This window comes from Phyllobates terribilis, unplaced genomic scaffold, assembly GCF_046119375.1.
Source record: "Phyllobates terribilis strain yellow unplaced genomic scaffold, ASM4611937v1 Scaffold_4__5_contigs__length_816908805, whole genome shotgun sequence".
NCBI classification, from domain to species: Eukaryota; Metazoa; Chordata; class Amphibia; order Anura; family Dendrobatidae; genus Phyllobates; species Phyllobates terribilis.
In genome coordinates, this window is record NW_027362764.1 from 540,893,597 (window position 1) to 541,181,954 (window position 288,358).

Here is a 288,358-nt window from a genome sequence, read left to right on the forward strand (position 1 = left end):
ATCCACCCAGCTTAGTCTCAGACCTCACCTTTTGATGAGATCTCCTGAGAATTACCACAACCCATGAGATTTGGTAGGCCTTAAGATATTAACCCTTTTTTACACTTAAAAAAGTAAGTTCCATAACTTACTTTTTACGCTCACGCCCGGACTGACAGGCATGAGAGTGGTTAGTGGTCCAACTGGGCCACAAACCAAGGAGTGCCTGGAGGGGCGCGACTAGGGGCCTTGCCAGATCCAACCACGAACACATGGCTGCTTAATCGACTCCATGGTCTGAGGAGGGACGTGGGAGGTGGCCCGGGTGCTACTCCAGATCAGACCGTGGTCACAGCTGTTGACCCACCCCGGGGAATGCAGGTACGGGCAGGCACGGCTGGTATGCAGACAGGTGGGTACTGGCAGGCATGGCTGGTATGCAGACAGGTGGGTACTGGCAGGCACAGCTGGTATGCAGACAGGCAGGTACTGGCAGGCACGGCTGGTATGCAGACAGGCAGAAACTGGCAGGTAGGAACACAGGCTGGATAGGGACCTGTACAAACTGGGATACAGGAAGAGAGCCGCAGGTGCGGTGGACAAGCAGAGCAGAACCACAGGCGTGGAGGACAAGCGTAGCAGAGCAGAGTGAAACCACAGGTGTGGAGGACAAGCAGAGCAGAGCCAAACCGCAGGTGCGATGGACAAGCAGAGCAAAGTGAAAATGCAGGTGCGGTGGACAAGCAGAGCAGAGCAAAACCGCAGGTGCGGTGGACAAGCAGAGCAGAGCTAAACCGCAGGTGCGGTGGACAAGCAAAGCAGAACAAAACCGCAGGTGCGGTGGGCAAGCAGAGCAGAGCAAAACCGCAAGTGCGGTGGACAAGCGAGGCAGAACAGAGCAGAGTGAAACCGCAGAGCAGAAGGTGCAGGCAGACAGGACAGGGCTCTGTTCACATGGAACAGACTGGGAAACACAGGAAGATAGTTAGAACACAGGAGGTAGATACGGAGGCAGGGAGACGGGATAAGCAGAACCAGATACACACAAGGTACTTACAATGAAGTAGCGAGTGGACACAAAACTCATAAACAGAAGTACAGAGACAATGAGTTGGAGTTAGGTGCAGGTTCAGACACTGCCGGAAAAGGGCAGGTATGGACACAGAGACAAACAGGTAATGGGCTAGGACACAGTTCAGACAGGAACTGAACCCAGAACAAGATACAGGAACGAGCCTGGGAACTCAGCCCCCAGGGTGGCGGAAACAGACTAGAAGTCACAGATACAGGTAACAGGCCTGGGTATACAGCCCCCAAGGTGGCGGAAACAGATAAGATACAGGACAGGACCTGGCAACTCAGTTGCACAGAACACACTGAAAGAAAGTGTTGCTCATGCACCTCCTACTTGGTGGAGGGGGTTTAAGTATCCAGTGACTCACAGTAATAGGCTGGGGACTCATTAGTTGTGTGCACACTGTAACTTTGAGAATCAGGCAGTAACCGCACTGCCGCCCTAAGCAATCAGACAAGAGACATGCACACAGCAAGTACTGGAGCAAAGTGTACAGCCTGGACTGATAGGTAAGTTGGCAGTCTTGCATGGTGGGAGGTGGTAAGCCAAGCCAGCACACCGCCAGTGATGTTACATTACTGAAGTTGCTAGTCATTTTAGAGGTCACATGTAGGGGACTCATGTGCCATTCGTACATTGACACAAATCCCCATTCTCATTAGATTAATCTTGGAAAGATCCACCAAAAGACTAATTTATATGAGAGCCTCCTGACTGTCTCCCAACGTCAACATTTGTCCAATGTTGGGAATGTTAAAAACAAGCCACTGCCAGCGGCTCTTTCATACAGAACACAGGAGTGCTCAGCTGAAATGAGCCTTCCAGTCTATGGGGGACTGGGCAGAGATAACTGACAGTCAAACAATAAGCCAACTATGTATTACCAGTAGTGTTGAGCCACGCCCGTAGCGTTCGGGTTCAGTTCGGTTCGTCGAACACTGGGATGTTCGTGGAACTGCTCATCGAACACCGTCGAACACCGTCGAACACCGTTAAAACCAATGGCAGGCAAACAAAAACACATAGAAACACATAGAAAACACATTCAATGGTGTCCAAAAGCTGACAAACTGCTCAGAAGACATTGTCTTTATAAAAGCCGGCCTGCAAATCAGCAGCAGCATACACCGGTAACCGACAATTTAGACAATAAGGAATAGAGCATCACACATAGATTAGATAGATAGAAATATGTCAGTCACATATATAATAAGTACAGTGACGGTGTTGGTTACTGTACTTATCATTTAGTGTTAAAGGATTTATTAAAAAAAACCATAAGTGTTTTCATGCACCATCTCTTTAAAAAAGCCGGCCGGCAATTCAGCATCGGTACCCGACAATTTATAACAGAAAAAATAGAGCATCACACATAGATTAGATAGATAGAAACATGTCAGTCACATATATAATAAGTACAGTGATAGTGTTGATTACTGTACTTGTCATTTAGAGTTAAAATAAAGGATTAATAAAAAAAAAATTGTCAAGGGGTTCCCCGTAATTTTAGTCTCTAGCGGAGGTTAAGCAGACTGCTGGGGCAGATGTTTGAAGCCTGGGAAGGGGGTAATACTCACGTAGCTTCCCAGGCTACTAATATCAGCCCCCAGCTGAATACCTAGCCTTCACTAGCTATTAAAATGGGGGACCCCCCCAAAAAAATGACATGGGATCCCCCCTATTTTAATAGCTAGCAAAGGCTAGGCTGACAGCTGGGGGCTGATATTAATAGCCCAGGAAGGGTGCCATGAATATTGGCCCCCTCCCAGGCTAGAAACACCAGCCGTCAGCCACCCCATAAATGGTGCATCCATAGGATGTGCCAATTCTGGCACTTAGCCTCGCTCTTCCCACTGCCCTGTAGCGGTGGCAGTGGGGTAATAGGGCTGGGGTTGATGTCAGCTTATAATGCCAGCTGACATCAAGCCCAGGTTAGTAATGGAGAGGCGACTATAAGACACCCCCATTACTAACCCCATAGTCAAAGTTAAAAAAAAACACAACACCCAGAATAAAGTCCTTTAATTGAAATAAACACACAATTCTTTATTGTTCTAAATTAAACCATACTTACCATCACGCCTATTCCAGCTGAAGCCAACGATCTCCTGCAATAAAAGTAAAATAATAAAGCAACATCATCCTTACCTTTCCATGGTTCCCACGACAGCTTCAGCTCTGCTATATTCACATGACAGGCTGGACCGCAGCAGAACGCTGCCATCCAGCTTGCCATGCCGCAGAGACTGAGAAGCGCAGGCATGCTTGCGCTCCTCAGTGTCTGGCTGTGACGGCATAAAGATGAGCCGAGGTCATGTCCAATGAACTCAGCTCACCTCATGCACGTCACTGACAGCGTGGGAAAATTCTCAGTGCTCATTGCTTGAGCAGGAGGATTCTCCCACGCTGGGATGGCATTGAGATGACAGGCTGGATCACAGCTGAGTGCTGCCATCCAGCATGCCATATTTCATAGACACTGCAGAGCGCAGGCATGCTTGCGCTCTGCAGTGTCTCTGAAGGATGACAAAATTCTCCTGCACTTACCGCATGCGCAGGACAATTTTCCCACGCTGTCAGTGACGTGCATGAGGTGAGCTGAGTTCATTGGACATGACCTCGGCTCATCTTTATGCGGTCACAGCCAGACACTGCGGAGCGCAAGCATGCCTGCGATTCTCAGTGTCTGCCGCATGGCAAGCTGGATGGCAGCGTTCTGCTGCGGTCCAGCCTGTCATGTGAATGTAGCAGGGCTGGAGCCGTCGTGGGAACCATGGAAAGGTAAGGATGATATTGCTTTATTATTTTACATTTATTGCAGGAGATCGTTGGCTTCAGCTGGAATGGGCGTGATGGTAAGTATGGTTTAATTTAGAACAATAAAGAATTGTGTGTTTATTTCAATTAAAGGACTTTATTCTGGGTGTTTGTGTTTTTTTTTTTAACTTTGACTATGGGGTTAGTAATGGGGGTGTCTTATAGACGCCTCTCCATTACTAACCTGGGCTTGATGTCAGCTGGCATTAAAAGCTGACATCAACCCCAGCCCTATTACCCCACTGCCACCACTACATGGCAGTGGGAAGAGCGAGGCTAAGTGCCAGAATTGGCGCATCCTATGGATGCGCCATTTCTGGGGCAGCTGGCGGCTTGTGTTTCTAGCCTTGGAGGGGGCCAATATTCATGGTACCCTTCCTGGGCTATTAATATCAGCCCCCAGCTGTCTACCTAGCCGTTGCTATCTATAAAAATAGGGGGGATCCCACGTCATTTTTTGGGGGGGTCCCCCATTTTAATAGCTAGTAAAGGCTATGTATTCAGCTGGGGGCTGATATTAGTAGACTGGGAAGCTCCGTGGGTATTACCCCCTTCCCAGGCTTCAAACATCTGCCCCAGCCATCTTCTTAACCTCCTCTAGAGACAGAAATTACGGGGAACCCCACGCCAATTTTTTTTTTAATAAATCCTTTATTTTAACACTAAATGACAAGTACAATAATCAACACTATCACTGTACTTATTATATATGTGACTGACATGTTTATATCTATCTAATCTATGTGTGATGCTCTATTCTTTCTGTTATAAATTGTCGGGTACCGATGCTGAATTGCCGGCCGGCTTTTTTAAAGAGACGGTGCATGAAAACACTAATTTTTTTTTAATAAATCCTTTAACACTAAATGACAAGTACAGTAGCCAACACTGTCACAGTACTTCTTATATATGTGACTGACATGTTTCTATCTATCTAATCTATGTGTGATACTCTATTCTTTCGGTTCTAAATTGTCAGGTACCGGTGTATGCCGCTGCATTTCATGTTTCACTGTGAGCACTGTTCCCATCGATTTGGGCAACCACTGTAATGCCACAACCACCATGGCTGTGGCATTACAGTTAGTGGCAGACAATCCCTGCATGATTGGTGCTCTAAATAGCGCCAGACATGCAGGACACGCTTTTGGTGCACGAACAGTTTTCGAACATAACCTCGAACAGCCGAATTTTTTGCAAATCGTTCACGTTCGTCGAACGACTCGAACACCGCCCAAAACAGCTCGAATTTGAGATTGACGAACAGTTCTAGTCGAACACCGCTCATCTCTAATTACCAGGTATTTCATTTTATTCTTATTTACTTAACGAATCAGTTGAAACAAAACCAGCTATTTTCACTAAAGTATATGTACGATTAATAAAATATTATAAGTTATTGTTACATTTCATTAACATATCACAAAATACATTTTTAATTTAAAGGGAATCTGTCAGGTCATCTTTGTGTAGTATATTAATAGTATCCTGAAATAGGGCTTGGGCAGTCCTTTCAGAATGTATGACTTTTATTTCTGTACGTGGCCCTGTTGTCTTGCTGTAAGCCCCCGAAAAATTTATTGTCGCGCTCCGAAAAGTCAAGCATATGTAAATGGAAAATGAATATTCACCATTCTGCCACCCTTAATCCCGCCCACCCCCTCTACACTGGCATCACTGATTCAGTTAGACTGCCATATGCCCGAGGATCACATTGCAATCCTTGGACTGGCCGTCTGCTCTCCTGACATGAGTGTTAGAGCATGTATTTATATGCAGCTGTTATTCTCAGGTTGGTAAAGCAGACAGTCAGTCTGAGGATTGCGATGCAATCCTCTGGCATACAGCAGTCTGACTGAATCAGTGATGCCAGTGCAGAGAGGTGGCCTGTATCATGGGCGGGAGAAGGGATAAATATTAATTTTCCATTTACATATGTTTGACTTGCCAGTGTGCGACAATAAATTTTTCTGGGGCTTACTGCAAGACAATGGGGCCAAACACAGAAATAAAAGTTAGATAGTCTGAAAGGGCTGCCACTGCCCTATTTCAGGATACTGTTGGTAAACTACACAAAAATCACCTGACGTATTCCCTTTAATTTACCTCATGCAATTTTACAGCACAAACCACAAGCTAATAGAATTTAATCTCTACCTTTGAGTATGACAAAAAAAGTTATATTATTCAATTTATTTAAATTAGGGTTTTAATATTTAATGTATTTTTTATTTTTCACACCCCTTTCATACAAAGCATTTAAATCCACGCAGTATCTGTAAGTGCAGGTGAGTAGAACTATAGAAAACTGAATCTAGACATTTTTCTGCATTGGCTTATCGTTCTGCATTGTGATATATATGTAATTTCAGAAAGACATTTGTAGAACCCAATGTGGTACAAAAAAGTTACAAAGCTTTCTCTTAACATAGCTATGTTACTATGTTTGTGGCAGTATGACTGTCTTTTGAAATCTATGCTATTTAAAAGGAAAAGAATATGAGCTTTAATTCAGAACATCAATCAAAAGAGTGAACATAGGCTAATGTCAGTTTGGAATCAGGTCATAAATGTATTGCTTTTTTAAAAGCAATCAACAAGCTATAAAGCAATAACGTGCATGGGATAAGTGCTTCTTTTCAGACAGCACAGTCACTGACAATGATATACTATAGTGATAGAAAATAGCAACAATTTCTTTCATACTACCTGTTCTACTTGTTAAAATCCTGTTTTCCTGTACAACAGAAAATGCCTATCATTTGACGTACAATATAATACAAGATATATTCTAAGGTGTAAATGTGTAATACACAGAGCTCTCCACTAGAGATGAGCGTTGTTCGACTCGAACTGTTCGCCAATCTCAAATTCGAGCTGTTTTGGGCGGTGTTCGAGCCGGTCGGCGAACACGAACAATTTGATAAAAATTCGGCTGTTCGAGGTTATGTTCGATAACTGTTCGTGCACCAAAATCATAACTGGATTTTTTCTCAGTAATGATGAAAATTAATGTTAATACGCAGTTTGAGTGTACAGCGGGGTGGGGGGAGGGGCAGGGGATGGATCTCTGCAGGAATAATGAAGATCTCCATTTTTTTTTCTCTTTCCCGCATTTACAGTGGGGAGATGCAATCTGTCAGCCTATCAGCAGCGCACACACGGAGCGAAGTGCTTTTTTTCACACAAGCAAGGGCATGTGTCATTGGCAGTGTATGTCACATGTCCTTGCAATATAAGACCAAGCCATTTTCCCCGTCGCCACCATTTTCTCACTGCTGCAGCTGCGTGTTAGACGGCACCGCTGTTGCTGTGTGCGCTATACCTTGTTAATTTCAAGCCAATTTTCGCACAAATCTACAGATAGCTTGGGAGTAGGGAATAGTTGTGATTGCAGTCCTTTAAAGGACTAGGTTACAGCATTTCCTACCACTTTTATCAGGCAGGTCTGTGCTCTTAAATAGATAGATTATGGGAGTAAAGACTAATTGTAATTGCAGTCCTTTTCAGGACTAGGTTACATCAGTTCCTATCAGTTTTTGCCAGGCAGGTCTGTGCCAGTGCTGTGCAAGTTTTTTCACAGCATTTGGCTGAATCTAGCAAAGCTAATCCTTTTTGGCGTATTGCAGAGTGTGTTAGTCAGTGGAGTAGCCTATCTGTGTTGCAAGATATACCACCTGTGTATAGAATACCAATTTTTTTACTGCACCTAGTGAAGTAAAATCTTTTGGGCATAGCATCATTCTATTAGTCCATCTATACTGACCTCCATCAGGTTACAAATTGAATATCATTTTTTTCTGCATCAAGCTCTGAAAAAATATTTGGGCTTCTAGCAGTGTGTGGGACTTGTTCTATTAGTCCATCTATACTGACCTCCATCAGGTTGCAAACTGAATATAATTTTTTTCTGCATCTAGCTCTGAAAAAATATTTGGCCTTATAGCAGTGTGTGGGACTTTCTCTATTAGTCCATCTATACTGACCTCCATCAGGTTGCAAATTAAAAATAATTTTTTGTCTGCATCTAGCTCTGAAAAAATATTTGGCCTTCTAGCAGTGTGTGGGACTTTCTCTATTAGTCCATCTATACTGACCTCCATCAGGTTGCAAACTGAATATATTTTTTTTCTGCATCTACCTCTGAAAAAATATTGGGCTTCTAGCTGTGTGTGGGACTTGTTCTATTAATCCATCTATACAGACCTCCATCAGGTTGCAAACTGAATATAATTTTTTTCTGCATCTACCTCTGAAAAAATATTTGGGCTTCTAGCTGTGTGTGGGACTTGTACTATTAATCCATCTATACAGACCTCCATCAGGATGCAAACTGAATATAATTTTTTTCTGCATCTACCTCTGAAAAAATATTTGGGCTTCTAGCTGTGTGTGGGACTTGTTCTATTAGTCAATCTATACTGACCTCCATCAGGTTGCAAACTGAATATAATTTTTTTCTGCATCTAGCTCTGAAAAAATATTTGGCCTTCTAGCAGTGTGTGGGACTTTCTCTATTAGTCCATCTATACTGACCTCCATCAGGTTGCAAATTAAAAATAATTTTTATCTGCATCTAGCTCTGAAAAAATATTTGGCCTTCTAGCAGTGTGTGGGACTTTCTCTATTAGTCCATCTATACTGACCTCCATCAGGTTGCAAATTAAAAATAATTTTTTGTCTGCATCTAGCTCTGAAAAAATATTTGGCCTTCTAGCAGTTTGTGGGACTTTCACTATTAGTCCATCTATACTGACCTCCATCAGGTTGCAAATTCAAAATAATTTTTTGTCTGCATCTAGATCTGAAAAAATATTTGGCCTTCTAGCAGTGTGTGGGACTTTCTCTATTAGTCCATCTATACTGACCTCCATCAGGCTGCAAATTAAAAATAATTTTTATCTGCATCTACCTCTGAAAAAATATTTGGCCTTCTAGCTGTGTGTGGGACTTTTTCTATTAGTCCATCTATACTGACCTCCATCAGGTTGAAAACTGAATATAATTTTTTTCTGCATCTAGCTCTGAAAAAATATTTGGCCTTCTAGCAGTGTGTGGGAATTTCTCTATTAGTCCATCTATACTGACCTCCATCAGGTTGCAAATTAAAAATAATTTTTTGTCTGCATCTAGTTCTGAAAAAATATTTGGCCTTCTAGCAGTGTGTGGGACTTTCTCTATTAGTCCATCTATACTGACCTCCATCAGGTTGCAAACTGAATATATTTTTTTTCTGCATCTACCTCTGAAAAAATATTTGGGCTTCTAGCTGTGTGTAGGACTTGTTCTATTAGTCCATCTATACTGACCTCCATCAGGTTGCAAACTGAATACAATTTTTTTCTGCATCTACCTCTGAAAAAATATTTGGGCTTCTAGCTGTGTGTGGGACTTGTTCTATTAGTCCATCTATACTGACCTCCATCAGGTTGCAAATTGAATATAATTTTTTGCTGCATCAAACCCAGCCAATAGTTTTGGCCTAATACCACAGTTTGGCCACTCAGCTCTGCTCGGTTCCCATCCATTGTTTTTTTGTGCAAACAACTCCAGAGTTGTGAATTAGTTAACCACCAAAATGAGTGGAAAAAGGCCTGTTGCTGGTGGAAAGGGGAATAGGCGTGTTGGGAAGGGGAAAAAAGGTTGTGTCCGTGGTGTAGGTGTTAAAGCAACAGTAACATCTGCAGAAGAAAGACCATCTTCCAGCCAAACTAAAATGTCTACTTCTTTTAGCAGACAATGTGATAAGAACCCTTTCTTACGGCCACGCCAATCGCTACAAATTCCAGATGAAGCACAAAAACGGCAGGTGCTTCAACGGATATCAAGTGCTCCTTTAAGTGGGCTCTCCTCCACATCAACTTCAACATCACAAATACTCCAGTCCTCAAAGGTGTCACCCCAATCGCACTTGCTTCCTACAGCTCCCAAATCTCCAGCTGCCCGTCTGAGTATGAGGTAGAACAGATGGTTGAGTCTGCAGAGCTGTTTACTCATACTATAGCCTGGGAATCAGAGGTCGACTCCAGCTCTTCTGTGAATCCAGACGAGGAAATGATCTGCACTGATGCCCAGAATCTTTATGAGTCGGATCCAGGACCAGACACAGAAGGTTCTGACCATAATGTAGACCCTCATTCCCAAACTGTAACTCCTGTTGGTGGAGACAATGAGGAAGACGATGATGAGACTCAAATACCTGATTGGAGCGACAACTTTAGTTTTTTGTCAGGGCAGGAACAGGTTGGCTCTGAGGAAGACGGGTGTGATAACGCACAGGGTGATGATGATGAGGTTGGAGATCCCACTTACTGTCAACCCACAGTCAGCCAAGAGATGTGGTCAGCAGATGAGGTGGAGGAAGATGCTAATGACGACGAGGTCAGGTTGCGCCTTCCTGGACAGAGACGTAGTACTGGAAGCACGTCAACAACTGCATCCTCAAACACAACTCTGCCTCTCACCACAAGTCGTGGTGGCTCTTCAGGTCGCATTGGGTGCTAAGCCTTGCGAGCCTGGGCATTTTTTCAGATCGATAAAGATGACCCAACTCGTGTTATCTGTAACATTTGTCAGCAAAAGCTAAGTAGAGGCCAAAAAATACATAGTTTGAGTACTTCATGCATGAACCGGCACATGGACATGAAGCATAAGTTGCAGTGGGAAGCTCAGTGTGCTACAATGCGGCCTAGCCGGCCGGGCCAACCACCGTCTGCCATATCTTGTACATCCGCGGCCTCTTCATCCTCTGTGACTGGGGGGACAGCAGTCACACCTGTTTAGGGGCGCAGACCTGCCACCTCTTTACCCGCAACAGCCAGCGTGATTGGCAGGTCATCATTTTCTTTGGAGGTGGTAACACCAGCTGGTGTTGAGCGCTGTCCGACATCGATAGCACCACCTTTGGATCAAGGCAACCTAACATGTCCGCCTGCATCTTCCTCACAGACCGGCAGTTTGCCGGGGACACCCTTATCAACTCCGTCTAAGCACAATAGCCAGCCCTCGGTCCCTCAGATGTGGACAAGTAAAAGACCATTTCCTCCTAGCCATGAGAAAGCTAAGAGGTTGAATTTCACCATCTGCAAGCTCTTGGCTACAGAAATGCTGCCTTTCTGCCTGGTGGACACAGAGGATTTTCGAGACCTTATGTCCGTCGCAGTGCCCCAGTACCAGATGCCCAGTCGGCACTACTTCTCAAAGAATGGTGTGCCTGCGCTCCACCAGCATGTCGCACACAACATCACCGCTTCTTTGAGAAACTCTGTGTGTGACAGGGTGCATTTCACCACAGACACTTGGACGAGTAGGCATAGACAGGGGCGTTACATGTCGCTGACTGGGCACTGGGTAACTATGGTGACAGCAGGACAAGGGGCTTCTGTCCAAGTCTTGCCGTCCCCACGAGTTGTGCGTCAATCCTCTTTATGTCAAAGTTCCTCCACTGCTTCTGCCTCCTCAACCTCCTCTCGGTCTTCCACCTGCACCCAAAGCCTGTCTGGTCATTCCACAAGCTTTCTAACTGCGCAGAAGGGATCCTGCACACCTCCTTACTATGCTGGCAGTAGGGCTCAACGTCATCAGGCGGTTTTTACTTTGAAATGTCTGGGAAATGTGAGTCACACAGCTGAGGAGTTGTGGTCAGCTCTGGAGAACCAATTTCATGAATGGTTGTCTCCACTGGACCTGAAACCAGGGAAGACCGTGTGCGACAATGCTGCAAACCTGGGTGCGGCCCTTCGCCGGGGCAATGTCACACACGTGCCTTGTATGGCTCACGTGTTGAACCTGGTTGTCCAGCAATTTTTAGCCCACTATCCCAGACTAGATGGCCTTCTGCAGAGGGCACGGTCGCTGTGTGCTCACTTCCGCCGTTCGCATCCCTCAGCTCAGCGACTTACATCTCTACAGAAGTCGTTGGGCCTGCCACTTCACCGGCTAAAATGCGATGTGCCTACCCGGTGGAATTCAACTCTGCACATGTTGCAGCGACTGTGGCAGCACCGACAAGCCCCGGTGCAATACTTTCTGACGTATAGCCTGGGTCAACGAGATCCAGAGGTGGGGCAAATCACGCTGGAGGAGTGGTCTCAGATCAGGGACCTATGCACCCTTCTGCACAGTTTTGAAATGGCGACGAAGATGTTTAGTGCTGACGATGCCATTATCAGCATGACTATTCCGGTGATTTACATGCTGGAGCACATGTTAAACAGAATTCGGAGTCAGGTGGTGGCACAAGAGGAGGTGGAGGAAGTAGAGGAGGAGGAGTTGTATGCGGAAGGGCTAACATCTGCAAGGTCCAGACGGTCGGCAGCACCAAGGCGGCAGGCATGTGAGGGTGGGGGAGATGGTTTTACCAGGGCGCATGGTAGCAGCCAAACTAGTGAGGAAGGTGCAGGAGCCCAGGAAGAAGTGGAGGACGAACTGATGGAAGACTTATCAGATGAGGGAGACCTTGATCACATTTCTGTTGTGTGAGGTTGGGGGGAGAGGACAGAGGAAGGAAGCATGATTGTTACCTCGCCACCAACACAACAGGGACTTGGTGCTCCTGGATGCGCAACACACATGAGTGCCTTCTTGCTGCACTACCTGCAACATGACCCTCGAATTGTGAGAATTAGAAATAATCCTGACTACTGGGTTGCCACACTGTTAGATCCCCGGTACAAAAGTAAATTTGCAGAAATTATTCCTGACATAGAAAGGGATGCACGCATGCAGGAGTATCAGCAGAGACTGTTGCAGAATCTTACATGTGCTTTTCCACAAACACCAGTGGTGCACGTAGTGAATCTCACAGTTCCAACTTGCCAACCGTGGGACCGTCAAGTGTTCAGCACTCAAACCGTAACAGAACCACAGTATCTGCTGGTAACATCAATTTTGCGGAATCATTTCACCACTTTTTTAGCCCATCCTTTGCAAGGCCACAGGAGACAAGAAGTCTGACACATAGTCAACGCCTAGAGACGATGGTTCAGGAGTTCCTCCAAGTAAACATTGAAGCCATGACTGTGTCACTGGACCCTTCCTCTTTTTGGGCTTCCAATCTGGATAAATGGCCGGAGCTAGCCACTTACGCCTTGGAGATCTTGTCATGCCCCGCAGCCAGCGTTCTGTCTGAACGTGTGTTCAGCGCTGCTGGTGGTGTGCTGACTAGTGTTGAGCCACCCCCGTAGTGTTCGGGTTCGGTTCGTCGAACACCGGGATGTTCGAGGAACTGTTCGTCGAACTGTTCGTCGAACACCTTAGAACACCGTCGAACACCGTTAAAACCAATGGCAGGCAAACAAAAACACATAGGAACACATAGAAAACACCTTCAAAGGTGTCCAAAAGCTCACAAACTGCTCAGAAGACGCTTTCTTTAAAAAAGCCGGCCGGCAATTCAGCAGCGGCATACACCGGTACCCGACAATTTAGACATGAAGGAATAGAGCATCACACATAGATTAGATAGATAGAAACATGTCAGTCACATATATATGAAGTACAGTGACAGTGTTGCTTACTGTACTTGTCATTTAGTGTAAAGGATTTATTAAAAAATATAATAGTGTTTTCGTGCACCGTCTCTTTAAAAAAGCCGGCCGGCAATTCAGCATCTGTACCCGACAATTTATAACAGACAGAATAGAGCTTCACACATAGATTAGATAGATAGAAACATGTCAGTCACATATATAATAAGTACAGTGATAGTGTTGGTTACTGTACTTGTCATTTAGTATTAAAATAAAGGATTTATTATTAAAAAAAATTGGCGTGGGGTTCCCCGTAATTTTAGTCTCTAGCGGAGGTTAAGCAGACAGCTGGGGCAGATGTTTGAAGCCTGGGAAGGGGGTAATACCCACGGAGCTAATATCAGCCCCCAGCTGAATACCTAGCCTTTACTAGCTATTAAAATGGAGGACCCCCCCCAAAAAAATGACGTGGGGTCCCCCCTAATTAAATAGCTAGCAAAGGCTAGGCAGACAGCTGGGGGCTGATATTAATAGCCCAGGAAGGGAGCCATGAATATTGGCCCACTCCCAGGCTAGAAACACCAGCCGTCAGCCGCCCCAGAAATGGCGCATCCATAGGATGCGCCAATTCTGGCACTTAGCCTCGCTCTTCCACGCTGCCCTGGTGCGGTGGCAGGGGGTAATAGGGTTGGGGTTGATGTCAGCTTATAATGCCAGCTGACATCAAGCCCAGGTTAGTAATGGAGAGGCGTCTATAAGACACCCCTATTACTAACCCCATAGTCAAAGTTAAAAAAAAAACACAAACACCCAGAATAAAGTCCTTTAATTGAAATAAAGACACAATTCTTTATTGTTCTAAATTAAACCATACTTACCATGACGCCCATTCCAGCTGAAGCCAACGATCTCCTGCAATAAAAGAAAAATAATAAAGCAACCTCATCCTTACCTTTCCATGGTTCCCAGGACAGCTTCAGCTCTGCTACATCGAGATGACAGGCTGGACCGCAGCAGAACGCTGCCATCCAGCCTGTCATCCTGCAGACACTGAGAAGCGCAGGCATGCTTGCGCTCCTAAGTGTCTGACTGTGACGGCATCCAGATGAGCCGACAATGAACTCGGCTCACCTCATGTACGTCACTGACAGCGTGGGAAAATTCTCCTGCACTCAGCGCTTCAGCGTGAGAATTTTCCCACGCTGTCAGTGACGTGCATGAGGTGAGCCGAGTTCATTGGACATGACCTCGGCTCATCTGGATGCCGTCACAGCCAGACACTGAGTAGCGCAAGCATGCCTGCGCTTCTCAGTGTCTGCGGGATGACAGGCTGGATGGCAGCGTTCTGCTGCGGTCCAGCCTGTCATCTCGATGTAGCAGAGCTGAAGCTGTCGTGGGAGCCATGGAAAGGTAAGGATGATGTTGCTTTATTATTTTACTTTTATTGCAGGAGATCATTGGCTTCAGCTGGAATGGGCGTGGCGGTAAGTATGGTTTAATTTAGAACAATAAAGAATTGTGTGTTTATTTCAATTAAAGGACTTTATTCTGGGTGTTGTGTTTTTTTTAAATACTTTACTAGAAATTCATGGTGGTCATGTCTAATATTGGCGTGACCCCATGAATTTCGGGCTTAGGGCCAGCTGATAATACCAAGCTGGCCTTAACCCCTTTATTACCCAGTGAGCCACCACACCAGGGCCCTGGATGAGTTGGGTACAGCGCCAGAAGATGGCACTTCTATGAACGCGCCATTTTTTGGGGCGGCTGCGGACTGCAATTTGCAGCGGGTGGGGCCCAGAAAGCTTGGGCCTCCCTGCGCTGCGAAGCCCCACGCATTTTTTTTTTTTAATTATTTCATGAAATTCATGGAATAATTAAGAAAAAAAGGGCTTCCCTATATTGTTGTGTCCAACCAGGTACAAATAGGCAGCTGGTGGTTGGGGGCAGCCCGTCCCTGCCTGCTGTAGCTGGCTGGACACAAATATAGTGCGAAGCCCCACGTCAATTTTTTTTTAATTATTATTAAATAATATATATGTGACTGACATGTTTCTATCTATCTAATCTATGTGTGAAGCTCTATTCTGTCTGTTATAAATTGTCGGGTACCGGTGTATGCCGCTGATGAATTGCCGGCTTTTCATGTTTCACTGTTGGCACTGTTCCCATCGATTTGGGCAATCACTGTAATGCCACAACCACCATGGCTGTGGCATTACAGTGAGTGGCAGACAATCCCTGCATGATTGGTGCTCTAAATAGCGCCAGACATGCAGGACACGCTTTTGGTGCACGAACAGTTATCGAACATAACCTCGAACAGCCGAATTTTTTGCAAATCGTTCGGGTTCGTCGAACAACTCGAACACCGCCCAAAACAGCTCGAATTTGAGATTGGCGAACAGTTCTAGTCGAACACCGCTCATCTCTAGTGCTGACAGATAAGCGCACGCGGCTCTCCACTGATAATGTAGACAGACTCACGTTCATAAAGATGAACAAATCATGGATCCGAAACGACTTTTCTACCCCTGTGTCATCCTGGGGAGAGTAAAAGCTTGATGATTGGTTAAAATCACCCTACAAACCGTTTTAAGCTTTCAAATTACTAATCTTGTTTATCTGTATCTTGGCTGGAAAATAATTTGGGCTTTGTAGCAGTGTGCAGCACTGATTCTATTAGGCCATCTATAATAAGCTCCACCAGATTTAAAATTACTAATCATGTTTATCTGTATCTTGACTGGAAAATAATTTGGGCTTTGTAGCAGTGTGCAGCACTGATCCTATTAGGCCATCTATACTAAGCTCCACCAGATTTAAAATTAATAATAATTTTTAGCTGCATCTAGCCCGGAAAATAATTTTGGGGCTCCGAGATGCGCAAGACACATAAGTGCCTTCTTGCTGCACTACCTGCAACATGACCCTCATATTGTCAGAATTCGAAGTAATCATGACTACTGGGTTGCCACACTCTTAGATCCCCAAAACTTTTCGATCAACCTTTTCATTTTAATAAAGACCAAAAAAATGGTCATTTTTGAAATTATAAGCATTAGCAGGTTATTATAAACTGAAATCAAACAGTTTTCAACTCAAAACTTTATTCTAGGTGATGTTACATTTTCACATAGGACCCCTTGTTCGAAAGGAGCTTCTGAACTCTCTCGTCCATTGAATTTGTCAGGTTTTGGATGGTTTCTGCTTCAATTGTTTTGCATGAGGACAGAATACCCTCCCAGAGCTGTTGCTTAGATGTGAACTGCCTCCCGCCATCATAGACACTCCTTTTGATGATGCTCCAGAGGTTCTGAATGGGGTAGAGGTCAGGGGAGCATGGGGGTCACACCATAAGTTTGTCCCCTTTTATGCCCATATCAGCCAGAGATGCAGATGTTTTATGTGCAGCATGAGATGGTGCATTATCATGCAAAAAAATGATCTTGCTGTGAAATGCACGGTTCTTCTTCTTGAACCATGGCAGGAAGTGCTGTTTGAGAAAATCCACATACATTATGGAGTTCATCTTTAGCGCCTTCAGGGATCCTAAAGGGGCCGACAATCTCTCTCCCCATGATTCCAGCCCAAAACATTACTCCACCTCCTCCTTGTTGGCGCTGTAGCCGTGTTTGCGTGGGGTGTCCATCAACCAGCCATCCTCCACTCCATCCATCTGGACCATCGAGCGCTGCACGGCACTCATCCATGAACAAAACAGTTTTGAAATCAGTCTTCATGTAATGTTTGGCCCACTGGAGCCGTTTCTGCTTGTGTGAAGTGGATAGAGGAGGTCGACAGGATGGCGTATGCACAGCTGCAAACCTCTGAAGGACCCTGCATCTTGTTGTTCGGGGGACGTTGGAGGCACCAGCAGCTTCAAAAACTTGTCTGCTGCTATGACAAGGCTTTTTTGCCGCTGTTCTTTTAACCTGACGTAATTGCCTGTAGGAAAGAGTCCTCAATTTGCCCTTATCAGCACGCACACGTGTGTACTGTGAATCAGCTACATACTTCTTGATTGCCAAGACACTTCATCCTGATCATCGCACAATGTTGATTGTAATCATGCCTTGACCTAAACACTCCACAATTTGTTGCTTCTCAGCAGCCGACACATCCTTTTTCTTTCCCATTTTGGCAGAAAATGTAGGCTGCTTAATAATGTGAGAGAGCCTTCTTAAGTAGTCTTGCCTTTCATTGGACACACCTGCCAAACTAATTAGCACAGGTGTCTGCAATTGCTTACAGTGATATAAAGAGCCCTGACACACATCACCATCAATGAGTTTAACTGACAAACAAACAAATTCTTCCCTTATCACTCCTAAACACTTTTTGCATAATAATTTGGAACACAGTGTACATGTGCTTTTCCACAAAACACCAGTGGTTCACGTAGTGAATCTTACAGTTCAAACTTGCCAACCATGGTCTGTATGGAGTTGTTCAATAAAGGGCCCAAAATTAAGATAACATAGATGGGAGAGGTCTCTATGAATAGGAATTCCTAAGTATTTGATACCCTGTGAGGGCCAGGCAAAGGGAAAGTTGGACTGGATGGAATCCTATATGGATTGGGGAGGGAGACATCGAGGGCCACAGACTTCGTTGCATTAATTTTAAAATTTGACCATGTAACAAAGTGATCTATTTCAGCCATAACAGCATGGATGGATTTATGTGATTGAGTGATATATACTAGGACATCATCAGCAAATAGAGAGCACTTGTACTCGGTGCCTCCCACCTCAATCCTCCTAATATTGGGGTTATGGAGAATTGATGAGAGCAGGTGCTCCGTCACTAGGATGTATAAGAGAGGGGACAGAGGACATCCCTGCCTTGTCCCATTGGTGATTGTGAAAGGTGATGAAAATGTTCTGATGCACCCCGTGGGCCTTGGGACACCCGGAGCCGGACCCTTTTTGGTGGATGCTGGTGGTTGTAGTCTTCGTGGCGGCGACCCGGTTCCGTGGTTCAGGGAGGTCAAACCAGTGGCGGAACTATTTATGTGGTTTTGATGTTTAAATGTCCGACTACGCCACCCGTGGATTGCGGTCAGAGTGAACCGCCGCTGCAGGGCAGACCGCTGAGGCTGGTGTTGTGGGTGCAGCAGAGCGTAGCATAACTCCCCACGGGAGGAGTATAGCCTCAGGGCAGTGTATGCGGAGGATGGGGGTGATGGTGCAGGGCAGCAGCAGTAACGACACGGAGTCAGTGATGCAGTCCAGGGCATTTACTCACAGTTCTTATCATCCAGACCACGTCTGCAGGTAACGGCTGCCCACGTCGTACTGTGCTCACCAGGTGAGGGGCTCAGACAACTCCCAGATAACTTTGGAGAGCTTCACAGGACCCCTTTGTGTGTCCTTTGTCTGGCCTTTCTTACCAACCCTTCTGTCCGGCTGCCTCGGGCCTCCTCTTGGTAAACTTGGCGCCAGTTTCCCTGACCCTATGTGGTGCCTTCCTAGCGGGTGTAGCGAGGGGCTGCGCCACATAAAATGTCACAGCCTCCGGTTTCCAGCTGAGGGTGGTTTCCTGCCTCCACTAGTTTCGGGGACCGGTCTCCCCCTTTGGCCTGACCCCTCCATGCAGGTGGATTCGGGCGTGCGGTGGCGACTCGCCCGTCCGCACCCCTGGGATCCCTTCATTCCTCGTTCCTGGAGCCTTCTCCGCTCCTCTTCCTTCCTTTTCCCTCTTCCAGGCCTGGGCCTCTGTTACTAGGCCCGCCTCCGGAGCAGAGCTCATGCAGAGCCCCTGCTCCCTGCCACTTCTGCTCAGACTTCTCTGCACTAAACTAAGATGGTGCCCACCTTTTATACTCCCTTCTCAATGCACCCAGGAACTGCTTCCTCCCTGCTCCTGCACTACAGGGTTCCCCTTCCTCTGTGTTCCCTCCCCCCACTCCAGCCAGGGACAGGGACTGTCGAGCCCATCTCAGAGGCATATTGGTCGCCCTGCCCCGCGGCAATGTGGTGTAATGCATGCAGGTGTCGGGTCCTGATTAGAGATGAGCGTTGTTCTACTAGAACTGTTCGCCAATCTCAAATTCGAGCTGTTTTGGGCGGTGTTCGAGCCGGACGGCGAACACGAACAATTTGAGAAAAATTCGGCTGTTCGAGGTTATGTTCGATAACTGTTCGTGCACCAAAATCATAACTGGATTTTTTCTCAGTAATGATGAAAATTAATGTTAATACGCAGTTTGAGTGTACAGCGGGGTGGGGGGAGGGGCAGGGGATGGATCTCTGCAGGAAAAATGAAGATCTCCATTTTTTTTTCTCTTTCCCGCATTTGCAGTGGGGAGGTGCAATCTGTCAGCCTATCAGCAGCGCACACACGGAGCGAAGTGCTTTTTTTCACACAAGCAAGGGCATGTGTCATTGGCAGTGTATGTCACATGTCCTTGCCCTATAAGACCAAGCCATTTTCCCCGTCGCCACCATTTTCTCACTGCTGCAGCTGCGTGTTAGACGGCACCGCTGTTGCTGTGTGCGCTATACCTTGTTAATTTCAAGCCAATTTTCGCACAAATATACAGATAGCTTGGGAGTAGGGAATAGTTGTGATTGCAGTCCTTTTAAGGACTAGATTACAGCATTTCCTACGACTTTTATCAGGAAGGTCTGTGCTCTTAAATAGATAGGTTGTGGGAGTAAAGACTAATTGTAATTGGAGTCCTTTTCAGGACTAGGTTACATGAGTTCCTATCAGTTTTTGCCAGGCAGGTCTGTGCCAGTGCTGTGCAAGTTTTTTTCACAGCATTTGGCTGAATCTAGCAAAGCTAATCCTTTTTGGCCTATTGCAGAGTGTGTTAGTCAGTGGAGTAGCCTATCTGTGTTGCAAGATATAACACCTGTGTATAGAATACCAATTTTTTTACTGCACCTAGTGAAGTAAAATCTTTTGGGCATAGCATCATTCTATTAGTCCATCTATACTGACCTCCATCAGGTTGCAAACTGAATATAATTTTTTTCTGCATCTAGCTCTGAAAAAATATTTGGGCTTCTAGCAGTGTGTGGGACTTGGTCTATTAGTCCATCTATACTGACCTCCATCAGGTTGCAAATTAAAAATAATTTTTTTCTTCATTTAGCTCTGAAAAAATATTTGGGCTTCTAGCAGTGTGTGGGACTTGTTCTATTAGTCCTTCTATACTGACCTCCAGCAGGTTGCAAATTGAATATAATTTTTTTCTGCATCTAGCTCTGAAAAAATAGTTGGGCTTCTAGCGGTGTGTGGGACTTGGTCTATTAGTCCATCTATACTGACCTCCATCAGGTTGCAAATTAAAAATAATTTTTTTCTGCATCTAGCTCTGAAAAAATATTTGGGCTTCTAGCAGTGTGTGGGACTTGGTCTATTAGTCCATCTATACTGACCTCCATCAGGTTGCAAATTAAAAATAATTTTTTTCTGCATCTAGCTCTGAAAAAATATTTGGGCTTCTAGCGGTGTGTGGGACTTGGTCTATTAGTCCATCTATACTGACCTCCATCAGGTTGCAAATTAAAAATAATTTTTTTCTGCATCTAGCTCTGAAAAAATATTTGGGCTTCTAGCGGTGTGTGGGACTTGGTCTATTAGTCCATCTATACTGACCTCCATCAGGTTGCAAATTAAAAATAATTTTTTTCTGCATCTAGCTCTGAAAAAATATTTGGGCTTCTAGCAGTGTGTGGGACTTGGTCTATTAGTCCATCTATACTGACCTCCATCAGGTTGCAAATTAAAAATAATTTTTTTCTGCATCTAGCTCTGAAAAAATATTTGGGCTTCTAGCAGTGTGTGGGACTTGGTCTATTAGTCCATCTATACTGACCTCCATCAGGTTGCAAATTAAAAATAATTTTTTTCTGCATCTAGCTCTGAAAAAATATTTGGGCTTCTAGCAGTGTGTGGGACTTGGTCTATTAGTCCATCTATACTGACCTCCATCAGGTTGCAAATTAAAAATAATTTTTATCTGCATCTACAGTACCTCTGAAAAAATATTTGGGCTTCTAGCTGTGTGTGGGACTATTTGTATTAGTCCATCTATACTGACCTCCATCAGGTTGCAAACTGAATATATTTTTTTCTGCATCTACCTCTGAAAAAATATTTGGCCTTCTAGTAGTGTGTCGGACTTTCTCTATTAGTCCATCTATACTGACCTCCATCAGGTTGCAAATTAAAACTAATTTTTATCTGCATCTACAGTACCTCTGAAAAAATATTTGGGCTTCTAGCTGTGTGTGGGACTATTTGTATTAGTCCATCTATACTGACCTCCATCAGGTTGCAAATTCAAAATAATTTTTTTCTGCATCTAGCTCTGAAAAAATATTTGGGCTTCTAGCAGTGTGTGGGACTTGGTCTATTAGTCCATCTATACTGACCTCCATCAGGTTGCAAATTAAAAATAATTTTTTTCTGCATCTAGCTCTGAAAAAATATTTGGGCTTCTAGCAGTGTGTGGGACTTGGTCTATTAATCCATCTATACTGACCTCCATCAGGTTGCAAATTAAAAATATTTTTTTTCTGCATCTAGCTCTGAAAAAATATTTGGGCTTCTAGCAGTGTGTGGGACTTGGTCTATTAGTCCATCTATACTGACCTCCATCAGGTTGCAAATTAAAAATAATTTTTTTCTGCATCTAGCTCTGAAAAAATATTTGGGCTTCTAGCAGTGTGTGGGACTTGGTCTATTAGTCCATCTATACTGACCTCCATCAGGTTGCAAATTAAAAATAATTTTTATCTGCATCTACAGTACCTCTGAAAAAATATTTGGGCTTCTAGCTGTGTGTGGGACTATTTGTATTAGTCCATCTATACTGACCTCCATCAGGTTGCAAACTGAATATATTTTTTTCTGCATCTACCTCTGAAAAAATATTTGGCCTTCTAGTAGTGTGTCGGACTTTCTCTATTAGTCCATCTATACTGACCTCCATCAGGTTGCAAATTAAAACTAATTTTTATCTGCATCTACAGTACCTCTGAAAAAATATTTGGGCTTCTAGCTGTGTGTGGGACTATTTGTATTAGTCCATCTATACTGACCTCCATCAGGTTGCAAATTCAAAATAATTTTTTTCTGCATCTAACCCAGCCAATAGTTTTGGCCTAATACCACAGTTTGGCCACTCAGCTCTGCTCGGTTACCATCCATTGTTTTTTTGTGCAAACAACTCCAGAGTTGTGAATTAGTTAACCACCAAAATGAGTGGAAAAAGGCCTGCTGCTGGTGGAAAGGGGAATAGGCGTGTTGGGAAGGGGAAAAAAGGTTGTGTCCGTGGGGTAGGTGTTAAAGCAACAGTAACATCTGCAGAAGAAAGACCATCTTCCAGCCAAACTAAAATGTCTACTTCTTTTAGCGGACAATGTGATAAGATCCCTTTCTTACGGCCACGCCAATCGCTACAAATTCCAGATGAGGCACAAAAACAGCAGGTGCTTCAACGGATATCAAGTGCTCCTTTAAGTGGGCTCTCCTCCACATCAACTTCAACATCACAAATACTCCAGTCCTCAAAGGTGTCACCCAAATCGCACTTGCTTCCTCACAGCTCCCAAATCTCCAGCTGCCCGTCTGAGTATGAGGTAGAACAGATGGTTGAGTCTGCAGAGCTGTTTACTCATACTATAGCCTGGGAATCAGAGGTCGACTCCAGCGCTTCTGTGAATCCAGATGAGGAAATGATCTGCACTGATGCCCAGAATCTTTATGAGTCGGTTCCAGGACCAGACGCAGAAGGTTCTGACCATAATGTAGACCCTCATTCTCAAACTGTAACTCCTGTTGGTGGAGACAATGAGGAAGACGATGATAAGACTCAAATACCTGATTGGAGCGACAACTTTAGTTTTTTGTCAGGGCAGGAACAGGTTGGCTCTGAGGACGACGGGTGTGATAACGCACAGGGTGATGATGATGAGGTCGGAGATCCCACTTACTGTCAACCCACAGTCAGCCAAGAGATGAGGTCAGCAGAGGAGGTGGAGGAAGATGCTAGTGACGACGAGGTCAGGTTGCGCCTTCCTGGACAGAGACGTAGTACTGGAAGCACGTCAACAACTGCATCCTCAAACACAACTCTGCCTCTCACCACAAGTCGTGGTGGCTCTTCAGGTCGCATGGGTGCTAAGCCTTGCATAGCCTGGGCATTTTTTCAGATCGATAAAGATGACCCAACTCGTGTTATCTGTAACATTTGTCAGCAAAAGCTAAGTAGAGGCCAAAAAATACATAGTTTGAGTACTTCATGCATGAACCGGCACATGGACATGAAGCATAAGTTGCAGTGGGAAGCTCAGTGTGCTACAATGCGGTCTAGCCGGCCGGGCCAACCACCGTCTGCCATATCTTGTGCATCCGCGGCCTCTTCATCCTCTGTGACTGGGGGGACAGCAGTCACACCTGTTTTGGAGCGCAGACCTGCCACCTCTTTACCCGCAACAGCCAGCGTGATTGGCAGGTCATCATTTACTTTGGAGGTGGTAACACCAGCTGGTCTTGAGCGCTGTCCGACATCGATAGCACCACCTTTGGATCAAGGCAACCTAACATGTCCGCCTGCATCTTCCTCACAGACCGGCAGTTTGCCGGGGACACCCTTATCAACCCCGTCTAAGCACAATAGCCAGCCCTCGGTCCCTCAGATGTGGACAAGTAAAAGATAATTTCCTCCTAGCCATGAGAAAGCTAAGAGGTTGAATTTCACCATCTGCAAGCTCTTGGCTACAGAAATGCTGCCTTTCCGCCTGGTGGACACAGAGGATTTTCGAGACCTTATGTCCGTCGCAGTGCCCCAGTACCAGATGCCCAGTCGGCACTACTTCTCAAAGAAAGGTGTGCCTGCGCTCCACCAGCATGTCGCACACAACATCACCGCTTCTTTGAGAAACTCTGTGTGTGACAGGGTGCATTTCACCACAGACACTTGGACGAGTAGGCATGGACAGGGGCGTTACATGTCGCTGACTGGGCACTGGGTAACTATGGTGACAGCAGGACAAGGGGCTGCTGTCCAAGTCTTGCCGTCCCCACGAGTTGTGCGTCAATCCTCTTTATGTCATTTTTCCTCCACTGCTTCTGCCTCCTCAACCTCCTCTCGGTCTTCCACCTGCACCCAAAGCCTGTCTGGTCATGCCACAAGCTTTCTAACTGCGCAGAAGGGATCCTGCACACCTCCTTACTATGCTGGCAGTAGGGCTCAACGTCATCAGGCGGTTTTTACATTGAAATGTCTGGGAAATGTGAGTCACAAAGCTGAGGAGTTGTGGTCAGCTCTGGAGAACCAATTTCATGAATGGTTGTCTCCACTGGACCTGAAACCAGGGAAGGCCGTGTGCGACAATGCTGCAAACCTGGGTGCGGCCCTTCGCCGGGGCAATGTCACACATGTGCCTTGTATGGCTCACGTGTTGAACCTGGTTGTCCAGCAATTTTTAGCCCACTATCCCAGACTAGATGGCCTTCTGCAGAGGGCACGGTCGCTGTGTGCTCACTTCCGCCGTTCGCATCCCGCAGCTCAGCGACTTACATCTCTACAGAAGTCGTTGGGCCTGCCACTTCACCGGCTAAAATGCGATGTGCCTACCCGGTGGAATTCAACTCTGCACATGTTGCAGCGACTGTGGCAGCACCGACAAGCCCTGGTGCAATACGTTCTGACGTATAGCCTGGGCCAACGAGATTCAGAGGTGGGGCAAATCACGCTGGAGGAGTGGTCTCAGATCAGGGACCTATGCACCCTTCTGCACAGTTTTGAAATGGCGACGAAGATGTTTAGTGCTGACGATGCCATTATCAGCATGACTATTCCGGTGATTTACATGCTGGAGCACATGTTAAACAGAATTCGGAGTCAGGTGGTGGCACAAGAGGAGGTGGAGGAAGTAGAGGAGGAGGAGTTGTATGCGGAAGGGCTAACATCTGCAAGGTCCAGACGGTCGGCAGCACCAAGGCAGCAGGCATGTGAGGGTGGGGGAGATGATTTTACCAGGGCGCATGGTAGCAGCCAAACTAGTGAGGAAGGTGCAGGAGCCCAGGAAGAAGTGGAGGACGAAATGATGGAAGACTCATCAGATGAGGGAGACCTTGATCACATTTCTGTTGTGCGAGGTTGGGGGGAGAGGACAGAGGAAGGAAGCATGATTGCTACCTCGCCACCAACACAACAGGGACTTGGTGCTCCTGGATGCGCAACACACATGAGTGCCTTCTTGCTGCACTACCTGCAACATGGCCCTCGAATTGTGAGAATTAGAAATAATCCTGACTACTGGGTTGCCACACTGTTAGATCCCCGGTACAAAAGTAAATTTGCAGAAATTATTCCTGCTATAGAAAGGGATGCACGCATGCAGGAGTATCAGCAGAGACTGTTGCAGAATCTTACATGTGCTTTTCCACAAAATACCAGTGGTGCACGTAGTGAATCTCACAGTTCCAACTTGCCAACCGTGGGACCGTCAAGTGTTCAGCACTCAAACCGTAACAGAACCACAGTATCTGCTGGTAACATCAATTTTGCGGAATCATTTCACCACTTTTTTAGCCCATCCTTTGCAAGGCCACAGGAGACAAGAAGTCTGACACATAGTCAACGCCTAGAGACGATGGTACAGGAGTATCTCCAAGTAAACATTGAAGCCACGACTGTGTCACTGGACCCTTGGTCTTTTTGGGCTTCCAATCTGGATAAATGGCCGGAGCTAGCCACTTACGCCTTGGAGATCTTGTCATGCCCCGCAGCCAGCGTTCTGTCTGAACGTGTGTTCAGCGCTGCTGGTGGTGTGCTGACAGATAAGCGCACGCGGCTCTCCACTGATAATGTAGACAGACTCACGTTCATAAAGATGAACAAATCATGGATCCGAAACGACTTTTCTACCCCTGTGTCATCCTGGGGAGAGTAAAAGCTTGATGATTGGTTAAAATCACCCTACCAACCGTTTTAAGCTTTCAAATTACTAATCATGTTTATCTGTATCTTGACTGGAAAATAATTGGGCTTTGTAGCAGTGTGCAGCACTGATCCTATTAGGCCATCTATAATAAGCTTCACCAGATTTAAAATTAAAAATAATTTTTAGCTGCATCTAGCCCGGAAAATAATTTTGGGGCTCCGAGATGCGCAAGACACATAAGTGCCTTCTTGCTGCACTACCTGCAGCATGACCCTCATATTGTCAGAATTCGAAGTAATCATGACTACTGGGTTGCCACACTCTTAGATCCCCCAAACTTTTCGATCAACCTTTTCATTTTAATAAAGACCAAAAAAATGGTCATTTTTGAAATTATAAGCATTAGCAGGTTGTTAGAAACTGAAATCAAACAGTTTTCAACTCAAAACTTTATTCTAGGTGATGTTACATTTTCACATAGGACCCCTTGTTCGAAAGGAGCTTCTGAACTCTCTCGTCCATTGAATTTGTCAGGTTTTGGATGGTTTCTGCTTCAATTGTTTTGCATGAGGACAGAATACCCTCCCAGAGCTGTTGCTTAGATGTGAACTGCCTCCCGCCATCATAGACACTCCTTTTAATGATGCTCCAAAGGTTCTGAATGGGGTAGAGGTCAGGGGAGCATGGGGGTCACACCATAAGTTTGTCCCCTTTTATGCCCATATCAGCCAGAGATGCAGATGTTTTATGTGCAGCATGAGATGGTGCATTATCATGCAGAAAAATGATCTTGCTGTGAAATACACGGTTCTTCTTCTTGAACCATGGCAGGAATTGCTGCTTGAGAAAATCCACATACATTATGGAGTTCATCTTTAGCGCCTTCAGGGATCCTAAAGGGGCCGACAATCTCTCTCCCCATGATTCCAGCCCAAAACATTACTCCACCTCCTCCTTGTTGGCGCTGTAGCCGTGTTTGCGTGGGGTGTCCATCAACCAGCCATCCTCCACTCCATTCATCTGGACCATCGAGCGCTGCACGGCACTCATCCGTGAACAAAACAGTTTTGAAATCAGTCTTCATGTAATGTTTGGCCCACTGGAGCCGTTTCTGCTTGTGTGAAGTGGATAGAGGAGGTCGACAGGATGGCATATGCACAGCTGCAAACCTCTGAAGGACCCTGCATCTTGTTGTTCGGGGGACGTTGGAGGCACAAGCAGCTTCAAAAACTTGTCTGCTGCTATGACAAGGCTTTTTTGCCGCTGCTGTTTCAACCTGACGTAATTGCCTGTAGGAAAGAGTCCTCAATTTGCCCTTATCAGCACGCACACGTGTGTACTGTGAATCAGCTACATACTTCTTGATTGCCAAGACACTTCATCCTGATCATCGCACAATGTTGATTGTAGTCATGCCTTGACCTAAACACTCCACAATTTGTTGCTTCTCAGCAGCCGACACATCCTTTTTCTTTCCCATTTTGGCAGAAAATGTAGGCTGCTTAATAATGTGAGAGAGCCTTCTTAAGTAGTCTTGCTTTCATTGGACACACCTGCCAAACTAATTAGCACAGGTGTCTGCAATTGCTTACAGTGATATAAAGAGCCCTGACACACATCACCATCAATGAGTTTAACTGACAAACAAACAAATTCTTCCCTTATCACTCCTAAACACTTTTTGTATAATAATTTGGAACGCGGTGTACATGTGCTTTTCCACAAAACACCAGTGGTTCACGTAGTGAATCTTACAGTTCTAACTTGCCAACCGTGGTCTGTATGGAATTGTTCAATAAAGGGCCCAAAATTAAGATAACATAGATGGGAGAGGTCTCTATGAATAGGAATTCCTAAGTATTTGATACCCTGTGAGGGCCAGGCAAAGGGAAAGTTGGACTGGATGGAATCCTATATGGATTTAGGGAGGGAGACATCGAGGGCCTCAGACTTCGCTGCATTGATTTTAAAATTTTACCATGTAACAAAGTGATCTATTTCAGCCATAACAGCAGGGATGGATATATGTGATTGAGTGATATATACTAGGACATCATCAGCAAATAGAGAGCACTTGTACTCGGTGCCTCCCACCTCAATCCACCTAATATTGGGGTTATGGCGAATTGATGAGAGCAGGTGCTCCGTCACTAGGATGTATAAGAGAGGGGACAGAGGACATCCCTGCCTTGTCCCATTGGTGATTGTGAAAGGTGATGAAAATGTTCTGACGCACCCCCTGGGCCTTGAGACACCCGGAGCCGGACCCTTTTTGGTGGATGCTGGTGGTTGTAGTCTTCGTGGCGGCGATCCGGTTCCGTGGCTCAGGGCGGTCAAACCAGTGGCGGAACTATTTATGTGGTTTTGATGTTTAAATGTCCGACTACGCCACCCGTGGATTGCGGTCAGAGTGAACCGCCGCTACAGGGCAGACCGCTAAGGCTGGTGTTGTGGGTGCAGCAGAGCGTAGCATAACTCCCCACGGGAGGAGTATAGCCTCAGGGCAGTGTATGCGGAGGATGGGGGTGATGGTGCAGGGCAGCAGCAGTAACGACACGGAGTCAGTGATGCAGTTCAGGGCCTTTACTCACAGTTCTTATTATCCAGACCACGTCTGCAGGTAACGGCTGCCCACGTCGTACTGTGCTCACCAGGTGAGGGGCTCAGACAACTCCCAGATAACTTTGGAGCGCTTCACAGGACCCCCTTTGTGTGTCCTTTGTCTGGCCTTTCTTACCAACACTTCTGTCCGGCTGCCTCGGGCCTCCTCTTGGTAAACTTGGCGCCAGTTTCCCTGACCCTATGTGGTGCCTTCCTAGCGGTTGGAGCAAGGGGCTGCGCCACATAAAATGTCAGAGCCTCCGGTTTCTAGCTGAGGGTCGTTTCCTGCCTCCACTAGTTCGGGGACCGGTCTCCCCCTTTGGCCTGACCCCTCCACGCAGGTGGATTCGGGCGTGCGGTGGCGACTCGCCCGTCCGCACCCCTGGGATCCCTTCATTCCTCGCTCCTGGAGCCTTCTCCACTCCTCTTCCTTCCTTCTCCCTCTTGCAGGCCTGGGCCTCTGTTACTAGGCCCGCCTCCGGAGCAGAGCTCATGCAGAGCCCCTGCTCCCTGCCACTTCTGCTCAGACTTCTCTGCACTGAACTAAGATGGTGCCCACCTTTTATACTCCCTTCTCAATGCACCCAGGAACTGCTTCCTCCCTGCTCCTGCACTGCAGGGTTCCCCTTCCTCAGTGTTCCCTCCCCCCACTCCAGCCAGGGACAGGGACTGTCGTGCCCATCTCAGGGGCATATTGGTCGCCCTGCCCCACGGCAATGTGGTGTAATGCATGCAGGTGTCGGGTCCTGATCCACACTCCATCCTTATCTGAGAGTGAGATATCACACCTCTGGGTGAGGTGCAATACGTCTGTAGCAACCGAGCCCTCGGTGCTACAGTTCCATTTATCTTCAGCCTAGGTGACGTATTGTGATACAGGGCCCTGATTTTGACTATAAAAGGGTCCCCTAGACCCCTACCCCAAGCTTTTTAAGAAAATCATATATGGCGTGCCAGGAGACTCTATGGAATGCTTTCTCAGCATCCAACGAGAGTATCTACTTACAAATTTTTAACTGCATCTAGCCCAGGAAATACTTTGTGCCTAGTAGCAGTGTCTGCTAGTCAGCGGATGATCCCGGCTGTTAAGCAAGCTACACCACCTGTAGTTTGGACACTTAATTTTTTCAAAGGAAATGCTTCGGGACCACGGGATACTTAGTGAAGAGCATCAGGAGGCACCCCAAGGCATAGGGGCTGGGACTGGCAGTAGGATGCCTTGTGGTGGACAGCCGAGCTCGATCCTTATAAAAGCTTTTTAACTGCAGCAGCTTTAGTGGACGCTACTGGAGCTGGAATTACGCGGCTGCTGGCATGAGACTTGCCCTCCAATAGATCCTTGTAAATGGATTTAAAGTGTATTCATTCAAATTAGAGGGACAATTTAAATTAAAAAGCTTAGAGCTGCCTCCAACACAGGGGGGCTCTCTCGACCCACCAGCGGACAGGCACCAGTATTGGGAGAGGGGGGCTGGCCGTCAGGGTTCACCGCGGCTCTGGCACAAACCCGGCGACACGGAGGTGGCACGGGCAGGAGCGGACTGGCCGTCTCGGCTTCTCACTTTTTGGATTTTAGAAGGGCATGACATGCCTATATCTGTGTCTCCCCCTCCTTTTACTACTCCACCTCTTTTCTTTTCGCATGACTATATGTACTTGTCACTTTTCCATGTGTTAGTTGTGTCTTCTGAGCAGTTTGTCAGCTTTTGGACACCTTTGAAGGTGTTTTCTATGTGTTTCTATGTGTTTTTGTTTGCCTGCCATTGGTTTTAACGGTGTTCGAAGATGTTCGACGAACAGTTCGACGAACAGTTCGGCGAACACACGGGTGTTCGACGAACCGAACCGAACTCGAACACTACGGGGGTGGCTCAACACTAGTCCTGATCCACACTCCATCCTTACCTGAGAGTGAGATATCACACCTCTGGGTGAGGTGCAATACCTCTGTAGCAACCGAGCCCTCAGGGTGCTACAGTTCCATTTATCTTCAGCCTAGGTGACGTATTGTGATACAGGGCCATGATTTTGGCTATAAAAGGGTCCCCTAGACCCCTACCCCAAGCTTTTTAAGAGAATCATATATGGCGTGCCAGGAGACTCTATGGAATGCTTTCTCAGCATCCAACGAGAGTATCTAATTACAAATTTTTAACTGCATCTAGCCCAGGAAATACTTTGTGCCTAGTAGCAGTGTCTGCTAGTCAGCGGATTATCCCGGCTGTTAAGCAAGCTACACCACCTGTGGTTTGGACACTTCATTTTTTCAAAGGAAATGCTTCGGGACCACGGGATACTCCGTGAAGAGCATCAGGAGGCACCCCAAGGCATAGGGGCTGGGACTGGCAGTAGGATGCCTTGCGGTGGACAGCCGAGCTCGATCCTTATAAAAGCTTTTTAACTGCAGCAGCTTTAGTGGATGCTACTGGAGCTGGAATTACGCAGCTGCTGGCATGAGACTTGCCCTCCAATAGATCCTTGTAAATGGATTTAAAGTGTATTCATTCAAATTAGAGAGACAATTTAAATTAAAAAGCTTAGAGCTGCCTCGACCACAGGGGGGCTCGCTCGACCCACCAGCGGACAGGCAGCAGTATTGGGAGAGGGGGCCTGGCCGTCAGGGTTCACTGCGGCTCTGGCACAAACCCGGTGACACGGAGGTGGCACGGGCAGGAGCGGACTGAACGTGTCGGCTTCTCACTTTTTGGATTTTAGAAGGGCATGACATGCCTATCTGTGTGTCTCCCCCTCCTTTTACTCCTCCACCTCTTTTCTTTTCGCATGACTATATGTACTTGTCACTTTTCCATATGTTAGTTGTGTCTTCTGAGCAGTTTGTCAGCTTTTGGACACCTTTGAAGGTGTTTTCTATGTGTTTATATGTGTTTTTGTTTGCCTGCCATTGGTTTTAACGGTGTTCGAAGGTGTTCCACGAACAGTTCGACGAACAGTTTGGCGAACACACGGGTGTTCGACGAACCGAACCGAACTCGAACACTACGGGGGTGGCTCAACACTACTCTCCACATAATTCATTAAGTGAAATGACACAAGATACCTGTCTATTATAGATGAGCAAATAAATTCAAGTTGAATTGAATTGTACTCAAATTTTTACAAACGTCTGCATTCACCAAAATGCAGATTTTTTTTTTTATTTGCTCCTGTGTAGATTAATCAAAATGACACAATTTTTGGAACCATAAAGGACCAACAAAATGTTTAAAAATAAAAAACACACTTATACTAATCTTACCGACCCCTCTGTGTCACCTGTGTCACCTGTATAGTTCTTGCTATATCTTCATATCGCTCTTTGGGAGGCTTCTGCAGAAGCTCTCAAAATGTAACAGCATGTACCATGACCTTGTGCACACATGCACAGAACCCTCTTAGGTCTTAGCAAAGATGGGAAGAAACGGCCCACCGTCAGAGGCCCAAGGATTTCAGCATGAGCAGTGGCAATCTGAAGATGAGGTGAGGAGCAGACTGGAGATGGTGAGGAACTGAGGTGAGTATAAATGTTTTTTATTCTTTATTATTTACATCTTACATTTTTTATGCATTGGGGTCTGGGCAGTTCCCAGAACATAGTAAGGTGCATTAAATTCACAGAGAAAACTTCTCCACAATTCTTTCCTAGGAAAATCCATGCTGTCTGGAAAATTCAAATTGTGCCTGATTTGCTCATCTCTACTGTCTATATTCCTTCAAAGAACAGGCAAAGGATGAGGAGAGAAAATATGTGAGCAGAAGAGAAAATACGTGAGCAAAGCATGCCATGAATATGGGTTCTAGTTATAGATAAGCGGATCTGTTGAAATCTAAATTCTCTGTCTGCAAAATTTTCCCCCAAAAATTATTAGCATGGAATTTACTACACACAGCAGTTTCAGGCTTTGTAGTCCACTTATATTGTATAACGTTTAAAAGATCAAGTAATTGTTCCTTTTTTGGGGAAGATGCCTGCCTTGATGTAGTTTATTCACAGGCAGTGAAAATGAAAGAAACATAATTTTCACACAGTTGGATGCAAATATAATCCATGTTTAGAAAGTATCAATAGCTTAGCACTTTGCTAAACAAAGAAGCAATAGCTTTTTAGCAATCCGTCCATTACATCCATTTATTACAGAGACAAAATAGCTGATCTGATTTAAACATGAAGAAGCTATTGCTTCTAGTGTTGAGCCACCCCCGTAGTGTTCGAGTTCGGTTCGGTTCGTCAAACACCCGTATGTTCGCCGAACTGTTCGTCGAACACCTTCGAACACCGTTAAAACCAATGGCAGGCAAACGAAAACCCATAGAAACACATCGAAAACACATAGAAAACACTTCAAAGGTGTCCAAAAGCTGACAAACTGCTCAGAAGACACAACTAACACATGGAAAAGAGACAAGTACATATAGTCATGCGAAAAGAAAAGAGGTGGAGGAGAAAAAGGAGGGGGAGACACAGATATAGGCAAGTCATGTCCTTCTAAAAACAAAAAAGTGTGAAGCCGACACGGCCAATCCTTTCCTGCCCGTGCGACCTCCGTGTCACCGGGTTTGCGCCAGAGCCGCGGTGGACCCTGACGGCCTGCCCACCTCTCCCAATACTGGTGCCTGTACACTAGTGGGTCGAGCGAGCCCCCCTGTGGTGGAGGCAGGTCTAATCTTTTTAATTTAAATTGTCTCTCTAATTTGAATGAGTACACTTTAAATACTTTTACAAGGATCTATTGGAGGGCAAGTCTCATGCCAGTAGCCACGGTAATTCCAGCTCCAGTAGCGTCCACTAAAGCTGCTGCAGTTAAAAAGCTTTTATAAGGATCGAGCTTGGCGGTCCACCACAAGGCGTCCTACCGCCAGTCCCAGCCCCTGTGCCTTGGGGTGCCTCCCTGATGCTCTTCACTGAGTGTCCCAGGGGCCCGAACCATTTACTTTGAAAAAATTAAGTGTCCAAACTACAGGTGGTGTAGCTTGCTTAACAGCTGGGATAATCCGCTGACTAGCAGACACTGATACTAGGCACAAAGTATTTCCTGGGCTAGATGCAGTTAAAAATTTGTAAGTAGATACTCTCGTTGGATGCTGAGAAAGCATTCCATAGAGTCTCCTGGCACGCCATATATTATTATCTTAATAAGCTTGGGGTAGGGGTCTAGGGGACCCTTTTATAGGCAAAATCACAGCCCTGTATCGCAATACGTCACCTAGGCTGAAGATAAATGGAACATTTTCATCACCTTTCTTAATCACCAATGGGACAAGGCAGGGATGTCCTCTGTCCCCTCTCTTATACATCCTAGTGACGGAGCACCTGCTCTCATCAATTCGCCATAACCCCAATATTAGGTGGATTGAGGTGGGAGGCACCGAGTACAAGTGCTCTGCATTTGCTGATGATGTCCTAGTATATATCACTCAATCACATATATCCATCCCTGCTGTTATGGCTGAAATAGATCACTTTGTTACATGGTCAAATTTTAAAATCAATGCAGCAAAGTCTGAGGACCTCGATGTCTCCCTCCCCAAATCCATACAGGATTCCATACAGTCCTACTTTCCCTTTGCCTGGCCCTCACAGGTTATCAAATACTTAGGAATTCGTATTCATAGAGACCTCTCCCGTCTATGTTATCTTAATTTTGGGCCCTTTATTGAACAACTCCATACAGACCACGGTTGGCAAGTTAGAACTGTAAGATTCACTACGTGAACCACTGGTGTTTTGTGGAAAAGCACATGTACACTGTGTTCCAAATTATTGTGCAAAAAGTGTTTAGCAGTGATAAGGTAAGAATTTTTTTGTTTGTCAGTTAAACTCATTGATGGTGATGTGTGTCAGGGCTCTTTATATCACTGTAAGCAATTGCAGACACCTGTGCTAATTAGTTTGGCAGGTGTGTCCAATGAAAGGCAAGACTACTTAATAAGGCTGTTCCACATTATTAAGCAGCCTACATTTTCTGCCAAAATGGGAAAGAAAAAGGATGTGTCGGATGCTGAGAAGCAACAAATTGAGGAGTGTTTAGGTCAAGGCATGGCTACAATTAACATTGCCAAGACACTTCATCCTGATCATCGCACAATCAAGAAGTATGTAGCTGATTCACAGTACACACATGTGCGTGCTGATAAGGGAAAATTGAGGACTATTTCCTACATGCAATTACGTCAGGTTAAAAGAGCAGCGGCAAAAAAGCCTTGTCATAGCAGCAGACAAGTTTTTGAAGCTGCTGGTGCCTCCAACGTCCCCCAAACAACAAGATGCAGGGTCCTTCAGAGGTTTGCAGCTGTGCATAAGCCATCCTGTTGACCTCCTCTATCCACTGCACACAAGCAGAAACTGCTCCAGTGGGTCAAACAATACATGAAGACTGACTTCAAAACTGTTTTTTTCACCAATGAGTGCCGTGCAACGCTCGATGGTCCAGATGGATGGAGTGGAGGATGGCTGGTTGATGGACACCCCATGCAAACACGGCTACGGCACCAACAAGGAGGAGGTGGAGTAATGTATGTGGAGTTTCTCAAACAGCACTTCCTGCCATGGTTCAAGAAGAAGAACCGTGTATTCCACAGCAAGATCATTTTCATGCATGATAATGCACCGTCTCATGCTGCACATAACACATCTGCATCTCTGGCTAATATGGGAATAAAAGGGGACAAACTTATGGTGTGACCCCCATGCTCCCCTGACCTCAACCCCATTGAGAACCTCTGGAGCATCATCAAAAGGAGTGTCTATGGTGGCGGGAGGCAGTTCACATCTAAGCAACAGCTCTGGGAGGGTATTCTGTCCTTATGCAAAACAATTGAAGCAGAAACCATCCAAAACCTGACAAATTCAATGGACGAGAGAGTTCAGAAGCTACTTTCGAACAAGGGGTCCTATGTGCAAATGTAACATCACCTAGAATAAAGTTTTGAGTTGAAAACTGTTTGATTTCAGTTTCCAATAACCTGCTAATGCTTATAATTTAAAAAATGACCATTTTTTTGTTCTTTATTAAAATGAAAAGGTTGATCGAAGAGTGTGGGGGATCTAAGAGTGTGGCAACCCAGTAGTCAGGATTATTTTGAATTCTGACAATCTGAGGGTCATGTTGCAGGTAGTGCAGCAAGAAGGTACTCATGTGTCTTGCGCATCTAGGAGCCCCAAAATTATTTTCCGGGCTAGATGGAGCTAAAAATTATTATTAATTTGAAAGCTGGTGGAGCTTAGTATAGATGGCCTAATAGAATTAGTACTGCAAGCTGCTACAAGGCCCAATTTATTTTCCAGCCAAGATACAGATAAACATGATTAATAGTTTTAAATCTGGTGGAGTTTAGTATGGATGGCCTAATAGAATCATTACTGCAAACTGCTACAAGGACAAAATTATTTTCCTGCCAAGATACAGATAAACATGATTAGTAATTTTAAATCTGGTGGAGTTTAGTAAAGATGGCCTAATAGTATCAGGACTGCAAACTGTTATAAGGCCCAAGTTATTTTCCAGCCAAGATACAGATAAACATGATTAGTCATTTTAAATCTGGTGGAGTTTAGTATAGATGGCCTAATAGAATCAGTACTGCACACTGCTACAAGGCCCAAATTATTTTCCAGCCAAGATACAGATAAACATGATTAGTAATTTGAAAGCTTAAAATGGTTGGTGTGGTGATTTTATCAAATCATCAAGATTTTACTCTCCCCAGGATGACACAGGGGTAGAAAAGTCCTTTCGGATCCATGATTTGTTCATCTTTATGAACGTGAGTCTGTCTACATTATCAGTGAAGAGCTGCGTGCGCGTATCTGTCAGCACACCACAAGCAGCGCTGAACACACGTTCAGACAGAACGCTGGCTGCGGGGCGTGACAAGATCTCCAAGGCGTTAGTGGCGTGCTCCGGCCATTTATGCAGATTGAAAGCCCAAAAAGAGCAAGAGTGCAGTGACACAGTCATGGCTTCAATATTTACTTGGAGATATTCCTGTACCATCGTCTCTAGGCGTTGACTATGTGTCAGACGTCTTGTCTCCTGTGGCCTTGCAAAGGATGGGCAAAAAAAGTGGTGAAATGATTCCGCAAAATTGATGTTACCAGCAGATACTGTGTTTCTGTTACGTTTTGAGTGCTGAACACTCGACGGTCCCACGGTTGGCAAGTTGGAACTGTGAGATTCACTACGTGCACACAGGTGTTTTGTGGAAAAGCACATGTATGATTCTGCAACAGTCTCTGCTGAAATGTGATCAAGGTCTCCCTCATCTGATGAGTCTTCCATCATTTCGTCCTCCACTTCCTCCTGGGCTCCTGCACCTTCCTCACTAGTTTGGCTGCTACCATGCTCCCTTGTAAAACCATCTCCCCCACCCTCACATGCCTGCCGCCTTGGTGCTGCCGACCGTCTGGACCTTGCAGATGTTAGCCCTTCCGCATACAACTCCTCCTCCTCTACTTCCTCCACCTCCTCTTGTGCCACCACCTGACTCCGAATTCTGTTTAACATGTGCTCCAGCATGTAAATCACCGGAATAGTCATGCTGATAATGGCATCATCAGCACTAAACATCTTCGTCGCCATTTCAAAACTGTGCAGTAGAATGCATAGGTCCTGATCTGAGACCACTCCTCCAGCGTGATTTGCCCCACCTCTGGATCTCGTTGGCCCAGGCTTTACGTCAGAACATATTGCACCAGGGCTTGTCGGTGCTGCCACAGTCGCTGCAACATGTGCAGAGTTGAATTCCACCGGGTAGGCACATCGCATTTTAGCCGGAGAAGTGGCAGGCCCAACGAATTCTGTAGAGATGTAAGTCGCTGAGCTGCGGGATGTGAATGGCGGAAGTGAGCACACAGCGACCATGCACTCTGCAGAAGGCCATCTAGTCCGGGATAGTGGGCTAAAAATTGCTGGACAACCAGGTTCGACACGTGAGCCATGCAAGGCACGTGTGTGACATTGCCCCGGCGAAGGGCCGCACCCAGGTTTGCAGCATTGTCGCACACGGCCTTCCCTGGTTTCAGGTCCAGTGGAGACAACCATTCATGAAACTGGTTCTCCAGAGCTGACCACAACTCCTCAGCTGTGTGACTCACATTTCCCAGTCATTTCAAAGTAAAAACCGCCTGATGACGTTGAGCCCTACTGCCAGCATAGTAAGGAGGTGTGCAGGATCCCTTCTGCGCAGGTAGAAAGCTTGTGGCATGACCAGACAAGCTTTGGGTGCAGATGGAGGACCGAGAGGAGGTTGAGGAGGCAGAAGCAGTGGAGGAACTTCGACATAAAGAGGATTGATGCACAACTCGTAGGGACGGCAAGACTTGGACAGCAGCCCCTTGTCCTGATGTCACCATAGTTACGCAGTGCCCAGTCAGCGACATGCAACGCCCCTGTCCATGCCTACTCGTCCAAGTGTCTGTGGTGAAATGCACCCTGTCACACACAGAGTTTCTCAAAGAAACGGTGATGTTGTGTGCGACATGCTGGTGGAGCGCAGGCACACCTTTCTTTGAGAAGTAGTGCCAGCTTGGCATCTGGTACTGGGGCACTGCGACGGACATAAGGTCTCGAAAATCCTCTGTGTCCACCAGTCGGAAAGGCAGCATTTCTGCAGCCAAGAGCTTGCAGATGGTGAAATCCAACCTCTTAGCTTTCTCATGGCTAGGAGGAAATGGTCTTTTGCTTGTCCACATCTGAGGGACCGAGGGCTGGCTGTTGTGCTTAGACGGGGTTGAGAAGGGTGTCCCTGGCCAACTGCTGGTCTGTGAGGAAGATGCAGGCGGACATGTTAGGTTGCCTTGATCCAAAGGTGGTGCTATCGATGTCGGACAGCGCTGAACACCAGCTGATGTTTCCACCTCCAAAGAAAATGATGACCTGCCAATCACGCTGGCTGTTATTGGTAAAGAGGTGGCAGGTCTGCGTCCCAAAACAGGTGTGACTGCTGTCCCCCCAGTCACAGTGGAAGAAGAGGCCGTGGATGCACAAGATGTGGCAGACGGTGGCTGGCCCGGCCGGCTAGGCCGCACTGTAGCACAGTGAGCTTTCCACTGCAACTTATGCTTCATATCCATGTGCCGCTTCATGCATGAAGTACTCAAACTATGTATTTTTTGGCTTCTACTTAGCTTTTGCTGACAAATGTTACAGATAACACGAGTTGGGTCATCCTTATCGATCTGAAAAATGCCCAGGCCATGCAAGGCGTAGCACCCATGCGACCTGAAGAGCCACCACGACTTGTGGTCAGAGGCAGAGTTGTGTTTGAGGATGCAGTTGTTGACGTGCTTCCAGTACTACGTCTCTGTCCAGGAAGGCACAACCTGACCTCGTCGTCACTAGCATCCTCCTCCACCTCCTCTGCTGACCTCATCGACTGGCTGACTGTGGGTTGACAGTAAGTGGGATCTCCAACCCCATCATCATCACCCTGTGTGTTATCACACCCATCGTCCTCAGAGCCAACCTGTTCCTGCACTGACAAAAGACTAAAGTTGTCGCTCCAATCAGGTATTTGAGTCTCATCATCGTCTTTTTCCTTGGCTCCACCAACAGGAGTTATAGTTTGGGATCGAGGGTCTACATTATGGTCAGAACCTTCTGCGTCTGATCCTGGATCCGACTCATAAAGATTCTGGGCATCAGTGCAGATCATTTCCTCGTCTGGATTCACTGAAGCTCTGCAGCCGACCTCTGATTCCCAGGCTAGAGTATGAGTAAACAGCTCTGCAGACTCAAACATCTGTTCTACCCCATACTTAGACGGGTAACGGGAGACTTGGGAGCTGTGAGGAAGCAAGTGACATTGGGGTGAAACCTCTGATGACAGGAGTATTTGTGATGTTGAAGTTGAGGTGGAGGAGAGCCCACTTAAAGGAGCACTTGATATCCATTGAAGCACCTGCTATTTTTGTGCCTCATCTGGAATTTGTAGCGATTGGGTTGCCGTAAGTAAGGGATCTTATCACATTATCCGCTAAAAGAAGTAGACATCTTAGTTTGGCTGGAAGATGGTCTTTCTTCTGCAGATGTTACTGTTGCTTTAACACTTACCCCACGGACACAACCTTTTTTTCCCTTCCCAACACGCCTATTCCCCTTTCCACCAGCAGCAGGCCTTTTTCCACACATTTTGGTGGTTAACTAATTGACAACTGAGGAGTTGTTTGCACAAAAAACAATGGATGGGAACAGAGCAGAGCTGAGTGGCCAAACTGTGGTATTAGCCCAAAAGTATTGGATGGGGTAGATGCAATAAAACAATTTTATTACGTACACAGGTGGTGGAGGTTAGTATAGATGGACTAATAGAACAAGTCCCACACACTGCTATAAGCCCACATATTTTTTCAGAGCTAGATGCAGATAAAAATTATTTTGAATTTGCAACCTGGTGGGGGTTATTATAGATGGACTAATAGAACAAGTCCCACACACTGCTACAAGCCCAAATATTTTTCAGAGCTAGATGCAGATACAAATTATTTTGAATTTTCAACCTGGTGAAGGTTAGTATAGATGGACTAATAGAACAAGTCCCACACACTGCTACAAGCCTAAATATTTTTTCAGAGCTAGATGCAGATAAAAATTATTATGAATTTGCAACCTGGTACAGGTTAGTATAGATGGACTAAAAGAACAAGTCCCACATACTGTTAAAAGCCCAAATATTTTTTCAGAGCTATATGCAGATAAAAATTATTTTAAATTTGCAACCTGGTGTCAGTTAATATAGATGGACTTAAAGAACAAGTCCCACACACTGCTACAAGCCCAAATATTTTTTCAGAGCTAGATGCAGATAAAAATTATTTTGAATATGCAAGCTGGTGGAGGTTAGTATAGATGGACTGATAAAACAAGGCCCACACACTGCTACAAGCCCAAATATTTTTTCAGAGCTAGATGCAGATAAAAATTATTTTGAATTTGCAGCCTGGTGGCGGTTAGTATAGATGGACTAATAGAACAAGTCCCACACACTGCTACAAGCCCAAATATTTTTTCAGTGCTAGATGCAGATAAAAATTATTTTGAATTTGCAACCTGGGGGCGGTTAGTATAGATGGACTAATAGAACAAGTCCCACACACTGCTACGAGCCCAAATATTTTTTCAGAGCTGGATGCAGATAAAAATTATTTTGAATTTGCAACCTGGTGGAGGTTAGTATAGATGGACTAATAGAACAAGTCCCACACACTGCTACAAGCCTAAATATTTTTTCAGAGCTAGATGCAGATAAGAATTATTTTGAATTTGCAACCTGGAGGAGGTTAGTATAGATGGACTAATAAAACAAGTCCCACACACTGCTACAAGCCAAAATATTTTTTCAGAGCTAGATGCAGCTAAAGATTATTTTGAATTTGCAACCTGGTGGCGGTTAGTATAGATGGACTATTAGAAAAAGTCCCACACACTGCTACAGGCCCAAATATTTTTTCAGAGCTAGATGCAGATGAAAATTATTTTGAATTTGCAACCAGGTGGAGGTTAGTATAGATGGACTAATAAAACAAGTCCCACACACTGCTACAAGCCCAAATATTTTTTCAGAGCAAGCTGCAAATAAAAATTATTTTGTATTTGCAACATGGTGGAGGTTAGTATAGATGGACTAATAGAACAAGTCCCACACACTGCTACAAGCCCAAATATTTTTTCAGAGCTAGATGCAGATAAAAAATATTTTTAATTTGCAACCTGGTGGTGGTTAGTATAGATGGACTAATAGAACAAGTCCCACACACTGCTACAGGCCCAAATATTTTTTCAGAGCTAGATGCAGATAAAAATTATTTTGAATTTGCAACCAGGTGGAGGTTAGTATAGATGGACTAATAAAACAAGTCCCACACACTGCTACAAGCCCAAATATTTTTTCAGAGCTAGATGCAGATAAAAATTATTTTGAATTTGCAACCTGGTGGCGGTTAGTATAGATGGACTAATAGAACAAGTCCCACACACTGCTACAAGCCCAAATAATTTTTCAGTGCTAGATGCAGATAAAAATTATTTTGAATTTGCAACCTGGTGGAGGTTAGTATAGATGGACTAATAGAACAAGTCCCACACACTGCTACAAGCCCAAACATTTTTTCAGAGCTAGATGCAGATAAAAATTATTTTCAATTTTCAACCTGGTGGACGTTATTATAGATAGACTAATAGAACAAGTCCCACACACTGCTACAAGCCCAAATATTTTTTCAGAGCTAGATGCAGATAAAAATTATTTTGAATTTGCAACCTGGTGGCGTTTAGTATAGATGGACTAATAGAACAAGTCCCACACACTGCTACAGGCCCAAATATTTTTTCAGAGCTAGATGCAGATAAAAATTATTTTGAATTTGCAACCAGGTGGAGGTTAGTATAGATGGACTAATAAAACAAGTCCCACACACTGCTACAAGCCCAAATATTTTTTCAGAGCTAGATGCAGATAAAAATTATTTTGAATTTGCAACCTGGTGGAGGTTAGCATAGATGGACTAATAGAGCAAGTCCCACACACTGCTAGTAGCCTAAATATTTTTTCAGAGCTAGATGCAGATAAAAATTATTTTGAATTTTCAACCAGGTGGAGGTTAGTATAGATGGACTAATAGAACAAGTCCCACACACTGCTTCAAGCCCAAATATTTTTTCAGAGCTAGATGCAGATAAAAATTATTTTGAATTTGCAACCTGGTGGAGGTTAGAATAGAAGGACTAATAGAACAAGTCCCACACACTGCTACAAGCCCAAATATTTTTTCAGAGCTAGATGCAGATAAAAAATATTTTTAATTTGCAACCTGGTGGTGGTTAGTATAGATGGACTAATAGAACAAGTCCCACACACTGCTACAAGCCCAAATATTTTTTCAGTGCTAGATGTAGATAAAAATTATTTTGAATTTGCAACCTGGTGGAGGTTAGTATAGATGGACTAATAGAACAAGTCCCACACACTGCTTCAAGCCCAAATATTTTTTCAGAGCTAGATGCAGATAAAAATTATTTTGAATTTGCAACCTGGTGGAGGTTAGTATAGAAGGACTAATAGAACAAGTCCCACACACTGCTACAAGCCCAAATATTTTTTCAGTGCTAGATGCAGTTAAAAATTATTTTGAATTTGCAACCTGGTGGAGGTTAGTATAGATGGACTAATAGAACAAGTCCCACACACTGCTACAAGCCCAAACATTTTTTCAGAGCTAGACGCAGATAAAAATTATTTTGAATTTTCAACCTTGTGGACGTTAATATAGATAGACTAATAGAACAAGTCCCACACACTGCTACAAGCCCAAATATTTTTTCAGAGCTAGATGCAGATAAAAATTATTTTGAATTTGCAACCTGGTGGAGGTTTGTATAGATGGAGTAATAGAATAATGCTATGCCCAAAAAAATTTACTTGGCTAAGTGCTGTAATAAAATTTGTATTCTATACACAGGTGATGTAGCTTGCAACACAGATAGGCTACTCCACTGACTAACACACACTGCAAGAGGCCAAAATTGATTTGCTTAGCTAGATTTAGCCAAATGCTGTGAAAAAAACTTGCACAGCACTCTCACAGACCTGCCTGGCAAAAAGTGATAGTAACTGATGTAACCTAGCCCTCAAAAGGACTGCAATTACAATTAGTCCCTACTCCCATCCTATCTATTTAAGAGCACAGACCTGCCTCATAAAAGTGATAGGAAATGATGTAACCTAGTCCTCAAAAGGACTGCAATCACAACTATTCCCTACTCCCAAGCTATCTGTAGATTTGTATGAAAAATGGCTTGAAATTAACACTCAAAGTATAGCGCACACAGCAACAGCGGTGCCGTCTAACACGCAGCTGCAGCAGTGAGAAAATGGTGGCTACGTGGAAAATGGCTGGGTCTTATAGGGCAAGGACATGTGACTTACACTGCCAATGACACATGCCCTTGCTTATGTGAAAAAAAGCAGTTCGCTCCGTGTGTGCGCTGCTGATAGACTGACAGATTGCACCTTCCCACTGTAAATGCGGGAAAGAGAAACAAAAATGGAGATCTTCATTATTTATGCAGAGATCCATCCCATGCCCCTCCCCCCGCCCCGCTGTACAGCCAAACTGCGTATTAACATTAATTTTCAGCATTACTGAGAAAAAATCCAGTTATGATTTTGGTGCACGAACAGTTATCGAACATAACCTCGAACAGCCGAATTTTTTTCAAATCGTTTGGGTTCGCCGAACGGCTCGAACACCGCCCAAAACAGCTCGAATTTGAGATTGGCGAACAGTTCGAGTCAAACACCGCTCATCTCTAATTGCTTCTCAACTACGAATGAAATACGCTCTTTTTTTTTTGAGTCCACAACTGATTTGCTAATCACAAAGTGATTAGGCAATGAAAAATGCTTTTTATTTAGCTGTCCAAAAATTATCTCCTTTTTAGGAAGACATAATAGGAGTAATGTTTCAAAGTGAAGAAGCTATAGCTTGTTGTCACCAAGTCATTCCAATAATAAGCGCTACATTGAGAGTCGTTTTATGTTTGTGTACACTCGAGAGTAAATTTTCCAGCATCAATAGTACTGTCTAATACTATGAAACACAGTCTTCCAGGAGATGTGTGAATAGCGCAGCACTGAAATGGCAACAGCAGAAGCAACACCATAGAGAATTAGGATGGGGAAGACAAGGATATGTGTAGCAGTTTAGGTCTAGCAACTGCAGCCTAGGCAGCAGCAGTAAAACAGGAGAAATGATAGGGAGTATATGCTCAGCTTTGTATGATTCATCAGCACTGTTGGCAGCAAAACATTCAATGGACAGTCAGGCTGGCAGAAAGATGTTGAAGCCAGTCTGCACTGATCTATTCTTCATGTATTTTGACAAATGATAGGTTTTCCACAATTGTGGCAGATAACCTGGTCTGCTTTGGTGTGACAAATCCAACAGCCACATCAAACACCATCTCAAACATGATAATGAGGACTGGATATGACAGTACGACTATAGCAAACTGGGATAATTCTTGAAATGGGTCCAATTTGCTGACACAAAAATGGGATTTATGCTCACGGTATCTGCTTGAGAAAGGACACAGTCTATAAACGACTGAACCTTGTTCAGCTTGTGCTTCTGTTGTTTGCTGAAGTGTGACCAGTTGTTGCTATGGCAGATAAAACATTTTTGGCAGATAAACATTTTGTCCATCATGTCAAATGAAACACTGTAGATGTTTCAGTTGTTGCCCTGAATATTTGTTGAAGACCCTAATGCTGGCACGGGCAGGGGAATGCTATATCTGCATGATATGCAGAGCGCTCTGCTGGTCTGTTGTACGGTTGACAGGCATTCACTTGGAAAAAGCTTTGAAGAATAGTTAATAAAGCTTATTTTGGCAATAAGCTCATTTGGGCTCCCTTTTAGAAGCACAATTTTGCTTATATAGCGAGGGTCTAAAAGCGTGGCTACCAATTGTCATCACTTTGCTTCAAGTTAACAATGCATCTGTCCTCCCACAAGAATTGCAACATACAGCTTGCCATATCTGCTAGCTCGAATTAGGGACCCATGTTTTCATTGTCATCATTCCACTTTGATAGTTGGTTATCATAGCCAGCATCATCGTCATCATCATTTTCGTTCTGAATTTCTGCCTTGTCCCTTCTCTGCAACAAGTCTATGTCCCCTACACATCCATCGGATGATGATTATCCACCTACTCTTCTTCCTACTTCTCTACATCCTGCAGGATGTGACATATACCTTTAGACTTCTCAACAGACATAGGGCAAAACTGAGCAGATGCAGATTAGTGTTCTTCCTCTCTTGCTTACATGTTGGTAAGTGCTTACATTTTTTCTTTCATGCTTGTGAGTGATTTTTCTAGGATGAGTATTAGTGAGATCACATTGTTGATATTATCCCAGAAGTAACTCACAATATAATAAAGCCCATTTAACTTAGGCCCTAATGCTATACATATGGGAGTATAATCTTTCCAAAATTACCATAAGTAACCCATATTGTCCCCACAGTGGCTCACAACCTTGTTAGGCCCCTTTAAAATGGGCCACAATACTATACATGTGATGGCACAAAAATAGCCCCTTATAGAGGATACAACATACACAGATCACCAGTGCACACTAAACCTGCTGTGGGCCAGGAGATGTTAAATACCCTACGTACGTTTCGGCTTCCACAGCCTTCTTCCATGGTACTGCCACACTCTGAGCAAGGCTCCATTAAATAGTCCCAACTGCCAGTCAAATCCTTTCTTGCACACCTGTCATTCATCCACATTCACACAGATCCAGAAACTAGGGAGAATAAACTCCACATTTACACCGATACAAAAGGTCTATGTCTGTGTACTCCAGAAAGATGGAGGACGGAAGGTGATTATCCACACAGATGCATTCACACAAATCCAAAAACAAGACAGTAAACTCCGCATTTACACCATGTCCATGTACTCCGGAAAGATGGAGGACGGAAAGTGATTATCCACAGGGGAGGGGGGAAGAGCACACACACAAAAAAAGCAAAAAAACAACACAATTGCGTCCCCACCACTGCTCCCTAAACATACTCATTCTAAAGAGCGCCAGATAGTGGCACACGCCCGCCCATCCTCCTAGAGGGGCGCATCCACAGGTTGAGTCAAGGGAGGCGGTCCGACGACGTGGCCCGGACCGCACCATGGTAGCACCACCCCAGGAGACACCCCCCGGATGTGTGCATCAGAGCGGCAGGGGGCGCACGCACAGGCACCAACGAACGTCGAAAACCAGTGGTATTCCTCCGCGATCACGGCATGTCACTCCACATGCTATGTATGTGGGTGCAGATATGAGACACATCTATGAATGGCTCCAGCAAGATATCTATATTTTCTTAAGCGGTACTATTTAGGAGGATACATACACTGCACATATAAACTTATCGATCTTTTACCATGCCAAGATCCTACATATATCATATAGATCCACTCATGTATTCCGTGACGCATACAAAAAACCCACAGATAAAACATAATACCTCAATCAGTACATAGTGTGTCATTAAACATAGAAAATACATTGGTATCATCATGCTAAAAACATTTGATAATATAAGAAGGGTGCAGTGATTCCATTCTTAGTGTTTTTGCCCCCGACGGAAGGTCAACCAGTCTTAGTGGAGCTTGAGATGGGGTAGCTCGAACCATCATCCTCCATCCCATCCGTATCCTTACTACATTGACCTTCACACCAAACACTCCACGATGACATGATCAAGACACAGGTCTACGGACTGAAAAAATGAAAAAACAGTGTAAACAACAAGGATAAAAAGTGTGGTTAAAAATTAGATGGGGACAGCTAAGAGAAATGAAGCAAAACTCAAGTTTTCATTTAGTTCTTGGGGACACATGGATTGCAATGTCTAGGTCCACTTAGTCTCTAATTGAGTGAGCATACAAGTCACTGGGACACCACGAAAGCCCTGCACGATACAGTCAATGCCTTTCACTCTCAGACCCTTAGGGTCACAATTGTGGCACTTCCTGAAGTATCTGTGTATCGTCCGCAATTTCTCTACATCTTCCACCTCTCCTGCTCCCAAGATATCCCGTACATGTTCACGGACCCTAACTTTGAGGGCCCGTTTGGTCAAGCCCACATATATCTTGGGGCAGGGGACGGTGGCACAGTACACCACTGCCTGTGTAGAACTTGTGATTGTCTGAGTAATCACATATTCTTTGGAGCCATCTGAGGAATGGAAATGTGTGGCCCATTCGATATTAGGACAGGTCACACAGCCACCACAAGGTGAACATCCCCTTTTCTTTCTTCTCACCTGTCCAAAGGGCAATGTTCTTTGATCTTTAACCTCGTGGTGACTGAGTTCCAAAATATCATGTAAGCATCTCCTCCCTCGCTGTAGCACTAGTTCTCACTGGGAGATAATGTCTCAAAGTCTTATCCGCCAATAAAATCGGCCAATATTTATCCATACATTCCATCATTCGGCTCCACTGTGAGCGGTATTCTGTGATCATGTAGACCTTTGTTTCAATTGGTCATTCCTTTGGTTTGTACATCAAGTCATGGCGTTTAGAATTTTTTGCCCTATTATAGGCATGCTTTATTGACCGGTTACTATAACCGCGCTCCTTAAATGGGCCCTTCAGCTCCGCTGCTCTTTTTTCAAAGTCGGAGTCCGATGAGCAGACCCTACGAATCCGCAGGAACTGCCCTATCGGAACCGTCTTAGTCACATGGCATGGGCGTGATGATGAGGCGTGAAGCAAAGCGTTCAATGAAGTCTCTTTCCAAAATAAATCTGTTTGTGACATATACAATGGATCACGTCTCACCGTCACATTAAAAAAACTCACTATGTCCCCTCCTGTGCGATATGTCAGGTGAAGATTGAGTTCGTTCTCATTCAATCTCATGAAGAATTGCTTCAACTCATCATTATTATTATGGTTAGCGGTCCAACTGGGCCACGAACCAAGGAGTGCCTGGAGGGGCATGACTAGGGTCCTCGCCAGATCCGACCACGAACACACGGCGGCTTAATCGACTCCGTGGTGCAAGGAGGGACGTGGGAGGTGGCCTGGGTGCTACTCCAGGTCAGACCACAATCACAGCTGTTGACCAACACCGGGGAATGCAGGAACAGGCAGGTTTGGCTGGTATGCAGACAGGAGGGTACTGGCAGGCACGGCTGTTATGCAGACAGGTGGGTACTGGCAGGCACGGCTGATATACTGACAGGCCGATACTGGCAGGTAGGAAAATAGGCTGGATAGGGACCAGTACAAACTGGGATACAGGAACAGAGCCACAGGTGCAGTGGACAAGCAGAGCAGAGCAGAGCCGCAGGAGCGGAGGAGAGCAGAGCAGTACCGCAGGCGCGGAGGACAAATGGAGAAGAGCAGAGCAGAACCGCAGGCAGGGAGGACAAGCGGAGCAGAGCAGAACCCCAGGAGTGGAGGACAAGTGGAGCAGAACAGAACGGCAGGCGTGGAGGACAAGCGAAGCAGAGCAGAGCATAACCGCAGGTGCGGAGGACAAGCGGAGCTGAGCGGAACCCGCAGGTGCGGAGGACAAGCGGAACAGAGCAGAGCAGAACCGCGGGTGCAGGCAGACAGGACAGGGCTCTGTTCACATGGAACAGACAGGGAAACACAGGAAGACAGCTCGAACACAGGAGGTAGATACGGAGGCAGGGAAACGGGACAAGCAGATCCAGATACACACAAGATACTTGCAATGAAGTAGCGAATGGACACAAAACTCACAAACAGAAGTACAGAGACAATGAGTTGTAGTTAGGTACTGGTTCAGACACAGGAGGAAAAGGGAAGGATCGGACATAGAGACAAACAGGTAACGGAGTAGGACACAGTTCAGACAGGAACTGACACTGGAACGAGCTACAAGAACGAGCCTGGGTACTCAGCCCCCAGGGTGGCAGGAATAGGCTAGAAGTGTTATGATCTGCAACATAAACTAGGGAAAGAAGGGGAGAGCTGTCCCTACAGTAAGACTAAGCTGTCTAATCTTCCAGGAGGAGGGAACCTCCAACCTAACAGCAGACTGGTTAACCACCTGAAGCTCCTTAAATGGCCCCACAAACTTCGGACCCAATTTTTTAGAGGGAATCCTCAACTGCAGATTCTTTGAGGACAACCAAACCATGTCACTCACAGTACACAAAACCTCTTTACGTTTCCTGTTAAAATACTTCTTGGACTTTTTGTTAGCCTCTTGAAGGTTACAACGTACATTAGTCCAAACTCTCTCCAAATCACCGGAAAAATTTGCCTCCGGCACTGCCGACCCCAATTTGGAGAACGAACCAAAAGACAGATGTCTCCCAGTACAACAAAAAAAAGGAGAACACCCAGCAGAGGAGGATGTATGGTTGTTAAGAGCAAATTCTGCGAGTGTCAGAAACTCAGACAACCCCTCTTGATTGTCTGCCACAAAACAAAGCAAAAACTGTTCAACATTGTGGTTCTTTCTTTCAGTCTGTCCATTAGACTCAGGATGATAACCAGACGAAAATGGCAAATGGACTCCCAACCTGTCACAAAAAGCAAGCCAAAAGCGAGCCACAAACGGAGGTCCCCTATCAGAAACAATGTCGGTGGGAACGCCATGGAGCCTGACAATTTCCTTACCAAACGCCTTAGCGCAGGGTAGCTTAATGAATGGAACCAAATGACACATCTTGCTAAAACAGTCCACAACCACCCTGATGACAGTGAAACCCTCGGACACAGGAAGGTCAGTAATAAAATCCATTGCCAAATGCATCCAAGGTGCACTAGGAACCTCCAGAGGGAAAAGCATCCCTGCAGCAGTGGTATGGGAAGCCTTTGACCTAGCACACACCGTACATTGACGCACCCGCTTGATGACTTCCTTCTGCCACCCACGCCACCAAAAACTGCGACTGATATTCCTGGATGACCTGCCAACCGAGACTCATGATACTCCACAAACAAATCTCTCCTAGACGTTGTAGGCACAAACAACTTCCCATGAGGAGTGTTAGATGGGGCATCCTCTTGGGCTTTAAGAATCCCTTCTTCCAAAACGGAGTCCAATGCTGCTACCACAACTCCTTCCTGTAAAATGCTCTCCTCCTCCTCGGTACCAACCATGGGAGAAAAGCTGCGAGATAAAGCATCGGCTTTAACATTCTTAGTACCAGGGATATAGGTAACAGAAAAATTAAACCGAGAAAAAAAAAGTGCCCACCTAGCTTGACGGGCATTCAAGCATTTGGCAGCATCCAGATAGATCAAATTCTTATGATCTGTGCAAACTAGTGTTGAGCGAGCACTAAAATGCTCGGGTGCTCGAAGCTCGGGCCGAGCTCACTGTGATACTCGGGTGCTCGACCCGAGCAACGAGCCCAATGTTAATCTATGGGAGACCCGAACATTTTTGCGGCGGCTCCCCTGGCAGTCTGTAGAAAGCCTAAAAAGTGCCCAAAACGATAGTGACAGTGCTCAAATGTCATGGGGACAGCATGGGGATCGCCCCTGGAAGCATTTCTGACCCCCAGGTCACTGCTGTCAACAACGTGGTCAGAGGTATTAAGCCACTTTTACAGGCTCACAATAAAACGTTCAAAAACTAAAGTGAAAGTGCTTTCCTGTGAAATATGTTAACCCCTTAACGACCATGGGTCTTTCTGTTTTTGTGTTTTCCTTTTTAGCTCCCCTTCTTCACAGAGCCAGAACTTTTTTAATTTTCGTTCAATATGGCCATATGAGGGCTTATTTTTTGTCGGGACAAGTTGTACTTGTAAACACCATCACTGGTTTTACCATATCGTGTGCTGGAAAATGGGAAAAAAATTCCAAGTGCAGTGAAACTGCAAAAAAAATGCAATTCCACAGTTGTTTTTTGGGTCCTTTTTTTACCACGTTCACAGATTGCTAAAACTGACCTGCCATCATTATTTTCCAGGTCGCTACGAGTTCATAGACACCAAACATGTATAGGTTCTTTTTTATTTAAGTGGTGAAAAAAAAATCCAAAGCTTGCTAAAAAAAACAAATAAAAATGATGCCATTTTCCGAGACCCTTAGCTTCTCCATTTTTCGGGATCTGGGGCCAGGTGAGGGCTTATTTTTTGCGTGCTGGGTTGACGTTTTTATTGATACAATTTTGGGGTAGATCTGATATTTTGATCGCCCGTTATTGCATTTTATTGCAAAGTTGTAGCGACCAAAAAAACTTAATTCTGGCGTTTAAAATTTTTTTCTCGTTACGCCGTTTACTGATTGTATTAATTCTTCTTTTATATTGATAGATCGGGCGATTCTGAACGCGGCAATACTAAATATGTGTATGTGGTTTTTTTTTTTTATATATATATATTTTATTTTGAATGGGGCGAAAGGGGGGTGACTTAAACCTTTATATATATATTTTTTTTTAATTTTTTAAAAAATTTTTTTTTTACACTTTCTGCTTGCTTCTATAGTCTCCAGAGGAGACTAGAAGCAGCAGTTGCCTGATTGCTTCTACTGCATACAAGCGATGAGCAGATCGCTTGTATGCAGGAGAAATGCTCACTTGCTATGAGCGCTGACCACTAGGTGGCGCTCATAGCAATTGAGACATGACAACCACAGGCGTCTGCTGCAGACCCTGAGTTGTCATGCCCACCCATTGGTGACCCGCGATCACGTGACGGGGTCACTGATGGGTGGGGCTTAGGACTCCCGGAAGCGCGAGTTAAATGCCACTGTCAGAGATTTAACATGTTAACAGCCGCGGGTGGATTGCGATTCCAATAATCAGCTTACATGTACTCGCTTCAGTGCGGCCTTACCGCCGGAGCCCCCGCTGAACAGGCCTTCCCGACCTGGTGCGTACTATTACTGACCAGGTCGGAAAGGGGTTAAGGAACATCCTTTCCAGGGTAAAGACTTGTGTATAAGGTAAAATAAATAACCAAAAACTAAAATATTCCTCCACACCTTAGGCTATGTTCACAAGTAGCATTTTTTATGCGTTTTTGCACGTTTGTATTGCTTTCAACCGTGACAAATGCATTCACTGGGAAATGTCATTTTAACATTTTACAACCTTATCTAGCCATGTGCTGTGTGACACATGCATACAGTGCTAAAAAGACATGGGAACAGCATGGGGAAGACCCCTGGAAGCATCTCTGACACCCAGGTCACTGCCTAAAAGTGTGCCCATCAGAAGTGATCCTTGCCGCATCAGAAGATGCAGACTTTGCAACTATCCCCGTGCAAGTCCTTGTCCCAGGGCAGTGTTCAATTGTACCTCCCCCATAACTTGCAATACAAGCGCAAGTATGCAGCCTGCCACCCACCCACCCCCCGGCTGCAATACCATACTGCTAGCTTGCTTGCACTTGAAATTGGGCCTTTTAGGCATGTGGAGGTGGAATCTGGCCACCACGTCATGGCTGTGTCGGTAGCCTGGTATTCATACTCAGTCCCCAGCCGCCCGGCGGCCGGGTGTCCACGCTTGGTCCCCAGCCGCCAGGGGGCAGCCGGGTCTCCATACTCAGTCCCCAGCCGCCCCGCGGCCGGGTGCCCACACACAGTCCCCAGCCGCGTGGGGGTGGCCGGGTGTCCATAAACGGTCCCCAGCCGCCCCTATTTGTCCCGGTGCGCCTTATACACAAGCGCGCATACCAAAACATTACCTGTGCCCTCCCCTGTGCATTTAGTGGGAAGGACAGCCTAACCACAAACATGTGGACAAGTGAATGTGGCCAGGAATGGTCCATCTCACTGACGCCTTCACACTGGGTTAATATTGTGGAAGCCGGGACACAGTTGGACACTGGGATGCAACACGTCCTCCAGACATAGAGGATTGCGGGTCCTGGGTCAATCAGGCTTCAACACAAAGTTCAGAAGGTAGACAGCAGCAGTGGTCGGCCTCCTACACAATGAGTAAATTATTCATGATCAGCTAGGCCTAAGCTGGTCAGCGTTTTGGCGCATATTCTACCTCCTTCGAGGATTGCTGGATGTTTTCCTGCTACTATCCCAGTTCTATGACTCCAGTTAAAACAAAGCTTCAGGTGACGAATGATGGATGAGGTGGTGGCAAAGGAGAAAGAGCAGGAGGAACAGGGACCCTTCACATCAATATCAGGCCAGCCAACCACACATGTCTTGTAGGATATGTTTCTGTACCAAAAGGAGCGGTTCAGCTACACAGTTATAAGGCATACAGTGAATGCAATGCCTACCAAAAATTTCGAGGCACTCCAATGCCCCTTGGAAGTGACATGGAGGTCAGAGGGCCTTAACTAAACCGTTTTTTCGATTTATAGCAGCTGGGTCTCCTGTACACTGTTGGCCTAAGCAGGGAATTTAAGGCTTTCCAAAAATTATTAGGCACTGCAATGCCCCTTGAAACAGACGTGGATTACAGCGTATTAAAAACCTTCTACCCATTATTGGGGAGTGGGTCTCCCTTAGTGTTCGCCTATGCATTGAAAAGCAAAAGCTGACAAAAATTAGGAGGAAATGCAATGCCCGCTGCAAGAGTCGTGGAGGTTAGAGGTAATTAAAAACAACATGTCAATGCCCCTTGGAAGAGCTGTGGAGTTCAGAGTGGTTTAACAAGACGGTTTTAATGCCCCTTAGAAGAGACGTGGAGTTCAGAGTGGTTTAACAAGACAGTTTTAATGCCCCTTGGAAAAGATGTGGAGGTTACAGTAGCTTAACAAGATGGTTTTAATGCCCCTTGGAAGAGACGTGGAGTTCAGAGTGGTTTAACAAGACAGTTTTATTGCCCCTTGGAAGAGTGGTGGAGGTTACAGTGGAATAAAAAGACAATATCAATGCCCCGTGGAAGAGACGTGGAGATCACAGTAGCTTAACAAGACGGTTTTAATGCCCCTTGGAAGAGTGGTGGAGGTCGCAGTGGAATAAAAAGACAATATCAATGCCCCTTGGAAGAGTGGTGGAGGTTACAGTGGATTAAAAAGACAATATCAACGCCCTGTGGAAGAGACATGGAGGTCACAGTAGCTTAACAAGATGCTTTTAATGCCCCTTGGAAGAGTGGTGGAGGTCGCAGTGGAATAAAAAGACAATATTAACGACCATTGGAAGAGATGTGGAGGTCACAGTAGCTTACCATGACGATTTTAATGCCCCTTACAAGAGCCATGCAGTGCAGCATATTAAAAACATTATTCCCATTATTGGGGAGTGGGTCTCCCATAGTCTTTGCCTATGCCTTCCAAGCAAAAGCTGCCAAAAATTAGGAAGGGGGAACTTGCAATGTCCCTTACAAGAGCCATGCAGTACAGCATATTAAAAACATTATTCCCATTATTGGGGAGTGGGTCTCCCATAGTCTTTGCCTATGCCTTCCAAGCAAAAGCTGCCAAAAATTAGGACAGAGGAACTTGCAATGCTGGCAACATGGTCTACGGTCACCCTGGTGGTATAGTGGTCGTGGAGGCTGAGGATAAGGAGAAGAGCAAAAAAACAGCCGAAATGAGGAAGCGTATACCGATGTGTGGGTGTGAAGCGATGCATGGGAATACACCTCCCGAAATAACACAGTGGATTTGACTTTATGTTACTCTGCTGTCATTTGGTGGTGATGAGAAGTCTGGCCCAATCCAGCCCTTGTTCATTTTGATAAGGGTCAGCTTGTCAGCATTGTCAGTTGACAGGCGAGTGCGCTTATCAGTTATAATTCCCCCAGCGGCACTAAAAACACGCTCCGATAACACGCTAGCGGCAGGGCAGGCCAGGACCTCCAAGGCATACAGAGTGAGTTCATTCCAAGTGTCCAGCTTGGATACCCAATAATTAAAAGGCACTGAGGAATCACAGAGGACGCTGGTACTCCCTCACCATCTTTTGAAACTTTCCACTCCTTGTGACAGTACCCTGCGCCTCAGGGCCTGTAAGCTGGGCAGGTCTCAGAAAACTGTCCTAGAACATTGACAGTGTTCCCCTGCCTCTGCTGGATTGGAGTTGCGTCTCTCTCGCCTGTATGCCATAGTTGGGCTGCGAACTGTGACCTCTGCCGCTAGCGTGTTCAGATGGGAATTTTTTTAATATTTCTGCAGCAAGGGCCTTCTGGTACTGCCCCATTTTTGTAGACCTCTCCAACTCAGGAATAAGAGAGTGAAAGTCCTCCTTGTAGAGGGGGTCTAAAAGTGTCATCAACCAGTAATGACTGTCACCCAACATTTTGACAATGCGAGGGTCACGGTTAAGGCAGCGTAACATAAAGTCAGCCATGGGTGCCAGACTGGTAACGGGCAAGATTTCCGTGTCCTCACCAAGATGACGACTGATAGTGTTGAGCGATCACTAGAATGCTCGGGTGCTCGAAGCTCGAGCCGAGCTTACCGTGATACTCGGGTGCTCGACCCGAGCAACGAGCCCAATGTTAGTCTATGAGAGACCCGAGCATTTTTGCGGCAGCACCCCCGGCAGTCTGTAGAAAGCCTAAAAAGTGCCCAAAACAATAGTGACAGTGCTCAAAAGACATGGGGGCAGCATGGGGATCGCCCCTGGAAGCATATCTGACCCCCAGGTCACTGCTGTCAACAACGTGGTCAGAGGTATTAAGCCACTTTTGCGGGCTCACAATAAAATGTTCAAAAACGAAACTGAAACGGTTTTCCTGTGAAATATGTTAAGGAATTTCCTTTCCAGGGTAAAAACTTGTGTATAAAGTAAAATAAGCAGCCAAAAACAAAAATACTCCTCCACACCATGGGCTATGTTCACAAGTAGCATTTTTCATGCGTTTTTGCACTTTTGTATTGCTTTCAAACATGACAAATGCGTTCACCGGGAAATGTCATTTTAACATTTTACAACCTTATCTGGCCATGTGCTGTGTGACACATGCATACAGTGCTGAAAAGACAAGGGATCAGCATGGGGAAGACCCCTGGAAGCATCTCTGACCCCCAGGTCACTGTCTAAAAGTGTGCCCATCAGAAGTGATCCTTGCCGCATCAGAAGATGCAGACTTGCAACTATCCCCGTGCAAGTCCTTGTCCCAGGGTGGTGTTCAATTGTACCTCCCCCATTCCTTGCAATGCAAGCGAAAATATGCAGCAAACCACCCACCCACCCGCAGGCTGCAATACCATACTGCTAGCTTTCACTTGAAATGGGGCCTTTTAGTTTGGAGGAGGCCGAAGCTGGCCACTACCTCATGGCCGCTTCGGTAGCGAGGTATCCATACTCTGTCCTCAGCCGCCCGGCGGCCGGGTGTCCACGCTCGGTCCCCAGCCGCCAGGTGGCGGCCAGGTGTCCATACTCGGTCCCCAGCTGCCCTTATTTCTCCTGTCACCTTCCCCCACACTTTTCTTAGCCTGGCCTGCTTTAGGGCAGCGTTGGACGAGCCCACCAGAGAACCAGACTCCTCCGGTGGGCCCTGGCTTCTCCATCAGGGGAGTTGAGAGTGCCTAGGTGAGGAGCATGATGATGATGATAGAAGTTAGCATCTGCTTTGTTTTCTTGGAATGCAAGCGCATGTATGTAGTAGCGGCTAAGCCTGAGGTGGTCCACGTTTTGGCGCATATCCTACCTCCTCTGAGGACTGCTGGATGTTTTCCTGCTACTATCCCAGTTCTATGACTCCCGTTAAAACAAAGCTTCAGGTGATAAATGATGGATGAGGTGGTGGCAAAGGAGAAAGAGCAGGAGGAACAGGGACCATTCACATCAATATCAGGCCAGTCAACCAGATATGTCTTGTAGGATATGTTTCTGTAACAAAAGGAGCGGTTCAGCTACACAGTTATAGGGCATACAGTGAGTGCAATGCCTACCAAAAATTTCGAGCCACTCCAATGCCCCTTGGAAATGACATGGAGGTCAGAGGGCGTTAACTGAACCTTTTTTTCGATTTATAGCAACTGGGTCTCCCATGCACTGTTGGCCTAAGCAGTGAATGGAAGGCTTTCCAAAAATTATGAGGAACTGCAATGCCCCTTACAAGAGCCATGTGTGGCACCCCAGGGGTCTGGTCACCACAGTAATGGAGATATTACGTCAGAGAGCAAGTGGGAGGTTTCCTGGTCAGGATCCCTTAAACATGCAACATCCTCCTGCCCCAGTCCTGGGAGGGGAGAATTCTGCCCTTATAAACTGGATCTGGGACGGGGTTGAGTGAGTCAGAGAACAGTCAGAGTCAGAGTGAGAGCAAGGGAAAGTAACAGCAAGGAGCTCTGTAGGAGCTAGGAGCTAAAGACCAGGGGCTGGAAGCTGAGCAGAGCTCGCCCTGGCAGAAGACAATAGGAACCGGACACAGGAGTCTGAAGCTGTGAGGACTTATATATCCAGCAGCAGAAACCAGCCGGCAGGGGATTTCAGGTCCTCTGGCCATAGAAGCCCGGAATCTCAGTCACAAGCAAGGGACCAGCACCGCCGTCGTGGAGCGGAGGCTAACAGAAGGCCCCAAGTCACCAGCCATACGGGTGAGCACTACACGGTACACTCAGGGACGTGGGCTACTTCTACCCGCTTACAGCAAGGTAGCCAGGAAGAGTGCAGACAGACGGGGAGGCCTACAACTCCACCTGGCCAGGGGAACACCTGCTTGCTCACAGACTGATCAGGCCTCTTATGCTAGCCAGTACTCCCTGGAGGGTCTTCCTTATAATCATCAGTAAAGACCCTGAACTGCACTGCAAAGACTCTGAGTCGTTCCTGCTGCGCTCGTGCACCATCACCCCCATCATCCACACTCACTGCCCTGAGGCTATACTCCTCCCGAGGGGAGTTATCCCATTCTATGCTGCGCACACAACACCAGCCTCAGCGGTCTGCCTCGCAGCGGTGGTACTCCCTGACCGCAATCCACGGGTGGCGCACTCGGACAATTAACCTCAAAACCTAAGAAAGACTGCCACTGGTTTGACCAGCCTGAGCGACGGGACTGGGTCACCGCCACGGAGACTACAGACCCCAGAGACCCGCCACCGGGTATCCCACACACGTGTACACACGGCCCAGGGGCCGCGTCACATGCAGTACAGCATATTACAAACATAAGTACCATTATTGGGGAGTGGGTGTCCCATAGTATTTGCTTATGCCTTGCAAGCAAAAGCTGCCAAAAATTAGGACGGAGCAACTTGCAATGCCCCTTACAAGAGCCATGCAGTACAGCATATTACAAACATAAGTCCCATTATTGGGGAGTGGGTCTCCCATAGTATTTGCTTATGCTTTCCCAGCAAATGCTGCCAAAAATTAGGATGGAGCAACTTGCAATGCCCCTTACAAGAGCCATGCAGTACAGCATATTACAAACATAAGTCCCATTATTGGGGAGTGGGTGTCCCATGGTATTTGCTTATGCTTTCCCAGCAAAAGCTGCCAAAAATTTGGACGGAGGAACTTGCAATGCTGGCACCCTGGTGGTATAGTGGTGGTGGAGGCTGAGGATCAGGAGAAGAAGATTAAACAACCGAAATGAGGAAGCGTATACCCATGTGTGGGTGTGAAGCGGTGCATGTGAATACACCTCCCGAAATAACACAGTGGATTTGACTTTATGTTACTCTGCTGTCATTTAGTGGTGATGAGAAGTCTGGCCCAATCCAGCCCTTGTTCATTTTGATAAGCGTCAGCTTGTCAGCATTGTCAGTTGACAGGCGAGTGCGCTTATCAGTTATAATTCCCCCAGCGGCACTAAAAACACGCTCCGATAACACGCTAGCGGCAGGGCAGGCCAGGACCTCCAAGGCGTACAGAGCGAGTTCAATCCAAGTGTCCAGCTTGGATACCCAATAATTAAAAGGCACAGAGGAATCACGAAGGACGCTGGTACGATCGGCATGGTACTCCTTCACCATCTTTTGAAACTTTCCACTCCTTGTGAGAGTACCCCGCGCCTCAGGGCCTGTAAGCTGGGCGGGTGTCAGAAAACTGTCCCAGAACGTTGACAGGGTTCCCCTGCCTCTGCTGGATTGGAGTTGCATCTCTCTCGCCTGTACGCCTTCGTTGGGCAACGAACTGTGACCTCTGCCGCTAGCGTGTTCAGATGGGAATTTTTTTAAGAGTTCTGCAGCAAGGGCCTTCTGGTATTGCCCCATTTTTGTAGACCTCTCCACCTCAGGAATAAGAGAGTGAAAGTTCTCCTTGTAGCGGGGGTTTACAAGTGTCACCAACCAGTAATGACTGTCACCCAACATTTTGACAATGCGAGGGTCACGGTTAAGGCAGCGTAACATAAAGTCAGCCATGCGTGCCAGACTGGTAATGGGCAAGATTTCTGTGTCCTCACCAAGATGATGACTGACCATGCTCTCCTCCTCCTACTCCTCCTCTTCCTCCTCCCCCCTGTCCTCAGGCCACCCACGCTGAACCGTCGGTATGACACTTGTACAGGTACTACCGTCTACAACGCATGATAGCAGCTCCTGTTCTTCCTCCTCCTCCTCCTCTCCCTCATTGTCCCCCAATGCACGTTGGGATGAGATGAGGCTGGGCTGTGTGTAATCGTCCGCTACGGCTTCTTGATCCATCTCATCATACTCTGGCTGCAATGCCTCCTCTTTAATTCTCTGCAGAGAGCGTTGCAAAAGACAGACAAGTGGTGGGATGCTGACACTAATGATGGCGTCATCGCCACTCACCATCTTGGTGGCCGCCTCAAAGTTTGTCAGGATGGTACATATGTCAGACATCCAGGTCCACTCCTGAGGTCTTATGTGTGGAGTCTGACCTGAATATCGACGGTCTTGTTGCAGCTGGTACTCCACAACTGCTCTCTTCTGCTCACAAATCCTTTGCAACATGTGGAGGGTAGAGTTCCAACGTGTGGGGACATCACAAATCAGTCGGTGTGCCGGAAGCTGCAAACGCTGCAGCAACACAGCAAGGGCGGCGGAAGCTGTAGCCGACTTGCGAAAATGAACTGACAGGCGGCGTACTTTCACGAGCAGATCTGGCAACTCGGGGTACGATTTAAGAAACCGCTGAACCACGAGGTTAAGCACATGAGCCAGGCATGGTACGTGTGTGATCTCACCTCGCCTCAGAGCCGCCACCAGGTTACGGCCATTGTCACACACGACCATGCCGGGATGTAGGTTCAGTGGTCTCAGCCACAGATCTGCCTGCTCTTTCACAGCTGTCCACAACTCACAAGCAGTGTGAGGTTTATCACCTAAGCTTATGAGTTTCAGCACAGCCTGTTGCCGCTTGGCGGAGGCAGTACTGCAATGCTTCCAGCTTGTAACTGATGTGGTGATATCTGAGATGGAGGCTGAACATGAGGAGGAGGAGGAGGATGCGCAGGAGCTGTACACTGTGGGGGCAACTCTGACTGACATAGGGCCCTCAATCCTCGGTGTGGGAGGATGTGTTCCGTCACAAGGTCCGACTGGGTCCCGGCTTCCACTATGTTTACCCAGTGTGCCGTCAGAGAGATGTACCATCCCTGGCCACAAGCACTTGTCCACGTGTCCGTTGTCAGGTGGACTCTCCCAGTAACTGCGTTGTTGAGGGCACGGCAGATGCTTTGGGACACGTGCTTGTGTAGTGCGGGGATGGCACACCGGGCAAAATAGTGTCGGCTGGGGACCGAGTACCGAGGGACGGCCACCGCCATAAGATTGCGGAAGGATTCCGTCTCCACCAGCCTAAAAGGCAGCATTTCCAATGCAAGCAGTCGTGAAATGTGCGAATTTAGGACTGTGGCCTGTGGGGCTTTAGCTGCGAATTTCCGCTTTCGTTCAAAGGTCTGGGATATGGACAACTGAACGCTGCGGTGGGACGTGGACGTGGACGTTGATGCTGTTTCTTGAGAAACTGCCATAACAAGTGAAGAATGAGAGGAGGGGGCATCTTTACATGCAGTATGGACAGAGGATTGCCTTGCACACACAACAGCGGGTTCTATTGCACGCACAACAGTGGAAGAAGCAGTGGTGACACCCGCTGACACTGTTCGTGGACCCTGGGTTTCGCCCCACAAAGTCGGGTGCTTTGCTGCCATGTGCCTGATCATGCTGGTGGTGGTCAGGCTGGTAGTTTTGTCACCCCTGCTGATGCTGGCATGGCAGGTGGAACATATGGCCTTTTTGGGGTTATCAGCAGAGTCTTTAAAAAAATTCCAGACTCTGGAAGACCTACCGCTTGTACTGGCAACGTCCCTCGTGTTGGTGTTACAGGGAACGGTTGCCTGCCTTCTGTCTGCGGCCACCACACTGCTTCTTCCTGCCTGTTGGGGTACTCTGCCTCCCTCCCCCTGTGTGCTGCTGGCCTCACTCTGCATGTCCTCCTTCCACGTTGGGTCAGTTACTAGATCATCCACCACCTCCTCCTCTTCCACTTGCGCACCACGATCCTCCTCCTCACTTCCTGGCAATTGTGTCTCGTCATCGTCCACCTCTTGTGACAGATTGCCAACGTCGACTTCCTGTGGCCGTGGCTGTTCAAATATTTGCGCATCGCAACATGGGATCTCCTCTTCCACCACTTCAAGCGTATCAGGCGAGGGGCCCAAATATGGAAATGGACCAGTGAACAGCTCTTCAGAGTGTCCAAGTGTGGTATCACTTGCTGTCTGACGACACTCGGCATGGTGGGAGGAAGGAGCATCAGGGTGAGGAGGAGTATGCGGTCGAGACTCACGGCTACTAAGAGTTGACCGTGTGGAAGACAGACCGGAGGTGGTGGTGCCCAGGTAACTGGAAGTATTGTCTGCTATCCAATTAATAACCTGTTCACACTGATCAGTTCTCAATACTGGTGTTGTTCTGTGCTTCCCTAGTAATTCGGTCAAGAAGTGGGAGCGAGAAGATGTGGCTGTTGGTTGTGGCACATTTTCACCTTGGCCACGGCCCCGTCCTCTGCACGAACCATCACCAGAACGTCCACTTCCACGCGCCTTGCCCATTGTAAATGAAGTAAAATAGCTTACACTTGCACTATCAATGGAAAAAGGGTAATAAAGAGTAGATTAGAACCGTGGAAGAGGAAAACCACAGTTATTGTTTACTGGGGTATACCACACTTTTTTAAATAGAGATATTTGCGGCTGAACAGTGAGCGACACACTCAAACTGCTTTTTTTTTAGATACCAAAGGCCCAACACTGGATAGTACAGCGATTTGACCCATGGAACTGCGAAACCACACTGGGATGTCGGGCCTACACAAGACTATTTTCAACAGATATATTTTTGTGTCAGAACAGTCAGGAGACACTACCATTTTTCTTTACGGAAAAAACTACCAAAACCTGAATAATAGAGATTTTTTACTGTGGAACTGCAAAACCACACTTGTATTTCTCGGGCCTACACCAGACTATTTTCAACAGATATATTTATGTCTGAAAAATCAGGAAGACACTATTTTTTTTTTTTTTTTTACAGCAAAAAATGCAAAAAGCAGGATAATAGAGATTTTTTACCGTGGAACAGCAAAAGCACACTTCTGTCCCTCTGGCCTACACCAGACTATTTTCAACAGATATATTTGTGTCTGAAAAATCAGGGAGACACTATTATTATTTTTATACAGCAAAAAATTCCAAAAACAGGATAATAGAGATGTTTTACCGTGGAACATCAAAACCACAGTAATAATTTACTGGTGTATACCAGGCTTTTTAAAATATATATATATTTGCGGCTGAACAGTGAGCGACACACTCAAACTGTTTTTTTTAGATACAAATGGCCCATAGAACTGCAAAACCACACTTCTATTTCTCTGGCCTGCACCAGACTATTTTCAACAGATATATTTGTGTCTGAAAACTCAGAGGCACACTTTTTTTTTGGGGGGGGGGGGGGGGACCAAAAGATTAATAAGATGGGTATTTGTACTTTGTGAAGGAGGAAACAAAAAAGAGGATTTAGATAAAAAGAAAGGATTTTTCCTGGCCCCCGGGACCTGGAGCTAAGTCCAGCAATTTCAGCAACAGGAGCAGCACACAGGACTGTAATGCAGCGTTTGCTGGTATAACCACTGCGTCTCCTATACAGCCTGCCTGCCTGCCTGCCTGATGTACCTGGGATGGATATTAGTCCTGAGAAGCACTGTTTGTTTGATCTGGCAGCCTTTGCAGACCCTACACTAACTATTTTGCAGGATATATCTCTCCCTAAATCAGCAGCGCTATCCCTACACTGTCTGATCCGGAGCGACTGTGTCCAAGATGTCGGCGCCCGGTTTTAAATACTCGAGGTGACGCTGTGCGGCCAGCCAATCACTGTAATGCCCACAAACAACATGGCTGCGGCATTACAGTGACTGGCTGGCAATCCCTGCATGTTCATTGGCTCTGTAAAGAGCGCCAAACATGCAGGGTGGAGACCCGAGCTCCCGCCCGAGTAACCCGGAAATGCTCGGTGCTCGCCGAACATCCCGAGTAGCGTGACGCTCGGGCGAGTACCGAGCAGTGTCGAGCATGTTCGCTCAACACTAGTGCAAACCTGAACAGGAAATTTAGCACCTTCCAAGAAATGACGCCAATGTTCAAACGCAAGTTTAATAGCCAGCAATTCCCGATTAGCAACATGGTAATTAACTTCGGTTTCTGAAAAATTTTTCGAAAAAAAAGCACAGGGATGTACTCCATCCTTGTTCTCCTGAGACAAAACTGCACCGACCCCCACCGAAGAAGCATCAACCTCGACCAAAAAAGGCTTGGTCTCATCAGGCTGCATAAGGATAGGGGCAGAACTGAACCTCTCCTTGAGATACACAAAAGCTTCAATGGCCTCAGTAGTCCACAGAACTGTATTCGCACTTTTCCTGGTGAGATTGGTCAGCGGCTTAACAATTATAGAAAAATTCTTAATGAATTTCCTGTAATAATTGGCGAAACCCAAAAATCTCTGTATTGATTTCAAACCAATAGGCCTAGGCCATTCCTACACAGCCTGAACTTTCACCGGGTCCATCTCAAAGCCCTCACTGGAGATAATGTAGCCCAAAAAACTAATTCTCTGCACAGTGAACTCACATTTCTCCAGCTTAGCAAAAAGTGAATTATCACTCAATAACTGCAACACCTCACGTACGCTCTGCCAATGGGACCCCAGATCTGGTGAATAAATCAGAATGTCATCCAAATACACAACCACATTCTTGCCAATCAAAGGTCTCAGGATGTCATTAATAAGGTTCTGAAAAAGTGCGGGAGCATTGGTAAGATTGAAGGGCATCACCAGATTCTCAAAATGACCTACCGGAGTGTTAAAAGCAGTTTTCCATTCATCACCCTCCTTCATTCGTAACAAATTGTATGCTCCCGGAGACCAATTTTAGAGAACCACTTGGCCCCTACTAACTAGTTAAACAAGTCCGGAATTAACGGCAATGGGTAAGAATTGCGTACGGTAATCTTATTAATTTCACGAAAGTCCAGACATGGACGTAAACCACCGTCTTTTTTTTAAACAAAGAAAAATCCAACGGCCACAGGCGACTTAGAAGGTCTAATGTGACCAGCAGCCAAGCTCGTCTGTATGTATTCCTCCAAGGCCTTTCTTTCAGGGATAGTCAGATTAAATAAGCGACTCTTGGGAAGAGTAGCTCCAGGAACAAACTCAATGGTGCAATCATAGTCCCTATGAGGAGGTAAAGCTTGCAACTCCTCCTCTGAAAAACCTTCCAAAAATCCTGAATAGGTACAGGTAATTCCCCTTTTTCCACAGCTGCAATGCGTCCATTACAACATTTATCATAGCACTTAGGACCTTGTGAGTAATACATTTCAAAGGAGTGTTATCAATTGCAATCACAGAAATAGGTGATGACAAAGGTTTGGATTCCAATTTAAGTTTTTCCAAAAAACCCTTATCAATCACATTAAGTGTTGAACCACAATCCACAAATACCTGAAATTCAATCAAATCTTCCTGCAATGAGGTACTCCCTGAAAGAAATACTCCCTTAGAGATCAAACAAGCAATACGGGCGTAACTGACCTTTTTTTTTCTTTACTTAAACGAAGCTCACAGTTCTTAATCAAATGGTCAGATTTACCACAATAAAAACACAATCCCTTGGAAAACCTGCGGTTTCTTTCCTGAGAGCGGAGTGAAATCGCCCCAACCTCCATCGGTTCTGGGAACTAGGAGCTGCCATTGCTGGAATCTTTTCATCATAAACCCTTGGCGCACAGTCTCCTGTCCACAGGTATAGCTAATTACATGGCTTCTTCCAAGGTTTCCGGTGCAGGAAATGCAATCAGCAGATCCTTAACCCTTTCACTTAGACCAGCAAGAAAAAAACATTTTAACGCTGAATCATTCCATTTCACTTCTGAGGACCACCTTCTGAAGTGTGTACAATGATTTTTAACATCACCTGACCCCTGATTCATACGTCTCAGTTCTGTCTCAGCAGATGAGACTAGATCAGGATCATCATACAATAGCCCCATAGCAGAAAAAAAATCCTCCACTGACCTAAAACACGGATCATTAGGTTGGAGAGAAAAAGCCCACCCCTGTGGTTCCTTGCGCAAAAGTGACATGATAAACCCAATGCGCTGTGATTAATTCCCAGAGGACTTTGGTCTCAAATGAAAATATAATAAACAAGCATTTTAAAGGAAAAAAAATATTGTTGTTTACCATCAAAAATATCAGGGAGTCCTACCTTCGGTTCCACAAAATACGCTCCAGGACAGCTACTCACGTGTTGCCGGAGCTCGGACACCTCCAGAGACAATCCCTGCAGGCGTTGAGCCAAATCTTGAACAGAAACCATACTGATCCCCGTATTTCTTTCCTTAAAGTTTTTTTTTGTTGTTTGGGCTGGACTTACTGCTATGATCTGCAACATAAACTAGGGAAAGAAGGGGAGAGCTGTCCCAACAGTAAGACTAAGCTGAGTCCCTACCTTGTAGCGGGCGACCTGTTCCTTGTGAACAGACCCGCCTTCATCCTCGGCTAGTCTGAACGGAGACCTATAGAGAAAGGGAGGGGTCCCTAAAAGAACTAAGGACTGGGACAAAAAATGGGACACCTCCTAACAGAAGTTGTTGCAGAGCAAAAGATAAACTGACAAAAGTACTAGAGGTCCAGAGGACCAAGCAAACTAGTGATAGATAGGCACAAAAACACCAGGCTAGAAAGACAGTCTAAACAACACTGAAGTCCAGCAAGGCAAGTGACCGCAAAACACAAGATAGAAACAAAAACAAACAGGAGGGTTCTAACAAGAAGTCACTGATACAGGTAACGGGCCTGGGTACTCAGCTCCCAGGGTAGCGGAAACAGACAAGATACAGAACAGGTCCTGGCAACTCAGTTTCACAGAACAAGCTGAAGAAACTGTTGCTCAGGCACCTCCCACTGGGTGGAGGAGGTTTAAGTATCCAGTGACTCACAGCAATAGGCTGGAGACGCATTAGGACTGCGCACGCTGTATCTTTAAGAATCAGGAAGTGCCAGCGCTGCCCTAAGCCAGCAGACAAGAGACATGCACACATCAAGTAAGGAGTATAGTGCACAGCCTGGACTGATAGGTAAGTTGGTGGTCTTGCATGGTGGCATGTGGTAAGCCATGCCAGCACGCCGCAAGGGATGTTGCAATTATTACCCTGCCAGATCATGAATACATCATTGATATACCACCCCCAAAAAAAGACGCGGTCCATTCATGGGTCAGGATATGACAAAAACAGGTCCCTCTCCCATAGCCCCAGGAACAGATCTGTGACCAGCTTGTCTGGGATCAGTGTGGGATCAGTTGTCTCCAGGCACTCGACATGGTGGAAGGAAGGGGGATCAGGGTGAGGAGTATGCGGTCCAGACTCACGGCTACTGAGACTTGACTGTGTGGAAGACAGGGTGGAGGTGGTGGTGGCAAAGTGACTGGAAGCATTATCTGCTATCAAACCAATAACCTTTTCACACTGCTCTGTGTTCAAGATTGGTGCTCTGCGGTTCTCTATTAATTGGGACAGGAAGATCGAGCGACAAGATGTGGGTGTTTGTTGTGGCACAATTTCACCTTGCCCACGGCCACGTCCTCAGCCTCTGCATGCACCATCACATCACGTCCACTTCCCCATCCCTTGCCACGCACCTTGCCCATTTTAAATGGAGGACAATATTTTCCACGATCACTAGAAATGGCTTATTTTAGAATGCAGTTTATGTGATATGTCTGACAGAGAACCGCGATTTTAAATAGCAGGCCTGTAATTTACTAATATTATTCTACACAGAGAAGTAGTGTGAATAGCTTCACTGACACACTGCAACAGAATGAAAATGGAAGAAATGCATGATTTTTGAACAGACTTTTAGGTGATATGTCTGACAACCACGGCTTTAAATTGTAGGCCTGTAATTTACTAATATTATTCTACACGGAAACCTAGCGTAAATAGCTTCACCAACACACTGCAATGGAATGAAAATGGAAGAAATGTATGATTTTCGAAGACTTTTCGGTGTTGGACTTAATATTGACTAATAGGCCTGATAGAATAACTGAGGTACAGATAGGGGGGCACCTAGGTAATAGCGATCATAATATTATCAATTTCAAAATGCCCTTCAGTAGGGTTATCAATAAGGGAACAACTAAAACATTAAACTTTAGGAGGGCGAAGTTTGATCAGCTGAAAGAAAACCTTCAACTTATAGACTGGGACAAAGTTCTTAATCAAGGAAATACGAATAGTAAATGGGAAACCTTCAAAAGAATTCTGAATACTCAGTGCGAGAGGTATATACCGTATGGGAATAAAAAGGCCAGAAATAAGAGGAAACCAATATGGTTGAATAAGAACGTAAAAGGGGCGTTAAATAGCAAAAAAGAGGCATTCAAGAGATTAAAACAGGAAAACAGCAAGGAGGCACTAATGTGTTACAAGGAAAAAACGAGAACCTGCAAAAAACAAATAAAAATAGCAAAGGAGGAAACAGAGAGACGTATTGCTAGGGAAAGTAGATCAAATCCCAAACTGTTCTTTACGGATATAAATAGTAAAAGGATTAAATCGAATAATATTGGACCGATAAAAAGTGATGAAGGCAAAATCATAGAGAAAGATGAGGATAAAGCTAATCTATTAAATAAATTTTTTTCGTCAACTTTCACAAAGGAAAAAGAACTAACAGGCGAAATGAGAAGTGACAAGCTTAATCCTCCACTAAGTATGACAAATCTAACCCAAGCTGGGGTACAGAAACGTCTCAGTAACATTAAAATAAACAAATCACCAGGACCTGATGGCATACACCCACGGGTACTAAGGGAACTAAGTAATGTGATAGACAGACCGTTATATCTTATATTTAAGGACTCTGTTGAGACTGAGTCTGTACCACTTGATTGGCGACAGGCGAATGTAGTGCCAATATTCAAAAAGGGAGCAAAAAGTAACACCGGAAACTATCGGCCGGTGAGTCTGACGTCCGTTGTGGGCAAAATTTTTGAAGGCTTTATTAATGAGGCAATCATGGAGCATCTTGATGCTAATAATCTATTAACCCCGAACCAACATGGATTCATGAGGAATCGCTCCTGCCAAACAAACCTGATTGACTTCTACGAGGAGGTTAGCTCTCGAGTAGATCAGGGGGAACCAGTGGATGTCGTGTATCTCGACTTCTCAAAAGCGTTCGATAGCGTGCCACATAATAGGTTGGTATACAAAATGAGAATGATGGGGCTGGGCGAAAATGTCTGCAAGTGGGTAGCTAACTGGCTAAAGGATAGAAGGCAGAGGGTGGTTATAAATGGAATATACTCAGATTGGGTAAGCGTCACTAGTGGGGTACCACAGGGGTCTGTACTAGGCCCAATGTTATTTAATATCTTTATTAACAACATAGTCAACGGGATAAATAGTAAAATATCAATATTTGCAGATGACACAAAGTTATGTAAAACAATTAATACAAAAGAGGATAGTGAAGACCTACAGAGGGATTTGGATAAGCTGGGTAGGTGGAGCATTAAATGGCAAATGAGGTTTAACGAGGAGAAATGTAAGGTCATACATATGGGAAGGAAAAATGGAAGTCACCAGTACTCACTGAATGGGAAATCATTGGGGAATTTAGAGATGGAGAAGGACTTGGGCATATTGATTGATAGCAAACTAAATTGGAGTGCCCAAAGTCAGGCCGCTGCTGTAAGGGCAAACAGGGTAATGGGATGTATCAGAAGAGGTATAGCTGCAAAGGATGAGAACATTGTTCTTCCACTGTACAAAGCACTGGTCAGACCACACTTGGAATACTGTGCTCAGTTATGGGCCCCAATATATAGAAAGGATATAAATGAGCTTGAAAAGGTACAAAGGAGGGCAACAAAATTAATAAGGGGAATGGAGGGGCTGCAATACCCAGAGAGGTTGGCAAAACTAGGACTATTCAGCCTGGAAAAGAGAAGGTTGAGGGGGGACATAATAAATGTGTACAAATATGTTAGGGGACAGTATAGAGACCTTGCCCGGGATTTGTTCAAAAGGAGGGATATTACGGTAACAAGAGGGCATTCACTAAGACTGGAAGAGAAAAGGTTTCAGCACCAGCATAGGAAGGGGTTCTTTACGGTAAGAGCAGTGAGAATATGGAATTCACTGAGTGAGGAGACGGTAATGTCGGATTCACTAAACCAGTTCAAGCGGGGACTGGATGCTTTTCTAGATACCAGGCAGATTTCTGCATATACTTAAAAATAGAATAAAATAGTAGGTTGATACAGGGATTTATTCTGACTGCTGGTTTCAGAGTCGGGAGGGAATTTTTCCTCAGGTGAAGATTGGCTAAATCATTTGGGGTTTTTGCCCTCCTCTGGATCAACTTTAGCAATTACAGAACTAACAGGTCGAACTTGATGGACGCAAGTCTTTATTCGGCTTTACTAACTATGTAACTATGTCTGACAGAGAACACCAGCTTTAAATTGTAGGCCGGTAATTTACTAATATTATTCTACACGGAGACCTAGTGTGAATAGCTTCACCGACACACTGCAACGGAATGAAAATGGAAGAACTGTATGATTTTTGAACTCTTTTCAGTGATATGTCTTACAGAGAACCACGGCTTTAAATTGTAGGCCTGTAATTTACTAATGTTATACTACACAGAGACCTAGTGTGAAAAACTTCACCGACACACTGCAACAGAATGGAAAAGGAGGCCAATATTTTCCACGTTCAGTTCAAATTTCTGGATTTTTATCACTGAAATATGGAACACATCTGGCTTTATTCTGCAGTGTACAGAAAATGGTGTACTCTGAATTGCTTTTTAAGCAAATAACCAGGATTAAGATAAAACAAAAATTCCCTGGTCTCTGATATCTGGGGCTATGTCTAGAAATGTCTGTAATTATTACAGCAGCAACAGCAGACAAGACGTTCAATGGACCCTCTTGTGCTGTATCATACACTGCAGTTTGCCACATACACTGCCTGCCTGCCTAGCTCTTATACATATATACAGTGGGTACGGAAAATATTCAGACCTCTTTAAATTTTTCACTCTTTATTTCATTGCAGCCATTTGGTAAATTCTAAAAAGTTCATTTTTTTTTTTCATTACTATACACTCTGCACCTCATTTTGACTGAAAAAAAAGAAATGTATACATTTTTGCAAATTTATTAAAAAAAAACTGAAATATCACATGGTCATAAGTATTCAGACCCTTTGCTCATACACTCATATTTAAGTCACATGCTGTCCATTTCCTTGTGGTCCTCCTTGAGATGGTTCTACTTCTTCATTGGAGTCCAGCAGTGTTTAATTAAACTGATAGGACTTGATTTGGAAAGTCACACACCTGTCTATATAAGACCTCACAGGTCACAGTGCATGTCAGCCCAAATGAGAATCATGAGCTCAAAGGAACTGCCCAAGGAGCTCAGAGACAGAATTGTGGCAAGGCACAGATCTGTCCAAGGTTACAAAAGAATTTCTGCTTTACTCAAGGTTCCTAAGTGCATAGTGGCCTCCATAATCCTGAAAGGAAGAAGCTTGGGACCACCAGAAGTCTTCCTAGACCTGGCAGTCCAGCCAAACTGAGCAATCGTGGGAGAAGAGCCTTGATGAGAAAGGTAAAGAAGAACCCCAATATCACTGTGGCTGAGCTCCAGAGATGCAGTAGGGAGATGGGAGAAAGTTCCACAAAGTCAACTATCATTGCAGCCCTCCACCAGTCAGGCCTTTATGGCAGAGTGGCCCAATGGAAGCCTCTCCTCAGAGCAAGACATATGAAAGCCAGCATACAGTTTTCTCAAAAACACATGAAGGACTCCCAGACTATGAGAAATAAGATTCTCTGGTGAGATGAGATGAAGATAGAACTTTGTGGTGATAATTCTAAGAGGTATGTGTGGAGAAAACCAGGCCCTGCTCATCACCTGCCCAATACAATCCCAACAGTGAAACATGGTGGTGGCAGCATCATGCTATGGGGGTGTTTTTCACCTGCAGGGACAGGGCGACTGGTTGCAATTGAAGGAAACATGAATGCGGCCAAGTATAGAGATATCCTGGATGAAAACCTCTTCCAGAGTGCTCTAGACCTCAGACTTGGCCGAAGGTTCACCTTCCAACAAGACAATGACCCTAAGCACACAGCTAAAATAACAAAGGAGTGGCTTCAGAACAACTCTGTGACCATTCTTGATTGGGTCAGCCAGAGGCCTGACCTAAACCCAATTGAGCATCTCTGGAGAGACCTGAAAATGGCTGTCCACCAACGTTCACCATCCAACCTGACGGAACTGGAGAGGAACTGCAAGGAAGAATGGCAGAGGATCCCCAAATCCAGGTGTGAAAAACTTGTTGCATCATTTACAATAAGACTTATGGCTGTAAAAGGTTAAAAGGGTGCTTCTACTCAATACTGAGCAAAGGGTCTGAATACGTATGACCATGTGATATTTCAGTTTTTCTTTTTTAATAAATTTGCAAAAATGTCTACATTTCTAGTTTTTTTCAGTCAAGATGGGGTGCAGAGTGTACATTAATGAGAAACAAAATGAACTTTTTAGAATTTACCAAATGGCTACAACGAAACAAAGAGTGTAAAATTTAAAGGGGTTTGAATACTTTCTGTTCCCACTGTATATGTTGTGGAATACCTAGACTAACAGGACATTCTATAGTCCCTCTTGTGCTGTATCATACACTGCAGTCTGCCACATACACTGCCTGCCTGCTTAGCACTGATTATATGCAGCTGGATTAGTCCTCAAAAGGACTGTTAGTTCACATGGATATAGAATGATATATATTGTGGAATACCTATACTAAGTATAAACAAGCAAATCTCTCCCTGACGCAGCAGCAGCTCTCGCTACTCTGCCTGATTCCAGGGTAGACTGATGATGCTGTGCGGCCAGCCAATCACTGTAATGCCCACAACCAACATGGCTACAGCATTACAGTGAGTGTCAGGCAATCCCTGCATGTTCATTGGCTCTCTAAATAGCATCAAACATGCAGGGAGGGGACCCGAGTTCCAGCCTGAGCAACCTGGAAATACTCGCCGAGAGCCGAGCTCGTCGAGCACCGTGATGATTGGGCGAGTACCGAGCAGTGGAGAGCAAGTTCACTCATCACTAGGTGACAGCTATAGGATTGTCACTAGTATTGAGCCACCCCCGTAGTGTTCCAGTTCGGTTCAGTTCGTCGAACACCCGTATGTTCGCCGAACTGTTCATCGAAATGTTCATCGAACACCTTCGAACACCGTTAAAACCAATGGCAGGCAAACAAAAACACATAGAAGCATATAGAAAACACGTAGAAAACACTTCAAAGGTGTCCAAAAGCTGACAAATTGCTCAGAAGACAAAACTAACACATGGAAAAGTGACAAGTACATATAGTCATGCGAAAAGAAAAGAGATGGAGGAGTAAAAGGAGGGGGAGACACAGATATAGGCATGTCATGCCCTTCTAAAACCAAAAAAGTGCGAAGCCAACATGGCCAGTCCGTTCCTGCCCGTGCGACCTACGTGTCGCCGGGTTTGTGCCAGAGCTGCGGTGGACCCTGACAGCCAGCCCCCCTCTCCCAATACTGGTGCCTGTCAGCTGGTATGTCAAGCAAGCACCCCTGCGGTGGAGGCTGGTCTAATCTTTTAATTTAAATTGTCTCTCTAATTTGAATAAGTACACTTTAAATCCTTTTACAAGGATCTATTGGAGGGCAAGTCTCATGCCAGCAGCCGCGGCACTTCCTGGGTGTGTCAGAGTGTGGACTGCAGCTGAGGAGAGAGGTGGTGGACTGAGGAGCTCCCGGGCCGTAAGGCTTTTCCCAGCTGGAAGGACCCCCCCCCTTTGGACCCAGAGGAGGGAGGGTGGTTTTTGGACTACAGTGGGGCTTGTCCCCCGTCTCCCACCCCTCGGTTGATACTGGGGGTGGGAGTCCCATTTGGACTGTTTGGACTGTGGGAGCTTTTATTTTTATTATTATTTTTATAAGCCTCCCCCAAGATGAGGGGCACCAAGGAGGCCAAGAAGAAAAAGGAGGCCAAAGTTGCCAAGGAGGCCAAGGCGGCGCAGCCGGGGAGAGGAGGCAGGGCGCCGGCCGCAGCTGGGCCTGGCGCAGAGGAGATCTCTCCTCCCAGAGGGGAACCTGGTGCTTGCTGGGGTGCAGCGGCAGTCCCCAAGGACTGGGGTGTCCAGGCCGCAGGGGAGCCCATAACCACCTATGGCTCCCGCCTGAATTTGTACCTCAGCGAGCACAAAGAGGTATGTAAGACCCTGAAGCGACTCCAGGAGGAGCTGCGGTGCGCCCAGCAGGCTGTAAACTGTGCGTCAAAGAACCGGAGGCCAGCCCTGTCGTCTCATGTGGAGGAGCTGAAAAGTTCCATTACAATAGTGGAGGAGAGGAAGATGGAGATCTTCGCAAATGCAGGACCTTTCAGAGAGAAGTTGGTGAACGACGAAAGGTTCTGGGGGGTGCCAGTGGGGTCTGGCCGCCCGACCCAGGCAGAGGAGGATGAGGCCGAGGAGCCTGCCATCAAGGAGCCTGCCATCAAGGAGTCTGCTATGGAGGAGGAGGAGGAGAAGCCGGACAACCAGCCTGGGGACCTGGTAAGTGATCACCAGGTCACACATAGTGGGCAATTAGATCCTTACCAAGTCGCGCTCCCATCGGACGCCAGCAGTGTGGAGGATGATGATGGGAGTAGTGACAATGGTAGCGAGGGGGGTTGCCTCATGCGCCAGATCCGGCAGCTCGAGTCCCCGGGAGTGGATTTCTCCCAGTTTACATTTGGGGATGAGGGCTGCCTGGATGAGGCAACTGGGAAGGGGAGGAAGGGAAAAGGGAAGAATAAGATCAGAGCGGAGGAAAAACTTGTGTATGTCCCCCTTCCTGGGACCCCCCGTTCCCACTATGTGCCCGCTTCCCACCCCGGCCTGGGTTCTGGTGTGGGCCCAGTGCAAGGGAGTGGGAAGAGAAATGTAACCATGGTGAAGGCTACCGTCCATGCTGATTGTAGCATGGATGGGGGAAAGGGACCTAACATGAGGATGGTGCCGGAGGTCCGGCTGATCCGCGACCCCACCTTGGTGGGGGAGGTTGTGCTGCCGGGGTCCCTGGCAAGTGTGTCATCTACTGGGTCTGCGGGGGCCCCGGGGCCGGCTAGTAAGAGCAAGGGGTCGGCCATGATGGCCGCCGCCATCCTACCCCCGCCCGCACCCTCGGCGGAGGGGGCCGGTCTGCCGGGGCCCCCTGCGAGCCCGCTTCCACCTGGGGCTGCGGGGGCCTCGGCCCCGGTAACATCGAAGGGCGGGAGGTGTGCCGTGGCTGAAGTACAGCCGGCCGCGTTCCGGACCGCACCGCCGGCGGTGGGGGCGGTGTCGCCGGGGTCCCCTGTGTGCCTGCCACCATCTGGGGCCATAGGGGCCTCGGCGCCGGCAGTGAGTAAGGGCGGGCGTTTGAGGGTTAAAACTGCGGCTACACAGCCGGCCGTGTCCCTGACTGCCACTTTGGCAGGGGGCACGGCGCTGCCAGGGTCTGCAGAAGTCCCAGTGCCAGTTTTTAGAAAAGACAAAACCAAAAAAGCAATAATAACAGCAATAACTACAATAACAACTGAAGCCCCGCCCCCAGCCGTGGGGGGGGGGGTGCCGTCAGGGGCCCCCGCTAGCATTGTCTCACCTGGGTCAGTGGGGTCTCCGGCGGTGGCTGGTCCCCCCGGGAGAAACATTCAGCAGACAGAAGTGGAGGAGCGACGCTCTGCAGCAGCTCCCACTGTTGCTGCATGCCCTGCTCAGAAAGGAGGCATGTCCAGCTTAGACAGCAGCAGTGGTGGCTGTGGAAGGAGAGAGGAGACAACACCCATAACACCCATACCTAAGCCCAGGCTCCATAGGACAACAGCAGCTGCTCCAAATCAGCACACTGTGAATAATGTGAGTAATGTGTGTAATAGGAATAACAACGGAAGGGAAAATGAGAGTGGGTCTGGAGTGAAAGTGGTAGGGAAAAGGCAGGATGTGAATGGGGGGAGGGGGAAAACGCTGGGAGGGGAAAATCGCAGGGTTATGGTGTGAATGGTGCCAATGGTGAAAATGGGGAATGTGTGGAAATGGATGAATGGCCGGTTTTGGGAGGGGGCAGTGTGAGTGGTGAGGCTGGTGAGGCGAGTGGGGTGAATGGTGATGTGGGGGCCGGTCCACCGTCCAATCGCGCGAGTGGTGCCGGCGCTAGTGGTGGCGCCCGAATGAATTTTTCGGGGGCTGTGGCGGGGTCTTCCTCACCCTCAGGCTCGGGTGATGGAGATTTCCACCGCCATCTCGTGCAGGCCCTGAGGCGTGGGGATCGGACAATCTCAGTAGAGGGGAGGGATGTGGACCTTTCCTTTTGGTTGGACAAATTTGGACAGGCCGCCTTCCAAGAGAAAAGGGGGGGAGAGACTGTATGGTCTCTCCCTACAGCCGGGCGGGGAGTGTCCAGGAGGAATGTGGTCCGTCTCCGGTGGAGGAGTAATGATGCGTGCCCACCAAGATCAAGGGTGGTGAAACTCCTCCTGGAGATGGGATTCAGGGCGAATGACATCTTTGCCCTGATACATCCTTTTGGCGCCCCCATCTTCGATGTTAGCTTTGTTCGGCCAGAGGGCATGGAGCTTTTTTGGTCGAGCTACGAGCTGGCAAAGGAGACGCCCGGCTGGCGGGGTCTCGTCGCGGAGGCGATATCCCGCCAGAATGGGCCCAAGAATGTGACCGTGCTGACATGCAATGAGTCACTTTCAGGAGTTGATATTATGACCTGGCTCAGTAGGTATGGAGAAGTGATGGTGGTACCAACAAAGATAATGGATGAGGGCATTTGGTCAGGGGGCTGGACCTTCATGATGAGGTTGAAGAGGTCCGGCGGTACTGTCACCCACATCCCTTCCTCGGCTTTCCTTGGGAGGGACAGGATCCTGGTTTTCTACCAGGGGCAGCCGAAAGTGTGCCACAGGTGCGGTGATCCCACGCACTTTAGTGCAGCATGCAGGGTGCAGAAATGCACCTTGTGTGGTGGGATAGGCCATCTCGCCGCCTCCTGTGGTACGGTTCGGTGTCACCTGTGTGATGCCGTCGGGCATCCATTCAGTCGCTGCCCTTGTTCCTTCGCCAACGCCGTCTTTGGTCAGGCGGAGGGTGGCCGTGTCGGGGTGGATCCCGGCAGTGCGCCCTCTGCTGAGCCTGAGGCTGGTGGAAGCGGGGTGGCTGAGGGGCCAGTGAAGAACAAGAGGGTCCGGGGTCCCTCTTATTATCGGAGGCAGGAGAGGTGCCTGCTTGGGGAAGGGCAGGGGGATCCCCAGGCAACTGGGGTGATGACTGCCCCCCCTCTGGGGGTCTCAACGAGTGCCACTGAGGCCCTGGGGGAGGAGGCGCTGAGTGAGGAGACCAGGAGGATGGAGAAGGAGGAGGCGGCTGCGCTCTCAGATTCCTCCCAATATGAAAGTGTTGAGGAGGATGAGGGCGCGCAGCATACAGCAGAGGGTGACAGTGAAACCAAAAAAAAGAGGCGAAGGAGGAAGAGGAAGATCAATGGGAAGGGGGTTAAAAAATCTGCCCCCCCCTTGACCAGCAAGGTGCCGGCGGAGGGCTCCACAATCTCCCCTCTGATCTCTGTCAACAACCGGTTTGGAGTCCTCGAGGACCCTGATGTTGCGGGGGTCGAGGGCAAAGAGCCGGGGGAGCCACCTGAAGGGCCTGTGGGGGACGGCGAGGTCCTTCCCTCAGGGGGTATGCCATCTTCCTCTGGGGGGAGGGACTGTCCCTGAACCTGGGGGTGAGGAAAAAAGGGGAGGAGGGGGTGCTATGAATATGACAGTGTCCCTCAAACGCCGTGAGCGTGACAGCAAGGGGTCTTTGTCGGACGGTGAGGGGGGTGGAGGGAAGAAGAAAGCCATCTAATTCGATCACCCAATGGCTGCACCCACCCCGTTGACGCTGGCATCCATTAATGTCGCCAGCATAAAATCAGATGCGGCTAGATTTACGGCCTTTGATTTTCTCACCCGGTTTGAGGCTGAAATTTTATTTTTGCAGGAGACGAGACTAACGGACATGGGGGCCATTCACAAGGCAAGAAGTGAGTGGAGGTGTGGGCCCTCATACTGGTCTCTTGCGGCCGAGCCGTATAGCGGGGTGGCGGTCCTTTTTAAGACCGCAGCGGTAGAATGCCGGAGGGTTATCGAAGTAGAAATGGGGAGGTGCTTGGTTTTAGACGTCTTCATGGGGGGACAGGAGCTTCGGCTCATAAACATCTACGGTCCCCAATCAAAGTGGGACTGCAAATGTCTCCTCCTGAAGATCAAGCCCTATCTTTTTACGAGTCGGCAGGTGGTCTTTGGAGGGGACTTCAACACCGTCACAAGATTACGTGACCGGGGAGGCTCCAATGGCCGGTTGGCTTACGATAGCGTGACTCTGAACAGTATAGCTAGTGATGCTCGCCTGGTGGATGTCCACATCCGGCACACCCCAGGTCACAGTGGTTTCACCTATTATAGGGGTAGTTGTAGGTCTAGAGTAGACAGGTTTTTTTTAAAGGAGGAGGAAGTCTCTTCAGCAGTGTCCGCTGTTGAGGTGGAATTCTCCGATCACTGTCTAATTTTCTTTTCCTTGAATGTTTTAGAAACCCCCCGGATGGGGAGAGGACTATGGAAGCTGAATTCATCACTGCTGCAAGAAGCGGAGGTGAGCAATCCTTTGAGGATTTTCTTCAGAACCAGGTACCACTGTTGGATCTGTGTAGCACAAAGTCTGAGTGGTGGGAGATGTTCAAAGATCGGGTTGCGAGTTTCTTCCGCCAGCTCTCTAGCCTCAGGAGCCTGAGCAGGTACCGCCTGTACCAGAGCCTGAGGAGGAAACTTGAGCAGCTCGTCTCGACTGGAGGTGACCATGAGGAGATCTCCAGAGTGAAGTCTTTGCTCAAGAGGAGTCAGTATGATAGACACACATCTTTGGTTTTTGAGAGGGATTTCGGGAAGTACCGCTCACCTGACCCCTACAGAAACTGTAAGATGTCAGTGAATCGTAAAGTAGTGACCGGCCTGATCGATGGTACAGGTTCCCTGAACAGATCCAAATCAGGGATCCTGGAAGTCGTCAGGTTGTTCTACTCACGCCTCTTGGGAAAGAGGGAACTAGATCGAGACGTGACGTCGACTTTCCTGGCCGAAGCCGTTCCTGAGCCAGGGGATGACCCCTCTCTCAGCGTTTTGACTGAGGCAATCAGGGAAGAGGAAGTGAGACTGGCCATTGATGGGCTTCGGCTCAAGAAATCGCCAGGTCCAGACGGTTTAACGTCTGAATTTTATAAGACCTTTAGGGACTCTTTGGTCCCCCTCTTGACGGAGGTGTTCAACGAGTGCCTTTCCTCGGGTGCTCTTCCCCGTTCAATGAGGAGGTCTGCCCTGATTATCCTGTCAAAGGGTAGGGACTCGTCCCGTATTGAGAATTGGCGTCCCATAGCGCTTCTCAATACGGACCGGAAGGTTCTGGCAAAGGTGCTTTTTAATCGGTTGGTGAAGTTTGCACCTCGGCTCCTCTCGGGGTCCCAGCATTGCTCTGTTCCAGGCCGCAGCACATTTAGTGCTGTACTCAGTGTCCGTGAGGCAGTGGAGCAGGGTAGGGCTGGCCTCTGGAAGGGGTTTCTGCTGTCCCTAGATCAGGCAAAGGCTTTTGATCGGGTGAGCCACGACTACCTCTGGTCTGTCCTTTTGAGGTACGGTCTGCCCGGGGAGTTCGTAAATTGGTTAAAGGCATTGTATGCAGGGGCTGAGACTTTCCTGCTGGTGAATGGTTGGTCTGGCCGCCCTTTTGAGGTGGAATCTGGGGTTCGCCTGGGCTGTCCGTTGAGCCCGCTGTTATACGTGTTCGCCCTCGACCCCTTTTTAAGGAGGATCGAGGATGGACCGTTGGCGGGAGTCCGGATGGACCGGGCGGCCCCGGAGGCCACCTTGAGGGCAGTGGCATACGCCGATGATGTCTCCTTGTTTGTATCCTCGAAAGAGGAGGCGGACTGGGTGATGTCTGAGGTTGACCGCTACTCGGAGGCATCTGGGTCTAAGATCAACCAGGAGAAGTGTGAGAGTCTCTGGCTGGGAGGGGGAGACCCTAGTTTCGGTCTCCCGGACACCCTCCCAGAACTCCAAGCCACAGCAAAGATCTTAGGCATCAATTTCGGCCCGGGTGATTACCCCCAGCTAAATTGGGAGGGCAGGCTAAAGATCGCCGCTCAAAAGGTGGACCAGTGGAAGGGTTGGACTTTGACCCTAAGGGAGCGGGTGAACCTGATCAAGGGTTACCTTCTGCCTTTGCTGAACTATTTGGGCAGCGTTTGCATTTTGCCAGAGCCTCTTTGGACACGGGTCTATGGCCTGTTTTTCCAGATGTTATGGGGAAACAGGCTCAACCTAGTCAAGAGGGAGGTCACGTACCGTACGAGGAGACTATGTGGGTTGGGTATGGTCAACCCGGTGGTATTCTTAGTGAATGCCTTCCTTAAAACCAACATAGGGAACCTCTGGCCAGAGAGGGCTCCTCCGTGGGTTTTCTCCTGCAGGGGATGGCTTCGACCTTCTTCCAGGAATGGGAGTCAGGAGGGCGAGTGAGGGACCTACGTACACCGCACGGGCATCTCCCGGCTTATGCTACCCTGGTTTTGAAGGTGATCCGCCAGTGGGGTCTGGGAATGTAGGAGATCAGAACTATGCCGAGGAAATTCCTTGACAGAAAGGTTCTGTTGACCCGTTTCCAGAAGCCTCTGGTCCTCAAGGATTGCCCAGGTCGGGATCTGGAGGGGGGGCTGAGGTTGCTAAATTCTACTCGGATCCCCTTGAAGTTTTGGGACTTGGCCTGGCGCTGCTTTCACGGGAGGCTGTATGTAAGGGGCAATTTGAAGTACAGGAATTCCGATGACCGGGGTTGCCCCCGTGAGGAATGCTGCGACGTGCTGGAAAGCATGGAGCACTTCCTCCTTCAGTGCCCCTTTAATACAGGGGTCTACAACAGGGTGGGTGCTTCCATTGGCTGGCCTAGGCTGGCTCGCCTCTCCTATCCGGAGTGGGCGTACGGAGCATTCGGGTCCCCTGGTGGCCGAGATCGGTGCACGTTATTTCTAGTTAGTCTAGTGGTCAGGTTCTACACTTGGAATGCACGCTGTCTAGTGTCCACTCAGCAGAAAACCCTCCCCATGGATGAGGTGGTTAGGAACATTCTTGGTGACCTTGGTAAAATGTGCTCGCTGGAATTTGACAGGTTGGGCACTGAGAAGGCCTCCCGCTTTTGGAGGTGTCTCTCATTTGAAGTGCCTTGAGGGACAGATTAATTTTAGTTTTATAGCAGTAGGGGCAGGTATCTAGGCAGTAGGGAGAGATACGCATAGGGACAGTTAGGGACAGAGGAGGGAAAGCTAGTTAGGCACGTGGTGAGGTATATAGGGCGATAGGGGTAGTGAGGGATAGATAGGGATATGGTTTTAATTAGGGACAGCTTTGAGATAGTGAGGGTAAGATAGGTTTATTTATTTTTTTTTTTTTGTCCGGGAAAAAGCCTGCTTTTCTGGCTCCCAGTGGTGGGCTGTTAACTTTCACTGGTAGCTTTTTGTTTTCAAGGATACTGAGGTGTATGGGGCTCGCAAGCACCAAGCCATGGCTTAAATAGAGTGGTAGGTATGGTGTTGTTATGCTATTATGTGGTTATGCTATTATGTGGTTATGCTATTATGTGGTTATGCTATTATGTGGTTATGCTATTATGTTTTTATGCTGCTATGTTATTATGTTGATAAGGTGTTAGAAGGTTGTAGGATTTATAGTATATAAGGAATATGTAAATAGTAGAGAAAAAGAGAAAAAGGGAAAAAAATATGATAACAATAGATATGTGGTGGAGGGTAGGTTGGTTTTTGAGTGGGGGGGGGGAATTATAAAAAATAAAAATAAAAATACTAAAAATATATATATATATATATATATATATATATATATATATATATATATATATATATATATATATATATATGTATATATATATATATATATATATATATATATATATATATATATAGTGTGTGTAGTGTTAAATAAGGCTCAGTTGTAGTTTTTGGCAGAGTGCCATCGTATTTATGTTAGGGCGGTGGACCGGGTTTTGTTCTTGATTGTATGTATAATGGAATGAAAGGAATTGTAATGCGGCTCCTTTTTTTCCCTCTCTCCTATGTAATAACATCCGAGCCTGGTAGCTCCGAGGAGTTAGGGGAAGGATTCATGGACCAAGGAGATGAGCACAGAGCCAAGAGTAAAGAACAAAGAGCACGAGCAGGAGCAAGTATGTGGATGGACTTATCCCGTATGGACTCTATGGACTCTCTGGGTTTCTTTGGACTCTTTTAAGCTTTTATGGACTCGCATAGACTCATGTTTTCTCCTGGACCTGGACCCCTAATACGCATCGCATATTCTGCATGGGAAAGTGAAATGAACTACTCCTGGTAGGATCCCTTATCATTTTGGTTATGTTCCCCGCAAGATTTGCGGGGGGGGGGGGTTCTTTTTGTGTTGTTTGATGTATATGTTTTGGTAATTTATTAGGATGAATGGTTGGACTTTATGGGAATTGTTATGTATTGTTGTGTATTGGTGTGGATTTTTTTTACTTTAATAAAAAAAGAGTTCCAGCTCCAGTAGCGTCCACTAAAGCTGCTGCAGTTAAAATGCTTTTATAAGGATCGAGCTTGGCGGTCCACCGCAAGGCGTCCTACCGCCAGTCCCAGCCCCTGTGCCTTGGGGTTCCTCCCCGATGCTCTTCACTGAGTGTCCGGGGGCCCGAACCATTTCCTTTGAAAAAATTAAGCGTCCAAACTACAGGTGGTGTAGCTTGCTTAACAGCTGGGTTAATCCTTTGAGTAGCAGACACTGCTACTAGGCCCAAAGTATTGCTTGGGCTAGATGCAGTTAAAAATTTGTAATTAGATACTCTCATTGGATGCTGAGAAAGCATTCCATAGAGTCTCCTGACACGCCATATATTATTCTCTTAAAAAGCTTGGGGTAGGGGACCCTTTTATAGCCAAAATCATGGCCCTGTATCGCAATCAGTCAGCTAGGCTGAAGATAAATGGAACATTATCATCACCTTTCATAATTACCAATGGGACTAGGCAGGGATGTCCTGTGTCCCCTCTCTTATACATCCTAGTAATGGAGCACCTGCTCTCATCAATTCACGATAACCCCAATATTAGGGGGATTGAGGTGGGAGGCACCGAGTACAAGTGCTCTGCATGTGCTGATGATGTCCTAGTATATATCACTCAACCACATATATCCATCACTGCTGTTATGGCTGAAATAGATCACTTTGGTACATGGTCAAATTTTAAAATCAATGCAGCGAAGTCTGATGCCCTCGATGTCTCCCTCCCCAAATCCATACAGGATTCCATCCAGTCCAACTTTCCCTTTGCCTGGCCATCACAGGGTATCAAATACTTAGGAATTCATATTCATAGAGACCTCTCCCGTCTATTTTATCTTAATTTTGGGCCCTTTATTGAACAACTCAATAGAGATCTTACTTCTTGGCCGGTGAAGGATTTTTCCTGGTTCGGCAGAATAAATATACTAAAAATGAATGTCCTACCTAAACTCTTATACCTCTTCCAAACCATTCCCATGGTAATTCCCTCAAATTTTTGGGAAAGACTACGCAGAAGCTTTTGCAGACTTATCTGGGCAAGTGGGCGTCCACGCATTCGGAGGGATGTTCTGATCAGACACAAACAAAAGGGGGGCCTTAGCCTTCCGGATTGTAGAAGGTATTACATGTCAGCAGTACACGCTAGAATCCTGGACTTCTTCCATCATTCGGAGGGGAAATTGTGGGTCAAAATAGCTCAATCCATTTGTCCTAAAGCTCTTACCACTCTCCTATGGTGCGCCCATTTAATTGTCACCTCTCTTGGCCTCATGTCATATAGTACTTATGCCACTACTTTGGCTTTGAGATTCCAAACAAAAAGCTTATCCTCAATCGACCCCCAGGGCCCCTTGCTCCCGATTTCAGATAATCCCGATTTCCCACCAGGACTATCTGCAAATAGATTTCTTGGTTCAAATAAATCCCATCCGATATTATTTTCTCATGTCATCTCCAATACTTCGCTGCTCCCCATCAATGACTTGTTACAGGGAAGAGCCACTTCCCCGAAGGCTAATTTTGATTATAGTCTGTTACAATACTTCTATTCAACTGTGAAGAAGCGCACACATCTTCATAGAGATCTCACAAACTTTGAAAAATTGAGCCTGTCATTTTCACCCCCTACACACTCCATCTCCCTACTGTATAATCTCCTCATTGCCCAGGTAACTGACAATAGGCCAGGATTCTGCGGTGCATGGGAAAGGGAACTGGGGAAGTCCTTCTCTTACTCACAATGGGATAAATGTTTCTTCCTAACACATAAAACCTCAATAGGGTCCAAAGCTCAGGAAACCTCCTTCAAAATTATCTCTAGATGGTACCAGGTACCAGCAGTCCTTCATAGATGGTATCCAGTGGTCTCAGATAGATGTTGGAGTTGTGGGGAGGGGGAAGGGACAATGTCACACATATGGTGGGCATGCCCTATAATAAATGCATTTTGGGCAAAGGTGGTTCCCATGATTGAGAAAATAGCTAGTTTGACTATCCCTAATACGCCAGAAGCCCTCCTTTTATCAATGTTACCAATAAGTAAACGTAGTTATAAAAGGTCATCAATAGGCTACCTAATACAGGTGGCTAAGAATATCATTCCACGACACTGGAAAAGCAGAGACCCACCCGCTGTGGAGGAATGGTTTGCGGAGATCTCCCTCCTTAATAGGATGGAGCATCTGATTGCCATCTCACCGGCTGATGTTGATAGATACTGTGTGATTTGGAGGGATTGGATTGATTTGCAAAACTCTGACGCCTACCATCTAGCCCCCAACTAAAGTTATCCATGATGTCGGCACAACAATGATCATAATCGCACTCTATTGATTGGTGGTCTGCCGTGGTCCGCTCCCTCTCTCTCTATCTTTCATATGGAAAAATAAATGCTTGATCTGGATATTGATGGAAAACCCTCCCTGTACCCCCCAAATGTACTGTCGTTATGCATAGACATATAGTTATACTACCCCTTTTACTATGTATATTGTATTTTCTTGTAATTTTTCAACACAAAAATAAAAAAAAACTTGAATTTGAAAAAAAAATTGTAATTAGATCTACAGGCGGTGGCTACTCCGCTTACTAGCAGACACTGAAGCTTTGGAGCAGTCCTCTGATTCCCAGGCTATAGTATGAGTAAACAGCTCTTCAGACTCAACCATCTGTGTTACCCCAAGCCATAGTGTATGTAGTTTCTTACGGTAAAAAGGGGGGGGAGAGACCTGACCCACCTGGAATTGACGATGCCAACGTCATGTAAAACACAGCAAAGGGGCTCCAAAAAGAGTCTCCATTTTTTCCCAAAATTGTGGCACAGACACCACTTAAGTGGCATCAATTGTCCCAGAGTTGCTTAAAATGGTTGGTGAGGTGATTTTCCAAAATCCTCAAGCTTTTAGTCTCCCCAGAATGACACAGGTGGGGCAGATGGTGGTTGTCCCGGCCCGCTTGGCCACATTGCAGCACAGTGAGCTTCGCACTGCAACTTATGCTTCATATCCGTGTGACGGTTCATGCATGAAGTACTCAAACTATGGATTTTTTGGCCTCTACTAGGCTTTTTGTGACAAATGTTACAGATAACACGAGTTGGGTCATCCTTATAGATCTGAAAAAATGCACAGGCTATGCAAGGTTTAGAGCCCATGCGACTCTGCTACTAGCAATACTATCAAATGATTGGCTGGGTTAGATGCAGAGCGTCTGGGTTTGGTTGGGAGTCCCCACAGTCTGCCTAGGCTAGATGCAGTTAAAAATAATTATTAGATACACAGGCGGTGCAGCTTGCTTCGCATCTGGGCTAATACGCCCAAAATATTGGTAGAATCTATACTAAATAAGGAAGGATTCACTGACTGTGGTGTCCCCTCTGTGGGCCGTGGCGATTGGTGGAGATTTGGTGGATGATTATAGGAGAAAGCTCCTTAATAGAGAAAGTTGGTGGATTTATACTCTAAATACACATGTACTAGCGGGTTTAAACATCAGACATGATTTGATGTATCATTATGAATGATCATTTACAGATTATTATTATATATATGTTCCTATTTTCTTCTTTTCTTTTTCTTTTGGATTATTTACATTTATATGCATTGTTTCTATTTTATACGATTTTAACATGGTATGTGTGTTTAAATTTCTGATTAACTCAGCCTTGAACAGGTGCATAGCAGGATATGACATATAAATACCACTTCCTTGCTGTTTTTTTGCTATGCAATGATTAAGAACCTTTAGTTCGAAACACGTTTGCTGTTCTTCTCCAAGGTGGACTTTTAAAATATTTTTTGTATGACCCAATAAAAATTGGATTTTAGAAGATTTGTTCAGCTGGATCTTCCTAGTTCCTCATGTTCATCTGGTAGCACTCCTGGCTCCGTGCTGTTGATCTTCTAGGTGGGTGAGCAGATTTTTTCCTTTCTTTTTCTGCCATGTGGCGATTGGTCATCCACTTTCGCAGCCCCTTACTCAACGAATTCACAAACATCTCCCGTCGGTTTGTAGTCCCATTATGCCCAACCAAAAACATAGTCCCCACAACTAAAAAAAATCTTTCTTAGGCATCGAAATCGACACCACAGCAAGGTTGTTCCGCCTCCCATGGGAAAAAATACCAAAACATTACAATTGATCTACGTTTTTTGCGCAGTATGGAAAGTAACACTACAGCAGATGCAAGTATTACTAGGTCTCCTCGTGTTTGCGAGCCAAGTGATGCCAGTCGGAAGGGTTTTTTCTCTTCATTTCTCGCCCGCAACAAAAGGGGCATCTAAACCGAGTCATACAATCTGAATCAGCAGGCAGCTATGGGCGGACTTAGAGGTGTGGAAAACCTTCTTATAATCATTCAATGGTCACACGTTATTTATGTCAGCAGAACAGTCCAACATTGAACTAAAATTATTCACCGGGGCGGCAGAATCAGGCGGATATGCAGCGTTACTAAATAACCAATGGTGCACATGGTGCTTATGGCCTCCGTATTAGGCAGAACAAGTGCTGACAAAAAAACAGACAGTCCTGGAAATGTTTCCAATAGTTGTAGCAATAGAAATATGGGGCGCGCGCCTGGCTAACAAAAATATAATCTTCATAACAAAAAACACCAGCCTAGTGCCCTTCATTAATAATATGGCATCGTTGTCTCTCCCAGTGCTAGGCCTACTACGCCGGCTAGCATTCCTGTGCCTAAAACACAATATATGGGTCCGCGCTAGCCACGATGCTGAGGGGTCTAACGCTGCTGCTAATGCTTTATCACAATTTAATTGGCAGATTTTCAAAGAGCTCCTCCCCAATGCCCACCCATTGGGCAACAGTTGCCCAGCCTCCCTATGGGATCTAGTGGAGAATAGTTGATGCCATTAATCAGACCGTCAGTTGCCCCGCTGATGTGGCAAGCATACGATAAGACATGGGAAGAGTGGACATAACTAGTAGCAGGCAGACGGGTTGACCAATGTGAACAAGCCAGATTACAAGTCACCATAGAATTTCTCCACCAGCTAATGATGAGGGACATATCAGGGGCGTCAGCGCAGCGGTGGATGACCAGAGTAGCATTTCACTTCCAACTACTGAATTGGGGACATGTGACAAAGAGATTCATCATCAGACAATCCATAAAAGGGTGGAAAAGGGGTCAGCCAAGTCAGCAGTGTAGACGTCCCATCCCGTGTCACTAAAACTGATTTCTCACATCATATCCCTAACACCATTAACATGATACTCACAATTCGAAGCAACACTACTGTCTACTGTATTTGCGATCGCCTTCTTCGGGGTGCTATGCATAAGAGAATTAGTCCATCAATCCAAAATTAACACCAGTGGAGGCTTATTACACCAGGACGTAGTCATAGCCAATAATGCAATACGTCTACGCATACGCAAATCGAAAATGGTTCCAGCCGGCAGGGGCACTTGGGTACTTATAAAACCCACAAATGGTACCCTGAGTCGGGTAACAATAGTAAAAACATATATAACCATCAGATCACAAAGTAATTTCTTCCTATCACACATTGATGGAACGCCATTATCAAGATACCAGTTCCAAGCTATATTTAATAAATGCATAACATCGGCAGGGAACCACCCCAAAGATTATGGGACACACTCATTCCACATAGGCGCGGCCACGGAAGCAGCAAGAGCAGGACTGTCACAAACGGAAGTTCAGAGGATAGGGAGATGGCGATCCACGTGTTTGGCGAGATACATAAGACCGGACTTGTTATCCTAACGTGGTTTGTTCCTTTTACAGGTGATGCTAAGCCAACAGTGTGGGTGATTGGCCACTCGTATATATATTGGCAGAAAAAAGGGCGAAAGTCTGCCCAGGCGGGAGGAAATTAGAGTTTCATAGCACATATTTCAACTGGAGAGGTATTAGAGGCCTGCAATGGCCACAGGTACTAATGGAGGTAATCAAGGTAGGGAGAGAGGCAAGAGGTCCGGCCATCTTAGTTATACAGGCGGGGGTAAACGACCTAGGTTATCACAAGAGCACATAACTAACGGCAATAATGAAACTAGACACTGAGCGCTTCAGAGAATTTTTCACAAAAATAGTCAGAGATTGTGCCGAGCGCGGTATGGCAAGGTGCCCGAGACATCACGGCCATCGAACAGACAAGGCGGCTAATAAATATTTCGATGCCAAAATTTATAAGAGACAGAGGTGGACAACTGGAAGGAGATAAAGCAGGCCTCATACGGCCCAACTGTGTTCACTTAATGGATATTGGACTCGACATATTCCTGTCAGGACTCCAAGACGGAGTGGAACAATCGTTAAGAGTGATGGATGGGGGTCAGAGTCCTGCATACGAGTATGCAGGATCCTCCGCGGCCTGGAAATTGAAAGGACATGTTGGAGAGTTACACTTGTTGGCCAACTTGCCGTTGTGGAGACTGGAGACACAGGGCATGCTGCAACAAGATGAATTATTTTAGAAATAAAATGCCTTTCTAATGTAATGAGTATAAACAGTTAATAAAGCTGTGACCGATCCTCACCCATCCAGTTGTAAGAGTTACATGATTCTATTGTCAATGAAAGGGGGGCGGTAGGGGGCTGAGCATCTGGGTTTGGTTGGGGGTCACTACAGTCTGCCTAGGCTAGATGCAGTTAAAAATCATTATTAGATACGCAGGCAGTGCAGCTTGCTTCTCAGCTGGGTTACTATGCTGACTAGCAGACACTGAAGCTTTGGAGCAGACCTCTGAGTAAACAGCTCTTCAGACTCAACCATCTGTGTTACCCCAAGCCATAATGTATGTAGTTTCTTACGGATAAAAGGGGTGGGGGGAAGACCCAACCCACCTGTAATTTACGATGCCAATGTCACGTAAAACACAGCAAGGGGACTCCAAAAAGAGTCTCCATTTTTTCAAAAAATTTGGGGCACACACACCACTTAAGTGGCATCAATTGCCCCAGAGTTGCTTAAAACGGTTGGTGAGGTGATTTTAACAAATCCTCAAGCTTTTACTCTCCCCCGGATGACACAGGCGTAGAAAAGTCCTTGCGGATCCATGATTTGTTTATGTTTATGAATGTGAGTCTGTCTACATTGTCAGTGGACAGCCACGTGCGCTTATCTGTCAGCACACCACCAGCAGCGCTGAACACACGTTCAGAGAGAACAAAAATTATTATTCATTTGAAAGCTGGTGGAGCTTAGTATAGATGGCCTAATAGAATGAGTACCACACACTGCTACTATGCCCAAAATTATTTTCCAGACAAGATGCAGCTAAAAATTACTAGTAATTTCAAAGCTAGTGGAGCTTAGTATAGAAGGCCTTATAGAATGAGTACCACACACTGCTACAGGCCCAAAATTATTTTCTGGGCTAGATGCAGCTAAAAATTATTATTAATTTGAAAGCTTAAAACGGTTGGTGAGGTGATTTTAACAAATCCTCAAGCTTTTACTCTCCCCAGGATGACACAGGGGTAGAAAAGTCCTTGCGGATCCATGATTTGTTCATCTTTATGAACGTGAGTCTGTCTACATTGTCAGTGGACAGCCGCGTGCGCTTATCTGTCAGCACACCTCCAGCAGCGCTGAACACACGTTCAGAGAGATCGCTGGCTGCGGGGCATGTCAAGATCTCCAAGGCGTGAGTGGCGATCTCCGGCCATTTATCCAGATTGGAAGCCCAAAAAGAGCAAGGGTCCAGTGACACAGTCATGGCTTCGATGTTCACTTGGAGGTACTCCTGTACCATCATCTCTAGGCGTTGACTATGTGTCTGACTTCTTGTCTCCTGTGGCCTTGCAAAGGATGGGCTAAAAAAGTGGTGAAAGGATTCTGCAAAATTGCTGTTGCCAGCAGATACTGTGTTTCTGTTACGGTTTGAGTGCTGAAGACTCGACAGTCTCACGGTTGGCAAGTTAGAACTGTGAGATTCACTACGTGCACCCCTGGTGTTTTGTGGAAAAGCACATGTAAGATTCTGCAACAGTCTCTGCTGATACTCCTGCATGCATGAATCCCTTTCTATGGCAGGAGTTATTTCGGCAAATTTACTTTTGTACCTGGCATCTAAGAGTGTGGCTACCCAGTAGTCAGGATTATTTTGAATTCTGACAATTCGAGGGTCATGTTGCAGGTAGTGCAGCAAGAAGGCATTCATGTGTCTTGCGCATCCAGGATCACCAAGTCCCTGTTGTGTTGGTGGCGAGGTAAGAATCATGCTTCCTTCCTCTGCCCTCTCCCCCCAACCTCGCACAACAGAAATGTGATCAAGGTCTCCCTCATCTGATGAGACTTTCATGCCCATCGCCAGTTTATCCTCCACTGCTTCCTGGGCTCCTGCACCTTCCTCACTAGTTTGGCTGCTACCATGCACCCTGGTTAATCCCATGCCTGCCGCCTTGGTGCTGCTGACAGTCTGGACCTTGCAGATGTTAGCCCTTCCGCATAGAACTCCTCCTCCTCTACTTCCTCCACCTCTTGTCACACCACCTGACTCCGAATTCTGTTTAACATGTGCTCCAGCATGTAAATCACCGGAATAGTCATGCTGATAATGGCATCGTCAGAACTAAACATCTTCGTCTCCATTTCAAAACTGGGCAGAAGGGTGCATAGGTCCCTGATCTGAGACCACTCCTCCAGCGTGATTTGCCCCACCTCTGGATCTCATTGGCCCAGGCTATAAGTCAGAACATATTGCACCAGGGCTTGTCGGTGCTGCCACAGTCGCTGCAAAATGTGTAGAGTTGAATTCCACCATGTTGGCACATCGCATTTTAGCCGGTGAAGTGGCAGGCCCAATGACTTCTGTAGAGATGTAAGTCGCTGAGCTGCGGGATGCGAATGGCAGAAGGGAGCACACAGCGACCGTGCCCTCTGCAGAAGGCCATCTAGTCTGGGATAGTGGGCTACAAATTGCTGGACAACCAGGTTCAACACGAGAGCCATACAAGGCACGTGTGTGACATCGCCCCGACGAAGGGTCGCACCCAGGTTTGCAGCATTGTCGCACACGGCCTTACCTGATTGAAGGTCCAGAGGAGACAACTTTTCATGAAACTGGTTCTGCAGAGCTGACCACAACTCCTCAGCTGTGTGACTCACATTTCCCAGACATTTCAAAGTAAAAACCGCCTGATGACATTGAGCCCTGCTGCCAGCATAGTAAGGAGGTGTGCAGGATCCCTTCTGCGCAGTTAGAAAGTGGGTGGCATGACCAGACAGGCTTTGGGTGCAGGTGGAGGACCGAAAGGAGGTTGAGGAGGCAGAAGCAGTGGAGGAACTTTGAGATAAAGAGGACTGACGCACATCTCGTGGGGACGGCAAGACTTGGACAGCAGCCCCTTGTACTGCTGTCACCATAGTTATCCAGTGCCCAGTCAGCGACATGTAACGCCCCTGTCCATGCCTACTCGTTCAAGTGTCTGTGGTGAAATGCACCCTGTCACACACAGAGTTTCTCAAAGAAGCGGTGATGTTGTGTGCGACATGCTGGTGGAGCGCAGGCACACCTTTTTTTGAGAAGTAGTGCCGACTGGGCATCTGGTACTTGGGCACTGCGACGGACATAAGGTCTCGAAAATCCTCTGTGTCCACCAGGCAGCATTTTTGTAGCCAAGAGCTTGCAGATGGTGAAATTCAACCTCTTAGCTCTCTCATGGCTAGGAGGAAATGGTCTTTTACTTGTCCACATCTGAGGGACCGAGGGCTGGCTATTGTGCTTAGACGGGGTTGAGTAGGGTGTCCTAGGCAAACTGACGGTCTGTGAGGAAGATGCACTCGGAAAATTTAGGTTGCCTTGAACCAAAGGGGGTGCTCTCGATGTCGGAGAGTGCTCAACACCAGCTGGTGTTTCCACTTCCAAATGAAATGATGACCTGCCAATCACACTGGCTGTTAGGGGTAAAGAGGTGGCAGGCCTGCATCTCAAAACAGGTGTGACTGCTGTCCCCCCAGTCACAGAGGATGAAGAGGCCGCGGATGCAAAAGATGGGGCAGATAGTGGTTGGCCCGGCTCGCTAGGCTGCATTGTAGCACAGTGAGCTTCCCACTGCAACTTATGCTTCATATCCATGTGACGGTTCATGCATGAAGTACTCAAACTATGGATTTTTTGGCCTCTACTTAGCTTTTGGTGACAAATGTTACAGATAACATGAGTTGGGTCATCCTTATCGATCTGAAAAAATGCCCAGGCTATGCAAGGCTTAGGTCCCATGTGACCTGAAGAGCCACCACGACTTGTGGTCAGAGGCAGAGTTGTGTTTGAGGATGCAGTTGTTGACGTGCTTCCAGTACAATGTCTCTGTCCAGGAAGGCGCAACCTGACCTCGTCATCACTAGCATCCTCCTCCACCTCCTCTGCTGACCTAATCGACTGGCTGACTGTGGGTTGACAGTAAGTGGGATCTGCAACCTCGTCATCATCACCCTGTGTGTTCTCCCACCCGTCATCCTCAGAGCCAACCTCTTCCTGCCCTGATAAAAAACTCAAGTTGTCGCTCCAATCAGGTATTTGAGTCTCATCATCGTCTTCCTCATTATCTCCACCAACAGGAGTTATAGTTTGGGAACGAGGGTCTACATTATGCTCAGAACCTTCTTTATCAGGTCCTGCATCCGACTCATAAAGATTCTGGGCATCAGTGCAGATCATTTCCTCGTCTGGATTCACAGAAGCTCTGGAGCCGACCTCTGATTCCCAGGCTATAGTATGAGTAAACAGCTCTGCAGACTCAACCATCTGTTCTACCCCATACTCAGACGGGCAGCTGGAGACTTGGGAGCTGTGAGGAAGCAAGTGTGATTGGGGTGACACCTCTGAGGACTGGAGTATTTGTGATGTTGAAGTTGAGGTGGAGGAGAGCCCACTTAAAGGAACACTTGATATCCGTTGCAGCACCTGCTGTTTTTGTGCCTCATCTGGAATTTGTAGCGATGGGCGGGGCCGTAAGAAAGGGATCGTATCACATTGTCCACTGAAAGAAGTAGACATCTTAGTTTGGCTGGAAGATGGTCTTTCTTCTGCAGATGTTACTGTTGCTTTAACACCTACCCCACGGACACAATCTTTTTTTCCCTTCCTAACATGCCTATTCCCCTTTCCACCAGCAGCATTCCTTTTGCCACTCATTTTGTTGATTAACTAATTCACAACTCTGGAGTTGTTTTCACAAAAAACGATGGATGGAAACCGAGCAGAGCTGAGTGGCCAAATTGTGGTACTAGCCCAAAAGGATTGGCTGGGTTAGAAGCAGTAAAACAATTTTATTAGATACACAGGTGGTGGAGCTTGGTATAGATGGTCTAATAGAATGAGTACCACACACTGCTACTATGCCCAAAATTATTTTCCGGGCTAGATGCAGCTAAAAATTATTATTAATTTCAAAGCTGGTGGAGCTTGGAATAGATGGCCTAATTCAATGAGTACCACACACTGCTACTATGCCCAAAATTATTTTCCAGGCAAGATGCAGCTAAAAATTATTAGTAATTTGAAAGCTGGTGGAGCTTAGTATAGATGGCCTAATAGAATGAGTACCACACACTGCTAATATGCCCAAAATTATTTTACAGGCAAGATGCAGCTAAAAATTATGACTAATTTCAAAGCTGGTGGAGCTTGGTATAGATGGCCTAATACAATGATTACCACACACTGCTACTATGCCCAAAAGGTTTTACTTGGCTAGGTGCAGTAAAAAATTTGTATTACATACACAGGTGATGTAGCTTGCAACACAGATACGCTACTCCACTGAATAACACTCACTGCAAGAGGCCCAAAAGGATTTGCTTAGCTAGATTTAGCCAAATGCAGTGAAGAACACTTGCACAGCACTAAAACAGACTTGCCTGGCAAAAAGTGCTAGGAACTGCTGTAACCTAGCCCTCAAAAGGGCTGGAATTACAACGTCATTTTTTGGGGGGTCCCCCATTTTTATAGCTAGTAAAGGCTAGATATTCAGCTGGGGGCTGATATTAGTAGCCTGGGAAGCTCCGTGGGTATTACCCCCTCACAGGCTTCAAACATCTTCCCCAGCCATCTGCTTAACCTCCGCTAGAGACTAAAATTATGGGGAACCCCACGCCAATTTTTTTTTTAATAAATCCTTTATTTTAACACTAAATGACAAGTACAATAATCAACACTATCACTGTACTTATTATATATGTGACTGACATGTTTCTATGTATCTAATCTATGTGTGATGCTCTATTCTTTCTGTTATAAATTGTCGGGTACCACTGCTGAATTGCCGGCCGGCTTTTTTAAAGAGACATTGCATGAAAACGCTATTATTTTTTTTAATAAATCCTTTACACTAAATGACAAGTACAGTAAGCAACACTGTCACTGTACTTCTTATATATGTGACTGACATGTTTCTATCTACTGTATCTAATCTATGTGTGATGCTTTATTCTTTCTGTTCTAAATTGTCGGGTACCAGTGTATGCCGCTGCTGAATTGCTGGCCGGCTTTTTTAAAGAGAGTGTCATCTGAGCAGTTTGTCAGCTTTTGGACACCTGAAGGTGTTTTCTATGTGTTTCTATATGTTTTTGTTTGCCTGCCATTTGTTTTAACGATGTTCGACGGTGTTCGACTGTGTTCTAAGGTGTTCGATGAACAGTTCCACGAACATCCCGGTGTTCCACGAACCGAACCGAACCCGAACACTACGGTGGTGGCTCAACACTAGAGATGAGCGTTGTTCGACTCGAACTGTTCGCCAATTTCAAATTCCAGCTGTTTTGGGCGGTGTTCGAGCCGTTCGGCGAACACGAACGATTTGAGAAAAATTCGGCTGTTCGAGGTTATGTTCGATAACTGTTCGAGCACCAAAATCATAACTGGACTTTTTCTCAGTAATGATGAAAATTAATGTTAATACGCAGTTTCAGTGTACAGCGCGGCGGGGGGAGGGGCAGGGGATGGATCTCTGCAGGAATAATGAAGATCTCCATTTTTTTCTCTTTCCCGCATTTACAGTGGGGAGATGTAATCTGTCAGCCTATCAGCAGCGCACACACGGAGCGAAATGCTTTTTTTCACAGAAGCAAGGGCATGTGTCATTGGCAGTGTATGTCACATGTCCTTGCCCTATAAGACCAAACCATTTTCCCCGTCGCCACCATTTTCTCACTGCTGCAGCTGCGTGTTAGACGGCACCGCTGTTGCTGTTTGCGCTATACCTTGTTAATTTCAAGCCAATTTTCGCACAAATCTACAGACAGCTTGGGAGTAGGGAATAGTTGTGATTTCAGTCCTTTCAAGGACTAGGTTACAGCATTTTCTACGACTTTTATCAGGCAGGTCTGTGCTCTTAAATAGATAGGTTGTGGGAGTAAAGATTAATTGTAATTGCAGTCAATTTCAGGACTAGGTTACATCAGTTCCTATCAGTTTTTGCCAGGCAGGTCTGTGCCAGTGCTGTGGAAGTTTTTTTCACAGCATTTGGCTGAATCTAGCAAAGCTAATCCTTTTTGACCTATTGCAGAGCGCGTTAGTCAGTGGAGTAGCCTATCTGTGTTGCAAGATATACCACCTGTGTATAGAATACCAATTTTTTTTACTGCACCTAGTGAAGTAAAATCTTTTGGGCATAGCATCATTCTATTAGTCCATCTATACTGACCTCCATCAGGTTGCAAATTGAATATCATTTTTTTCTGCATCTAGCTCTGAAAATATATTTGGCCTTCTAGCAGTGTGTGGGACTTGTTCTATTAGTCCATCTATACTGACCTCCATCACGTTGCAAATTCAAAATAATTTTTATCTGCATCTAGCTCTGAAAAAATATTTGGCCTTCTAGCAGTGTGTGGGACTTTCTCTATTAGTCCATCTATACTGACCTCCATCAGGTTGCAAATTAAAAATAATTTTTTGTCTGCATCTAGCTCTGAAAAAATATTTGGCCTTCTAGCAGTGTGTGGGACTTTCTCTATTAGTCTATCTATACTGACCTCCATCAGGTTGCAAACTGAATATATTTTTTTTCTGCATCTACCTCTGAAAAAATATTTGGGCTTCTAGCAGTGTGTGGGACTTGTTCTATTAGTCCATCTATACTGACCTCCATCAGGTTGCAAACTGAATATAATTTTTTTTGCATCTAGCTCTGAAAAAATATTTGGCCTTCTAGCAGTGTGTGGGACTTGTTCTATTAGTCCATCTATACTGACCTCCATCAAGTTGCAAATTCAAAATAATTTTTTGTCTGCATCTAGCTCTGAAAAAATATTTGGCCTTCTAGCAGTGTGTGGGACTTTCTCTAATAGTCCATCTATACTGACCTCCATAAGGTTGCAAATTAAAAATAATTTTTATCTGCATTTACCTCTGAAAAAATATTTGGGCTTCTAGCTGTGTGTGGGACTTGTTCTATTAGTCCATCTATACTGACCTCCATCAGGTTGCAAACTGAATATAATTTTTTTCTGCATCTAGCTCTGAAAAAATATTTGGCCTTCTAGCAGTGTGTGGGACTTGTTCTATTAGTCCATCTATACTGACCTCCATCAAGTTGCAAATTCAAAATAATTTTTTGTCTGCATATAGCTCTGAAAAAATATTTGGCCTTCTATAGCAGTGTGTGGGACTTTCGCTATTAGTCCATCTATACTGACCTCCATCAGGTTGCAAACTGAATATAATTTTTTTCTGCATCTAGCTCTGAAAAAATATTTGGCCTTCTAGCAGTGTGTGGGACTTGTTCTATTAGTCCATCTATACTGACCTCCATCAAGTTGCAAATTCAAAATAATTTTTTGTCTGCATATAGCTCTGAAAAAATATTTGGCCTTCTATAGCAGTGTGTGGGACTTTCGCTATTAGTCCATCTATACTGACCTCCATCAGGTTGCAAATTAAAAATAATTTTTATCTGCATCTAGCTCTGAAAAAATATTTTGCCTTCTAGCTGTGTGTGGGACTTGTTCTATTAGTCCATCTATACTGACCTCCATCAGGATGCAAACTGAATATAATTTTTTTCTGCATCTAGCTCTGATAAAATATTTGGCCTTCTAGCAGTGTGTGGGACTTTCTCTATTAGTCCATCTATACTGACCTCCATCAGGTTGCAAACTAAAAATAATTTTTATCTGCGTCTAGCTCTGAAAAAATATTTGGCCTTCTAGCAGTGTGTGGGACTTTCTCTATTAGTCCATCTATACTGACCCCTGTCAGGTTGCAAATTGAATATATTTTTTTTCTGCATCTACCTCTGAAAAAATATTTGGGCTTCTAGCTGTGTGTGGGACTTGTTATATTAGTCCATCTATACTGACCTCCATCAGGTTGCAGACTGAATATAATTTTTTTCTGCATCTACCTCTGAAAAAATATTTGGGCTTCTAGCTGTGTGTGGGACTTGTTCTATTAGTCCATCTATACTGACCTCCATCAGGTTGCAAACTGAATATAATTTTTTTCTGCATCTAGCTCTGAAAAAATATTTGGCCTTCTAGCAGTGTGTGGGACTTGTTCTATTAGTCCACCTATACTGACCTCCATCAGGTTGCAAATTCAAAATAATTTTTTGTCTGCATCCAGCTCTGAAAAAATATTTGGCCTTCTAGCAGTGTGTGGGACTTGTTCTATTAGTCCATCTATACTGATCTCCATCAGGTTGCAAACTGAATATAATTTTTTTCTGCATCTAGCTCTGAAAAAATATTTGGCCTTCTAACAGTGTGTGGGACTTTCTCTATCAGTCCATCTATACTGACCTCCATCAGGTTGCAAATGAAAAATAATTTTTATCTGCATCTACCTCTGAAAAAATATTTGGGCTTCTAGCTGTGTGTGGGACTTGTTCTATTAGTCCATCTATACTGACCTCCATCAGGTTGCAAACTGAATATAATTTTTTTCTGCATCTAGTTCTGAAAAAATATTTGGCCTTCTAGCAGTGTGTGGGACTTTCTCTATTAGTCCATATATACTGACCTCCATCAGGTTGCAAATTAAAAATAATTTTTATCTGCATCTAGCTCTGAAAAAATATTTGGCCTTCTAGCAGTGTGTGGGACTTTCTCTATTAGTCCATCTATACTGACCTCCATCAGGTTGCAAATTAAAAATATTTTTTATCTGCATCTACCTCTGAAAAAATATTTGGCCTTCTAGCATTGTGTGGGACTTTCTCTATTAGTCCATCTATACTGACCTCCATCAGGTTGCAAATTAAAAATAATTTTTATCTGCATTTACCTCTGAAAAAATATTTGGCCTTCTAGCAGTGTGTGGGACTTTCTATATTAGTCCATCTATACTGACCTCCATCAGGTTGCAAATTAAAAATAATTTTTATCTGCATCTACCTCTGAAAAAATATTTGGCCTTCTAGCAGTGTGTGGGACTTTCTCTATTAGTCCATCTATACTGACCTCCATCACGTTGCAAATTAAAAATAATTTTTATCTGCATCTAGCTCTGAAAAAATATTTGGCCTTCTAGCAGTGTGTGGGACTTTCTCTACTAGTCCATCTATACTGACCTCCATCAGGTTGCAAATTAAAAATAATTTTTTGTCTGCATCTAGCTCTGAAAAAGTATTTGGCCTTCTAGCAGTGTGTGGGACTTTCTCTATTAGTCCATCTATACTGACCTCCATCAGGTTGCAAATTGAATATATTTTTTTTCTGCATCTACCTCTGAAAAAATATTTGGGCTTCTAGCTGTGTGTGGGACTTGTTCTATTAGTCCATCTATACTGACCTCCATCAGGTTGCAAATGGAATATCATTTTTTTCTGCATCTAACCCAGCCAATAGTTTTGGCCTAATACCAAAGTTTGGCCACTCAGCTCTGCTCGGTTCCCATCCATTGTTTTTTTGTGCAAACAACTCCAGAGTTGTGAATTAGTTAACCACCAAAATGAGTGGAAAAAGGCCTGCTGCTGGTAGAAAGGGGAATAGGCGTGTTGGGAAGGGGAAAAAAGATTGTGTCCATGGGGTAGGTGTTAAAGCAACAGTAACATCTGCAGAAGAAAGACCATCTTCCAGCCAAACTAAAATGTCTACTTCTTTTAGCGGACAATGTGATAAGATCCCTTTCTTACGGACACGCCAATCGCTACAAATTCCAGATGAGGCACAAAAACAGCAGGTGCTTCAATGGATATCAAGTGTTCCTTTAAGTGGGCTCTTCGCCACATCAACTTCAACATCACAAATACTCCAGTCCTCAAAGGTGTCACCCCAATCGCACTTGCTTCCTCACAGCTCCCAAATCTCCAGCTGCACGTCTGAGTATGAGGTAGAACAGATTGTTGAGTCTGCAGAGCTGTTTACTCATACTATAGCCTGGGAATCAGAGGTCGACTCCAGCGCTTCTGTGAATCCAGACGAGGAAATGATCTGCACTGATGCCCAGAATCTTTATGTGTCGGATCCAGGACCAGACGCAGAAGGTTCTGAACAGAATGTAGACCCTCATTCCCAAACTGTAACTCCTGTTGGTAGAGACAATGAGGTAAACGATGATGAGACTCAAATACCTGATTGGAGCGACAACTTTAGTTTTTTGTCAGGGCAGGAACAGGTTGGCTCTGAGGACGACGGGTGTGGTAACGCACAGGGTGATGATGATGAGGTTGGAGATCCCACTTACTGTCAACGCACAGTCAGCCAAGAGATGAGGTCAGCAGAGGAGGTGGAGGAGGATGCTAGTGACGACAAGGTCAGGTTGCACCTTCCTAGACAGAGACGTAGTACTGGAAGCACGTCAACAGCTGCATCCTCAAACACAACTTTGCCTCTCACCACAAGTCGTGGTGGCTCTTCAGGTCGCATGGGACCTAAGCCTTGCATAGCCTGGGCATTTTTTCAGATCGATAAAGATGACCCAACTCGTGTTATCTGTAACATTTGTCAGCAAAAGCGAAGTAGAGGCCAAAAAATACATAGTTTGAGTACTTCATGCATGAACCGGCACATGGACATGAAGCATAAGTTGCAGTGGGAAGCTCACTGTGCTACAATGCGGCCTATCAGGCCGGGCCAACCACCGTCTGCCATATCTTGTGCATCCGCTGCCTCTTCATCATCTGTGACTGGGGGGGCAGCAGTCACACCTGTTTTGGGGCGCAGACCTGCCACCTCTTTACCCGCAACAGCCAGCGTGATTGGCAGGTCATCATTTTCTTTGGAGGTGGTAACACCAGATGGTGTTGAGCGCTGTCCGACATCGATAGCACCACCTTTGGATCAAGGAAACCTAACATGTCCGCCTGCATCTTCCTCACAGACCGGCAGTTTCCCGGGGACACCCTTATCAACCCCGTCTAAGCACAATAGCCAGCCCTCGGTCCCTCAGATGTGGACAAGTAAAAGACCATTTCCTCCTAGCCATGAGAAAGCTAAGTGGTTGAATTTCACCATCTGCAAGCTCTTGGCTACAGAAATGCTGCCTTTCCGCCTGGTGGACACAGAGGATTTTCGAGACCTTATGTCCGTCGCAGTGCCCCAGTACCAGATGCCCAGTCGGCACTACTTCTCAAAGAAAGGTGTGCCTGCGCTCCACCAGCATGTCGCACACAACATCACCGCTTCTTTGAGAAACTCTGTGTGTGACAGGGTGCATTTCACCACAGACACTTCGACGAGAAGGCATGGACAGGGGCGTTACATGTCGCTGACTGGGCACTGGGTAACTATGGTGACAGCAGGACATGGGGCTGCTGTCCAAGTCTTGCCGTCCCCACGAGTTGTGCGTCAATCCTCTTTATCTCAAAGTTCCTCCACTGCTTCTGCCTCCTCAACCTCCTCTCGGTCCTCCACCTGCCCCCAAAGCCTGTCTGGTCATGCCACAAGCTTTCTGACTGCGCAGAAGGGATCCTGCACACCTCCTTACTATGCTGGCAGTAGGGCTCAACGTCATCAGGCGGTTTTTACTTTGAAATGTCTGGGAAATGTGAGTCGCACAGCTGAGGAGTTGTGGTCAGCTCTGGAGAACCAATTTCATGAATGGTTGTCTCCACTGGACTGGAAACCAGGGAAGCACGTGTGCGACAATGCTGCAAACCTGGGTGCGGCCCTTCGCCGGCGCAATGTCACACACGTGCCTTGTATGGCTCACGTGTTGAACCTGGTTGTCCAGCAATTTTTAGCCCACTATCCCGGACTAGATGGCCTTCTGCAGAGGGCACGGTCGCTGTGTGCTCACTTCCGCAGTTCGCATCCCACAGCTCAGCGACTTACATCTCTACAGAAGTCGTTGGGCCTGCCACTTCACCGGCTAAAATGCGATGTGCCTACCCGGTGGAATTCAACTCTGCACATGTTGCAGCGACTGTGGCGGCACCGACAAGCCCTGGTGCAATACGTTCTGACGTATAGCCTGGGCCAAAGAGATCCAGAGGTGGGGCAAATCACGCTGGAGGAGTGGTCTCAGATCAGGGACCTATGCACCCTTCTGCACAGTTTTGAAATGGCGGCAAAGATGTATAGTGCTGATGATGCCATTATCAGCATGACTATTCCGGTGATTTACATGCTGGAGCACATGTTAAACAGAATTCGGAGTCATGTGGTGGCACAAGAGGAGGTGGAGGAAGTAGAGGAGGAGGAGTTGTATGCGGAAGGGCTAACATCTGCAAGGTCCAGACGGTCGGCAGCACCAAGGCGGCAAGCATGTGAGGGTGGGGGAGATGGTTTTACCAGGGCGCATGGTAGCAGCCAAACTAGTGAGGAAGGTGCAGGAGCCCAGGAAGATGTGGAGGACGAACTGATGGAAGACTTATCAGATGAGGGAGACCTTGATCACATTTCTGTTGTGCGAGGTTGAGGGGAGAGGACAGAGGAAGGAAGCTTGATTGTTACCTCGCCACCAACACAACAGGGACTTGATGATCCTGGATGCGCAACACACATGAGTGCCTTCTTGCTGCACTACCTGCAACATGACCCTCGAATTGTGAGAATTAGAAATAATCCTGACTACTGGGTTGCCACACTGTTAGATCCCCGGTACAAAAGAAAATTTGCAGAAATTATTCCTGCCATAGAAAGGGATGCACGCATGCAGGAGTATCAGCAGAGACTGTTGCAGAATCTGCCTTTCCACAAAACACCAGTGGTGCACGTAGTGAATCTCACAGTTCCAACTTGCCAACCGTGGGACCGTCGAGTGTTCAGCACTCAAACCATAACAGAACCACAGTATCTGCTGGTAACATCAATTTTGCGGAATCATTTCACCACTTTTTTAGCCCATCCTTTGCAAGGCCAAAGGAGACAAGAAGTCTGACACATAGTCAACGCCTAGAGACGATGGTACAGGAGTATCTCCAAGTAAACATTGAAGCCATGACTGTGTCACTTGACCCTTGCTCTTTTTGGGCTTCCAATCTGGATAAATGGCCTGAGCTAGCCACTTACCCCTTGGAGATCTTGTCATGCCCCGCAGCCAGCGTTCTGTCTGAACGTGTGTTCAGCGCTGCTGGTGGTGTGCTGACGGATAAGCGCACGCGGCTCTCCACTGATAATGTAGACATACTCACGTTCATAAAGATGAACAAATCATGGATCCGAAATGACTTTTCTACCCCTGTGTCATCCTGGGGAGAGTAAAAGCTTGATGATTGGTTAAAATCACCTCACCAACCGTTTTAAGCTTTCAAATTACTAATCATGTTTATCTGTATCTTGGCTGGAAAATAATTTGGGCTTTGTAGCAGTGTGCAGCACTGATTCTATTAGGCCATCTATAATAAGCTCCACCAGATTTAAAATTACTAATCATGTTTATCTGGACCTTGGCTGGAAAATAATTTGGGCTTTGTAGCAGTGTGCAGCACTGATTCTATTATGCCATCTATACTAAGCTCCACCAGATTTAAAATTAATAATAATTTTTATCTGCATCTAGCCCGGAAAATAATTTTGGTGCTCCGAGATGCGCAAGACACATAAGTGCCTTCTTGCTGCACTACCTGCAACATGACCCTCATATTGTCAGAATTCGAAGTAATCCTGACTAATGGGTTGCCACACTCTTAGATCCCCCAAACTTTTCGATCAACCTTTTCATTTTAATAAAGACCAAAAAAATGGTCATTTTTGAAATTATAAGCATTAGCAGGTTGTTAGAAACTGAAATCAAACAGTTTTCAACTCAAAACTTTATTCTAGGAGATGTTACATTTTCACATAGGGCCCCTTGTTCGAAAGGAGCTTCTGAACTCTCTCATCCATTGAATTTGTCAGGTTTTGGATGGTTTCTGCTTCAATTGTTTTGCATGAGGACAGAATACCCTCCCAGAGCTGTTGCTTAGATGTGAACTGCCTCCCGCCATCATAGACACTCCTTTTGATGATGCTCCAGAGGTTCTGAATGGGGTAGAGGTCAGGGGAGCATGGGGGTCACACCATAAGTTTGTCCCCTTTTATGCCCATATCAGCCAGAGATGCAGATGTTTTATGTGCAGCATGAGATGGTGCATTATCATGCATAAAAATGATCTTGTGGTGGAATACACAGTTTTTCTTCTTGAACCATGGCAGGAAGTGCTGTTTGAGAAACTCCACATACATTATGGAGTTCATCTTTACCCCTTCAGGGATCCTAAACGGGCCGACAATCTCTCTCCCCATGATTCCAGCCCAAAACATTACTCCACCTCCTCCTTGTTGGCGCTGTAGCCGTGTTTGCGTGGGGTGTCCATCAACCAACCATCCTCCACTCCATCCATCTGGACCATCGAGCGTTGCACGGCACTCATCCGTGAACAAAACCGTTTTGAAATCAGTCTTCATGTAATGTTTGGCCCACTGGAGCCGTTTCTGCTTGTGTGAAGTGGATAGAGGAGGTCGACAGGATGGCGTATGCACAGCTGCAAACCTCTGAAGGACCCTGCATCTTGTTGTTCGGGGGACTTTGGAGGCACCAGCAGCTTCAAAAACTTGTCTGCTGCTATGACAAGGCTTTTTTGCCGCTGCTCTTTTAACCTGCTGTAATTGCCTGTAGGAAAGAGTCCTCAATTTGCCCTTATCAGTACGCACACGTGTGTACTGTGAATCAGCTACATACTTCTTGATTGCCAAGACACTTCATCCTGATCATCGCACAATGTTGATTGTAGTCATGCCTTGACCTAAACACTCCACAATTTGTTGCTTCTCAGCAGCCGACACATCCTTTTTATTTCCCATTTTGGCAGAAAATGTAGGCTGCTTAATAATGTGGGACAGCCTTCTTAAGTAGTCTTGCCTTTCATTGGACACACCTGCCAAACTAATTAGCACAGGTGTCTGCAATTGCTTACAGTGATATAAAGAGCCCTGACACACATCACCATCAATGAGTTTAACTGACAAGCAAACAAATTCTTCCCTTATCACTCCTAAACACTTTTTGCATAATAATTTGGAACACAGTGTACATGTGCTTTTCCACAAAACACCAGTGGTTCATGTAGTGAATCTTACAGTTCTAACTTGCCAACCGTGGTCTGTATGGAGTTGTTCAATAAAGGGCTCAAAATTAAGATAACATAGATGGGAGAGGTCTCTATGAATAGGAATTCCTAAGTAATTGATACCCTGTGAGTGCCAGGCAAAGGGAAACTTGGACTGGATAGAATCCTGTATGGATTTGGGGAGGGAGACATTGAGGGCCTCAGACTTCGCTGCATTGATTTTAAAATTTGACCATGTAACAAAGTGATCTATTTCAGCCATAACAGCAGGGATGGATATATGTGATTGAGTGATATATACTAGGACATTATCAGCAAATAGAGAGCACTTGTACTCGGTGCCTCCCACCTCAATCCACCTAATATTGGGGTTATGGCGAATTAATGAGAGCAGGTGCTCCGTCACTAGGATGTATAGGAGAGGGGACAGAGGACATCCCTGCCTTGTCCCATTGGTGATTGTGAAAGGTGATGAAAATGTGCTGATGCACCCCCTGGGCCTTGGGACACCCGGAGCCGGACCCTTTTTGGTGGATGCTGGTGGTTGTAGTCTCCGTGGTGGCGACCCGGTTCCGTGGCTCAGGGCGGTCAAACCAGTGGCGGAACTATTTATGTGGTTTTGATGTTTAAATGTCCGACTATGCTACCCGTGGATTGCGGTCAGAGTGAACCGCCGCTGCAGGGCAGACCGCTGAGGCTGGTGTTGTGGGTGCTGCAGAGCGTAGCATAACTCCCCAAGGGAGGAGTATAGCCTCAGGGCAGTGTATGCGGAGGATGGGGGTGATGGTGCAGGGCAGCAGCAGTAACGACACGGAGTCAGTGATGCAGTCCAGGGCCTTTACTCACAGTTCCTATTATCCAGACCACGTCTGCAGGTAACGGCTGCCCACGTCGTACTGTGCTCACCAGGTGAAGGGCTCAGACAACTCCCAGATAACTTTGGAGCGCTTCACAGGACCCCCTTTGTGTGTCCTTTGTCTGGCCTTTCTTACCAACCCTTCTGTCTGGCTGCCTCGAGCCTCCTCTTGGTAAACTTGGCGCCAGTTTCCCTGACCCTATGTGGTGCCTTCCTAGCGGGTGTAGCGAGGGGCTGCGCCACATAAAATGTCACAGCCTCCGGTTTCTAGCTGAGGGTCGTTTCCTGCCTCCACTAGTTTCGGGGACCGGTCTCCCCCTTTGGCCTGACCCCTCCTCTCAGGTGGATTCGGGCGTGCGGTGGCGACTCGCCCGTCCGCACCCCTGGGATCCCTTCGTTCCTCGTTCCTGGAGCCTTCTACGCTCCTCTTCCTTCCTTCTCCCTCTTCCAGGCCTGGGCCTCTGTTACTAGGCCCGCCTCCGGAGCAGAGCTCATGCAGAGCCCCTGCTCCCTGTCACTTCTGCTCAGACTTCTCTGCACTGAACTAAGATGGTGCCTACCTTTTATACTCCCTTCTCAATGCACCCAGGAACTGCTTCCTCCCTGCTCCTGCACTACAGGGTTCCCCTTCCTCAGTGTTCCCTCCCCCCACTCCAGCCAGGGACAGGGACTGTCGTGCCCATCTCAGGGGCATATTGGTCGCCCTGCCCCACGGCAATGTGGTGTAATGCATGCAGGTGTCGGGTCCTGATCCACACTCCATCCTTACCTGAGAGTGAGATATCATACCTCTGGGTGAGGTGCAATACCTCTGTAGCAACCGAGCCCTCAGGGTGCTACAGTTCCATTTATCTTCAGCCTAGGTGACGTATTGCGATACAGGGCCGTGATTTTGGCTATAAAAGGGTCCCCTAGACCCCTACCCCAAGCTTTTTAAGAGAATCATATATGGCATGCCAGGAGACTCTATGGAATGCTTTCTCAGCATCCAGCGAGAGTATCTAATTACAAATTTTTAACTGCATCTAGCCCAGGAAATACTTTGTGCCTAGTAGCAGTGTCTGCTAGTCAGCGGATTATCCCGGCTGTTAAGCAAGCTACCCCACCTGTAGTTTGGACACTTAATTTTTTCAAAGGAAATGCTTCGGGACCACGGGATACTCAGTGAAGAGCATCAGGAGGCACCCCAAGGCATAGGGGCTGGGACTGGCAGTAGGATGCCTTGCGGTGGACAGCCGAACTCGATCCTTATAAAAGCTTTTTAACTGCAGCAGCTTTAGTGGATGCTACTGGAGCTGGAATTACGCGGCTGCTGGCATGAGACTTGCCCTCCAATAGATCCTTGTAAATGGATTTAAAGTGTTTTCATTCAAATTAGAGAGACAATTTAAATTAAAAAGCTTAGAGCTGCCTCCACCACAGGGGGGCTCGCTCGACCCACCAGCGGACAGGCACCAGTATTGGGAGAGGGGGGCTGGCCGTCAGGGTTCACCGCGGCTCTGGCACAAACCGGGCGACACGGAGGTGGCACGGGCAGGAGCGGACTGGCCTTGTCGGCTTCTCACTTTTTGGATTTTGGAAGGGCATGACATGCCTATATCTGTGTCTCCCCCTCCTTTTACTCCTCCACCTCTTTTCTTTTCGCATGACTATATGTACTTGTCACTTTTCCATGTGTTAGTTGTGTCTTCTGAGCAGTTTGTCAGCTTTTGGACACCTTTGAAGGTGTTTTCTATGTGTTTCTATGTGTTTTTGTTTGCCTGCCATTGGTTTTAACGGTGTTTTAAGGTGTTCGACGAACAGTTCGACGAACAGTTCGGCGAACACACGGGTGTTCGACGAACCGAACCGAACTCGAACACTACGGGGGTGGCTCAACACTACTCAACACAAGTCCCTACCCCAGTCCTTGGAACACAAGTGCAAATAAACAGCTAACGCCCCACAGGCCATACTACTAAATTCACACTTTTAATGATTGCTTGTGCTCGAAATGTTACTTTTTGGGCTCGTGGAGACGGAAGCTTTCTGCAGCCTGATGGTACTTGGTCCCTAGCGGCCATTATTTCTCCCGGTGTGCTGCCCCCACATTACATGAGCACTTGTTCCACAATATTAGACCTGCCCTCAGCAACACAGTTGCTGGGAAAGTCCACCTAACCACAGACATGTGGACAAGTGCTTGTGGACAGGGACGGTACAGCTCGCTGACGGCACACTGGGTTAATATAGTGGAAGCCGGGACCCAGTCGGACCTTGGGACAGAATATGTCCTTCCAACGCCGAGGATTGCAGGCCCTGAGTCAATCTGGGTTGCCCTCGCATTCTACAACTCCTGCACCTCCTCCTCTTCAGCATCCATCTCCGAAATGACCACATCAGTCACAAGCTGAAAGCACTGCAGCATTGCCTTGACCAAGCAGCAACAGGCTGTGCTGAAGCTAATATGCTTAGGTGACAAACCACACAATGCTGAAGAGTTGTGGACAGCTATGAAAGAGCAGGCAGATCTGTGGCCGATACCACTGACCCTAATGCCAAGCATGGTCGTGTAGAACAATGGCCGGAATCTGGTGGTGGCTCTGAGGCGAGGCGAGCTCACACTTGTAGCATGCCTGGCCCATGTGCTTAGCCTCATGGTTCAGTGGTTTCTCAAAACCTATCCAGATCTGCTGGATCTGCTTTTCAAAGTATGTTTCCTGTGTGCCTATTTTAGAAAGTCAGCTACAGCTTCCGCCGCCCTTGCCGTGCTTCAGCAGCGTTTGTAATTTCCAGCTCATTGACTGATCTGCGATGTTCCCACGCATTAGAACTCTACATTCCAGATGTTGGGAAGTATTTGTGAGCAGAAGAGGGCAGTAGTTGACTACTAGCATCAACAAGGCCAACAGTATTCAGGTCAGACTCCACACGTGAAACCTCAGGAGTGGACATGGATGTCAGACATATGTACCATCCTCCAAAACTTTGAGGACTCCACCAGATGGTCCTCTGCCATAATTAGCATCATCATCACACTTCTCTGTCTTCTGAAACTCTCTCTGCTCTCAATTATAGAGGATGCATTGCATGCGGAGCACGATGAGATGGAGCAAGGAACCATACAGGTGTATACACACAGTCCAGCCTCTTCTCATTCCAACGTGGATTGGGTGACAATGAAGAAGAGGAGGAGGAGGAAGAACAGGAGCTAGTTTCCTATGCTATAGACGGTACTACCTGCACAACTGTCATACCATCTGATCAGCGTGGATGGCCTGAGGACAGGGAGGAGGAGAAAGAGGAGGAAGATGAGTAGGAGAGCATGGTCAGTCGTCCTCTTGGTGAGGGCATGGAAGTCTTGCCTCTTTGCAGTCTGGCATACATGGGTGAGTTTATGTTACGCTGCCTTTCCCATGACCCTCACTTTGTTTAATTTTTGGGTAACAGTCATTACTGGTTGGTGACGCTTCTACACTGTGTTCCAAATTATTATGCAAATAATATTTTCTCAGATTTTCCCAAATTACCTATATGAATTGCAGTCATTGTAATTTTCCAGTCAAATAAATATTAGAGTACAATTGAAAGGTTTTTGTACAAACTAACAGTATATTAAAAAAAAAAAAATCTCAAACTGCACTCAAAATGCATGTTCCAAATTATTATGCACAGCAGAGTTTTCAACCTTTTAATTTTAATAAAGAACAAAAAAATTGTCTATGGTGGCGGGAGGCAGTTCACATCTAAGCAACAGTTCTGGGAGGGTTCATGCAAAACAATTAAAGCAGAAACCATCCAAAACCTGACAAATTCAATGGACGAGAGAGTTCAGAAGCTTCTTTCGAGCAAGTGGTCCTATGTGCAAATGTAACATCACCTAGAATAAAGTTTTGAGTTGAAAACTGTTTGATTTCAGTTTGTAATAACCTGCTAATGCTTATAATTTCAAAAATGACCATTTTTTTGCTCTTTATTAAAATGAAAAGGTAGAAAACTCTGCTGTGCATAATAATTTGAAACATGTATTTTGAGTGCAGTTTGAGTTTTTTATTTTTTTTTATAATGGGAACAACAAAGCATAGCCGGCTGATGGCTCTATAACAAAAGTGATGACTGTTTGCCCTTTAAAAATAGTAAGGGCCACCTGATGACCCTATGAAAATAGGCTTTGTGACTTTCAGAGTCCCTCCATCATAATTGAAACAGGATGTGTCTGATGATGTGTCACACACCACATGGCCAGATAAGGTTGTAAAATGTTAAAATGACATTTCCTGTGAATGCATTTGTCTTAAATAATAATGTAAAAAAAATAAAATAAAACAAATAAAAACACAGTAGGGTATTTGTTTAGTATAAAAACCAGACTCTCCAATGTAACTTCAATGCAATCACATTGTTCAGCTCCTGCACCTCCTCCTCCAGTTCAGCCTCCAACTCCGAAATGACTACATCAGTCACAAGCTGAAAGCACTTCAGCACTGCCTTGGCCAAGCGGCAATAGGCTGTGCTGAAGATAACATGTTTAATGCTTAGGTGACAAACTGCCCACCACTGCAGAGTTGTTGAAAGCTGTAACACAGCAGCCTAATCTATGGCTCTCCCCGCTGAACATACAGCCAGGTATGGTTGTGTGTGACAATGGGCAGAACCTGGTGACGGAGAAATGATAGCAGGAGTAGATATGGTTTCCCTCTATGCCAGTCCTTTCACCAAGCTAATGAATATGGCTGTGGTGAACTACAACTCCCCCTGAGAAGCAGTTTCAAACTGAAAAACATTGGGCCCACCAACGGATGTTATTCTGAGGGCTCACCTTTCTTCCCCGCTCAAGAGCCCCATAGCTGCTGCAAAGTTTGCGCTATTATGAACTCTTCTGATGGAGAAGCCAGGGACCACCCGAGGATACTCTGGTGGGATCATCCAACCCTGTCTAGAAGCAGCCTTGGCTAAGAAAAGTGTGTGGGAAGGTTCCCCGTCACTCTATGGCTGCTTTTTCAATGTGGATTTGACGTGCTTAATTGCATGTTATTTCTGAAACCGCATTGCAGATCAGGCCATTGTCCAACTCTGTAGTCATGAAATTAAAAGCGCAAAGAAAAATGTTTGTGTGTGTCGAAGCACCACTGACAAATGCTGATGTTGGACAGGCTGCCATTGCTTATGCACTGGCGTAGATACGGTTTCCCAAGTCAGTCCTTGCACCGAGCTAAAAAATATGGCTGTAGTGAAATACAACTCTCACCGACAAGCTGTGGACTGGCTCTGTACCGTCCCTGGCCACATTAACTTGTCCACGTGTTTGTGGTTAGGCGGTCCTTCCCAGTAAGTGCACTGGGGAGGGCACGGATAATGTTCTGGGACCCACACTTGTGGAAGGTGGAGATGATACTGGGATAAATAGTGGCGGCTGGGGACCGAATATGGACACCCGGCCGCCGCCGCCATGAGGTTGTGAAAAGCTTCCGCCTCTACGAGCCTAAAATTCCACATTTCAAGTGTAAGCAGCTGCCCAGAAATCTGGCAGTTTACTATTGCGGCCTGTTGGTGGGTGGGTAGCTGGCTGCATACTTGCGCTTGCATTCCAAGTAACAGAAAACTAAGCAAATGGTGGCCTCTATCATCGTCATGGCCTCACCTCGGCACTATGAACTCTCCTGAAGGAGAAGCCAGGGCCCACCGGAGGAGTATGGACTCCCAGCCACCGCCACCATGAGGTTGTGGACAGCTTCCACCTCCAGGAGCCCAAAAGGCCACATTTTAAGTGCAAACAGCTGTCAAAAATTTGGCAGTATAATATTGCAGCCTGTGGGTGGGTGGGTGCGTGGCTGGCTGCATACTTGCGCTTGCATTCCAAGGAATTGGGTAGGGACAACTGAACGCTGCGCAGGGACAAAGATGTGGACAGTGATTGTTACAAGTGTGTAATGACAGCTGCATTGCGGGAGGCATCTTCGCATATGCCAAGAATCATTTATGATGGGCACACTTTTAGGCAGTGACCTGGGAGTCAGAGATGCTTCCAGGGGTCTTCCCCATGCTGTTCCAATGTCTTTTTAGCACTGTATGCATGTGTCTGATGATGTGCCACATACCACATGGCCAGATAAGGTTGTAAAATGTTAAAATGACATTTTGAAATGAATTCATTTGTCTTTGTTGAAAGCAATGCAAAAGTGCAAAAATGCTATGTGTGAGCATAGCCCAAGGTGTGGAGGAGCATTTTTGTTTTTGGTTATTTATTTTGCCTTATTTACAAGTCATTACCCTGGAAAGGATGTCCCTTTACATTTTCACAGGAAAATTTAATTTGGTTTAGTTTTTGCATGTTTTATTGTGAGTCAGTAAAAGTGGCAAAATACCTCTGTCAACAATATTGACAGCAGATACCTGGGCATCCAAAATGCTTTCAGGGGTCTTCCCCATGATGATCCCATGTCATTTGAGCACTGTTCCCATCGATTGGGGCAATTTTTAGGCCCTCTGCAGACCATCGGGGGGAGCCGTCGGAAAAATGCTTGTGTTTCCCATAGACTTACATTGGGCTCGTTACTCGGTCTGAGCACTCGAGCACTTCAATTTGCTCGACCGGAACAAGTACCCGAGCATTTTACTGCTAATAGAGTTAGACCTCCCCAAAAAAAAGGCACTGTATTTGAGTTTATGTTACGCTGCTATGATTCGGTGGTGTTGAGAAGTCTGGCCCAATCCAGCCCTTGTTCATTTTTATGAGTCAGCCTGTCAGCATTTTCAGTTGATAGGCGGATGCGCCTAACAGTTATAATTCCACCGGCGGCACTAAAAACCTGCTCTGACAAAGCTAGCAGCAGGGCAGGCCAAGACCTTCAAGGTGAAGAGAGCCAGTTCATGGCATGTGTCCAGCTTGGATACCCAATAATTATAAGGCACAGAGGACTCACGGAGGCCATTGGTATGGTCCGCAAAGCACTCCCTCACCATCTTTCGCAATTTTTCCCTCCTTGCGATTGGAGGGTCACTTTTGCGATTGGAGCGTCTGAGAAAAATGTCCCAGAACTTTGACAGTGTTCCTCTGTCTCTGCTCAATCGCATTTGTGTCTCTGTAGCCTGTACTCCTTCATTGTCCAACGAACTGTGACCTCTGCAGCCAGCATTGTCAGATGGGAATTTTTTTAATAATTCCGCAACAAGGGCTTTTTTGTACTGCACCATTTTATTAGGCCTGTCCTGCAAGGGAATAAGAGACAGAAAGTTCTCCTTGCAGCGTGGGTCTAGAAGTGTCACCAACCAATATTGACTGTCACCCAAAATTTGGACAACTCGAGAGTCACGAGGAATGCAGCATAACATAAACTCAGCCATGTGTGCCAGACTGCAAAGAGGCAAGACTTCCATTTCCGCACCAAGAAAACAACTGACCATACTATCCTCCTTTTCTTCCTCCTCCCTGTCCTCAGGCCATCCACGCTGAACAAACAGTATAACAGTTGTGCAGGTAGTACCGTCTATAGCACAGGAAACTAGCTCCTCCTCTTCTTCTTTCTCATTGTCACCAAATCTACAATGGGATGAGATGAGGCTGGGATGTGTGTAATAACCCTGTACAGTTTCTTGCTCCATCTCATCGTGCTCTTCCTGCAATGCATCCTCTTTATTTGTGATCAGAGAGCGTTTCAGAAGACAGAGAAGCGGGATGGTGATGCTAATCATGGCGTCATTGCCACTCACCATCTTGGTGGAGTCCTCAAAGTTTTGGAGGATGGTACATATGTCTGACAGCCATGTCCACTCCTGAGGTTTTATTTATGAAGCCTGAACTGAATACTGATGGCCTTGCTGATGCTGGTAGTCAACAACTGCCCTCTTATGCTTACAAATCCTTCCCAACATCTGCAATGTAGAGTTACAACTCGTGGGGATATCGCAAATCAGTCGGTGAGCTGGAAGCTGCAAATGCTGCTGAAGCACGGCAAGGGTGGCGGACTTTTTAAAATGGGCACACAGACGGCATACTTTGTCAAGCAGATCCGACAGTGGTTTTGAGAAACCACTGAATAATGAGGTTAAGCACATAGGCCAGGCATGGTACGTGTGTGAGCTTGATTCGCATCAGAGCCGCCACCAGGTTCCTGTCATTGTCTTACATGACCATGCCAGGCTGCAGGGTCAGCGGTGTCAGCCACAGATTTTCCTGCACTTTAAGAGCTGTCCACAAATCTTCAGCATTGTGCGGTTTGTCACCTAAGCATATCAGCTTCATCACAGACTGTTGCTTCTTGGCCGAGGCAGTACAGCAGTGCTTACAGCTTGTGACTGATGTGGTCATTTTGGAGATGGAGGCTGTCGAGGAGGAGGTGCAGGAGTTGTAGAATGTGGGGGCAACCCTGATTGACCCTGGGCCCGAAATCCTCAGCGTCGGGAGGACGTGTTCCATCCTAAGGTCCGACTGGGTCCCGGCTTCCACTATATTAACCCAGTGTGCCATCAGCGAGATGTACCGTCCCTGCCAAAAATCACTTGTCCTCGTGTCCGTGATTAGGTGGACTTTCCCTGTTACTGTGTTGTTGAGGGCATGGCTAATTTTGTGGAACACGTGCTCGTGTAATGTGGGGACGGCTCTCCATGAGAAATAGTGGCGGCTGGGGATCGAATACCGAGGGACAGCCGCCGCCATCAGGTTGCTGAATGCTTCCATCTCCACGAGCAAAAAAGGCAACATTTCGAGTGCAAGCATTCACGAAATGTGTGAATTTAGTAGTATGGCATGTGGGGCGTTGGCTGCGTATTTGCGCTTATGCTCCAAAGACTGGGGTAGGGACAACTGAACTCTGCGCTGGGACAACACAAGTTGTTAGTTGAGAGTGTGCAGCGACAGGTGCAGGGTGGGAGGCATCTTGGCATGTGCCATAGACAGGGGATTAGCGTGCACGCACAACAGCAGAAGACGCAGTGGTGCCACCCGCAGACACTGCTGCTGGACCCTGGGTTTCAGCCTACTAAGTCGGGTGATTGGCTGCCATGTGCCCGATCATGCTTGTGGTGGTCAGACATCTAGTTTTGCTACCCCTGATGATGCTGGCCTGACAGGTTGTGCCAATGGCCTTTTTGGGGTTATCTGCAGAGTATTTAAAAAATAACCAGACTCGGGAAGACCTAACAGTAGTACTGGCAACTATCTTCGTGTTGGCGTTACGAGGAACGCTTTCCCGCCTTGTTTATGTGGCCAGCACACTACTTCTTCCTGCCTGTTGTGGTGCAACCCCCCCCCCGTGTGCTGCTGTCCTCGCTCTGTATGTCCCCCTGTCAGGTTTGGTCAGTTGCTGTATCATCCACCACCTCGTTTTCCATTTCCACACCCTAGTCCTCCAACTGACTTTCTGGCAATTGTGTCTCATCATCATCATCATCATCATCCACCTCTTGCGACAGTAATTGCACTTTCCCACCCTCACATTTGTGTGACCGTGGCTGTTCCAATATTTGGGCATCGCTACATGCGTTCTCCTCTTGACTCGCTTGAAGCTGGCCGGGGGAGAGGTCCAAATCTACAAATGGAAAAGTGAACAGCTCTTCTTTATGTCCAAGTGTGGGATCAGTTGTCTCCGGGCACTCGGCATGGTGGGAAGAAGGAGGCTCAGGGTAAGGAATATGCGGTCCAGACTCACGGCTACTGAGACTTGACCATGTGGAAGACAGGGTGGTGGTGGTTGTGGTGGCTAAGTGACTGGAAGTATTATTTCCTATCCAACCAATAACCTTTTCACACTGCTCTGTGTTTAATAGTGGTGTTCTGCGGTCCCCTAGTAATTGGGACAGGAATGTCGAGCAAAAAGATGTGGGAGTTTGTTGTGGCACAATTTCATCTTGCCCACGGCCACATCCTCGGCTTTGGCCTCTGCATGCACCATCACCATCACGTCCAATTCCCTGTCCCTTGCCACGTACCTTGCCCATTTTTAATGGAGGACAATATTTTCCACGTTCACGAAAAATGGCTAATTTTGGAATGCTGTTATATGTGATACATCTGACAGAGAACTACAATTTTAAATAGCAAAGCCTGTAATTTGCTAATACTATCCTTCACAGACACCTAGTGTGAATAGCTTGACCGACACACTGCAACAGAATGAAAATGGAAGAAATGTCTTATTTTGGAACACTCTTATAAGTGTTATGTCTGACAGAGAACCACGGTTTTAAATAGCAGGCCTGTTATTTGCTAATACTATCCTTCACAGACACCTAGTGTGAAGATTTTGACCGACACACTACAACAGAATGAAAATGGAAGAAATGTCTGATTTTGGAACACTCTTATGGGTGTTATGTCTGGAGGATAACATTTTCCACGTTCACGAGAAATGGCTAATTTTGGAATGCTGTTATATGTGATACATCTGACAGAGAATCACAATTTTAAATAGCAGGTCTGTAATTTGCTAATACTATCCTTCACAGACACCTAGTGTGAATATCTTGACCAACATACTGCAACGGAATGAAAATGGAAGAAATGTCTGATTTTGGAACACTCTTATAGGTGTTATATCTGATAGAGAACCACAATTTTAAATAGCAGACCTGTTATTTGCTAATACTATCCTTCACAGACACCTAGTGTGAATAGCTTGACCAATACACTGCAACGGAATGAAAATGGAAGAAATTTCTGATTTTGGAACATTCTTATAGGTGCTATGTCTGACAGAGAACCACAGTTTTAAATAGCAGGCGTTTGATTTGCTAATACTATCCTTCATAGACACCTAGTGTGAATAGCTTGACCTACACACTGCAACAGAATGGAAAAGGAGGCTAATATTTTCCACGTTCAGTTTAAATTTCTGAATTTCTATAACGTTAATATGGAGCAGATCTGGCTTTATTCTGCAGTGAGAACAAGCAAATGGAGCAGAAAATGGTGTACTCTGGATTGCTTTTTAAGCAAATAACCAGGATTAGTATATAAAAAAAATTTCACTGGCCTGATATCTGAGGCTATGTCTACAAATATCTTTAAGAACAGCAGCAGGAACGTTCAATGGACCCTCTTGCACTGTATGCACTGCAGTCTGCCACATACACTACCTGCCTGCCTAATTCCTGCCATCACCACTGAATATATGCAGCTGGATTAGTCCTCAGAAGGACTATTAGTTCAGTTGGATATACACTGCTCAAAAAATAAAGGGAACACTTAAACAACAGAATATAACTCCAAGCAAATCAAACTTCTGTGAAATCAAACTGTCCACTTAGGAAGCAACCCTGATTGACAATCAATTTCACATGCTGTTGTGCAAATGGAATAGACAATAAATGGAAATTATTGGCAGTTATCAAGACACACTCAATAAAGGAGTGGTTCTACAGGTGGGGACCACAGACCACATCTCAGTACCAATGCTTTCTGGCTGATGTTTTGGTCACTTTTGAATGTTAGTTGTGCTTTCACACTCATGGTAGCATGAGACGCACTCTACAACCCACAGAAGTTGCTCAGGTAGTGCAGCTCATCCAGGATGGCACATCAATGCGAGCTGTGGCAAGAAAGTTTGCTATGTCTATCAGCGTAGTGTCCAGAGGCTGGAGGCGCTACCAGGAGACAGGCCAGTACACCAGGAGACGTGGAGGGGGCCGTAGGAGGGCAACAACCCAGCAGCAGGAGAGCTACCTCCAACTTTGTGCAAGGAGGAACAGGAGGAGTCCTGGCAGAGCCCTGTAAAATTACCTCCAGCAGGCCACAAATGTGCATGTGTCTGCACAAACTGTTAGAAACCGAATTCATGAGGGTGGCATGAGGGCCCGACGTCCACAGATGGGGGTTTTGCTCACAGCCCAACACCATGCAGGATGCTTGACATTTGCCACAGAACACCAGGATAGGCAAAGTCTCCACTGGCGCCCTGTGCTCTTCACAGATGAAAGCAGGTTCACACTGAGCACATGTGACAGATGTGACAGAGTTTGGAGACGCTGTGGAGAGCGATCTGCTGCCTGCAACATCCTTCAGCATGACCGGTTTGGCAGTGGGTCAGTAATGGTGTTGGGTGGCATTTCTTTGCAGGGGTAGTCTGACTGCCATTAGGTACCGAGATGAGATCCTCAGACCCCTTGTGAGACCATATGCTGGTGCGGTTGGCCATGGGTTCCTCCTAATGCAGGACAATGCCAGACCTCATGTGGCTGGAGTGTATCAGCAGTTCCTGCAAGATGAAGGCATTGAAGCTATGTACTGGCCCGCCCATTCCCCAGACCTGAATCCGATTGAGCACATCTGGGACATCATGTCTCGCTCCATCCACCAACGTCACGTTGCACCACAGACTGTCCAGGAGTTGGCTGATGCTTTAGTCCAGGTCCTTGAGGATATCCCACAGGAAACCATCCGCAACCTCATCAGGAGCTTGCCCAAGCATTGTAGGGAGGTCATACAGGCACATGGAGGACACACACAATACTGAGCCTCATTTTGACTTGCTTTAAGGACATTACATGAAAGTCGTATTAGCCTGTAGTGTGGTTTCCACTTTAAATTTGGGGGTGACTCCAAGTCCAGGTCTCCATTGGTTAAATAAATTTGATTTCCATTGATGATTTTTTTGTGATTTTGTTGTCAGCACATTCAACTTTGTACAGAACAAAGTATTCAATGAGAATATTTTATGCATTCAGATCTAGGATGTGTTATTTGAGTGTTCCCTTTATTTTTTTTGAGCAGTGTATATATGTTGTGGAATACCTATACTAACTATGAAGAAGCAAATCTCTCCCTTAGGCAGCAGCAGCTCTCCCTACTCTGCTTGGTTCTGGAGTATACTGTGACGAGCATGGCGGCGCCCGTTCTTATATACACCTGATGAAGCTGTGCGGCCAGCCAATCACTGTAAGACCCTCAACCAACATGGCTACAACATTACATTGCATGGCAGGCAATCCCTGCATGTTCATTGGCTCTCTAAAGAGCAACAAACATGCAGGGAGGGGACCCGAGTTCCCAGCCGAGCAACCCGGAAATTCTCGCCGAGCACCGAGCTCATCGAGCACAGTGAAATTCTCGCCGAGTACCGAACAGTGGTGAGCACGTTCACTCATCACTAATCAGCACCCTTCTTTTTCCCTCAAAAAGAGCCCATAGCCAGTGATGGCGCAAGTGTGCAGGGCGGCAGTTTTTTCAAATGGTGTCTTAGCAAGTGTCACCTGCTGGAATGCTGCTGACACTGTCTTTCAGCACAATACAGATCCAAGGTGAAAGATCCTCCGCATTCAACTTTGATCACACTGAACGGATCGGTAGCTACCATAGGAAACTATTCACGCCACCTACATACGGATGACTCATATCGACAGGTAGGCAGTCATTAACCATTATTTGCTATCCATTATTTTACTCCTATAGGTCATACCAACAGATTAAAGGTGCATTTAGCGCAAATCATTATTTTTCTTTTGCTACCACAGTTATTACACACATGGGCAGATAGTGCATCAAAATTTGCAGCATTAACCCTCAACTAGTGAGGTGGGGTTTGCTACACCCCAGGGAATTTTTGTTCGGCTGCCATTCTTTGAAAAATGCTGGTATGAGGATACGTGTCTCACTAGCTTCTATCCATTTGTGGGTGTCAAAAATTTGTTATACTCATGTGTAATCAATCGCCAATAAGAAAACGATTAAAACAAATGTGATCTTTGCATTTTCTGTAAAAATAAGAGGTTTCTAAACACTGGGGTATAGGAAACCCCACATCACCAGTTGCGTGAAATAAAAACCACCTCACCAGTTGAGGGTTAAGCACCAAGACCAAGTGGCAGCACTGGTATATGTTTATTATTTGCAAATTTAAATTTTCATTTTTCAGTCCAAGTCTCTAACTTACATAAATCCTTCTGTAGTAATAAACTATCTTCCTCTGTGTTGACTACCTTGCAGAAATTAATATCATCTGCAGATATTGAACTTCTGCTCTTTATGCCCTCTACATGGTCATTAACAAAAAATTAAAAAAGTGGGCCCAATACTGACTCCTATGGTACTCCATTGTTAACTGGGACCATAAATAACCACTCTCTGTTTCCTATTACTGATCCAGTTGTTAGTTTTGTTGTTAGTTTTGTTATTGTTACTTTTTTATCTTTGAAGAAAAATATGTAGGCAAAATAATTCATTGTTAAGTTATTTAGATTATGCTTAAATGGCTTATCATTGATGAGTAGAGATGAGCAGATCGATACTCTGAGGATCAAGTTTCAGTTAAATTTCCTGAAATCTGTAGTTTCAGATGAATTTGAACAATCTGCGATAAGATTCGTGGTTCAAAATAATAAAACAATGCCCAGCGCCATTTCGCATATGCTGCATCTGTATTGCTGATTATACTTTTCATGCAACCTCACTTTTAAGATAATGTAATAAAGAGCAGTTTTATCACATTTGAAGCATGCTACTGGAAATTCTTCATGAGTGACATAAATGTATGCTCCCTGTCATCCACTGGTTTGCCAACAAATCTCTCATCTTGTCAAGTTGTTGATGCTGCAGTTGCTGCCTCACCAGCTTCTGGATTGTATGGCCTTTCGAGAAATTATGGCGTGCACTCAGCCGTGCTGGAAGTTACGAAGACTCTATTATTTCTCACAGAAAGATGGTGCATGCTTTAAGTTTTCATGTGCCGGAGAGTCTAAGCTGCTCTCTGCACTTGCTTTTGAGCTCCAAAGTGCACTGCTCTATAGATACCTGGAGCAGCAACTAGTGATGAGCGAGCATGCTCGCCACTGCTCGGTACTCGCCCGGGTCCCCATCCTGTAAGTTTGGCGCTATTTAGAGCACCAATCATGCAGGGATTGTCTGCCACTCACTGTAATGTCACAGCCATGGTGGTTGTGGCATTACAGTGATTGCCCAAATCGATGGGAACAGTGCTCACAGTGAAACATGAAAAGCATGCAATTCATCATCGGCATACATCGGTACCCGACAATTTAGAACAGAAAGAATAGAGCATCACACATAGATTAGATGGATAGAAACATGTCAGTCACATATAAAATAAGTACAGTGACAGTGTTCGTTACTATACTTGTCATTTAGTGTTAAAATAAAGGATTTATTTAAAAAAAAAATTGTTTTCATGCATCCGTCTCTTTAAAAAAGCTGGCCGGCAATTCATCAGTGGCATACATCGGTACCCGACAATTTAGAACAGAAAGAATAGAGCATCACACATAGATTAGATAGAAACAGGTCAGTCACATATATAATAAGTACAGTGATAGTGTTGGTTACTGTACTTGTCATTTAGTGTTAAAATAAATGATTTATTAAAAAAAAAATTGGCGTGGGGTTCCCCATAATTTTAGTCTCTAGCGGAGGTTAAGCAGATGTTTGAAGCCTGGGAAGGGGGTAATACTCACGGAGCTTCCCAGGCTACTAATATCAGCCCCAGCTGAATACCTAGCTTTTACTAGCTATTAAAATGGGGAACATCAAAAAAAAATGACGTGTGGTCCCCCCTATTTTAATAGCTATCAAAGGCTAGGCAGACAGCTGGGGGCTATTAATAGCCCAGGAAGGGTGCCATGAATATTGGTCCCCTCCCAGGCTAGAAACTCCAGCCATCAGCTGCCCCAGAAATGGTGCATCCATAGGATGTTCCAATACTGGCACTTAGCCTCGCTATTCCCACTGCCCTGTAGCAGTGGCAGTAGGGTAATAGGGCTGGGGTTTATGTCAGCTAATAATTAGTGTTCAGAGATACCTTCCGATATCGGGAAATATCGGAGCGGATTGGATCGGACTGATACCCAAAAAATATCGGATATCGCCGATTACGATACCGGAAACCAATGCAAGTCAATGGGACACAAATATCGGAATGAAAATAAACTCTTTCTTTCCTTGTAGGTTAATTCTACATGAAGGAAAACAACTAAGAATAATGTAGAATGTATTACAAGAAAAGCCGGCAATTCAGCAGCGGCATACACCGGTACCCGACAATTTATAACAGAAAGAATAGAGCATCACACATAGATTAGATAGAAATATGTCAGTCACATATACAGTATAAGAAGTACAGTGACAGTGTTGCTTACTGTACTTGTCATTCAGTGTTAAAGGATTTATTAAAAAAAATAATAGTGTTTTCATGCACCGTCTCTTTAAAAAAGCCTGCCGGCAATTCAGCGTCGGTACCCGACAATTTAGAATAGAAAGAATAGAGCATCACACAAAGATTAGATACATAGAAACATGTAAGTCACATATATAAGAAGTACAGTGATAGTGTTGATTACTGTACTTGTCATTTTGTGTTAAAATAAAGGATTTATTAAGAAAAAAAATTGGCATGGGGTTCCCCGGAATTTTATTCTCTAGCGGAGGTTAAGCAGACGGCTGGGGAAGAGGTTTGAAGCCGGGGAAGGGGGCAATAATTCTGGCGCTTAGCCTCGCTCTTCCAACTGCCCTGTAGCGGTGGCAGTGGGGTGGGGTTGATGTCAGATTATAATGCCAGCTGACATCAAACCCAGGTTAGTAATGGAGAGGCGTCAATAAGACACCCCCATTACTAACCCCATCGTCAAAGTAAAAAAAAACACAAACACCCAGAATAAAGTCCTTTAATTGAAATAAACAAACAATTCTTTAATGTTCTAAATTAAACTCTACTTACCGTCACGCCCATTCCAGCTGAAGCCAATGTCTTCTGCAATAAAAGTAAAATAATAAACCAACATCATCCTTACCTTTCCATGGTTCCCAGGATGGCTCCAGCTCTGCTACATTCACATGACAGGCTGTATCGCAGCAGAACGCTGCCATCCAGCTTGCAATGCCGCAGACACTGAGAAGCGCAGGCATGCTTGCGCTCCTCAGTGTCTGGCTGTGACAGCATAAAGATGAGCTGAGGTCATGTCCAATGAACTCAGCTCACCTCATGCACGTCACTGAAAGCGTCAGAGAATTCTCCTGCGCTTGCAGTGAGCGTGAGAAAATTCTCCTGCTGAAGCTCTGAGCACAGGAGAATTTTTCCACGCTGTCAGTGACGTGCATGAGGTGAGCTCATGACCAATGAACTCAGCTCACCTCATGCACGTCACTGACAGCGTGGGAGAATTCTCCTGCGCTGAGCACTTGAGCAGGAGAATTCTCCCACGCTGGGATGGCACTGAGATGGCAGGCTGGATCGCAGCTGAACGCTGCCATCCAGCTTGTCATCCTTTAGAGACACTGCAGAGTGCAAGCATGCCTGCGATCTGCAGTGTCTATGAAGGATGGCATGCTGGATGGCAGCGCTCAGCTGCGATCCAGCCTCTCATCTCAATGCCATCCCATCGTGGGAGAATTCTCCTGCTGAAGCGCTGAGCGCAGGAGAATTTTCCCACGCTGTCAGTGACATGCATGAGGTGAGCTGAGTTCATTGGGCATGACCTCGGCTCATCTGGATGCCGTCACAGCCAGACACAGAGGAGCGCAAGCATGCCTGCGCTTCTCAGTGTCTGCGGCATGGCAAGCTGGATGGCAGCTTTCGGCTGCGATCCAGCCTGTCATGTCAATGTAGCAGAGCTGGAGCGGTCGTGGGAACCATGGAAAGGTAAGGATGAGGTAGCTTTATTATTTTACTTTTATTGCAGAAGACATTGGCTTCAGCTGGAATGGGCATGATGGTAACTATGGTTTAATTTAGAACATTAAAAAGTTGTGTGTTTATTTCAATTAAAGGACCTTATTCTGGGTGTTGTGTTTTTTTTAAATACTTTACTAGAAATTCATGGTGGTCATGTCTAATATTGGCGTGACCCCATGAATTTCGGGCTTAGGGCCAACTGATAATGCCAAGCTGGCCCTAACCCCTTTATTACCCAGTGAGCCACTGCACCAGGGCCATGGATGAGTTGGGTACAGCGCCAGAAGATGGCGCTTCTATGAACGCGCCATTTTCTGGGGCGGCTGCGGACTGCAATTTGCAGCGGGGGGGGGGCAGAAAGCTTGGGCCTCCCTGTGCTGACGATTCCAGTCCCCAGCTGCCTAGTTGTAACTGGCTGGACACAAAAACAGGGCGAAGCCCCACGTATTTTTTTTTTCAATTATTTCATGAAATTCATGAAATAATTTAAAAAAAAAGGGCTTCCCTATATTGTTGTGTCCGGCCAGAAACAAATAGTCAGCTGGTGGTTGGGGGCAGTCCGTCTCTGCCTGCTGTACCTGGCTGGACTCATTTTTTGGGGGTCCCCCATTTTAATAGCTAGTAAAGGCTAGGTATTCAGCTGGGGGCTGATATTAGTAGCCTGTGAAGCTCCGTGGGTATAATCCCCTTTCCAGGCTTCAAACATCTGCCCCAGCCGTCTGCTTAACCTCCGCTAGAGACTAAAATTACGGGGAACCCTACGCCAAATTTTTTTTTAATAAATTATTTATTTTAACACTAAACTGTGTGCTGTTGTGTACTTAGACTGGATGTTTTATCACCTGCTGATTATCAATTGCTGCAATTACCTGATGCGCAGGTTCTCATCCAACTCCACCCTCTTCTGTGATAAGGAGCTCACTGTCTATAGACAATGTACATGCAGAACCAGGTGTGGGCATGGTTAGTTTTATCAGCTCTGCTGCATGCTAAATCTAAAAACTCTGATTGTGTCAGAACAGCTAGACCCAGTAAAACCCAGTAAACCAAGTGATACATCATTGTATTCAGGGTACCTTTGTCTACATCATGCTGCTCTCAGATGAGTTAGCAAAAACCTACTCCTTTTAATAGAGCAACATTTTTTTTGCAAATATACACTATTGAGAATGTTGGTGTATATGGCTGGAAAACTGTAAGCCCATTTCAATAGGTCTTAAGTGGCAAAGTACGCCCTCCTGACTTTGCAAAAAAAAACAGCCTTCTAGAGCACCACCTTGTTTGCGATGGAATTTGATGCTGTATATGTTGCAGTGTGTATATGAACAGTGCAAAGCAGTGATGAACTACATTATGCAACACTCAAATTTGAGTGTGGGTTACATTGAAATCTGACTGTGGCAGCTAATAAGGGATGTGTGTGGAATATTGAAGCTCTTTGAAAAGGCATATTTGTCAGTGGGACACGTGTGGAATCAGCATTAATATTTTTCCTGGAAAAAAACACTCACCAGCATTGAAGAGGGGATGGAAGAAAAACGTCAATTTTCACATTGCCAGCGTTGCCATTTATCTGTTAGGGGCAGTTAAGGTCTATGTGACATGCTGCAGAATTTGGAGGATGAGAAGGAGGAGGAGGAGCAGGTGGAAGTGAAGGCAGATGTAAACTTGACGCATGCAAGGGAAAGAGACATACAGTGGTGGCCAAAAGTATGGGCACCCCTGCACTTCTGTCAGATAATACTCAGTTTCTTCCTGAAAATGATTGCAATCACAAATTCTTTGGTATTATTATCTTCATTTAATTTGCTTGCAAGGAAAAAACACAAAAGAGAATGAAGCAAAAATCAAATCATTGATCATTTCACACAAAACTCCAAAAATGGGCCAGACAAAATTATTGGCACCCTCAGCCTAATACTTGGTTGCACAACCTTTAGCCAAAATAACTGCAAACTACCGCTTCCAGTAACCATCAATGAGTTTCTTACAATGCTCTGCTGGAATTGTAGACCATTCTTCTTTGGCAAACTGCTCCAGGTCCCTGATATTTGAAGGGTGCCTTCTCCAAACTGCCATTTTGAGATCTCTCCACAGGTGTTCTATGGGATTCAGGTCTGGACTCATTGCTGGACACCTTAGGAGTCTCCAGTGCTTTCTCTCAAACCATTTTATAGTGCTTTTGGAAGTGTGTTGTGGGTCATTGTCCTGCTGGAATACCCATGACCTCTGAGGGAGACCCAGCTTTCTCACACTGGGCCCTACATTATGCTGCAAAATTTGTTGGTAGTCTTCAGACTTCATAATGCCATGCACACGGTCAAGCAGTCCAGTGCCAGAGGCAGGAAAGCAACCCCAAAACATGTGGGAACCTCCGCCATGTTTGACTGTAGGGACCGTGTTCTTTTCTTTGAATGTCTCTTTTTTTTCCTGTACACTCTATGTTGATGCTTTTTCCCAAAAAGCTCTATTTTTGTCTCATCTGACCAGGGAACATTCTTCCAAAATGTTTTAGGCTTTCTCAGGTAAGTTTTGGCAAACTCCAGCCTGGCTTTTTTATGTCTCGGGGAAAGAAGTGGGGTCTTCCTGGGTATCCTACCATACAGTCCCTTTTCATTCAGACGCCGATGGATAGTACGGGTTGACACTGTTGTACCCTCGGACTGCAGGGCAGCTTGAACTTGTTTGGATGTTAGTCGAGGTTCTTTATACATCATCCGCACATTCTTGCGTTGAAATCTCTTGTCAATTTTTCTTTTCCGTCCACATCTAGGGAGATTAGCCACAGTGCCATGGGCTTTAAACTTCTTGATGACACTGCGCACGGAAGACACAGGAACATTCAGGTCTTTGGAGATGGACTTGTAGCCTTGAGATTGCTCATGCTTTCTCATAATTTGGTTTCTCAAGTCCTCAGACAGTTGTTTGGTCTTCTTTCTTTTCTCCATGCTCAATGTGGTACACACAAGGACACAGGACAGAGGTTGAGTCAACTTGAATCCATGCTAACTGGCTGCAAGTGTGATTTAGTTATTGCCAACACCTGTTAGGTGCCACAGGTAAGTTACAGTTGCTGTTAATTACACGAATTAGAGAAGCATCACATGATTTTTCAAACAGTGCCAATACTTTTTTCCACCCCCTTTTTTAGGTTTGGTGTGGAATTATATCCAATTTGGCTTTAGGACAATTCTTTTTGTGTTTTTTCATTGAAGACAAATTAAATGAAGATAATAATACCAAAGAATTTGTGATTGCAATCATTTTCAGGAAGAAACTGAGTATTATCTGACAGAATTGCAGGGGTGCCAATACTTTTGGCCACCACTGTATGTTCAGAGAGATAATACCGATGACTACGCTGTCCATGAAAGACAAACTTCGCAGTGGGGTTATGAAAATTATGGGGACTTCAGTCGTGCTGGTGGGCATGGGAAGCTATATGCTGCAATGTTTTTTGGAGGACAAGAGTATTGTTAACAGGAATTAAAGTGATGACTACTGGATAGCCCCACTTTTAAACCCTTGCCATAAAAGCAACATGGGGAATTTTTTTCAGCTTCAAAAAGGGAGTTCAAATTGGCTTTCTATCAAGTTAAACTCTTTTATCTGCTCATCAAATCTTTTGATTAACAAATTCCTGTCATTCACACGACTTATCATCAGACCCCTCTGCAATCTGTGCAGACACAACGTTCCCCCACCTGTGCCAGAGGCATCAGTAGCAAAACCTACAGTATATGTGACATGATGGACCAGATGTTTTTTTTCTGAAAAACCTAGCATATTACGTCAAACATAGACACACCGTCTGAACAGTCAAGGTCAGTTGTATCTAGACTGTGTTTTTTCTCAGGTAAATACCCTGATCCCCAATCTGATGGATTTCTGAGGTAATAAATTGGACCAGTGGGAAGAACTAGCCAAGTTTGATATGGGAGTTCTGTCATGTCTAGCCTCCAGTTTCGTATCAGAGAAGGTATCCACCATGACCATTGCATTTTTTACATCAAAACGGACAAGTAGCATGGAAAAATATTTTCAAAATGAATCAGGCATCAATGAGTGTATGCTTTCATGCACCAACAGCTGATGATTAAACCAGCTTTACCATTTCTCTGCCTGTCCATTGACTATTGTCTACACCGTTATGCTGCTGTTGTCCAAACTGCTGGGCATCTACTCATTGTCCATCATGTCATCCATACTGTAGCACTGCTGCGGCTGGCCCTAAACTGCTGAGCATCTCTTTCTCTTCTCAAACCTTTTGGCTGCCCTCTGTGTTTCATAGTGCTTTAATTGTACTGCTGCTGCTGGGATTAACATTGCTCTTCCTACACTGCTAAGCACTGCCTTGCTTGCCCCATCTTAACAGTGTTAACTCTCTACCATGCTATGCTACTGCAGCCATTACACAGCTAAGCCAGTCACAGAACTGTCGGCTCCTCACTGTGTTTCATAGTACTCGACTGTACTACTGATTCTGAAAAACACACTCTCATGTTTTTGTTACACACAAGAAACAGCTCTGGAAATAGGGCTAATTTTTTAAAAGGCTTGATGACATCAAGCCTGAATCCTTCACTCTCAAACATTGCTACTGTTTTCTCTCCAGAAATAAAGGGATCATTTTTGGATGACTTGATAAAAAGCCTTTGTAATTACCTATTTATTTTGTGTTTAGCAAACTAGTTGCGCACCACAAAAAAAGTTTTTCACTTCTGCTTCAGAGACAATAACTTATTTACATTCAATACAGTACACCCGTTTTATCTACCTATTAAAGGGATTATTTTTGGACTGCTTAAAAAAGCTATCACTTCTTCATTTAGCAAAGCTGAGAGGTTTTTATACTTCCCAAACAAGGATAATTGTTGCATCCAACCATGAGAAAATGCCATGACTTCTTCCATTTCCACAACCTGTCTATAAACAACAGCAAAAAGGATAGTTTTTAGACCATTTTATACAATTTAGGTAACCTAAAATGTCTGATACTGCAATGTGTTGTTAAATAATCTTTTGGTTGCCTTTGGTTACTATCCATGTTCTAACCAGATAGATGGAAGTCATTTAGACATTAAAAATGCTTTGTTTGCATGACAAAGCTTAAAACATGTTCACTTGACAAGTGGAACTCACAGTGTTCTATGCTGTATATATTTTCCAGGCAATTCTTCTTATTTATTCAATTCAAATAAATTTTTGGGGGGGAAATTTGGCAAAGTCAGGGAATTTGAACTTCAAAATATCTGCTCATCTCTATTATCATATCGCAGTAAGTCCATACAGAAAGTGTAACTTGGTGAAAGTTTGTTTTCACTTTTGGAAAACAAATGTTTAGAGAGGAAAAAAGGAATTCTTGCATAACAAGTATATGTAAATAAACTAAGAATGATTACTCAGTATCACATTCTTCACCACCAAGAGATGGGAAATCACAAAATAAACAAAATATACTGCTGTTATCTCCCAAGAGTTCCCTTGGTTTTTATAAACTTTCAAATGTCCTTGTTTGGATAAGAAAATGTGATCATTTATTCCTTCATCATATATATATATATATATATATATATATATATATATATATATATATATATATATATATATATACAGTACAGACCAAAAGTTTGGACACACCTTCTCATTTAAAGATTTTTCTGTATTTTCATGACTTTGAAAATTGTACATTCACACCGAAGGCATCAAAACTATGAATTAACACATGTGGAATTATATACTTAACAAAAAAGTGAAACAACTGAAAATATGTCTTAAATTCTAGGATCTTCAAAGTAGCCACCTTTTGCTTTGATGACTGCTTTGCACACTCTTGGCATTCTCTTGATGAGCTTCAAGAGGTAGTCACCGGAAATGGTTTTCACTTCACAGGTGTGCCCTGTCAGGTTTAATAAGTGGGATTTCTTGCCTTATAAATGGGGTTGGGACCATCAGTTGTGTTGTGCAGAAGTCTGGTGGATACACAGCTGGTAGTCCTACTGAATAGACTGTTAGCTGCTTTTTTCTACCATAATACAAATTCTAAGTAAAGAAAAACGAGTTGCCATCATTACTTTAAGAAATGAAGGTCAGTCAATCCGAAAAATTGGGCAAACTTTGAAAGTGTCCCCAAGTGCAGTTGCAAAAACCATCAAGCGCTACAAAGAAACTGGCTCACAAGAGGACTGCCCCAGGAAAGGAAGACCAAGAGTCACCTCTGCTTCTGAGGATAAGTTTATCCGAGTCACCAGCCTCAGAAATCGCAGGTTAACAGCAGCTCAGATTTGAGACCAGGTCAATGCCACACAGAGTACTAGAAGCAGACACATCTCTACAACAACTGTTAAGAGGAGACTTTGTGCAGCAGGCCTTCATGGTAAAATAGCTGCTAGGAAACCACTGCTAAGGACAGGCAACAAGCAGAAGAGACAAGTTTGGGCTAAAGAACACAAGGAATGGACATTAGACCAGTGGAAATCTGTGCTTTGGTCTGATGAGTCCAAATTTGAGATATTTGGTTCCAACCACCGTGTCATTGTGCGATGCAGAAAAGGTGAATGGATGGACTCTGCATGCCTGGTTCCCACCGTGAAGCATGGAGGAGGAGGTGTGATGGTGTGGGGGTGCTTAGCTGGTGACACTGTTGGGGATTTATTCAAAATTGAAGGCATACTGAACCAGCATGGCTACCACAGCATCTTGCAGCGGCATGCTATTCCATCCGGTTTGCGTTTAATTGGACCATCATTTATTTTTCAACAGGACAATGACCCCAAACACACCTCCAGGCTGTGTAAGGGCTATTTGACAAAGGAGAGTGATGAGTGCTACGCCAGATGACCTGGCATCCACAGTCACCAGACCTGAACCCAATCGAGATGGTTTGGGGTGAGCAGGACTGCAGAGTGAAGGCAAAAGGGCCAACAAATGCTAAGCATCTCTGGGAACTCCTTCAAGATTGTTGGAAGACTACTTCCGGTGACTACCTCTTGAAGGTCATCAAGAGAATGCAAAGCAGTCATCAAAGCAAAAGGTGGCTACTTTGAAGAAGCTAGAAAAAAAGACATATTTTCAGTTGTTTCACACTTTTTTGTTAAGTATATAATTCCACATGTGTTAATTCATAGTTTTGATGCCTTCAGTGTGAATGTACAATTTTCATAGTCATGAGAATACAGAAAAATCTTTAAATGAGAAGGTGTGTCCAAACTTTTGGTCTGTACTGTATATATATATATATATATATATATATATATATATATATATATATATATATTTATATACACACACATACATGTATATATATATATATATATATATATATATATATATATAGGTATATATATATATATATATATATATATATATATAGCATTGGAAAATCAGGAAGACAGAAATGACCATTTAAGCCTTTTCTTGTGAGTGACTGAGTGAGAGAGTGAGCTTGAGAGTGAATGCCTGTCTCACAGCAATGCACCTCTTCCATAGCAGAATCAGATTTTAAAATGAATGCTACTAATGACCACTGTAAAATGGCATACCAATATTCTTTAGGGGGTTAAACATAGTCTTATTCAAAGAGTCTAATAGCTTTACACTGTACTAGAATCATTATATATATATATATACAGCATATATATATATATATTATGATTCTACACTGTACTAGTATCATAATATATATATATATAATGATTCTAGTACAGTGTATTGCTATTAGACTCTTTGAATAAGACTATGTTTAACCCCCTAAAGAATATTGGACAACTAGGACAAATTTAGCACATTTTATGACTGTAAGTTTAATCTATGCCATGGGGGACATTTCATATGGAGTAAAAAAAAAATTGAATTGTGATAAAACATTTGTGCAAGTCGAGGTTGTGAACAATGTTGTGACTTTTTGGCATTTTCTTGCACTCAATAGGTCATGTGATGTTATAATGTGACATTTTAATGTTGTAATGCCTAGTAGGCATGGGAAGAGCTGAAGACCCAAAACATTATGTGAAGAAGACAGGCGGACTGCGAATGTACACTGAACCAGAACAACCAAGCAGTGAGCTTCACAAACAAGGTGAAGGCCATAGAGAGATGATTTCTAATTTTTTTACATTAGTTTATTATTTACAGGCATCTCTAAGGACCACAGAGCATAATAAGTCATATTGACTTATATGGAATAAAGCCAATAAAAGTAGAATTTCCTGTTTAAATTCGAGCAAACTACTCAATTCGAATTTTGGCATATTGTCTAATCACTAGCTACTGGCAAGTTATGAATGTTTAATAGCATATGTATTTTTTTATATCAAGATACAACCATATCATGGTTTTTATGCTATTTGTTTTACTTTTCATTACATAATAAAGTTTCTTTATTTTGTTTATAATTTTAAAGAGCTGACAAACAAACATATATTGTTTTCATAGAGCAAAGATGGCTTGTAAAGAAAATAGAAATCTATTGTGCAAGAAAAATTAAATGCAATTGTTGGAAATCAATTCCTATTTTTGCCATCTCATATGGTGTCTTTCATCTCTTTTTTGTTTTCCTAAGATAAGAAAGAGAGGAAAGGGTGTACTATAGCATATAGTCAATGTTTATTACATACTTGTGTATAAAAGAGATTTGATTTGTTGTGCCAATGAGCTTTGCAAGCGTTACTTGTGCCTTCATGAAAGTCTGAAGATAATGCTAATATTTCAAGGAAACATACCAAGGGAACATTGGAAGAGGCAACAAGATTAATTTTACGATGCTGTTTTATATTGTATAGTAATGGCACACACTTTGCACTGTCTTCAGTTTGTAAAAAGTTAATTTATTAGAAACAATTTTTACTCCACACTGATAAATGAAATGCGAAGATCTTTTAGCTGTAATTTTATTTTATTATAGTCAATATTTGACTGTTTGGAAAAACAACTTCTATATGTTTTATTTAAAAACTCTTAGTTAGTTGAGAGCTGGCGCCTATGCAGTACTATCATTTATAAGCTACATTGGATACAAAGAAGTGTCTCTCTTGCATTGAAGGATCCAATATGTTTGTGCAATAAATGAACATTACTTTAATAATATGGACACTCTATGGCGGTACAGGAAAACAATTTAATGTTTGCTTTAAAGGCCAACAACAAATGCAATACACTCTGTAATCTGTCTAGCATTGTCTAATTATTATTTACATATACTGTAACACAGGAAGTTTCCAATGCAAATAAATATTGACAGGAGCTTATCCTTGCTGGGACACAGAAGCACAAGCCTGGTAGTCTGACTCCACCTCACTGTCTATGGCTATGTACACTGAGAGCCTGAGATGGGCGGGGTTAGCTTTCTCAGCTCTGCTGCATTTTTAAATTTAAAAACTCTGAGTCAGAATTGCTGCATCCAGTAAACTAAGTGATAAATCATTGGATTCAGGGTCTCTTTGTCTACATTCTGCTGCTCTCTGCTTTTCTCTCAACAAAAGCCTGCTGACAAATTCCCTTTAAGTATGGATAATTGATAGGTATTTGGTTTGTACCTAGTTTGATAATTATTTATTCACAAAATAACTGATATTTTGCTAAATGCTGGTGGTATTATCAGAAGAGATAACTGACTACAGAGCTCACTTATCAACAACAGTTCCATGGACAATAAATGCAGACTTGTTGTGCAAAAGAGTTGAGCTAATAAATTCAAGTGGGATCAGAAGAAGCAAAAGAGACAGGACAGGTGAAAGCGAGAATCAGAGGGGCTGGAAAAGCTGATTTTTTGTTTTACATGTTATGTTTTTTATGTTCTGGGATCTCAAGAGGGACATTAAATGGATATAAAATTTGTAAAGAATAGCTTCTCTGCAAATCGATTTTTCAGGGAAAATCCGCGCTAACAGCTGAATTCAAATTTAGCCTGATCTGCTCATTTTTAGTGTCTTGTAAGGTCTTGTAAGTATGTTTTTTCAGGATAATGGGTTTTATTTATATTTTTTAAGGTCATTTTTTGCGCCATGGACACATGCTCAGAAGTAGCAGCAGCATGGTGTAGTTTATACAGCATTAGAGAGAAGTCTAACCATAAATCCAGCTCCAGGGTGAGATAAATACTTACTAAAAAGTTGCAACACCATCTATCTTTGTATCCCGTTATATACTATTTAACTGTGCTTTTCCCTTTGTTCACTATTTCATATAGACTTCAATTAGCAGCTGCAATCTGTCACTTATGCAATACTGATTTATGAAAAAAATTGTTGAAGCAATAGTGGTTATTTAAGATATTTTTATTACAGAAGGTAATGTTATTAAAGATGAGCAGATTGTTTAACATTCGTATTTGCCAGCTTTGACAAATTTACCCCAAATATTTGATTTGCAGCAAATAAATTTGCCATGCATTGCAATACTAAAAGCATTTGATTGCCAGTAAAATATGTGTATAACACTCTGAGATCTCCTAGGTCTATATTGAATTTCTTCTGAGCTCTTTAATGCAAGCACAGCTTTATTAATGTCCAAGTGACCTCAACCTATCTGGATAGTGGAAAACAGATGGTAACCAGTGGTAACCAACAACCTATTTAAAAACCCACCCACTGCAATATCAGACTTTCTAGGCTAGTTAGTTTAAACGGTCCTAAAATTTTAATTTTTGACAAGAAGATGCAAGCCTTGCTGGCTTCTATAGACAGGCGGTGGAAGCAGTAAAATTTTACTGCAAATGTGAGTTATTTTGATCCGGCACCAAAGCAAAGACAGATATTGTCCAACATTTTGACCAACTGGTGGCCTTTATCAAGAACATCTATGTAGGTTATTACCAGGTACGTTTAGTTAGTGGGGAGACATGTGCAACACATGCAGCTCCACACCTACTCTATATACTTAATAACCTACACAGATGTTCTCGATAAAAACTACCAGTTAGTCGAAATATTGGAAAATATCTGTTTTTCCCCATCACAAATTAGCACTTGCATCAGTACTGACAAGTACTATAAAGCACAATGTACAGCCAGGAGAGGAGGGATTGTCATGATTGTGCATTAGGACTAGCATTAGAAGAAGCTGCATGATAGATAATATGACAAGGTAGCAAATGAGATGTTTTTCAGGTATAGGGCCAGCAACTGCAGCCCTGGCAACAGCAGTATAATCTGTCACGAAACATTGGGTACGGAAAGTATTCAGACCCATTTAAATTGTTCACTCTTTGTTTCATTGCAGCCATTTGGTAAATTCTAAAAAGTTCATTTATTTTTCACATTAAAGTAAACTCTGCACCCCATCTTGACTGAAAAAACCCAGAATGTAGAAATTTTTGCAAATTTATTAAAAAATAAAAACTGAACTATCACATGGTCATGAGTATTCAGACCCTTTGCTCAGACATTCATATTTAAGTCACATGTTGTCCATTTCCTTGTCATCCTCCTTGAGATGGTTCTACTCCTTCATTGGAGTCCAGCTGTGTTTAATTAAACTGATAGGACTTGATTTGGAAAGGCACACACCTGTGTATATAAGACCTCACAGCTCACAGTGCATGTCAGACCACATGAGAATCATGAGCTCAAAGGAACTGCCCAAGGAGCTCAGACACAGAATTGTGACAAGGCACAGATCTGGCAAAGGTTACAAAAGAATTTCTGCATTACTCAAGGTTCCTAAAAGCACAGTGGTCTCCATAATTCTTAAATGGAAGAAGTTTGGGACCACCAGAAGTCTTCCTAGACCTGGCCATCTTGCCAAACTGAGCAATCGTGGAAGAAGAGTCTTGTTGAGAGAGGTAAAGAAGAACCAAAATATCACTGTGGCTGAGCTCCAGAGATGCAGTAGGGAGATGGGAGAAAGTTCCACAAAGTCAACTATCATTACATCCCTCCACCAGTTTGGCCTTTATGGCAGAATGGTCTGACAGAAGCCTCTCCTCAGTGCAAGACATATAAAAGCCCGCATAGAGTTTGCTCAAAAACACATGAAGGACTCCCGGACTATGAGAAATAAGATTCTCTGGTCTGATGAGACGAAAATAGAACTTTTTGGTGACAGTTCTAAGCGGTAGAAGCGGTGGAGAAAACCAGGCACTGCTCATCATCTGCTCAATACAATCCAAACAGTGAAACATGTTGGTGGCAGCATCATGCTACGGGGGTGTTTTTCAGCTGCAGGGTCAGGACGACTGGTTGCAATTGAAGGAAACATGAATGCGGCCAAGTATAGAGATATCCTGAATGAAAACCTCTTCCAGAGTGCTCTGGACCTCAGACAATAACCCTAAGAACACAGCTAAAATAACAAAGGAGTGGCTTCAGAACAACTCTGTGACTATTCTTGACTGACCCGGCCAGAGCCCTGACCTAAACCCAATTGAGCATCTCTGGTGAGACCTGAAAATGGCTGTTCACCAACGTTCACCATCCAACCTGATGGAACTGGAGAGGATCTGTAAGGAAGAATGGCAGGGGATCCCCAAATCCAGGTGTGAAAAACTTGTTGCATCATTCCCAAGAAGACTCATGGCTGTACTAGCTCAAAAGTGTGCTTCTACTCAATACTGAGGGTCTGAATTCTTATGACCATGTGATATTTCAGTTTTTCTTTTTTAATATATTTTCAAACTTTCTACATTTCTGTTTTTTTCAGTCAAGATGGGCTGCAGAGTGTACTAAAATGAGAAAAAAATGAACTTTTTTGAATTTACCAAATGGCTGCAATGAAATAAAGAGTGAAAAATTTAAAGGGGTCTGAGCACTTTCCGTACCCACTGTAAAACACAGTAGACAGACAGGAGATGTGTGGCTGGTATAGCAGTGCAGTGGTAGTGAAAGTGGCAGAAGCTACACAGTAGAGAATTAGGCCAGGGCAAGTAAGGAGATGTCTGTCTGTTTAGGGCCAGCAATCGCAGCCCCATCAGCAACAGTACCACAGAGAAAAAGAGAATGCCAAGAGTGTGCAAAGCAGTCATCAAAGCAAAAGGTGGCTACTTTGAAGAACCTAGAATATAAGACATATTTTCAGTTGTTTCACACTTTTTTGTTAAGTATATAATTCCACATGTGTTAATTCATAGTTTTGATGCCCTCAGTGTGAATGTACAATTTTCATAGTCATGAAAATACAGAAAAATCTTTAAATGAGAAGGTGTGTCCAAACTTTTGGTCTGTACTGTTAATATATATGCATATATTTAATTTTTAAAATTCTCTCCCCTTATCAAAAACATCCATGGCCTTTAGAAAGAACTATGTTTCTAGGTACTTTAGGTACACACATGGAAGAGATTTGTGGCAATAGTCATCAAACATTTGTTAAATTCGATCAGTGAAATCGTTGCAAAACCTTAACTTCTTTTTGCATTTTATTTATTTACTTATTTATTTAATTATCCCTGTCCTCTCTTGAACAAGAATGCAACATAAGTGCTGTAACTCTTAAATGGCGTCTAAAATATGCTAAATGCTAAGAAAAAACCTAGCTGTCGAAAACATTGAAAAAGCGCAAAAGAAACAACCAAAAAACTGTAAAAAAAAGATGTTTCAAGAAAAAAAAAAGTCTTTCTTAAAGCGACCTTCTCTTGAAAATCTCGGCAGGTTCGCCCATCTGAAGAAGCCGTGTGCACATACCCTAAAGTGTTTTTTTTAGGAATTTTATTTTTGCTTCCCCTTTATTTATTTTAGTTTCTCTGTGCATTGAGCACAATCCTTTTAATAGTATGATACAATGTTTACAAATATGGGAATTACATTCAGGTTTAACTTATAGTTAGTTACCATTCCTGCAGTGAAACGCTGATTAGAGATAACCTCTGAGGAGGAAGCATAATGTCTATGTCACCAGTAAAAATGCAGATTTATGTGCTATTGAACAAAGTGACCCTGAACATGTAATAGGCAGTTTCAAAGGTGAAGTATAATTCCTAGGAGAACTTTCCAAGGACATAACACAGAGAAAATTAATCATTTTTAGATAGCCTTTATTAATACATTTAAAGTGTTTTTAGCATCTGTTCCCAAATTACCTGAAATAGATGCATGTGTTCATTTTAATGCACGAACACTAACTTACCATTATGAAGAGGAAATTGTGCATGCTAACTAAATCTGAAACATGAACATTCACTAATTGAAGCAATACACACTTCACTGTTTTTACACAGTCATGTTGAATGGAATTATAACACAATTTCCTATACCAGGCATGATAAAAAGCATAAGACCAGATGGTAATCACAGACTGAATTTACAGAAATAGACACATTTTCCTCTTAATTGAAGAAGATATATTACCGTGTGTGAAATGTAAAAAGAGCATGCAAGTGTTTATGAAATGTTTTTGCAGATCCTTTAAGCAAATTTTAAATTGAACTTCTGGGAAATTGACAAAGTAACAGCAAGAAAATATTGTTTAATTATTTGTAAGTGAAGATAAAATTAAAATGAATGCGTGAACAATGTTTCAGGTGGAATAAACCAAATCAATAAACAATTTAGCCCCTTTAATTCTGGGCCTTTAGGCTTAAACATATAATATATATATATATATATATATATATATATATATATATATATATATATATATATATATATATATATATATATATATATATATATATATATATATATATATATATTTATATACACTGCTCAAAAAAATAAAGGGAACACTCAAATAACACATCTTAGATCTGAATAAATGAAATATTCTCATTGAATACTTTGTTCTGTACAAAGTTGAATATGCTGACAACAAAATCACACAAAAATCATCAATGGAAATCAAATTTATTAACCAATGGAGGCCTGGATTTGGAGTCACCCCCAAAATTAAAGTGGAAAAACACACTATAGGCTGATCCAACTTTGATGTAATGTCCTTACAACAAGTCAAAAAGAGGCTCAGTATTGTGTGTGGCCTCCACCTGCCGGTATGACCTCCCTACAATGCCTGGGCATGCTCCTGATGAGGTTGCGGATGGTCTCCTGTGGGATCTCCTCCCAGACCTGGACTAAAGCATCTGCCAACTCCTGGACAGTCTGTGGTGCAACATGATGTTGGTGGATGGAGCGAGACATGATGTCCCAGATGTGCTCAATCAGATTCAGGTCTGGGGAACGGGCGGGCCAGTCCATAGCTTCAATGTCTTCATCTTGCAGGAACTGCTGACACACTCCAGCCACATGAGGTCTGGCATTGTCCTGCATTAGGAGGAACCCAGGGCCAACCGCACCAGCATATGGTCTCACAAAGGGTCTGAAGATCTCATCTCGGTACTTAATGGCAGTCAGGCTACCTCTGGCGAGCACATGGGGGGCTGTGCAGCCCTCCAAAGAAATGCCACCCCACACCATTACTGACCCACTACCAAACCGGTCATGCTGAAGGATGCTGCAGGCAGCAGATCGCTCTCCACAGCGTCTCCAGACTCTGTCACATCTGTCACATGTGCTCAATGAGAACCTGCTTCCATCTGTGAAGAGCACAGGGCACCAGTGGCGACTTTGCCAATCCTGGTGTTCTGTGGCAAATGCCAAGCGTCCTGCATGTTATTGGGCTGTGAGCACAACCCCCATCTGTAGAAGTCGGGCCATCATGCCACCCTCATGGAGTCGGTCTCTAACCGTTTGTGCAGACACATGCACATTTGTGGCCTGCTGGAGGTCATTTTGCAGGGCTCTGGCAGTGCTCCTCCTGTTCCTCCTTGCACAAAGGTGGAGATAGCAGTCCTGCTGCTGAGTTATTGCCCTCATACGGCCCCCTCCACGTCTCCTGGTGTACTGGCCTGTCTCCTGGTAGCTCCTCCAGCCTCTGGACACTACGCTGACAGACACAGCAAAATTTCTTGCCACAGCTCACATTGATGTGCCATCCTGGATGAGCTGCACTACCTGAGCAACTTCTGTGGGTTGTAGAGTCCGTCTCATGCTTCCACGAGTGTGAAAGCACAACCAACATTCAAAAGTGACCAAAACATCAGCCGGAAAGCATTGGTACTGAGATATGGTCTGCGGTCCCCACCTGCAGAACCACTCCTTTATTAAGCTTGATTTACTTGGAGTTATATTCTGTTGTTAAAATGTTCCCTTTATTTTTTTGAGCAGTGTATATATATATATATATATATATATATATATATATTTTTTTTTTTTTGCTTTTTCATAATCTAATTCCAGGAGCCATAATATTGTTTTTAGCGACATATGTTATTTTTGTGTTGCCATATTCTGAGAGCCATAGGTTACAATTTTTTTATCTACAAAGCTGTATATGGCATGTTTTTTCTTGAAAAAATGTGTTTTTATTGTGAGCATGTGTTGATGCGTACAATTTTGCTCTTAGTGATGTGTACAGTGCTGCATAGGGTCCATAAGTAGGATTCATCCTATGTGCCCACTAAACAATTACATGCAAATTCATGTTAGTCATTATCCCCATTACAGCAGAGTATTGAATATAAAATACTGATGGCTCCTGGACATCTATTGTGCCCACACTATGATTTACAATTATGGTGGCTTGCAGTAAACAATTAATTATCCTATTGATCAGTGGCGGTTGAACAGCTGGAACCTGCACCAATTGGAAGAACATGTTTTGTTTTTTTACCCCAACTTGGCACTTTTATCCATATTGCAAAAATAATGCATGACTGCCGCTCATTTTATTTCTATTAGGCTCCTGGAAAAAAACAGAGCGCACTGCTCAGCAGCACCATAGGGAATAAACGGAGCAGTGGTCGAATATGCCACTTAATTCTTATGGAAGTGAAAGTTCCCCATTCTGCGGATCAGTGTGTGTCCAAGAAGTTAGACCGCCATTGATCAATAAGTTATCACGTGTCCAAGAAGTTAGACTGCCATTGATCAATAAGTTATCACCTATCCTGTGAATAGGTGATAACTTATTTTCTACGGATTGCCCGTTTAAGTACATCTATGCCACTGTGTATTATTATATCATAGGACAGGGAGGAGTTAAACTTTCCAGTATTTAATGGCTAATGTAAAAAAAAAATCTTGATTGCAAAGAGAGTTATCTCCATACAAAATCCTACATACTAATCTACTGAACAGAATCCACTATACTAAAGCATATATACCAATATTACTACATGCATAATGTAAATACTGCCTAATTTTCAACAGACTATATACAGTGGGGAAAATACATATTGGATACACTGACGATTTTGCAAGTTTTCCCACCTACAAAGAATGGAGAGGTCCGTAATGTTTATTGTAGAGGTGCACTTCAACTGTGAGAGACAGAATCTTAAAAAAAAATTCACATTGTATGATTTTTACTTAATTAATTTTCTTTTTATTGCATGAAATATGTATTTGATACAACAGAAATAACAGAACTTAACCGCTTCCCGACTGCCCACTTTACATAAACATCATTTATTGGATCAGGTCCCAATGATGTTAACCCTTTGCTATCTTCTATATGCCACGATCTATAGTGATCGCGGCATTTAGAAGATAGTGAGAGGAGAGGGGATCGTCCACTTACCTCTCCGACGGCCCCCTGATATCTGACAGGACCTGCCGTTGTCATGGCAGCCGGAGGTCACATGACCGCCTCCGAATCTGCCATGCATGGTGTCCTGCTAGACTCAGCCTGCAGCTGTAGTCTAGCAGGAGACACTGACTGTGAAACTGTCAGCAAAGTTCTCATGCAATGCAATACATGTCTATTGCATTGCATGAGAACAGTGATTAGAAAAATAAAAATTAATGTCCCATACAGTGACTAAGTAAAAATGTAAAAAAAAGTCTAAAAAATGTTTTCAAACTGTTTAAAAAAACACAAAATAAATAAAAATAAATGAATAAAATAATAAACCAATAAATCCGTATATGTATGCAAAAACAAAAAAAGTACACATATTTGGTATTGCCATTTCCGAAACAACCCGATCTATAAAACTGTCACACTAATTAACACCTTCTGTGCACACTGTAATAAAAATAAATAAAAATTGGAGAAAAAAACTAGGCTTTTTCATCATATCGCTAAACAAAAAGTGGAAAAAAATGCGATCAAAAGCAAAATGGAAATAAAAATGGTACCGCTGAAAACGTCATCTTGTTCCGCAAAAAAAAGCTGCAATACAGCTCCATCAGCCGAAAAATATAAAAGTTATAGCTCTCAGAAAAAAGCGATGCAAAAAAAAACGTACTGAATATTGCTGCCTTATCACTTCTACCACGCGCAGAACGGCATAAAAAAAAACTTAAATAACAATTCCTGAATTGTTGGTTTTTGTTAATTTTACCTCCCAAAAAACGGAATAGAAAGCGATCAAAAAATGTCACATACCCAAAAATGGTACCAATAAAAATGTCAACTCATCCCGAAAAAACAAGCTGTCACATGACTCTGTTGGCCGAAATATGGAAAAATTATAGCTCTCAAAATATGGCGATGCAAAAAATAGATTTTGAAAAAAAAGCGTCTTTTAGTGAGTGACAGCTGTCAGTCATAAAAATCCAATATAAATCTGGTATCTCTGTAATCGCACCGACCCGAAGAATAAAGTAATCTCATCACTTATACAGCATGAGGAACGGCGTAAAAAATAAATAAAACCAATTCTTCACCTGCTATTGATTTGTTTATTTTGTCTCTCAAAGATTGCAGTAAGGCTCTGCTCACATTTATCCTGCGCTCTGCACTGAGCACTTACACCAGAGTTTCCGTGTAAATCTCTGAAATACGTGATTCAGATGGAACCCATGATGGAAGATTTCCTGTAATGAGGCAGATATAGGCCATTGTGGATGCCATCTGGCCTGTGATCCCACGGTGTCAGTTTTTTTTAGGCGTGCATAAAAGTGCGGTTGGCCACAGTTTTGTGCACTTTTGAAAAAAAGGACACCGCTAAACAAAGGCCAGACGGAGTCCAGAGTAACTCTGCTGCCTCATTACAGTGAATGGATCCCACAGGGTTTTCATCTGAATTACATCACTTGGAAATTTAGATGGAAACCCCAATGTAAGTGCTCAGCCTAGAGCGCCGGATAAATGTTACGTAAATTGTTCCCAATAAAAGCTTCAGCTCAATCCTCAAAATAAGCTAGTCCCCACTCAGGTCCGTTATCTGTTAAAAATATAAGGGACTTCCAAGTTACTGGTAGCAGAAAGGTTCTGGAAAAGCGAAATGGCCCTTGCCCCGCAAAAGAAATTCAGAAAATTTTGTGCTCCCAAATCCAAATGCCTATTCTACAATAATTTGTTCTCCAATTGTCAAATAGTGCTCTGTCCCTCCCAGATCTCGCCGTATGGCTAAGCGGTACGATACAGCCACATATGGGGTATTGCCACTTTTAGAAGAATTGTGTGACACATTTCGGCACCATTTTTACCCATTGCACTGTGTGAAAATGTAAAATCTGAGGGTAAAAATTTTTTCGTGGTAAAAATATAATTATGTTTTCTTCACTGCCCAATGTTATAAATTTAAAAATTAAAAAATACTCACTACTTCCCTAGATGAATTCCTTGAGAGGTGTAGTTTACAAAATGGGATCACTTGTGGGGGTTTCTGCTGTTTCGGCATGTCCGTGTCTCTTCAAATGTGACATGGTGTCTGCAACCTATCCCTGCCAACATAGAGCTCCTTTCTCTTCCGGATCCTGCTGTACACCAAAGCAGTGTTTTTTCCCCACATAAGGGGTATCGGCGTACTCAGGAGAAATTACACAACAATTTTCATGGTGCAATTTCTCCTGTTACCCTTATGATAATGCAAAATTAGGGGATGAAAAACATTTTTGGTGGGTAAAATGTGAAAATTTTAATTTTACGGCTCAATATCATAAACTTCTGTCAAGCACCTTGGGGTTCAAGGTGCTCACCACACATCTGGATAAGTTCCCTAAGGGGTCTAGTTTCCAAAATGGTGTCACTTTTGGGGGGTTTCCACTGTTTAGGCACATCAGGAGCTCTCCAAACGCAACATGGCGTCCGCTAATTATTCAAACAAATTTTACATTCAAAAAGTCTAATGGCGCTCCTTCCCTTCCGAACCCTGCAGTGCGCCCAAACAGTGGTTTTCTTTCAGATAAAAATTTGGTTCCAAAATTGTGCTGATGTAAAGTAGACATGTGGGAAATGTTATTTATTAACTATTTTGTGTGACATATCTCTCTGATTTAAGGGCATGAAAATTCAAAGTTTGAAAATTGCAAAATGTTCAAAATTTTCACCAAATTTTGGATTTTTTCACAAATAAACACAAGTGATATCGAAGAAATTTTACCGCTATCATGAAGTACAATATGTTATGAAAAAACATTCTCAGAATCAGGGGAATCTGTTGAAGCATTCCAGAGTAATTACTTCTTAAAGTGACAGTGGTCAGAATTGAAAAAATTGGCCTGGTCCCGAAGGCAAAAACAGGCTCTGGTGCGAAGTGGTTAAAATTTGGTACAGAAACCTTTTGTTTGCAATTACTGAGCTCATACATTGTAGTTCTTGATCAAGTTTGCACACACTGCGCCAGGGATTTTCTCCAGTTCTTTCAGGTTTTGGGGCTGTCACTAGGCAACATTGAGTTTCAGCTCCCTCCAAAGATTTTCTATTAAGTTCACGTCTGGAGACTGGCTGGGCCACTCTAGGACCTTGAAATGCTTCTTTCAGAGCCGCACTTAGTCGCCCTGGCTGTGTGTTTTGGGTCATTGTAATGCTGGAAGACCCAGCCACAACCCATCTTCAATACTCTTACAGAGGGAAGGAGGTTGTTGGCCAAAATTTCGCGATACATGACCCCATCCTCCCTTTAAAATGGTGCAGTTGTCCTATCCCCTTTGTAGAAAAGCACCCCAAAAGTATGATGTTTCCTCCACCATGCTTCACGGTTGAGACAGTGTTCTTGGGGTTGTACTCATTTTTCATCCTCCAAATACAACGAGTAGAGTTGATATCAAAACTTTCTTTTTTAATCTCATCTGACCACATGATCTTCTCCCATGCCTCCTCTGGATCATCCAAATGGTCATTATGAACTTCAAACTGACCGGGACATGTACTGGTATGAGCAGGGGGACCTTGAGTGCCGTGCAGGATATTAATCCATGAAGGCATACTGTGTTACTAACGGTAATGCTTGCGACTGTGGTCCCAGATCTCTTCAGGTCATTTAGTAGGTTCTCCCATGTAGTTCTCGGCTGATTCCTGACATTCTTGCGAGATATTGCATGGAGCTGCAGACTGAGGAAGATGACAGTGAACACAGTTTCTTCCATTTTCTAATAATTGCGCCAACAGTTGTTGCCTTCTCAACAAGCTGCTTGCCTATTGTCCTATAACCCATCCCTGCCTTGTGCAGGTCTACAATTTTATCCTTGGTGTCCTTAGACATCTCTTTGGTCTTGGCCATGGTGGAGAGTTTGGAGTGTGATTGATTGAGTGTGTGGACAGGTGACTTTTATACACGTGCAATTAATACAGGTAATGAACGTAGAGCAGGAGGGCTTCTTAAAGAAAAACTAACAGGACTGTGAGAATCAAAATTCTTGCTTGTTGGTAGGTGATCAAATACTTATTTCATGCAATAAAATGTAATTTAATTATGTAAAAATCGTACCATGTGATTTTCTGTTTTTTCTTTTTAGATTCTGTCTCTCCCAGTTGAAGTTTACCTATGATAAAAATTACAAATCTCTCCATTCTTTGTAAGTGGGAAAACTTGCAAAATCGGCAGTGTATCAAATATTTTCTCCAATGTATCTCACTGATATATTTCTATCTATCTGTATGTCTGTCTATTCTCTTTCTTTGCACATCTAACATCTTAATATCTGTTATTTTTATTCAGAATTCTATTGCAGTACGTGTCACACTGATGGTGCACATGGATGGCACATAAATGGCACATGCATGTCACACGGACACACGGATGTTACACACGGACACAGGTACAATTATTAGAAAATGGAAGAAACACAAAGATGACTGTCAATCTTCCGCGGTCTGGGGCTCCAAGCAAGATCTTGCCTAGTAGGGTAAGGATTAGTGATGAGCAAGCATGCTTGTTTAACTTGCCGAGTTTCAGTTGCAACCGCCGTGGCTACATGTGTCATTGCTGTTGCACAGATGTTACACATGCAGGGATTGCCTGTTTGTCAGGCAATCCCTGCATATGTCACAGCTGTCTAACAGATGTGACACATGCAGCCGTGGCAAAACTATCATATTGGCCGAGCATGCCGCAAATACTCGGTGAGCACCTGAGCATGCTCGCGGTAAGGGTTAATAGAATATGCTCGATCATCACTGGTAAGGATGATTCTGAGAACAGTCAGGAATCTGCCCAGTATTACACAGGAGGACCTGGTAAATGACCTGAAGAGAATTGGGACTATAGTCTCAAACATTACCGTTAGTAACACACTACGTCGTCATAGATTAAAATCTTGCAGTGCACAAAATGTCCCTCTGCTCAAGCTAGCACATGTTCAGGCCTGTTTGAAGGTCACCAATGACCATCAGGATGATCCAGAGGAGACATGGGAGGAGGTCATGTCGTCAGATGAGACCAAAATAGAACTTTTTGGTATTAACTCCACTCGCCATGCTTGTAGGAAGAAGAAAGATGAGTACAATCCCAAGAACACCGTCACAACTGTGAAGCATGGTTGAGGAAACATCATACTTTTGGGGTGCTCTTTTACAAAGAGGACAGGATGACTGCACCATTTTGAAGGGAGGATGGATGGGGTCCTGTATCACAAGATTTTGGTTAACAACCCATTCCCTCAGAAAGAGCATTGAAGATGGGTCAGGCTGTGTCATGCCAATCACCCAAAACACACAGCCAAGGCAACTAAGAAGTGGCTCTGCAAGACACATTTAAAGGTGCAGGAGTGACTTGGCAAATTTCCAGACCTGAACACAATAGAAACTTTTTGGAGGTAGTTGAAACTCAATGTTGCCCAGCGATAGTGAGAAAATTCTCACTCTGCGAGCGGTGACGTCAGTAAAGTTAAAGCAGTTCACAGCTGGCGGATCACACAGAGATTACTGTGAGAAACGCTGGTTGTGACCTGAGGTAACCTTAATGATGTCACTGCTTGTCATTGCTTGTCACTTCAGCCGGGTTCTCGAGCTTTTAGTGTGCTCCGGCAACTGTGATGAGCGGTCGCATTACTGATATTACCTCTCCTCACAGCCTCACGATATAGCAGTTTTGGGGATCATCGTGGGACTTCCTTATTATGGATTTATAATGGACCACTGAGGATTTTTTTTGTCATAAATGGGTAAAAGAGGGAAATTGTTGGGGAGTGCTTTTTAGAATTAAAGGACTTTTCTGTGTGTGTGTTTTTATTTATTTTGACTATGGGGTTAGTAATGATGGTGTCTAATTGACATCTCTCCTTTATTAACTTCTGGGCTTGATGGCAACTGTGATTTTTGACAAATCACAGCTGTCATGAAACCAATATATTAACCCACTTGCCACCGCATCAGGGCAATCGGGATAAGCCTGGAAAAGCACCAGAATTGGCACATCTAATGTGATGTGCCAATTCTGGGTCGAATGCAGGCTTCTATTTCTTACCTGGGGACGGACCATTAACCATGGACCATGCCAGCCTATAATAGAAGGCAACAGCTGTCTGCTTTATCTGAGCTGGTTTTAAAATATATGGAGGACCCAATGCCATTTTTTTAATTAATTTATTTAATGCGTGCTATTCACAGACGGTGTGCTGCTGATTAAAACTGCCATTAGTGTCACCTGGTCTCTCTAATCGCAGGGAGACTAGGCAAGGATGATGACAATTCTAGTCAGCACCTGGCACCTGGGAATAGCGCTAACTTTATTTCTTTTTTTCCCGGCTGCAGGAGCATTTCACTCCGGGATGTGTGTCACCAGTGAGCATTTTCTCCGTGCATCCGGAAAAAAAAGGACATGTCTGTGTTTTTTTACACGAACAAACAGTCCGTGGGAAGAACCTGACATGTGCGCACCACCATTGAATATAATGGGTGTGCATGTGTCCGTGTTTGCAGTCCTTAAACAACAGACCACATACAGACTAAAAAAATGGACATGTGAAGGGGGTCTTAGTGAGGGATGGACCAAATTTATCAAGAAAGCTGCCAGAAGCCAGTATCTGGCTCTTCATCATGTTAAAGCCTAAAAGTTGCTCAATTACGTAGAGATGAGCAGACATGCCAAGATTTGTATTCAGCAAATCAAGTGGATGATACAAGGAAATTTATTACTCATCCAACTCCTCACCTAATCCATTGTCCCCACAGTCCGCTTTTATGTCCTGCACGCTTCTTATTCGCCTTTTCCATTGTCATGCGTATTCTCTTCACTTTCTTACTGAAGGCTAGGTCTTGCAACATGAATAGGTCTCAGAAGTCACTGAACATTGTGCCATTAGTAAGGTGCTTTGCATCAAAACGCCAGGCAGGAAGTCATAGGACCTTGTCATGCCAAAAAGTCTTGGCCTAGAGTGAAGAGGCCGAAGAGAATCTGCAAAAACATAAAGGGGAAAAGAAGAGGCATGGAAGACAGGTTGACAAGCTGCATGGATGGTGGGGCAGATGAGTGATGAGTTATTATTTTATTTTTATTTTTTAACCTTTTTTACCTGGACCCTACATGGTTAAGAGAAATGGTGGCCGCAACTGACCGCCATTTTGCTGAATCAGCACAGAGCTGGTCAATTCAAGTTTTTGTAAAACTAAAGGAAAATTCAATTTCACTAAAATAAATTTGTTATCTGTACTACTAAGTAATATGTACTCCTCATGAAGAGGCTGAATAATTTTGATCCTGCAGTATTCATTAAAAATAGCTGAATTAAGAGAATGGTTAAATTAGTGGTGTTCAGGTAATTAAATTTCAAACATCAGGAAGTTTTTAAATGTCATTAATAGACATATTTTGCAATGGAGGTTGATTAATTTGCATTGCAGCTAAAGACAGAAATATATTTTTTTTAAATGTGTACTCAATAGCCTATGCAATACACAGTCAGTGATAACCTGAAAGTCTAAAGTAGGAATCCCATTTACTTTTTTTTGTCTAAATATGTGTATGCAATGTAGCATATGTGTGTTAATATACCCACCTACTGCTGCCTTCTCCAGCTCCGTTCTGCTCCTCTTCTGAGTGACAATACTGCTCTTCAGACTAGCCGGTTCACTCTAGGCTCTATGTGTGAGCCGGAAGTCTCTTTTACAATGTAAACCTTTGGAGCCTCATTCTGACACTCCATAGGCTTACTTTGTGAAATGTGACTAAAGAGTCTAAAGAGCAGGGATGTCACAGAGAAGAGGAGCGGAATGGCACTGGATCCCAATGAAGGCTGTGGTAGCTGAGTATATTATTACACACAATACACTATTTACACACATGCACATGTTTAGGCAAAAAAAAGATAATGAAAGTGCTTCTTTAAATATAGCTTTTATCTTGTTTAGCTTTTGAACTTTTTCTGTTTAATGCATTCAATGATTTTCTATATAATTTTATATTGAGCACAATGTAATATTCTATTTTCAAAACATGCTATAATTGTGAGAGCAAAGGTTTGTTCACACAATTCTGATTTGCCAATGGAAAATCTGTGGCAGAGTTATAAAGCTCAGCATTGTGTAGCTAATAAATTGTTTTTAAAGACTGAACCCACAGAAATAATGAACATGCTCTGAATTTAAAATTTGCCGTACAATCTTTTTTCCACATAAAATGTCAGCAGATTCTGTCAATATTTTGGCTTAAGATACGTGCCTTAATTCCAGAAAGAAACTTTTTATTATAAACATTGTCTGATAATTTGCATTTGTAGGAGATTGCATAAATGAAAGCAGATAATAAAGAGACAAAGTAGTCAAAATGTGTCACCCCAGGCCTGGATGCCACAAATATTAAAGGCTGTGTCTGAGAGCAGGAGGGAGGTTCCCTGGTCAGGGGCCATTAGCATGCAGCACCTCCTGTCCCAGGCCTGTAGGGGGAGCAGGCTGCCCCTATAAAAGCTGGAACTGAGGGCAGGGTTAGAGAGACCAGGACCCACTTCTGAAGCATCCAGAAGGGTTCCCAGAGGGAAGGGACTGGTCAGCAGCAGCTGAGGAGTCAAGGAGGCGGAGGAGGAACAGCAAGCCAGGGACAGAGGCAACGAGAACCGGTCCTGGCTGAGAGAGAACTACCCAACCGGACACTGGGGTCCGAGGCTGTCAGGGTTGCAAGCCCGGCAGCAGATAACCAACCCGCGAGAAATTTCAGGTCCCTTGGCCTGAGAAGCCTGGAGGCTCCGCCACACAGAGGGACCGGTACAGCACGAAGAAGCAACAGGTACCTAAGGCCCGAATCGCAAGCCATACAGGCGAAGTACACGGCCAGCTCAGGGACGTGGGCTATCACACCACGAAAAGGGGGATAGTCAGCAAGGGCAGAGAGAGAACGGTAGGCCTACCCACTCACCCTGACCAGTGGGGCTCGCCCGAATGCTCTCAGACACCAAGGCCCATTACTACCCTGTACTCCTGTTGGGTCATTAGTACTAACTACAAAAAAGACCCTGGACTGTTTGAAGCAGACTCTGAACCCTTATTATTGCGGCCTGCACCATCACCCCCAGCATCCTATTACACTGCCCTGAGGCTACACTCTTTTCGTCGCGAGTTATCCTATCCCTGTGCTGCATACCAACATCAGCCTCAGCGGTCTGCCTTGCAGCGGCGGTCATCCCTGACCGCAATCCACGGGTGGTGTAGTCGGTCATTCAAAACCCTACAAATAGACTGCCACAGCATTTGGTCTGACCACCCTGAGCCACGGGATCGGGTTGCCACTACTACCCCCAACATTGCATCAAAGCCCGGTTACTGGTGCCCCACGGCCCAGGGGGCGAGTCAAAAACACTTCTAGAAATGTAGAGAACAGCTAGCTAACTTCAAAGCCCTATATTTATAGCATAACTAGAGAAGAGAGAACATGTTCAGAACCATTTCATTTTTTCAAATTCGGCGCGAACATTGCACATTCGGATTTGTGATCGGACACCCTAACGTTTTTACTGAAAATCGGCCCAATTCGGCAAAAGTGCGGGAAATGATCACATTTCCACTACTGTATTTAGTAGGACTATTGCTAGAGTAATGGTGCTGTATGATGAGCGGGGAGGACTTATTTGATGAGGGGAGTGGGTGGGAGAGTTCAGAGTATCGGTGGGCCGTTAATCTTTTTTTTTTTCCTTAAATTAATGTGTGCAGATTCCGGCAAGCCAATCAGGGCGCAGGAACCATCCACAATGTCCAAACACTAGGGCTTCTCTCATTGGCTGCTGAACTCACATGTTTTTTTAGCCCCATTTTTTTAGTGTAACAGTGCAGAGAGGCTGCTCCTGCTGCTGCTCTTTGAGATAGTTGCTCTGAAAGGTCCCCGGTGCATTATTCAAGCCGAACGGCATCCGGTCGAACTCATACAGGCCCATGGGAAGGATGAAGGCGGTCTTTTCCCTGTCCTTCTCACTCATTGGAACCTGCCAATATCCACTGGCCAGGTCTAGGGACGAAAAATATTTGGCCTTCTTCAAGGCGGTCAGTGACTCTTCGATCTGAGGAAGTGGATATGAGTCCCGGATAGTGCAAGCATTCAGCCTATGGTAGTCCACGCAAAACCTTAGGGAACCATCTTTCTTTTTGACTATCACCACGGGTGCAGCCCACGGGCTCTGGCTTTCATGTACTACTCCGGCGTGTAGCATAGATTCTAACAGGCTTTTCACCTCCTGGTATTGCTGAGGTGGTATCTGCCGGTACCTCTCGCGGATAGGGGGGTATCGCCCGTGTGTATCTCGTGCTGGATACTGGTGGTACACCCAAAGTCTGTGTCATGCTTTGCAAAGGAGTCTTGGTGTTCCCGCAGGAGTTCCTCCACTTGAGACACTTCTTGTTTGGTGTACTGAGACGTGTCTAGCTGCACTTTTTCCCGTAGTTTTCGCCCAATGTCTTCATCGTCTACTTGAGCGTTTATGGCTGAGACGGTTACCGTCCAGTCGCCTTCTGTAGACGGGGTGAATTCTAGGGGCCCAATGGGATTCACTTCCGTGGGTAGAGCATATACCCGGGCAAGTTGAGTGCCGGTTTCAAGGGCTAGGCCTACGTCTGCGGTGTTGTTTAGCCTGACAGGGACTCTCCCTTTCCTCACGACTGCTAGAGTGCGAGCAACTAGTGGGTTTAACTTACCCCCACTTGAGGTCCTCGGCTCGATCAACACTTCAACCCCCTCAAGTTGTCGGTGGGTGTTAAGGGGTAAGGAAATGATTGTCTCTTTTTCAGCGGGCAAAGTAATCCGGGTACGGCATGGCACCGTAATGTCGGCTAGGGGTAGTTGTTCCTCTGCCATCTGTTGAAGTCCAACGGTCTGGATCACGCGCTGGAACGCCAGACGAGTTGGCTTATGTTTGGTGACTTTCTGCCAGTATTTGGATCCTTTTCTTGTCAACAGCATAAGATCCAGGTCTTTCATGATGTTCATTCCAACTATCACTGGGGTCTCGGAGCTGAAACCTTCCTTGACGATGACGATCCCTAGTTTCCCTAAGTCCTGTCCGCAGGCCTTTGTGTCCATCCAAGCAACTCCGGTCACTGGAATGGGTAGATTATTAGCCGCAATAATCTTAATGGCGGTGTCTGGGTCACGAGCAGTTCTTGGTTTGAGGTAATTTTCGTAAAACTGTTCAGAGATCGTGGTCACTTGTGACCCGGTGTCCATCAGTCCCTGTACGGCAATTCCTTCCAGGACAACTTCAAGTGTCAGGCTATTCGAGGCAAGAGCACTCCGCCATCGGCTCTGTTTTTCTACACCCCTCTCCTTGGCCTCCCCTGCTGCGCGAGCCTCAGCTGCAAGGGTGTCTAGTTTAACGGCGGCCATTGTGGTGAAGCCCGGTGTGGTAGCTCTGCTTGTGGATATGGCTGGGGTTCCATTCACTGGTCTGATCGAAATTCCCTTCGCTGGAGTGACTGAGGGTTTGTTCATTGGTGCGACGGAGGTTGTTACAGAGGGAAGTGTTGAGGACAACGATTTGCCCTATGGCGAGGATCACCGCATGACCAACACTGTCCCACGGGACGACTAGGCTGTCTTCGCCGATCTCCCTGTCGGTATAATGTTAACTGTAATATCTGTCTCTGTAAGTCTGCTACCATCTGTTTCAGGTCTTCCGGGTCACTGTTCGGATTTTTAATGTCAGATATGGATCTGCACGCAGCACCTTGAATCCCCACATCCATGACGGGTCCCCTTGAACGTTCTATGGCTTCCTGTTTGACTTCAGCAAAAGTAAGAGCCGGTATCATCCGGATCAAGTCCTGTAACGTGCGGTTAAGATACTGGTCTCTCAGTCCTATTACAAATTGGTCTCTCAGTACCAGGTCACGAGAAGCCATACCAGCTAGTTGCTCCCCTTTTCCACAGGTTTGTTCAAGGAGTACCTGAAGGGCGTTCGCATATTGGGGAATATCCTCCCATTCAAGCTGCGTCCGTCTAAAGAATATGTGTCGCAGTGTTCCCTGGTATGTGGTCGGCCCATAGGTGTTCTCCAGCACCCGCACCAAATCATCTACTGTACGCTGGCCCCTGACCGTCTCCAGTCTGACTGTCGTCCATGCCTCCCCCTCTAGCGTCAGTACCGCCATTTCTGCCAAGGTCTTAGGGTCAATATTATACATTTCCCCCAGTATCCGGACTTGTTCCGCCGACTCTGGTGCAGGGTAGTTTCGTCCGCCAAATTTCCTGACCTGATTCACAATAGACACCGGCGGGGCTTTCTGACTGTACACATGGCCTGGGTGGGAATCCTGTTGGTCACAGATCCTGCCGACTACACCAGATGAAGTGACCGCGGGCAAGGCCGCACATTGGTATCTATGATCTGACCCAGCGAGATCCCCACACACAGACTCTATCTTGATAACCGTATCTTTACTCGTATACATTTTTAACACAGCAAAGAAAAACAATAAATGACAACCGTAAATATGCACAGTAATAACGTGTACTGATAAGCTGACCGTCACTGTCCCTACTCACACGTTACCAGTCCTTTACTCCAGAAGGTTGTGTCCCCCGTCGCAGGCCTGTCTGTCTTTGCAGGAGGGCGTCCCAGACGGAAAAAAAAACAGGAACAACAGAATTCGTGGAAAGAAAGGAAGGGATACTTCGGCCTCTCGCCAGAGGTCCCGCTTACAGTCTCTCTGATCCGGATAGAAGCTCTGGTGGGTCCCCTTATGTAGTCCACACTCCAGTAGCAGGGAGTGCAACAGCTGAATCCTTCAGCAGTGCAGAAGCTGCGGAAGGCTCCGAGGATATGGTGTTAGATAGAAGAAATCACGTTGAGAGTCTCTCCTGCGCCACACACAAAGGCCTGCACACCGTCCTGGCTCTTTTCACAGACCACAGCAGACTCTTCGCGCGCTTTTTCCTGCTTCCCACTTTGGTCACGTGACTCTCTAGGGCGGGACACAGGAGGCTCAGTCTTTTTCTCTGTCATCACACCCTGCGCAGGTGCAACCTCTGGCCACAAGGTGGCAACATCATCCTGTGTAATCACTTCTGTAACAGGCTCTATATCAATTATCACAGAACAGCCAGAGCCGGCCAGCTCACTACATTACTATTTGTGAATTTGCTTGATTCTTAGCCTTGATTCCCTGGTCCACAATTAAAAAAGTCCATTATGTTTAAAACACGGGAAGAAAAAGCAGCCTGTGTTTTTGATGATAATGAAAATACTCCAACAAGCTCTGACTTCTCTGATGCGGCTAAAAACCTGGAGAAACTGATGCTAGAAGAGTCGAAGTTATGGTGGGATTCTATAACTTTACAAAAATATATAAATAAAGATATGATACCGAGGGGTCTGAGACTTAAAAAGATACCAACTAAAGTTTTCAATGTGGATTTCATGAATGACTGGAACAGCATTTTGAATATTTGTTCTTTGAATCTCTTGAAATTAATTATAAAAATTGAGAACATACAACTCCAGGTCATCCAGAAAGACATTGAAATTAAAAAATCTGATTTGATTGAGAATGGGTTTCAGAAGGAATTAGATGAATCCCTTGTTAAAATTCAGAAATCTGTTACTAAACTTGAAGATAATATCATGCAAATAAAAAAACGCAAATTTCAAAGGGACACATTAGATTACTCTCTGAATCATGTGTATGATTGGAGTCGTAATATTAGTGGTGATCATACTCATAAATCCATTCTTAAAAAGAAGAAAAGGAATCAGAAAAATAAAGAAAACATGGACACACCTAAAACTAGACCATTTTCGGTCAGTTTTTCAGAATCCAACATCTAAGAAATCTCAACTTAGTCTGAAACTGAAAGCACTGGTGACGCTATTCCAATAACAAAGGTTGCAAAAAACGTAAAAGAAGGGGCGGGAGGAAACACAAGTGGAACGCACACTATGACTACAAGAAACAATAAATAATTAATGCAACGTCAAGTGTATTGAATTTGTCTTCTCGTGATTTTTCTAATGAACAACTCATTTTGCTGTCAAGAGGCCTTAGTTTTATACCTGAAAAAAATTTTGACCTGTTTGGGACAATCATGGATATTAACCGCTTTATAAGAAATCTTAAAGTTAAAAATCATTTTGCTGGTGAAGAAGATGAGGTTTCTGAACAGGATGAAAATGTCTGTGAAAACTTTTATCGAGGATTGGATTTTTCTGAACAGATTGCTATACTGAATTTGGAAGAACTAAGAGGAAATTCATCTGAAGATGCTTTAAAGTTGGACAACATTAAAATAAAAAATCCTTACTTTTATCCTGTCAACTCAAGGGTTGATTGCATGGAGCGGTTTCAGGAGGTTTTGGAGAGGGAATTGCATAGTTTAAGCTTAAAAGTTGATAAAAATAACCCCCCTAAAAACCTGAGTCCAGATTTAGTTAAAGCATTCAATGAATTAAAATCCATGAAAGACATCACAGTAAAAAGGGCTGACAAAGGTGGCAAGATAGTTGTTTTAGACACTGAAACTTATAGGACGCAGATTTTGAAGCTTTTATCTGATGAAAAGACATATTCCCGCTTAAAATTGAATTCAACAAAAAAATTTAGTGAGCAAATCAACATCTTAATAGTGGAGGGTGTAAAATTGGGCATGTTAACAAAAAAAATCAGTGAATATTAAATATCATTGAATCCTGTAACACCTACAATGCATGCTCTGCCAAAGATACATAAAGATATCCTTCCACCCCCAATGCGACCAATAATCAATGGAATTGGATCATGTAATGAACATCTCGGTGAGTGGTTAGATTCGGTTTTACAACCTTTGGTACAGCGCGTGCCTGGATGCATCAAAGACACCAAGGATATTTTAGATCAGTTGTCAAACAAAAGATGGTCATCAGATTACACCTGGATAGACTGTGATGTTAATTCTTTATATACTTCTATACCATGTTATGTAGCTATGGAAGCATTGAAATTCCATTTGGAAAAGTACAGTTCATATCCTGATGTAATGCAAGAATATATATTAGATGTGACCAATTTTTTATTAAATCATAATTATTTTGTTCTTGACAGAACTTTTTATTTACAGATTCAAGGTGTCTCTTACCTTCTTTGGCAAATCTGACTATGTCATATTGGGAACATTGTTTTTTGTATTCAGACAGTAATCCTTATATACCTAATTTGTCCTGGTATGGTAGATTTATTGATGATATGATATTCATCTGGCAAGGAGATGAATCTTCCATTTCAGGATTTGTTACATTTTTGAATGACAATTCATTTAATTTGTGGTTTACTGTTTCTTATAGTTCAAAAGTTTTGGTGTTCTTAGATTTGATTCTTATGGGCATTCCAGGTGAAATTGTATCCACTGCTATTCATCGCAAACCATCTGTAGGTAATTCCATCATGCATTTTTCTAGTAGTCAACCACAGCATGTAGCTAAAGCCACACCAGTAGGTGAGTTCACAAGAATTGTCAGAAATTGCTCTGATCCCATAGTTGCTGAAAATGAAGTAATATTAAGCTCAAAAAGATTAAAACAATGGGGTTATCCCCAATGGGTATTGGACAGGGGTAAAAAAATAATTTCTGATAAAAAACAGACTGATCTATTGCATCCTAAAACAAAAGTAAAAAATTCTTTTTTGAAAAATAAACCTGTCATCTCACTGCAATATAGTGCACAATTTTTAGAAATAAAAAAATTGTTTACCAAACATCTACCAATACTTTTTGAAGATGAAACATTAGCATGCATTTTGAAAAAAAGCTGTAATTTTGTGGCAAAAAAGGCACCTTCGTTAGGTGACTCACTTTCTCCAACATTTTTTCTGATCCACACATAAAAAAAGCACTTGGTTGCAGCAAAAAGGGCAGTTTAAATGTGGTTCACTGAAATGTTGCATGTGTTCATACACACTGTGCAGTTCTGTTTTTCATGATTCTGATAAAAATAATATAAAATCAAACAGTATATTAATTGTGATTCAGAGAACGTAGTATACAAAATGAATTGTACTATATGCGGTAAATGTTATATAGGTTGTACTACACGTAAATGAAAAACTAGGTTTAATGAACATTTTAATGACATACTTAATTCAAATAACACCAGTAGAAATGTCTCTGCTATCGCAAAGCATTTTATTATTGAGAACAATCGTGACATGTCTTCTTTTCAAGTTTTAGGTATTGAAAAACTTTTTCCACATGCAAGAGGTTAGAGATATAATTTGAAAATTATTGACTAAAGAAGCGTATTGGATATTTAATCTGGATTCAAGAAGCCCAAAGGGTTTTAATCTGAAGAGAGAAACCATGTATCACTATTGACTGTTTTCATGCACCTGTTGCTTAATGTGGTAATTATGTCATGTGATTTGTTCCAACTGTTTTCATTGGCACATTTTTAGTATTATAGAAAATCCTTTTCATTGTGTAGCTATGCAGTGATAAAGAACGCAAGTGAGCGTTCGAAACGCGTCTTGCTCCCCTACCCTGTCTATGCAACCTTTGTAATTTTTTGCAAGTTTTTAATAGATAAAAAATAAAGAAAAAATTATTGTACCAGACGCTGGAACAACTATTCCTTTTTTTTGAGTATAGAACTCTGTTGTGCACTGCTGATTTTTTGCTGCATGCAGTACACCTGTGAAACTCAAATTTTTTCTGTTACTACCGTGCTGCATACAGCATCTCAGCTTGTAATTTTTTTGCCGCATATATTCTGCTGTATACAGGCCTCATCCACAGTAAAAAAAAATAAATTTTGTTTCTATTACTAATGTGCTAATGTGCTACAAACAGCAGGCCACATCTAAGCTTGTAATTATCTGGCAGTGAAATTCAGCTGTATCCAGAGCTCATACACAGTAGAAAAGAAAACAAATTTCTTCTGTTACTAGCGTTATACAGCAGGCCACATCTCAGCTTGTATTTTCCAGAGCTCGTCCACAGTAAAAAAAAAATCAATTTTTTTCTGTTACTTACATGCTACTTACAGCAGGACACATCTCGGCTTGTAATTTTTTGGCGAATATATTCTGCTGTATACAATCCTTGTCCACAGTTTAAAAATCTATTTTTTTCTGTTACTAACGTGATACAGCAGGCCACATCTCAGCTCATAATTTTCTGGCGGTAAAATTCAGCTGTATCTAGAGCTGGTCCACAGTAAAAAAATTAATAATTAATAATTTTTTTCTGTTACTAACGGGATCCAGCAGGCCACATCTCCGCTTGTAATTTTTTGGTGCTGATATTGTTCTCCATACAGGGGTTCACATGATAAAACTTTGTTGTCTTACTATGGTGCTACAAAGAAAAGGCCACATTTCTGCTTTTAATTCTTTGGTGCTGATCTTCTGCTGAATCGATGAGTTCACAATAGAAAATCTAAATTTTTGCTGCTACTACGGTGCTACAGAAACTATACCATATTTTATCTCTTTAATTCTTTGGTGCTGATATTCAGCTCCAGTCATCGGTTGACATTATAAAATCTAAATTTGTTCTGTTACTACCGTGCTACAGAAACTTGTCCACTTGAGCTTTTAATTCTTTGGTGCTTACATTCTGCTCCAGCATGGGGTTGACATTATACAATTTAAATATTTGCTGCTACTACTGTGCTACAGAAACTAGGCTACATTTGAGCTTTTAATTCTTTGGTTCTGAAATTCTGCTCCATCTAGAGGTTGATATTACTAAATCTCAATATTTTCTGTTACTACCGTGCTACAGAAACCATGCCATATTTTAGCATTTAATTCTTTGGTGCTGATATTCTGCCCCATCCAGGTGTTCACATTACTAAATCTCAATATTTGCTGCTACTACTGTGCTAGACAAACTAGGCCACATTTGAAATTTTAATTCTTTGGTGCTGATATTCTACTCCATCCATGAGTACACAATAGAAAATCTCAATTTTTGCTGCTAATACTGTGCTACAGAAGCCGTATTTGAGCTTTTAATTCTTTTCTGCTGATATTCTGCTCCATCCAGGGGTTGACATTAATGATGAGAGAGCATTAAAATGCTCGGGTTCTCATTGCTCGGGTCGATCAAATCGGAATGCTCTAGTGCTCGTTCCGAATAACGAGCCCAATGTATTACACCACTTTTACGGACTCACAATAAAACATGCAAAAACAAAACCAAAATGCATTTTCCTGGGAAATATGTTAAAGAATATCCTTTCCAGAGTAATGACTTATAAATAAAAAATAATAAATAACCAAAAACAAAAATGCTCCCCAACACCTTGGGCTATGTTCACACGTAGCGTTAATGATGCGTTTTTGCACTTTTCCATTGCTTTCAACCAAGATAAATGCATTCCCTGGGAAATGTCATTTTAACATTTTACAACCATATCTGGTCATGTGGTGTGTGACACATCATCAGACACATGCATACAGTGCTGAAAAGACATGGGAACAGCATGGGGAAGACCCCTGGAAGCATCTCTGACTCCCTGGTCACTGCCTAAAAGTGTGCCCATCACAAGTGATCCTTGGCGCATGCAAAGATGCCTCTGTCATTGCAGACTTGCAACAATCACCGTCCACGTCCTTGTACCAGTGCAGTATTCAGTTGTCCCTATCCCATCCTTGGTATGCAAGTGCAAGTATGCAGCCAGCCACCCACACACCCACAGGCTGCAATACTGTGCTGCCAAATTTTTGACAGCTATTTGCACATGAAATGTGACCTTTTAGGCTCATGGAGGTGGAAGCTGTCCACAACCTCATCGCAGAAGCGGCCGGGTGTCCATACTCAGTCACCAGCTGCCACTATTTCTCCTGGTGTTGTCTCCGCATTCCACAAGCATGAGTCCCACCGCATTACCCGTGCCCTCCCCAGTGCATTCACTTCGAAGGACTGCCTAACCACAAAGACGTGCACAAGTGAATGTGGCCAGGGATGGTACAGAGCCAGTCCACAGCTTTTCGGTGAGTTGTCTTTCACTACAGACATATTTTTTAGCTCGGTGAAAGGACTTACTTTTACGAAACTGTATCTACTCCGGCTGTCATTTCTCCATCACCAGGTTCCGCCCATTGTTACACATGACCATGCCTGGCTGTATGTTCAGCAGTGAGAGACACAGATCAAGCTGCTGTGTTACAGCTTTCAACAACTCTGCAGCGGTGGGCGGTTTGTCACCTAAGCATTAAGCATGTTATCTTCAGCACAGCCTGTTGCCGCTTGGCCAAGGCAGTGCTGCAGTGCTTTCAACTTGTGACTGATGTGGTTTTTCAGAGATGGAGGCCGAACTGGAGGAGGAGGTGCAGGAGCTGAACCATGTGATTACATTGAGGTTACATTGGCGACTCTGGTTTATATACTAAAGGAAGATCCTACTGTTTTTTTTTTTTACATTATTTTTTAAGACAAATGCATTCATCGAGGAAAGGTCATTTTAACATTTTACAACCTTATCTGGCCATGTGGCATGTGACACATCATCAGACACATCCTGTTTCATTTATGATGGAGGGATTCTGAAAGTCATAAAGCCTATTTTTATAGGGCCATCAGGCAGCCCTTACTATTCTTAAAGGGAAAAAAAAGGAAAACACAAAAAAGGAAATATCTCCAGTGAAGGATAGATTAAAAACGTGGGTCTTCCTTTATTAAATACATGGTAAAAATATGTTCCAAAATTAATGAGTACAACAACCAGTTAATAATCCCAGAAACTGGGTATTATCAGTCTGATAGAGATGCGTTTCGACTCAGTAGGTCGCTGGTGATATTTCCTTTTGTGTGCTTCTATTTAATTGACCCGAACCAGGGCGGCTCCTTGCGTGGATTTTCCAGGGAAGAAAGAATGATTCTACTACTGGGGAGCTGACTCTCCCTTTCCACTTACCCTCTTCAAATATTTACTATTCTTAAAGGGCCAGCAGTCGGCCCTTGCTATTGTTAGAGAGCCATCAGCCGGCTATGCTTTTTTGTTCCCATTATTAATGAGTGGGTCTCCTATACTGTTATTGCATATGCAGTGATTGCAAGGGCTGCCAATTTGGAGGAACTCCACTGCCCCTTGCAAGAGATGTAGAGGTCAGAGTGCCTCCTAAAAACAATGTTTCCATTATTAAGAAATGGGTCTCCCATAGTGTTTGCCTATGCAATGAAGCAACGGCTGCCAAAAATTTGGAGGAACTCCAATGCCCCTTGCAAGAGACGTAGAAATCCGAGAGCCTCCATAAAACAATGTTGCCATTATTAGGAAGTCGGTCTCCCATAGTATTTTCCTATGCAGTGAAGCAACGGCTGCCAAAAATTTGGATGCACTCCATTGCCGCTTGCAAGAGACGTAGAGGTCAGAGAGCCTCCTAAAAACAATGTTCCCATTATTAGGAACTGGGTCTCCCATAGTGTTTGCCTATGCAGTGAAGCAACGGCTGCCAAAAATTTGGAGGAACTCTAATGCCCCTTGCCAGAGACGTAGATATGTTGATATGGTACTCATGGTTGTGATATGGCAGTGGAAGATGAGGATGCAGAGAAGGAGTAGGACAAGAGCAAATAGACAAAATCAGGAAGCGTATACCCATGTCTGGGTGTGAAGACAGAGGTGCATGGAAATAGAGTTAGACCTCCCCAAAAAAAGACACTATATTTGAGTTTATGTGACGCTGCTGTAATTCGGTGGTGTTGAGAAATCTGGCCCAGTCCAGCCCTTGTTTATTTTTATGAGAGTCAGCCTGTCAGCATTTTCAGTTGACATACAAATGCGCCTATCTGTTATAATTTCACCGGCGGCACTAAAAACCCACTCTGACAAAATGCTAGAGGCAGGGCAGGCCAAGACCTCCAAGGCATAGACATCCAGTTCATGCCACGTGTCCAGCTTGGATACCCAATCATTATAAAGCAGAGAGGAATCACGGAGGACATTGGTACTGTCGGCAAGGTACTGCCTTACCATCTTTTGAAACTTTGCACTCCTTGTGAGAGTACCACCCACCTCAGGGCCTGTGCAATGGGAGGGTCTGAGAAAACTGTCCAAGAAGTTTAACAGTGTTCCCCTGCCTCTGCTGGATTGCGTTTGTGGCTCTCTCACCTGTACTTCTTAGTTGTCCAACAAACTGTGACCTCTGCCGCTAGAATTTCAGATGGGAATTTTTTCACTAATTCTGCAACAAGGGCCTACTCGTACTTCCTATTTTATTAGGCCTGTCCTGCAAAGGAGTAAGAGACTAAGTTCTCCCTGTAGTATGGGTCTAGAAGCGTCACCAACCAGTAATGACTGTCACCCAAAATTTGGACAATGCGAGGGAAACGGTAAAGGCAGCGTAACATAAACTCGGCCATGTGTGCCAAACTGCAAAGAGGCAAGACTTCTGCACCCTCACCAAGAGGACAACTGACCATGCTCTCCTCCTCATCTTCCTCCTCTTCCTCCTCCTCCCTGTCCTCAGGCCATCGACGCTGAACAGACGGTATGACAGTTGTGCAGGTAGTACCGTCTATAACACATGAAACTAGCTCCTGTTCTTCCTCCTCCTCCTCTTCCTCATTGTCACCCAATCCACATTGGGATGAGATGAGGCTGGGCTGTGTGGAATCACCCTGTATGGTTGCTTGCTCCAACTCATTGTGCTCCGCCTGCAATGCATCCTCTTTAATTGAGAGCAGACAGCGTATCAGAAGACAGAGAAGCGGGATGGTGACTCTAAGTATGGCATCATCGCCGCTCATCATCTTGGTGCAGTTCTCAAAGATTTGTAGGATGGTACAGATGTCTGACATCCATGTCCACTCCTGAGGTTTTATGTGTGGAGTCTGACCTGAATACCGACGGCCTTGTTGATTCAGGTAGTCAACAATTGCCCTCTTCTGCTCACAAATCATTCCCAACATCTGCAATGTAGAGTTCCAACGCGTGGAAACATCACACACCAGTCGGTGAGCCAGAAGCTGCAAATGAAGCACGGCAAGAGCGGCGGAAGCAGTAGCTGACTTTCTAAAATGTTCACACAGGCAGCGTACTTTGACTAGCAGATCTGACTAATCCAGGTAGGTTTTTAGAAATCGCTGACCCACGAGGTTAAGCACATGGGCCAGGCATGGTATGTGTGTGAGCTCGCCTCGCCTCAGAGCCGCCACCTGGTTCCGGCCATTGTCACTCACGACCATGCCTGGCTGTAGGTTCAGCGGTGTAAGCCACAGATCTGCCTGCTTGTTCAGAGCTGTCCACAACTCTACAGCATTGTGTGGTTTGTCACCAAAGCATATTTGCTTCAGGACAGCCTGTTGCCGCTTGGCCGAGGCAGTGCTGCAGTGCTTCCAGCTTGTGACTGATGTGGTCATTTCAGAGACGGATGCAGAAGAGGAGGAGGTGCAGGAGCTGTAGAATATGGGGGCAACCCTGACTGACTCAGTGACCGCAATCCTAGGCATTGGGAGGACGTGTTCTGTTCCAAGGTCCGACTGGGTCCCGGCTTCCACAATGTTAACCCAGTGTGCCATCTGCAAGATGCACCATCCCTGCTCACAAGCACTTGTCCAGTTGTCCTTGGTTAGGTGGACTTTCCCTGTAACTGCATTGTTGAGGTCACGGCTAATATTGTGGGACATGTGCTTGTGTAATACAGGATTGGCACACCGGGAAAAATAGTGGTGGCTGTGGAAAGCTTACGTCTCCACGAGACTAAAAGGCAACATTTCAAGCGCAAGCATTCGTGAAATGTGTGATTTTAGTAGTGTGGCCTGTGGGGCGTTAGCTGAGTATTTGCGCTTGTGTTCCAAGGACTGGGACAGGGACTGAATGCTGCTCTGGGAAAAAGACGTGGACGTGCTTGCTGATGGTGCTACTTGTGAGTGTTCAATAATAGGTGCAGGGCGGTAGGCATCTTGGCATTCACGCACAACAGCGGAACAAGCAGTGGTGTCACCCGTAGACACTGTTGCCGGACCCTGGGGTTCGGTCCACTTATTCGGGTGCTTTGCTGCCATGTGCCTGATCATGCTGGTGGTAGTCAGGCTGCTAGTTTTTATACCCCTGCTGATGCTGGCCAGGCAGGTGGTGCAAATGGCCTTTATGGGGTTATTGCAAAGTCGTTTAAAAACAACCAGACTCGGGAAGACTTAACAGTTTTACTGGCATCTTCTGTTGTGTTGATGTTACGGGGAATGGTTGCCCACCTTCTGTCTGCGGCCACCACACTGCATGTTGTGGTGCTGTTGTGGTGCTAATCCTCCTTCCCCCTGAGTGCTGCTGTTTTCGTTCTGCATGTCACCCTGCCAGCTTGAGTGAGTTACTTCATCGTCCACCACCTCATCTTTCACTTCTGCACCCTGGTCCTTCTCCTGACTTTCTGGCAATTGTGTCTCATCATCATCCACCTCTTGTGACAATTTTCCACCGTCGCCTTTGTGTGACAGTGGCTGCTCCAATATTTAGGCATCGCTACATGCGATTTCCTCTTGCCCCGCTTCAAGTGGACCAGGTGAGAGGCCCAAATCTATAAATGGAAAAGTGAACAGCTCTTCAGAGTGTCCAAGTGTGGGATCAGTTGTCTCCGAGCACTCGGCATGGTGGGAGGAAGGAGGATCAGGGCGAGGAATATGCAGTCCAAACTCATGGCTACTGAGACTTGACCTTGTGGAAGACAGGGTGATGGTGGTGGCTAAGTGACTGGAAGCATTGTCTGCTATCCAATCAATAACCTTTTCACACTGCTCTGTGTTCAATAGTGGTGTTCTGCCGTCACCACATTAATTGGGACAGAAAGGTCAAGCGAGAAGATGTGGGTGTTTGTTGTGGCATAATTTCTGCTTGCCCATGGCCTCGGCATCATCCTCTGCATGCACCATCACTATTATGTCCACTTCCCCGTCCCTTGTCACGCGCCTTGCCCATTTTAAATGGAGAACAATATTTTCCACATTCACTACAAATGGCTGGATTTGAACTGCAGTGATATGTGATACGTGTGATGGAAAACCACAGTTTTAAATAGCTGGCCTGTAGGTTACTATTTTTCTCAGCAACCTCATGTCAATAACTTCACTGACACACTGCAACAAAATTTAAATGGAGGCCAGAAATGGCTGAATTTGGAGCACACTTATATGTGATACGTGTGACAGAAAACCATGGTTTTACAAAGCTGGCCTGTAGGTTACTATTTTTCACAGCAACCTGGTGTCAATAACTTCACTGACACACTGCAACAAAATTTAAATCGAAGTTAGAAATGGCTGAATTATGAGCGCACTTATATGTGATACGTGTGACGGAAAACCACAGTTATAAATAGCTGGCCTGTAGGTTACTATTTTTCACAGCGACCTCGTGTCAATAACATCACTGACACACTGCAACAAAATTTACATGGAGGCCAGAAATGGCTGAATTTGGAGCGAACTTGTATGTGATATATGTGACGGAAAACCACAGTTTTAAATAGCTGGCCTGTAGGTTTCTATTTTTCACAGCGACCTGGTGTTAATAACTTCACTGGCACACTGCAACAAAATTTAAATGGAGGCCAATATTTTCCACATTCACTACAAATTTCTGGATTTTTATCACTGTAATATCGAAAGAATCTGGCTGTATTCTGCTGTGGCAACAAGGAAATGGAGCAGAAAAACGGTGTTCTCTGGATTGCTTTTTAACCAAATAATAAGGATTAAGATCAAAAAAATAATTATCCCTGGCCCCTGATACCTGGGGCTATTTGTAGAAATATCTGTAACAGAAGCAGCAGACAGAACTGGAATGGAGCCTCTTGTGCTGTATTATACACTGCAGTCTGCCATATACACTGCCTGCCTGCCTAGCTCTGATACATATATCACTGTTGTGGAATACCTAGACTAACAGGACGTTCAATGGACCCTCTTGCTACATGCACTGCAGTCTGCCACATACACTGCCTGCCTGCCTAATTCCTGCTATCACCACTGATTATATGCAGCTGGATTAGTCCTCAGAAAGACTGTTAGATCAGATAGATATTATAGATACATGTTGTGGAACACCTACACTACCGTTCAAAAGTTTGGGGTCATTTAGAAATTTCATTATTTTTTAAAGAAAAGCACATTTTTTTCATTGAAACTAACTTTAAATGAATCAGAAATACACTCTATACATTGTTAATGTGGTAAAAGACTATTCTAGCTGTAAACGTCTTGTTTTTATTGCAATATCTACATAGGTGTAAAGTGGCCCATTTCAAACAACCACCACTCCAGTGTTTTAATGGTACATTGTGTTTGCTAAATGTGTAAGAAGGCTAATGGATGTTTGGAAAACCCTAGAAAATCCTTACACAAGTATGTTAGCCCAGCTAAAAACTGTTTGGCTGATTTGAGAAGCTATAAAATTGACCTTCCTTTGAGCTAGTTGAGAATGTGGAGAATTACATTTGTTTGTTCGATGAAACTCTCAAAATGGCCAGAAAAAGAGAACTTTCATGTGAAACTCGGCAGTCTATTCTTGTTCTTAGAAATGGAGGCTATTCCATGCGAGAAATTGCAAAGAAACTGAAGATTTCCTGTAACGATGTGTACTACTCCCTTCAGAGGAGAGCACAAACAGGCTCTAACTAGAGTAGAAAGAGAAGTGGGAGGCCTCGCTGCACAACTGAGCAACAAGACAAGTACATTAGAGTCTCTAGTTTGAGAAATTGACGCCTCACAGCTCCTCAACTGGCAGCTTCATTAAATAGTACACGCAAAACGCCAGTGTCAATGTCTACAGCGAAGAGGCGACTCCGGGATGCTGGCCTTCAGGGCAAAGTGGCAAATAAAAAGCCATATCTGAGACTGGCTAATAAAAGGAAAAGATTAATATGGCCAAAATAACACAGACAATGGACAGAGGAAGATTGGAAAAAAGTTTTATGGACAGACGAATCAAAGTTCGAGGTGTTTGGATCACACAGATGAACATTTGTGAGACGCAGAACAACTGAAAATATGCTGGAAGGGTGCCTGACGCCACCTGTCATGCATGGCGGAGGTAATGTGATGGCCTGGGTTGCTTTGGTGCTTGTAAAGGGGGAGATTTGTTCAAGGTAGATGGGATTTTGAATAAGTAAGGCTATCACTCCATTTTGCAATGCGATGCCATACTCTGTTGACAGCGCTTGATTGGAGCCAATTTCATACTACAACAGGACAATGACCCAAAGCACACCTGTTGTGGGAGCAGCTTGACCGTATGGTACGCAAAAAGCTCCCATCAAGCCAATCCAACTTGTGGGAGGGGCTTCAGGAAGCATGGGGTGAAATTTCTCAAGATTACCTCAGCAAATTAACAGCTAGAATGCCCAAGGTCTGCAATCCTGTAATTGACGAAAGCAAAGTTTGAAGGAGAAAATTATTATTTCAAATAAAAATCATTAAATCTAACCTTGTCAATGTCTGGACTATATTTTCTATTCATTTTGCAACTCATTTGATAAATAAAAGTATGAGTTTTCATGGAAAACAAAAATTGTCTGGGTGAACCCAAACTTTTGAACGGTAGTGCATACTAACTCAAAACAAGCAAATATCTCCCTGACGCACAGAACCTCTCCTTACTCTGCCTGATTCTGGGGTAGACTGTGATGAGTTTGGCGACACCCAGTCTTATATACACCTGATGATGCTGTGCGGCCAGTCAATCACTGTAATGCCACAACCAACATGACTAAGGCATTACAGTGTGTGGCAGGCAATCCCTGCATGTTCATTGGCTCTCTAAAGAGTGCCAAACATGCATTATGGGGACCCGAGCTCCCATCCGAGCAACCAGGAAATACTCGTAACGCGCTGAGCATCTCAAGCAGTGAGATGCTCTGGCGAGTACCGAGCAGTGCCTAGCACATTCGCTCATCACTAGTTGACATTATAAAATCTAAATTTTTGCTGCTACTACTGCGCTTCAGAAACTAGGTCACATTTGAGGTTTTAATTCATTGGTGTTGATATTCTGCTCCATCCAGTGGTTGACATTGCTAAATCTCAATAATTTCTATTACTACTGTGCTACACAAACCATGCCATATTTGAGCCTTTAAATCTTTGGTGCTGATATTCTGCTCCATCCCGGAGTTCACATTACTAAATCTCAATATTTGCTGCTACTACTGTGCTACACAAACTAGGCCACATTTGAGATTTTAATTCTTTGGTGCCGATATTCTACTCCATCCATGAGTTCACAATAGAAAATTTAAAATTTAGCTGCTACTACTGTGCTACAGAAACTATGCCATATTTAGCCTTTTAATTCTTTGGTGCTGAAATTCTGTTCCATCCCGGAGTTCATATTATAAAACCTTAATTTGTTCTTTTACTACCGTGCTACAGAATCCATGCCATAGTTGAGCTTTTAAGTCTTTGACGCTGATATTCTGCTCCATCCAGGGGTTGACATTATAAAATCTTAATTTTTGCAGCTACTACTGTACTACATAAACCATGTCACATCTGAGCTTGTAATGTAATGTTTTACGCTGAGATTCTGCTCTAACCAGGGCTCCACATTAGAAATCTAATTTTTTCTGGTACTACCGTGCTACAGAAACCATGCCACATTTCAGCTTTTAATTATTTTGTTCTAGTATTGTGCTTCAGCCAGGAGTCCACATTTCACAATCTAAATTATTTGTGCTAATAGCGTGGTCCAGAAACCAGGCCACATTTCAGCAAAAAAATATTTAGTGCTAATATTGTGCTCCATCCAGGAGTCCAAATGTCAGAATATAAATTGGTTGTGCTAATAGCGTGGTCCTGAAACTGGCAACATTTCAGCACAGGACAGAGCTTGGAGCAGCATTTCTTGCTTAAACTTTGATCAGTAACAGGTAGATGGGAGACAGGTTGTAGACCTGAGAGCTTGGCCAAATTCAGGCAAAACACATGAAGGAGACCTAACTTGGTGACCAAATATTTCCAAGAAATATGGGCAGATGCCACTAATTAGCATCAAATTTTATTTATTTATTTTATATAAATAAAATAATAAAAAGATTATTATTATTATTATTTATAAAGAGCCATTAATTCCATGGCACTTTACAGACATTATCAATTTCCCCAGAGTAGAAATAGTATAATGGCGCTCTGACACCGCTTCCACTACAGGCAACCCACTAGATGCAGACCCAACTTGGAGTCTCCACATTTCAAAAAATTGTTAGTAACATTAGCAGCAGTAGCAACAGCAGGCACAGAAACCACGACAAAAGGTGTCACAGACTGCAATAACATGAGATTAATGGAGCACACTAAAAATGACACCATTGCCTAGTCTGTCCAGTTTGCGACTGGGTTGCAAAAGTCATTGGAGATCCATGACTTGTTCATCTTGATGAAAGTTAGGCGGTCTACACTACACTCTGCTGGTGCACGGGCTGGTCTAAAAAATGTGTGAAACCACTCACAGAAATTGTTTCTGCCATTTACACTGCTGCTGCTGTTAATGTTTTTGTGTTGACAATTCAACGTTCCCGAGGTTAGAAGTTTATAACTGTGAAGTGCAAAACCACTCTCAAGATTATCTTTAAGCATGTTTTGAAACTTTAGCATGGGTGTGTCCCTTTCCAGGGGGGAAGCATCTGGCAAAATTTATTCTGGTACCGTCGATCAAACAGAGTGGCAACCCAGTAGTCAGCACTATTTCTAATCCTAACAATACGGGCAACAATCATGTTGCAGATAATGCAGCAGGAAGACGCTCATAGTTCGGTATCTTCCATGAGGTCCAAGTTCATAGTGTGTTGGTGGGGGATAACACTCAAACTTGCTTCCTCCATCCCCTCCCACCAACCAAGGACAACAAAGAGGGGATCATTATCCTCTTCATCTCCTAACTGTTGTGTGGCCATCACCTCTTCCTCCCCGTTCTCTTCCATTTGTTCCTTGACTTCAGCACCTTCACTAACAGTTTGTCTGGTACTATGAGACCCCCTTGATCACAGTAATCCACCCTCCCATGGCAACCACCTGTGAGATGACAGTTCGTAACTTAGAGATATTGTTATCCTGCCGCATCCTCCTCTGCTTCCTCCTCTTCCCCTGGGACCATAACCTTCTCCCGCAGACTATCCAAAGTGTGCGCCAGCATGTAGATGACCGGAATAGTGATGCTGATGACAGCATCGTCAGCGCTAACCATCTTAGTAGCCATTTCGAAAATGTGCAGAAAGGTGCAGAGATCCTTCATCTGTGTCCACTCCACAAGTGTGATTTGCACCACGTCCGTACTGCATTGGCCCAGGCTATGGAAAATGACATACTCCAGGACTTGTTGTTGCAGTCGCTGCAACATGTGCAGAGTTGAATTACACTATGTCAGCACATTGCATATCAATCGGTTAATTGGTAGGCCTAAAGTTCTCTATAGCAATGCATATCGATGACCCGTGGGTTGCGAATGGCAGAAGTGAGCACACAGCGACCTTGGTTTCTGCAGCAGCGCATCCAGGCCAGGACAGTGGCAAAAAAATTGCTGTACCATCAAGTTGAGGATGTGAGCCATGCAAGGCACTTGTGTGAGGTTGACCTGGCGTAAGGCCACCACAAGGTTTGCACAATTTTTGCACATGGCCTTCCCTGGCTCCAGGTTCACTGGAGACAGCCATTGCTCAAACTTGGCCTGGATAGCTGTCCACAACTTTAGAGCTGAATGACTGCGATCTCCAAGACATGTTAATTTAAACACTACTTGATTGTGGTGAGCCCTGGCTGCACAGTATGGTGGTGAGAGAGATTCTCTCTGCACTGTTGGAACATGTGTTTCATTAAGGCAGAGGTTGAGGGTGCAGGTGGAGGCCCTAGAGAAGGTGAAGGATGCAGAGGCAGTGGAGGAAGTGTTAGATACAGAGGTTTATCCCGCAAGCCTTGGGGATTCCAAGACTTGGTGTCTAGTGGTTTAGTTCTCCATCCCCTGGTGTGTAGTTGCTTAGCTCTCCTACCCTACAGTCTACATCTTGTCATCTATGATCATCGCACTGTAATCAGCATGTCCATTTGTCTATTCTTCTTGTAGGTGCGACACCCAGCTTTCCATGTATGTGATATATCTTGCTATTCCTGTCTGCATTAACCTGGTACGACACCCAGCTTTGCATGTGTACGATATATCTTGCTATTTCTTTCTGCACTAAACTGGTACCTCACCCAGCTTTCCACATGTGTGATATATCTTGCTATTCATGTCTGCACTAATCTGATACGACACCCAGCTTTCCATGTGTATGATATATCTTGCTATTCCTGTCTAATCTGGTATGACACCCAGCTTTCCATGTGTGTTGTATATCTTGCTATTCCTGACTGCACTAACCTGGTATGTTTGTAAGCTGATCACAGCCTGACCCCTTTTCAACACTTTCTTTTCTTTATGGCCAGCCTGTTTTACTTTGCTTGTGTTATATTCTGCATCTGGGCCAATTTGTAATTATCTGATAAAGATAGGTTGGATGCCTCTCCCCTCTCCTTAACACCTGAATGCATTTGCTAGCATATATATTGTGAAGACTAAAGCCCCCGTTTCACATAGCGAGATCGCTAGCGAGATCGCTGCGGTGTCAAGGTTTTGGTGATGCAACAGCGACCTTACCAGCGATGTCGCTATGTGTGACACTTTGCAGCGATCAGCCCCTGCTGTGAGGTTGCTGATCGCTGCAAAGTGTCCTGGACCATTTTTTGGTCATTGCCCTCCCGCTGGTCAGCACACATCGCTGTGTGTGACCAGCGGGAGCAGCGATCAGGCTGGTAACCATGATAAACATCGGGTTACTAGCGGCACATGCGCACCTAGTAACCCGTTGTTTATCATGGTTACGAGCCTGCTAAAGTGAGCGGTAACCTCCCGCTCACTGTAGCAGAGTGGTAACCATGATAAACAACGGGTTACTAGGGGCACACGCGCACCTAGTAACCCGTTGTTTATCATGGTTACGAGCCTGCTAAATTGAGCGGTAACCTCCCGCTCACTGTACCAGAGTGGTAACCATGATAAACAACGGGTTACTAGGTGCGCGTGTGCCCCTAGTAACCTGATGTTTATCATGGTTACGAGCCTGCTAAAGTGAGCGGTAAACTCCCGCTCACTATAGCAGAGTGGTAACCATGATAAACAACGGGGTACTAGGTGCGCGTGTGCCCCTAGTAACCCGATGTTTACCATGGTTACCAGCCTGCTCCTGCTTCAGCAGGCTGGTAACCAGGAGCGGGACATCGTGGAACGATTCTTTCCACGATGTCACTGCACCCCTGATCGTTGGTGAGCCTGCCTGTTTGACAGCTCACCAGCGAACACATAGCGACGCAGCAACGATCCCTGACAGGTCGTATCGTTGTCGGGATCGTTACAGCGTCGCTAAGTGTGACGGGGCTTTAAGTCTGCTGACGTAGTCTGGCCAATGTGAATTCACCAAGTGTGATTCATACAAGTGTGGCATATATTGAAGAATTAGACCTAAATTGAACCTGAAGGGAATTGAAGGAAACTGGATACCCAGGCAAACTAAACAATGTTTCTGTTTGTTTCCCCCCTTTCCCCTATAGTCCTCCACTTTCTACTAACCCCCCCAATACTTACACCTAGTAAGGAACTCTTCATCTCTCCCTCCATCCTCCCCATTCATCTCACCTCCTCAGAACTATTCCTCAATATTCACTCCTGTGTCTCCAAACACAGGCAGCCATCTCATGCCCTCTCCTGCTCCCACCTACTAACACTTTCCCTGCTCCTTCTGACTGCTGGCTATATCTCTCCAAATCCTGGCCCTCCTCAGCACATCTCCACAGTCACTTCTGCCTTCTATACACAATCTGTCACAAACTCTCTCAACCTTTCAAATTTTATACCCATCTGCCCAGTCTCACTAACAGGAGCTCTATGGAACGCTCGATCCATCTGCGCCAAATTATCCTACTTCCTACTTCCATGATCTTTTCATTACTAACATACTTTCCTACCTCACCATCACTGACACCTGGCTCACACCCTCTGACACATCCTCAGCAGCTGCACTTTCTTACGGTGGACTCCATCTTTCTCAAACACCCCACTCCAACGGCAAGCATGATGGAGGAGTAGGCTTTCTCCTGTCAGATAACTGCTCCTTCACCCAAATCCCACTGCCACCCTCTGTTACTCTCCCGTCTTTTGAGGTGCATTCTGTGTGCATCTATTCCCCCTCCAACCTCCAACTGGCCGTCTTTTACCACCCCCAGGACCAGCTCTTTTGTCGATCGCATCATCGCCTGGCTACTTCATTTCCTTTCTGCTGACATCCCCACTATCATCATGGGTGACTTCAACATCCCCATTGACACTTCCCACTCATCTGACTTTAAGCTTCTATCCCTCACTTCCTCCTTCGGCCTTGCTCAATGGTCTTCTTGCCCCACTCACAAAGATGGCCACACACTTGACCTCATCTTCACCCACCTCTGTTCCCTATCTAACCTCTCTAACTTACCTCTCCCTCTTTCTGACAACAACCTACTTACATTCTCTTCCCTCTCCTCTCCAGGGCCACAAATCCCCAACCCACAAACTTGCACACCGTCGCAGAAATCTCAAACACCCTGACCAACACTCACTCTCTGAATCCCTCTTCCCTCTTACAGACATAATTTCCTTACACGATGCAAATGCTGCTGCCACTTTATATAATGCCACAACAGCTGCAGCTCTCAATTTGGTCGTCCCCCTCACACATACCACAGCTCACACACTCAACAGTCAACCCTGGCACACCAATCTGACTAAAGAACTGCAAAGGGCCTCCAGGGTTGCTAAGTGGAGATGGAAAGGTCACACTCCAACGAGCATTTCCTTGCATTCAAACAGTCCCTCACTACCTTCTCTTCCACACTCACTGCAGCAAAACAAACTTTCTTCTCATCTCTCATATCCTCCCTGTCTCACAACCCTAAACAGCTGTTCAACACCTTCAATTCTCTACTCCGTCCCCAGTGCCTCCTCCCTCGCCTCTCATCTTTGCCTCATTCTTCAAGCAGAAGATTGACACCATCAGACAAAGCTTTCGCCTAAAGTCTCCACATCCCCTCCTCATATCTACTAAACCCTCCTCCTCCAAAACCAGCTTCTCCCTCATTACGGAAGATCAAGTTTCCTCTTTACTCTCCAAATCACACCTCACCACCTGTGAACTTGACCCAATCCCGTCCCACCTCATCCCTAGCCTCACCACAATATTCATCCGAACCCTAACCCAACGTTTCAACCTGTCACTAACAACTTGTGTCTTCCCCTCATGCTTCAAACATGCCTCGATCGCACTCATCCTCAAAAATCCCTCCCTTGACCCATCTTCTCTGACTAGCTATTGCACCATATCACTTCTCTCCTATGCCTCAAAACTACTGGAACAACACGTCCATCTTGAACTGTCCTCCCACCTCTCCTCCTGCTCCCTTTTTGACCACTTACAATTTGGCATTCAACCACATTACTCCACTGAAACTGCCCTGACTAAAGTCACCAACGACCTGCTAACTGGCAAGTCCAAGCCACACTAGTCTGTCCTCCTCCTCCTAGTCCTATCACCTGCCTTTGACACAGTGGATTATTCCCTCTTACTACAGACTCTCTCATTTCTCGGCTTCACAGACTTAGCCCTATCGTGGATCTCTTCATACCTAGCAGACTCCCACTCACACACCACCTCCTCATCTCATCCCCTATCTGTCGGTGTCCCCCATGGTTCTAAACTAGGACTACTGCTCTTCTCCATCTACACGTTTGGCCTCGAACAGCTCATAGAGTCCCATGGCTTTCAGTATCACCTCTATGCTGAAAAGATCTACCTCTCCAGACCCAATATCTCCTCCTTACTAACCAGAATCCCACAATGTCTGTCCATATTTCATATTTCTTCTCTTCTAGATTCCTAAAACTTAATATGGATAAAACAGAATTCATCATCTTTCCACTGACTCACTCAACCCCCACATCTGACCTATCCATCATAGTCAATGGCTGCTCACTCTCCCCAGTCCCGCAAGCTCGCTGCCTCGGGGTAATCCTTGACTCTGATCTCTCCTTAAACCACATATCCAAACCATTTCCACTCCCTGCCAACTTCAACTCAAAAATATCTCCCGGATCCGCACATTCCTCAACCACGAATCTGCAAAAACACTAGTATGCGTCCTCATCATCTCTTGCCTCAACTATTGCAACCTCCTGCTCTGTGGCCTCTCCTTAAACACTCTTGCACCCCTCCAATCTATCCTAAACTCTGCTGCCTGACTAATCCATCTGTCCCACCACTATTCCCTGGCCTCTCCTCTCTGTCAATCCCTTTACTGGCTCCCCATTACCCAGAGACTCCAGTTCAAAACTGTAACCATGGCATACAAAGCCATCCACAACCTGAGACCTAGTCTCCCAGTACTTACCTGAACGCAGCCTCCGATCCTCACAAGATCTCCTTCTCTACTCCCCTCTAATCTCCTCTTCTCACAATCGCATACAAGATTTCTCCCTTGCACCCCCCCACTCTGAAACTCTCTACCCCAGCACATCAGACTCTTGCCTACTGTGGAAATCTTCAAAAGGAACCTAAAGACCCACCTCTTCCAACAAGCCTACAATCTGCAGTAACCACTGCTCCATCATACTGCTGCACAACCAGCTCTACCCTCACCTACTGTATCCTCACCCATCCCTTGTAGATTGTGAGCCATCGCAAGCAGGGTCCTCTCTTCTCCTCTACTAGTCGCTGACTTTTATTGTTCAAAATTATTGCAATTGATTGTGCTTTGTATACCCCTTTCACATGTAAAGCGCCATGGAATAAATGGCACTATAATAATAAATTATAATAATACCCTAGATGTTTAGTAGTTTAATTCTCCAACCCCTGCTGTCTATTAGTTTTGTTCTCCATCTTCTGGTGTGTAGCAGTATAGTTCTCCAACCCTAGGTGTTTAGTAGTTTAGTTCTCCAACCCAACCCCTATTGTCTATTAGTTTAGTTCTCCATTTTTTGGTGTGTAGCGCTTTAGTTCTCCAATACCTGTGGTCTAGTAGTTTAGTTCTCCATCTTCAGGTGGATAGTGGTTTAGTTCTCCATCCCCAAGTGCCCTGCATACCTTGGGGATTCCAAGAATTATGTAGAAGCCCATTCCTCCCCTTCCCCCACAACCACCAGAGTCACTCAGTGCCTAGTCAGAGAGATGTAATGTCCCTGTTGATGCTTGCATGTCCAGGTGTCAGTGGTGAAATGCACCCTGTCAGACATAGATTTTTTCAAGAAATGGGTGATGTTGTCTGCAACATGCTGGTGTAGCATAGGCACATCTTTCTTAGAGAAGTAATGGCAACTGGGCAACTGGTACTGGGGGCCTGGGATGGCTATCAGCTTTCAGAAAGGGTCTGTATCTGCCAGGCGGAAAGGCAGCATTTCCGTCGACAACAGATTGGAGATGATGAAGTTCAAGCTCTTTGCTTTGGCATGTGTAGGAGGAAACAATCTTTTATGTGACCACAACTGCTGGACTGAGGGATGGTTTCTGTGCTGAGAGAGGGTGAAGTAGGGTGAACACGACAAACTGCTGGACTGTGAGAGAGGTGCAGGCGGAGATGTTATGGTGAATTGAGAAAAACGTGGTTTGCTCGGTATCTGAGATCAGTCAAAAACAGCAGGCATGTCCACTTCCGTAACAGCTGATGGGCCCTCACTCAACCCCACTGTAGCGGGTAAACAAGAGGAGGTTCTGCAGTCGGAGACCTGTGTGAGAACACTTGCCACGGTGACAGAGGAGGAAGAAGTTGTTGGCGAGGCCCACTAGTCTGCATTTTAGCACAATGAGATTCCCAGTCTAACGCATGTTGATCATGCATGTGCCAGTTCCCGCCTGTAGTAGTCAAATTATTGCAATTATTGCTTCTACTCAGTCGTTTTTAACAAAGTTGGCAGATAATGTGAGTTTTGTCATCCTTTGCTGTCTCCAAAAAGACTGCCAAGATCTATTCAAAATTTAAAATTTAGCTGCTATTACTGTGCTACAGAAACTATGCCATATTTAGGCTTTTAATTCTTTGGTGCTGAAATTCTGTTCCATCCCGGAGTTCATATTATAAAACCTTAATTTGTTCTTTTACTTCCGTGCTACAGAATCCATGCCATAGTTGAGCTTTTAAGTCTTTGGCGCTGATATTCTGCTCCATCCAGGGGTTGACATTATAAAATCTTAATTTTTGCAGCTACTACTGTACTACATAAACCATGTCACATCTGAGCTTGTAATGTAATGTTTTACGCTGAGATTCTGCTCTAACCAGGGCTCCACATTAGAAATCTAATTTTTTCTGGTACTACCGTGCTACAGAAACCATGCCACATTTCAGCTTTTAATAATTTTGTTCTAGTATTGTGCTTCAGCCAGGAGTCCACATTTCAAAATCTAAATTATTTGTGCTAATAGCGTGGTCCAGAAACCAGGCTACATTTCAGCAAAAAAATATTTAGTGCTAATATTGTGCTCCATCCAAGAGTCCAAATGTCAGAATATAAATTGGTTGTGCTAATAGCGTGGTCCTGAAACTGGCAACATTTCAGCACAGGACAGAGCTTGGAGCAGCATTTCTTGCTTAAACTTTGATCAGTAACAGGTAGATGGGAGACAGGTTGTAGACCTGAGAGCTTGGCCAAATACAGGCAAAACACATGAAGGAGACCTAACTTGGTGACCAAATATTTCCAAGAAATATGGGCAGATGCCACTAAAGTAGCATCAAATTTTATTTATTTATTTTATATAAATAAAATAATAAAAAGATTATTATTAATATTATTTATAAAGAGCCATTAATTCCATGGCGCTTTACAGACATTATCAATTTCCCCCGAGTAGAAATAGTATAATGGGGCTCTGACACCGCTTCCACTACAGGCAACCCACTAGATGCAGACCCAACTTGGAGTCTCCACATTTCAAAAAATTGTTAGTAACATTAGCAGCAGTAGCAACAGCAGGCACAGAAACCACGACAAAAGGTGTCACAGACTGCAATAACATGAGATTAATGGAGCACACTAAAAATGACACCATTGCCTAGTCTGTCCAGTTTGCGACTGGGTTGCAAAAGTCATTGGAGATCCATGACTTGTTCATCTTGATGAAAGTTAGGTGGTCTAAACTACACTCTGCTGGTGCACGGGCTGGTCTAAAAAATGTGTGAAACCACTCACAGAAATTGTTTCTGCCATTTACACTGCTGCTGCTGTTAATGTTTTTGTGTTGACAATTCAACGTTCCCGAGGTTAGAAATTTATAACTGTGAAGTGCAAAACCACTCTCAAGATTATCTTTAAGCATGTTTTGAAACTTTAGCATGGGTGTGTCCCTTTCCAGGGGGGAAGCATCTGGCAAAATTTATTCTTGTACCGTCGATCAAACAGAGTGGCAACCCAGTAGTCAGCACTATTTCTAATCCTAACAATACGGGTAACAATCATGTTGCAGATAATGCAGCAAGAATACGCTCATAGTTCGGTATCTTCCATGAGGTCCAAGTTCATAGTGTGATGGTGGAGGATAACACTCAAACTTGCTTCCTCCATCCACTCCTACCAACCATGGACAACAAAGAGGGGATCATTATCCTCTTCATCTCCTAACTGTTGTGTGGCCATCACCTCTTCCTCCCTGTTCTCTTCCATTTGTTCCTTGACTTCAGCACCTTCACTAACAGTTTGTCTGGTACTATGAGACCCCCTTGATCACAGTAATCCACCCTCCCATGGCAACCACCTGTGAGATGACAGTTCGTAACTTAGAGATATTGTTATCCTGCCGCATCCTCCTCTGCTTCCTCCTCTTCCCCTGAGACCATAACCTTCTCCCGCAGACTATCCAAAGTGTGCGCCAGCATGTAGATGACCGGAATAGTGATGCTGATGACAGCATCGTCAGCGCTAACCATCTTAGTAGCCATTTCGAAAATGTGCAGAAAGGTGCAGAGATCCTTCATCTGTGTCCACTCCACAAGTGTGATTTGCACCACGTCCGTACTGCATTGGCCCAGGCTATGGAAAATGACATACTGCACCAGGGCTTGTTGTTGCAGTCGCTGCAACATGTGCAGAGTTGAATTACACTATGTCAGCACATTGCATATCAATCGGTTAATTGGTAGGCCTAAAGTTCTCTATAGCAATGCAAATCGATGACCCGTGGGTTGCGAATGGCAGAAGTGAGCACACAGCGACCTTGGTTTCTGCAGCAGCGCATCCAGGCCAGGACAGTGGCAAAAAAATTGCTGTACCATCAAGTTGAGGATGTGAGCCATGCAAGGCACTTGTGTGAGGTTGCCCTGGCGTAAGGCCACCACAAGGTTTGCACAATTTTTGCACATGGCCTTCCCTGGCTCCAGGTTCACTGGAGACAGCCATTGCTCAAACTTGGCCTGGATAGCTGTCCACAACTTTAGAGGTGAATGACTGCGATCTCCGAGACATGTTAATTTAAACACTACTTGATTGCGGTGAGCCCTGGCTGCACAGTATGGTGGTGAGAGAGATTCTCTCTGCACTGTTGGAACATGTGTTTCATTAAGGCAGAGGTTGAGGGCGCAGGTGGAGGCCCTAGAGAAGGTGAAGGATGCAGAGGCAGTGGAGTAAGTGTTAGATACAGCCTTGGGGATTCCAAGACTTGGTGTCTAGTGGTTTAGTTCTCCATCCCCTGGTGTGTAGTTGCTTAGCTCTCCTACCCTACAGTCTGCATCTTGTCATCTATGATCATCGCACTGTAATCAGCATGTCCATTTGTCTATTCTTCTTGTAGGTGCGACACCCAGCTTTCCATGTATGTGATATATCTTGCTATTCCTGTCTGCATTAACCTGGTACGACACCCAGCTTTGCATGTGTACGATATATCTTGCTATTTCTGTCTGCACTAAACTGGTACCTCACCCAGCTTTCCATGTGTATGATATATCTTGCTATTCCTGTCTGCACTAATCTGGTATGACACCCAGCTTTCCATGTGTGTTGTATATCTTGCTATTCCTGTCTGCACTAACCTGGTATGTTTGTAAGCTGATCACAGCCCGACCCCTTTTCAACACTTTCTTTTCTTTATGGCCAGCCTGTTTTACTTTGCTTGTGTTATATTCTGCATCTGGGCCAATTTGTAATTATCTGATAAAGATAGGTTGGATGCCTCTCCCCTCTCCTTAACATTTGAATGCATTTGCTAGCATATATATTGTGAAGACTAAAGCCCCCGTTTCACATAGCGAGATCACTAGCGAGATCGCTGCGGTGTCAAGGTTTTGGTGACGCAACAGCGACCTTACCAGCGATGTCGCTATGTGTGACACTTTGCAGCGATCAGCCCCTGCTGTGAGGTTGCTGATCGCTGCAAAGTGTCCTGGACCATTTTTTGGTCATTGCCCTCCCGCTGGTCAGCACACATCGGCGTGTGTGACCAGCGGGAGCAGCGATCAGGCTGGTAACCATGATAAACATCGGGTTACTAGCGGCACATGCGCACCTAGTAACCCGTTGTTTATCATGGTTACGAGCCTGCTAAAGTGAGCGGTAACCTCCCGCTCACTGTAGCAGAGTGGTAACCATGATAAACAACGGGTTACTAGGTGCGCGTGTGCCCCTAGTAACCCGATGTTTACCATGGTTACCAGCCTGCTCCTGGTTCAGCAGGCTGGTAACCAGGAGCGGGACATCGTGGAACGATTCTTTCCACGATGTCACTGCACCCCTGATCGTTGGTGAGCCTGCATGTTTGACAGCTCACCAGTGACCACATAGCGACGCAGCAACGATCCCTAACAGGTCGTATCGTTGTAGGGATCGTTGCAGCGTCGCTAAGTGTGACGGGGCTTTAAGTCTGCTGACGTAGTGTAGCCAATGTGAATTCACCAAGTGTGATTCATACAAGTGTGGCATATATTGAAGAATTAGACCTAAATTGAACCTGAAGGGAATTGAAGGAAACTGGATACCCAGGCAAACTAAACAATGTTTCTGTTTGTTTCCCCCCTTTCCCCTATAGTCCTCCACTTTCTACTAACCCCCCCAATACTTACACCTAGTAAGGAACTCTTCATCTCTCCCTCCATCCTCCCCATTCATCTCACCTCCTCAGAACTATTCCTCAATATTCACTCTTGTGTCTCCAAACACAGACAGACATCTCATGCCCTCTCCTGCTCACACCTACTAACACTTTCCCTGCTCCTTCTGACTGCTGGCTATATCTCTCCAAATCCTGGCCCTCCTCAGCACATCTCCACAGTCACTTCTGCCTTCTATACACAATCTGTCACAATCTCTCTCAACCTTTCAAATTTTATACCCATCTGCCCAGTCTCACTAACAGGAGCTCTATGGAACGCTCGATCCATCTGCGCCAAATTATCCTACTTCCTACTTCCATGATCTTTTCATTACTAACATACTTTCCTACCTCACCATCACTGACACCTGGCTCACACCCTCTGACACATCCTCAGCAGCTGCACTTTCATACGGTGGACTCCATCTTTCTCAAACACCCCACTCCAACGGCAAGCATGATGGAGGAGTAGGCTTTCTCCTGTCAGATAACTGCTCCTTCACCCAAATCCCACTGCCACCCTCTGTTACTCTCCTGTCTTTTGAGGTGCATTCTGTGTGCATCTATTCCCCCTCCAACCTCCAACTGGGCGTCTTTTACCACCCCCAGGACCAGCTCTTTTGTCGATCGCATCATCGCCTGGCTACTTCATTTTATTTCCGCTGACATCCCCACTATCATCATGGGTGACTTCAACATCCCCATTGACACTTCCCACTCATCTGACTTTAAGCTTCTATCCCTCACTTCCTCCTTCGGCCTTGCTCAATGGTCTTCTTGCCCCACTCACAAAGATGGCCACACACTTGACCTCATCTTCACCCACCTCTGTTCCCTATCTAACCTCTCTAACTTACCTCTCCCTCTTTCTGACCACAACCTACTTACATTCTCTTCCCTCTCCTCTCCAGGGCCACAAATCCCCCACCCACAAACTTGCACACCGTCGCAGAAATCTCAAACACCCTGACCAACACTCACTCTCTGAATCCCTCTTCCCTCTTACAGACATAATTTCCCTACACGATGCAAATGCTGCTGCCACTTTATATAATGCCACAACAGCTGCAGCTCTCAATTTGGTCATCCCCCTCACACATACCACAGCTCACACACTCAACAGTCAACCCTGGCACACCAACTTGACTAAAGAACTGCAAAGGGCCTCCAGGGATGCTAAGTGGAGATGGAAAGGTCACACTCCAACTAGCATTTCCTTGCATTCAAACAGTCCCTCACTACCTTCACTTCCACACTCACTGCAGCAAAACAAACTTTCTTCTCATCTCTCATATCCTCCCTATCTCACAACCCTAAACAGCTGTTCAACACCTTCAATTCTCTACTCCGTCCCCAGTGCCTCCTCCCTCGCCTCTCATCTTTGCCTCATTCTTCAAGCAGAAGATTGACACCATCAGACAAAGCTTTCGCCTAAAGTCTCCACATCCCCTCCTCATATCTACTAAACCCTCCTCCTCCAAAACCAGCTTCTCCCTCATTACGGAAGATCAAGTTTCCTCTTTACTCTCCAAATCACACCTCACCACCTGTGAACTTGACCCAATCCCGTCCCACCCCATCCCTAGCCTCACCACAATCTTCATCCGAACCCTAACCCAACGTTTCAACCTGTCACTAACAACTGGTGTCTTCCCCTCATGCTTCAAACATGCCTCGATCGCACTCATCCTCAAAAATCCCTCCCTTGACCCATCTTCTCTGACTAGCAATTGCCCTATATCACTTCTCTCCTATGCCTCAAAACTACTGGAACAACACGTCCATCTTGAACTGTCCTCCCACCTCTCCTCCTGCTCCCTTTTTGACCACTTACAAATTGGCTTTCAACCACATTACTCCACTGAAACTGCCCTGACTAAAGTCACCAACGACCTGCTAACTGGCAAGTCCAAGCCACCCTAGTCTGTCCTCCTCCTCCTAGACCTATCACCTGCCTTTGACACAGTGGACCATTCCCTCTTACTACAGACTCTCTCATCTCTCGGCTTCACAGACTTAGCCCTATCGTGGATCTCTTCATACCTAGCAGACTCCCACTTACACACCACCTCCTCATCTCGTCCCCTATCTGTCGGTGTCCCCCATGGTACAAACCTAGGACTACTGCTCTTCTCCATCTACACGTTTGGCCTCGAACAGCTCATAGAGTCCCATGGCTTTCAGTATCACCTCTATGCTGAAAAGATCTACCTCTCCAGACCCAATATCTCCTCCTTACTAACCAGAATCCCACAATGTCTGTCCATATTTCATATTTCTTCTCTTCTAGATTCCTAAAACTTAATATGGATAAAGCAGAATTCATCATCTTTCCACTGCCTCACTCAACCCCCACATCTGACCTAGCCATCATAGTCAATGGCTGCTCACTCTCCCCAGTCCCGCAAGCTCGCTGCCTCGGGGTAATCGTTGACTCTGATCTCTCCTTAAACCACATATCCAAAGCATTTCCACTCCCTGCCAACTTCAACTCAAAAATATCTCCCGGATCCGCACATTCCTCAACCACGAATCTGCAAAAACACTAGTATGCGTCCTCATCATCTCTTGCCTCAACTATTGCAACCTCCTGCTCTGTGGCCTCTCCTTAAACACTCTTGCACCCCTCCAATCTATCCTAAACTCTGCTGCCTGACTAATCCATCTGTCCCACCGCTATTCCCTGGCCTCTCCTCTCTGTCAATCCCTTCACTGGCTCCCCATTACCCAGAGACTCCAGTTCAAAACTCTAACCATGGCATACAAAGCCATCCACAACCTGTGACCTAGTCTCCCAGTACTTACCTGCACGCAGCCTCCGATCCTCACAAGATCTCCTTCTCTACTCCCCTCTAATCTCCTCTTCTCACAATCGCATACAAGATTTCTCCCTTGCACCCCCCACTCTGAAACTCTCTACCCCAACACATCAGACTCTTGCCTACTGTGGAAATCTTCAAAAGGAACCTAAAGACCCACCTCTTCCAACAAGCCTACAACCTGCAGTAACAACTGCTCCATCATACTGCTGCACAACCAGCTCTACCCTCACCTACTGTATCCTCACCCATCCCTTGTAGATTGTGAGTCATCGCAAGCAGGGTCCTCTCTTCTCCTCTACTAGTCGCTGACTTTTATTGTTCAAAATTATTGCAATTGCTTGTGCTTTGTATACCCCTTTCACATGTAAAGCGCCATGGAATAAATGGCACTATAATAATAAATTATAATAATACCCTAGATGTTTAGTAGTTTAATTCTCCAACCCCTGCTGTCTATTAGTTTTGTTCTCCATCTTCTGGTGTGTAGCAGTATAGTTCTCCAACCCTAGGTGTTTAGTAGTTTAGTTCTCCAACCCAACCCCTATTGTCTATTAGTTTAGTTCTCCATTTTTTGGTGTGTAGTGCTTTAGTTCTCCAATACCTGTGGTCTAGTAGTTTAGTTCTCCATCTTCAGGTGGATAGTGGTTTAGTTCTCCATCCCCAAGTGCCCTGCATACCTTGGGGATTCCAAGAATTATGTAGAAGCCCATTCCTCCCCTTCCCCCACAACCACTAGAGTCACTCAGTGCCTAGTCAGAGAGATGTAATGTCCCTGTTGATGCTTGCATGTCCAGGTGTCAGTGGTGAAATGCACCCTGTCAGACATAGATTTTTTCAAGAAATGGGTGATGTTGTCTGCAACATGCTGGTGTAGCATAGGCACATCTTTCTTAGAGAAGTAATGGCAACTGGGCAACTGGTACTGGGGGCCTGGGATGGCTATCAGCTTTCAGAAAGGGTCTGTATCTGCCAGGCGTAAAGGCAGCATTTCCGTCGACAACAGATTGGAGATGATGAAGTTCAAGCTCTTTGCTTTGGCATGTGTAGGAGGAAACAATCTTTTATGTGACCACAACTGCTGGACTGAGGGCTGGTTTCTGTGCTGAGAGAGGGTGAAGTAGGGTGAACACGACAAACTGCTGGACTGTGAGAGAGGTGCAGGCGGAGATGTTATGGTGAATTGAGAAAAACGTGGTTTGCTCGGTATCTGAGATCAGTCAAAAACAGCAGGCATGTCCACTTCCGTAACAGCTGATGGGCCCTCACTCAACCCCAATGTAGCGGGTAAACAAGAGGAGGTTCTGCAGTCGGAGACCTGTGTGAGAACACTTGCCACGGTGACAGAGGAGGAAGAAGTGGTTGGCGAGGCCCACTAGTCTGCATTTTAGCACAATCAGATTCCCAGTCTAACGCATGTTGATCATGCTTGTGCCAGTTCCCGCCTGTAGTAGTCAAATTATTGCAATTATTGCTTCTACTCAGTCGTTTTTAACAAAGTTGGCAGATAATGTGAGTTTTGTCATCCTTTGCTGTCTCCAAAAAGACTGCCAAGATTTATTCAACCACCCTAACTGACCTTTCCATCAAAGTCAATGGTAGCCTGCCATCCCCAGTCCCACAAGTTTGACTCTTATCTCTCCTTCAAACCTGAGATCCAAGCCCTTTCCACTCCCTGCCGACTCAAGCTGCAAAATAATTCCCGGATCCGCACATTCCTTGACCCTCAAATTGCAAAAACACTAGTGCATGTCCTTATCATCTCCCACCTTGACAACTGCAACCTCCTGCTCTGTGGCCTCCCTTCTAACACTCTCGCACCACTCCAATCTATCCTAAACTCTGTTGGCCGACTAATCCCCCGGTCACCCTGCTAGTCCCCAGCTACTCCTCTCTGTCAATCCCTGCACTAGCTCCCTGTTGCCCAGTGACTCTAGTTGAAAACCCTAACTTTGGCATACAAAGCAATCCAAAACCTATCACCTCAATGTATCTGTGACCTGGTCTCCCATTACTTACCTGCGTGCAACCTCCGATCCTCACAAGATCTCCTTCTCTACTTCCCTCTTATCTCCTCTTCCCACAATCACCTACAAGATTTGTGTCGTGCATCTCCCCTACTTCTCACATGTAAAGCACCATGGGATAAGAGGCACTATAATAATAAATAATAATAATTATACTGTTTGAACTGTGGGTCGATTGATGCCAGTTTTCCTGGTGTCTGCCCTCAATTTGAGCTGTTTTGGCAGCTTTTGGGCCCCTTTGAAGGTGTTGTGTATGTGTTTGGTTTTTCCTCCCATTGAGTGCAATGGGATTTGGATATATTTGACGAACTGTTCGACGAATTGTTCGGAGAACATCGGGAAGTTCGCCGATCTGAAACTAATCGAACCTTGAGAGGTTCGCTCATCTCTAAGCAAAAGACAGCATGAGCACTGCACAATTGGTGTAGATTTGGAATTTATTAGCACCTATTCTACGTGAATAGTTTAGGTACACCAAAGGTCTCAGTGCGATGCAACAATTAGCTCCACAATTGCTATATGTGTATCAGGTGAAAGTATTTATATAATTAAAAGGTTATTTTTATCTTCATATTCATTAAATAGACTCTTAAAGTGAACCTGTCACCTACAAGATTAATATTTACTTTTAGCTAAAGTGGCTTTCTGCAGTTAAATATCATTTAAATCATTCGCTGCCTTACTAGAAGCACAGCACTAGAGATGATCGTTGTTCTACTCGAACTGTTCGCCAATCTCAAATTCGAGCTGTTTTGGGCGGTGTTCGAGCCGTTCGGCGAACACGAACAATTTGAGAAAAATTCGGCTGTTCGAGGTTATGTTTGATAACTGTTCGTGCACCAAAATCATAACTGGATTTTTTCTCAGTAATGATGAAAATTAATGTTAATACGCAGTTTGAGTGTACAGCGGGGTGGGGGGAGGGGCAGGGGATGGATTTCTGCAGGAACAATGAAGATCTCCATTTTTTTTTCTCTTTCCCGCATTTACAGTGGGGAGGTGCAATCTGTCAGCCTATCAGCAGCGCACACACGGAGCGAAGTGCTTTTTTTCACACAAGCAAGGGCATGTGTCATTGGCAGTGTATGTCACATGTCCTTGCCCTATAAGACCAAGCCATTTTCCCCGTCGCCACCATTTTCTCACTGCTGCAGCTGCGTGTTAGACGGCACCGCTGTTGCTGTGTGCGCTATACCTTGTTAATTTCAAGCCAATTTTCGCACAAATATACAGATAGCTTGGGAGTAGGGAATAGTTGTGATTGCAGTCCTTTTAAGGACTAGGTTACAGCATTTCCTACAACTTTTATCAGGGAGGTCTGTGCTCTTAAATAGATAGATTGTGGGAGTAAAGACTAATTGTAATTGGAGTCCTTTTCAGGACTAGGTTACATCAGTTTATATCAGTTTTTGCCAGGCAGGTCTGTGCCAGTGCTGTGCAAGTTTTTTTCACAGCATTTGGCTGAATCTAGCAAAGCTAATCCTTTTTGGCCTATTGCAGAGTGTGTTAGTCAGTGGAGTAGCCTATCTGTGTTGCAAGATATACCACCTGTGTATAGAATACCAATTATTTTAGTGCACCTAGTGAAGTAAAATCTTTTGGGCATAGCATCATTCTATTAGTCCATCTATACTGACCTCCATCAGGTTGCAAACTGAATATAATTTTTTTCTGCATCTAGCTCTGAAAAAATATTTGGCCTTCTAGCAGTGTGTCGGACTTTCTCTGTTAGTCCATCTATACTGACCTCCATCAGGTTGCAAACTGAATATAATTTTTTTCTGCATCTAGCTCTGAAAAAATATTTGGCCTTCTAGCAGTGTGTCGGACTTTCTCTATTAGTCCATCTATACTGACCTCCATCAGGTTGCAAATTAAAAATAATTTTTATCTGCATCTACAGTACCTCTGAAAAAATATTTGGGCTTCTAGCTGTGTGTGGGACTTGTTGTATTAGTCCATCTATACTGACCTCCATCAGGTTGCAAACTGAATATATTTTTTTCTGCATCTACCTCTGAAAAAATATTGGGCTTCTAGCTGTGTGTGGGACTTGTTGTATTAGTCCATCTATACTGACCTCCATCAGGTTGCAAACTGAATATATTTTTTTCTGCATCTACCTCTGAAAAAATATTGGGCTTCTAGCTGTGTGTGGGTCTTGTTCTATTAATCCATCTATACAGACCTCCATCAGGTTGCAAACTGAATATAATTTTTTTCTGCATCTAGCTCTGAAAAAATATTTGGCCTTCTAGCAGTGTGTGGGACTTGTTCTATTAGTCCACCTATACTGACCTCCATCAGGTTGCAAATTCAAAATAATTTTTTGTATGCATCTAGCTCTGAAAAAATATTTGGCCTTCTAGCAGTGTGTGGGACTTTCTCTGTTAGTCCATCTATACTGACCTCCATCAGGTTGTAAACTGAATATAATTTTTTTCTGCATCTAGCTCTGAAAAAATATTTGGCCTTCTAGCAGTGTGTCGGACTTTCTCTATTAGTCCATCTATACTGACCTCCATCAGGTTGCAAACTGAATATATTTTTTTCTGCATCTACCTCTGAAAAAATATTGGGCTTCTAGCTGTGTGTGGGACTTGTTGTATTAGTCCATCTATACTGACCTCCATCAGGTTGCAAACTGAATATATTTTTTTCTGCATCTACCTCTGAAAAAATATTGGGCTTCTAGTTGTGTGTGGGACTTGTTGTATTAGTCCATCTATACTGACCTCCATCAGGTTGCAAACTGAATATATTTTTTTCTGCATCTACCTCTGAAAAAATATTGGGCTTCTAGCTGTGTGTGGAACTTGTTGTATTAGTCCATCTATACTGACCTCCATCAGGTTGCAAACTGAATATATTTTTTTCTGCATCTACCTCTGAAAAAATATTGGGCTTCTAGCTGTGTGTGGGACTTGTTGTATTAGTCCATCTATACTGACCTCCATCAGGTTGCAAACTGAATATATTTTTTTCTGCATCTACCTCTGAAAAAATATTGGGCTTCTAGCTGTGTGTGGGTCTTGTTCTATTAATCCATCTATACAGACCTCCATCAGGTTGCAAACTGAATATAATTTTTTTCTGCATCTAGCTCTGAAAAAATATTTGGCCTTCTAGCAGTGTGTGGGACTTGTTCTATTAGTCCACCTATACTGACCTCCATCAGGTTGCAAATTCAAAATAATTTTTTGTATGCATCTAGCTCTGAAAAAATATTTGGCCTTCTAGCAGTGTGTCGGACTTTCTCTATTAGTCCATCTATACTGACCTCCATCAGGTTGCAAATTAAAAATAATTTTTATCTGCATCTACAGTACCTCTGAAAAAATATTTGGGCTTCTAGCTGTGTGTGGGACTTGTTGTATTAGTCCATCTATACTGACCTCCATCAGGTTGCAAACTGAATATATTTTTTTCTGCATCTACCTCTGAAAAAATATTGGGCTTCTAGCTGTGTGTGGGACTTGTTGTATTAGTCCATCTATACTGACCTCCATCAGGTTGCAAACTGAATATATTTTTTTCTGCATCTACCTCTGAAAAAATATTGGGCTTCTAGCTGTGTGTGGGTCTTGTTCTATTAATCCATCTATACAGACCTCCATCAGGTTGCAAACTGAATATAATTTTTTTCTGCATCTAGCTCTGAAAAAATATTTGGCCTTCTAGCAGTGTGTGGGACTTGTTCTATTAGTCCACCTATACTGACCTCCATCAGGTTGCAAATTCAAAATAATTTTTTGTATGCATCTAGCTCTGAAAAAATATTTGGCCTTCTAGCAGTGTGTGGGACTTTCTCTGTTAGTCCATCTATACTGACCTCCATCAGGTTGTAAACTGAATATAATTTTTTTCTGCATCTAGCTCTGAAAAAATATTTGGCCTTCTAGCAGTGTGTCGGACTTTCTCTATTAGTCCATCTATACTGACCTCCATCAGGTTGCAAACTGAATATATTTTTTTCTGCATCTACCTCTGAAAAAATATTGGGCTTCTAGCTGTGTGTGGGACTTGTTGTATTAGTCCATCTATACTGACCTCCATCAGGTTGCAAACTGAATATATTTTTTTCTGCATCTACCTCTGAAAAAATATTGGGCTTCTAGTTGTGTGTGGGACTTGTTGTATTAGTCCATCTATACTGACCTCCATCAGGTTGCAAACTGAATATATTTTTTTCTGCATCTACCTCTGAAAAAATATTGGGCTTCTAGCTGTGTGTGGAACTTGTTGTATTAGTCCATCTATACTGACCTCCATCAGGTTGCAAACTGAATATATTTTTTTCTGCATCTACCTCTGAAAAAATATTGGGCTTCTAGCTGTGTGTGGGACTTGTTGTATTAGTCCATCTATACTGACCTCCATCAGGTTGCAAACTGAATATATTTTTTTCTGCATCTACCTCTGAAAAAATATTGGGCTTCTAGCTGTGTGTGGGTCTTGTTCTATTAATCCATCTATACAGACCTCCATCAGGTTGCAAACTGAATATAATTTTTTTCTGCATCTAGCTCTGAAAAAATATTTGGCCTTCTAGCAGTGTGTGGGACTTGTTCTATTAGTCCACCTATACTGACCTCCATCAGGTTGCAAATTCAAAATAATTTTTTGTATGCATCTAGCTCTGAAAAAATATTTGGCCTTCTAGCAGTGTGTGGGACTTTCTCTGTTAGTCCATCTATACTGACCTCCATCAGGTTGCAAACTGAATATAATTTTTTTCTGCATCTAGCTCTGAAAAAATATTTGGCCTTCTAGCAGTGTGTCGGACTTTCTCTATTAGTCCATCTATACTGACCTCCATCAGGTTGCAAATTAAAAATAATTTTTATCTGCATCTACAGTACCTCTGAAAAAATATTTGGGCTTCTAGCTGTGTGTGGGACTTGTTGTATTAGTCCATCTATACTGACCTCCATCAGGTTGCAAACTGAATATATTTTTTTCTGCATCTACCTCTGAAAAAATATTGGGCTTCTAGCTGTGTGTGGGACTTGTTGTATTAGTCCATCTATACTGACCTCCATCAGGTTGCAAACTGAATATATTTTTTTCTGCATCTACCTCTGAAAAAATATTTGGGCTTCTAGCTGTGTGTGGGACTTGTTGTATTAGTCCATCTATACTGACCTCCATCAGGTTGCAAACTGAATATATTTTTTTCTGCATCTACCTCTGAAAAAATATTGGGCTTCTAGCTGTGTGTGGGACTTGTTGTATTAGTCCATCTATACTGACCTCCATCAGGTTGCAAACTGAATATATTTTTTTCTGCATCTACCTCTGAAAAAATATTGGGCTTCTAGCTGTGTGTGGGACTTGTTGTATTAGTCCATCTATTCTGACCTCCATCAGGTTGCAAACTGAATATATTTTTTTCTGCATCTACCTCTGAAAAAATATTGGGCTTCTAGCTGTGTGTGGGTCTTGTTCTATTAATCCATCTATACAGACCTCCATCAGGTTGCAAACTGAATATAATTTTTTTCTGCATCTAGCTCTGAAAAAATATTTGGCCTTCTAGCAGTGTGTGGGACTTTCTCTGTTAGCCCATCTATACTGACCTCCATCAGGTTGCAAACTGAATATAATTTTTTTCTGCATCTAGCTCTGAAAAAATATTTGGCCTTCTAGCAGTGTGTCGGACTTTCTCTATTAGTCCATCTATACTGACCTCCATCAGGTTGCAAATTAAAAATAATTTTTATCTGCATCTACAGTACCTCTGAAAAAATATTTGGGCTTCTAGCTGTGTGTGGGACTTGTTGTATTAGTCCATCTATACTGACCTCCATCAGGTTGCAAACTGAATATATTTTTTTCTGCATCTACCTCTGAAAAAATATTGGGCTTCTAGCTGTGTGTGGGACTTGTTGTATTAGTCCATCTATACTGACCTCCATCAGGTTGCAAACTGAATATATTTTTTTCTGCATCTACCTCTGAAAAAATATTTGGGCTTCTAGCTGTGTGTGGGACTTGTTGTATTAGTCCATCTATACTGACCTCCATCAGGTTGCAAACTGAATATATTTTTTTCTGCATCTACCTCTGAAAAAATATTGGGCTTCTAGCTGTGTGTGGGACTTGTTGTATTAGTCCATCTATACTGACCTCCATCAGGTTGCAAACTGAATATATTTTTTTCTGCATCTACCTCTGAAAAAATATTGGGCTTCTAGCTGTGTGTGGGACTTGTTGTATTAGTCCATCTATTCTGACCTCCATCAGGTTGCAAACTGAATATATTTTTTTCTGCATCTACCTCTGAAAAAATATTGGGCTTCTAGCTGTGTGTGGGTCTTGTTCTATTAATCCATCTATACAGACCTCCATCAGGTTGCAAACTGAATATAATTTTTTTCTGCATCTAGCTCTGAAAAAATATTTGGCCTTCTAGCAGTGTGTGGGACTTTCTCTGTTAGCCCATCTATACTGACCTCCATCAGGTTGCAAACTGAATATAATTTTTTTCTGCATCTAGCTCTGAAAAAATATTTGGCCTTCTAGCAGTGTGTCGGACTTTCTCTATTAGTCCATCTATACTGACCTCCATCAGGTTGCAAATTAAAAATAATTTTTATCTGCATCTACAGTACCTCTGAAAAAATATTTGGGCTTCTAGCTGTGTGTGGGACTTGTTGTATTAGTCCATCTATACTGACCTCCATCAGGTTGCAAACTGAATATATTTTTTTCTGCATCTACCTCTGAAAAAATATTGGGCTTCTAGCTGTGTGTGGGACTTGTTGAATTAGTCCATCTATACTGACCTCCATCAGGTTGCAAACTGAATATATTTTTTTCTGCATCTTCCTCTGAAAAAATATTGGGCTTCTAGCTGTGTGTGGGACTTGTTGTATTAGTCCATCTATACTGACCTCCATCAGGTTGCAAACTGAATATATTTTTTTCTGCATCTACCTCTGAAAAAATATTGGGCTTCTAGTTGTGTGTGGGACTTGTTGTATTAGTCCATCTATACTGACCTCCATCAGGTTGCAAACTGAATATATTTTTTTCTGCATCTACCTCTGAAAAAATATTGGGCTTCTAGCTGTGTGTGGGACTTGTTGTATTAGTCCATCTATACTGACCTCCATCAGGTTGCAAACTGAATATATTTTTTTCTGCATCTACCTCTGAAAAAATATTGGGCTTCTAGCTGTGTGTGGGTCTTGTTCTATTAATCCATCTATACAGACCTCCATGAGGTTGCAAACTGAATATAATTTTTTTCTGCATCTAGCTCTGAAAAAATATTTGGCCTTCTAGCAGTGTGTGGGACTTGTTCTATTAGTCCACCTATACTGACCTCCATCAGGTTGCAAATTCAAAATAATTTTTTGTATGCATCTAGCTCTGAAAAAATATTTGGCCTTCTAGCAGTGTGTGGGACTTTCTCTGTTAGTCCATCTATACTGACCTCCATCAGGTTGTAAACTGAATATAATTTTTTTCTGCATCTAGCTCTGAAAAAATATTTGGCCTTCTAGCAGTGTGTCGGACTTTCTCTATTAGTCCATCTATACTGACCTCCATCAGGTTGCAAACTGAATATATTTTTTTCTGCATCTTCCTCTGAAAAAATATTGGGCTTCTAGCTGTGTGTGGGACTTGTTGTATTAGTCCATCTATACTGACCTCCATCAGGTTGCAAACTGAATATATTTTTTTCTGCATCTACCTCTGAAAAAATATTGGGCTTCTAGTTGTGTGTGGGACTTGTTGTATTAGTCCATCTATACTGACCTCCATCAGGTTGCAAACTGAATATATTTTTTTCTGCATCTACCTCTGAAAAAATATTGGGCTTCTAGCTGTGTGTGGAACTTGTTGTATTAGTCCATCTATACTGACCTCCATCAGGTTGCAAACTGAATATATTTTTTTCTGCATCTACCTCTGAAAAAATATTGGGCTTCTAGCTGTGTGTGGGACTTGTTGTATTAGTCCATCTATACTGACCTCCATCAGGTTGCAAACTGAATATATTTTTTTCTGCATCTACCTCTGAAAAAATATTGGGCTTCTAGCTGTGTGTGGGTCTTGTTCTATTAATCCATCTATACAGACCTCCATCAGGTTGCAAACTGAATATAATTTTTTTCTGCATCTAGCTCTGAAAAAATATTTGGCCTTCTAGCAGTGTGTGGGACTTTCTCTGTTAGTCCATCTATACTGACCTCCATCAGGTTGCAAACTGAATATAATTTTTTTCTGCATCTAGCTTTGAAAAAATATTTGGCCTTCTAGCAGTGTGTCGGACTTTCTCTCTTATTCCATCTATACTGACCTCCATCAGGTTGCAAATTAAAAATAATTTTTATCTGCATCTACAGTACCTCTGAAAAAATATTTGGGCTTCTAGCTGTGTGTGGGACTTGTTGTATTAGTCCATCTATACTGACCTCCATCAGGTTGCAAACTGAATATATTTTTTTCTGCATCTACCTCTGAAAAAATATTGGGCTTCTAGCTGTGTGTGGGACTTGTTGTATTAGTCCATCTATACTGACCTCCATCAGGTTGCAAACTGAATATATTTTTTTCTGCATCTACCTCTGAAAAAATATTGGGCTTCTAGCTGTGTGTGGGACATGTTGTATTAGTCCATCTATACTGACCTCCATCAGGTTGCAAACTGAATATATTTTTTTCTGCATCTACCTCTGAAAAAATATTGGGCTTCTAGCTGTGTGTGGGTCTTGTTCTATTAATCCATCTATACAGACCTCCATCAGGTTGCAAACTGAATATAATTTTTTTCTGCATCTAGCTCTGAAAAAATATTTAGCCTTCTAGCAGTGTGTGGGACTTTCTCTGTTAGTCCATCTATACTGACCTCCATCAGGTTGCAAACTGAATATAATTTTTTTCTGCATCTAGCTCTGAAAAAATATTTGGCCTTCTAGCAGTGTGTCGGACTTTCTCTATTAGTCCATCTATACTGACCTCCATCAGGTTGCAAATTAAAAATAATTTTTATCTGCATCTACAGTACCTCTGAAAAAATATTTGGGCTTCTAGCTGTGTGTGGGACTTGTTGTATTAGTCCATCTATACTGACCTCCATCAGGTTGCAAACTGAATATATTTTTTTCTGCATCTACCCCTGAAAAAATATTGGGCTTCTAGCTGTGTGTGGGACTTGTTGTATTAGTCCATCTATACTGACCTCCATCAGGTTGCAAATTGAATATAATTTTTTTCTGCATCTAACCCAGCCAATAGTTTTGGCCTAATACCACAGTTTGGCCACTCAGCTCTGCTCGGTTACCATCCATTGTTTTTTTGTGCAAACAACTCCAGAGTTGTGAATTAGTTAACCACCAAAATTAGTGGAAAAAGGCCTGCTGCTGGTGGAAAGGGGAATAGGCGTGTTGGGAAGGGGAAAAAAGGTTGTGTCCGTGGGGTAGGTGTTAAAGCAACAGTAACATCTGCAGAAGAAAGACCATCTTCCAGCCAAACTAAAATGTCTACTTCTTTTAGCGGACAATGTGATAAGATCCCTTTCTTACGGCCACGCCAATCGCTACAAATTCCAGATGAGGCACAAAAACAGCAGGTGCTTCAACGGATATCAAGTGCTCCTTTAAGTGGGCTCTCCTCCACATCAACTTCAACATCACAAATACTCCAGTCCTCAAAGGTGTCACCCCAATCGCATTTGCTTCCTCACAGCTCCCAAATCTCCAGCTGCCCGTCTGAGTATGAGGTAGAACAGATGGTTGAGTCTGCAGAGCTGTTTACTCATACTATAGCCTGGGAATCAGAGGTCGACTCCAGCGCTTCTGTGAATCCAGACGAGGAAATGATCTGCACTGATGCCCAGAATCTTTATGAGTCGGATCCAGGACCAGACGCAGAAGGTTCTGACCATAATGTAGACCCTCATTCCCAAACTGTAACTCCTGTTGGTGGAGACAATGAGGAAGACGATGATAAGACTCAAATACCTGATTGGAGCGACAACTTTAGTTTTTTGTCAGGGCAGGAACAGGTTGGCTCTGAGGACGACGGGTGTGATAACGCACAGGGTGATGATGATGAGGTTGGAGATCCCACTTACTGTCAACCCACAGTCAGCCAAGAGATGAGGTCAGCAGAGGAGGTGGAGGAAGATGCTAGTGACGACAAGGTCAGGTTGCGTCTTCCAGGACAGAGACGTAGTACTGGAAGCACGTCAACAACTGCATCCTCAAACACAACTCTGCCTCTCACCACAAGTCGTGGTGGCTCTTCAGGTCGCATGGGTGCTAAGCCTTGCATAGCCTGGGCATTTTTTCAGATCGATAAAGATGACCCAACTCGTGTTATCTGTAACATTTGTCAGCAAAAGCTAAGTAGAGGCCAAAAAATACATAGTTTGAGTACTTCATGCATGAACCGACACATGGACATGAAGCATGAGTTGCAGTGGGAAGCTCAGTGTGCTACAATGCGGCCTAGCCGGCCGGGCCAACCACCGTCTGCCATATCTTGCGCATCCGCGGCCTCTTCTTCCTCTGTGACTGGGGGGCAGCAGTCACACCTGTTTTGGGGCGCAGACCTGCCACCTCTTTACCCGCAACAGCCAGCGTGATTGGCAGGTCATCATTTTCTTTGGAGGTGGGAACACCAGCTGGTGTTGAGCGCTGTCCGACATCGATAGCACCACCTTTGGATCAAGGCAACCTAACATGTCCGCCTGCCTCTTCCTCACAGACCGGCAGTTTGCCGGGTACACCCTTATCAACCCCGTCTAAGCACAATAGCCAGCCCTCGGTCCCTCAGATGTGGACAAGTAAAAGACCATTTCCTCCTAGCCATGAGAAAGCTAAGAGGTTGAATTTCACCATCTGCAAGCTCTTGGCTACAGAAATGCTGCCTTTCCGCCTGGTGGACACAGAGGATTTTCGAGACCTTATGTCCGTCGCAGTGCCCCAGTACCAGATGCCCAGTCGGCACTACTTCTCAAAGAAAGGTGTGCCTGCGCTCCACCAGCATGTCGCACACAACATCACCGCTTCTTTGAGAAACTCTGTGTGTGACAGGGTGCATTTCACCACAGACACTTGGACGAGTAGGCATGGACAGGGGCGTTACATGTCGCTGACTGGGCACTGGGTAACTATGGTGACAGCAGGACAAGGGGCTGCTGTCCAAGTCTTGCCGTCCCCACGAGTAGTGCGTCAATCCTCCTTATGTCAAAGTTCCTCCACTGCTTCTGCCTCCTCAACCTCCTCTCGGTCTTCCACCTGCACCCAAAGCCTGTCTGGTCATGCCACAAGCTTTCTAACTGCGCAGAAGGGATCCTGCACACCTCCTTACTATGCTGGCAGTAGGGCTCAACGTCATCAGGCGGTTTTTACATTGAAATGTCTGGGAAATGTGAGTCACAAAGCTGAGGAGTTGTGGTCAGCTCTGGAGAACCAATTTCATGAATGGTTGTTTCCACTGGACCTGAAACCAGGGAAGGCCGTGTGCGACAATGCTGCAAACCTGGGTTTGGCCCTTCGCTCGGGCAATGTCACTCACGTGCCTTGTATGGCTCACGTGTTGAACCTGGTTGTCCAGCAATTTTTAGCCCACTATCCCAGACTAGATGGCCTTCTGCAGAGGGCACGGTCGCTGTGTGCTCACTTCCGCCGTTCGCATCCCGCAGCTCAGCGACTTACATCTCTACAGAAGTCGTTGGGCCTGCCACTTCACCGGCTAAAATGCGATGTGCCTACCCGGTGGAATTCAACTCTGCACATGTTGCAGCGACTGTGGCAGCACCGACAAGCCCTGGTGCAATACGTTCTGACGTATAGCCTGGGCCAACGAGATTCAGAGGTGGGGCAAATCACGCTGGAGGAGTGGTCTCAGATCAGGGACCTATGCACCCTTCTGCACAGTTTTGAAATGGCGACGAAGATGTTTAGTGCTGACGATGCCATTATCAGCATGACTATTCCGGTGATTTACATGCTGGAGCACATGTTAAACAGAATTCGGAGTCAGGTGGTGGCACAAGAGGAGGTGGAGGAAGTAGAGGAGGAGGAGTTGTATGCGGAAGGGCTAACATCTGCAAGGTCCAGACGGTCGGCAGCACCAAGGCGGCAGGCATGTGAGGGTGGGGGAGATGGTTTTACCAGGGCGCATGGTAGCAGCCAAACTAGTGAGGAAGGTGCAGGAGCCCAGGAAGAAGTGGAGGACGAACTGATGGAAGACTCATCAGATGAGGGAGACCTTGATCACATTTCTGTTGTGCGAGGTTGGGGGGAGAGGACAGAGGAAGGAAGCATGATTGTTAGCTCGCCACCAACACAACAGGGACTTCGTGCTCCTGGATGCGCAACACACATGAGTGCCTTCTTGCTGCACTACCTGCAACATGACCCTCGAATTGTGAGAATTAGAAATAATCCTGACTACTGGGTTGCCACACTGTTAGATCCCCGGTACAAAAGTAAATTTGCAGAAATTATTCCTGCCATAGAAAGGGATGCACGCATGCAGGAGTATCAGCAGAGACTGTTGAAGAATCTTACTTGTGCTTTTCCACAAAATACCAGTGGTGCACGTAGTGAATCTCACAGTTCCAACTTGCCAACCGTGGGACCGTCAAGTGTTCAGCACTCAAACCGTAACAGAACCACAGTATCTGCTGGTAACATCAATTTTGCGGAATCATTTCACCACTTTTTTAGCCCATCCTTTGCAAGGCCACAGGAGACAAGAAGTCTGACACATAGTCAACGCCTAGAGACGATGGTACAGGAGTATCTCCAAGTAAACATTGAAGCCACGACTGTGTCACTGGACCCTTGCTCTTTTTGGGCTTCCAATCTGGATAAATGGCCGGAGCTAGCCACTTATGCCTTGGAGATCTTGTCATGCCCCGCAGCCAGCGTTCTGTCTGAACGTGTGTTCAGCGCTGCTGGTGGTGTGCTGACAGATAAGCGCACGCGGCTCTCCACTGATAATGTAGACAGACTCACGTTCATAAAGATGAACAAATCATGGATCCGAAACGACTTTTCTACCCCTGTGTCATCCTGGGGAGAGTAAAAGCTTGATGATTGGTTAAAATCACCCTACCAACCGTTTTAAGCTTTCAAATTACTAATCATGTTTATCTGTATCTTGACTGGAAAATAATTTGGGCTTTGTAGCAGTGTGCAGCACTGATCCTATTAGGCCATCTATACTAAAGCTTCACCAGATTTAAAATTAAAAATAATTTTTAGCTGCATCTAGCCTGGAAAATAATTTTGGGGCTCCGAGATGCGCAAGACACATAAGTGCCTTCTTGCTGCACTACCTGCAGCATGACCCTCATATTGTCAGAATTCGAAGTAATCATGACTACTGGGTTGCCACACTCTTAGATCCCCCAAACTTTTTGATCAACCTTTTCATTTTAATAAAGACCAAAAAAAATGGTCATTTTTGAAATTATAAGCATTAGCAGGTTGTTAGAAACTGAAATCAAACAGTTTTCAACTCAAAACTTTATTCTAGGTGATGTTACATTTTCACATAGGACCCCTTGTTCGAAAGGAGCTTCTGAACTCTCTCGTCCATTGAATTTGTCAGGTTTTGGATGGTTTCTGCTTCAATTGTTTTGCATGAGGACAGAATACCCTCCCAGAGCTGTTGCTTAGATGTTAACTGCCTCCCGCCATCATAGACACTCCTTTTAATGATGCTCCAAAGGTTCTGAATGGGGTAGAGGTCAGGGGAGCATGGGGGTCACACCATAAGTTTGTCCCCTTTTATGCCCATATCAGCCAGAGATGCAGATGTTTTATGTGCAGCATGAGATGGTGCATTATCATGCAGAAAAATGATCTTGCTGTGAAATACACGGTTCTTCTTCTTGAACCATGGCAGGAAGTGCTGTTTGAGAAAATCCACATACATTATGGAGTTGATCTTTAGCGCCTTCAGGGATCCTAAAGGGGCCGACAATCTCTCTCCCCATGATTCCAGCCCAAAACATTACTCCACCTCCTCCTTGTTGGCGCTGTAGCCGTGTTTGCGTGGGGTGTAAATCAATCAGCCATCCTCCACTCCATCCATCTGGACCATCGAGCGCTGCACGGCACTCATCCGTGAACAAAACTGTTTTGAAATCAGTCTTCATGTAATGTTTGGCCCACTGGAGCCGTTTCTGCTTGTGTGAAGTGGATAGAGGAGGTCGACAGGATGGCGTATGCACAGCTGCAAACCTCTGAAGGACCCTGCATCTTGTTGTTCGGGGGACGTTGGAGTCACAAGCAGCTTCAAAAACTTGTCTGCTGCTATGACAAGGCTTTTTTGCCGCTGCTCTTTCAACCTGACGTAATTGCCTGTAGGAAAGAGTCCTCAATTTGCCCTTATCAGCACGCACACGTGTGTACTGTGAATCAGCTACATACTTCTTGATTGCCAAGACACTTCATCCTGATCATAGCACAATGTTGATTGTAGTCATGCCTTGACCTAAACACTCCACAATTTGTTGCTTCTCAGCAGCCGACACATCCTTTTTCTTTCCCATTTTGGCAGAAAATGTAGGCTGCTTAATAATGTGAGAGAGCCTTCTTAAGTAGTCTTGCATTTCATTGGACACACCTGCCAAACTAATTAGCACAGGTGTCTGCAATTGCTTACAGTGATATAAAGAGCCCTGACACACATCACCATCAATGAGTTTAACTGACAAACAAACAAATTCTTCCCTTATCACTCCTAAACACTTTTTGCATAATAATTTGGAACGCAGTGTACATGTGCTTTTCCACAAAACACCAGCGGTTCATGTAGTGAATCTTACAGTTCTAACTTGCCAACCGTGGTCTGTATGGAGTTGTTCAATAAAGGGCCCAAAATTAAGATAACATAGATGGGAGAGGTCTCTATGAATAGGAATTCCTAAGTATTTGATACCCTGTGAGGGCCAGGCAAAGGGAAAGTTGGACTGGATGGAATCCTATATGGATTTGGGGAGGGAGACATCGAGGGCCTCAGACTTCGCTGCATTGATTTTAAAATTTGACCATGTAACAAAGTGATCTATTTCAGCCATAACAGCATGGATGGATATATGTGATTGAGTGATATATACTAGGACATCATCAGCAAATAGAGAGCACTTGTACTCGGTGCCTCCCACCTCAATCCACCTAATATTGGGGTTATGGCGAATTGATGAGAGCAGGTGCTCCGTCACTAGGATGTATAAGAGAGGGGACAGAGGACATCCCTGCCTTGTCCCATTGGTGATTGTGAAAGGTGATGAAAATGTTCTGACGCACCCCCTGGGCCTTGGGACACCCAGAGCCGGACCCTTTTTGGTGGATGCTGGTGGTTGTAGTCTTCGCGGCGGCGACCCGGTTCCGTGGCTCAGGGCTGTCAAACCAGTGGCGGAACTATTTATGTGGTTTTGATGTTTAAATGTACGACTACGCCACCCGTGGATTGCGGTCAGAGTGAACCGCCGCTACAGGGCAGACCGCTGAGGCTGGTGTTGTGGGTGCAGCAGAGCGTTGCATAACTCCCCACGGGAGGAGTATAGCCTCAGGGCAGTGTATGCGGAGGATGGGGGTGATGGTGCAGGGCAGCAGCAGTAACGACACGGAGTCAGTGATGCAGTTCAGGGCCTTTACTCACAGTTCTTATTATCCAGACCACGTCTGCAGGTAACGGTTGCCCACGTCGTACTGTGCTCACCAGGTGAGGAGCTCAGACAACTCCCAGATAACTTTGGAGCACTTCACAGGACCCCCTTTGTGTGTCCTTTGTCTGGCCTTTCTTACCAACACTTCTGTCCGGCTGCCTCGGGCCTCCTCTTGGTAAACTTGGTGCCAGTTTCCCTGACCCTATGTGATGCCTTCCTAGCGGGTGTAGCGAGGGGCTGCGCCACATAAAATGTCAGAGCCTCCGGTTTCTAGCTGACGGTCGTTTCCTGCCTCCACTAGTTCGGGGACCGGTCTCCCCCTTTGGCCTGACCCCTCCACGCAGGTGGATTCGGGCGTGCGGTGGCGACTCGCCCGTCCGCACCCCTGGGATCCCTTCATTCCTCGTTCCTGGAGCCTTCTCCGCTCCTCTTCCTTCCTTCTCCCTCTTCCAGGCCTGGGCCTCTGTTACTAGGCCCGCCTCCGGAGCAGAGCTCATGCAGAGCCCCTGCTCCCTGCCACTTCTGCTCAGACTTCTCTGCACTGAACTAAGATGGTGCCTACCTTTTATACTCCCTTCTCAATGCACCCAGGAACTGCTTCCTCCCTGCTCCTGCACTACAGGGTTCCCCTTCCTCAGTGTTCCCTCCCCCCACTCCAACCAGGGACAGGGACTGTCGTGCCCATCTCAGGGGCATATTGGTCGCCCTGCCCCACGGCAATGTGGTGTAATGCATGCAGGTGTCGGGTCCTGATCCACACTCCATCCTTACCTGAGAGTGAGATATCACACCTCTGGGTGAGGTGCAATACGTCTGTAGCAACCGAGCCCTCAGGGTGCTACAGTTCCATTTATCTTCAGCCTAGGTGACGTATTGTGATACAGGGCCATGATTTTGGCTATAAAAGGGTCCCCTAGACCCCTACCCCAAGCTTTTTAAGAGAATCATATATGGCGTGCCAGGAGACTCTATGGAATGCTTTCTCAGCATCCAACGAGAGTATCTAATTACAAATTTTTAACTGCATCTAGCCCAGGAAATACTTTGTGCCTAGTAGCAGTGTCTGCTAGTCAGCGGATTATCCCGGCTGTTAAGCAAGCTACACCACCTGTAGTTTAGACACTTAATTTTTTCAAAGGAAATGCTTCGGGACCATGGGATACTTAGTGAAGAGCATCAGGAGGCACCCCAAGGCATAGGGGCTGGGACTGGCAGTAGGATGCCTTGCGGTGGACAGCCGAGCTCGATCCTTATAAAAGCTTTTTAACTGCAGCAGCTTTAGTGGACGCTACTGGAGCTGGAATTACGCGGCTGCTGGCATGAGACTTGCCCTCCACTAGATCCTTGTAAATGGATTTAAAGTGTATTCATTCAAATTAGAGAGACAATTTAAATTAAAAAGCTTAGAGCTGCCTCCACCACAGGGGGGCTCGCTCGACCCACCAGCGGACAGTCACCAGTATTGGGAGAGGGGGGCTGGCCATCAGGGTTTACCGCGGATCTGGCACAAGCCCGGCGACACGGAGGTGGCACGGGCAGTAGCGGACTGGCCGTGTCGGCTTCTCACTTTTTGGATTTTACAAGGGCATGACATGCCTATATCTGTGTCTCCCCCTCCTTTTACTCCTCCACCTCTTTTATTTTCGCATGACTATATGTACTTGTCACTTTTCCATGTGTTAGTTGTGTCTTCTGAGCAGTTTGTCAGCTTTTGGACACCTTTGAAGGTGTTTTCTATGTGTTTCTATGTGTTTTTGTTTGCCTGCCATTGGTTTTAACGGTGTTCGAAGGTGTTCGACGAACAGTTCGACGAACAGTTCGGCGAACACACGGGTGTTCGACGAACCGAACCGAACTCGAACACTACGGGGGTGGCTCAACACTACACAGCACCAGTGTGAAAATGAAGTTATAGTCTCTCTGAAGCAACTCGCTTCCTGTCATTGGGGTGGAGCAGTGGTCTGTAACTGTACCCACTTATTACCCATTGCAGCATAAGTATGCAGAGCTGGCTGTCATTATAGTGTAGACTAGTTGCCAACTGTCCAGAAATTCCAGGAAAGTCCGTAAAAGTACGGTCGCGGTCTCTGATTTCCGCCGCAGTCTCTCATTTTTTCTATTGGCCTCGACTCCTGCACGCCTCCACTATGGCCAATAGAAAGTCTCCCGGGTGCTTCCAGTCACCGGCGCTATATACTAACAAACGATGGATACCGCGTTAGGACACCGTACATAATATGAAGCCTTGCACAAGATTATGGTATGCTTACATCCTTCACTCACTGGGGCTGTTAATAACACTGTGGATACTCACTTCTATTTAGCTTCCCCTGCAAAGTTATATCTCTCCTGTGTGAGTCCCACACCTATTCCTCCTACCACACAGCCTTACAGGTATGCTCCTTCTTCTCCTTATCCCCCTTTCCCCTTCCCTCTCTTCCCTTTTTCTTTTCCTTCTTTTCTTTATATGAATTATTAACATGAGAGCATTTTTACAGCCCTGTTACTCTGTTCTCCCATTATTGAGCCCATTATTGAGCTATGTATCCTATATTATCTTATTTTATTTATTTTTTGTTTAAATCTTGCATGATATTAATGTATTATATTTATAATTTTTTTCTGGTACTATCATTGTAGAGTGTACTGATGAAGGTCCATGGGACCGAAATGTCTGCTGTGTAACACGCTTTCACTTTTGGCTATTCAATTTTGAAACTAAGTTTTGAGTGCCAAGTTCTTGCATCATATGTCTACTGGTGTTGGACCCTGCTTGAGCACCATATATAGGAAGTGCAGTGATTTACCACTTCATTGACGTACTCCAGTTTACATGTACCCTATGGTGTCATGACGTCACATGTCTTCTCATACAGTGCTGAAGAATCCTCCAACATTATCGCACAATCAGATTTTTCTAGCGATTTTTTGAAGATTCTTCCAAAGGAGACGTGCAGTCGAGATTTGGAGAAGGAGAACCGACATTTGGTTGAAATTGAATTACATTGCTCTACTCTTACCGAGTACCTTCAGGCACAATGGATCCCAGGCGGTCTGAGGGTTCCAATAAGACATTTTTTAAGGACCAACAGGACAATTGTACGAGATTTGAGCAGAATAAATCAATGAAGGAAGAGATCACTAACATCGAGAGTCAGTTATCTTCAACATGCTCGGCTGATGAGTTTACCAGCCTAAAAAACAAATCCACCATTGAACAGCATCGACGAGATATGGAACAGAGAAAGAGAGATAAATTCACTAGGGACACTAAGGACTATGAATTAGATAGGGTGTACAAATGGCAGGACATATTTATTCCCAAAATAAACTTTTACAGATTAAACAGATTCTCATCTGAACCGTCTACTTCGGATTTGGATTTGGAACGCAGAGGCACTTTTACGAATCCTTCTCATTTTTCAGGTCAGCGCAAACACCAGCCCAGGCAAAGAGGACCCGGCGAGGTGGCCAGTACATGGAATCATTCCTAGTAACGTGATCCCAGGTACATCACTGGTAATGAACATCTCTTCCCGGTCCCTAGGAATAGCATAATTATCTGTGTTAGAGAAAGGATTAAGTTTTTGTCCTATGTAAAGATGTAAGACATTTTCTTTGGATATAAAATTACAAAGATTTTACCGTACACTCAGATTGAAGGTCCATTTCTCTGATCCTCCCACTTCCACCCAGGCCCCCATTACCCATGTATGTACACCATCCATTACTGAGGGTCAACTGGGTCTTTTTTCTAAAATCACCTAGAAATGTTTATTAGCATTATTGATATGTCCTTTCAAGATCTCTGCAATAATATCAGAAGGGGTAAACTCCATTCAAACTCCAATTTTACCCCTCAGGAGCAACAAGCCCTTAGATCTTTGAAAAAGGACAAATCTATTATTATCAAACTAGCTGATAAGAGCAGAACAATTGTAGTAATGGACCGGGGTGACTACTAAAAGGAGGTCATTAGATAACTAGGGGACAGATCAGTATATACCAAACTCCTACATGACCCCACAGGTGAATTTAGTTCTCAGATCTCTTCTTTTTTTAAGAGATATACCAGAGATTGCACCATTGATCAGAAGGCAAAAGATTTCCTAACCAATAAGCATGCCATGATTCCGTTGTTTTATATTCTGCATAAGATCCATAAGTCACTGTTAAACCCTCCGGGTTGCCCAATAGTGGCGTCCACGAAATCAATATTTTCTCCTTTATCCAAATTTATTGCAAAAATATCCACCCCATAATTAAAAAGACTCCTTCTCTTTTGCTGGACACTGGTGATTTTCTCCATCACATCTATGACTTACAGTGCATTCCAGCTGACGTCATTTTGGTCACCATGAATGTAAAATATTTGTATACATCCATCCCACATACCAAAGGAATAAAAGCCATCAAAAATCTATCAGAGCATTCCCAGGTTGACCCTCGGGTCAGAGAGCTCTGCATGGAGCTCCTGACCATGATTCTCACAAAAATTACTTCATGTTTAAGGATTCCTTCTTTCTTCAGAACAGGGGTAAAGCCATGGGTTCGAATGTGGCCCCACCCAACTGACCGAAATGGTCTTCTACATACCCATACCCACCAGCCAATTCTAGAGGGTACAACGGATAGTTAAAAATCCATATCTATGTGCACCAGACTAAAGGAAATGCAGTCAAAATTCAAGGAACAAGGCTACCCAGATAGGATATTGCAAAAATCATATAAGGCGGGGGCGGCACACCGGAAGAAATAGTGGCGGCTGGGGACCGAGTACCAGAAAGCTTCTGGCTCCACAAGCCAAGGCGAAATTTCTAATGAAAGCAGTTGAGAAATGTGGTAGTTTAGTATTGTGGCCAGTGGGTTGCGTTCCAAGGACTGGGGTATGGACAACTGAATGCTGAGGGACAACTGAGGAATATGCTGACTTCAAGTAAAAAAAATCTCCCGAATGTGAACATTCCTCAAATAAGAATCTCAAAAACAATTGTGCAAACCCTCATCATCTCCCGCCTCAACTACTGCAAGCTCCTGCTCTGTAGCCTCCCTTCTAACACTCTTGCACTCCTCCAATCTATCCTAAGCTGTGCTGGCCGACAAGTCCCCCTATTCCCTGGCTTCTCCCCTCTGTCAATACTTGCGCTTGCTTCCCGTTGCCCAGAGATTCCAATTGAAAAGCCTAATTTTGGCATACCAAGCCATCGAAAACCTATCTCCTCCATACATCTGTGACCTAGTCTCCCTGTACTTACCTGAACGCAACCTCCAATCCTTACAAGATCTCCTTTTTTACTTTCCTCTTATCTCTTCTTGCCACAATCGCATACAAGATTTGTCCCGTGCATATCCTCTACTGTGGAACTCTGTACCCCAACACATCAGACTCTCATCTACCGTGGAAACCTTCAAAAGGAAGCTGAAGACCGACTGCTTCTGACAAGCATACAATCTGCAGTAACCCTCGCTCCACCATACCGCTGCACGACCAGATGTACCCTCACCTACTTTATCCTCACCCATCCCTTGAAGATTGTTCGTGTGCCCTCACGGGCAGGGTCAGTTCTCCCTCTTGTACCAGTCAGTGACTTGTTTTCACATGTAAAGAGCTATGGATTAAATGGCGCTATAATAATAAATAATAATAATTATACTACTTGTACTCTGGGTCAATTGATGGCACTTTCCTGGTGTCTGCTCCTAATTTGATGTGTTTTGGCAGCTTTTGGGCCCGTTTGAAGGTGTTGTCTATGCGTTTGGTTTTACCCCCCCATTGAATCCAATGGCGTTCGGCAATGTTCGGCAAATATTCGACGAATATTGCAAATTCGATCATCTTAATCCAAACTGAATATTGAAATAATAGCTCATCTCTAATCATTAATAAGTTTGCGATATACATCAGAGTCCAATAGCATATTGCTAATCTCCCTCTCATAGAGACCTCTATCAAAAAGTATGATAGAACCGCCCTTATCGGAATTTTTCACCACTCTCTTTTCATTTGTTTGTAATATTTTCAAGGCTTGTTGTTCACAAAAAGAGACACCAGGAAAGCCAGGAGGAAACATTTTAAAACAGTGACACAATTATTCAACAGGACAATGAAAGTGAACCTGAATTGTGATGACTACACGGTTATAAACCTGTCTGCCTCATTTATCAGTCAAGCACAGATTGGTGTCCTGAAAAAGTGACTGAACTGTGTACCAACTAGGAAATTTGATCTCTTCTATACCTTAATGGACCTTAACAAATTCATGAGACATTTAACTATAAAAAAAACATTTTCTACAAACAGAGGATACCCATTGTTCTAAAAATATTGTTATTGAACCTATTAATGAATCCTCCAACTTAATGTTCATGGAACAATTATCCCTCATTAATCTGCACTCTTTCTCTGATTCTAGTTTTAAACAACTGAAAATAAATGATGGTGCCTAACCCTGATTTTTATCCATTACAAACCTGTAGCACCGCTATGGATGAATTTCAACATTTAATTGAGGAACAACTCAAATTATTGCACAAAAATTATAGATCTCCCAAATCTAATCTCACCAAAAGTGAACAACAAGCCTTGAAAATATTACAAACAAATGAAAACATTGTGGTGAAAAATACTGATAAGGGCTGTTCTATCATACTTCTTGATAGAGGTCTCTTTGAGAGGGAGATTAGCAATATGCTATGGGACTCCCATGTCTCTGAATACCACTTTATCATGCTCTACCGAAGACACACAAGGAAACATTTCCTACTCCAATAGTGTCTGGCATAGTCCACTATTGGAAAATCTTTGTGAATGGTTGGATGAACAACATTAATCTTTGGTTCAGATATCCCCAGCTATAATCAGGACAGTAAATATGTTCTTAATGTAATGGAGAATGTGAGGTGGTCAGAAGGTTATATATGACTAACATGCGATGTTAATGCATTGTATATGGCCACTCCTCGTGATTTAGCTTTATGTGTGGTGTCAGAGCTGATCTCCAAGTAGACCAACTAGTGACGATCGAGTATGTTTCATTGACCCTTTTTTACAAAAAAGCTCTGGATTTGTGTCAAAACATGGAACCAAGATTGGAAATCAAGTTTCACCCAGTGATCACACTAACGAGGTTAAAACAAATGCTTCCAGTACAAAAAATGGTTATCTACCAGTGCTTCATATAGGTGTGGACAAAAATCATGTGGACTGTGTTCACATATGTATAATACCAAAAAATGAGTATCCACTGCAGATAACAAGGAATATACCATCAACTCCTTTATTAATTGCAGCAGTACCCAAACAGTTTATGTTATAACATGTGAAACATGCAGATTGAAGTATGCGGGATGCATGACCAGACGGCTGCGTAAATGCATCTCTGAAATATGACGGGCAAAATAAAACTACTCGCAGCCTGCTAGGTGCATCGCAACACTTTCTTAATTAGTGTTGAGAGAATTTGCCAGGGATCAGGGATGTTCATAGGCGGAGCCGATTTTTTGGCGCCAACAAGCCGGAACCCCGAACATTAACCCAAATTTGAAATGCCGAACAAATTCACTCAACACTATTCTTAATCATCACAAAGGGATGTCAATATATTAAGAGATAATGCTATTGAAACGGTTCCTCCTCCCAAACAGGGAGGGATAGATTACGTGTCTTACATCAAAAAGAAGCACTGTGGATTTTTAAATTAGATACTAGAACACCTAAAGGCATGAATATCAGAACAGACCTTTTGCATATACATTGAGTTCTAGTTGTTATTTTTCTTTATTTTTCTTTATTTTATATATAGATTTTTTTCTCTGTACATGTGACTTCCACACCTACTACTATTTATTGTCACTGTTTTTTTCTTGGGAACCATGCTGCTCTATGATTAAGAACAGATAGTTCAAAATGTGTAAGACTGCACTTATTCCCAGGAATGTGTTAGTTTTTCCTGCACTTTGACACTTTGGAATTTTAATGGAACAATAAACAGTTGTTTTTAATTACCTCCTTCGGATTTGCTGCTGGAAAGCCTTTCTTCCTTTGTCCCAGTCTGCTGCCAACACAGCAATTTTCCCTGCATGGCTGAATGGATAACCTCTCCACTGATCGGAGAGCTAAAAGTATACTTCTTCTTTCTTGAGGTTATGTGCATAGCACCATAGTTTATAATGAGTAGGGGAGGTATCCATGAAAAAAATGGATACACATGTACTGGAAACACAGATGTGTCAAGGAGCCCATAGATAAGGACCTGTTATTCAACATTAAAAGGTGCAGAGCAGTCACACTGGGGACCTCCTGCCTCAGACTGTTTATCATAATTCCTTGCCGGCTTTCCTAAATTTGTTTTCTGCAGTATTTCAGAATAGAGCGTTAATGGCTGCAATAATACAGATGGAGTCTGATTTATGCTGCCATGGTTCAGGCATCATGATATCTGATGACTGGTTTCTTTTAAACTGTTGTGCAGAAAAAGTAGGGAGACTACTTGTTATGTATCAGCAAGTTTGTGGAGAGTAAAGTGCTTTTGTTAGTGCTTATTTTCACAAAGTCCTTCATTCATGAGGCAAAATCACCCGTGGATTGTAATCAGTACTTATAAGACATTATAGCTCTCTACTAGTGATGAGCGAGTATTTTCTGTTAACCCTTTCGGTGAGCATGCTCGGGTGCTCGCCGAGTATCGCCAGCATGCTCGGGTGTTGTGATTCAGTCATTCCGTGCTCAAGATTTGCGAATGTTTGACAGCTTTAATACATGTGAGGAATGCCTAAGAAACAGTCATTCCTCACGTGAATTAAAGCTGTCAAACAGTCGAAAATCATGAGCACTGAGTGACTGAAACATAACACCCAAGCACGCTGAAGATACTCTGAAAACACCCGAGCATGTTCGAAAATCACGACTAACGAGCAAGCTCGCTCATCATTACTCTCTACATAAAATCAGGTAGACAGTTGAAGCATTGTAGTTTTATTTTAGGATTGTGATATTTTTTGCCTACAGTATATTGCCTTTATACATGATATGTCTTCCCTTGAACAACAGGAAGCTCACATCCCCTCTACCAATGAAATGTCAGAAAAAAATACTTAAAGTGTGCATATACCCATTGATAATATTTACATTCATAATAAAAAGTAGATTTGTTCATTTCTGATGTTGTTTTTCTAGAAAAACTAATGGACACAAAAGTGTCAAAGTACAATAAATGTATTAATTTGGTATAAAATGTCAAAATGTACAATGCCTTGTAACAAAGCTTTGTTTTATACTTAAAACTCCATGAAATCTTCATTCTTTTATAAAGATGAAAGCAATTAAATAAAAACTATAAGCTTTTTTTTAAACCACAAAGATGAATTCTAAAGTGTGCTGAATCAATGTATATTACATTTGCAATTTTACTGCAGTTTTTATAGATTTTACAGAAACATTTTATTTCAGATTATACCTGAGGACAAATCTATAAAATAAGAATTGTTTTAATCCTATTTGTGAGCAGGCATACTGCTAAAATTAGATTTAGGGTAGTTGCTCCATAGAGTATTTCTGACTTACAGAAAATTAAATTTAATATGATGAGAAATTAATTTTATTGCAAAAAGCGACAATAAACCTTTCTTTTCCTTTTACATAATTGCACAATACTGCAAATTATATATATTTTGATGCTATTTACGTGTCAATTTTATGTTACAGTAAAACACATTTTTTTATACTATAAGAAGGTCTGTTATTATAATACATGCATGAGAGAGAATAAAAAAACAAAAAATTGTAAATGTATTTTTTGCAATTAATTCCACCACTATCTTGTGCAAGCATGCAAAATCCTGTAGCATATACATATAAACTACAGTACATGTTTCTTCAAATGGTCATTCTATTAGATAAAGGTTTCCAGTTTGTACAGTGATACTGGCAAAGCCCCAGATTAATATTGTTTTAAATCTTCACTTACAAATGCAAAAAAAAAAATAATAAAACTACTATACTTCTGATGTGTCATCAGAAAGTAGCCTATTGTTTAAATCAGGCTTAACATTTTTTTGTGTTAAATGTATTGTTTCTCAATGTTTTTTCCCCATATCACCACCTTTATTGAAAAATATATTAGAAAATGACTATTGGGGATTCTTGGAGTCTAACTTCTTGCTGTTTCAGGAAATTCACATGTACATTAGTAGCAATAAATAGACTCAGACACTATCTTTTGTATTGTTGCACTTAGTAAGCATGTGCAAAGGTCTTTGTGCAGAAATGAGTTGTGAGCCATGATGTGTTGTGAATAGTAGATCCTATGTTATACGGATATATACAGAGGAAACAGATGGACGGCTTTGTTGGTCAGTGTTAGCAGTTTAAATTGGAAACGTTGGGGAATTGGGAGCCAATGAAGGGATTTGCAGAGGCGAGAAGCAGAGGAGTAGCATGGAGAGAGGTGGATTAGTCTGGCAGCAGAGGTAATGACAGACTGGAGAGGTGTAAGAGTGTTAGCAGGGAGACCACAGAGGAGGATATTGCATTTAAGGTGGAAGATAATGAGGACATGCACTAACATTTTAGTAGATTTGGGGTTAACGAAAGGATGGATTCTGGAAATATTTTTGGGTAGGAGGCGGTCAGAGCTTGCAAGTGTGATTCGAAGGATAGGGTGGAATCTAGGGTTTCTCCGAGGCAGCGGACTTCTGGTAATGCAGAAAACATGGCATCATTAATAGTGATAGATAGATAGATCTGGTATGTGGGTTAGGTGAGATGGAGGAAAGATGACGAATTTAGTTTTGTTCACATTGAGTTTCAGGAAGTGAGAGTAGAAGAAGGAGGATATGGCTAATAGAGACTCTGGGATTCTGGACAGCAGAGATGTGACATCCGGGCCAGAAAAATACATCTGAGTATCATCAGCATATAGGTAGTAATGGAAGCCATGAAACTTTATGAGCTGTTCTAGGCCAAATGTATAGATTGAGAATAGTAGGGATACCAGGACAGCGCCTTGAGGGACACCAACAGAGAGAGAATGGGGTGAGGAGGTAGTGTGGGAATGGGAGACACTAAAGGTGCAGTTAGAAAGTTATGAGGAGATCCTGGAGAGGGCAAGATCTTTGACACCAAGAGAACAGAGGATTTGTAGTAGGATGGAGAAGTTGACTGTGTCAAAGGCAGAGGACAGATCTAGAAGGAGGAGTTTAGAGAATTGTCTGCTAGCTTTGGTGATAAGAAAGCCATTAGTAATTTTGGTCTGGGCAGTTTCGGTGGAGTGGTGGGGACGGAAGCCAGACTGTGGGTTGTCAAATAGTGAGTTAGATGTGAGGTTGAAAGAAAGTTCAGCACGGACATGATGTTCGAGGAGTTTGGAGGTGAACGTGTGCAATGATATGGGATGATAGAGGTTGAGTTGAGGGGTGATTTCTTCAGGATAGGTGTGATTGTGGCATGTTTGAAAGCAGAAGGTAGGTACCAGAAGTTAGCAATAGGTTGAAGAGATGGGTAAGAGCTGAGACAAGCATTGTGGTGAGGTTGGAAGGAGGTGGAATGGGGTCAAGTGCATAAGTGGTGAAGTGGGATTTAGAGAGGAGATGAGAACATTCTTATTTAGTGATGTTGAGGAGGAAGGTTATGGGGGAGGGGCAGTGGTCTGTTATACGTAGAAGTTGTGCAGTAAAGACTTGTCTTGTTTAGCCAATCTTATTTTTGAAATACGTGGCAAAGTCTTCTGCAGAGAGAGGGAGTTTGGATGTGGTGGTGGTGGGCTGAGGAGGGAGTTAAAGGTGTTGAACAACTTTTTGGGGTTTTAGGAAAAAGAAAATACAAGGGTTGTGAAATAGTCTTGTTTAGCAGATGTGAGGGCTCACTTGAATGTGAAAATTGTTTTATTTGAATGAGGTGAAGTCTTCCTGTGAGTGCCTTTTCTTCCAGCGTCACTCTGCAACAGTGGACACTTGTCGGAGCTTTATAGTGATGTTGTTGTGCCAGGGTTTTCTACTGATCCATCACACTCTGCCATCCACAAGAAGGGTGACCAAGTCAATAGTTGATGTGAGTGTGACATTGTAGAAAACCGTGGCACTGTCTATGTCATGAAGTGAAGATATGGAGGACAGTAGCAGACTAGAATTAGAGAGTGTGTGAGTGTCTAGAAGTATGAGGTTTCTGCAGGGGTGTGCTTGTTGCTGGACATGTGGGGCAGGTGAGGAGGACAGGGATGAGAAAGTGAGTAAATGGTGGTCAGATAGGAGGAGAGATGAGATTGTGAGGTTAGAAAGGGAGAAGAGGCAGGTGAAGATAAGGTCTAATGTATGTCTGTCCATGTGGGTGGCTGTGGAGGACTGGGTAAGACCAAAGGATGAAGAAAGTGACAGGAGTTTGGAGGCTGCAGGATGGAGGACGTCAATGAGGATGTTGAAGTCACTTATGATGATGGTGAGCATGTCAGCAGAGAGAAAGTGTAGAAGCCAGATGAAGAAGTGGTCAATAAAGGCAGTGACTGGGCCCCGAAGTCGGTATATGACGGCCACTTGGAGGTTAGAGGGAGAGTAGATATGGACAGAATGCACTTCAAGTGCAGTTCTGTGCAAGTGAGCATAAAGTCACGACATCATGTTGTCACGCTGTGCACTGTGACTTGTCACCCCCCTTTACGGATTCTGTTCTTTGGATGGCCCACCATAGTTCAACGAAAAGATGGCCAACAGCCACCATTTTGTGGAATCCGAGTGCAGTTTTTCTCATATAGAATTAAATTCTACTCGAATATATTCACTTTTCTCTATTGAGTACCAGAAAATCTGGACACATAAATGTCTAAAAAAATCCTGATAAAAGTATAACTGACCCTTTACTTCCAGTAAGATAAAACATTTGCAGTACTGACCAAGCCAAACTTCAGATGTGAAGCTATGGGTAAATGAGGCACAAATAAATAATACACAAAACTGTTTTAAATTCTTGAAAACTTCTGGCTATTCAATACACTTCACAAATCTTTAAAGCATTTTTTTCACCCTGGAGTGGTGCTCTAAACATAAGTCCCCTGCCCCTGGTCATATACTCACCCTCCTGGATCTTCACCATTTGTGAAAACAGACGAAAACACCAGAAGGTGAGTATCAGACAGGTGGTTGAGGACTTGGATTTTAAGCACCACTCCAGATAAGAAAGAAAAAAAATGCTGAAGTGGTGCTTCAATTTGATTTCAGTACTAACGCATTATAGTATGCTAGAAACACATCAGGGCACATACATTATGTCATTTTTAATCTCGTTTGTAACAGATTAAAACAAAACAAAAAACTACCAAACAGCTAGAAACCATTAAACTAAAAAAACACTTAGGCGCAAAAGAGGAGCTGAAAATAATAATACATATTTTTATGGGATAACAATGAGATATTAATCTCAGTTCCTTCTTGGAGGCAGTCTTATTCATCCAGTCTTCCCTGAATAAGAATGCATAAATAAAAAGCCTACAATTTTTTAAGAGTTAATTCTACCTGTGCAAGTCATCATCTTTCTACAAAGTGGATGATAACTGTTTGATTGCTGGGGTCTAACTGTTTGAACTCATTCAATCCTGACAATGGGGAGTTGAAATGTCCCTTTAAAATGGGTTTGTGGCCATGCATGTGTACTACTGCTCCATTCATTGTCTATGGGGCTAAGTTAGACAAAGAATGCATGAGTACGGCTCCAGGCACATCAGAGCCCCCAGGGATTTCAGAGCCGTTCTTTTAGACTCACTGGGTCCAAGCAGTGCTTAGTAAGTTGACCAGAGATATAACTAGAGGGCAGGTATGGCATGTGCCCTGGGTGTAGGTATGAAGGAGGCTCCAAAGAAACAGTAGTCCACAGTAGGAGATTGCTATTGCAGCCATTGAACACACAGAGCACTTCTCAGCAGCAATCAGCTGTTTTCTTCATCTGCTGCTCTGTGTGCACAGTGCCTACAGTGGTAATCATCTGAGTCATGGTACGGAATTTCTGCCAGGAACCTCTTATGTTAGCAGAACAAGAAGAGAGGGGGTAAGAGTAACAGCACCATAGATTATAGAGGCAAAACAACATGGCAGGAACAAGAAGTTGTCTACACTGCTGGGTGTTCTGCCTTCCTCCTCTCTCTGATGTCTACAGGTCACTCCTGTTTCTGCCCCCTCCACCGCTTTTCTGGGATGTGGGAAGTGATGAGGAATCTGCAAAACTGAAGGACAGAACCAACATATAGTAAATGAGTGTGTGCCAGTGTCCAGCATATGTGCATATAAAGTATTACCCTTTAAGTGTCATTTTAATTGTTACAAATGTGTTTTTTTGTTGTTTTTGTATGCAGTATTTAATGTCTTCTAATATACTTATGAATGTTTGTAGCATATAGGTAAGATATTTATAACTGTATGTTTGGTAGTAGTCTAACCACTTGGGTCTTACACATTGCTATTTGGCCATTGTAACATACCTGGAAGCGTCATTGAATAGTGGTCCATCTCCCACTGTGCAAGAGCGCACACTTGATCTCTAGTCCAGTCTGCTAGCCTGGCTTCCCTCCATGCTGTCTGCTTGCCTCTGTTTCTGCTGCTTAAGGGCGGCGCCCGATCACTTCCTGTTTCTTGTACCTGCTGCAGACACACCCCTGATGCGTCCTCAGCCTTTTGCTGTCTGTCACCTGGTATTTAACCCAGCTCCTCCCAAGAAACCCTGCCTGAGCATTGTGTTCTGTCAGTTGGCTTCTGTCACTGACGTGCCAGGTCCTGTCTATGTTTCCTGTCTTGCGGTATCAGTTTCCGTGTCTGAACTGTGTCCTGTCTGAACTATCTTCTAGTCTGTAGTCTTCTGCCTATCCTGGAGGCTGTATTTCCAGGCCAGTGTGAACACGCTCCTGGCCTGTTTGTTCCGCCTTCAAGGGGCCGCATGCCTCGACCCGCTCCTGTATCTTGCTGCTGTGTATTTTCTTGTCTGAATACCCTCCTAGCCTGTTACCTGTTTTTCTCCATGTCCGTACCTTCCCTTTTCCTGCAGAATCTAATTCCGTACCTAGCTCCTACTCGTTGTCCCTGTACTCCCGTTTGTGAGTTTGTGGCCCACTCGCTACTTCATTGCAAGTATCCTGTGTGTACCTGGTTCTGCCTTTCCCTTCCAGTCTGTTCCGTGTGAACAGAGCCCTGTCCCCTCTGCTCTGACCCTTTGCTCACTGCTCCGGCAGTCTCGCTCTGCTCTGACCCTTTGCTCACTGCTCCGGCAGTCTCGCTCTGCTCTGACCCTTTGCTCGCTGCTCCGGCAGTCTCGCTCTGCTCTGACCCTTTGCTCGCTGCTCCGGAAGTCTCGCTCTGCTATGACCCTTTGCTCGCTGCTTCGGCAGTCTCGCTCTGCTCTGACCCTTTGCTCGCTGCTCCGGCTATCTCGTTCTGCTCTGACCCTTTGCTCGCTGCTCCGGCGGTCTCGCTCTGCTCCGACCCTTTGCTCGCTGCTTCGGCAGTCTCGTCCTGCTCCTCTCTCGCACACCACTCCAGGCGGCCTTGTCCTGCTCTTCTCTCGCTCACCGCTGCAGTCGGTCTCGTCTTGTTCTGCTCTTGCTCGCCGCTCTGGGCGGCCTCACTCTGCTGTTTTTACACTGCGTCTGCGGTTCTGTTCCTGAGTCCCAGTCTGTACTGGGTCCTATCCACTCGGTGCTCCAACCAGTCGTACCTGCCAGTACCTCCCTGCCTGCATACCAGTCGTGCTTACCAGCATCCGCCAGTCTGCATACCAGCCGTGTCTGCCTATACCCAGCAGTCTGTGTGCCAGCCTAACCTGCCTGTTCCTGTATTCCCCTGTGTGTGTCAACAGCCGTGTCCGGGGTCTGTCCTGGAGTAGCACCTGGTCCCTCTGCTCTGTTCCTCCTTGGTGCACTGGCGTCGTATGCCATCGTGCACCCTGGTCGGATCGGGTGAATACTTAGTTATGCCCTTCAAGGCATTCTCTCTCCGGCACGGTCCAGTGGAATCACTACATATACACGCACACGCCACTCAGCCCGGGCGTGTGCATTACAGCATGCTCAGGCCATGGTTCCCGTTGAGCCCCACAGCCTTCGCTCTCTGAGACTTTTTCCAGCAAATACGTGCTTCTAGAAGAAATTTTATTTTTTTTTGCCACCAGCTGAGTTTCAGGCGAATTATGCATCCGTCCAGATGGATCTATCAGCACTCGTTCCTGCGGATCCGCCACGGTACTATGCGGATCCAAGACTGAGTCGTGCATTTGTGGAGCAATGCATGCTACACTTCAAGTTCTACCCTCTTTGTTTTCCCACCGATCAGGCTAAGGTGGGATTCATGATGTCTTACCTAGCGGGTGATGCCTTGAAATGGATCACCCCCCTATGGGACGCACAGGATCCTATCGTCCTGGACATAATGTCCTTCCTGGTGGCCTTTCTAATGGTCTTCGATGACCCTAATCCGGAGGCTCCTGCTGAATCTTCACTTCCCAATAAACTGGAGCAGCCCCGTTGGGTAATGTGTGTGGGTAGCGCACTAGTCCTCCTGCCCGGAGAGACTACTGCCCACACAGAATCCACACAGGATGACTACGCTCTCCGGAATACTTCTCCCAACCTCAAGAGGCAGTCCAGACGTGCTAGGCATAGAGGCAAGCCGTCACGCCAGGGTCTGTCCTCCCAAAGACCTCCTGACCCCAACCTTGAAGTCCCTGCTGAAGCTTCACTTCCCTGTATCCCGGAGCAGCCCCGACGGGTAATGTGCATTGGTAGCGCACCAGTTCTCCTGCCCGAAGAGACTTCTGCCCACCTAGAATCCACACAGGAGGACTTCCTGCACCTGGTATCTGATGCTTCACCCACTTTAACCGGTGAGCCTGTCCAAGGGTACTCCGAAGCAGTGAACACCTCCGAGTCTGTGCATCTCTTCTACCTGGCAGAGGACCCCCTGTTGCCTCCTGAATCCTCCGGGATACCACCTGATGACAAATGGAGAGAGACCTCCCTACACCCGGTACCCGATACTTCATCCGCTCCGTCCTGTGAGCCTGACAATGGGTACCTCAAAGCGGTAGTTAATCCCGAGTCTCTACACCCCTCCAACCAGGTGGAGGACCTCCAGTTGTCTCCAGAACCCTTCGGGGTGCTACCTGGTAGCGAATGGACAGAGTCTTCCCTATACTCTGTACATGATACCTCGCCCGCTTCGTCCAGTGAGTTCGACCTAGTGTACTCCGAAGCAGAGGTTATCCCTGAGTCTCTACACCCCTCCGACCAGGTGGAGGACCTCCAGTTGTCTCCAGAACCCTTCGGAGTGCTACCTGATAACGAATGGACAGGGACTCTCCTATACTCGGTACCTGATACCTCGCCCGCTTCTTCCAGCGAGTCCGACCCAGTGTACTCCAATGCAGAGGTTACCCCCGAGTCTCTGTACTCTTCCGACCCGGCGGAGGACCCCCAGTTGTTTCCTGAATCCTCCGGGGTACCACCAGATAACAAAGAGACAGTGACTTTTCTACACCTTGTACCTGATACCTCGCCCATTTCATCCTGTGAGCTTGACAAGATGTACCCTGAAGCAGAGGTTACCCCCGAGTCTCTTCTCCCCTCCAACCCGGCGGAGGACTTCCAGTTGTCTCCTGAACCCTCTGGGGTGCTACCTGATAATAAGTGGAGAGAGACTTCCTTGTGTGCTGTTTCTGGTACTCCACCCCTTTCATCTGTTGCTGAGGATGGCAGGATAGGAGTTAGCATCCTAGCTACTCAGATGAGACCAGTTTTTCCTGTGGACAGTGGAAGTGATCTCCTTGAAGTGAAGGATTGGCCCTCGAATTCCCTGCGGAACATTCTGGCAGGCCTGAAGAAGAGGGGGCGTAGGGGGGGGGCTGTAACATACCTGGCGGCGTCTTAGCATAGTGGTCCATCTCCCACTGTGCAAGAGCGTGCACTTGATCTCCAGTCCAGTCTGCTAGCCTGCATTCCCTCCATGCTGTCTGCTTGCCTCTGTTTCTGCTGCTTAAGGGCGGCACCCGATCACTTCCTGTTTCTTGTACCTGCTGCAGACACACCCCTGATGGGTCTTCAGCCTTTTGCTGTCTGTCACCTGGTATTTAACCCAGCTCCTCCCAAGAAACCCTGCCTGAGCATTGTGTTCTGTCAGTTGGCTTCTGTCACTGACGTGCCAGGTCCTGTCTATGTTTCCTGTCTTGCGGTATCAGTTCCCGTGTCTGAACTGTGTCCTGCCTGAACTATCTTCTAGTCTGTTGTCTTCAGCCTATCCTGGAGGCTGTATTTCCAGGCCAGTGTGAACACGCTCCTGGCCTTTTCATTCCGCCTTCTAGGGGCCGCATACCTAGACCCGCTCCTGTATCTTGCTGCTGTGTCTGTTCTTGTCTGAATACTCTCCTAGCCTGTTAACTGTTTTTCTCTATGTCCGTACCTTCCCTTTTCCTGCAGAATCTGATTCCGTACCTAACTCCTACTCGTTGTCCATGTACTCCCGTTTGTGAGTTTGTGGCCCACTCGCTACTTCATTGCAAGTATCTTGTGTGTACCTGGTTCTGCCTTTCCCTTCCAGTCTGTTCCGTGTGAACAGAGCCCTGTCCCCTCTGCTCTGACCCTTTGCTCGCTGCTCCGGCAGTCTGGCTCTGCTCTGACCCTTTGCTCGCTGCTCGGGCAGTCTCGCTCTGCTCTGACCCTTTTCTCGCTGCTCCGGCAGTCTCACTCTGCTCTGACCCTTTGCTCACTGCTCCGGCAGTCTCGCTCTGCTCTGACCCTTTGCTCGCTGATCCCGCTGTCTCGCTCTGCTCTGACCCTTTGCTCGCTGCTCCGGCAATCTCGCTCTGCTCTGACCCTTTGCTCTCTGCTCCGGCAGTCTTGCTCTGCTCCTACCCTTTGCTCGCTGCTTCTTCAGTCTCATCCTGCTCCTCTCTCGCTCACCGCTCCAGGCGGCCTTGTCCTGCTCTTCTCTCGCTCACTGCTCCAGGCGGTCTTGTCTTGTTCTGCTCTTGCTCGCCGCTCTCGGCGGCCTCACTCTGCTGTTTGTCCACCGCGTCTGCGGTTCTGTTCCTGAGTCCCAGTCTGTACTGGGTCCTATCCACTTGGTGCTCCAACCTGTCGTACCTGCCAGTACCTCCCTGCCTGCATACCAGTCGTGCTTACCAGCATCCGCCAGTCTGCATACCAGCCATGTCTGCCTATACCCAGCAGTCTGTGTGCCAGCCTAACCTGCCTGTTCCTGTATTCCCCTGTGTGAGTCAGCAGCCGTGTCCGGGGTCTGTCCTGGAGTAGCACCTGGTCCCTCTGCTCGGTTCCTCCTTTGTGCACTGGCGTCGTATGCCGTCATGCACCCTGGTCGGATCGGGTGGATACTTAGTTACGCCCCTTCAGGCATTCACCCTCCAGCACGGTCCAGTGGAATCACTACATATACACGCACACGCCACTCAGCCCGGGCGTGTGCATTACAGCCATCATGTAAATATTCCTTTATGGTCTATGGTTTGAGTGGGAATTGCATTCCTTGATAATTTCTAAGCATGGCTGACAGGAACAGTTGGGCCTGCATCAGAGTATAGCTCATTTTGGCTCTGGGTGGGTGATTCTTGGACCTTAAAACAGCATGATGGCTACTATGCAGACTTTAGCTCACTGCGTCATGAGGCTAAGTTGATAATTGGTCATCATGATTTTTTTCAACCGACTTAGAAAACACCTTGCTTAGGTAGCAATATTTCGTGGATCCTGTTAATTTGTGAGATTGTTTGCTATATTGTACCCCTTTACAGCCTGGGGCATAATAGTACGCACCAGGCTGTCACCCCCTGTTCAGCGCGGGCTCCGACGGTGAGCCCACACTGAACCGGGCACATGTCTGCTGATTACTACAGCTGACATATGCCCGCAACAGCCGCGGGTGGAATCGCGCGGCTGTTAACATGTTAAATGCCGCTGTCAATCTCTGACAGCGGCATTTAACATCGCTGCGCCGGAAGCTCGTCAATTACCCCGCCCATCATTGACCCCGTCACGTGATTGCGGGTCACTGATGGGTGGACATGACAACCCTGGGTCTGCAGCAGAACCCAGTGGTTGTCTTGTACTGATCGCTTTGAGCGCCACCTAGTGGTCGGCGCTCATAGCACAGGAACATTTCTGCTACATAGAGGTGATCTGCTCATCACCTCTATGTAGCAGAGGCGATCAGGTAATTGCTGCTTCTAGTCTTCTATGAAGACTAAAGAAGCAAGCAAAAAGTGAAAAAAATGTTTTTAAAAGTATTACAAAATTAAAAAAATATAAAAGTTTAAAGCACCCTCCTTTCGCCCCATTCAAAATAAAATAATAATAAAAAAAATCCCACATACACATATTTGGTATCGCCGCATTCAGAATCGCCCGATCTATCAATATAGAAAAAGAATTAATCCGATCGGTAAACGGCGTAACGAGAAAAAAATTCTAAACGCCAGAAGTTTTTGGTCGCAGCAACATTGCAATAAAATGCAATAACGGGTGATCAAAACATCGGATCTACCCCAAAATGGTATCAATAAAAACTTCAGCTCGGCGCGCAAAAAATAAGCCCTCACCCGGCCCCAGAAAAAATGGAGACGCTACGAGTCTTGGAAAATGGCGCCATTTTTTTTTTTTAGCAAATTTTGGATTTTTTTTTCACCACTTAAATAAAAACGAACCTGTATATGTTTGATGTCTACAAACTCGTAATGACCTGGAGAATAAGAATGGCAGGTCAGTTTTAGCATTCACTGAAGGTGGTAAAAAAAATAAAAAAACAACATCTGTGGTATTGCACTTTTTTGCAATTTCACCGCACTTGGGATTTTTTTCCCATTTTCCCGCACACAATATGGTAAAATAAGTAACGTCGTTCAAAAGTACAACTCATCATGCAAAAAAATAAGCTGTCACATGGCCATATTGACCAAAAAATAAAAACGCTATGGCTCTGGAAACAAGGGGAGCAAAAAACAAAAATGCAAAAACGGAAAATCCCAGGGTCCTTAAGGGGTTAGCCCAAACTGTTTCTTGCATTGGTATCACTGTTTGATCTTAGCTGTATTTATGCTACATGATAATCTGTCAGTCTTGATGTTGAGAAATAAAAAACATATCTTCATATTATTGGATCAAGGATCTTAATTTCAGTTAGCGAAGAGCAAGCCATGAATTACAGTGATGGCCAAAAGTATTGGCACCCCTGCAATTCTGTCAGATAATACTCAGTTTCTTCCTGAAAATGATTGCAATCACAAATTCTTTGGTATTATTATCTTCATTTAGTTTGTCTTCAATGAAAAAACACAAAAAGAATTGTCCTAAAGCCAAATTGGATACAATTCCACACCAAACCCAAAAAACGGGGTGGACAAAAGTATTGGCACTGTTTGAAAAATCATGTAATGCTTCTCTAATTCGTGTAATTAACAGCACCTGTAACTTACCTGTGGCACCTAACAGGTGTTGGCAATAACTAAATCACACTTGCAGCCAGTTAACATGGATTAAAGTTGACACAACCACTGTCCTGTGTCCTTGTGTGTACCACATTGAGCATGGAGAAAAGAAAGAAGACCAAAGAACTGTCTGAGGACTTGAGAAACCAAATTGTGAGGAAGCATGAGCAATCTCAAGGCTACAAGTCCATCTCCAAAGACCTGAATGTTCCTATGTCTTCCGTGCGCAGTGTCATCAAGAAGTTTAAAGCCCATGGCACTGTGGCTAACCTCCCTAGATGTGGACGGAAAAGAAAAATTGACGAGAGATTTCAACGCAAGATTGTGCGGATGGTGGCTGAAGAACCTCGACTAACATCCAAACAAGTTCAAGCTGCCCTGCAGTCTGAGGGTACAACAGTGTCAACCCGTACTATCCGTCGGCGTCTGAATGAAAAGGGACTGTATGGTAGGATATCCAGGAAGACCCCACTTCTTACCCTGAGACATAAAAAAGCCAGGCTGGAGTTTGCCGAAACTTACCTGAGAAAGCCTAAAACGTTTTGGAAGAATGTTCTCTGGTCAGATGAGACAAAAGTAGAGCTTTTTGGGAAAAAGCATCAACATAGAGTGTTCAGGAAAAAAAAAAGAGGCATTCAAAGAAGAGAACACGTCCCTACAGTCAAACATGGCGGAGGTTCCCTGATGTTTTGGGGTTGCTTTGCTGCCTCTGGCACTGAACTGCTTGACCGTGTGCATGGCATTATGAAGTCTGAAGACTACCAACAAATTTTGCAGCATAATTTAGGGCCCAGTGTGAGAAAGCTGGGTCTCCCTCAGAGGTCATGGGGCTTCCAGCAGGACAATGACCCAAAACACACTTCCAAAAGCACTATAAAATGGTTTGAGAGAATGCACTGGAGACTTCTAAGGTGGCCAGCAATGAGTCCAGACCTGAATCCCATAGAACACCTGTGGAGAGATCTCAAAATGGCAGTTTGGAGAAGGCACCCTTCAAATATCAGGGACCTGGAGCAGTTTGCCAAAGAAGAATGGTCTACAATTCCAGCAGAGCATTGTAAGAAACTCATTGATGGTTACCGGAAGTGGTTGTTCGCAGTTATTTTGGCTAAAGGTTGTGCAACCAAGTATTAGGCTGAGGGTACCAATACTTTTGCCTGACCCATTTTTGGAGTTTTGTGTGAAATGATCAATGATTTGATTTTTGCTTCATTCTCTTTTGTTTTTTTTCCTTGCAAGCAAATTAAATGAAGATAATAATATCAAAGAATTTGTGATTGAAATTATTTTCAGGAAGAAACTGAGTATTATCTGAAAGAATTGCAGGGGTGCCAATACTTTTGGCCACCACTGTATCTCTACCTTCAAGCTTCCGGGTGGAGTTCATCCTGCAGCCATAGGGAAGCAGCAAAGATTACTGAGCTTTCACAGGAGCAGTGCCTACACAACTCGCTCAGGTGCGCACATTACCAGGATCTATTTTATCTTTTTATAAAGGTATCACCCTATGGTCTTGTGGGCTCTGTTTCCCTACAGTGTTTATCTATCTTGAGGTTAGATTTGTAATAAAATTATATTTCAATTTCAAAATATTTTTAAGCTATCAGTGTTTGCTTTCTAAGACAATTGAGGGGGAGCATTTTAATACAAATTCCAAAATTCCTTAGTTTCCCCAATGATATAATTTTTTAGATAAACTTTGTATTTGGCTAAAACTTGGGAATAGAAAACTTTAAGAAATGAGATATGTTCAAAAACAAATTAATGCTGACTGTAAAATGTTGAAATTAAATTAGTTACAGTAATTATTTAATATGCAATTATTTACGGATTGCTAGAGATAAGCAGTAGAGATGAGCATTGTTCTACTCGAACTGTTCGCCAATCTCAAATTCGAGCTGTTTTGGGCGGTGTTCGAGCCGTTCGGCGAACACGAACAATTTGAGAAAAATTCGGCTGTTCGAGGTTATGTTCGATAACTGTTCGTGCACCAAAATCATAACTGGATTTTTTCTCAGTAATGATGAAAATTAATGTTAATACGCAGTTTGAGTGTACAGCGGGGTGGGGGGAGGGGCAGGGGATGGATCTCTGCAGGAACAATGAAGATCTCCATTTTTTTTTTCTCTTTCCCGCATTTACAGTGGGGAGGTGCAATCTGTCAGCCTATCAGCAGCGCACACACGGAGCGAAGTGCTTTTTTTCACACAAGCAAGGGCATGTGTCATTGGCTGTGTATGTCATATGTCCTTGCCCTATAAGACCAAGCCATTTTCCCCATCGCCACCATTTTCTCACTGCTGCAGCTGCGTGTTAGACGGCACCGCTGTTGCTGTGTGCGCTATACCTTGTTAATTTCAAGCCAATTTTCGCACAAATCTACAGATAACTTGGGAGTAGGGAATAGTTGTGATTACAGTCCTTTTAAGGACTAGGTTACAGCATTTCCTACGACTTTTATCAGGCAGGTCTGTGCTCTTAAATAGATAGATTGTGGGAGTAAAGACTAATTGTAGTTGGAGTCCTTTTCAGGACTAGGTTACATCAGCTCCTATCAGTTTTTGCCAGGCAGGTCTGTGCCAGTGCTGTGCAAGTTTTTTTCACAGCATTTGGCTGAATCTAGCAAAGCTAATCCTTTTTGGCCTATTGCAGAGTGTGTTAGTCAGTGGAGTAGCCTATCTGTGTTGCAAGATATACCACCTGTGTATAGAATACCAATTTTTTTACTGCACCTAGTGAAGTAAAATCTTTTGGGCATAGCATCATTCTATTAGTCCATCTATACTGACCTCCATCAGGTTGCAAATTGAATATAATTTTTTTCTGCATCTAGCTCTGAAAAAATATTGGGCTTCTAGCTGTGTGTGGGACTTGTTGTATTAGTCCATCTATACTGACCTCCATCAGTTGCAAACTGAATATATTTTTTTCTGCATCTACCTCTGAAAAAATATTGGGCTTCTAGCTGTGTGTGGGACTTGTTCTATTATTCCATCTATACAGACCTCCATCAGGTTGCAAACTGAATATATTTTTTTCTTCATCTACCTCTGAAAAAATATTGGGCTTCTAGCTGTGTGTGGGACTTGTTGTATTAGTCCATCTATATTGACCTCCATCAGGTTGCAAACTGAATATATTTTTCTCTGCATCTACCTCTGAAAAAATATTGGGCTTCTAGCTGTGTGTGTGACTTGTTCTATTAATCCATCTATACAGACCTCCATCAGGTTGCAAACTGAATATATTTTTTTCTGCATCTACCTCTGAAAAAATATTGGGCTTCTAGCTGTGTGTGGGACTTGTTGTATTAGTCCATCTATACTGACCTCCATCAGGTTGCAAACTGAATATATTTTTTTCTGCATCTACCTCTGAAAAAATATTGGCTTCTAGCTGTGTGTGGGACTTGTTCTATTAATCCATATATACAGACCTCCATCAGGTTGCAAACTGAATATATTTTTTTCTGCATCTACCTCTGAAAAAATATGTGGCCTTCTAGCAGTGTGTGGGACTTTCTTTATTGGTCCATCTATACTGACCTCCATCAGGTTGCAAACTGAATATAATTTTTTTCTGCATCTAGCTCTGAAAAAATATTTGGCCTTCTAGCAGTGTGTGGAACTTTCTCTATTAGTCCATCTATACTGACCTCCATCAGGTTGCAAATTAAAAATAATTTTTATCTGCATCTACAGTACCTCTGAAAAAATATTTGGGCTTCTAGCTGTGTGTGGGACTTGTTCTATTAGTCCATCTATACTGACCTCCATCAGGTTGCAAATTGAATATAATTTTTATCTGCATCTAGCTCTGAAAAAATATTTGGCCTTCTAGCAGTGTGTGGGACTTTCTCTACTAGTCCATCTATACTGACCTCCATCAGGTTGCAAATTGAATATAATTTTTATCTGCATCTAGCTCTGAAAAAATATTTGGCCTTCTAGCAGTGTGTGGGACTTTCTCTGTTAGTCCATCTATACTGACCTCCATCAGGTTGCAAATTAAAAATAATTTTTATCTGCATCTACCTCTGAAAAAATATTTGGGCTTCTAGCTGTGTGTGGGACTTGTTCTATTAATCCATCTATGCAGACCTCCATCAGGTTGCAAACTGAATAAAAAATTTTTCTGCATCTACCTCTGAAAAAATATTTGGGCTTCTAGCTGTGTGTGGGACTTGTTCTATTAGTCCATCTATACTGACCTCCATCAGGTTGCAAATTTAATATAATTTTTTTCTGCATCTAACCCAGCCAATAGTTTTGGCCTAATACCACAGTTTGGCCACTCAGCTCTGCTCGGTTCCCATCCATTGTTTTTTTGTGCAAACAACTCCAGAGTTGTGAACTAGTTAACCACCAAAATGAGTGGAAAAAGGCCTGCTGCTGGTTGAAAGGGGAATAGGCGTGTTGGGAAGGGGAAAAAAGGTTGTTTCCGTGCGGTAGGTGTTAAAGCAACAGTAACATCTGCAGAAGAAAGACCATCTTCCAGCCAAACTAAAATGTCTACTTCTTTTAGCGGACAATGTGATAAGATCCCTTTCTTACGGCCATGCCAATCGCTACAAATTCCAGATGAGGCACAAAAACAGCAGGTGCTTCAACGGATATCAAGTGCTCCTTTAAGTGGGCTCTCCTCCACATCAACTTCAACATCACAAATACTCCAGTCCTCAAAGGTGTCACCCCAATCGCACTTGCTTCCTCACAGCTCCCAAATCTCCAGCTGCCCGTCTGAGTATGAGGTAGAACAGATGGTTGAGTCTGCAGAGCTGTTTACTCATACTATAGCCTGGGAATCAGAGGTCGAATCCAGCGCTTCTGTGAATCCAGACGAGGAAATGATCTGCACTGATGCCCAGAATCTTTATGAGTCGGATCCAGGACCAGACGCAGAAGGTTCTGACCATAATGTAGACCCTCATTCCCAAACTGTAATTCCTGTTGGTGGAGACAATGAGGAAGACGATGATGAGACTCAAATACCTGATTGGAGCGACAACTTTAGTTTTTGTCAGGGCAGGAACAGGTTGGCTCTGAGGACGACGGGTGTGATAACACACAGGGTGATGATGATGAGGTTGGAGATCCCACTTACTGTCAACCCACAGTCAGCCAAGAGATGAGGTCAGCAGAGGAGGTGGAGGAAGATGCTAGTGACGACGAGGTCAGGTTGCGCCTTCCTGGACAGAGACGTAGTACTGGAAGCACGTCAACAACTTCATCCTCAAACACAACTCTGCCTCTCACCACAAGTCGTGGTGGCTCTTCAGGTCGCATGGGTGCTAAGCCTTGCATAGCCTGGGCATTTTTTCAGATCGATAAAGATGACCCAACTCGTGTTATCTGTAACATTTGTCAGCAAATGCTAAGTAGAGGCCAAAAAATACATAGTTTGAGTACTTCATGCATGAACCGGCACATGGACATGAAGCATAAGTTGCAGTCGGAAGCTCAGTGTGCTACAATGCGGCCTAGCCGGCCGGGCCAACCACCGTCTGCCATATCTTGTGCATCCGCGGCCTCTTCATCCTCTGTGACTGGGGGGACAGCAGTCACACCTGTTTTGGGGCGCAGACCTGCCACCTCTTTACCCGCAACAGTCAGCGTGATTGGCAGGTCATCATTTTCTTTGGAGGTGATAACTAGTGTTGAGCCACCCCCGTAGTGTTCGAGTTCGGTTCGGTTCGTCGAACACCCGTGTGTTCGCCGAACTGTTCGTCGAACTGTTCGTCGAACACCTTCGAACACCGTTAAAACCAATGGCAGGCAAACAAAAACACATAGAAACACATAGAAAACACCTTCTAAGGTGTCCAAAAGCTGACAAACTGCTCAGAAGACACAACTAACACATGGAAAAGTGACAAGTACATATAGTCATGCGAAAAGAAAAGAGGTGGAGGAGTAAAAGGAGGGGGAGACACAGATATAGGCATGTCATGCCCTTCTAAAATCCAAAAAGTGAGAAGCCGAGACGGCCAGTCCGCTCCTGCCCGTGCCACCTCCGTGTCGCCGGGTTTGTGCCAGAGCCGCGGTGAACCCTGACGGCCAGCCCCCCTCTCCCAATACTGGTGCCTGTCCGCTGGTGGGTCGAGAGAGCCCCCCTGTGGTGGAGGCAGCTCTAATCTTTTTAATTTAAATTGTCCCTCTAATTTGAATGAATACACTTTAAATCCATTTACAAGGATCTATTGGAGGGCAAGTCTCATGCCAGCAGCCGCGTAATTCCAGCTCCAGTAGCGTCCACTAAAGCTGCTGCAGTTAAAAAGCTTTTATAAGGATCGAGCTCGGCTGTCCACCGCAAGGCATCCTAGTGCCAGTCCCAGCCCCTATGCCTTGGGGTGCCTCCTGATGCTCTTCACTAAGTATCCCGTGGTCCCGAAGCATTTCCTTTGAAAAAATTAAGTGTCCAAACTACAGGTGGTGTAGCTTGCTTAACAGCCGGGATAATCCGCTGACTAGCAGACACTGCTACTAGGCACAAAGTATTTCCTGGGCTAGATGCAGTTAAAAATTTGTAAGTAGATACTCTCGTTGGATGCTGAGAAAGCATTCCATAGAGTCTCCTGGCACGCCATATATGATTCTCTTAAAAAGCTTGGGGTAGGGGTCTAGGGGACCCTTTTATAGCCAAAATCACGGCCCTGTATCACAATACGTCACCTAGGCTGAAGATAAATGGAACTGTAGCACCGAGGGCTCGGTTGCTACAGACGTATTGCACCTCACCCAGAGGTGTGATATCTCACTCTCAGATAAGGATGGAGTGTGGATCAGGACCCGACACCTGCATGCATTACACCACATTGCCGTGGGGCAGGGCGACCAATATGCCCCTGAGATGGGCACGACAGTCCCTGTCCCTGGCTGGAGTGGGGGGAGGGAACACTGAGGAAGGGGAACCCTGCAGTGCAGGAGCAGGGAGGAAGCAGTTCCTGGGTGCATTGAGAAGGGAGTATAAAAGGTGGGCACCATCTTAGTTCAGTGCAGAGAAGTCTGAGCAGAAGTGGCAGGGAGCAGGGGCTCTGCATGAGCTCTGCTCCGGAGGCGGGCCTAGTATCAGAGGCCCAGGCCTGCAAGAGGGAGAAGGAAGGAAGAGGAGCGGAGAAGGCTCCAGGAACGAGGAATGAAGGGATCCCAGGGGTGCGGACGGGCGAGTCGCCACCGCACGCCCGAATCCACCTGCGTGGAGGGGTCAGGCCAAAGGGGGAGACCGGTCCCCGAACTAGTGGAGGCAGGAAACGACCCTCAGCTAGAAACCGGAGGCTCTGACATTTTATGTGGCGCAGCCCCTTGCTCCACCCGCTAGGAAGGCACCACATAGGGTCAGGGAAACTGGCCCCAAGTTTACCAAGAGGAGGCCCGAGGCAGCCGGACAGAAGTGTTGGTAAGAAAGGCCAGACAAAGGACACACAAAGGGGGTCCTGTGAAGCGCTCCAAAGTTATCTGGGAGTTGTCTGAGCCCCTCACCTGGTGAGCACAGTACGACGTGGGCAGCCGTTACCTGCAGACGTGGTCTGGATAATAAGAACTGTGAGTAAAGGCCCTGAACTGCATCACTGACTCCGTGTCGTTACTGCTGCTGCCCTACACCATCACCCCCATCCTCCGCATACACTGCCCTGAGGCTATACTCCTCCCGTGGGGAGTTATGCTACGCTCTGCTGCACCCACAACACCAGCCTTAGCGGTCTGCCCTGTAGCGGCGGTTCACTCTGACCGCAATCCACGGGTGGCGTAGTCGGACATTTAAACATCAAAACCACATAAATAGTTCCGCCACTGGTTTGACCGCCCTGAGCCACGGAACCGGATCGCCGCCACGAAGACTACAACCACCAGCATCCACCAAAAAGGGTCCGGCTCCGGGTGTCCCAAGGCCCAGGGGGTGCGTCAGAACATTTTCATCACCTTTCACAATCACCAATGGGACAAGGCAGGGATGTCCTCTGTCCCCTCTCTTATACATCCTAGTGACGGAGCACCTGCTCTCATCAATTCGCCATAACCCCAATATTAGGTGGATTGAGGTGGGAGGCACCGAGTACAAGTGCTCTCTATTTGCTGATGATGTCCTAGTATATATCACTCAATCACATATATCCATCCCTGCTGTTATGGCTGAAATAGATCACTTTGTTACATGGTAAAATTTTAAAATCAATGCAGCGAAGTCTGAGGCCCTCGATGTCTCCCTCCCTAAATCCATATAGGATTCCATCCAGTCCAACCTTCCCTTTGCCTGGCCCTCACAGGGTATCAAATACTTAGGAATTCCTATTCATAGAGACCTCTCCCATCTATGTTATCTTAATTTTGGGCCCTTTATTGAACAATTCCATACAGACCACGGTTGGCAAGTTGGAACTGTGAGATTCACTACGTGCACGACTGGTATTTTGTGGAAAAGCACATGTAAGATTCTGCAACAGTCTCTGCTGATACTCCTGCATGCGTGCATCCCTTTCTATGGCAGGAATAATTTCTGCAAATTTACTTTTGTACCGGGGATCTAACAGTGTGGCAACCCAGTAGTCAGGATTATTTCTAATTCTCACAATTCGAGGGTCATGTTGCAGGTAGTGCAGCAAGAAGGCACTCATGTGTGTTGCGCATCCAGGAGCACCAAGTCCCTGTTGTGTTGGTGGCGAGGTAACAATCATGCTTCCTTCCTCTGTCCTCTCCCCCCAACCTCGCACAACAGAAATGTGATCAAGGTCTCCCTCATCTGATGAGTCTCCCATCAGTTCGTCCTCCACTTCTTCCTGGGCTCCTGCACCTTCCTCACTAGTTTGGCTGCTACCATGCGCCCTGGTAAAATCATCTCCCCCACCCTCACATGCCTGCCGCCCTGGTGCTGCCGACCGTCTGGACCTTGCAGATGTTAGCCCTTCCGCATACAACTCCTCCTCCTCTACTTCCTCCACCTCCTCTTGTGCCACCACCTGACTCCGAATTCTGTTTAACATGTGCTCCAGCATGTAAATCACCGGAATAGTCATGCTGATAATGGCATCGTCAGCACTAAACATCTTCGTCGCCATTTCAAAACTGTGCAGAAGGGTGCATAGGTCCCTGATCTGAGACCACTCCTCCAGCGTGATTTGCCCCACCTCTGAATCTCGTTGGCCCAGGCTATACGTCAGAACGTATTGCATCAGGGCTTGTCGGTGCTGCCACAGTCGCTGCAACATGTGCAGAGTTGAATTCCACCGGGTAGGCACATCGCATTTTAGCCGGTGAAGTGGCAGGCCCAACGACTTCTGTAGAGATGTAAGTCGCTGAGCTGCGGGATGCGAACGGCGGAAGTGAGCACACAGCGACCGTGCCCTCTGCAGAAGGCCATCTAGTCTGGGATAGTGGGCTAAAAATTGCTGGACAACCAGGTTCAACACGTGAGCCATACAAGGCACGTGTGTGACATTGCCCCGGCGAAGGGCCGCACCCAGGTTTGCAGTATTGTCGCACACGGCCTTCCCTGGTTTCAGGTCCAGTGGAGACAACCATTCATGAAATTGGTTCTCCAGAGCTGACCACAACTCCTCAGCTGTGTGACTCACATTTCCCAGACATTTCAATGTAAAAACCGCCTGATGACGTTGAGCCCTACTGCCAGCATAGTAAGGAGGTGTGCAGGATCCCTTCTGCGCAGTTAGAAAGCTTGTGGCATGACCAGACAGGCTTTGGGTGCAGGTGGAAGACCGAGAGGAGGTTGAGGAGGCAGAAGCAGTGGAGGAAAAATGACATAAAGAGGATTGACGCACAACTCGTGGGGACGGCAAGACTTGGACAGCAGCCCCTTGTCCTGCTGTCACCATAGTTACCCAGTGCCCAGTCAGCGACATGTAACGCCCCTGTCCATGCCTACTCGTCCAAGTGTCTGTGGTGAAATGCACCCTGTCACACACAGAGTTTCTCAAAGAAGCGGTGATGTTGTGTGCGACATGCTGGTGGAGCGCAGGCACACCTTTCTTTGAGAAGTAGTGCCGACTGGGCATCTGGTACTGGGGCACTGCGACGGACATAACGTCTCGGAAATCCTCTGTGTCCACCAGGCGGAAAGGCAGCATTTCTGTAGCCAAGAGCTTGCAGATGGTGAAATTCAACCTCTTAGCTTTCTCATGGCTAGGAGGAAATGGTCTTTTACTTGTCCACATCTGAGGGACCGAGGGCTGGCTATTGTGCTTAGACGGGGTTGATAAGGGTGTCCCCGGCAAACTGCCGGTCTGTGAGGAAGATGCAGGCGGACATGTTAGGTTGCCTTGATCCAAAGGTGGTGCTATCGATGTCGGACAGCGCTCAAGACCAGCTGGTGTTACCTCCTCCAAAGAAAATGATGACCTGCCAATCACGCTGGCTGTTGCGGGTAAAGAGGTGGCAGGTCTGCGCCCCAAAACAGGTGTGACTGCTGTCCCCCCAGTCACAGAGGATGAAGAGGCCGCGGATGCACAAGATATGGCAGACGGTGGTTGGCCCGGCCGGCTAGACCGCATTGTAGCACACTGAGCTTCCCACTGCAACTTATGCTTCATGTCCATGTGCCGGTTCATGCATGAAGTACTCAAACTATGTATTTTTTGGCCTCTACTTAGCTTTTGCTGACAAATGTTACAGATAACACGAGTTGGGTCATCTTTATCGATCTGAAAAAATGCCCAGGCTATGCAAGGCTTAGCACCCATGCGACCTGAAGAGCCACCATGACTTGTGGTGAGAGGCAGAGTTGTGTTTGAGGATGCAGTTGTTGACGTGCTTCCAGTACTACGTCTCTGTCCAGGAAGGCGCAACCTGACCTCGTTGTCACTAGCATCTTCCTCCACCTCCTCTGCTGACCTCATCTCTTGGCTGACTGTGGGTTGACAGTAAGTGGGATCTCCAACCTCATCATCATCACCCTGTGCGTTATCACACCCGTCGTCCTCAGAGCCAACCTGTTCCTGCCCTGACAAAAAACTAAAGTTGTCACTCCAATCAGGTATTTGAGTCTTATCATCGTCTTCCTCATTGTCTCCACCAACAGGAGTTACAGTTTGGGAATGAGGGTCTACATTATGGTCAGAACCTTCTGCGTCTGGTCCTGGATCCGAGTCATAAAGATTCTGGGCATCAGTGCAGATCATTTCCTCGTCTGGATTCACAGAAGCGCTGGAGTCGACCTCTGATTCCCAGGCTCTGCAGACTCAACCATCTGTTCTACCTCATACTCAGACGGGCAGCTGGAGATTTGGGAGCTGTGAGGAAGCAAGTGCGATTTGGGTGACACCTTTGAGGACTGGAGTATTTGTGATGTTGAAGTTGATGTGGAGGAGAGCCCACTTAAAGGAGCACTTGATATCCGTTGAAGCACCTGCTGTTTTTGTGCCTCATCTGAAATTTGTAGCGATTGGCGTGGCCGTAAGAAAGGGATCTTATCACATTGTCCGCTAAAAGAAGTAGACATTTTAGTTTGGCTGGAAGATGGTCTTTCTTCTGCACCTACCCCACGGACACAACCTTTTTTCCCCTTCCCAACACGCCTATTCCCCTTTCCACCAGCAGCAGGCCTTTTTCCACTCATTTTGGTGGTTAACTAATTCACAACTCTGGAGTTGTTTGCACAAAAAAACAATGGATGGTAACCGAGCAGAGCTGAGTGGCCAAACTGTGGTATTAGGCCAAAACTATTGGCTGGGTTAGATGCAGAAAAAAATTATTTTTAATTTGCAACCTGATGGAGGTCAGTATAGATGGACTAATAGACCAAGTCCCACACACTGCTAGAAGCCCAAATATTTTTTCAGAGCTAGATGCAGAAAAAAATTATTTTTAATTTGCAACCTGATGGAGGTCAGTATAGATGGACTAATAGAACAAGTCCCACACGCTGCTAGAAGCCCAAATATTTTTTCAGAGATAAATGAAGAAAAAAATTATTTTTAATTTGCAACCTGATGGAGGTCAGTATAGATGGACTAATAGACCAAGTCCCACACACTGCTAGAAGCCCAAATATTTTTTCAGAGCTAGATGCAGAAAAAAATTATTTTTAATTTGCAACCTGATGGAGGTCAGTATAGATGGACTAATAGACCCAGTCCCACACACCGCTAGAAGCCCAAATATTTTTTTCAGAGCTAGATGCAGAAAAAAAATATATTCAGTTTGCAACCTGATGGAGGTTAGTATAGATGGACTAATAGAATGATGCTATGCCCAAAGATTTTACTTCACTAGGTGCAGTAAAAAAATTGGTATTCTATACACAGGTGGTATATCTTGCAACACAGATAGGCTACTCCACTGACTAACACACTCTGCAATAGGCCAAAAAGGATTAGCTTTGCTAGATTCAGCCAAATGCTGTGAAAAAAACTTGCACAGCACTGGCACAGACCTGCCTGGCAAAAACTGATAGGAACTCATGTAACCTAGTCCTGAAAAGGACTCCAATTACAATTAGTCTTTACTCCCACAATCTATCTATTTAAGAGCACAGACCTGCCTGATAAAAGTCGTAGGAAATGCTGTAACCTAGTCCTTAAAAGGACTGCAATCACAACTATTCCCTACTCCCAAGCTATCTGTATATTTGTGCGAAAATTGGCTTGAAATTAACAAGGTATAGCGCACACAGCAACAGCGGTGCCGTCTAACACGCAGCTGCAGCAGTGAGAAAATGGTGGCGACGGGGAAAATGGCTTGGTCTTATAGGGCAAGGACATGTGACATACACTGCCAATCACACATGCCCTTGCTTGTGTGAAAAAAAGCACTTCGCTCCTTGTGTGCGCTGCTGATAGGCTGACAGATTGCACCTCCCCACTGCAAATGCGGGAAAGAGAAAAAAAAATGGAGATCTTCATTGTTCCTGCAGAGATCCATCCCCTGCCCCTCCCCCCGCCCCGCTGTACACTCAAACTGTGTATTAACATTAATTTTCATCATTACTGAGAAAAAATCCAGTTATGATTTTGGTGCACGAACAGTTATCGAACATAACCTCGAACAGCCGAATTTTTCTCAAATTGTTCGTGTTCGCCGACCGGCTCGAACACCGCCCAAAACAGCTCGAATTTGAGATTGGCGAACAGTTCGAGTAGAACAACGCTCATCTCTAGTGATAACACCAGCTGGTGTTGAGCGCTGTCCAACATCGATAGCACCACCTTTGGATCAAGGCAACCTAACATGTCCGCCTGCATCTTCCTCACAGACCGGCAGTTTGCCGGGGACACCCTTATCAACCCCGTCTAAGCACAATAGCCAGCCCTCGGTCCCTCAGATGTGGACAAGTAAAAGACCATTTCCTCCTAGCCATGAGAAAGCTAAGAGGTTGAATTTCACCATCTGCAAGCTCTTGGCTACAGAAATGCTGCCTTTCCGCCTGGTGGACACAGAGGATTTTCGAGACCTTATGTCCGTCGCAGTGCCCCAGTACCAGATGCCCAGTCGGCACTACTTCTCAAAGAAAGGTGTGCCTGCGCTCCAACAGCATGTCGCACACAACATCACCGCTTCTTTGAGAAACTCTGTGTGTGACAGGGTGCATTTCACCACAGACACTTGGACGAGTAGGCATGGACAGGGGCGTTACATGTCGCTGACTGGGCACTGGGTAACTATGGTGACAGCAGGACAAGGGGCTGCTGTCCAAGTCTTGCCGTCCCCACGAGTTGTGCATCAATCCTCTTTATGTCAAAGTTCCACCACTGCTTCTGCCTCCTCAACTTCCTCTCGGTCTTCCACCTGCACCCAAAGCCTGTCTGGTCATGCCACAAGCTTTATAACTGCGCAGAAGGGATCCTGCACACCTCCTTACTATGCTGGCAGTAGGGCTCAACGTCATCAGGCGGTTTTTACATTGAAATGTCTGGGAAATGTGAGTCACACAGCTGAGGAGTTGTGGTCAGCTCTGGAGAACCAATTTCATGAATGGTTGTCTCCACTGGACCTGAAACCAGGCAAGGCCGTGTGCGACAATGCTGCAAACCTGGGTGCGGCCCTTCGCCGGGGCAATGTCACACACGTGCCTTGTATGGCTCACGTGTTGAACCTGGTTGTCCAGCAATTTTTAGCCCACTATCCCAGACTAGATGGCCTTCTGCAGAGGGCACGGTCGCTGTGTGCTCACTTCCGCCGTTCGCATCCCGCAGCTCAGCGACTTACATCTCTACAGAAGTCGTTGGGCCTGCCACTTCACCGGCTAAAATGCGATGTGCCTACCCGGTGGAATTCAACTCTGCACATGTTGCAGCGACTGTGGCAGCACCGACAAGCCCTGGTGCAATACGTTCTGACGTATAGCCTGGGCCAACGAGATTCAGAGGTGGGGCAAATCACGCTGGAGGAGTGGTCTCAGATCAGGGACCTATGCACCCTTCTGCACAGTTTTGAAATGGCGACGAAGATGTTTAGTGCTGACGATGCCATTATCAGCATGACTATTCCGGTGATTTACATGCTTGAGCACATGTTAAACAGAATTCGGAGTCAGGTGGTGGCACAAGAGGAGGTGGAGGAAGTAGAGGAGGAGGAGTTGTATGCGGAAGGGCTAACATCTGCAAGGTCCAGACGGTCGGCAGCACCAAGGCGGCAGGCATGTTAGGGTGGGGGAGATGGTTTTACCAGGGCGCATGGTAGCAGCCAAACTAGTGAGGAAGGTGCAGGAGCCCAGGAAGAAGTGGAGGATGAACTGATGGAAGACTCATCAGATGAGGGAGACCTTGATCACATTTCTGTTGTGCGAGGTTGGGGGGAGAGGACAGAGGAAGGAAGCATGATTGTTACCTCGCCACCAACACAACAGGGACTTGGTGCTCCTGGATGCGCAACACACATGAGTGCCTTCTTGCTGCACTACCTGCAACATGACCCTCGAATTGTGAGAATTAGAAATAATCCTGACTACTGGGTTGCCACACTGTTAGATCCCCGGTACAAAAGTAAATTTGCAGAAATTATTCCTGCCATAGAAAGGGATGCACGCATGCAGGAGTATCAGCAGAGACTGTTGCAGAATCTTACATGTGCTTTTCCACAAAATACCAGTGGTGCACGTAGTGAATCTCACAGTTCCAACTTGCCAACCGTGGGACCGTCAAGTGTTCAGCACTCAAACCGTGACAGAACCACAGTATCTGCTGGTAACATCAATTTTGCGGAATCATTTCACCACTTTTTTAGCCCATCCTTTGCAAGGCCACAGGAGACAAGAAGTCTGACACATAGTCAACGCCTAGAGACGATGGTGCAGGAGTATCTCCAAGTAAACATTGAAGCCACGACTGTGTCACTGGACCCTTGCTCTTTTTGGGCTTCCAATCTGGATAAATGGCCGGAGCTAGCCACTTACGCCTTGGAGATCTTGTCATGCCCCGCAGCCAGCGTTCTGTCTGAACATGTGTTAAGCGCTGCTGGTGGTGTGCTGACAGGTAAGCGCACGAGGCTCTCCACTGATAATGTAGACAGACTCACGTTCATAAAGATGAACAAATCATGGATCCGAAACGACTTTTCTACCCCTGTGTCATCCTGGGGAGAGTAAAAGCTTGATGATTGGTTAAAATCACCCTACCAACCGTTTTAAGCTTTCAAATTACTAATCATGTTTATCTGTATCTTGACTGGAAAATAATTTGGGCTTTGTAGCAGTGTGCAGCACTGATCCTATTAGGCCATCTATACTAAAGCTTCACCAGATTTAAAATTAAAAATAATTTTTAGCTGCATCTAGCCCGGAAAATAATTTTGGGGCTCCGAGATGCGCAAGGCACATAAGTGCCTTCTTGCTGCACTACCTGCAGCATGACCCTCATATTGTCAGAATTCGAAGTAATCATGACTACTGGGTTGCCACACTCTTAGATCCCCCAAACTTTTCGATCAACCTTTTCATTTTAATAAAGACCAAAAAAATGGTCATTTTTGAAATTATAAGCATTAGCAGGTTGTTAGAAACTGAAATCAAACAGTTTTCAACTCAAAACTTTATTCTAGGTGATGTTACATTTTCACATAGGACCCCTTGTTCGAAAGGAGCTTCTGAACTCTCTCGTCCATTGAATTTGTCAGGTTTTGGATGGTTTCTGCTTCAATTGTTTTGCATGAGGACAGAATACCCTCCCAGAGCTGTTGCTTAGATGTGAACTGCCTCCCGCCATCATAGACACTCCTTTTAATGATGCTCCAAAGGTTCTGAATGGGGTAGAGGTCAGGGGAGCATGGGGGTCACACCATAAGTTTGTCCCCTTTTATGCCCATATCAGCCAGAGATGCAGATGTTTTATGTGCAGCATGAGATGGTGCATTATCATGCAGAAAAATGATCTTGCTGTGAAATACACGGTTCTTCTTCTTGAACCATGGCAGGAAGTGCTGTTTGAGAAAATCCACATACATTATGGAGTTCATCTTTAGCGCCTTCAGGGATCCTAAAGGGGCCGACAATCTCTCTCCCCATGATTCCAGCCCAAAACATTACTCCACCTCCTCCTTGTTGGCACTGTAGCCGTGTTTGCGTGGGGTGTCCATCAACCAGCCATCCTCCACTCCATCCATCTGGACCATCGAGCGCTGCACGGCACTCATCCGTGAACAAAACAGTTTTGAAATCAGTCTTCATGTAATGTTTGGCCCACTGGAGCCGTTTCTGCTTGTGTGAAGTGGATAGAGGAGGTCGACAGGATGGCGCATGCACAGCTGCAAACCTCTGAAGGACCCTGCATCTTGTTGTTCGGGGGACGTTGGAGGCACAAGCAGCTTCAAAAACTTGTCTGCTGCTATGACAAGGCTTTTTTGCCGCTGCTCTTTCAACCTGACGTAATTGCCTGTAGGAAAGAGTCCTCAATTTGCCCTTATCAGCACGCACACGTGTGTACTGTGAATCAGCTACATACTTCTTGATTGCCAAGACACTTCATCCTGATCATCGCACAATGTTGATTGTAGTCATGCCTTGACCTAAACACTCCACAATTTGTTGCTTCTCAGCAGCCGACACATCCTTTTTCTTTCCCATTTTGGCAGAAAATGTAGGCTGCTTAATAATGTGAGAGAGCCTTCTTAAGTAGTCTTGCCTTTCATTGGACACACCTGCCAAACTAATTAGCACAGGTGTCTGCAATTGCTTACAGTGATATAAAGAGCCCTGACACACATCACCATCAATGAGTTTAACTGACAAACAAATTCTTCCCTTATCACTCCTAAACACTTTTTGTATAATAATTTGGAACGCAGTGTACATGTGCTTTTCCACAAAACACCAGTGGTTCACGTAGTGAATCTTACAGTTCTAACTTGCCAACCGTGGTCTGTATGGAGTTGTTCAATAAAGGGCCCAAAATTAAGATAACATAGATGGGAGAGGTCTCTATGAATAGGAATTCCTAAGTATTTGATACCCTGTGAGGGCCAGGCAAAGGGAAAGTTGGACTGGATGGAATCCTATATGGATTTGGGGAGGGAGACATCGAGGGCCTCAGACTTCGCTGCATTGATTTTAAAATTTTACCATGTAACAAAGTGATCTATTTCAGCCATAACAGCATGGATGGATATATGTGATTGAGTGATATATACTAGGACATCATCAGCAAATAGAGAGCACTTGTACTCGGTGCCTCCCACCTCAATCCACCTAATATTGGGGTTATGGCGAATTGATGAGAGCAGGTGCTCCGTCACTAGGATGTATAAGAGAGGGGACAGAGGACATCACTGCCTTGTCCCATTGGTGATTGTGAAAGGTGATGAAAATGTTCTGACGCACCCCCTGGGCCTTGGGACACCCGGAGCCGGACCCTTTTTGGTGGATGCTGGTGGTTGTAGTCTTCGTGGCGGCGACCCAGTTCCGTGGCTCAGGGCGGTCAAACCAGTGGCGGAACTATTTATGTGGTTTTCATGTTTAAATGTCCGACTACGCCACCCGTGGATTGCGGTCAGAGTGAACCCGCCGCTACAGGGCAGACCACTGAGGCTGGTGTTGTGGGTGCAGCAGAGCGTAGCATAACTCCCCACGGGAGGAGTATAGCCTCAGGGCAGTGTATGCGGAGGATGGGGGTGATGGTGCAGGGCAGCAGCAGTAATGACACGGAGTCAGTGATGCAGTTCAGGGCCTTTACTCACAGTTCTTATTATCCAGACCACGTCTGCAGGTAACGGCTGCCCACGTCGTACTGTGCTCACCAGGTGAGGGGCTCAGACAACTCCCAGATAACTTTGGAGCACTTCACAGGACCCCCTTTGTGTGTCCTTTGTCTGGCCTTTCTTACCAACACTTCTGTCCGGCTGCCTCGGGCCTCCTCTTGGTAAACTTGGCGCCAGTTTCCCTGACCCTATGTGGTGCCTTCCTAGCGGGTGTAGCGAGGGGCTGCGCCACATAAAATGTCAGAGCCTCCGGTTTCTAGCTGAGGGTCGTTTCCTGCCTCCACTAGTTCGGGGACCGGTCTCCCCCTTTGGCCTGACCCCTCCACGCAGGTGGATTCGGGCGTGCGGTGGCGACTCGCCCGTCCGCACCCCTGGGATCCCTTCATTCCTCGTTCCTGGAGCCTTCTCCGCTCCTCTTCCTTCCTTCTCCCTCTTCCAGGCCTGGGCCTCTGTTACTAGGCCCGCCTCCGGAGCAGAGCTCATGCAGAGCCCCTGCTCCCTGCCACTTCTGCTCAGACTTCTCTGCACTGAACTAAGATGGTGCCCACCTTTTATACTCCCTTCTCAATGCACCCAGGAACTGCTTCCTCCCTGCTCCTGCACTACAGGGTTCCCCTTCCTCAGTGTTCCCTCCCCCCACTCCAGCCAGGGACAGGGACTGTCGTGCCCATCTCAGGGGCATATTGGTCGCCCTGCCCCACGGCAATGTGGTGTAATGCATGCAGGTGTCGGGTCCTGATCCACACTCCATCCTTACCTGAGAGTGAGCTATCACACCTCTGGGTGAGGTGCAATACGTCTTTAGCAACCGAACCCTCAGGGTGCTACAGTTCCATTTATCTTCAGCCTAGGTGACGTATTGCGATACAGGGCCGTGATTTTGGCTATAAAAGGGTCCCGTAGACCCCTACCCCAAGCTTTTTAAGAGAATCATATATGGCGTGCCAGGAGACTCTATGGAATGCTTTCTCAGCATCCAACGAGAGTATCTAATTACAAATTTTTAACTGCATCTAGCCCAGGAAATACTTTGTGCCTAGTAGCAGTGTCTGCTAGTCAGCGGATTATCCCGGCTGTTAAGCAAGCTGCACCACCTGTAGTTTAGACACTTAATTTTTTCAAAGGAAATGATTCGGGACCATGGGATACTTAGTGAAGAGCATCAGGAGGCACCCCAAGGCATAGGGGCTGGGACTGGCAGTAGGATGCCTTGCGGTGGACAGCCGAGCTCGATCCTTATAAAAGCTTTTTAACTGCAGCAGCTTTAGTGGACGCTACTGGAGCTGGAATTACCGCGGCTGCTGGCATGAGACTTGCCCTCCAATAGATCCTTGTAAATGGATTTAAAGTGTATTCATTCAAATTAGAGAGACAATTTAAATTAAAAAGCTTACAGCTGCCTCCACCACAGGGGGGCTCGCTCGACCCACCAGCGGACAGGCACCAGTATTGGGAGAGGGGGGCTGGCCGTCAGGGTTCACCGCGGCTCTGGCACAAACCCGGCGACACGGAGGTGGCACGGGCAGGAGCGGACTGGCCGTGTCGGCTTCTCACTTTTTGGATTTTAGAAGGGCATAACATGCCTATATCTGTGTCTCCCCCTCCTTTTACTCCTCCACCTCTTTTATTTTCGCATGACTATATGTACTTGTCACTTTTCCATGTGTTAGTTATGTCTTCTGAGCAGTTTGTCAGCTTTTGGACACCTTTGAAGGTGTTTTCTATGTGTTTCTATGTGTTTTTGTTTGCCTGCCATTGGTTTTAACGGTGTTCGAAGGTGTTCGACGAACAGTTCGACGAACAGTTCGGCGAACACACGGGTGTTCGACGAACCGAACCGAACTCGAACACTACGGGGGTGGCTCAACACTACTGACTGGGCACTGGGTAGCTATGGTGACAGCAGGACAAGGGGCTGCTGTCCAAGTCTTGCCGTCCCCACGAGTTGTGCGTCAATCCTCTTTATGTCAAAGTTCCTCCACTGCTTCTGCCTCCTCAACCTCCTCTCGGTCTTCCACCTGCACCCAAAGCCTGTCTGGTCATGCCACAAGCTTTCTAACTGCGCAGAAGGGATCCTGCACACCTCCTAACTATGCTGGCAGTAGGGCTCAATGTCATCAAGCAGTTTTTACATTGAAATGTCTGGGAAATGTGAGTCACACAGCTGAGGAGTTGTGGTCAGCTCTGGAGAACCAATTTCATGAATAGTTGTCTCCACTGGACCTGCAACCAGGGAAGGCCGTGTGCGACAAGGCTGCAAACCTGGGTGCGGCCCTTCGCCGGGGCAATGTCACACACGTGCCTTGTATGGCTCACGTGTTGAACCTAGTTGTCCAGCAATTTTAAGCCCACTATCCCAGACTAGATGGCCTTCTGCAGAGGGCACGGTCGCTGTGTGCTCACTTCCGCCGTTCGCATCCCGCAGCTCAGCGACTTACATCTCTACAGAAGTCGTTGGGCATGCCACTTCACCGGCTAAAATGCGATGTGCCTACCCGGTGGAATTCAACTCTGCACATGTTGCAGCGACTGTGGCAGCACCGACAAGCCCTGGTGCAATACGTTCTGACGTATAGCCTGGGCCAACGAGATCCAGAGGTGGGGCAAATCACGCTGGAGGAGTGGTCTCAGATCAGGGACCTATGCACCCTTCTGCACAGTTTTGAAATGGCGACGAAGATGTTTAGTGCTGACGATGCCATTATCAGCATGACTATTCCGGTGATTTACATGCTGGAGCACATGTTAAACAGAATTCGGAGTCAGGTGGTGGCACAAGAGGAGGTGGAGGAAGTAGAGGAGGAGAAGTTGTATGCGGAAGGGCTAACATCTGCAAGGTCCAGACGGTCGGCAGCACCAAGGCGGCAGGCATGTGAGGGTGGGGGAGATGGTTTTACCAGGGCGCATGGTAGCAGCCAAACTAGTGAGGAAGGTGCAGGAGCCCAGGAAGAAGTGGAGGACGAACTGATGGAAGACTCATCAGATGAGGGAGACCTTGATCACATTTCTGTTGTGCGAGGTTGGGGGGAGAGGACAGAGGAAGGAAGCATGATTGTTACCTCGCCACCAACACAACAGGGACTTGGTGCTCCTGGATGCGCAACACACATGAGTGCCTTCTTGCTGCACTACCTGCAACATGACCCTCGAATTGTGAGAATTAGAAATAATCCTGACTACTGGGTTGCCACACTATTAGATCCCCGGTACAAAAGTAAATTTGCAGAAATTATTCCTGCCATAGAAAGGGATGCACGCATGCAGGAGTATCAGCAGAGACTGTTGCAGAATCTTACATGTGCTTTTCCACAAAATACCAGTGGTGCACGTTGTGAATCTCACAGTTCCAACTTTCCAACCGTGGGACCGTCAAGTGTTCAGCACTCAAACCGTAACAGAACCACAGTATCTGCTGGTAACATCAATTTTGCGGAATCATTTCACCACTTTTTTAGCCCATCCTTTGCAAGGCCACAGGAGACAAGAAGTCTGACACATAGTCAACGCCTAGAGACGATGGTACAGGAGTATCTCCAAGTAAACATTGAAGCCATGACTGTGTCACTGGACCCTTGCTCTTTTTGGGCTTCCAATCTGGATAAATGGCCGGAGCTAGCCACTTACACCTTGGAGATCTTGTCATGCCCCGCAGCCAGCGTTCTGTCTGAACGTGTGTTCAGCGCTGCTGGTGGTGTGCTGACAGATAAGCGCACGCGGCTCTCCACTGATAATGTAGACAGACTCACGTTCATAAAGATGAACAAATCCTGGATCCGAAACGACTTTTCTACCCCTGTGTCATCCTGGGGAGAGTAAAAGCTTGATGATTGGTTAAAATCACCCTACCAACCGTTTTAAGCTTTCAAATTACTAATCATGTTTATCTGTATCTTGGCTGGAAAATAATTTGGGCTTTGTAGCAGTGTGCAGCACTGATTCTATTAGGCCATCTATAATAAGCTCCACCAGATTTAAAATTACTAATCATGTTTATCTGTATCTTGACTGGAAAATAATTTGGGCTTTGTAGCAGTGTGCAGCACTGATCCTGTTAGGCCATCTATACTAAAGCTTCACCAGATTTAAAATTAATAATAATTTTTAGCTGCATCTAGCCCGGAAAATAATTTTGGGGCTCCGAGATGCGCAAGACACATAAGTGCCTTCTTGCTGCACTACCTGCAGCATGACCCTCATATTGTCAGAATTCGAAGTAATCATGACTACTGGGTTGCCACACTCTTAGATCCCCCAAACTTTTCGATCAACCTTTTCATTTTAATAAAGACCAAAAAAATGGTCATTTTTGAAATTATAAGCATTAGCAGGTTGTTAGAAACTGAAATCAAACAGTTTTCAACTCAAAACTTTATTCTTGGTGATGTTACATTTTCAAATAGGACCCCTTGTTCGAAAGGAGCTTCTGAACTCTCTCATCCATTGAATTTGTCAGGTTTTGGATGGTTTCTGCTTCAATTGTTTTGCATGAGGACAGAATACCCTCCCAGAGCTGTTGCTTAGATGTGAACTGCCTCCCGCCATCATAGACACTCCTTTTAATGATGCTCCAAAGGTTCTGAATGGGGTAAAGGTCAGGGGAGCATGGGGGTCACACCACAAGTTTGTCCCCTTTTATGCCCATATCAGCCAGAGATGCAGATGTTTTATGTGCAGCATGAGATGGTGCATTATCATGCAAAAAAATGATCTTGCTGTGAAATACACGGTTCTTCTTCTTGAACCATGGCAGGAAGTGCTGTTTGAGAAAATCCACATACATTATGGAGTTCATCTTTAGCGCCTTCAGGGATCCTAAAGGGGCCGACAATCTCTCTCCCCATGATTCCAGCCCAAAACATTACTCCACCTCCTCCTTGTTGGCGCTGTAGCCGTGTTTGCGTGGGGTGTCCATCAACCAGCCATCCTCCACTCCATCCATCTGGACCATCGAGCGCTGCACGGCACTCATCCGTGAACAAAACTGTTTTGAAATCAGTCTTCATGTAATGTTTGGCCCACTGGAGCCGTTTCTGCTTGTGTGAAGTGGATAGAGGAGGTCGACAGGATGGCGTATGCACAGCTGCAAACCTCTGAAGGACCCTGCATCTTGTTGTTCGGGGGACGTTGGAGGCACCAGCAGCTTCAAAAACTTGTCTGCTGCTATGACAAGGCTTTTTTGCTGCTGCTCTTTCAACCTGACGTAATTGCCTGTAGGAAAGATTCCTCAATTTGCCCTTATCAGCACGCACACGTGTGAATCAGCTACATACTTCTTGATTGCCAAGACACTTCATCCTGATCATCGCACAATGTTGATTGTAGTCATGCCTTGACCTAAACACTCCACAATTTGTTGCTTCTTAGCAGCCGACACATCCTTTTTCTTTCCCATTTTGGCAGAAAATGTAGCCTGCTTAATAATGTGAGACAGTCTTCTTAAGTAGTCTTGCCTTTCATTGGACACACCTGCCAAACTAATTAGCACAGGTGTCTGCAATTGCTTACAGTGATATAAAGAGCCCTGACACACATCACCATCAATGAGTTTAACTGACACACAAACAAATTCTTCCCTTATCACTCCTAAACACTTTTTGCATAATAATTTGGAACACAGTGTACATTTGCTTTTCCACAAAACACCAGTGGTTCACGTAGTGAATCTTACAGTTCTAACTTGCCAACCGTGGTCTGTATGGAGTTGTTCAATAAAGGGCCCAAAATTAAGATAACATAGATGGGAGAGGTCTCTATGAATAGGAATTCCTAAGTATTTGATACCCTGTGTGGGCCAGGCAAAGGGAAAGTTGGACTGGATGGAATCCTATATGGATTTGGGGAGGGAGACATCGAGGGCCTCAGACTTCGCTGCATTGATTTTAAAATTTGACCATGTAACAAAGTGATCTATTTCAGCCATAACAGCATGGATGGATATATGTGATTGAGTGATATATACTAGGACATCATCAGCAAATAGAGAGCACTTGTACTCGGTGCCTCCCACCTCAATCCACCTAATATTGGGGTTATGGCGAATTGATGAGAGCAGGTGCTCCGTCACTAGGATGTATAAGAGAGGGGACAGAGAACATGCCTGCCTTGTCCCATTGGTGATTGTGAAAGGTGATGAAAATGTTCTGATGCGCCCCCTGGGCCTTGGGTCACCCGGAGCCGGACCCTTTTTGGTGGATGCTGGTGGTTGTAGTCTCCGTGGCGGCGACCCGGTTCCGTGGCTCAGGGTGGTCAAACCAGTGGCGGAACTATTTATGTGGTTTTGATGTTTAAATGTCCGACTATGCCACCCGTGGATTGCGGTCAGAGTGAACCGCCGCTCCAGGGCAGACCGCTGAGGCTGGTGTTGTGGGTGCAGCAGAGCGTAGCATAACTCCCCACGGGAGGAGTATAGCCTCAGGGCAGTGTATGCGGAGGATGGGGGTGATGGTGCAGGGCAGCAGCAGTAACGACACTGAGTCAGTGATGCAGTCCAGGGCCTTTACTCACAGTTCTTATTATCCAGACCACGTCTGCAGGTAACGGCTGCCCACGTCGTACTGTGCTCACCAGGTGAGGGGCTCAGACAACTCCCAGATAACTTTGGAGCGCTTCACAGGACCCCCTTTGTGTGTCCTTTGTCTGGCCTTTCTTACCAACCCTTCTGTCCGGCTGCCTCGGGCCTCCTCTTGGTAAACTTGGCGCCAGTTTCCCTGACCCTATGTGGTGCCGTCCTAGCGGGTGTAGCGAGGGGCTGCGCCACATAAAATGTCACAGCCTCCTGTTTCTAGCTGAGGGTCGTTTCCTGCCTCCACTAGTTTCGGGGACCGGTCTCCCCCTTTGGCCTGACCCCTCCACGCAGATGGATTCGGGCGTGCGGTGGCGACTCGCCCGTCCGCACCCCTGGGATCCCTTTGTTCCTCGTTCCTGGAGCCTTCTCCGCTCCTCTTCCTTCCTTCTCCCTCTTCCAGGCCTGGGCCTCTGTTACTAGGCCCACCTCCGGAGCAGAGCTCATGCAGAGCCCCTGCTCCCTGCCACTTCTGCTCAGACTTCTCTGCACTGAACTTAGATGGTGCCCACCTTTTATACTCCCTTCTCAATGCACCCAGGAACTGCTTCCTCGCTGCTCCTGCACTACAGGGTTCCCCTTCCTCAGTGTTCCCTCCCCCCACTCCAGCCAGGGACAGGGACTGTCGTGCCCATCTCAGGGGCATATTGGTCGCCCTGCCCCACGGCAATGTGGTGTAATGCATGCAGGTGTCGGGTCCTGATCCACACTACATCCTTACCTGAGAGTGAGATATCACACCTCTGGGTGAGGTGCAATACCTCTGTAGCAACCGAGCCCTCAGGGTGCTACAGTTCCATTTATCTTCAGCCTACGTGACGTATTGCGATACAGGGCCGTGATTTTGGCTATAAAAGGGTCCCCTAGACCCCTACCCCAAGCTTTTTAAGAGAATCATATATGGCGTGCCAGGAGACTCTATGGAATGCTTTCTCAGCATCCAACGAGAGTATCTAATTACAAATTTTTAACTGCATCTAGCCCAGGAAATACTTTGTGCCTAGTAGCAGTGTCTGCTAGTCAGCGGATTATCCCGGCTGTTAAGCAAGCTACACCACCTGTAGTTTGGACACTTAATTTTTTCAAAGGAAATGCTTCGGGACCACGGGATACTCAGTGAAGAGCATCAGGAGGCACCCCAAGGCATAGGGGCTGGGACTGGCAGTAGGATGCCTTGCGGTGGACAGCCGAGCTCGATCCTTATAAAAGCTTTTTAACTGCAGCAGCTTTAGTGGACGCTACTGGAGCTGGAATTACGCGGCTGCTGGCATGAGACTTGCCCTCCAATAGATCCTTGTAAATGGATTTAAAGTGTATTCATTCAAATTAGAGAGACAATTTAAATTGAAAAGCTTAGAGCTGCCTCCACCACAGGGGGGCTCGCTCGACCCACCAGCGGACAGGCACCAGTATTGGGAGAGGGGGGCTGGCCGTCAGGGTTCACCGTGGCTCTGGCACAAACCCGGCGACGCGGAGGTGGCACAGGCATGAGCGGACTGAATGTGTCGGCTTCTCACTTTTTGGATTTTAGAAGGGCATGACATGCCTATATCTGTGTCTCCCCCTCCTTTTACTCCTCCACCTCTTTTCTTTTCGCATGACTATATGTACTTGTCACTTTTCCATGTGTTAGTTGTGTCTTCTGAGCAGTTTGTCAGCTTTTGGACACCTTTGAAGGTGTTTTCTATGTGTTTCTATGTGTTTTTGTTTGCCTGCCATTGGTTTTAACGGTGTTCGAAGGTGTTCGACGAACAGTTCGACGAACAGTTCGGCGAACACACGGGTGTTCGACGAACCGAACCGAACTCGAACACTACGGGGGTGGCTCAACACTAATAAGCAGATCATTTGAAATTCAAATTTGCCGACTTCTTCAAATTTTCTCCAAAAATTTGAATTGCGGCAAATAAATTTCTGCAAATCTCTATATTGGAAAGCTTGTAATTGCTTGGAAAACACATGTGGGGGAGAGGAGAGAGGACAATGCTAATCATAAGAGATTACTCTCTGCAGGAGTTGAGAGGACCCTGTAGACTGTAAACGCTTAAAATCTAAGCTTGTCTGCAGATGAGCATAAGAAAAATCTTGAGTATTCACAATGAAATTCAAATGATTTTTCATAATTTGTCATTTTCTTCCAATTTTCATCAATGTGCCATCCATGTATCAGTTTTTTATGTCAATGTGACATCCATGTGACATCTATATGACATCTTCAAAATGTGCATGATCAAATACAGTTTCCTAGGTTTATAATAGAAATCTATCAGTAAAAATCTGATGCCATTCAGATTGTCCATGTGGGATCCAATTTTTTTAAGCACCCATAGACTTGAATCTAGAAGAGTCTCATCTTGAAGAGTCTCATCCAAAAATCAGATGGAAATAGTGCATGCTGCGATTTTTTTCTCACTGATAGCCGGACCAAGAAAAAAATCATTTATCTTAACAGCAGTATTGAATAACTTTGATCAGTGTGCTGTCCTATTTAAAATTTGAATAGCTCATGTCCAATTTATATGCTCATCTGCATGAGCCCTAAACGAGAGAAAAAGATGGGACCCTGCTGATCCTAAGAGCTTACACTCTACAGGAGAGAAAGACTTATCCAATGGCTCTGGAGATGGAAAACGACTGCAGTACAAACTGTGCTCCACTGGGAACAGCTGAACTGTGATGACCTTGGTACTGACCCCCTGGTCAACTATACAAGGTATGATGATCCTTAAGATGTCATAGCAGCAGGACATTATGGGGAGGACCACACGGCAATGCAAAATTATATTAGCATGTTCTTTGATGCTTCAGCAGTGTGGGAAATGGTGCCAGGCAAGTTTTTTTTATTTTAAATCAAATTTCAAACTAATTGGTTAACATGAACTTTTCTGGATTTGCAGTGTGCAACAGCAATATTTTGTATTGAAAACTTACAACTTAAAATGTACTATGTATTTTTGTATTTAAACTTATAATAAGTAAGATTATGTTAAATAAAGAATATAAAACATAAATATTCAGTTATCTCATGCTATAACCGATTATGATGTTTATATTTTTATTTGTGTGTGATTTTATTTTAAAAGAATAATTCATTATTATAAATCTGTAGCTTTATTTGTGCTTTGGGATTTAATTTGAGTTCAACTACAGTTCATGGATACAAGGGAAATATAGAGCAAAGCTTCAGAAAAAGCATTACGTGAAATTATAGATCAGCACTATACCTTACTTTTGTGCTAACGTCATATAATATCATAACATATACATTTATAAATTCATTACCATTTATATAATGCTTAATAAATATATACCTGTAAATGTCTATGACACACTACAGACTACAGACTATGCACAATTATGTTACAGTATTCTTTACTGTAAGCAACTATTAGGTTTTACTGCATTTTGCTGTGAAAGCTAATGAAAAGACAATAGGGAACTATCAGGTACATAAACAGAATATAAAAATATATTTAGACCTTTTCAAAACTCCACATTATGTGTTTTAAAGTAAGAAGGAAAAACAGGTGTTTTTACCCTCATCTATAATATAACCAGGGATGTGTTCTTCTGTCGAAAGCCTCTATAGACAGCGTGTGCAGAGGAGTGTAGCGCCCGAGATGGCGGTATGCGTAGGTGATGACCACATACCATGATCTCCAGTGCCATAAGGACATACTGGAGAGTATAGAGAAGGAATGTGGTGCCGGAGTCAGCGCCTGTGCATAGCACGATCTCTGCTGCCATTTTGTTGAAGACAAATTCATACACTGTAGAAAAAGGAAGGATCCAACACTGTTGATTACAAAATAGACTATAACTAATTAAAAATGACACTTTATTTGGAAAATAGTTTAAAAAACTACCATAATTAAACAAAGCTCTCGTGATCCAGTGTGCACACTGACGCATTTTGAACCCAAAGGTTCTTAATCTTAGTATTGACTAAGTATTGACTAAGTACTAAGATTAAGAACCTATTTTGGACTGGATTTTTTAAAGACTTCTATGCTGGAATTCCTTCTTTCCATAATGCAGTGGAAGTGACAGTCAGGGCCGGAGGCGTGGCTACAGCGGATGCTCTGTATTCTCAGAGCAATGACTGAACCCGTGACATCCCCGACTTCATGACTGAAACAGATTGCTGGCGGGAAGAATAAAGTTCATTTTCTCCCTTCAGAATTTGGCTGCGTGCAGGCGTGGGGAATCAGAATAACGCTATTAACCTGCATATTAACCCTATTAACCTGCAGATTAACCCCATATCTGCAGGTTAACAGTGTTATTTCTGGTGACAATGTGCCCTTTAACTTTGTAGTACAGTACTACAATAATATAATATAGACTCAGCATTTGCGTTTACCATGCTATCCAGTGCCATTTTTTTAAGACACTGTGTCTGAGAATTCGCATATACAGTGTCTTCAATAAAATGGCGCCAGATAGCACGGTATGCCACACACTGACTCCGGCGCCATTTTATTGAAGTAATGTACTACAACGTCAACCTAGCAATGCGCATGCATCGCCCATCACCATTATCCCTATGGCTGGCACATGCACACTGCTATGTTGACGTTGTTGTATATTACTTCATTAAAATAGCACTGGAGTCAGCGTGTGTACATACCGCGATCTCTGGAGCAATTTTATGGAAGACACTGTATATGTGAACTCGCAGACACAGTGTCTTGAAAAAAAAGGGCGCCGGAAATGTACCAAGAAAAATGCTCGCCACCCGGAAGTAAAACGGGTTTAATAGCAAGTTTTTAAATATCAAAAATGATGCATGTTTAATTTTAGGTAAACATTTTGTATGATATTAACAAAAAGAATATGTTTTTCTTTTTTTAGAACTCCACACTAATATTGCAACTTAGCTTTAAGGGTCGGGCATTGAACCACAGACTGTACAAAAGAGGAATGCTAGGAGCTAGGGATGATCAAATCTTTTAAAGTCTGAATTCACCAGGTTCGACTGATTTTTCCCCAAAATCTAACTCATAACCCTTTAAAGCTTCTAATTGCCCAATAATTACCTTTTTAACACTCTGAAGTCTCTTAGGACTGTATTAATCTTTTTTCAAGCTCTTTAATGCAATCACAACCTTAGTAATGTTCAAGTAATCTTAACCACTTCATGAGATTTGACCTAAGTTTACATCATGATCAAGATGGGATCCACGCTAAATGACGTAAATTTACCATCGTCATGAAAAGCTCCAGGTCAGCGAGCTACAGCAAGCCTGTTAGACGATGCTGAAAGCATGGTCTAAGAGGCTTCTGTCAATGCACCACTGACAGGTATAATGCATTGCAGTGTTGGTACATTGCAATGTATTATACCAGCAATCAGACTAAAGAAAGTTAATGACTCATAGAGAGACTAAGTAAAAAAGTAAAAAAAGTTTTAAAAAATTGGAAAAAAAATCATAAAATAAATAAACAAAAAAATGAAAAAAATGTTAAATCAATAAATAGGTATATTTATGTAAAAAATACACATATTTGTTATCACTGTGTCTGTAATGACCCGACCAAAAAAACTATCACACTGTTTAACTCCGGACAAAAAATAATGAAAAATCTGGCAAAAATTATGGTTTTTCATCATACCGCCGAACAAAAAGTGGAATAAATTGAAATAAAAAAAAAATATAAAAAAAATAGTATCCCTGATAATGTCAGCTTGTCCTGCAAAAGCAAGCTGCCATACTGATCAGAAGGCAGAGAAATAAAAAAGTTATATCTCTCAGAATATACTGATGCAAAATAATTATTTTTTCTAAAAAATAGTTTTTATTGTGTAAAAGCAGCAATACGTAAGAAAATTATATAAATGTGTTATCGCTGTAATCGTACTGACCCAAAGAATAAAGAGAAATTGCCCAGCAAACTGAGGTCCATTTTTTCCCATTCCGATTCCTAAATTCTGTGAGGCACATGTGGTGTCAACATGCTTACTGCACCACTAGATGAATTCATTGAGAGCTGTAGTTTGGGTCACTTATGAAAGGGCTTGGCTGTTCTGGCACCTCAGGTGAACTGTCAATGTGACATGGCACACTCAAACCATTCCAGCAAAATCTGAACACCAATACGGTGCTTCTTCCCTTCTGAGTTTTCAAATGTGCCTCAAAAGTAGTTTTTGAACATATATGGGGCATTAGCGTACTGAGGAGAAATTGAGCAACAAATTGAACTGTTCATTTTCTTATGTTATCCCTTTTGAACAATAAAAACATGGGGTCAAATCAACATGTTAGTGGTAAAAAGGCTATTTTTTTTACTGTTTAGGTACATCAAGCATCCACTCTCAATTCCAGCCAATTTTGCACTTCAAAAGTCAATGGTACTCCTTCCCTTCCAAGCCTTGCTGTTGCCCAAACAGTAGATTTCCATCACATATGGGGAATCATTGGACTCAGGAGATATTTTTCAATAAATTGTATGGTCCATTTTCTCCTGATACCTTTGTGAAAATGAAAAATTTAGAGCAAAACCAACATTTTTGCAGAAAAAATGTATTTATTCATTTTCACTGCTCAATGTTATAAAATTCTGTGAAGCACTTGGCGATTCAAGGTACTCACCACACCTTCACACTTCTAGATAATTTGCTTGAGATGTGTAGTTTTCAAAATTGGATATGTGGAGTTTTTCACTGTTTAGGCACATCAGGGGCTCTGCAAATGCGAAATGGCATCCGCTATCTATTCTAGCCAATTTTGCACTACAAAAGTCAGATGGTGCTTCTTCCTTTCCGAGCCCTGCCGTGCACCCAGGCAGTGGTTTTCCACCACATATGCGGTATTGGCTTACTTAGAGGAAACTGCACAACAAATTATATGGTCCATTTTCTCCTGTTACCCTTGTGAAAATTAAAAAAATTGTGACTAAATTAACATTTTGGTGGGAAAAAGTAAAATTTTCATTTTTTCCTTCCACGTTTCTTTTATTCCTGTGAAGCACCTGAAGGGTTAATAAACTTATTGAATGTGTTTTTTAGCACTTTGAGGGGTGCAATTTTAAAAATAGTGTCATTTTTGGGTATTTTTTGTTATATTGGCCTCTCAAAGTCATTTCAAATGTGATATGGTCTTTAAAAAAATTTGCTGTATGTGTTTTGTTGGAAAATGTAGAAATTGCTGATCAACTTTTTACCGCTTTCTTCCAAAGAAAAAAAATTATGTTTCAAAAATAATGCTTAAGCAAATTAGATATGTGGTATATGTTATTTATTAATTATTTTGTGCAATTTAACTATCTGGTTTAAAGGTATTAAATAAAAAAAAAATGAAAATTGAAAAATAAACGCAAGAAATATTGGCCTAAATTTATCACTACCATGAAATACAATGTGAATTCCTATTAACGACTATAAAGTTTTTTATTGACTTTCCTAACTATGAAAAGTAAATCCTGCAAAAATATGAAACACTAAGCCTGTCTTAAAAAGTCAATCTTTATTAATTACATGATAATATATAAAACAAAGAATAAAAACACTAAAAAACAAGAAATTGTCAGGCAGGACAGGGACCACACACAAAGATATAAGTAATCTCCTTAATGAAAAATTAATTGCCACCCTAAGTGGAAGAAAATGACAATATGCCAGTTTAAATCCACACCATATACTAAGGGCATATCAAAGATACAAGCCAATGCACAAAAAAGATATATACATCATAGGTTGCCATAGTCTATCTTTTTATCCTACATACCTATGTCATCGGAAGAAGCAAACGCGAAACGAGCGTCAGGGGTATTTCCTACAGAGCCGACCGAGGTTTTTATATTCTTCCATGTATGTTTCCCTATTTGACAGGGTATTGAGCCATGTTAATAAGTGTTGTTTTTGTGTAGCCAAGATTACACCTACAGTGCAGACCAAAAGTTTGGACACACCTTCTCATTTAAAGATTTTTCTGTATTTTTATGACTATGAAAATTGTACATTCACACAGAAGGCATCAAAACTATGAATTAACATATGTGGAATTATATACTAAACAAAAAAGTGTGAAACAACTGAAAATATGTCTTATATTCTAGGTTCTTCAAAGTAGCCACCTTTTGCTTTGATGACTGGTTTGCACACTCTTGGCATTCTCTTGATGAGCTTCAAGAGGTAGTCACCGGAAATGGTTTTCACTTCACAGGTGTGCCCTGTCAGGTTTAATAAGTGGGATTTCTTGCCTTATAAATGGGGTTGGGACCATCAGTTGTATTGTGCAGAAGTCTGGTGGATACACAGCTGATAGTCCTACTGAATAGACTATTAGAATTTGTATTATGGCAAGAAAAAATCAGCTAAGTAAAGAAAAATGAGTGGCCATCATTACTTTAAGAAATGAAGGTCAGTCAGTGCGCAAAAATTGGGAAAACTTTGAAAGTGTCCCCAAGTGCAGTTGCAAAAACCATCAAGCGCTACAAAGAAACTGGCTCACATGAGGACCGCCCCTAGGAAAGTAAGACCAAGAGTCACCTCTGCTTCTGAGGATAAGTTTATCAGCTCGGATTAGAGACCAGGTCAATGCCACACAGAGTTCTAGCAGCAGACACATCTCTTCAACAACTGTTAAGAGGAGACTTTGTGCAGCAGGCCTTCATGGTAAAATAGCTGCTAGGAAACCACTGCTAAGGACAGGCAACAAACAGAAGAGACATGTTTGGGGTAAAGAACACAAGGAATGGACATTAGACCAGTGGAAATCTTTGCTTTGGTCTGATGAGTCCAAATTTGAAATCTTTGGTTCCAACCACCGTGTCTTTGTGCGACGCAGAAAAGGTGAACAGATGGAATCTACATGCCTGTTTCCCACCGTGAAGCATGGAGGAGGAAGTGTGATGGTGTGGGGGTGCTTTGCTGGTGACACTGTTGGGGATTTATTCAAAATTTAAGGCATACTGAACCAGCATGGCTACCACAGCATCTTGCAGCGGCATGCTATTCCATCATGTTTTCGTTTAGTTGGACCATCATTTATTTTTCAACAGGACAATGACCCCAAACACACCTCCAGGCTGTATGAGGGCTATTTGACCAAGAAGGAGATTGATGCCTCCACAGTCACCAGATCTGAATCCAGTCAAGATGGTTTGGGAGTGAGCTGGACCGCAGAGTGAAGGCAAAAGGGCCAACAAGTGCTAAGCATCTCTGGGAACTCCTTCAAGATTGCTGGAAGACCATTTCCGGTGACTACCTCTTGAAGCTCATCAAGAGAATGCCAAGAGTGTGCAAAGCAGTCATCAAAGCAAAAGGTGGCTCATTTGAAGAACCTAGAATATAAGACATATTTTCAGTTGTTTCACACTTTTTTGTTAAGTATATAATTCCACATGTGTTAATTCATAGTTTTGATGCATTCAGTGTGGATGTACAATTTTCAAAGTCATGAAAATACAGAAAAATCTTTAAATGAGAAGGTGTGTCCAAACTTTTGGTCTGTACTGTATATAGTCATTTTTATAAGATTTAGTTTTCATGAATTACAATGTGTTGCAAAACAACAATCTCAGGAATCACTGGGATACATTGAAGCTTTCCAAAATTATTTCCACATAAAGTAACACTGGTCAGAATTGAAACATTTGACCTGGTCAGGAAGGTGAAACAGGCTGAGGATGAAGGTATTAACATTAGTGATGAGCTCGGGTGCTCGTTGCTCGGGTACACGACTCAAGCAACAAGCCCAATGTAAGTCAATGGGTAACTCGAGCATTTTTCCGATGGCCCCCCGGAGGTCTGCAGGGGGCCTAAAAATTGCCCAAAATGTATTTTCCTGGAAAAAATGTTAAGGAACATTCTTTCCAGGGTAATGACTTTGTTGAGCTGACTGGTATATATGTAGCTTACCACGGGCCTGGGTGGTCTGGAGTTGGGACCCGGTCCTATTTGTCTACCCTTTTATATGCATTACTTCAACTTTGATATACAGTAAGGTTTTTAATATAGGCAGTATAGGTACCGTCCCAATTTAGGGTCACCTTGCCGCTGGTGGGACGGCTTGTATACTTTTTTTGATCAAAAATAGTTCACTAAGTACCCTATATTTATTATGCAACTTTGCTTTACATTTATATATAATGATGGTAGGGTATGAGATATATTTTTGTCTTTTGTCTTTTGTAGGTTTTGTTTCTTTTTGCTAGTGTGAACATGCTCCTATTTCTTGCATGTCTACCATCTTAGACCTCAGTTCACATTGCTTGGTTTTTTGTCTTGTTTGCATTCTGTGCAATTTAAGGGTGTGGCATCCCCTTTGTTGAGCTGACTGGTATATATGTAGCTTACCACGGGCCTGGGTGGTCTGGAGTTGGGACCCGGTCCTATTTGTCTACCCTTTTATATGCATTACTTCAACTTTGATATACAGTAAGGTTTTTAATATAGGCAGTATAGGTACCGTCCCAATTTAGGGTCACCTTGCCGCTGGTGGGACGGCTTGTATACTTTTTTTGATCAAAAATAGTTCACTAAGTACCCTATATTTATTATGCAACTTTGCTTTACATTTATATATAATGATGGTAGGGTATGAGATATATTTTTGTCTTTTGTCTTTTGTAGGTTTTGTTTCTTTTTGCTAGTGTGAACATGCTCCTATTTCTTGCATGTCTACCATCTTAGACTTCAGTTCACATTGCTTGGTTTTTTGTCTTGTTTGCATTCTGTGCAATTTAAGGGTGTGGCATCCCCTTTGTTGAGCTGACTGGTATATATGTAGCTTACCACGGGCCTGGGTGGTCTGGAGTTGGGACCCGGTCCTATTTGTCTACCCTTTTATATGCATTACTTCAACTTTGATATACAGTAAGGTTTTTAAAATAGGCAGTATAGGTACCGTCCCAATTTAGGGTCACCTTGCCGCTGGTGGGACGGCTTGTATACTTTTTTTGATCAAAAATAGTTCACTAAGTACCCTATATTTATTATGCAACTTTGCTTTACATTTATATATAATGATGGTAGGGTATGAGATATATTTTTGTCTTTTGTCTTTTGTAGGTTTTGTTTCTTTTTGCTAGTGTGAACATGCTCCTATTTCTTGCATGTCTACCATCTTAGACCTCAGTTCACATTGCTTGGTTTTTTGTCTTGTTTGCATTCTGTGCAATTTAAGGGTGTGGCAACCCCTTTGTTGAGCTGACTGGTATATATGTAGCTTACCACGGGCCTGGGTGGTCTGGAGTTGGGACCCGGTCCTATTTGTCTACCCTTTTATATGCATTACTTCAACTTTGATATACAGTAAGGTTTTTAATATAGGCAGTATAAGTACCGTCCCAATTTAGGGTCACCTTGCCGCTGGTGGGACGGTTTGTATACTTTTTTTGATCAAAAATAGTTCACTAAGTACCCTATATTTATTATGCAACTTTGCTTTACATTTATATATAATGATGGTAGGGTATGAGATATATTTTTGTCTTTTGTCTTTTGTAGGTTTTGTTTCTTTTTGCTAGTGTGAACATGCTCCTATTTCTTGCATGTCTACCATCTTAGACCTCAGTTCACATTGCTTGGTTTTTTGTCTTGTTTGCATTCTGTGCAATTTAAGGGTGTGGCATCCCCTTTGTTGAGCTGACTGGTATATATGTAGCTTACCACGGGCCTGGGTGGTCTGGAGTTGGGACCCGGTCCTATTTGTCTACCCTTTTATATGCATTACTTCAACTTTGATATACAGTAAGGTTTTTAATATAGGCAGTATAGGTACCGTCCCAATTTAGGGTCACCTTGCCGCTGGTGGGACGGCTTGTATACTTTTTTTGATCAAAAATAGTTCACTAAGTACCCTATATTTATTATGCAACTTTGCTTTACATTTATATATAATGATGGTAGGGTATGAGATATATTTTTTGTCTTTTGTCTTTTGTAGGTTTTGTTTCATTTTGCTAGTGTGAACATGCTCCTATTTCTTGCATGTCTACCATCTTAGACCTCAGTTCACATTGCTTGGTTTTTTGTCTTGTTTGCATTCTGTGCAATTTAAGGGTGTGGCATGCCCTTTGTTGAGCTGACTGGTATATATGTAGCTTACCACGGGCCTGGGTGGTCTGTAGTTGGGACCCGGTCCTATTTGTCTACCCTTTTATATGCATTACTTCAACTTTGATATACAGTAAGGTTTTTAATATAGGCAGTATAGGTACCGTCCCAATTTAGGGTCACCTTGCCGCTGGTGGGACGGCTTGTATACTTTTTTTGATCAAAAATAGTTCACTAAGTACCCTATATTTATTATGCAACTTTGCTTTACATTTATATATAATGATGGTAGGGTATGAGATATATTTTTGTCTTTTATCTTTTGTAGGTTTTGTTTCTTTTTGCTAGTGTGAACATGCTCCTATTTCTTGCATGTCTACCATCTTAGACCTCAGTTCACATTGCTTGGTTTTTTGTCTTGTTTGCATTCTGTGCAATTTAAGGGTGTGGCATCCCCTTTGTTGAGCTGACTGGTATATATGTAGCTTACCACGGGCCTGGGTGGTCTGGAGTTGGGACCCGGTCCTATTTGTCTACCCTTTTATATGCATTACTTCAACTTTGATATACAGTAAGGTTTTTAATATAGGCAGTATAGGTACCGTCCCAATTTAGGGTCACCTTGCCTCTGGTGGGACGGCTTGTATACTTTTTTTGATCAAAAATAGTTCACTAAGTACCCTATATTTATTATGCAACTTTGCTTTACATTTATATATAATGATGGTAGGGTATGAGATATATTTTTGTCTTTTGTCTTTTGTAGGTTTTGTTTCTTTTTGCTAGTGTGAACATGCTCCTATTTCTTGCATGTCTACCATCTTAGACCTCAGTTCACATTGCTTGGTTTTTTGTCTTGTTTGCATTCTGTGCAATTTAAGGGTGTGGCATCCCCTTTGTTGAGCTGACTGGTATATATGTAGCTTACCACGGGCCTGGGTGGTCTTAAGTTGGGACCCGGTCCTATTTGTCTACCCTTTTATATGCATTACTTCAACTTTGATATACAGTAAGGTTTTTAATATAGGCAGTATAAGTACCGTCCCAATTTAGGGTCACCTTGCCGCTGGTGGGACGGCTTGTATACTTTTTTTGATCAAAAATAGTTCACTAAGTACCCTATATTTATTATGCAACTTTGCTTTACATTTATATATAATGATGGTAGGGTATGAGATATATTTTTGTCTTTTGTCTTTTGTAGGTTTTGTTTCTTTTTGCTAGTGTGAACATGCTCCTATTTCTTGCATGTCTACCATCTTAGACCTCAGTTCACATTGCTTGGTTTTTTGTCTTGTTTGCATTCTGTGCAATTTAAGGGTGTGGCATCCCCTTTGTTGAGCTGACTGATATATATGTAGCTTACCACGGGCCTGGGTGGTCTGGAGTTGGGACCCGGTCCTATTTGTCTACCCTTTTATATGCATTACTTCAACTTTGATATACAGTAAGGTTTTTAATATAGGCAGTATAGGTACCGTCCCAATTTAGGGTCACCTTGCCGCTGGTGGGACGGCTTGTATACTTTTTTTGATCAAAAATAGTTCACTAAGTACCCTATATTTATTATGCAACTTTGCTTTACATTTATATATAATGATGGTAGGGTATGAGATATATTTTTGTCTTTTGTCTTTTGTAGGTTTTGTTTCTTTTTGCTAGTGTGAACATGCTCCTATTTCTTGCATGTCTACCATCTTAGACCTCAGTTCACATTGCTTGGTTTTTTGTCTTGTTTGCATTCTGTGCAATTTAAGGGTGTGGCATCCCCTTTGTTGAGCTGACTGGTATATATGTAGCTTACCACGGGCCTGGGTGGTCTGGAGTTGGGACCCGGTCCTATTTGTCTACCCTTTTATATGCATTACTTCAACTTTGATATACAGTAAGGTTTTTAATATAGGCAGTATATGTACCGTCCCAATTTAGGGTCACCTTGCCGCAGGTGGGACGGCTTGTATACTTTTTTTGATCAAAAATAGTTCACTAAGTACCCTATATTTATTATGCAACTTTGCTTTACATTTATATATAATGATGGTAGGGTATGAGATATATTTTTGTCTTTTGTCTTTTGTAGGTTTTGTTTCTTTTTGCTAGTGTGAACATGCTCCTATTTCTTGCATGTCTACCATCTTAGACCTCAGTTCACATTGCTTGGTTTTTTGTCTTGTTTGCATTCTGTGCAATTTAAGGGTGTGGCATCCCCTTTGTTGAGCTGACTGGTATATATGTAGCTTACCACGGGCCTGGGTGGTCTGGAGTTGGGACCCGGTCCTATTTGTCTACCCTTTTATATGCATTACTTCAACTTTGATATACAGTAAGGTTTTTAATATAGGCAGTATAGGTACCGTCCCAATTTAGGGTCACCTTGCCGCTGGTGGGACGGCTTGTATACTTTTTTGATCAAAAATAGTTCACTAAGTACCCTATATTTATTATGCAACTTTGCTTTACATTTATATATAATGATGGTAGGGTATGAGATATATTTTTGTCTTTTGTCTTTTGTAGGTTTTGTTTTTTTTGCTAGTGTGAACATGCTCCTATTTCTTGCATGTCTACCATCTTAGACCTCAGTTCACATTGCTTGGTTTTTTGTCTTGTTTGCATTCTGTGCAATTTAAGGGTGTGGCATCCCCTTTGTTGAGCTGACTGGTATATATGTAGCTTACCACGGGCCTGGGTGGTCTGGAGTTGGAACCCGGTCCTATTTGTCTACCCTTTTATATGCATTACTTCAACTTTGATATACAGTAAGGTTTTTAATATAGGCAGTATAAGTACCGTCCCAATTTAGGGTCACCTTGCCGCTGGTGGGACGGCTTGTATACTTTTTTTGATCAAAAATAGTTCACTAAGTACCCTATATTTATTATGCAACTTTGCTTTACATTTATATATAATGATGGTAGGGTATGAGATATATTTTTGTCTTTTGTCTTTTGTAGGTTTTGTTTCTTTTTGCTAGTGCGAACATGCTCCTATTTCTTGCATGTCTACCATCTTAGACCTCAGTTCACATTGCTTGGTTTTTTGTCTTGTTTGCATTCTGTGCAATTTAAGGGTGTGGCATCCCCTTTGTTGAGCTGACTGGTATATATGTAGCTTACCAAGGGGCCTGGGTGGTCTGGAGTTGGGACCCGGTCCTATTTGTCTAGCCTTTTATATGCATTACTTCAACTTTGATATACAGTAAGGTTTTTAATATAGGCAGTATAGGTACCGTCCCAATTTAGGGTCACCTTGCCGCTGGTGGGACGGCTTGTATACTTTTTCATCAAAAATAGTTCACTAAGTACCCTATATTTATTATGCAACTTTGCTTTACATTTATATATAATGATGGTAGGGTATGAGATATATTTTTGTCTTTTGTCTTTTGTAGGTTTTGTTTCTTTTTGCTAGTGTGAACATGCTCCTATTTCTTGCATGTCTACCATCTTAGACCTCAGTTCACATTGCTTGGTTTTTTGTCTTGTTTGCATTCTGTGCAATTTAAGGGTGTGGCATCCCCTTTGTTGAGCTGACTGGTATATATGTAGCTTACCACGGGCCTGGGTGGTCTGGAGTTGGGACCCGGTCCTATTTGTCTACCCTTTTATATGCATTACTTCAACTTTGATATACAGTAAGGTTTTTAATATAGGCAGTATAGGTACCGTCCCAATTTAGGGTCACCTTGCCGCTGGTGGGACGGCTTGTATACTTTTTTGATCAAAAATAGTTCACTAAGTACCCTATATTTATTATGCAACTTTGCTTTACATTTATATATAATGATGGTAGGGTATGAGATATATTTTTGTCTTTTGTCTTTTGTAGGTTTTGTTTTTTTTGCTAGTGTGAACATGCTCCTATTTCTTGCATGTCTACCATCTTAGACCTCAGTTCACATTGCTTGGTTTTTTGTCTTGTTTGCATTCTGTGCAATTTAAGGGTGTGGCATCCCCTTTGTTGAGCTGACTGGTATATATGTAGCTTACCACGGGCCTGGGTGGTCTGGAGTTGGAACCCGGTCCTATTTGTCTACCCTTTTATATGCATTACTTCAACTTTGATATACAGTAAGGTTTTTAATATAGGCAGTATAAGTACCGTCCCAATTTAGGGTCACCTTGCCGCTGGTGGGACGGCTTGTATACTTTTTTTGATCAAAAATAGTTCACTAAGTACCCTATATTTATTATGCAACTTTGCTTTACATTTATATATAATGATGGTAGGGTATGAGATATATTTTTGTCTTTTGTCTTTTGTAGGTTTTGTTTCTTTTTGCTAGTGTGAACATGCTCCTATTTCTTGCATGTCTACCATCTTAGACCTCAGTTCACATTGCTTGGTTTTTTGTCTTGTTTGCATTCTGTGCAATTTAAGGGTGTGGCATCCCCTTTGTTGAGCTGACTGGTATATATGTAGCTTACCAAGGGGCCTGGGTGGTCTGGAGTTGGGACCCGGTCCTATTTGTCTACCCTTTTATATGCATTACTTCAACTTTGATATACAGTAAGGTTTTTAATATAGGCAGTATAGGTACCGTCCCAATTTAGGGTCACCTTGCCGCTGGTGGGACGGCTTGTATACTTTTTCATCAAAAATAGTTCACTAAGTACCCTATATTTATTATGCAACTTTGCTTTACATTTATATATAATGATGGTAGGGTATGAGATATATTTTTGTCTTTTGTCTTTTGTAGGTTTTGTTTCTTTTTGCTAGTGTGAACATGCTCCTATTTCTTGCATGTCTACCATCTTAGACCTCAGTTCACATTGCTTGGTTTTTTGTCTTGTTTGCATTCTGTGCAATTTAAGGGTGTGGCATCCCCTTTGTTGAGCTGACTGGTATATATGTAGCTTACCACGGGCCTGGGTGGTCTGGAGTTGGGACCCGGTCCTATTTGTCTACCCTTTTATATGCATTACTTCAACTTTGATATACAGTAAGGTTTTTAATATAGGCAGTATAAGTACCGTCCCAATTTAGGGTCACCTTGCCGCTGGTGGGACGGCTTGTATACTTTTTTTGATCAAAAATAGTTCACTAAGTACCCTATATTTATTATGCAACTTTGCTTTACATTTATATATAATGATGGTAGGGTATGAGATATATTTTTGTCTTTTGTCTTTTGTAGGTTTTGTTTCTTTTTGCTAGTGTGAACATGCTCCTATTTCTTGCATGTCTACCATCTTAGACCTCAGTTCACATTGCTTGGTTTTTTGTCTTGTTTGCATTCTGTGCAATTTAAGGGTGTGGCATCCCCTTTGTTGAGCTGACTGGTATATATGTAGCTTACCACGGGCCTGGGTGGTCTGGAGTTGGGACCCGGTCCTATTTGTCTACCCTTTTATATGCATTACTTCAACTTTGATATACAGTAAGGTTTTTAATATAGGCAGTATAGGTACCGTCCCAATTTAGGGTCACCTTGCCGCTGGTGGGACGGCTTGTATACTTTTTTGATCAAAAATAGTTCACTAAGTACCCTATATTTATTATGCAACTTTGCTTTACATTTATATATAATGATGGTAGGGTATGAGATATATTTTTGTCTTTTGTCTTTTGTAGGTTTTGTTTCTTTTTGCTAGTGTGAACATGCTCCTATTTCTTGCATGTCTACCATCTTAGACCTCAGTTCACATTGCTTGGTTTTTTGTCTTGTTTGCATTCTGTGCAATTTAAGGGTGTGGCATCCCCTTTGTTGAGCTGACTGGTATATATGTAGCTTACCACGGGCCTGGGTGGTCTGGAGTTGGGACCCGGTCCTATTTGTCTACCCTTTTATATGCATTACTTCAACTTTGATATACAGTAAGGTTTTTAATATAGGCAGTATAGGTACCGTCCCAATTTAGGGTCACCTTGCCGCTGGTGGGACGGCTTGTATACTTTTTTTGATCAAAAATAGTTCACTAAGTACCCTATATTTATTATGCAACTTTGCATTACATTTATATATAATGATGGTAGGGTATGAGATATATTTTTGTCTTTTGTCTTTTGTAGGTTTTGTTTCTTTTTGCTAGTGTGAACACGCTCCTATTTCTTGCATGTCTACCATCTTAGACCTCAGTTCACATTGCTTGGTTTTTTGTCTTGTTTGCATTCTGTGCAATTTAAGGGTGTGGCATCCCCTTTGTTGAGCTGACTGGTATATATGTAGCTTACCACGGGCCTGGGTGGTCTGGAGTTGGGACCCGGTCCTATTTGTCTACCCTTTTATATGCATTACTTCAACTTTGATATACAGTAAGGTTTTAATATAGGCAGTATAGGTACCGTCCCAATTTAGGGTCACCTTGCCGCTGGTGGGACGGCTTGTATACTTTTTTTGATCAAAAATAGTTCACTAAGTACCCTATATTTATTATGCAACTTTGCTTTACATTTATATATAATGATGGTAGGGTATGAGATATATTTTTGTCTTTTGTCTTTTGTAGGTTTTGTTTCTTTTTGCTAGTGTGAACATGCTCCTATTTCTTGCATGTCTACCATCTTAGACCTCAGTTCACATTTCTTGGTTTTTTGTCTTGTTTGCATTCTGTGCAATTTAAGGGTGTGGCATCCCCTTTGTTGAGCTGACTGGTATATATGTAGCTTACCACGGGCCTGGGTGGTCTGGAGTTGGGACCCGGCCCTATTTGTCTACCCTTTTATATGCATTACTTCAACTTTGATATACAGTAAGGTTTTTAATATAGGCAGTATAAGTACCGTCCCAATTTAGGGTCACCTTGCCGCTGGTGGGACGGCTTGTATACTTTTTTTGATCAAAAATAGTTCACTAATTACCCTATATTTATTATGCAACTTTGCTTTACATTTATATATAATGATGGTAGGGTATGAGATATATTTTTGTCTTTTGTCTTTTGTAGGTTTTGTTTCTTTTTGCTAGTGTGAAAATGCTCCTATTTCTTGCATGTCTACCATCTTAGACCTCAGTTCACATTGCTTGGTTTTTTGTCTTGTTTGCATTCTGTGCAATTTAAGGGTGTGGCATCCCCTTTGTTGAGCTGACTGATATATATGTAGCTTACCACGGGCCTGGGTGGTCTGGAGTTGGGACCCGGTCCTATTTGTCTACCCTTTTATATGCATTACTTCAACTTTGATATACAGTAAGGTTTTTAATATAGGCAGTATAGGTACCGTCCCAATTTAGGTTCACCTTGCCGCTGGTGGGACGGCTTGTATACTTTTTTTGATCAAAAATAGTTCACTAAGTACCCTATATTTATTATGCAACTTTGCTTTACATTTATATATAATGATGGTAGGGTATGAGATATATTTTTGTCTTTTGTCTTTTGTAGGTTTTGTTTCTTTTTGCTAGTGTGAACATGCTCCTATTTCTTGCATGTCTACCATCTTAGACCTCAGTTCACATTGCTTGGTTTTTTGTCTTGTTTGCATTCTGTGCAATTTAAGGGTGTGGCATCCCCTTTGTTGAGCTGACTGGTATATATGTAGCTTACCACGGGCCTGGGTGGTCTGGAGTTGGGTCCCAGTCCTATTTGTCTACCCTTTTATATGCATTACTTCAACTTTGATATACAGTAAGGTTTTTAATATAGGCAGTATAGGTACCGTCCCAATTTAGGGTCACCTTGCCGCTGGTTGGACGGCTTGTATACTTTTTTTGATCAAAAATAGTTCACTAAGTACCCTCTATTTATTATGCAACTTTGCTTTACATTTATATATAATGATGGTAGGGTATGAGATATATTTTTGTCTTTTGTCTTTTGTAGGTTTTGTTTCTTTTTGCTAGTGTGAACATGCTCCTATTTCTTGCATGTCTACCATCTTAGACCTCAGTTCACATTGCTTGGTTTTTTGTCTTGTTTGCATTCTGTGCAATTTAAGGGTGTGGCATCCCCTTTGTTGAGCTGACTGGTATATATGTAGCTTACCACGGGCCTGGGTGGTCTGGAGTTGGGTCCCGGTCCTATTTGTCTACCCTTTTATATGCATTACTTCAACTTTGATATACAGTAAGGTTTTTAATATAGGCAGTATAGGTACCGTCCCAATTTAGGGTCACCTTGCCGCTGGTGGGACGGCTTGTATACTTTTTTTGATCAAAAATAGTTCACTAAGTACCCTCTATTTATTATGCAACTTTGCTTTACATTTATATATAATGATGGTAGGGTATGAGATATATTTTTGTCTTTTCTCTTTTGTAGGTTTTGTTTCTTTTTGCTAGTGTGAACATGCTCCTATTTCTTGCATGTCTACCATCTTAGACCTCAGTTCACATTGCTTGGTTTTTTGTCTTGTTTGCATTCCGTGCAATTTAAGGGTGTGGCATCCCCTTTGTTGAGCTGACTGGTATATATGTAGCTTACCACGGGCCTGGGTGGTCTGGAGTTGGGACCCGGTCCTATTTGTCTACCCTTTTATATGCATTACTTCAACTTTGATATACAGTAAGGTTTTTAATATAGGCAGTATAGGTACCGTCCCAATTTAGGGTCACCTTGCCGCTGGTGGGACGGCTTGTATACTTTTTTTGATCAAAAATAGTTCACTAAGTACCCTATATTTATTATGCAACTTTGCTTTACATTTATATATAATGATGGTAGGGTATGAGATATATTTTTGTCTTTTGTCTTTTGTAGGTTTTGTTTCTTTTTGCTAGTGTGAACATGCTCCTATTTCTTGCATGTCTACCATCTTAGACCTCAGTTCACATTGCTTGGTTTTTTGTCTTGTTTGCATTCTGTGCAATTTAAGGGTGTGGCATCCCCTTTGTTGAGTTGACTGGTATATATGTAGCTTACCACGGGCCTGGGTGGTCTGGAGTTGGGACCCGGTCCTATTTGTCTACCCTTTTATATGCATTACTTCAACTTTGATATACAGTAAGGTTTTTAATATAGGCAGTATAGGTACCGTCCCAATTTAGGGTCACCTTGCCGCTGGTGGGACGGCTTGTATACTTTTTTTGATCAAAAATAGTTCACTAAGTACCCTATATTTATTTTGCAACTTTGCTTTACATTTATATATAATGATGGTAGGGTATGAGATATATTTTTGTCTTTTGTCTTTTGTAGGTTTTGTTTCTTTTTGCTAGTGTGAACATGCTCTTATTTCTTGCATGTCTACCATCTTAGACCTCAGTTCACATTGCTTGGTTTTTTGTCTTGTTTGCATTCTGTGCAATTTAAGGGTGTGGCATCCCCTTTGTTGAGCTGACTGGTATATATGTAGCTTACCACGGGCCTGGGTGGTCTGGAGTTGGGACCCGGTCCTATTTGTCTACCCTTTTATATGCATTACTTCAACTTTGATATACAGTAAGGTTTTTAATATAGGCAGTATAGGTACCGTCCCAATTTAGGGTCACCTTGCCGCTGGTGGGACGGCTTATATACTTTTTTTGATCAAAAATAGTTCACTAAGTACCCTATATTTATTATGCAACTTTGCTTTACATTTATATATAATGATGGTAGGGTATGAGATATATTTTTGTCTTTTGTCTTTTGTAGGTTTTGTTTCTTTTTGCTAGTGTGAACATGCTCCTATTTCTTGCATGTCTACCATCTTAGACCTCAGTTCACATTGCAGGGTAATGACTTGTATATAAAGCAAAAAAAAACACACAAAAAATGCTCCTCCACACCTTGGGCTATGTTCACACGTTTAGCCTTTTAGGCTCGTGGAGACGGAATCTTTCTGCAACCTCATGGCGGCAGGTGTCCCTAGGTACTCGGTACCCAGCCACCACTATTTCACCCGATGTGCCGTCCCCGCCTTATACAAACACGTGTCCCACACCATTAGCCGTGCACTCACCAACGCAGTCACTGGGAAGGACCACCTAACCACAGATACGTGGACAAGTGCTTGAGGCCAGGGACGGTACACTAAGTTAATATTGTGGAAGCCGGGACCAAGTCAGACCCTGGGACTGAACATGTCCTCCCAATACAGAGAATTGCAGGCCCTGGGTGTCACACAAGGTGTGGGAAAGTCTAATTGCAACACGCACAAAGGTATTAGGGGAAGGGAGTCCAGACACTAGGAAAAGGGGGAGTGGAGACCTCCTAGGCTGATCTGATATCACCCTGTCTCCCCCATCCTTGTCAGGGGTGTGTCAGAGGTGACAGTCAGTCGCCCTGCAGTGGTTTGCAGGAGATCTCCACGTTTGGCAATTCAGACAGCTACCTAGATAGGAGGCTGTGTTTAGGACCCAGCGACTACCTCCCTTTAGTCTGGGTGTATATATACCTGGTGTGTCTAGGTGAGTGTCGCCGGTTATACTCATTTCTACTTGGAACTTGGCTGCAGCAGCATCATGTCCTCTCTGGAGTCTTGAGGCCGTGTGCGCTGTTGGATTCCTTCTAAAGCTGAGTTTTTGTTCCCCTTTGTTGTCTTCCCCTTTTGTCTTTAGAATGCTAGCGGATGTTGACTGGTGCTCATCTCCTTCCACCCCCAGCTATAGGCTTACGACAGGGATAGTAGGGCAAGGCACGTGATCGGCAACAGCTGCAGAGGCTGTATAGGGATGTTACGGGGAGACAGGGTGACGCTAGTCCAGATAATGAGGTCACCTCTTTCCCCTTTCCCTAGTGTCTGAGCTCCCTTTCCCTTTACACTCTGTGTTGCACTCGCACCTGGCGTGACATTATAACCGGCCGAGAACATTTCAGAAAAAAAAAAGAAAAAAAACAACAACACCAGATTGACTTTTTTTTGTGTGTGTTTTTGGGCGTGCACCTTTTTTTTCCTTACTCCCTTAAGTATGGGATCAGTTGCAGAGCTCGCAGAGCAGTTCCGCTGTCTGTTTCTGGAGCTGAATGACCTCCACTGTGAGGTTCAGCAGCAGTATCAACGGTTACAGGCTGCCAAAATAGGGGTTTCTGCTGGTAGACATGTCCAGTCTGAACCTAAGGTTGCCCCCCCCAGGCAGGTTTTCAGGAGGTAGGGACAAATTTTTTGTATTTAAGGAGGCATGCAAATTTTACTTCAAAATTTGTCCCTACTCCTCCGGTAGTGAGGAGCAACAGGTTGTTATTGTGATCTCTCTACTGCAGGGCGACCCTCAGTCATCGGCATTTTCGTTACCGCAGGACTCAGTTTGTCTCCAGTCTGTGGAGGTTTTTTTTGGAGATCTTGCCCTCATCTATGATGCCCCTGACTGAGTTGCCTTGGCTGAGTCTAAGCTACGTCACCTTCAGCAGGGGATTCGGTCAGTGGAAACGTACAGTTCGGAATTCCGTAGATGGGCAACGGGTTCCAAATGGAATGACTCAGCCCTTAAAAATCAATTTTGTGAGGGGCTTACTGAAAGGTTGAAAGATGCCTTGGCTGTATATTATACCCCTCAGTCCTGGGAGGCTGCCATGTCTTTGACATACGTCTGGATAGGTACCTTCGGAGATAGACGGGTGCAACCTTCTTCTCTGGGGCCTTCTTGTCGGGGTTGTGTACCTTTGCCAAGGGAGCGGTCTGGGGGTTAACGATTACTGGGGAGGTGGAGGTACCTATGCAGTTAAGGGGTGTCTCTACATCATACATCTTCCCGGAGATTCACGAAGAAAAGAGGCATATGTTTTTTTTGTGGGAGAAAGGGACTCTTTGTTGGGACCTATCCTTCAATTTCTAAACAAAAGAAGACAGCATTCAATACACCGGAAGGTCATTTCGAGAGTCTGGTTATGCCTTTTGGTTTGAACAATGCACCTGTGGTATTCCAGCATTTCATAAATGATATTTTTCATCATTTGGTGGGGAGGTTTCTGGTGGTCTATCTGGACGATATTTTGGTTTATTCACCTAATTTTGAGACCCATCAGGGGCATGTTAAGCAGGTGCTCCAGATATTAAGGGATAGCAAACTTTATGTCAAACTAGAAAAATGTGTTTTTGCTGTTTAGGAGGTGCAGTTTTTGTGGTACTTGTCATCTTCAGGTTTTCGGATGGATCCGGAGAATATACATGCAGTCCTTGACTGGGAACGGTCCGAGAACCTGAAGGCCCTACAATATTTTCTGCGCTTTACTAATTTTTACAGGAAATTCATCCAAAATGACTCTGTGGTAGTGAAATCCCTTACTGACATGACTAAGAAGGGGTCTAATTTTGCCAGCTGGTGGGAGGCTTGCCTCTAGGATTTTTCTTCCCTAAAGAATCATTTTGCCACTGCTCCTATTCTCAGTCAACCCAATGTTTCTCAACCCTTTATTGTGGAGGTCGATACTTCGGATGTCAGGGTTGGGGCTGTGTTGTCTCAGGGTTGTCTTTGGCTGAGAGAAATTATGACGTGGGTCATAGGAAACTTTTGGCGATCAAATTGGCGTTTGAGGAATGGCAACATTGGTTAGAGGAGGCTGTCCATCCTATTACTGTTATTACTGACCATAAGAACCTCTCATATCTCCAGTCAGCTAAACATCTCAACCCTAGGCAAGCCAGATGGTCCCTATTTTTTTACTAGGTTCAATTTTGTTGTCACTTTTCGTCCAGGGGTTAAAAACATCAAGGCTGATGCTTTGTCCTGGAGCTTCCCTGGTGGTGGTTACCATGAGAACCCTGACCCAATATTACAGAAAGGGGTAGTTATTTCGGCTCTTTTTCCTGAACTGGATGGTGAGGTGCTGGAGGCTCAGGGGGACGCCCCTGCTGCCTGCCCTTCAGGAAAGTTATTTGTACAACCTGATCTGAGCCGTAAAGTAATCAAGGAACATCATAACTCTTTGCTTGCTGGGCATCCAGGTGGTAAGGCAACCACCGACCTCCTCTCTCATCGTTTTTGGTGGCCGGGGTTGCATCGGGATGTAATTGAACACTTAGCTGCTTGTAGTATTTGCGTGCGTTCTAAGGTTTCGCACACCCGTCCGTCTGGTTCTCTTCTTCTGCTACCTATCCCTAGCAGGCAATGGACACACTTGTCCATAGATTTTATTACTGACCTACCGGTTTCTGCAGGCAAAATGGTGTTTTTTGCAGTATTAGATAGGTTCAGTAAAATGGTTCACTTCGTCACTTTACCTGTGTTATGATCTGCAACATGTACCAAGGAAAGAGAGGGGAAGCTGTCCCTACTGTGAGACTAAGCTGAATCCCTACGATGTAGCAGGCTGCCTGTTCCTTGTGAACAGACCCGCCTTAGTCCTCGGCTAGTCTGAACGAAGACCTATAGAATTAGGGAAGGGGTCCCTAAATTAACTAAGGACTGGGACAAAAAAGGGACACCTCCTATACAGAAGCCGTGCTTGCCTGTACCCCCCTGCCTGCATACCCACCTGCCTGCATACCAGTCGTGCCTGCCTATTCCCACCAGTCTGTGTGCCAGCCTAACCAGTCTGTTCCTGTATTCCCCTATGTGGGTCAACAGCTGTGTCCGGGGTCTGTCCTGGAGTAGCACCTGGTCCCTCTGCTCGGTTCCTCCTTAGTGCAATGGCGTCGTATGCCGTCGTGCGACCCTGGTCGGATCGGGTGAATACCTAGTTACGCCCCTCCAGGCATTCACTCTCCGGCACGGTCCAGTGGAATCACATGCACACGCCGCTCAGCCCAGGCGTGTGCATTACAGCATGCTCAGGCCATGGTTCCCGTTGAGCCCCACGACCTTCGCTCTCAGAGATGTTTTCCAGCGAATACGTGCATTAAAAATAAATAAATACATTTTTTTTTCCTTAGCTGAGTTCCAGGCGAATTATGCTCCCGTCCAGATGGATCTTTCTGCACTCGTTCCTGCGGATCCGCCACGTTACTTTGGGGATCCAAAACAAAGTTGTGCATTTGTGGAGCAATGCATGCTACACTTCAAGGCCTACCCTCTCTATTTTCCTTCCGATTGGGCTAAAGTGGCCTTTATGATTGACTACCTAGCGGGTGATGCCTTGAAATGGGTCACCCCCCTATGGGATGCATGGGATCCTGTCGTCCTTGACCTGCAGGCCTTCCTGGTGGCCTTTTGTATGGTCTTCAAGGACCCTAACCCTGAAGCCCCTGCTGAAGCTTCACTTCCCAATATCCCGGAGCAGCCCCGACGGGTAATGTGTGTGGGTAGCGCACTAGTCCTCCTGCCCGAAGAGACTACTGCCCACCCAGAATCCACACAGGATGACTACGCTCTCCGGAATACTTCTCACAACCTCAAGAGGCAGTCCAGACGTGCTAGACGTAGAGACAAGCCGTCACGCCAGGGTCTGTCCTCCCTGAGACCTCCTGACCCCAACCTTGAAGTCCCTACTGAAGCTTCATCTCCCTGAATCCCGAAAAAGCCCCAACGGGTAATGTGCATGGGTAGTGCACCAGTTCTCCTGCCCGAAGAGACTACTGCCCATCCAGACTCCACACAGGAGAACTTCCTGCACCCGGCATCAGATGCTTCACCCACTTTAATCAGTGTGCATGTCCAAGGATGCTCCGAAGCTGTGATTACCTCCGAGTGTGTGCACCTCTACTACTTGGCGGAGGACCCCTGTTGCCTCCTGAATCCTCCGGGATACCACTCGATGACAAATGGAGAGAGACTTCTCTACACCCGGTACTCGATACTTTGTCCGCTCCGTCTTGTGAACCTGACAATGGGTACCCCAAAGTGGTAGTTACCCCCGAGTCTCTACACCCCTACGACCAGGCGGAGGACCTCCACTTGTCTCCAGAACCCTTCGGGGTGCTACCTGGTAGCGAAAGGACAGAGACGCTCCTATACTCTGTACCTGATACCTCGCTCGCTTCGTCCAGTGAGTCCAACCTAGTGTTCTCCGAAGCAGAGGTTACTCCCGAGTCTCTACACCCCTCCGACCAGGCGGAGGACCTCCAGTTGTCTCCAAAACCCTTCGGGGTGCCACCTGGTGGTGAATGGACAGAGACTTTCTTATATCCTGGATCTGATACCTCGCTTGCTTCGTCCAGTGAGTCCGACCTAGTGTACTCTGAAGCAGAGGTTACCCATGAGTCTCTACACCCCTCTGACCAGGCGGAGGACCTCCAGTTGTCTCCAGAACCCTTCGGGGTGCCACCTGGTGGTGACTGGACAGAGACTTTCCAATACTCGGTACCCGATACCTCGCCTGCTTCGTCCAGTGAGTCCGACCTAGTTTACTCTGAAGCAGATCTTTTCCCTGAGCCTCTGCACTCTTCTGACCCGGCAGAGGACCTCCAGTTGTTTCCTGAATCCTCCGGGGTACCACCAGATAACAAAGAGACAGTGATTTTTCCTCATCCTGTACCTGATAACCCGTCTATTTCTTCCTGTGAGCTTGACAAGATGTACCTCGAAGCAGAGTTTACCCCCAAGTCTCGGCTCCCCTCCAACCTGGTGGAGGACTTCCAGTTGTCTCCTGTACCCTCTGGGGTGCCACCTGAAAATATGTGGAGAGAGACTTCCTTGTGTGCTGTTCCTGGTACTCCACCCATTTCGTCTGTTGCTGAGGATGGCTGGATAGGAGGTAGCATCCTAGCTAACCAGATGAGACCAGTGTTTCCTGTGGACAGTGGGAGTGATCTCCTTGAAGTGAAGGATTGGCCCTCGAATTCCCTGTGGAAGATTCTGGCAGGCCTGAAGAAGAGGGGGCGTAAGGGGGGGTACTGTAACATACCTGGCGGCGCCCTTGCATGGTGGTCCATCTCCCACTGTGCAAGAGTGCGCACTTGATCTCCAGTCCAGAATGTCTCTCTGGATTCCCTCCATGCTGTCTGTTTGTGTCTGTTTCTGCTGCTTAAGGGCGGCGCCCGATCACTTCCTGCTTTTTGTACCTGCTGTGGGTCACACCCCTTGTGCCTCCTCAGTCTATTGCTGTCTGTCACCTGGTATATAACCCAGCTGCTCCAATCAATCCCTGCCTGACCATTGTGCTTCATTCAATGTGTGCTTGCACTCTGAAGGTGCCAGGTCCCGTTCTGTGTTTCTCTTGTCTGCCTATCCTGGAGGCTGTATTTCCAGGCCTGTCTGAACACGCTCCTAGCCTGTTCCTCCCGCCTTCTAGGGGCCGATTACCTAGACCCGCTCCTGTATCTTGTCTGTCCTGTCTGAACACGCTCCTAGCCTGTTCCCCCCACCTTCTAGGGGCCGATTACCTAGACCCGCTCCTGTATCTTGTCTGTCCTGTCTGAACACGCTCCTAGCCTGTTCCTCCCGCCTTCTAGGGGCCGATTACCTAGACCCGCTCCTGTATCTTGTCCGTCCTGTCTGAACACGCTCCTTGCCTGTTCGTCCCGCCTCTCTGGGGGCCGTATTCCCAGACCCGCTCCTGTATCCCGCTGCAGTGTCGGTCTCTTCCGTACACTCAGTTCCAGTCTGAACTCTCTCCTATCCTTTATCTGTTTTGCCTCTATGTCCGTTCCTTTCCTTTTTCTGCAGAGACTGTACTCGTACCTAACTCCTGCTTGTTGGCTCTGACTCCTTTGCTCACCGCTCCGGCGGTTCTAGCCTGCTCTGACTCCTTGGCTCACCGCTCCGGCGGTTCTAGCCTGCTCGGTCTCCTTTGCTCACCGCTCCGGCGGTTCTAGCCTGCTCTGACTCCTTTGCTCACCGCTCTGGCGGTTCTAGCCTGCTCTGACTCCTTTGCTCACGGCTCCGGCGGTTCTTGCCTGCTCTGACTCCTTTGCTCACCGCTCTGGCGGTTCTAGCCTGCTCTTACTCCTTTGCTCACTGCTCCGGCAGTCTTGCTCCACTCTGACCCTTTTGCTCGCTGCTCCGGCAGCCTTGCTCCGCTCTGACCCTTTTGCTCACTGCTCCGGCAGCCTTGCTCCGCTCTTATCCTTTTGCTCACTGCTCCGGCAGCCTTGCTCCGCTCTTATCCTTTTGCTCACTGCTCCGGCAGTCTCGCTCCGCTCTTATCCTTTTGCTCACTGCTCCGGCAGTCTTGATCTACTTTTGCTCACCGCTCCAGGCGGTCTCGTCCTGCTCTGCTCTTGCTCACCGCTCCAGGCGGCCTCGTCCTGCTCTGCTCTTGCTCACCGCTCCAGGCGGCCTCGTCCTGCCCTGCTCTTGCTCACCGCTCCAGGCGGTCTCGTCCTACCCTGCTCTTGCTCACCGCTCCAGGCGGTCTCGTCCTGCCCTGCTCTCGCCGACCTCTCTGGGCGGCCTCACTCTGCTGTGTTTGTCCGCCACATCTGTGGTTCCGTTCCTGAGTCCCGGTGTGTGCTGGGTCCTGTCCCGCCTGTGTTCCTGCCTGCTAGTGCCTTCCTGTCTGCACTCTAGCCGTGCTTGCCTGTACCCCCCTGCCTGCATACCAGTCGTGCCTGCCTATTCCCACCAGTCTGTGTGCCAGCCTAACCAGTCTGTTCCTGTATTCCCCTGTGTGGGTCAACAGCTGTGTCCGGGGTCTGTCCTGGAGTAGCACCTGGTCCCTCTGCTCGGTTCCTCCTTGGTGCACTGGCGTCATATGCCGTCGTGCGACCCTGGTCGGATCGGGTGAATACCTAGTTACGCCCCTCCAGGCATTCACTCTCCGGCACGGTCCAGTGGAATCACACGCACACGCCGCTCAGCCCGGGCGTGTGCATTACAGCCACATCTTACTAAAACGGTCCACGACCACCCAGATGACAGTGAAACCCTCGGACACAGGAAGATCAGTAATAAAATCCATAGTGAGTTGCGTCCAAGGTGCACTAGGAACCTTCACAGGGCAAAGGAACCCAGCAGCAGGAGTATGTGAAGCCTTTGACCTAGCACACACACTACACTGACGCACCCACTTGATGATTTCCTTCTGCCATCCAGGCCACCAAAAACTGCGACTGATAAGTCTCTTAGTCTCCGAAACTCCTGGATGACCTGCCAACCGAGATTCATGACACTCCACAAACAAATCTCTCCTAAAGGCTCTAGGCACGAACAACCTCCTATGGGGAGTGTTAGATAGAGCATCATCTTGAGCATTCAGAATCCCATTCTCCAAAACGGAGTCCAAAGCCGCCACCACAACTCCTTTCTGCAAAACGCTCTCCTCCTCCTCGGCACCGACCGTAGGAGAGAAGCTGCGAGATAAAGCATCGGTTTTAACATTCTTAGTACAAGGGATATAAGTAACAGAAAAATGAAACCGAGAAAAAAAAGTGCCTACCTAGCTTGACGGGCATTCAAGCGCTTGGCAGCATCCAGATAGATCAAATTCTTATGATCTGTGAAAACATGAATAGGAAATTTAGCGCCTTCCAAAAAATGACGCCAGTGTTCAAATGCAAGTTTAATAGCCAGCAACTCCCGATTTCCAACATCATAATTCAGTTCAGTTTCTGAATTTTTTTTCGAAAAGAAGGCACAAGGATGTACTCCACCCTTGTTCTCCTGAGACAAAACTGCTCCGACCACCACTGATGACGCATCGACCTCGACCAAAAAAGGCTTGGTCTCATCAGGCTGCATAAGGATAGGGGCAGAACTGAACCTCTCTGAGATATTCAAACGCTTCAATGGCCTCAGTAGTCCACTGGGCAGTATTTGCACCTTTCCTGGTGAGATCGGTTAGAGGTTTAACAATTACAGAAAAATTCTTAATGAATTTCCTATAATAATTGGCAAAACCCCAAAATCTCTGTATAGATTTCAAACCAATAGGCCTAGGCCATTCCTGCACAGCTTGAACCTTCACAGGGTCCATCTCAAAGCCCTCGCTGGAGACAATGTAGCCCAAAAAACTAATTTTCTGCACAGCAAACTCACATTTCTCCAGCTTAGCAAAGAGTGAATTATCACTCAATAACTGCAAAACTTCACGTGCACTCTGCCAATGGGACTCGAGATCTGGTGAATAAATCAAAATGTCATCCAAATACACAACCACATTCTTACCAATCAAAGGTCTCAGGATGTCATTAAAAAGGTTCTGAAAAAATGCAGGTGCATTGGTAAGACCAAAAGGCATGACCAGATTCTCAAAATGACCTACCCGAGTGTTAAAAGCAGTTTTCCATTCATCACTAGAGATGAGCGTTGTTCTACTCGAACTGTTCGCCAATCTCAAATTCGAGCTGTTTTGGGCGGTGTTCGAGCCGTTCGGTGAACACGAACAATTTGAGAAAAATTCGGCTGTTCGAGGTTATGTTCGATAACTGTTCGTGCACCAAAATCATAACTGGATTTTTTCTCAGTAATGATGAAAATTAATGTTAATACGCAGTTTGAGTGTACAGCGGGGTGGGGGGAGGGGCAGGGGATGGATCTCTGCTGGAACAATGAAGATCTCCATTTTTTTTTCTCTTTCCCGCATTTGCAGTGGGGAGGTGCAATCTGTCAGCCTATCAGCAGCGCACACACGGAGCGAAGTGCTTTTTTTCACACAAGCAAGGGCATGTGTCATTGGCAGTGTATGTCACATGTCCTTGCCCTATAAGACCATGCCATTTTCCCCGTCGCCACCATTTTCTCACTGCTGCAGCTGCGTGTTAGACGGCACCGCTGTTGCTGTGTGCGCTATACCTTGTTAATTTCAAGCCAATTTTCGCACAAATCTACAGATAGCTTGGGAGTAGGGAATAGTTGTGATTGCAGTCCTTTTAAGGACTAGGTTGCAGCATTTCCTATGACTTTTATCAGGCAGGTCTGTGCTCTTAAATAGATAGATTGTGGGAGTAAAGACTAATTGTAATTGCAGTCCTTTTCAGGACTAGGTTACATCAGTTCCTATCAGTTTTTGCCAGGCAGGTCTGTGCCAGTGCTGTGCAAGTTTTTTTCACAGCATTTGGCTGAATCTAGCAAAGCTAATAATTTTTGGCCTATTGCAGAGTGTGTTAGTCAGTGGAGTAGCCTATCTGTGTTGCAAGATATACCACCTGTGTATAGAATACCAATTTTTTTACTGCACCTAGTGAAGTAAAATCTTTTGGGCATTGCATCATTCTATTAGTCCATCTATACTGACCTCCATCAGGTTGCAAATTGAATATAATTTTTTTCTGCATCTAGCTCTGAAAAAATATTGGGCTTCTAGCTGTGTGTGGGACTTGTTCTATTAATCCATCTATACAGACCTCCATCAGGTTGCAAACTGAATATATTTTTTTCTGCATCTACCTCTGAAAAAATATTGGGCTTCTAGCTGTGTGTGGGACTTGTTCTATTAATCCATCTATACAGACCTCCATCAGGTTGCAAACTGAATATATTTTTTTCTGCATCTACCTCTGAAAAAATATTGGGCTTCTAGCTTTGTGTGGGACTTGTTCTATTAATCCATCTATACAGACCTCCATCAGGTTGCAAACTGAATATATTTTTTTCTGCATCTACCTCTGAAAAAATATTGGGCTTCTAGCTGTGTGTGGGACTTTTTCTATTAATCCATCTATACAGACCTCCATCAGGTTGCAAACTGAATATAATTTTTTTCTGCATCTACCTCTGAAAAAATATTTGGGCTTCTAGCAGTGTGTGGGACTTGTTCTATTAGTCCATCTATACTGACCTCCATAAGGTTGCAAACTGAATATAATTTTTTTCTGCATCTACCTCTGAAAAAACATTTGGGCTTCTAGCTGTGTGGGTGGGTCTTGTTCTATTAGTCCATCTATACTGACCTCCATAAGGTTGCAAACTGAATATATTTTTTTCTGCATCTACCTCTGAAAAAATATTGAGCTTCTAGCTGTGTGTGGGACTTGTTCTATTAATCCATCTATACAGACCTCCATCAGGTTGCAAACTGAATATATTTTTTTCTGCATCTACCTCTGAAAAAATATTGGGCTTCTAGCTGTGTGTGGGACTTGTTCTATTAATCCATCTATACAGACCTCCATCAGGTTGCAAACTGAATATATTTTTTTCTGCATCTACCTCTGAAAAAATATTGGGCTTCTAGCAGTGTGTGAGACTTGTTGTATTAGTCCATCTATACTGACCTCCATCAGGTTGCAAACTGAATATATTTTTTTCTGCATCTGCCTCTGAAAAAATATTGGGCTTCTAGCTGTGTGTGGGACTTGTTCTATTAATCCATCTATACAGACCTCCATCAGGTTGCAAACTGAATATAATTTTTTTCTGCATCTACCTCTGAAAAAATATTTGGCCTTCTAGCAGTGTGTGGGACTTGTTCTATTAGTCATCTATACTGACCTCCATTAGGTTGCAAATTCAAAATAATTTTTTGTCTGCATCTACCTCTGAAAAAATATTTGGCCTTCTAGCAGTGTGTGGGACTTGTTCTATTAGTCCATCTATACTGACCTCCATCAGGTTGCAAACTGAATATAATTTTTTTCTACATCTAACTCTGAAAAAATATTTGGCCTTCTAGCAGTGTGTGGGTCTCATTGTATTAGGCCATCTATACCAAGCTCCACCAGCTTTTCAATTAATAATAATTTTTCGCTGCATCTAGCCCTGAAAATAATTTTTCTTCCCAATATTGGTAGCAATAGAAATATGGTGCGCGCTCCTGGCTTACAAAAATATACGCTTCATAACAAAAAACACCAGCTTAGCGCACTGCATTAATAAGATGGCATCATCGTCTCTCCCAGTGCTAGGCCTACTACCCAGGCTAGCATTCCTGTGCCTAAAACACAATGTATGGGTCCGCGCTAGCCACTATGCTGAGGGGTCTAAAGCTGCTGCTAACGCGTTATAACAATTCAATTGGCAGATTTTCACAGAGCTCTTCCACAATGCCCACCCATCGGGACAACAGTTGCCCACCTTCCCTATGGAATCTAGTGGCGAATAGTTGATGTCATTAATCAGAGCGTCAGTTGCCCCGTCGACGTGGCAAGCATACGGTAAGGCATGGGAAGAGTGGACACGACTAGTAGCAGGCAGACGGGTTGACCAATGTGAACAAGCCAGATCACAAGTCACCATAGAATTTCTCCACCAGCTAATGATGAGGGGCATATCAGGGGCGTCAGCGCAGCGGTGTTTGACCGGAGTAGCATTTCACTTCCAACTACTGAATTGGGGAGATGTGACAAAGATTCATCATCAGACAATCCATAAAAGGGTGGAAAAGGGGTCAGCCAAGTCAGGAGTGTAGACGTCCCGTCCCGTGTAACTAAGACTGATTTCTCACATCATATCCCTAACACCATTAACATGACACTCACAATTTGAAGCAACACTACTGTCTACTGCATTTGTGATCGCCTTCTTCGGGGCGCTATGCATAAGCGAATTAGTCCCTCAATCCAAAATTAGCACCAGTGGAGGCTTATTACACCAGGACGTAGTCATAGGCAATAATGCAATACGTCTACGCATACACAAATCGAAAATGGTTCCAGCGGGCAGGGGCACTTGAGTACTTCTACAACCCACAAACGGTACACTGAGTCGGGTAACAATAGTGAAACCATATCTAACCATCAGATCACAAAGTAATTTGTTCCTATCACACATTGATGGGACGCCATTATCAGCGGCCACAGAAGCAGCAAGAGCAGGACTGTCAGAAACGGAAGTTCAGAGGATAGAGAGATGGTGATCCACGTGTTTGGCAAGATACATAAGACCGGACTTGTTATCCTAACGTGGTTTGTTTCTTTTACAGGTGACGCTAAGCCAACAGTGTGGGTGATAGGCCACTCGTATATATATTGGGCAGATTAAAGGGCGAAAGTCCGCCCAGGCGGGAGGAAATTAGAGTTTCATAACACATATTTCAACTGGAGAGGTATTAGAGGCCTGCTATGGCCACAGGTACTAATGGAGGTAATCAAGGTAGGGAGAGAGGCAAGATGTCTGGTCATCTTAGTTATACAGGCCGGGGGAAACAACCTAGGTCATCACAAGAGCGCATAACTAATGGCAATAATGAAACTAGACACTGAGCGCTTCAGAGAATTTTTCACAAAACTAGCTATAGTATGGTCAGAGATTGTGCCGATAGCGGTATGGCAAGGTGCGCGAGACATCACGGCCATCGAACGGACAAGGCGGGTAATAAATATTCGGATGGCAAAATTTAGAAGAGACAGAGGCAGTGTAGTGGTACGACACCGACAACTGGAAGGAGATAAAGCAGGCCTGATACGGCCCGACGGTGTTCACTTAATGGATATTGGACTGGACATATTCCTGTCAGGACTCCAGGACGGAGTGGAACAAGCATTAAGAGTGATGGGTGGGGGTCAGAGTTCTTCATACGAGTATGCAGGATCCTCCGTGGCCTGGAAATAGAAAGGACATGTTGGAGAGTTACACTTGTTGGCCAAGTTGCCGGAGTGGAGACCCAGGGCATGCTGCAACAAGCTGAATTATTTTAGAAATAAAATGTCTTTCTAATGGAATGAGTATAAAGAGTTAATAAAGCTGTGACCGATCCTCACCCATCCAGTTGTAAGAGTTACATTATTGTATTGTCAAGGAAAGGGGGGCGGTAGGGGGGCTGAGCGTCTGGGTTTGGTTGGGGGTCCCCACAGTCTGCCTAGGCTAGATGCATTTAAAAATTCTTATTAGATACACAGGCGGTGCAGCTTGCTTCGCAGCTGGGCTACTACGCCCAAAGTATTGTCTAGGCTAGATGCAGTTAAAAATTCTACGCTGACTAGCAGACACTGAACATTTGGAGCAGACCTCTGAGTAAACAGCTCTTCAGACTCAATCATCTGTGTTACCCCAAGCCATAGTGTATGTAGTTTCTTACAGTTAAAAGGGGGGGGGGAGCGACCCAACCCACCTGGAATTGACGATGCCAACGTCACGTAAGACACAGCAAGGGGACTCCAAAAAGAGTTTCCATTTTTTCCCAAAATTGTGGCACAGACACCACTTAACCCTAGAACGCATACCTGGGGCCTCGCAGTCCCGCCCTGTTAATTGTTTTCTATTTTCTGCAAGATTACTTTAGTTAGAATTTTGAAACTCTAGGTATTCTTCATGTATATAGTTGTTTGTCATTTGAGTTTGAGTTATTCAATGTTATTTGCACACGGGCCTAAAAGGCCCCAGGTATACGAAAGTGTAGATTTTTATGGTCATGCGTTCTAGGGTTAAGTGGCATCAATTGCCCCACAGTTACTTAAAACGGTTGGTGAGGTGATATTACCAAATCCTCAAGCTTTTAGCCTCCCAAGGATAACACAGGATTAGAAAAGTCCTTGCGAATCCATGATTTGTTCATCTTTATGAACGTGAGTCTGTCTACATTCTCAGTGGACAGCCGCGTGCGCTTATCTGTCAGCACACCATCAGCAGCGCTGAACACACGTTCAGAGAGAACACTGGCTGCAGGGCATGACAAGATCTCCAAGGCGTGAGTGGCGAGCTCCGGCCATTTTTCCAGATTGGAATACCAAAATGAGCAAGGGTCCAGTGACACAGTCATGGCTTCGATGTTCACTTGGAGATACTCCTGCACCATCCTCTCTAGGCATTGACTATGTGTCAGACTTCTTGTCTCCTGTGGCCTTGCAAAGGATGGTCTAAAAAAGTGGTGAAACGATTTTACAAAATTGCTGTTACCAGCAGATACTGTGTTACTGTTACGGTTTGAGTGATGAAGACTCGACAGTCCCGTGGTTGGCAAGTTAGAACTGTGAGATTCACTTAATGCAACACTGGTGTTTTGTGGAAAAGCACATGTAAGATTCTGCAACAGCGTCTGCAGATACTCCTGCATGCGTCAATCCCTTTTTATGGCAGGAATTATTTCGGCAAATTTACTTTTGTACCGGGGATCTAAGAGTGTGGCAACCCAGTAGTCGAGATTACTTCGAATTCTGCAATCTGAGGGTCATGTTGCAGGTAGTGCAGCAAGAAGGCACTCATGTGTCTTGCGCATCCAGGAGGACCAAGTCCTTGTTGTGTTGGTAGCAAGGTAAGAATCATGCTTCTTTCCTCTGCCCTCCCCCCCAACCTCGCACAACAGAAATGTGATCAAGGTCTCCCTCATCTGATGAGTCTTCCATGCCCATCGCCAGTTCATCCTCCACTTCTTCCTCGGCTCCTGCACCTTCCTCAACAGTTTGGCTGCTACCATGCGCCCTGTTTAATCCCTCTCCCCCACCCTCCCATGCCTGCCTCCTTGGTGCTGCCAACCGTCTGGACCTTGGAGATGTTATCCCTTCCGCATACGACTCCTCCTCTACTTCCTCCACCTCCTCTTGTCCGACCACCTGACTCTGAATTCTGTTTAATGTGTGCTCCAGCATGTAAATCACCAGAATAGTTATGCTGATAATGGCATCGTCGTCAGCACTAAACATCTTCGTCGCCATTTCAAAACTGTGCAGAAAGGTGTGTGGCGCCCCTGAGGGTGCAGTCACCACAGAGTTACTGCATCTCACCCAGAGGTGTGGTATCTCACCCTCAGGTAAGGAAGGCGTATGGCTCGGGACCCTAACACCTGCATCCAACACATACCCGCAGTGGGGTTAGGGCGAGATTGCTCCTAAGGGAGAGCACAGTCCCAGGTCCCTAGCTGGTGGGAGGATCCTATGTAGTGGGTGCTTAGGGGAGCAGCTTAGGGGAGCACATGACAGGGAGAGTATAAATAGGAAGCCATCTTAGAAAGAGCAAGCCAGTCAGAGGAGGAAAAGTGACAGGAGCAGAGGCTCGGCATGAGCTCTGCTCCGGAGGCGGGCCTAGCCTGGGAGGCCCAGGACTGAAGGAGAGAAGAGAGGAGTGGGAGCAGGAAGGCTCCAGGAACCGAAGGGACCCTAGGGCTACGGGCCGTGCAGAAGGCCACCTGTACTCCCGCTGCTACAAGGAGGTAGAGGGGTCAGGCCAGATAAGGGGAACCGGTCCCTCAACTAGAGGAGAAACAGCAAGGCTCAACTAGAAACCGGAGGCTGCAGCATTTCATGTACTGCAGGCAAAAGTCCACACCAGTCTCACTAAGAAGGTAGCCACATAGGACCCAGGGGACGGAACACAAGTCGCCCGCCAAGGCCCGAGGATACCGGATAGAAGTGTCACTGGGTGTGAGGTGCAGGGAGAAGGCCAGAGAAAGGACACACAGAAGGGGGTCCTGCTAAGTACTCCGGAGCTATCTGGGGGTGGACTGAGCCCCTCACTGAGTACGCACAGCACGACGGGTGAGATAGCTCTGGTACCTGTAATCTGGACTGCAACAACTGTGAGTAAAGATCTTGGGACTGCATCACACGGACTCTGTGTTCATTACTGACTCCCTGCACTACAACCACCATCATCCACCCACACTGCCCTGAAGCTACACTCTTCCTGTGGTGAGTAATAATACCATTGCAGCAAAACCACCAGCTTCAGAGGACTGTTCCGCAGCGGCGGCCCCTTTGGCCGCACTCCACAGGTGGCGTAGTCGGACATTATAAAATCCATATATACAAATTACCGTTGGATTGACCGCCCTGGGTCACGGACCGGGTCACCGCCACAGTGACTACAACCCCCAGCGTCTACCGGCCCGGCTCCGGGTACCCCACGGCCCAGGGGGCGCGTCAACTTCATAGGTCCCTGATCTGAGACCACTCCTGCTGTGTGATTTGCCCCACCTCTGGATCTCGTTGGCCCAGGCTATACATCAGAAACTATTGCACCAGGGCTTGTCGGTGCTGCCACAGTCGCTGCAATATGTGCAGAGTTGAATTCCACCGTGTCGACACATCGCATTTCAGCCGGTGAACTGGCAGGCCCAACGACTTCTGTAGAGATGTAGGTCGTTGAGCTGCGGGATGCGAACGGCGGAAGTGAGCACACAGCGACCGTGCCCTCTGCAGAAGGCCATCTAGTCTGGGATAGTGGGCTAAAAATTTATGGACAACCAGGTTCAACACGTGAGCCATACAAGGCACGTGTGTAACATTGCCCCTGCGAAGGGCCGCACCCAGGTTTGCAGCATTGTCGCACACGGCCTTCCCTGGTTGCAGGTCCAGTGGAGACAACCATTCATGAAACTGGGTCTCCAGAGCTGACCACAAGTCGTCAGCTGTGTGACTCACATTTCCCAGACATTTCAACGTAAACACTGATGCCGTTGAGCCCTGCTGCCAGCATAGTAAGGAGGTGCGCAGTTAGAAATCAGGTGGCATTACCAGACAGGCTTTGGGTGCAGGTGGAGGACCGAGAGGAGGTTGAGGAGGCAGAAGCAGTGGAGGAACTTCTAGATAAAGAGGATTGACGTACAACTCGTGGGGACGACAAGACTTGGACAGCAGCCCCTTTTCCTGCTGTCACCATAGTTAACCAGTGCCCTGTCAGCGACATGTAACACCCCTGTCCATGCCTACTCGTCCAAGTGTCTGTGGTGAAATGCACCCTGTCACACACAGAGTTTCTCAAAGAAGCGGTGATGTTGTGTGCGACATGCTGGTGGAGCGCAGGCACACCTTTCTTTGAGAAGTAGTGCCGACTGGGCATCTGGTACTGGGGCACTGCGACGGACATAATGTCTCAAAAATCCACTGTGTCCTCCAGGCGGAATGGCAGCATTTCTGTAGCCAACAGCTTGCAGATGGTGAAATTCAACCTCTTAGCTTTCTCATGGCTAGGAGGAAATGGTCTTTTACTTGTCCACATCTGAGGGACCGAGGGCTGGCTGTTGTGCTTTGACGGGGTTGAGTAGGGTGTCCCTGGCAAACTGCCGGTCTGTGAGGAAGATGCAGGCGGACATGTTAGGTTGCCTTGATCCAAAGGTGGTGCTCTCGATGTCAGAGAGCTCTCAACACCAGCAGGTGTTTCCACTTCCCAATGAACTGACGACCTGCCAATCACACTGGCTGTTGCAGGTAAAGAGGTGGCAGGTCTGCGTCCAAAAACATGTGTGACTGCTGTCCCCCCAGTCACAGAGGATGAAGAGGCCGCGGATGCACAAGATGGGGCAGACGGTGGTTGGCCCAGCCTGCTAGGCCGCATTGTAGCACAGTGAGCTTCCCACTGCAACTTATGCTTCATATCCATGTAACGGTACATGGATGAAGTACTCAAACTATGGATTTTTTGGCCTCTACTTAGCTTTTGGTGACAAATATTACAGATAACACGAGTTGGGTCATCCTTATCGATCTGAATAAATGCCCAGGCTATGCAAGGCTTAGAGCCCATGCGACCTGAAGAGCCACTACGACTTGTGGTCAGAGGCGGAGTTGTGGTTCAGGATGCAGTTGTTGACTTGCTTCCAGTACTCCGTCTCTGTCCAGGAAGGTGCAACCTAACCTCGTCGTCAATAGCATCTGTGACGCCCCGCTGCGCTTGGTATCACAGATCCTAGAAGAGTGTATTGATGGAATCCTCCACAAGAGGCCCCCATAAACATTCACACATCTCCACCTTCCACCTCAGACCAGCAGAGGGAGCCCGTTAGGGATATAAATAGGGAAGGTGGAGCTAGGCAGTTCAGTTCCTCTGTAGAGTTCCTGCAGTAGAGAAGCTTAAGAGAGGTCAGTCTGCAGTGGAGCTCAGTCTAGTCTAGAGAACTCAGTTAATAGTTCAGCAGTGGAGCACGAGGCTCCTGCTAGCTAGATTCAGGGAGCCCAGATAGAGCTTAAGGTGTGCCGGCGTCATAAGATCGGTGAAGCGCGGCAAGCTGTCGTTAGTGTGTATAGCCTATTGAGGGCCCGAGTAGGCCGAAGGCGAGTTGCGAGTTAGTACATAAGGGGCAGAGGAGCTTAACCAGCTCACCCCGAAGCATTTACCGGACACCGGATCCGAGCTTACCGGGATCTCTATGACCCAGTAAGGCATAACCAGAATCCCTGGAGAACTACAAGTCCCAGGATCGCTAAGGTGCTGATACGTAACAGAGCCAGGAGACGCTTAGGCCCCGCATACTGGGAGCGTGAACTTCAAGAGAAGGCCCTACC